The sequence below is a fragment of the Ovis canadensis genome, chromosome 2, assembly GCF_042477335.2.
Source record: "Ovis canadensis isolate MfBH-ARS-UI-01 breed Bighorn chromosome 2, ARS-UI_OviCan_v2, whole genome shotgun sequence".
Taxonomy (NCBI): Eukaryota; Metazoa; Chordata; class Mammalia; order Artiodactyla; family Bovidae; genus Ovis; species Ovis canadensis.
In genome coordinates this window covers 140,886,202-141,174,559 of record NC_091246.1, presented here as the reverse complement: position 1 = coordinate 141,174,559, position 288,358 = coordinate 140,886,202, and the positions used below count along the sequence as shown (strand labels likewise).

Below are 288,358 nucleotides of genomic sequence, written 5' to 3'. Positions count from 1 at the left end.
CTTTCAACAGGCAATGAAAACACACCATGTACCATTTTATCACAACCTTCCGTTCAAGGAAAATATGAATTCTGAATATTGACATGGATCTCTGTGCTTCTTAGACTGCTTGGAACAAATATGTTTCTTAAAAGTCAGCATAAATCCAATTTAAGAGCACTATTATTCTCCACTTGAAATAGCCAGAAACCATAAGCAAATGGCAATGGACTTTTGATAAAGTCATCCAGTATAATAAAGTACATTTGGATAATTTAAAATTTTTTCAGGCAAACCCTGACATGCTTAATCAGAAAATATCAATTCCTCAGGAAATTAATACCAATTAAGAGAAAAAGACAGATCTTAAAAAATATCTTGATTTACAAAAAGTCATTGACTGATCCCAATTCAACCAATTCTCTAATAGGATCAAAATATACTAACCCTCCTTCTTTAAAAGTAAAAAGTTGTACATTTCAAATTGCAATAAATTCAGTTAAGTTTTTAATCCAAGCCTCTTTATACTTGAAATATCAACTATATGTAATCATTTTATTAAATAATTTTCAAAATTTTTTATAAACCTAACATTGATATTTTTCAGTATTCTTAGCAATATTTAATAGCATTTCAGAAGTCTATGAAAAAAAATTTAATGCCTATTTTCTAGTTACTGATCAAATCAAAACACAGTTCCCTATAAAGAACTAAACTAACTTTAAGGATAAACTAAACTCTGGTGTAAAAAAAAAAAAAAACAAACCTCTAATCTACAAGTCATGAAATAAATTCAAAGCAGATATTTTTTAATATCAGAATATAAATATTAACTACTTTTGTACAACCTAAAATATAAAATAGAACATGGAAATATACATGGTTTTTAGATGACCACTATTGAACTAATAAGCCAATTTCAATTTAAGAATTCACCTCCAAAAAAAAAAAAAAAAGAATAAAAAAAGAAAAACACACACCAAAAAAAAAAAAAGAAAAAAGAAAAAAAAAAAAGAATTCACCTCCACAAATGAAAACTATAAACAAACACCACCAGTTCCAAAGCCTCAGTGCTTTGGAAAAAGATCCAAATTTAATTACTTAAATTTAGGAAGCAAGAAAAAATTTTATAGACTTTACTTTCTTAAGACAAACACAGGCATACACATACTTCATATGATCAAACTATTATTACTTTCTGCATAAATTGTGCCAGTTAATTTAGTTTCCCAAAACTTGTACAAGCTAAACTCCTGACTTCTGAAAACAAGCATAAATTTTTCAAGGAAAAGCAAGCAGCTTAACAATTATTTTAAATAACAGCAATATTAAACTCTCCTAAGGAATATACCTTCTTATCTTCAAAATTTTCACTTTTACCAGAAGATGTAGAAGTGTGAGGAAGATGTTAGATTATGCCTTACTTGCCTTTTTTGTTTTTTAATATTTTTTTTCTTCATGTGGACCATTTTTAAATTTTTTATTGACTGTGTTACAATACTGTTTCTGTTGTTTATGTTCTGGGTTTTTTGGCTGTGAGACATGTGGGATCTTAGTTCCCCAACCAAGGGTCAAATCTACACCCCCTGCAATGGAAGGTGAAGTCCTAATCACTGGACCACCAAGGAAGTCCCTACCTGGGGCTTTATTTTGGTTTGGTTTAGTTTAGGATCTGAGGGATATGACAAATTTAGACCAAGGATGATGCTTAAATTATAAGGAGCAAAAGATTATATGTACATGTTCATGCATTTTCTATTTTTAACTGTCAGTAGTTTATTTTATTCATATCAGGGGTGGAGGGTAAAATACAACCAAGAGGCTCATTAAAAAGTTACTAGTAAAATTCTAACACCCCAGATCCTCAAAGTGCAATTTAATGGCTACAGTATGACAGTAACATGACAAATTGTAAACTATTAGTATAATACATCAAAAACACTATCAATATTCTTATCAAACACCTCCATTTTAACAACAAAATACTAAGAACACATAGGCAAAATCAAACTATTCGACTTTCAGTCCATAATCAGAAATCTACTCATATAATCAGAGTACAAATTTGGTTGTGTGTGTGTGTATTCTTTCGTGTTGTATTTCTTCAGCATTCCTGCTATAATCAATATAGCAAAAGTGTAGTTACCACAGTACTTGACCTCTGACTAGGGCAGAAATCTAAAGGAAAATACCTCTAGCAAATGTGTTACTCCTCAGATAAGAGAGCAGGACACAGCATAATGGGTAAAACTCCTTTCCTAAAGACAGTCACACTGCTCCAAGGGCACTCCAAGGCTCCGAGCTCTGTGAACACACAACTTCAGGAGCACTTTTTCCTATTAGACTACCTAGCCCTGACAGAACATGAAAGTATGAAACTGTAAGTTACACTGCGATTTTGGCAATCTGGGAAAAGATAGAAATTTAAAACATTTAAGAGGTGTTCATAATAAATGCTAAAGCCTTAAAAATAAACAGATACTAACAGTACATTCTGGTTAAGGGGGCAGCTTACGAACAGGTAACAAAGACTTTACAATGTGTATACGCTTCGGCTCAGTAATTTCTACTTCTAGCAATTTACCCCAAGGAAAAAAACTCAGGTAAGTGGACAGTGGTGCATGAAAGGTATGTACAAGGACATGTGAAGTCTCACTTATCCACGCAGCCAAAAATATCACATGCATCCATCTGCATGATGTCACGGAACTTACATACTAGTAAGGAGAAACATAATAAACAAGTAATTAGATAACTGGCTAGAATTTAATCAGAGAGAATGATGAGAAGGGAGCATTTGGCAACATGGAGGTCACTGGTGACCTAGACAAGAGCTCTTTAAATGCTCTTTTGGGGGCAAAAGCTCATTGGAGTAGGTTTTTTTTAAAAAAATCGAATGGAATGCAAAGAACAGTAAAAACAACCTCTCGTCAGTTTCATCGTGGAAGAGAACAGAGAGTAATAGCTGGAGGGGGTCATTACACCATGTTTGCATGGTCATAGGAACAAATCAATAGAGAGGAAACACGACACAGGAAAGAGAGGGCACAGGCAGCAGAATCACAATCATGTGAGAGAGAAGGAAGCAGATTTCAGGTACAATTTGGCCTTGGCAGGGACAACTCACCTGCTATACTAAAACTTTGAAAAGCAGAGTATAAGGTGGATGTAGGATAACAGAACTCAAAAACACCAGGCCCGACTCTGCCTCCAGGCCCTTTCATTTTCTACTGTGCCCTGAATATTTACATAGTTTCATCCCTTACCTCCCTTAGTTCTTTACTCAAATGCCAACTTCTCAGTGCCACCTTCCTTTGCGGTGTTTAAAATTGCAATCCCCCCCTCCCACCTAAACACTTCTAACTTCCTTCCATACTTTATTTCCCTTAGCATTTATTACCATCAAATATACAATATAACTTCACTTTTTAAACATTTCATTTACTATCTATAATAAATCTCTGAAGCTACCATTAAAGAAAACTCTGACCTCTCTTTAATAAAATGGGACACCACATCAACAACAACAAAAAAGGTCAATCTTTTCTAGTTTCACTACTATATGTGCATATCATATACTCTCAGAAAAAACTATACATTTACTTCTTCGTCCTCATCATCGGGTCTGGGGGGAGAAATCAGTTAAGTAAGCCACTGGCATCAGAATCTAACCCTCAGCTGTGCAGCAATGAGCTGGAACTGAGACCAGGAGAGACCCTGTCTCTGTGGGTTTCTGCAGGTATTCAGGTACACACTAGGGCAGAGAAAACAGGGCAGCACAAAATCTGCGTTGGGCAAAAGAGGATCCTAACTCGAAAATCTGATTATATCACATAGCATTAATAATGTTTATCTCTTCATACTACTTGTTAACTATACCAAATAGCTATCACATCCCTCTATCTAATGAAAACTAGGTTTTTCTCACTGATGGAGCGACAAGAGAACTGGTGGCCCTGTGATATATAAGCGGGAAAAAAAGGGGAAGGAAGGTAGGGAAGAAATAGTTTTGATCTGGGCATTACCACTTATAAACTGAATGATGTTAGGGAAGTCAAAATCTAGTCTCAGTTTCTTTGTGATAAGCTGCACTTTCCTCTCAAGATTGTTCTAAAGATTAAATATGATTCATATAAAAAACCTAGAACAGTACTGGCCCCAAATGTAACTCAATAAATGGTACTCAGTTAAACCTTCTTCCCGTTAAAGTACCAGAAATGCTCAAATCTCCAGAGACAGGGATTTTGACTCTGATTTCCAGATCAAGATGACAAACAGAAAAAAATGAGGTATCTGGAGAAGGATACAAGTATATTCTCTAATCCCACTTACTATTCTCTTGTTCCCAACTAGTAGGCTAAATTCTGTGCACTTAAAGAAAGAAATCCCAGCCTGGTTCCATGCTGACTAGTCAGCTGCCCATAGTATCAAAGCAGAAAATTTCAAGCACCTAGTCTGGCGGACATTAAGTTCGATATCTAGCAGATTAAATCTAGCCTTCAAAAATGGGTAATTTCCCTTTTCCCTTTCAGTGGGGGCTACATTTGGTTTGCTTCCAAAGAAAAGGGAAAATGTGAAAAGGAAAAAATAGAACTTTACAGTTAAAAAAGCATGGCAAACACCACCTTCATCAAGTGATAATGGTTTACATATCCCTGATGTCATACAGATACCATGTCATGTAGATATAATATGAACGGCATTTCATCTCTGTGGTATTCTTTCCAGAAACCCATAGCTGTAGTCTAATCGTGAGAAAAAAGTCAGGATAAACACAATTTGAGGGTACTACAAAACACTTCAACAGTAAAACTGTCAAGGGAAAGAAGGAAAGACTAACCAACTATCAGAGGAAGCCTTGGAAGACCAAGGAAACATCACACAGATAAAATGCGGTCTCCTGAACTGGATTCTAGAATAGAAAACAGCATCAGTAAATAAAATGGTACAATCCAAATAAAATCCAGAGTTTAATCAATAGTAACCAGTCCATTCTGAAGGAGATCAGCCCTGGGATTTCTTTGGAAGGAATGATGCTAAAGCTGAAACTCCAGTACTTTGGCCGCCTCATGCGAAGAGTTAACCCATTGGAAAAGACCCTGATGCTGGGAGGGATTGGGGGCAGGAGGAGAAGGGGACGACAGAGGATGAGATGGCTGGATGGCATCACTGACTCGATGGACGTGAATCTGAGTGAACTCTGGGAGCTGGTGATGGATAGGGAGGCCTGGCGTGCTGCGATTCATGGGGTCACAAAGAGTCGGACACGACTGAGCGACTGAACTGAACTGAATGTACCAATGTTGGTTTAATAAAGGTACCATGTTTTATGTACTTAGTTTTGACAACTGTACCACTGTAAAATAAGGGGATACTGAAACAAAGATAACGTAAGAGGAAACTGAAACTGGGTATATATATGAGTACTCCCGGTGCCATCTCTGAAACTTTCCTGTGAATCTAAAATTATTCCAAATACAAAATTTACTTAAACAAAAGTGGGCACTGATGGCATGGAAAGATATTCAGGATATTTTAAATGAGAAAATTAAGTTTCATTAAAATAAGCATAACATGATCTTACATTCTTTGAAAATGGATTTTTTTTTTAGTATAAAAGTAATGTGTTCACATATTTAGAATACTTAGGTATATTAGCCAAAGTAAATACTCAGGTATGTTAGCCAACAGACGACAAAAGAGAACCAAAACTCAGGTGAATTAACAAGCAAAAACTTTACTTCGCTTTAATTTCAATCTTGAAACAAATGGTCCAACTTAGTGAGGAAGCTCCGGTCCTTGCAGTCAACTATCCGCTAAGGCACCACCACCACCTGCATGATCTAAGCACTTCCAGTTAAATCTGCTTAAAAGGAGAAAGGGCTTCCCTGGTGGCTCAGACAGTAAAGAATCTGTCTGCAGTGCAGGAGACTGGGGTTCGATCCCTGGGTTGGAAGATCCCCTGGTGGAGGGCATGGCAACCCACTCCAGTATCCCTGCATGGAGAATCCTATGGACAGAGGAGCCTGGCAAGCTATAGTTCATTGGGTCGCAAAGACTCGGACATGACTGAAGCGACTTAGCGAGCACACAAAAGGAGAAAAGCAACTGGGCAATGCCTTAAAATCTAGAACAAGCGTCACTTCTTTTCACAATCCACTGCTGAAAATGTAGGTACACGTCCATTCTCACTGCAGGTTTGGAAATCTAGTAAAGATGAATGGACATGTGCGAGGAAGGAAAACATGTCCACTTCTGTGGACAGCTAGTAATTGCCAGAAAAGGTTCTCACAATCTCCAAAAAACTATTGTTAACATTTGAATATGAGACTTTTTTCTCTAGGGCTTAAATAAAACCAAACACCTACTTTTTTACTTCATGTGTCATAGGGACCTGTCCACTTTAATATAACGTGCATAGTATTCCACTGAATTAATGTACTATATTTAATTTCACTTAATCTATATTTTATCCATTTTTATGACTTTCCTACAGTACCTAACAAAGAATCAGATGAACAGGCTGATTTTTTTTAAACATTCTTAACATACAGACAACAATAGAAAACATAATGAAAAGAAGATCACATTTATAATACCAAACGCAACAAAAAAAGATAAAAAGCCTAGAAATTAATTTTACAAGAAATGTGTAAAACCAACACAAGGATGAACTTTCCAAACACTTTAAAAGTAGACCTGAACAAGTAAAAGAACACCTCATGTTTCTGAATGAAAAGATTAAAAATTATTTTAAACTAACTTATAAATGTTATGATAATAATGCCAGTAAGATTTCTTTTTCTGTGATGAAGAAAGTTTATTATTAAGTTTATACAGGAAAAATAAATAGCAAGACTAGCCAGGAACAGTATGAAAATGAGGGGAACAGCCCTACCGGATACTACAGTATATACTGTCTTTTAATAGAAAATAAACTTGGATGTCATTAAAATACTTTTCATGATTTTAAAAGTGTCATTAGCAAATGAATAAACTAACATGCTGGTGAAACACAGTAAGATTTGAAACAGACCCAAGAGTTTACAGGAGGGACTTACCTGGTGGCCCAGAGGCTGACTCCTGCTCCCAATCCAAAGTGGCCTGGGTTCCATCCCTGGTCAGGGAACTGGATCCCATATGCTGCAACTGAAGATTCCACATGCCACAACTAATGACCCAGCAGAGTCAAATAAATAAACAAAAGGATTTCTAGGAATCTAGCATATGACAGAGGTGGCATCTCAAGTTAGCAAAGGATAGACTTTAATAAATATTATTTGGCAATCAAAGAGCTATTCTCAAAATATATATAGATGTATATATACAGTAGAATGGATGTGTACACAAAGATAGAACTCTCAATGGGTTAGAGATTTACAAGTAAAAAATGAAACCATAAACATACTTAAAGAAAATATAGATGAAATATTTTATAACCCTGAGTTGGGGAAGGCCTCTTTGATAATAATTTAGAACTTTATAGAGCAAAACAGACCATAAATAAAAACAAAGACAAATGATCAATTAAAAAATATTTGCAACACATAGATCTAATACTCCCCACATATAAAGATTTCTTAATTATTACAGGGGGGAAAAAAGAAACACGCAGTAGAAAAACAGGCAAGCAACATAAACAGGCAATCTGAAGAAAAACACAAATAGCTATTAAACATATGAAGAGTTGCTCGACTTCATTTATAATTGAAAAAGCAAATTAAAACTAACCCACAGGTCTGATCCCTGGGTCAGGAAGATCTCCTGGAGAAGAGAATGGTAACACACTCCAGTCTTCTTGCCTGGAGAATCCCATGGACAGAGGAGCCTGAAGGGCTACACAGTCCCTAAGGTTGCCAAGAGTCAGGCACAACTGAGTTCCTGGAAGTGGTATAAAAACTGCACACTCCTAGGAAGGAAATTTGCATTATCTGCCATAATTACCAATGCATTTTCCCTCTAACTCAACAACTCCATTTCTGAGTCTCTCATAAACTCTCACATATGAAATAACACATGTACTAGATTATTCATTGTGGCATTATAACATAATCAGAGTAAAAAGCTGGAAGTAAACCAAGCATCCAGCACTACCAAACTTGTTGAATAAATGATCACGTTAGTCACACAAGGAAATAATGTGTCTGTGAAGAAAAATGAAAACAATCTCTGTGCACTGATATGGAAAGCTGTTCAAGACATTTTAAATGTCAAAAACAAAGTGTATCACAGTTCATATGGTTGCTATTCTGTTTAGGAAACGGAAAGGAAAAATACTTAATTGTGTTAGCTTGTATTTGTATAAAAAAAAACTATAGAAGAATAAGCAAGAAAATAGTAATAAAAAATACTAGAGTCGGGGGGGCACGGTAGATAGAGATAACGGAAGACTTTTCAGTGTCTATCTTTAGAAATCATTTTACTTTTGAGCCACAGAAGTTAGTCAGGTTCTTTCTCACTGTAAGGGAGTAGTAACAACTCTCCAGCTCTCTACATCCCAGGGCAGAAACTAAAAGCTCTGATAACTTTTTTTATACCCTCTTTTAGAATAAAAATATTTCCTGATGACTATTCTCTGCTTCCAAGATTTAAAAATCCCACTGTCTAAAATAACATGTGCCCAATTCTCATTCAAACCCTCTGCTCTAGATACATTCATTTTTCTCTTAAGACTAACTACTTTAGATTGCAACCTTTAGTAAAACTAAATATGATCATAAGAATTTGTCTTCTGTGGCTCGTTGATTATAAGAATAAAACAAACATACATATACCACAATTCTCTGCCTGCCATTATCATCATCTGGTATTCTACAACATGTCTGGTTAGAAGTTTTTACTTCATGTGAAACACGTGAATGTGCACATCCACTTTCCCTCCTTTGCCCACCCTTCCTCTCCCTCTCCCCCACCCTCAGCTCTCTCTGGTGGCAATTTTAAACCTACAGGAACACTCCAGCTCATAAGGGATCCAAAACACAGGCTTCTGTTTTAGTTAAATATCCTATCTGAATCCTGCTGTGCTTCAGGTTCCATCTGGATTTCTTTCCTGTTGTAACATCAGTATTTGCAAGAAAATTTCCTGCAGGAAGCATTTGTAGGGCTGCAATGTAAAATCCTACCATAAATAACCACTTTAAGGTAAGTAGAAGTTTATATGTTCATTACCATCCCTAAATTATTACTATGCTAAAAAGAAAAATCATTGCTAATTTTTTAATTCAGATATCACACGCATAATCTTTCCAGTTGCATTCATGAAAAAAAAAGATCTGGTAATATACTGTCTTCATATAGTAACTAATCCAAAATAGAAAACTATCCTTGCACCCACTGAAGTCTCAGGGACAGATGCACTGATTAGACACTTCAACGGCATAGCATATGATGTCTGAAAGGGCTTTCTGAGGCAGATGTTCCATCGCATGACTCATTTGATCATTTACTTATATACTAATGTCCACTCTATTATAGCAGTTACATCAGAGTAACCATGCAGTGAAAAAGAAACCAAATTTTATTCCTGCAAATATAAAGTTCGCTTTTACTTTCAGGTTGTTTTTGAAAAGAACAAAAAAAGTCTTATTTGTGAGTAGTTTTCTGCTTCTGAATCACTGAACCCATGTAGAGTTTCTATATACAAACTATTGTCAAGGGTAGGAACTCAATTATTGCAGAGATATACCACTGGCTACCTTGGAAAATGTACTTATACTACACTTTACCTTTATAATGTAACTGAATAATGGCATTCCTAAAGCTTTTTACAAAATATAAAATAAATTTGCTCTAAGTGAGTAATTTTATTCCATTAGTTCTGAAATCTGCTCACTGAAAAAATTATCTGAAGAAAATACTTGTAATTTTAAATAATGTCAATATATTAGAGCTCTTAACTTATTTTAAAAAATTATAACCAGGACTATTTAACAAGAAATAGTTAACAAAGGGGAAATATTCAGATTACTTAGAATCCACTGGTAAAGTTATCTAAGCTTCCAGATTGCTGTGTAGAGTTAATGTTACTGTAAGTATAAGAGAAGTTACATAACTATCTAAATATTTATTCTAGTATCAATCTTAAGTCTTAATCAAATAGCTATACTTTGTTCTTTTTTTAACGGAAGAAAATGACTAAAAATGACTGCCATACAGTTTCAACTGGGAGTTTGAAAATTAGAATACTCTTAAAGTGATCATGAATATATCATAAGTATTATACTTCATTTGAAAATCAAATCATGAGGATTAGCCACACACACAAGGTTTTCAACATTTTATCTCTTTATGTAATATTTACTGAAGGCAAATTTTTAAATTGAGAAACACCTTTAATAATACAACCACCTTCTTATCTGCTACCAAAATAAGGGGGAAATTTTTATGAATCTGTCATGTAAAATAGTAGTCAATAGCTGCATACAATCAGTAAACAAATTTAGTTCAAGGCAAGAATTAAATCACCATTTAGTGGTTGCAATTTAGATTATTCTAGCGTGTAATACTTTAATTGTATAAAACAAAGCTGATGTCACACACACAAAAGAACTTCTTACAAAGCAAGTACCACAAGCAATTTCTATGTTGCCACTGATGGCTGACAAGTGATGAGCACTTTGTTCAAAAGTATACACCGGGCACATAAGACAACAGGTGGTTTATAAAAAGAAAATACTGAAGTGAAGCTCTTAAATTGTTCATAATCAACATTTTTATGTTTTGCCAGAATATCTGCTTTAATCTTTGAATAGGCAAAAGGTTTCTTATACAGGGAAATGCAGTATTCCCAACATAAAAAAGGATAAGCTGAACCAGACAAACTAGGATTAATACTGGGCTAAAAGGCTTCCCAGGCGGTGCAGTGGTAAAAGAATCCACCTGCCAATGCAGGAGACACAGATTCTACCCCTGGTCCAGCAAATCCCCTGGAGAAGGAAATGGCAACCCACTCCAGTATTTTTTGCCTGGAAAATTCCAATGGCCAGAGGAGCCTGGTGGGCTACAGTCCATGGGGTTGCAAAGAGTCAGACACTACTGAGCATACACGCAAAAAGTATTTATATGAAACAACATATTAATATATTGCCAATGTGTTGATATATTGCCAATGTACTTCATAGTTTAATAATTTAGGTTAAAATATTCTCAAAAATTTTTAATCTATTCTTATTAACTGGTATCTGAGTACTGTTATTCAGTGCTAGAGAAAAGTCTCCCCATAAAAACAAGAAACAAACACCAAGCTCTTTAGGCCTATTTAGCTACCAGTGTAAGAGGTGTTTTCTCATTGATGGAAAAAAGTATAACAGATGGTAGTGTCCCAAATGACTAGCACTCCTCACTACCACCACCACTCAACCCAAAAATCTAAAAGCTTTTACGGGAGCACTAGAAGCTATGTTATTTTTGATACTGCTCTTTAAAAGAGAATAAAGTAAAGGAGAATGAAATAAAATTTCAAGTTTAAGATATAGGTATTCACTATCCCAATCCACCCACTGCAATAAACTAAACACAAAAAATTTGATTTGGAGTGGATTATGATTAAAAGATTTTTTCCCATTCCTAAATATTCCTATACACAAAAGATCCTTATTTGTGGTAAATGATTTTCACTGTTTTAATTTAAAGAGCAGTGACTAGGGATGGAGAAGGGTAGACTTAAGTCACTAAAAAATAAGGAAAAAAATAAACAGGCAAGTGTGATTACAACTTCCCTTACTGTCACATTAATACAGCCAATAAATACTTAAATATCTCTAAAACTCATACAACAACTGTTTAATTCTGGGATATATATGTAACATCCAATTTATTTACACACGCTAGCCAAATATTCATTTGTAGACAAAGCGCCTAACACAGGCAATGTCTATTATTCAAAGCCTTTCAAACGACCATGTAGCTGAAAGCTCTGCACATTAGAAGTAAAAAGTTTTATGCAATGCTTGCAAAACAAAAATGGTAAAGTCAAGCGATAAATTATTTTTATTTACCTGCAATAGCGGAGCCTGAAGAAATCCGGGTTGTATTAACGAGAAGAATATAGGGAGATTCATAAAGAATAACAAAGACTTTGGGGCATTTTCAAAGAACTTAGAACAGTGGTTCTCAAAGTGTGGTCCATAGACCCCTGAGGGGTCTGCAAGTTCAGACCATTATGCCGTAATAATAAGATGCTATCTGACTTCCTCACTGAGTTGACATTTGTAGTCATAGTGCAAAATCACCAGGAACTTAGCATGAATCAAGGTAGTGATCTCAAACTGTACTAGTAATCACTGTATTCTTCACAGACACAACTAAGTTTCAGTTAAGAATGTCCTTAATAAAAGTAAAAATCATTAACTTTACAAAATCTCAGCCTGGGGTATACAACTTTTTAATATGCTGGGTAAAGACAAGGAAGTACACATGAAACACTCTGCTACATACCAAAATAAGAGTGGTTTTCAAGGAAAAGCATTTGAATTGCAAGCCGAACTGGTCACTTTTTCTGTGGAACGTCATTTCTACTTGAAAGAACAACTGACATTCAAACCATGGTTATATCTGGCAGCCATTTTATTGTACATAATAAAATTTAGGCTCTCAATAGAAAATTAAAATTTTGGAAAACTTGTAACTGCTACCATGACCTTGACAGCTTCCCCATACGTAAAGACCTTTCTGATGAGATCTGTGGTGATATTAACAGATGTGATTTTGTGCTACAGTATAATGAAATATGTTATAATTTAAAAGATCTGCAGAATACTCAATGAGAATTGGTATTTTCCAAATGACTAAACGTATGCATGGGTAGAAGAGTCATTCAAAAGACAAACTAGACCAATGGACTTTAATGTAAGAGAAAAAGAGTCCATTGCTATATTGCAGACTTTATATTTCAATTAACTTTTAAGAAACTATTTATCAACTATTTAAGAAACTATTTATCAACTATTTTTGATGTAGTATCAAAGAATAATATTCACAATTATCTAAAATGATTACTAAAACACTCTTCCTTTTTCCAATCACATATCTGTACAGGGCCAGATTTTCTTCATATACCTCACTCAAATAAACATTGCAAAAAACTAAATGTACAAGCAAATATAATCCAGCAATCTCCTATAATGTCAGACATTAGCAATTTGCAAAATATAAAACACTCCCACTCTTATTAAATATTTTTGTTTTAGAAAATAAAATTATTTTTCAAAAAATGTTAACATATAGTGGGTTTATCACTGTTATTTTAAAGAGCATTAACAAACAAAGACATTTTTTAGTTTTAGTTTTAATTTCTAATATGGTAAATATGGATTGATATTAACCTATATAAATACCAGCTTTTGGTATATTTAATAATTTTAAGACTATAAAAGAGTCTTAAGGCCAAAAAACTTGAGAAATGCTGCCTTAGAGGTTATTCATTCAAACTTAACTTTAAGATATTTGTCCACCTTTCCATATAGACAAGTGGCTGGAAAAATTGCATTCTTTTTTTTCTTAAATAAATTTCTCTAGGGGATATAAAGAACGATAGCTGAGTGAGAAGCTATAGCAGTTAGAAAAAAAGAACAAGTGCTCTTTTAGACACTTTGCTATTTTCAGACCTGGGGCAGAAAATAAAAAAGATAAGCCAGGAACGTCCTACACATCAACCCAGATAGCATAAAACCATCAAAGACTACTAGTGTGGCATCAAAGAGATTGAAAATTTTTCCATTAATCACCTTTAGAGTATGCTAATGAATCAACTCATCATTGTGCCAACTTTATCCTAGGAAAATGCCAACATATCCCATTCTTTTGTGTATCACCCAAATGACCAAGGGAGACGGTGGAGACCTCAGGAAAGTGTTTCAACGGGATCCTAATTTAGTGAAAATAAGATCCTATAACCTTTAAATATATTTTTAAATTCCAGATAAAATACTGATACATTGATGCTAATTAACAGTAAGCATCCACTTTCTAAAGCTGTATTTCGCTTACCATACATAAATTACCTTGAAAGAAACCCACATAAAGCATCTATGAACCAAGAAAAACTATAACTTCTCTGACTAAAAACATCTTTCTTTCTCTCTGAACTCTATCCCCAGAAGTGCTTGTGAACATCAAAGTAATTACTATGAGTACTTTAGGCTCAAAAACAGAATGTGAAGATTTTCTTGAAGTAACTAGGTTCTAAGGTAAAGGAAACTAAAGAATTGAAATGTGGGACCAAGAATGTTAAAGTCAATTAACTAAAAATGTGCACAACATATGAGAGATAATTGTAAATAGGAAGGGTTTTAGATCAAAGAGCCCCAATTCTACTTCCAGTTCTGCCATTTACTAACCTGAGTGAGCTACTTAACCCTCTTTAATTGTTGCTTTAGTATGTAAAATGGGAATAGTAGTGCATACTTCAAGTAAACCTTGTGAAAATTTAAATGAGGCAACAGATGTAATAATAAAGCTTTAAGCTACTGCTTATAACATATTGTGTGCTAAGTTGCTTCAGTTGTGCACAACTCTTTGCGATCCCATGGACTGTAGCCCGCCAGGCTCCTCTGTCCATGGAATTCTCCAGGCAAGAATACTGGAGTGGGTTACCAGGCCCTCCTCCACATATTCATCCTCAATAAATAAAGCTTCTGGTACCAGTATCTGTCATTCTTCATGTCATGTAAAGGAAAAGAAAGGAGATGATGAGAAATGTTGGGAAGAACAGTTTTTTCCAACAACTATCAAGAGATGATATTATCAGTCCAGTAAAGATTAGCTACCACTCTGCCTTAGCTGGTATGGGGCAGTTAACAAAAATGAAAGGAAAATACAACATATAAACATCAGGGTTAAGTATACCAATTAAAATAATATTAACTTTCTCTCCTTTATTAGATTTCCTAACACAGTATTACCTAATAAGTCATTTAGTGAAAAAACAGAGACGTTTATAACATAATCCTTGTATGCAAATACTCAGTATAAATCTTCTATTTGCAAGTAAAGTAATTAAATTTCCTAATGCCTCTCAAATGAAATGAAGCAAAGTTTAGAATTCTCATCCACGAATTACAATGTCAGCAAAGAAAGGCTGACAACAAGAACTGAAAGAGGTTATAACAAAGAAGGATTAAAATTAAAATTCAAATTATAGTCTGGTCTTAATTTACATCAAATTTAACTCAGAGATTAACCACAAGGCCCTGCCAAGAACAGCAAACCAGGTAAACACCATCCCCCTAGTAAATTCCAGTGCGTTCAGACTCCTCCATTCTCTCTTCCAACAACTGCTCTTCAGGAACAGTTCCACTCTTGGGGCTCTGCCAGCTGTTTCCTTATCAAAGTCACTTAGCTTTTCCCCTTTACTCTCAATAGGGTAAACAGTTAACATGTAACCTTATTTCCCTGATTTATGTATACTTTAAGTTGTTCCCAATATACACTGTACAACTGGTATTTATAGCTGGTTAAATGCAGTATGATAATTTCTACAAAAAAGCAAATTCAAGAAACCCTATTGAAAATCAACATGGCAATGGCTAGCAAGTAATGAAATGTAAAAGAATGTACCCTTTGATTCATTAATTTCTCTCCAATAAATATTTCTTAAGCAAACAATGGCTTCCCTAGTGGCTTAGTGGTAAAGAATCCACTTGCAATGCAGGAGATGCAGGCTTGATCCCTGGATCAAGAAAATCCCCTGGAGAAAATGAAAACCTATTCCAGTATTCTTGTCTGTGAAATCCCATGGATCCTGGAGGGCTACAGCCCATCGGGTCCATAAAAGGGTCAGACATGACTGGGCAACTAAACAACAAAAAGAGCAAACAATACAATAAAAGCAAAAAGATAGGTGAATAAAGTCACTCACAAAAGAGTCATCTATCACAGCAGAATAACTAAAAACATACTCTAGTATCTAGGAAATGATAAATTGTAGATCACTGGCAATGAAATATTATCCTCTCATTAAAAATTATTATTACTATTAAAGCTACCCTAAAATAAGAAAAATATTTGACAATTTTAAGCATTAAAATAGCTTCAAGAAGTAAACACAGGGTAGCAATTAAAGGATGAGTTTTGCTAAAAAATCTTTGACTCTGCCAACTCAGTAGCTGTGTGGTTTTTGGAAGTTATTTAAACTCCCTGAGATCCAGTTTCCTCATTTCTAAAATGGGCTAATAAGATCTCATTCACAGGAGTATCATATGAGAGCACTGAAAGTGCCTGCTCCTAACTCAGTAAATTCCTTTCCCTATTACTCATTCATCTGATTCCTTCCTATTACTACAACCATGAGTTTATAAACAGCAGATCATATTTTAAATGGTGAAATATAATAAGACTGTGATTCTGTATTTAAAATCATAACCTACAGTAAATTTCCTTTATGGGACTTTATTTTCCTCAGTTCTTTAAAGTAAAATATCAATCCTTGATCTGACTAAAACCCCAAATATAACACTTTCAATTGGTTTTAAAAATCATATTCAAAATAATTTTAATTAGAGTTCTTTCTCAACCTTTTTATACACAATACACAAATCAGAATTCGGCCTGAATATACAAAGATGGAAAAAAATAAGTTAGGAAATGAGTGGGGTACATGTAATCCCCTGCATTTTCATTTTCACTCTAAGGATTTAACAACATTTGAATAATAAATTCAACTGGGGAATGAGGGAGAACACTATTCCCAGAAAGCTATAAATTAATGTATAAACACCATTTCAGTTCTACGGACCTGACAATTGGCATACAAGAGAAGATCTTCACAACTGACTTATGGAGAAGGTGGATACAGCCGTCCCTTTCAACTCAGGGAAGAGCAAAGAGGAACAAAACCACCTTCGCCTCCTTCCCCTGACCCAACTCTTTACCTATATGACGGGTAAAGTATCTAGAGGTCTGGTGAAACAGTGGGGTCTTCTTTAGTTCCCAACAGGAAGAACTCAGTCAGTCAAATCCAAGCCAGCCAGGCAACGCGCCTTCCTCCCTCCTACACTGGGAGCAAGGACAGCAAGACAAAGGGGAAGATGGAGCAGAAGCAGACATCACAGACCTGGACGACATCATTCCAGGCTCTTGAGCAGTCTGGGGGTTCCGGAGGGACACCCTGACCTCACCAGTGGAGAGGAGAGGAATCTTTCAGTTCTAAAGGACTAGTGCTGCTACACAGCCGGCAGCCCTTTAAGGAAGCCCCGCCTTTCCCTCAACTGCCTAGGCTGGCAACCCACAAGCTCAATATTTTGAGTCATTGATGCAGGAAAATGATACTGGGCCTACAATGGGTGGTTTACAGGTGTCAATGTAAAATTTGCAAAGGGACAAGTTATAGTAAAACTGAAGACTTACGTTGTAATAAAACACAAGTGTTACGATTTCATTCATGTAAGTCAAGTATAACAATGAACACACTGGTTTACAAAGCCAAATCAGTCCCAAACTTACGTTTTTAACTTTATAATAACAGTGTTCTGACATCTAAGAAAAATGTAGTTCAAACATTAATGTTTAAAAGATCAAGAGACTCTCTAGGACCTTAGAAGTTGCCCTTCCATCCCTGAGTAATTTCAACGCTTAGTGAGAGAAGAGCTTTTTAAAGAATCCATATAGTTGCTATTTTGAGCAGAGAAGACAGGAAAGGAGATTTCTAAAATGAGATCTCTAAAATGTGTCACAAAAGACAATCAAGAAAAAAAATGAGAATGCCTCAAGCACCTAAGTAGATATAAGACCACCAAGAATATGAGGATACGTTTAAGTAATTAAACTGGAAACAGCTAGTAGATTAAATAACTTCATACAATGGCACAGTGTAAACGAGAAGGAACTGTTTCCTACTGCTGCAATGTTTTCCACAGTAAACAGAAGTTCATTATTAGAACGCATTGTATATGTAGACGAGAACCACTGCATGATTACCTAACCCATTGAATCTGTACCAAGGAAACAAAGAAAACATATGTTTTTTGGTCAGATTGTTTACTGCAATCCAATACTAGATTAATTTAATAAATACTGCTGAAAAAGAAAATTACAGGACCCAAAGAAAAAAAAACTCCATTATTTTAGGATACAATCAAAGACCGCTTTATATTGGCAATTTGTGTCTAGGCAAAAATGTGTGACTCATTTTAAACTCTTAAATGACGTGCTTATGAGGAAGGGGGGAGGTGGTCTCTTGAAAAACAGTAATTTATGTTCGTGGTAATTAAAGGTGATTTACAAAACATATAAACACCTAACTTAACCTAAAGGGGGGGTGGCAATTAAACGAAAGCATTTTTACCTTCTCATTTAGCAGTTCAATAAAGTTGTAATGCCTTGAGGGCTAACATTCTATATAAACTAGAAAGGCAACTTAAAACCTTTTCTTCTATCAATGCTACTTTTTTAGCAAACACAGGCAACAAAACTAAAGGAACTCTGGAATCTTACTGTTAAAACTCTAACTGAGCAATTTAGACATATGAAATTCAAACAAGACACAGAGGAATAGTAATACAAAACAGAATGAAGACGCATCTGTCATTAATAACAAAAGAGAAAGGATGGGGCTTTTATTTTTCCTGGCCAAAAATTCTAACCATCTGCACAGAAATCATCTACATAGATTAATCTTAATTCTATTTCATATGAACTTGTCTGCCCAGTTTAAGAGAGGTAAGCCCAAAAGAGAAGTAAAATCAGTCAAGGGCTTAAAATCATATTGGGGAATGGGAGCAAGGGGGCAAGAGACATTTTTTAAAGAATTATAAAACTTCATAGATCTTTCAAAATAAAAAGAAATGACATAGAAATCAAGCTACAATTAACAGCTATTAAGAAAATTGAAATGCTCTACTTATTAGATTTTTTTAAAGGACAATAAACATTGGAAAATAAATTCAAAAAAAAAAAGAAAAGAAATTCAAATAGAAACTAAACTCCTCCATGTAATCAGGAGAGAAAAATAAGCACATATCCTTTCAGATTTTAAAGAAAAGGCAGTTACTTCTGAAGACTGGAAACAAGGGACAAACATGAAATTTTATTGTGAACACCTTCATTATTTCCTATTTTGTTTATAATAACCATGTATCATTCAGAATTGTTAAACATTATGAATATTTTTAAAAGTATCAACATCTGTTTAGCCTTATAATGAAAAGGTAGAGTGAAATCTGATAAAACCAAAACTGCCCACTCATTAGATTTGATAGGGAGGGGGGATAAACAAATAATCAACTTATAATTCTATGTGGACTACTGGATAACACTATCTAAATTATACACAATTCAACCTATTATAAGGGAATACTTTTTGATATCACACAGATGGCTAATCAGAGAAGGCAGTGAATGGCACCCCACTCCAGTACTCTTGCCTGGAGAATCCCATGGACGGAGGAGCCTGGTAGGCTGCAGTCCATGGGGTCACTAGGAGTCTGACATGACTGAGCCACTTCACTTTCACTTTTCACTTTCATGCACTGGAGAAGGAAATAGCAACCCACTCCAGTGTTCTTACACGGAGAATCCCAGGGACGGGGGAGCCTGGTGGGCTGCTGTCTACAGAGTCGGACACAACTGAAGCGACTTAGCAGCAGCAGCAGATGGCTACTGATTATATCACAAAATAACAATGGGATGGCATGACAAGCAAGCCTTTCCCTTCACTTTGACAAATCAACAAAGGAATTTTCTTCAGATGACTCTGCACTGGGGATATTAAAACAACTGGTGTAAATACAATAAAAACGTTAAGAATCTATTTAGAAGACTACACTTCCTTTCCTATTATCATTCCTCCTGGGGGGGGGGGGGAGGGGGGCGGGGAGCCAGATGAAATGAAATACTGAGTTCTTAATGATCTTAACTCAATCTTTTCATCTCTCAAAGCCCAGCTCAGGTTAGGTGGCCAGTTCTTGGCTGTGTCTGTCAAGGGCACAGATAAGGTTCCTGTGGTGGAAGGAGGAAACTGGATAATATTCCCTTACCAAGAACACATAAAATGAGGAAGAGATAACTCTACAAAAAGGAATTAGTTATTAGAACAAGGAGGTATAAAGGCAATCTGCCTCACATACACACACACTCAACTACACACCACTAAGTTACCTTAGAAATTCAAGTATCATTTAATAGCAGAACAGAACATACAAATATAATGCTGTGAAGCGCTCAAAGAAGTAACTTCTTTAACAACAGAATCCACTAATTTCATTATCTGAGAATAAAATCCTTAACTAAATCATCCTGGCAGAACTATCCTTATTAGCCCAGTTTAAAAACCAAACATTTTTACAGAGATAGCAGATCACTGACAACTCTTGAATCACAACATTCTAAGCAAAGTCATCTTCTCACTGATTTAATACAGAATTATTTAGAATTTTACTTGAATCATTTGTACATACCTTACATCGGACTTCCCCGGTGGCTCAGACAGTAAAGCATCTGCCTACAAAGGGGAAGACCCTGGTTCAGTCCCTGGGTCAGGAAGATCTCCTGGAGAAGGAAATGGCAATCCACTCCAGTATTCTTATCTGGAAAATCCCATGGATGGAGGAGCCTGGTAGGCTACAGTCCACAGGGTCACAAAGAGTCAAATACAACTGAGTGACTTCACTCGCTCACTCACTCACTACATTGGTATTTAAATAAGAAAATTTCTCATGTTTTAAAAATCAGAATAATACAAGTTCACTTTCTAAAAAGCTAGCCAAGGGTCTAACGTAAGAAAGGAAAGTCACCCACCTCTCTCTCCATCCCAATTCTATTCTCCAAAGAATCTATTAACAATTTGATGTCTCTCTTCAAATTTCTTTCTATGAACATAAGCTAACTAATACTGTAGCCATTAGCCACATATGGCTATGCTGCTGCTGCTGCTGCGAAGTCGCGTCAGTCGTGTCCGACTCTGTGAGACCCCACAGATGGCGGCCCAACAGGCTCCTCTGTCCCTGGGATCCTCCAGGCAAGAATACTGGAGTGGGTTGCCATTTCCTTCTTCAATGCATGAAAGCAAAAAGTGAAAGTGAAGTCGCTCAGTGGTGTCCAACTCTTAGCGACTCCATGGACTGTAGCCTTCCAGGCTCCTCCGTCCATGGGATTCTCCAGGCAAGAGTACTGGAGTATATTGCCATTGCCTTCTCCGACATATGGCTATAAAGTACTTGAAATGTGGCTAGTCCAAATGGAGGTGTGCTCTAAGTAAAAATTACACACCAGATTTCAAAAACATGGCACCAAAACATATATCAATAAATTTTAATATTGAATAACTGAAATATTTTTGATAGATTAAATGTTATTAAAGTTAATTTCATCTGTTACTTTTTTAATGTGACTATCAGAAAACTTTTAACTACACAGGTAGTTCACATTATATTTCTATTGGTCAGCACTGATACAAAGGCTAACAGTGCAGGTTTTGGAGTCAGACTGGCCTTACTGAGTACTATTCCCAACTATACCACCTACCAGCTATTAACCTTGGACACAGGTTCTAACCTCTCTGTACATACATCTGACTTACTTTGGGAATTGAATGAAATTCCTCACATAAAGCACTTACCACATAGCCTGGCACATAGTAAGGACTTAATAAATATTTGATGGCAACAAAGAATAAAACTATAACCTAATTCTTTTAAAATCACTATACAGGATGGCGGCGGGTGATGGGGACATTAAAAAAATAAAATAAAATCACTATACAGCATCTGTCTCTTCAGAAAAGTCTCCAGATATGTCTACAGGTCACTACTGTGAAGAGCAGGAAGTCTCTGAAAAACAGTATACACTGGGCACTTAACTTCTCTTTTTCTTTCCCCACACCCACCACACACACAAATACATGGATCTTTAACATGGTTACTATATAGATCCTAAACATTCAGATCTAAAAATGAATAAAAGCAGTGTGGTATGGTGGAAAAAAAGAACCTGAAGAGAGATGGGGAAACTCCCTCGCAGTCCAGTGGTTAGGACTCTGGCACATTCACTGCCTGGGGCCCAGGTTCGATCTCTGGTTGGAAAACTAAGATCCCACAAGCTGCATGGTGTGGCCAGAAAAAGAAAGAAGAAAGATGGGCTCGAGGACACATTTACATTTACTATGTACTTGAGCAAGACTACTTAACCTTTTTCTCTCAATACCCTCACCTATACAGCTGGGGTAACACCAATCCTGCAGAATTGTTAAGAGTAAATAGAATACGTTAGAAAAACATCTACCATAGTACCTAATATTTGGAGAAGGAAATGGCAACCCAATAGTACTCTTGCCTGGAAAATCCCATGGACAGAGGATCCTTGTAGGCTACAGTCCACGGGGTCAGAAAGAGTCAGACACGACTGAGTGACTTCACTTTCACCTAATACTAGGTGCTTAGTAATTATTTCCCTTCTTTCGGAAATCAAAATAAAATGCCAACAATTCAGACACATGCTAATATTGTTAGTACTGAATCGCTTGCCAGGCCATAACTGCCAGAGTCTGTTCATACCCTAAAGAAGTATTTAAAAACATGCTAACTCTACGGTCATCCCAGGTTCCTACATTTTGTCCCTTTAACAAGCAACTGGGGAACAGAACTCTGGAAAGAACAGGGTACCATACATCCCATCTTCCCACCATTACCACCAACTACATACACATGCAAACACACAACAATTTAGGTGAAAATAATCAACTGTATTTGAAATTTTGTTGTCTATAAGTATAAATGAGTACATACTTCACAATTAACAGTTCTATGAATCTGAACCTCCTATGTTTCTAAACTGGGAACAAAACTGCCTCATATTTCAAAAAGCAGAACTCTTATTTCCAGGCTACAAGGGCATATCTCTAAGTGGCTGCTGAGAAACTAACAAGTTTCGACTATAAACAACTTGACAGTAGGTGTAATGATACAGCCAAAGGTGTTGTCCTTCAGATAACACACAAGCACTTTAGCTTTCTGTTGAAAAATCACTTCAAAACTTCAAATGCCAGCTTTAAAAAGCTAAGGATTCCATGAAATCAATAGTCCTGTCATGTTCAAAGCTTTAAATATCTAACAATAGGAAGTTATATTGCTTTTAAAAATTGGTAAAAGCTGGCTCACTGAACTCTAGAGAAAAAAATTAATTACTTTTCTAAATAAAACACCTATAAGAAGTTACCACATATATAAATTTTGAAAGAATTTGCTTCCCATAATGTGGTTACTATTTCCCTATTTTGTATTGTATCACTTTCTTTCTTAACAACATGATCAAGTAAGGAAAACTAAAAGCACACAAAAAAGGAAAATTATGAATTCAGAAAGAAATTCTGTTCTATAGTTAATACATACAACTCACCATATAGTATACCCATAGCTCATCAGAGTTGTTCATTCAAAATTATAGATGCCATTTATGGCAAAAATAGGGAGAAATTCCCACTTTTTAAAAGTTTTTCAGTTTTTTACAATTTCATTTCTTTATTTATTTTTGGCTGCAATGCGTCTTCGCTGCTGCACAGGGCTTCTCTAGTTGCAGCGAGCAGGGGCTACACTCGAGTCGCGGTACACAGGCTTCTAGTGGCAGTGGCTTCTCTTGTTGCAGAGTGCTGGCTCTAGGGTATGTGGGCTTCAGCAGTTGCGGCACCTGGGCAGTTCACAGGCTCCAGAGCACAAGCTCAATAGCTGTGGCACAGGGCTTAGCTGCTTCGGGGCATGTGGGATCTTCCTGGATCAGAGATCGAATTCATTATCTCTTGCATTGGCAGGAGGATTCTTTACCACTTGAGCTGCCAGGGAAGCCCAGTTTTTCATTTTTTTTTTAACTCATGCAAACCATTAAAAAAAATGTTCATGGTTCAAAAATAATCTGTCTCTCTTCTCTGTATACAATTACAGAATGACATCTGGCATTTACAAGACCATTTATTCAATGTCTGTTTCTTCCACTGGATTGTAAGCACCATGAGGGAGGGTCATTTCTGTTTCCACTCACCACTATATCCCTTAGCACAATAGACAGAGGTGCTCCACAAATAATGTGTCAAATAAGACAGAGTGGTCTAAAGAGTTAAAGCCCCTCCATACTCACAAACATACAATCTTATTCTTTGCCTACATCACAATCTCGTATATCTTCACAATTCTCGTATATCTTCTCGTATATCTAAAGATTTAAAGCTCCTCCATACTCACAAACATAAAATCTTATTCTTTGCCTACATCACAATCTCGTATATCTTCATCCAAGTAAAGCTACCTAGAACAGTGCTTCTCAAACTGTTATGAGCTTTTGTGAAATAAAATAAAAATGAATTACTAAGCAAAACTTCCTAAATGCTCATTCTCAGTTGCTTATAGTTACCTGTCTAGGACCAGTAACATAGAGAAGCACAGACCCCACCTCTCATTTATATTTCCTTCATTTGCATTAATTTGTTCATTACAATATTATTACTATAAAGTACAGTGTTGACCTGGACCTTAACCTAAAACTTTCTATTTTTTCAGAGGATTACTATGTTCGTGGGTCACTTTTGTAGAACTCAAACCAACACATAATTCCACCTATTCTCTCTCTTTGCTTTATATCCCTCTCTTCATTAACAACTAGCTGATCTATAGTTTCTCCTTAATCCTTTCATCTCTAATATATAACCCAGATGCTTTTCTCTCCTCTGGAATAGTGGAATCCCCTCCTTTATCAATTCTGTCTTCTCAACACATGGAAAGCAAAAATGAAGGGAAATGCCACAAGTTAAGAAAATTTCAAAATGCCTTTTATAATCAACAAAATTACTTCTGCATAGAAACACTTCTCAATGGGTCTAATCCAAAATGGGATAAAATTCAATTAGAAACTGACAACAACACAGCATATACTGTAGAATAAGCCTTTTCATGTGGAGATGATACCTAATCACATTAAGTCATAATTAACAGACAAACCACGATTCACCCTGTGAAACTAAGCAAATCTTACTATTTATTATTTTATTTGCACAATAATGGAAAGAAAATATGAATCATAATGGAATCAATCAACTAAATAAATAACTGTACTTACGTGTTAAATGAAAGATTCCATCACAGGCACTAATATGAGATAAAAAGGCATTCCCCAGGCCTTGCCCATTGTGAGCTCCTTTCACAAGGCCAGCAATATCCACCACATTTAGAAAAGCAGGAATTTTGCTGAAAAACAAAAGATGACTTTAATATAAGATAGTACTAAGAACCTGTTTATTAGCCAAATGGCTTTTCCAAACACATTACATAAATTAATTTTTTCCTTTCTAGAACAATGGTTTGGAAAAGGCAATGGCACCCCACTCTAGTACTCTTGCCTGGCAAATCCCATGGATGGAGGAGCCTGGAAGGCTGCAGTCCATGAGGTCGCTGAGGGTCAGACATGACTGAGCAACTTCACTTTCACTTTTCACTTTCATGCAATGGAGAAGGAAATGGCAACCCACTCCAGTGTTCTTGCCTGGAGAATCCCAGGGACGGGGGAGCCTGGCGGGCTGCCGTCTATGGGGTTGCACAAAGTCGGAAATGACTGAAGTGACTTAGCAGCAGCAGAACAATGATTATTAGACTCTCAAATGAATAAAAAAATGCAAGCAAGAAATAATCTTTTAAAAAAATAGGACTTTCTTAACTAGGAAAATTTTAAAACAGAAGGGAAAACATTTTAAAACAGAATAGATGTTTTTATTTATGTCTCTAAAAACGAAAACTCACATCATTAATTTTATTATACTGCTCCACTGGCACAGGCACACATACACAAAAGCAGAGTGGGGGATGTTTCAGAGCACGCTGATACAAGGCCAGTTATGAGCTAACAGACAACTGACACCGTGTGCCAGGAACTGGACTCAGTGATGTGCACTATCATTTCAAAGTTCAAAACAACTCTATAAGGTGGATGTTATTTATTAAACCCACTTTACAGAGGAGGAAATTGAGCCTTTGAGGAGTTAAGAAATCTACTGCACACAGGATCATTCAGGTTAACAGGAGTGAAACTGGAATACAGGATATCTAGGTTTGCATTTTTTTAATTTAAATAAAAATGATTTTATTAATACCTCTTATTTTTATGTATTAATTTATTTTAATTGAAGGATAACTGCTTTATAGATTTTTGTTGTTTTCTGCCAAATATCAATGAATCAGCCGTAAGTATACAGATGTCCCCTCCCTCTCACATTTAATCACCATGTGGGTTTTACAGCCCCAAAGTGCATGTAATGATGTGAACCAATTAACAGAATAGTAACAACCTAGTTGTTAACAACTGCAACAGAATAAGACAAGGTCAAGTATCAGTTAACACAAACTAGAAAACAAGTTAACAGAACCAGTCAGCCATGTAAAAAAGGAGATTAAAGCATGAGTAAATAAAGGTACTTTCAACATCATATGACAAAGGTGTTCGGCATACATATGTATATCCTTTGTCAATTTTAAGAACATGCACTTTTCAGAATGTCAATTTTACTACATGATAAAATAAAACATAAAGTTCCACTATTATCTACATGGAAAATGAGTATTTTAAAAATAACTGTTCCATAAAATTTTTTTATACAAATAGAAATAGTTGATAGCTCTTACCAGCAAATCCACAAAAAACATACATGAGATATGGTTCAGTTTTTGGTGGATACTGTGGTTGCCTCACCAGTGGTGTCCTCTGCCCTTCCCTTGGGGACTATACTGACTATCACTTGGCTAGCCATCCCTCCCCAGTGTAGCCCAGAGCTTTGGAGAAGCTGGCTCTATACCTAACTCTAGAAGGGGCATGTTCAGTTCAGTTCAGTCGTTCAGTCGTGTCCGACTCTTTGCAACCTCATGAACTGCAGCACACCAGGCCTCCCTGTCCATCACCAACTCCCGGAGTTCACCCAGACTCACGTCCATCGAGTCAGTGATGCCATCCAGCCATCTCATCCTCTGTCGTCCCCTTCTCCTCCTGCCCCCAATCCCTCCCAGCATCAGAGTCTTTTCCAATGAGTCAACTCTGCGCATGAGGTGGCCAAAGTACTGGAGTTTCAGCTTTAGCAGCATTTTTTCCAAAGAAATCCCAGGGCTGATCTCTTTTAGGATGGACTGGTTGGATCTCCTTGCAGTCCAAAGGACTCTCAAGAGTCTTCTCCAACACCACAGTTCAAACACATCAATTCTTCGGCGCTCGGTTTTCTTCACAGTCCAATTCTCACATCCATACATGACCACTGGAAAAACCATAGCCTTGACTAGACGGACCTTTGTTGGCAAAGGAATGTCTCTGCTTTTGAATATGCTGCCCAGGTTGGTCATAACTTTTCTTCCAAGGAGTAAGTGTCTTTTAATTTCATGGCTGCAGTCACCATCTGCAGTGATTTTGGAGCCAAAAAAAAAATAAAGTCTGACACTGTTTCCACTGTTTCCCCATCTATTTCCCATGAAGTCATGGGACCAGATGCCATGATCTTAGTTTTCTGAATGCTGAGCTTTAAGCCAACTTTTTCACTCTCCACTTTCACTTTCATCAAGAGGCTTTTTAGTTCCTCTTCACTTTCTGCCATAAGGGTGGTGTCATCTGCATATCTGAGGTTACTGATATTTCTCCTGGCAATCTTGATTCCACCTTGTGCTTCTTCCAGCCCAGCATTTCTTCACAGCCTTGTCTAACTCAATGAAACTATGCCATGCCCGTGGGGCCACCCAAGATGGATGGGTCATGGTGGAGAGGTCTGACAGAATGTGGTCCACTGGAGAAGGGAATGGCAAGCCACTTCAGTATTCTTGCCTTGAGAACCCCATGAACAGTATGAAAAGGCAAAATGACAGGATACTGAAAGAGGAACTCCCCAGGTCAGTAAGTGCCCAATATGCTACTGGAGATCAGTGGAGAAATAAGTCCAGAAAGAATGAAGGGATGGAGCCAAAGCAGAAACAATACCCAGTTGCGGATGTGACTGGTGTTAGACGCAAGGTCCAATGCTATAAAGAGCAATATTGCACAGGAACCTGGAATGTCAGGTCTATGAATCAAGGCAAATTGGAAGTGGTCAAACAGGAGATTTGCAAGAGTGAATGTCGACATTCTAGGAATCAGCAAACTAAAATGGACTGGAATGGGTGAATTTAACTCAGATGACCATTATATCTACTACTGTGGGGAGGAATCCCTCAGAAGAAATGGAGTAGCCATCATGGTCAACAAAAGAGTCCGAAATGCAGTACTTGGATGCGACCTCAAAAACGACAGAATGATCTCTGTTCGTTTCCAAGGCAAACCATTCAATATCACAGTAATCCAAGTCTATGCCCCAACCAGTAATGCTGAAGAAGCTGAAGTTGAATGGTTCTATGAAGACCTACAAAACCTTTTAGAACTAACACCCAAAAAAGATGTCCTTTTCATTATAGGGGACTGGAATGCAAAAGTAGGAAGTCAAGAAACACCTGGAGTAACAGGCAAATTTCGCCTTGGAATACGGAATGAAGCAGGGCAAAGACTAATAGAGCTTTGCCAAGAAAATGCACTGGTCACAGCAAACACCCTCTTCCAACAACACAAGAGAAGACTACACATGGACATCACCAGATGGTCAACACCGAAATCAGACTGATTATATTCTTTGCAGTCAAAGATGGAGAAGCTCTATACAGTCAGCAAAAACAAGACCGGGAGCTGACTACGGCTCAGATCATGAACTCCTTATTGCCAAATTCAGACTGAAATTGAAGAAAGTAGGGAAAACTACTCTACCATTCAGGTATGGCCTAAATCAAATCCCTTATGATTATACAGTGGAAGTGAGAAATAGATTTAAGGGCTTAGATCTGATAGATAAGAGTGCCTGATGAACTATGGACTGAAGTTCGTGACATTGTACAGAAGACAGGGATCAAGACCATCCCCATGGAAAAGAAATGCAAAAAAGCAAAATGGCTGTCTGGGGAGGCCTTACAGATAGCTGTGAAAAGAAGAGAGGCAAAAAGCAAAGGAGAAAAGGAAAGATATAAGCATCTGAATGCAGAGTTCCAAAAATAGCAAGAAGAGATCAGTACGTTAAGTGCAAGCAAATTCATCTACATAATGTCTTACACCTAAAACTATCACCCATATGATAAATATTAAGTACAGTAGCATAGGTATGAGTGGAAAGGCCCTGAATTTGAAGAAGACTTCAGCTCCTGCTTGACATTAACTATCTGTGTGACCTTGGACAAACCATTTTACCTTCTTAGATTTCCATTTCCTTTTATGAGGAAACAAGACGGGTCAATCTATAGTTTTGAGATTCAGTTTTCTAATGGAAATCAGTTTAATTCTGATCCTTGATTTAAGGCCATGATAAAGGTTTAAACCATTAATACCATATATCAAAAAACAAAAACTTGAGCCCTTATTCAAGGATTTTTTATACACACGTACCAATGATTTTTAAGACTACACTATGTTTTTAGATCTTATGAAATTTAGATCATTGTCAATGTCCTGATTATAATGGTTTACTCTGGCAATGCAGGAGAGTGTCTATATTTAGCAAATAAAAATTGAAGAATTAAAGTGCAGTGTGGCATCATGTCTGCAACTTATTTTGAAGAGTTCAGAGAAATTTGAGTGAAACCATACAAGCATTCTACATATAATTTTTTAGCTTATATATAAAATTGAAATCATTTAAAAATAAAATGTTTTTAAAAAGGATACAGAAGCCAGCTTGAGGAGTCAATGTGAGGGATATAATTTGAGCTACGTCCAATGATTATAATAGATTACAACAACGTGAGTAACAGCGATAGGAATAAATACACGAATGAATAAATGAAAACAAACAAGCTCTTCTTACAGCAGAATGCCATGTAATAAACGAAAAAAAACTGATGAAATTACAAAATCATCATGCGACAATCATCACAGTAATAATTTGTCAAAAATGAACAGATGCTAAAACTAGAGGATGAAAGTAAGAGAATGAAATGAGTTTGGTATATATTTTACAGTTGGAACTCAAGAATTTCTGACATATTGGATGTCGAGGTGAGCAAAGTAAAGAACCCAGAATAAATCTTGGGCTTTAACTTGAGCAACTAGAGAAATAATATGGGTATTTACTGAATTATAAACGTCTTGAGGAAGCACAAAATTGACACAGGCAGGGTGAAACCAAGAAGTTCATTTTGGGCATGTCAAGTCAGAGGCACCTGTTTAGTCATCTAAGTGTCAGTGTCAAAGAGGCAGTTAAGATACATGTCTGGAGTTCAACAGAGTTCAGGACTGGAGATGAAATCCTGGCATTTACCACCACGTTCAAAATAGTGAGAAACTAGACACAAACAAAATCTCAATAGTAGGGAAATAGCAAATAAACTGTACGCACATTCATATAACATAGTGTTAAGCATAAGTATTATATTGAAAATCATTTAAGTCTGTATTTTTACTCTAGAAAAATATTAATAATACCCCAAGTAAAAAATATCAAAAGTATGAAGGTTTCTACCTCCAAAGTACTTATATTTATTATATCAAGACAGAAGCATACGTGATTTTTACTCCTCTCTTTATACATTTCCATACTGTGAATTTCCTACAATAAAACTGTATTCTTTTTTTCCTAATTAAAAATATACTATTTAGGTTGGTACAAAAGTAATTGTTTCTTTGCGTTGGAACTGCAACTGATATTGGAATACATTCTTTTTTTTTTTTTTTTACCTGTTTCATTGCATGTTTATTTTTTTTCCTATGTCTTTTTTTTTTTTAATTTTAAAATCTTTAATTCTTACATGTGTTCCCAAACATGAACCCCCCTCCCACCTCCCTCCCCATAACATCTCTGTGGGTCATCCCCATGCACCAGCCCCAAGCATGCTATATCCTGCGTCAGACATAGACTGGCGATTCAATTCTTACATGATAGTATACATGATAGAATGCCATTCTCCCAAATCATCCCACCCTCACCCTCTCCCTCTGAGTCCCTCTTTGGACTCAGAGGGAGAGGAATACATTCTTAAATAAATGTGGTTATGCTATAGATCATTTTAATGTGCAATTCTTGCTTTATGATTTTTGCTAATGAGTTGTTACTTGCTGTTTCTTTTATATGTATTTTAGACTATAGAAATGATGTGAGACAAAAAAACAAATCCAAGCGTTTTTCTTACTCAAGTTCAAAATGGGCCATAAAGCAGCAGAGACAACTCACATCAACAATGCATTTGGACCAGAAACTGCTAATGAATGTACAGTGCAGTGGTGGTATAAAAAGTTCTGCAAAGGAGACAAGAGCCTTGAAGATGAGGAGCACAGTGGCCAGCCACTGGGAGGTGACAACGGCCAACTGAGAGCAAACACTGAAGCTGATCTTCTTACAACTGCATAAGAAGGTGCCGAAGAACTCGACGTCAACCATTCTACAGTCATTCAGCATTTGAAACAAATTAGAAAGGTGCAAAAGTTTGACAAGTGGGTGCTTCAAGAACTGTCCAAAAATCAAAAACATCACCGTTCTGAAGTGTCATCTTCTCTCATTCTACATAACAACAATGAACCATTTCTCTATCAGACTGTGACAAGCAATGAAAAAGATTTTATACAACAACCAGCAATGACCAGCTCAGTGGCTGGACCAAGAAGACGCTCCAAAGCACTTCCTAAAGCCAACCTTGAACCAGGAAAAGGGTCATGGTCACCGTTTGGTGGTCTGCTGCCAGTCTGATCCACCACAGCTTTCTGAATCTCAGCAAAACCATTACACCTGAGAGGTATGCTCAGCAAATCAATGACTCATCAAACTGTAATGACTGCAGCTGCTGCTACTAAGTCACTTCAGTCGTGTCCAACTCTGTGCCACCCCACAGACGGCAGCCCACCAGGCTCCCCTGTCCCTGGGACTCCCCAGGCAAGAACACTGGAGTGGGTTGCCATTTCCTTCTCCAATGCAGGAAAGTGTAAAGCGAAAGCAAAGTCACTCAGTCATGTCCGACTCCTAGCGACCCCATGGACTGCAGCCTACCAGGCTCCTCTGTCCATGGGATTCTCCAGGCAAGAGTACTGGAGTGGGTTGCCAGTGCCTTCTCCCAATGCCTGCACCAGGCACTGGTCAACTGAATGGGCCCAATTCTTCATGACAATGCCCGACCGAACACTGCACAACAAATGCTTCAAAAGTCGAATGAATTGTTCTACAAGGTTGGCCTTATCTACCATATTCACCTGACCTCTTGCCAACCAGTACCACTCCTTCAAGCCATCTCAGCAACTTTTTGCAGGGAAAATGTTTCCACAACAAGTAGGACGCAGAAAACGCCTTCCACAAGTTTGCTGAATCCCAAAGCACAGATATTTATGCTAAAGGAATAAACAAACTTATTTCTCATTGGCAAAAATGTGTTGATTATAATGGTTCCCATTGTGATTAATAAAGATATGTCTGAACCTAATTATAATGATTTAAAATTCAGGGACTGAAACCACAATTACTGTTGTACCAGCCTAATAACTTGTTTGTTCGAAAAACTTTAAACAACACAGAGAAATACAAGAAACAAAAAATGAAATTCCATTCTAAAAATTCCATTCCTTAGGGAGAACTATCAATTAGTTTGTGATCTTCAGTTCATACATTTTCCTATGAATACACACATACATGTATACTTTTACATGAGTGGAATCACATAATACAGACTAATTACTCCCTTTACTTCACACTCCCCAGAAAAAAATAACTGCAATGTTAACAACGGATGTATCCTTCCTTACCCTTCTCCAGGCTCTACATTACTTTAAAGTGAAGTCGCTCAGTCGTGTCAGGCTCTTTGTCGGACTGTAGCCCACCAGGCCCCTCTGTCCACGGGATTCTCCAGAAAGGAATACTGGAGTGCGTTGCCATTTCCTTCTCCAGGGAATCTTCCCGATCCAGGGAACATCACTTTAATAATCACCCCAAATAATGGCAACCCACTCCAATGTTCTTGTCTGGAGAATCCCATGGACAAAGGAGCCTGGCAGGCTACAGTTCACGGGGTTGCAAAGAGTCAGACACCACTGAGTGACGGAGCACTCATAAAACAACAATTCCAAAATAATTTTGAAAAAAAAATTAAAACACATGATTTTAAATGCACACTAACATATACGTACTTAATCTATACAGGGCTACCACATGAACAATGGCATAAAGATTCTTCTTACCTTGCTGGTTTGTGGTACTGGCAAAGAAAGTCAAATCTTTCATCAGGCACAGGTACTCTGCTCTCATTCGGATCAATAGTGCAAAATGGGAAGTTTTCTGCTGAAGCTTGACTATTGGTTAATACATTGAAGAAGGTAGATTTCCTAAAAGGAATAAAAACAACTTCAATCAATTTTTAGGCTAACATAGAAAAATTTATCCTACTCTAATTTCAATGCTCAAATAAAATCCATGAGGGTTATAAAAACAATCTGGGGAAAAGAGGGAGATACATTTATACTAACAGAAATGAATTAAATTTACAACGGTGCAGCTCATGATTTACAACTAAGTTATGCTCCTATCTCAGTCTATTTAGAATGTGAAAAACATTTCCCCAAAGAATCTTTGTTATAAATAACTAGTTTCACATCATACCACAAAGCCTATATATTTCATTCCTAAAGTTGCTGGAACACCAGTATCATTTCACCTTATCTAGTATAATTTCCTCTGGCATAAATGTAGCGAGGTATGTATTTAGTTAGGTCAATTACTTTCCAAGCATTCTGAATTGGGAAACAGATGCTAACTGCCTAGTAGGAAATAAAAGTTTGGAGCTCAGACTCCCTTCTACTTGTTAATGCATAAAGATTACTGGTAGTCTAGAACTGTGATCTGTGGATTATGAAGGTAAAAATGTGAATTTTTTCCAAAATACAACTTTAATCAAGAAAAAAGCTAATAATAAATAACAGACACTCAGAGAATGCCAACTTGTACTACTATTCTTTTTTCCAAACACTTCTTTAAGGTAAAAATGTCTATTAGATGAGATCTAACCCTATACTCATCAGTAGTTTATACTTGTTACAGTTAGTTCATATGACTGAACTTTTAAATCAGAGAACCACTTTTTTTTTTTAACCTCTGAGACCCTTTTAAAATAGTAATGAACAAAAGGCAACGTGGGAGACTCACCAAAATACTACTGGTGAGAAGTACAATTCTCACCAGTACTACTATTGGTGAGAAGGCAATGATATATTAACTTGTACCTGCCCATCGGTCTTTAAAATACAGCTCTTATATCCCATTCAAACTAAATATTTTGGATTAAAGTAGAGAAGTTTCCCAAAACAGCCATTTAAATCATTACTGGTTACTTAGAGCATCACTGGTCAAATCTGCTTGCCTATAATAACAGACTCAGCTGAGAATTTAAAGGCATGCACCACCAGTCCTCTTTCCAGATTTGGTATAGATTACTAGAATAATCTACAAGTTCATATTTATCAAAAAAGTAACTAAAGGGAATTCCCTGGCAGTCCTGTAGTTAGAATTCTGCACTTTCACTGCTGAGGGCATGGATTTGATCGCTGGGCAGGGAACTAAGATCTGCAAGCTGTGCGGTGCAGCCAAAAAATAAAAAATAAATAAAAGGTATTGTATACCTGCAGTAAGAATATAGCAAAATAATGGTACAATAAAAATATTTTAACCAAAATTTAAATATATTAATTAATCCACTTATAAGACATTTGTGCCTTTCTTGGAGGACAAAAAAAAAATGCAGCTGTATTTCTGGATACCGTAGATAAAAAACTGCTGCTTGTTGCTATTACCACAGGTTCAGTAACTGCAATATAAAAAGGCCATAGGGAGTTCATGGAGTTGTTTTCAAATTTATTGGTATTATTATCTATTGCATTTTGACTGCCTACCTGGACAAAAATATGTCTCATAATAAAGAAATAAAATTAAAACATATTATATAACAAAAACGTAGAAAAGAAAGTCCCAGTATCTTTTAGGCCAAAAGAATTCTTACATGCATCAACTAAACTTGGAAGACAGCTCCATTTTCACAGATCACCTCCTCTCGGCCAGGATTTTAAATTTCACAAAGCCCAAGTCATCTATATTTTCCAATAGCTTTGTAAGTACAAAAAAAAGAAAAAGAAATTTTCTAAGGATTATTAGTATAGGCTTTGGTGGCAAGCTAAGACATTTTGATCAATTCAAATCTATTAAAGAAAAGCCTTGCAAAAGCAAAGAATTTTAAAGTTTTGGCTTAAATTAGAATCGTAAAGCCTATAAGACTTTTTGGTGAAATAAGGACTTTACACACACACACATGCACACACACATGCACACACACATTCAGATCCCTTAAGGTTATTATTGAAGCTTGGAGGTATAGGAAAGGTTCAAAATTGTAGGGATCTCTAATGCAAGAAGAGGTTTACCTAAATATTACTTCAGCAATGAAAGGAAACATTATTTCTTTTTTCATAAGAGGAGCTAGACTTAACGTATGCTTCCTCCATTTAAAATCTATTTTATATCTGAAGCTATATACTTTACTGTAATAGGTAAATCTGACTGAATATGTTTAATCTAAAATCTTACGCAAAATTATATTATGTATAGGGAAGTTAGGATACCAATGTAAACTCCATTATTCTGAATTAACTATTTATAAAATACACATCCAAAAGCATGGAAAACGTAGAATTTTTTTGAAATGTTTTTAATTTATATTAATATTTATATTAATTAATTTATATTAAGTATATAAATATATATTATATATTATATAAATATAATTTATATTATCATAAAAGATATAACTAAACTGTTAAAAAGTATCTACCTATTAGATACAGAAATAAAAATGACAGAAATAAATACCAATGTGTGTATACATGGTTAGTAAAATATCACCAGTAATAAATCATGCTGCTATTACACAGGCCCTCAATATAACACAATGAGAAAAGCACTTCACCTCCATACTGTTCTTTCCAAAAGTCCATAGCATGATTCCTGATATCAAAATATAAAACTACAGTAATCCAAATAGTGTGGAACTGGCATAAAGACAGACACATACACTAGTGGAACAGAATAGAGACCCCAGATATACAGCCTTCCATATACAGTCAAATAATCTTTAAACAAGGGTATCAAGAAAGAGGAAAAGACAGTCTCTTCAATAAATGATGCTGAGGAAACTGGACAGCCATATGCAAAGGAATGAAGACCCTTATATACAAAAATTAACTCAAAATGGATTATAGACCTAAACCTAAAACTATGAAACTTACAGAAGGAAATGTACAGAAAAAGCTTTGTGACGTTGCATTTGGCAATTATTTCTGAGATATGACACCAAAAGTACAGGCAACAAAAGCAAAATTAGGGGAAAAAAATGAGACTATATCAAAGCAAAGGACCTCAACAGACATTTCTCCAAAAGAAGATAAACAAATGGCCAAGAAACATGTGAAAAGATGCTCAACATCACCTATCATCAGGAAAATGCAAATCAAAACCACAATGAGGCATCACCTCACACCCAACTGAATGGTCACTATCAAAAAAAAACAGAAAATAAGACTTCCCCTGGCAGTCCACTGGTTAGGAATCCACCTGTCAATGCAGGGGACACAAGCTTGACCTCTGGTGGAAGATTCCACATGCCATGGGGCAGCTGAGGCCGTGTGCCACAACCACTGATGCCCAGGCACCCTAGAGCCCCTTCTATACCACAAGAGAAGCTACCACAATGAGAAGCCCACGCACAGCAAATAAAGAGCAGCCTCAGCTCGCTGCAGCTGGAGAAGACCCACAAGTACCAACCAAGCCCCAGTGCAGCCAAAAATAAATTAAAAAAGAAAACAGTAAGTGTTGGCCAAGATACAGAGAAACTGGTACCATCCTGGTAGAATGTAAAATGGCGCAACTGCTATGCACACCAGTATGCAGATTCCTCAAAAAAATTAAAAAATTAAATTACCACGTGACCCAACAGCTTCACTTCAGGGTATTTACCCAGAATAATTATAAGCAGGATCTAAAGTGATATTTACAGACTCATGTTCACTGCAGCGTTATTCACAATAACCAAAAGGTGGAAGGAACCCTAACGTCTACTGACAGAGAAATGAACAAAGAAAAAGATCACAGCACGAGAAAACATTAAAATGGAATTGAGGGTCATTATACAAAATACCTGATCGGCACTTTTCAAAACTAAATGAAAATTGTTGTGACCTTTAAAAGATCCATACTGGAAAAGAAAAAGGACATTAGTGGGAAAACTGGTGAAATCCAAATAAAGTATATAGTTAATAGTAAATAAATAAGAAAAAATCTATCTGAATTATATGAAGATATGGCAACAATGACCAGAATTCTGAAAAAGAACCTATGAAAATTAAAAGACTTAAAAGAAAGTAGATTAGGAAGTACTTTTAAGGCATACAATTACTGTTGATAACAGGAAAAAGTGAGTAGGAGGGCATATCTGTTGTCCAAAAGATTATTTTAAACATATTAAAAAAGAAAGCAAATAATTCCCAGTCTCAAATTTCCATAGACAAGCAGGTATCCTGGAATACTGACAGAAATAATAAGAGTTAAGTTCATTTAAATTGGGGAAATTTGCTTCCCCTTCTATTTATAGAACTGCTCTCCTGCCACAATCAACTAGGAAATCAGACAAAACATATGAAATAACAGTTTTCAAACAGTGGACAATATACCACACAGGACTGTGTTCCCTGCAAGAACAGCAAATGAACTAAGCTCTGAAACTGTCCTAGCTTACTGCCCAGAGGTAGTTTCAAAGCCACAGCACAGGAAGGGGGAACCAAAGGAACTTGGCAGTCGTGCCAAGTTAAAGAGACTGAGACGAGTTTTGAGAAGGCCAAAGCAGCTAGAATTTATAGGACAGTGCACTAGAAAGGAAGCTGCTGCACAGAGAGAGGGCTCTGGAGATCAGCAGAAGGCATCTGCAAGAATAAGGCTGAGTAACATTGTTCATGAGTAAGGTCAGTGTCCACAGGCCAGGGGAAAATACCCAAGAGCAGCACAGCGAGCAATTCTCAGGTTCACACAGAGCTTAGAATAGTTCACATCCCTACCAGCTAGAACAGACAGAGATATAATAATGTAAGGGGGCTTGGGTAGAGTCCTCAAAGCCACATCTTAGTATAAGAGCTAAAGTAGCACCACAGCAAAAAATACTATGAACCTATCTTAAGAAAATATAATAAAAAGTCTCAAAAAAATCAAAAACTAAATGTGAGAACAAAGTCCAACACTCATTAAAGGGCTACTATAATTTTCAGCAAGCAACATAAAATCCAGCATCTAGAATCCAATAAAAAGTAAGAGGAATGCAAAGAAGCAGGAAAATAAAACATCAAAATCAGGATAAAAGTCAACAAACATAAACAAACCCAGTAATGATAGAGATGATGGTATTAGCAGACGAGGACCTTAATTAAGGTAAATGTTATAGATATTTTTAAAAATTTCTGAAGGATATAAAGGTAAATATGAAGACAATGAGGAATTAAATTAAAAGCTACCCAGGCAGGACTATGGTATAAAAAATATAATATCTAAAAAAATGAAATTGAAATGATACTAACTGCACAATAGACACTGCAGAAAAGATCAGTGAACATGAAGACAGAGCAACAGAAACCATCAAATGAAGCACAGAGGGGAAAACTGGACAAAAAAATAACCACAGCTTCAGTAGAATACTAATGAGAGGATTAACTAACATATAATAAGAATCATAGAAGGAGAAGAAAGGAAACAGGGAGAAGGGGAGGGAAAAGCATTTGAAGAAATACTGGCCAAATATTTTACAAAGTTAATGAAAATCATAAACTCACAAACCTAAAAATCTCAACATATCCCAAGCAAAAGAGGCATAAGAAAAACCATAACAATGCATATGAAAATCAAATTTCTGAAAACTAGTATATAAAAAGGAAATTTTAAAGAAAGTTATAGGGGGACAAAACACATTATGTACAGAAAAACCATGAAAACAATGACAACAGACTTCTCATTAGAAAGCTGAAGAACATGGAAGATACCCTCAATGTGCTGGAAGAAAAACTGTTCCTAGAATTGCCAACAAAAATCTTTCCGAAATGAAGGCATAGTAAGCACATGAAAAGATGCTCAACATTAATAGGAATCAAGGAAATGCAATTCAAAACCACAATGAGATACCACCTCATGCTTTGGCTATAATCAAAAAGATGGTAACAATCAATGATACCAAAATAACAAATGCTGAAACTAAGACATGAAGAAAAAAGAACCCTTGTACACTGTTGGTGGGGAGGTGTAACTACTGTGGAAAACAATATGGAGGTTCCTCAAAAAACTCAAACTAGGGACTTTCCTGGTGGTCCAGTGGTTAAGAATCTGCCTTGTAAAAGCAAGGGACCTGGGTTTGATCCCTGGTTGGGGAAGTACGATCCCAAAGGCCACAAAGTAACTAAGTCTGCATGCTGCAACTATTGAGCCTGTGCACTCAGAAGCCAGCACACCACAGCCAGAGAGTCTGTGCACCACAATGAAAGATCTCGAATGACACAATGAAAATCCCACATGCCGCAGCGAAGACCTGACACAGCCAAATAAATAAAGTATTAAAAAAAAAAACTATAACTACCATATGATCCAGCAATTCCACTCCTTGGGTACATACCCAAAGAAAATGAAAACACTAATTCAAAAAGATACATGCACCTCAATGTTCAAAGCACCATTATTTACAACAGCCAAGATATGGAAGCACACTGTGTCCACCAACAGATAAAGAGATAAAGATGATGTCTCTCTCTCACACACACACACACACACACACACACACACACACACACACACAGAGGAATATTACTCAGCCATAAAAAGGAAAGGGAGGGAGGGAAGGAAGAGAGAAACAAAGAGAAAGGAAAAAAGAAAGTTTTTGCCATTTACAACAATACAGATGGCCCTGGAGAGTATTATGCTTAGTGAAATAAGTCAGGCAGAGAAAAGATAAATACTTTTATCTTTTATGTTATCATGTCATATATGTATGTTATCATTTATATATGGAGTTTAAAAAACAAACCAGTGAATGTAACAAAAAAGAAACAAACTCACAGATGAAGATGATGAGGAATGCAAAAAATATGAAAACTCTCAGAACAACTGTATAAATATCTGAAGTGAAATGAAACCGAAATGAAGATATAGAGAACAAAACAGTGGTTATCAGTGGGGAAAGGAAAGGGGATAACAATAAGACAAGAGCAGGGGAGTAAGGTATATACAAACTACTATGCATAAAATAAGCCAAAAGGATATAGTATTCAGCACAGGGGATAGAGCCAATATCTTATAATAACTATAAATGAAGTATAATCGACCAAAATCTTGAATCACTAGGTTACACACCTCGAATTAAGGTAATATTATAAATCAACCATACCTTAATTTTCAAAGTGCTTAATAAAGGTAATAACAAGCATTGGTGAGAATGTGAAGAAAGTAGACCCTACGTACATTGCTGACAGGAATACAGAATTACGGGCTCGCTTTGGAAAATAGTTTGGCAGTTCCTCAAATAGTTAAATACACAGTCACATACAACCTAGAAATTCCACTCTTAAGTATACACTCTAGAGCGATGAAAACATATGTCACACATAAATTTGTTTATTCCAAAGCTGGAGCAGAGAAAGTACAAATAAGCCTGGAACACAATGTGGAGCCAGAAAGCAGAAGATACTGAAAAAATAGAGGACACGTCAAAAGGTGTACTTGCGAAGGGCAAGGCGCCTGCTGCCACACACGGGCAGGGTGAGCGGCACAACAGCAGCAGCAGTAACCCATCACAACCGACAGAGCAGAAACGGGCCCTGAGGCAAGCGAGTCGTAAGCGACAGAAGAAGGGGAGGCGCTTCTTTACAACAGAATTCTATGCACCAGGATTTCCACTGTTCCTTCTGTAAACATATAAATACAGAAGGAACAGTAGAAATGTTTAAATCACCACTTGGTAAACACCACAATAATAACTATTTCAAACAAGAACCATTAATACATGCCATAATTGGGAGGCAAAAGTATGAGAAACACAATATTTACGTAATTTCAAAGCATCTTCCTACAACATATATTTATTAATTGTAATGGGAAATACAGAAAACCTTTCAGTGCAAGAATCCTGTCAGACATCTCCTTAGATAACTGATCAAAGTTAATTAACATCACTAGTATTAGGACAAACCAACATTATATGCTTCCTGATGTAATGTACTTAGAAGCATATGTCAATTCTGCATCCAAAAGTATGAATTTTACCACAGGAAATATTAGAGAAACCTCAAGGTTTAAGGGCCTAAAGTAAATGGCCACCACTCCCCAAAAGTGTCAAGGATGTAAAGAAACAAAGTGATAAACTGTTTCAGATTAAAGGAAACTAAGGACACAGCTACTGTTAAATGCAACATATAGGTAACCCTGGACTAGATTCCACCCAAAAATGAATATTAGTAAGAAAATTGGTAAATCAATTTCCTAATTTTTATGACTATACCGTATTAACAGTTGGAGAATGTAAACAGACCTCATATAGGAATTTTTTTTTAAACTAGTTTTGCAAGCGTAAAATTTTTAAATTGTGAAACTTCTTGAAAAAAACAATTTTTATTTAACCTTAAGCAGAGTCACACAGACTGGGAAGACGTAGTTCTAATACATATCCAACAAGGAATCCATATCCAGAATAAACAACATCTAATCATTACAAAAAAAAAAAGAAAAAAGAAAAAAATCCTTCACAGAAGATGACCAATAAACATTTTAAAAGATGCTCAAAATCATTAGCTATCAAAGAGATGCAAAACAATCATGACATACTATACCTGAAGTATGACCAAAATGAAAAAGAATGATAATACCAAGTGCCAGTGAGGATGCAGAACAATTAGATATTCTACAATACCAGCACTATAAGTTAGAATAATATTAAATAATTTGGAAAACTACGTGGCAGTATCTACTTAGAGCTATTTAACTAGTAGGGGTGGGAAGTTTGGAGAAGAGGCAGGGTAAGTGGGTAAGTGCACCCATTCACACAACAGAAATGAGTTCTTAGATCTACGCACCAAAAGATATGTACATGAAAGTTCAAATCACCTTAGTCCATAATAGGCAAAAACTGGAAACAACCCAAGTGCCCGTCGCAGCAACCTGGGTAAATATCCTGTATATTCTCTCAGGTATAACGTTGGCTTATAAAAAGTGTCAGAGTGCGTAATGTGTGATTCCATCTCTATCAGGCAAACTAACCAACATGGTGATATAAGCTGGCATGTGGTTATCTAGGAAAGACAGTACTGACTGAGAAGGGGCACAGGCAAGTCTTCTGTGGCACTGGATTTCTTCTAGATCTTGATGTGGGTACTGGGTACATGTGTGAATTAAAACGTAAAAACCTGATATGCACATTTAAAGTTTTCACATTTTATTGTATATGTTATACCTCAATGTAAAAAACAAAAACAAAAAAATCACTTGGGCAAAATAAAACAAAAAGATTCACTATAGATAATGCTCTGACAAAAAGCCCACTTAAGAAGCCTCTGGAATAATTCAGTGGCAATGAAGATGTGAAAAAAAACAGATCAGAGAGAGACTCGGGTACCAGGTCTACAGAAAAATACAGCTGAGGAGAAAGGATGCAAAGATAAATATCGCAAGTATCTGGGCGGAAAGCAGTATTACCACACAAGATAGGGAATATAACAGCAGGACTATAGAAAAGAGAACCAACAGATGATTAAAATCAGGAGAGGATGAGACTAACCAGGGAGAAAGGATGAGAGAGAAGACAGCCAAGGCAGGAATCAACTATTAAGAGCGCAAACAGAGGAAGCGTAGCAACCACAAGAGACTGCAGAAGAGCAAGACAGGTGGAGAGTTACAAACAGGGCCAAATAGGGCAGAGAAGTTAAAGACAAAACATGAGCACCAGCTTTCAGATCACTGCTGCATTTTGCTATAGTCTTTGTCAAAACCAAACATTTTTAAAAGGCCTTAAATTGACCTAAAAAAAAAAGTTAAAGTACACAATTTGTGATTTCCCTGTACCTTCATTTCCAAATTAGTTTCAAACTAGTTCATGCAAGCAATCTGCAAAAACAATTAAGTCATAAGTGGAAGATACTGTTAAGAATTTTTAACTATAAAAGAAAAATATAACCTATTCCAAGGATAGAATACACATAATTGGTTATTTCTTATATATAATGTATATATAATAAAACACTACTCTGTATGAAGTTAGTGGCTTTTCTGTATACAAAATTTTTAATAATCAAATACTGGAAAAAAAATCTGGCCAGCATGAAAAATAAACATATGCATAAAGAGCAAGTTATAAATTGAACACTAAGAGAATAACCTTCCACCAGTGAGCTTCTTGAAGCAATCAAGAATAGAGCCTCAGGCTTCCCTTGTGGTCCTGTGGTTAAGAATCTGTGTTGCAATGCAGGGGACACTGGTTCAATCCCTGGTCTGAGAAGATCCCACATGCCTTGGGGCAACTAATAAGCCCATGTGCCACCAACTACTGAACCCACTCGCTGCAACTACTAAAGGCCACAAGCCTTACAGCGCATGCTTGGCAACAAGAGCAACCACTGCAAAGAGAAACCACACACTGCAGCTAAAGTGGCCCCAGCTGGCTGCAACAAGAGAAAGCCCATGCACGGCAATGAAGACCCAGAGCAGCCAATAGATAAACAAGAAACAAAATACATATTTTTTAAAAAAGGAATGGAGCTTCTTCAGTAAGAACAAGAAGCAAAGAATCAGCCAGAAAGACCTCTCCAGGAAACAAATGGGTGTCATACAAAACTATACTGGAGAAATAACAGAATGCAGCAAATTAAAGATGGCCACACATTCTTTGCCACTCCTCCCACCAAGAAACTGGTCTATTTCCCTTCCCTCCTTGTCTCTGGGCTGGAGTCATGACTTGTTTTAACTAAAAGAAATAGGTGGAAGCATGTTGTACCACCGACACATCTTCTCTCTCTTGGGAGCTAGCCACCATGCTATAAAAAAAGTTTGGAGATAACCTGGAGAGACAGAAGCCAAGCAAAGGAAGGCAGAAATGACCCAGACTTCCAGCCAAACCTGATAAGGCCCCAGCCCTGTCGGTATGGCCACTTGAACCCTCCAATCCTGACTGGCCACCAGCTGAACGCAGGCACATATAGGATCTGAAGTGAGACTAGTAGCAAACTCTCCCAACTAAGCTACAGAACCAGGAGAAATAATAAATAGTCATTGTCTTAAACTACAAGCTTTTGGAATGGTTTGTTACGTAAAACTAGATAACTAAAACACTGAACATAATTACTCTGCAATTTTTTTTAAGCATTCCCTACGGTGTTTTCCTCAACAACAGTACATAGCTTTGAAAGAAATCTGTAGTTGGTCTCTGGCGAATTGGAAAACAGCAAGTCGTAGGAACAACCAAAGGACATTCCCAGAAGTATCAACTAAGCAAGACAAATAGTCCCCTAAGGCAGCTGTGCATGCTGGAACAGAGTGTACAGTGGTCCCCCAATTTTCATTCTCTCCTCCTTTCACAGTAACAGATTTTTTAACTGATCATCTGTCCATCAAAATAAAGACTACATTTCCTAGCCTTCCCTGAAAAATTCTTATGACTAAATCTGGACAAAGGAATGTACGGTGTGACAGCTTACAGGAAAAAAAGTCCACAACAGACTGCAGGGCAAGTCATTTGGCCCTTTGACCTTCTGGATAACCAGCTGTCTGGAATTCACAACACTTTGGATGATGAGAACGAAAGGCCACTCCCTTAGGATTGCCAAGGCACAAAGTGAAAGGAGCTGGGGTTTCTAAGACTCATACAGCGAAATCAATATACCAACCCATGACTGCTAAATTTATTTTTACATAAAAAAGAAATTTCTGTTTAGGCCGTAGTTTTGGGGGGGTTTTCTGACACCTGCAACTGAAACTAACCACATCTCACGCAGTGACAGCATCAAGAAGAGCTGTCTCATGACGGAGTATCAAATTGCAGTTTCTCAAGCAAAGACAATATAATGCAGCAAGGACAGTCTTTTCAACAAACAGTGATGGAACAACTGGACATCCATATGCCAAAAAAAAAAAAGAATCTAGATACAGACATTACACCAGTCACAAAAATTAACTCAAATGGATCACAGACCTAAATGTAAATGCAAAACTAAAAAACTCCTAGAAGAAGTGAAGTTGCTCAGTCGCTTCCAATTCTTTGTGACCCCATGGACTCTATAGTGGAGAATGGACTCTATAGAGTCCATGGACTCTACAGTCCATGGAATTCTCCAGGCCAGAACATTGGAGTGGGTAGCCTTTCCCTTCTCCAGGGTATCTTCCCAACCCAGGGATCGAACCCAGGTCTCCTGCATTGCAGGTGGATTATTTACCAGCTGAGCCACAAGGGAAGCCCAAAACTCCTAGAAGATACGGAAAAACTCAGATGACTTAGGGTATGGCAATGACTTTTCAGTACAATACCAAAGGCATGACCCAAGAAAGAAATAGTAAGGTTTGCAACCCCATGGACTATAGCTTGCCAGGTTCCTTTATCCATGGGATTTCCTGGGCAAGAATGTTGGAGTGGGTTGCCATTTCCTTCTCCAAAGGATTGTCCCAACCCAGAGATTGAACACGTGTCTCCTTCACTGGCAGGCAGATTCTTTACCACTGCACCACCTGGGAAGCCCAATAAAAAGGTAAACTTATTTAAAATGAAAAATTTCTGCTCTGCAAATGCAACATCAAGAGAATGAGAAGACAAGCCACAAACTGGAAGAAAATACTTGCAAAACACATATTTGATAAAGCAGTTATCCAAAATATAAAGAACTCTTAAAACTCAGTAATAAGAAAACAAACTAATTAAAAAATGGGCCAAGACCTTGACAATCATCTCACCATAGAAGATATTCATATGGCAAATAAGTGTAAGAAAAGATACTTCACAATGTCATCAAGGAAATGCAAATTAATAATGGAATACCACTACACCTATTAGAATGGCCAAAATCCAGAACACTGACAGCACCAAATGCTGGCAAAAATACGGAGCAAAAGGAACTCTCACTCATTGCTGGTGAAAATATAAAATGATACAGCCACTTCAGAAGCTTCTTATAAAACTAAAAACATACTCCTGCCATACAATCCAGCAATCATATTCCTTGGTTCAAATGAGTTGAAAATTAATGTCCACACAAAACCTACAGGTGGATATTTATAATAAGTAGTTTTATTCATAACTGCCAAAATTTGGAAGCAACCAAGATGTCCTTAAGTCAGTGAATGGATAAAAAAAAACTATGGTACATCCAGACGATGAAATACTATTCAGCGCTAAAAAGAAATGAGCTATTTAAGCCAGGAAAAGACACAGAAGAAACAAATACATATTATTAAGTAAAAGAAGCCAATCTGAAAAGGCTACATACTGCTCGATCCCAATTTCATTCTAAAAAGACCAAAGTATGGAAACAGCGAAAAGATTAGTGGTTGAGCAGGGTTCATAAACAGGCAGAGCACAGAGGATTTTTGGGGTAGTGAAACAACTCTGTGCGATACTATAACGGTGGACAAAGGTCTTTATACATTTGTCTAAATCCATAGAAGGTAAAGTACCAAGAGTGTACCCTACAGTAAATTATGGACATTGGGTGATGTATCAATGAGGTTCATCAATGGTAACAAATGTGCTACTCTGGTGTGGGATGTTGATAAGAGGGGACGGACATGCATGTATATGGGCAGGAGGTATACGGGAAATCTGTGTCCTTCCCTCAAAGCTGCTGTGAGCCTAAAAACAAAACAAACAAGCAAGCAAGCAAAAAACCTTTAAAAAAAAGTGTCAGTAGTGTCCCCCAACATCCTCCAAGCCTTATACCTGCAATGATATACTTGCCCAAGAAGAGCTCATTTATAAAGGGTCATTCAGGTAAGAAAAAGCAGACCAAATCTGGAAATTAAATTTCCATATTTTTGTTTTAGTATTCTTTCCACTTCATTTCACTAAAAGTGGCCATCAAAACACGTCCCCTTATCACTAAACGTACACATGGCATCAAGGGCAGAAAAACTACCCCATTCACAAACAATTACTGAGTGCCTACTAAGTTCCTGGGCTTCCCGAGTAGCTCAGTTAGTAAAGAATCTGCCTGCAATGCAGGAGACCCAGATTCGATCCCTGGGTCGGGAAGAACCTCTAGAGAAGGAAATGGCAACCCACTCCAGACTTTTGCCTGGAGAACTCCATAGACAGAGGAGTCTGGCGGGCTACAGCCCATGGGGTTGCAGAGAGTCAGACACAACTGTATGACTAACTTTCACTTTCTTTTTCACTGTCACTAAGTTCCTAACACCAGTCTGAGCTGCTGTTGCCGCTAAGTCATTTCACGTCCGACTCTGTGCGACCCCATAGACGGCAGCCCACCAGGCTCCCATCCCTGGGATTCTCCAGGCAAGAACACTGGAGTGGGTTGCCACTGCCTTCTCCAATGCATGAAAGTGAAAAGTGAAAGTGAAGTCGCTCAGTTGTCTCCGACTCTTTGCGACCCCATGGACTGCAGCCCACCAGGCTCCTCCGCCCATGGGAGTTTCCAGGCAAGAGTACTGGAGTGGGGTGCCATTTCCTTCTCCGAACACCAGTCTAAGTGCTAGAAATAATAACAATGAACAAGAACAAGGCTATCCTTGCCTTCATGGAATTTAAAGTATAATGGGAAGAGGGTGGGGGCATCAAACATTGATTAAATTAGATAATATATATAATGTGCCCAATGATAGGCATATAGCAAATAAGTGTTCAAATAAGTATCAGCTATTGTTACCTATAAATATTACCTCTATATTTTTAGGTAATCAGCCTTATGGTTACTAAAAAGCAAACCTTTTTATTCATCCAGTTCTCTAAAAACCAAGAGATTCTTCAGATGGTTTCTGCACTGTGCTTAGGCGCTCAGTCGTGTCCGACTCTGCGACCTGATGGACTGTAGCCCACGAGGCTGCTCTGTCCATGGGGTTTCTCCAGGCAAGAATACTGGAGTGGGTTGCCATGCCCTCCTCCATCGGTTTCTATACTTAAGGTCCTTATTTTTTAACTGTTCCCTCTCCCCAATCCATTTCTTGTGAGCCTATCCAGAGGAAGACAGGCTCAGTCAGATTTCCCTACACAGGAACCGGCATTCCTCTGGAGAGGTAGCAGGTGATGAGAAACACCCAGAGGTCCATACCTCTGGTCCATACTCAGAGGTTCATATGGCTGGGTTCCATGCAGACCCACCTCCGCCAGGCTATCCAAGCTCCTGTCCTTACTGAGGCTTGGCCATTCAGCTTCCTCTTCAATGCTTTTCTTCCAGTGTCTTTTTCTTGCTTAAAACAACAAGAATTTGTGCTGTTTACGAAGAACCCTAACTGATACAGTTAGGCAATGTAAGATCATTCTATAAAAAGGAGTGTTCATAGCCAAACACAATTGCCAAAACTCATCAAACTGCATTATTAAAATGAGTGAATTTATTGTTTATGAAGTATACGTCAACAAAACTGGAGAAGTCTTTAAAAGGATAAATAACACATTTAATAAAATATTTTAGGTTATTTTCATATATATTGACATTATGCTCTATGCTAAAAAACTCATTTAGGAAATACTTTTTAAGATGGCCCATTTTATGGGCCAAAGAACTAAATAGACATTTCTCCAAAGAAGACATACGGATGGCTAACAAACACATGAAAAGATGCTCAACATCACTCATTATTAGAGAAATGCAAATCAAAACCACAATGAGGTACCACTTCACACCAGTCAGAATGGCTGCGATCCAAAATTCTGCAAGCAATAAATGCTGGAGAGGGTGTGGAGAAAAGGGAACCCTCCTACACTGTTGGTGGGAATGCAAACTAGTACAGCCACTATGGAGAACAGTGTGGACATTCCTTAAAAAATTGCAAATAGAACTACCTTATGACCCAGCAATCCCACTGCTGGGCATACACACCGAGGAAACCAGAATTGAAAGAGACACATGTACCCCAATGTTCATCGCAGCACTGTTTATAATAGCCAGGACATGGAAACAACCTAGATGTCCATCAGCAGATGAATGGATAAGAAAGCTGTGGTACATATACACAATGGAGTATTACTCAGCCGTTAAAAAGAATTCATTTGAATCAGTTCTGTTGAGATGGATGAAACTGGAGCCGATTATACAGAGTGAAGTAAGCCAGAAAGAAAAACACCAATACAGTATACTAACACATATATATGGAATTTAGGAAGATGGCAATGACGACCCTGTATGCAAGACAGGGAAAGAGACACAGATGTGTATAACGGACTTTTGGACTCAGAGGGAGAGGGAGAGGGTGGGATGATTTGGGAGAATGCCATTCTAACATGTATACTATCATGTGAATTGAATCGCCAGTCTGTGTCTGACGCAGGATGCAGCATGCTTGGGGCTGGTGCATGGGGATGACCCAGAAAGATGTTATGGGGAGGGAGGTGGGAGGGGGGTTCATGTTTGGGAATGCATGTAAGAATTAAAGATTTTAAAATTTAAAAAAAAAATAATAATAATAATAAATAAATGCAAAAAATAAATAAATTTTAAAAAATAAATAAATAAAGATTTTGGCCAACCCAAAAAAAAAAAAAAAAAAAAAGATGGCCCATTTTAGGACTTCCCTGGCAGTCCAGTTGGTTAAGATCTATGCGCTTCCACTTCATGGGGTATGGGTTCAATCCCTGGTCACCAAACTAAGGTCCCACATGCCATGCAATGCAGCCAAAATAAAAGGGAAAAGTTTAAAGACAGCCATTTAAAGCGTTTCCACTAAAATCAAGCGGCATTGACTGCAATGATTCTAGAATAAGAGAAGTCTGTTAGTATCTAAAACCTATGTCTTGCTTACTAATGTAATAAAGCTCACAGCATACATAATGACCATACCTTGCTTTCAAATTTATTGACAGCACCCCTACAGTACTTTGCTTAATTATTTGTTTTGCTTATATTCCCACTCTCTATTTAGTCTTACTTTGCAAGCAGCCTATATCACAGCAGGAAACCCCCTCAAAATGCAAACCTCTCCAGCTCCAGTTGAAATTAGGACAGCCACACTTGTCATGTCTTACAAGAATTTCAGAACTGCCTCACTTGGTCACACCATGCTACATTCACTAGGCAATCTCTATGACAGGGGCTCCAAGGAACACATCAAAGAACACAGTTGTCCCACCTGCCAATCTTAAGCCTAACTCACATTCCAAAACATCTTCTGTCACCTTAACAAATCCATATTGGATTTGATACTCCTTAGTACACCCTAATCATTTCTGAGACATTTTTGTATTTTAAGGTTAGTAAAAGGTATTAAAATAGAAGGGCAAATAATGAAAAAATAGACTTTGAGCATCCAAGTTGCATGTGCATCAGTTCAGTTCAGTTCAGTCGGCTCAGTCGTGTCCAACTCTTTGTGATCCCATGAATCACAGCACGCCAGGCCTCCCTGTCCATCACCAACTCCCGGAGTTCACTCAGACTCATGTCCATCGAGTCAGTGATGACATCCAGCCATCTCATCCTCTGTCGTCCCCTTCTCCTCCTGCCCCCAATCCCTCCCAGCATCAGGGTCTTTTTCAATGAGTCAACTTTTCGCATGAGGTGGCCAAAGTACTGGAGTTTCAGCTTTAGCATCATTCCTTCCAAAGAAATCCCAGGGCTGATCTCCTTCAGAATGGACTGGTTGGATCTCCTTGCAGTCCAAGGGACTCTCAAGAGTCTTCTCCAACACCACAGTTCAAAAGCATCAATTCTTTGGCACTCAGCTTTCTTCACAGTCCAACTCTCACATCCATACATGACTACTGGAAAAACCATAGCCTTGACTAGATGGACCTTTGTTGGCAAAGTAATGTCTCTTCTTTTCAATATGCTATCTAGGTTGGTCATAACTTTTCTTCCAAGGAGTAAGCATCTTTTAATTTATACAAAAAAAACCCACAAATATCTCCTAATTACTGTCTCACTCGCAATAAATGATTCACTCTAATTTTAAACACTACAAAACTCAAACTTTTATTCCCACAACTTTCAGATTTAACCACTTTATAACAGATACCCTTTTATCGTACAATTTCCAATATTAAGTTCAAATTCATCACCTACTTTTCAAGTAAAAATTCAGTCATCTTATCCCTGATCTCCCCAAGAATCTAACCAAATTTATAATGTGGGTTTTTAAAACTATTTCCTAAAGTATCCTCCTGTATGGCCTTTGGTAACCAGCCTAGGTATCCTACATAGCCAACCAGCGAGAAAATGTAAACTACTCTGCTGCTGCTGCTGTTGTTAAGTCGCTTCAGTTGTGTCCGACTCTTAGCAACCCCATGGACTGCAGCCTACCAGGTTCCTCCACCCATGGGATTTTCCAGGCAAGAGTACTGGAGTAGGTTGCCATAAACTACTCTAATTCCACATAAATTCATAACTGTGTCTCCCAACAAGGTTTGAGGCAAACCAGTGCTGTTCTGGCTCAACTAGATGTTTCAATTCCCACAGATTCTTCCTCTGAGTTCAGCAAAACAAACAATGCAAGCTAACTCAAGTTTCAATACAGTATCTGTGTAGAAAACCAAAAATAAGATACATCTAAATGAAAACCTTGCTTTGCAACAGAGTAATATTCCAGTTTCCTGGCCTCTTCAATCTAAATTTCAGTTACCTCCAGAGCTCCCCTTTGTACCACAGGACCAAAATATTTACAAAAGGAAAATGTGAAAAGGCCAATATTCACCTACCCAACATTTGGTAATCCAACAATACCAATTTTCAAGGAGGTTCCAAATCTTCCAATGATTGGGGGTGGTTTAATTCCATCACCTCCCTTTTTGGGGGGCATCTGAAATGTCGAAACAAACATACATGTGAACAAAACATTTTACTATCCCCATTGACCAAAAACACATTTCATCACACAAAATATATTATTGAATAATAAAGAATAAACTGTACTGTATATGTTAATTCAAAACCAACACTTTATTTTTCAACAATATAAACAGAAAAGTTGTTAACAGATTTGATTATGATAGCTGTCAAAGCAGTCACCCCTGAGAAGTCCTAGAAAAACTGATCTAAATATATGTGGCGCCAGGGATTCCCTGGTGGCTTCACCTGCCAATGAAGGAGACACAGGTTAGATCCCTGATCTGAGAAGATCCCACATGGCGAGGCCCAACTAAGTCTGTGAGCCACAAATACTGAGCCTGAGCTCTAGAGCCCAAGAATCGCAACTACTGAGCCCACGTGTCCCAACTACTGCCTAGAGCTCCTGCTCTGCAAGGAGAGAAGCCACCGCAGTGAGAAGCAAGTACTTCACAACTAGAGAAAATCCAGAACAGCAAGGAAGACCCAGCACAGTCAAAACTAAATTTAAAATATGTAAGTAAAATAAAAATATGTGGCACCAGAAACAAAAAATAAACCTTAAGCTGCCAATCTTCCATTCAGACTGTTCACAAAACACTTTCTTAACCTGAGGTGTGGTTACATGAATGAAGGCATTTGGAAGCAGGAGCACAGATAAGAGTGTCAAAGAAAATCCATTTTAGAACCACTAGCAACCGAGTCACCTCCCACCAAACCATTCCCCCTTAATCTGGAACCTACTCTTTCCCATTTCGCACAGAAACACCACGTTTCACGTGAAAGAACACTCGCCAACATCAAGGTCTTTCCGACAAGTTTCTTCCACCTTTGGCACTGTAGGTACGAATCCTCAGACCACATAAGCAACGAACGGAATCTACCCTTTGATTACTCCTAGTCCTAAAGGGATCTCTAACCCTTTTTGTTTAAAGGTCGAAACTTTCTGAGTCCCTGACAATCTTGCTCCAAGTTTCTCCGCGCGGAACTGACCCCACTTCAGTACTGCAAACTGAACTTAAGAGGACTGCTAACCTCACGTTTTATAAGCTGGGAACTAAAACTGTCCCTATCTTCTGGCTCCAGCTGAACCTCCGCGCGCCACGCTGAGGCACCGCTCATAAAGTGATAGTCCAGCCTCTGATCCTTGACCCCGGAGGCCGAGGAATCTCCCTTCTAGGATCTTAACTCCCACCAGTTGCCAGCCAAACCCCAGATCTCAGAAGCACAGTTACATGGAGGAGACTCCAGTCCCCTGGCCTCCTACCGAGGGGTGGCCGGCCGCCCAGCCAAAGCGGAGCCCCTCCAAAAACCCTCCCCCTCTGGATGGGGCCACTGGCCACCCCCGCCTCGGTAGGAGGCTTTCCCCAGAACGTGCCGGGTGAGGCGTGGGCCGCTCTCGCGAGGCGCGGCCTAGTCCAACAACGCCTCATTCATCCACACGCTCCACGCCGCCGGCTGCCCTCGCCCCGTGCCGGCCACCCGGCCCTGGCCCGACGCCGGCCTCAGAGTAACGGTCGGAGGGTCGAAGACGCGGCTGGGGGCGCGCCCGCAGGCTCCCTGAGGACCTCACCGTGCTCGGGGCGCGCGATGACACGGGGTCCCAGCGGCAGCGGGAGATGGGTCCTACCGGCAACGGGAGGCGGGGAGGAAGGAGGAGAGAGCGCAGGCCCGGCCCCTCAGCCGAGCGGCACGCACGTCGGCGGCGGCGGCGGAACGGGCGGGCCGGGCGCCGGGCTGCACCTGCGCGCAGGCCGCGCGCCCCGCCGCGCCCCGCCCCGCCCCGCCCCGCGCGCGCGCCCGCCCGGCCCGTTGGTCCGGCCGCCTGGAGGCGGGAGAGAGTGGGAGGAGCCGCGCGGCACCAGGGCGGGCGGGAGCTAGAGATCCAGCCCGGCTCCCTGACCCCGCGGTACCCCCGAGAGGCGTCTTCCGCCCTCTCTACACGTGGGCGTCTCGGTCTGGGATCTCCGCTTCCTTCCCTGTGCGTGCTCTGCGTTGCCAGTACGCGCACATTTAAGCCGCCGGACCTCGAACCACCGTCGCCTGAGCGCCGGCCGGCAGACGGGTCGACTCAGGTCTAGTAATTAGCCGCGCCAGCCCTGCTTGGCTGCCAACTGAGTCATCGGGAACCATGGCCCCAGCTCGCCTTCTTTTTCTATAACACTTTACTCAATCTGATGATAAGAAGCTGGTAAACTTTCTTAAAGGAAAAAAAAGGACTAAAGGAAGCCTGTGATCTAAGGAATCCTTCGTTGCCTTAATTTATGTTCAGGAATTTTACAGGCACAGAATCCCTGGATGAGTTTAACACAGCCAATATTCACACACACACACACACACACACACACACACCCTCCTTTTCCTCTGGAGGGTTAAGAGCAGGGACCTTTAGAATTTAGGAAATGTAGGTTTCAATCTGGGTTCCACTACTCATAAGAGTTTATACTGATGGTGAGTACAAAGTGTGGGCTATTTAGCTTCCTTCTGTTTCATAACTACCCTGTACTCAGACACCTGTTTTTATAAATACAAGGTTTTGGTGACAAGGGAGCTAGACTGAGACAATTTAAATAGTGCATATGTATCATACACTCTTCTTATGAAGTTCTACAGTCGGCTTTCACACGGCTGCTTGTGAAAAAAGAGGAACCATTACTTAAAAAGCTCAAGAATCCCAGACAGCCCAATCTGTCCAGCAACCGGCCACTCCAATATTGATTGAAAACGTTCCCCAGCCGAGGGGTAATAGCACTGTCTTCAACTTACCACTCTTCTTAGGCCAGATCTCAACACTTCTTCAGTCTCTATTTCTCTGCAATCTACCCATTCCCTTCAATTCACACTATCACGTTCTTGAGTCAATTACCTGTTTCTCTATTTGCAGCTACCATCTTTTACTTGCACTTCTGACCACCTTGAAAGTGCCTTGACAAAGCAGGTCACAAAGATATTAGTGAGCTAGGCAGAGTTTCAGGAGTGGCCAATCGCTGCTGCTAACAAGTTACCCAATAATAAGTCTCCATTTCTAACTCACTGGGTGAAATGTGACTCCCGATCACTGAAGTCAGTTCACACTCATGGGGGAGAGGATCTGACTGGCCTGGTTTAGGGAAAGTTCTACCAAAGGTCCAATCAGCAGTCATGTGGCTAAAAACATCTCTGACTGATCTCTCTCTACTAATGAAGCAGGCATGTCTCAGAGGAGATCCTAGTAGGTACATTGTATTCTACATAATAAATGACGACTCAGTGAGACAAACAGGATGTTAAGAGTTAACACTAATGCCAAGCCTAATAAAATGACTTTGAACATAGGAAAGCTTGTCCTTGAGCCTTTTGCACAAAGGGAACTCTACTCAGTACCTGTTGGGCTCAGTGATTAGGTGAAGCCTAGAGGAAAGAATCAGGAGTAGTCTAGAACGGAAATTGAGCAAAAGATCTCTGTCAAAGGAAGGATAAGAATAGACCATTAAATCAGCTCAACATAAAGGTGCTGCCAAAAAAAGATGAATGGGCTGAAAGAAAGTAGAGCCCTTGGGATGGGGGGTTCGGGTGGAAGGGAGGCACAAGAAGGAGGGGATATATGTATACATATAGCTGATTCAATTTGTTGTACAAGATAAACTAATACAATATAGTAAAAGCAATTATACTCCAATTTTTTTTAAAAGTAGACAAGAGCTCATATTTTTCACTCTTTATTATTATTAGCTTTCAGAATTTTTATTACCTTTCCAGGCATCAGTCAATGACCAGGGATCAAGTGAGTTGACCAAAGGTCACAAAGGATCTAGGAAGTGGATGACTGAGTGAGTGAGTGAAGTCACTCAGTCGTGTCCAACTCTTTGCAACCCCATGGACTGTAGCCCACCAGGTTCCTCCATCCATGGGATTCTCCAGGCAAGAATACTGGAGTGGGTTGCCATCTCCTTCTCCAAGGGATGTTCCCAACCCAGGGATCAAACCCAGGTCTCCTGCATTGCAGGCAGATGCTTTTATCCCCCACCACCCCATACAGTAGCTCAGTTGGAAATCCAGAGATTTACTGATCTTTTACAGAAACCTAAGGGCAGGAAACAGGAAGACTTTACAGAGAGAAGAAGAGAAAGAAAGGAGGAAAACGGAATAGTGACACATTCATCATAGGCTTGCAAGGCTGGACTACACCTGTTGGCCAACCTCATCCACATCTGTTACAGGTGTATCAGATAGCAAAATAATAGTAATAACTACACCAAAAGGGAAACTGAGTCCTGATAATAACTTTAGAGGGGAAGGGAACAGCTTGTAAAACAAAATCAGTACCTTGGGGGAGGAGGCAGGGGGAATTGAGTACCTATTGGTCAAAGGTCTAACAAACTTGTAGTTAGAAGCTAAATGAGATCTGGAGATCTAACACACAGCATTGTGATTATAGTTAACAATACTGTATTATATATATATTATATATATAATATATATGTATTTGAAAGTTGCTAAAAGACTAGATCTTAAATGTTCTCATCACAAAAAAGAAATAACAATTGTGTGGGATGACAGAGGTGCAGTGAAGAACAAGACAAATATGCTCCTTGCCCTCAAGGAGCTTGCAGTCTAACAGGGAAGGCAAACAAGTAATTATACAAATAACTATCTAAGAACTTGATAAAAAAAAAATCTATGGAATACTTAAGTGCTTTGATTACAATTTCACAATTTAAAATACACCGTTACCAGGACTTCCTTGGCAGTCCAGCAGTTAAGACACCATGCTTCCCCTGCAGTGGGCACAGATTCCATCTTTGGTTGGGAACTAAGATTCTGCATATAGCACAACTTGGCCAAAAAATAGGAAAAAATGTGTTAATAACAAAATAAAATACTCCACCACTTTGACTTTCATTTACTTATAGGACTTCTGATATTATGTTCTAGACAGTGCATAATCAACCCCTTTCCCTGTTCCATTACCAGCAGAACTCAGACCCAGTCAGGCATCAGTGAAGAAGCAGATTTTCAATTTTCATTCTTCCACTTGACAGATCATGATTTTTGAATCTTTGAAATTTGACCATAAGTTTCCTGTGAAGTAAAATATGTTTAATCATCTGCCCTGTATTCTGGAATTGCTCATGGTGTTTGAAAGAATGTTGATTGATTAAGGAGTCCAGCTATCATCATAGAAATTGCTAGAATTTTGTTATCTAATGTCTATCCTAATTCATGCGTAAAGATTTAGGAAGTCTTTTTTTTTTCCTCAGGAAGTCTTAAAAGAAGATTTTACATGCTATTTTCCCAGAGGCAACAGAAAAAGATATATGCTAATCTAAAAAAGTAAATATACTATTAAAGCGTTAGGTAGGATGCTTTTAGTTAGTTAATTAAGTCGCTCAGTCATGTCCAACTCTTTGCGACGCCATGAACGGTAGCCCACCAGGCTTCTCTGTCCATAGGATTCTCCAGGCAAGAATACTGAAGTGGATTGCCATTTAGCTGCAAGTAATAGAAATTCCTTCAATGGGAATTTGTCCTATATAACAGAACGTCCAGAGAAGTACTTCAGGACTGATGGGATTCTGTAGCTCAACACTATTTTCAGGGATCCTGATTCTTTCTGTATCACAGCTCTGTCTTCTCTGGACATCCTCTGGTTTCATCTTCAGACTAACAGCAAGAAAACTCCTATGGCACTTCTAGGCAACACATCCTGAAATGACAATATTCAGAGAGGGTAAATAATCATGATGATGTGATCACTAATCTAGAGCCAGACATCTTGGAATGTGAAGTCAAGTGGGCCTTAGAAAGCATCACTACAAACAAAGCTAGTGGAGGTGATGGAATTCCAGTTGAACTATTTCAAATCCTGATAGATGATGCTGCGAAAGTGTTGCACTCAATATGCCAGCAAATTTGAAAAACTCAGCAGTGGCCACAGGACTGGAAAAGGTCAGTTTTCATTCCAATTCCAAAGAAAGGCAATGCAAAAGAATGCTCAAACTACCGCACAGTTGCACTCATCTCACATGCTAGTAAAGTAATGCTCAAAATTCTCCAAGCCAGACTTCAGCAATACATGAACCATGAACTCCCTGACGTTCAAGCTGGATTTAGAAAAGGCAGAGGAACCAGAGATTAAATTGCCAACATCCACTGGATCATGGAAAAAGCAAGAGAGTTCCAGAAAAACAGCTATTTCTGCTTTATTGACTATGCCAAAGCCTTTGACTGTGTGGATCACAATAAACTGTGGAAAATTCTGAAAGAGATGGGAATGCCAGACCACCTGACCTGCCTCTTGAGAAATCTGTATGCACGTCAGGAAGCAACAGTTAGAACTGGACATGGAACAACAGACTGGTTCCAAATAGGAAAAGGAGTACGTCAAGGCTGTATATTGTCACCCTGCTTATTTCACTTCTATGCAGAGTACATCATGAGAAACACTGGACTGGAAGAAACACAAGCTGGAATCAAGATTGCCAGGAGAAATATCACTCACCTCAGATATGCAGATGACACCACCCTTATGGCAGAAAGTGAAGAGGAGCTAAATAGCCTCTTGATGAAAGTGAAAGAGGAGAGTGAAAAAGTTGGCTTAAAGCTCAACATTCAGAAAATGAAGATCATGGCATCTGGTCCCATCACTTCATGGGAAATAGATGGGGAAACAGTAGAAACAGTGTCATACTTTATTTTTTTGAGCTCCAAAATCACTGCAGATGGTGACTGCAGCCATGAAATTAAAAGACGCTTACTCCTTGGAAGAAAAGTTATGACCAACCTAGATAGCATATTCAAAAGCAGAGACATTACTTTGCTGACTAAGGTCCATCTAGTCAAGGCTATGGTTTTTCCAGTAATCATGTATGGATGTGAGAGTTGGACTGTGAAGAAGGCTGAACGCTGAAGAATTGATGTGTTTGAACTGTGGTGTTGGAGAAGAGTCTTAAGAGTCCCTTGGACTGCAAGGAGATCCAATCAGTCCGTTCTGAAGGAGATCAACCCTGGGATTTCTTTGGAAGGAATGGTGCTAAAGCCGAAGCTCCAGTACTTTGGCCACCTCATGAGAAGAGTTGACTCATTGGAAAAGACTCGGATGCTGGGCGGGATTGGGGGCAGGGGGAGAAGGGGACGCCCCAGGATGAGATGGCTGGATGGCATCATGGACTCGATGGATTTGAGTCTGAGTGAACTCCGGGAGATGGTGATGGATAGGGAGGCCTGGCATGCTGCAATTCATGGGGTTGCAAAGAGTCGGACACGACTGAGTGACTGAACTGAACTGAAGGAAAATAAACCATTTCTTCTTGTAACTCTTTCTTAGAAAAAAGGAAATGGATCCTAGAAATCCTCTAGCAGACTTCTTCCATTGGGCAAATTGGAGTCTCACGCCTATACTCAAGCCAAACACTGGCAAGGTAAAGTGGAGTTAGCCTGAGACCCTTCAGCCCAACCTTGGGCCTGGAATATAGCTCAGCTTCATCAGAGGCACTTGACTGTGGATAGGTCTCTGAGCAAAATCAGGGTTGTATAAGAACAGGGCACCTGTGTCCACTTATACTTCCTGAACCATTTTTCAAGATAACAGCTTGAATACAGAATGATAATTCTGAAAGAAATTAGTGGCATTGGTGGTCATCTGATTAAATGTGCATAGTTGTAATAGATATTGGTATACCTCGTTCAATAAGAAAACACAAGAAAATTGATCATCTTCTGATAACATAGTGGTGTTACATAATGAGAACATGTGAAAATAATATTTTTATTAACCTTTGCAAGATACTTAAAATCCCAGTCAGGAGAAGTGAAATTACTTACCAAAATGTATCATGAATCCCACCAATTGAACTGGAAGTTGGGGGATCTTGCCTGTAGGTTACCAAACTGATGGCCTCTCATAGTAGCACCAGCTCAGGATAATATTTCACCTTCATTACACTATTGAACTTGCATGGTTCATTTCAGCGAATATTTGTACTAGTCAGCATAGGACAGATTATAATCCAGTAACAGACTACTTCGGGGACTTCTGCAGTGGCCCAGTGGCTGAGAGTCCACACTCCCAGCGGAGGAGCCCTGGATCAGATCCCTGGTCAGGGAACTAGATCTCACCGGCCACGACTAAGAGTTTGCATTCCACAACTAAAGATCCTACGTGCCACAGCTGAAGAGCTTGCACGCCACAACAAAGATCAAAGATTCCTTGTGCCACATCTATGACCCCACATAGTCAAATAAATAAATAAATATTTTTTTAAAAACACAACTCCAAAATGTCCAGGGAAGAGGAAGTCACAGAATAAAATAATTCTCTTACATAAAGTCCCCTGGAGCTCTGCTAGTTTTGTCCATGAGTTGGCTCGGCACTTGCAGCTGTTTTGGTCTCTGAATCCTCCCATTTCCAAGTGCTCCCCCCACAAAGTGATATTCAACAAAGTGCTCCCCCCACAAAGTGATATTCAACAAAGTGCTCCCCCCACAAAGTGATATTTCACTGGCCAACTGAAGTCACATGACCACATCAACCTTCAAGGGGCAGAGTGTCCTTGTACCTAGCAGTAGAGGAGAATTAGATACTAACAAATAGTGATGATGCCTGACACAATATTCATAATAGATTCACAAATAGATGCTATGAAGGATGTTCTTTCTAAATCAAATTTCTATTGTTACTATATGAAACACAGCAATCAAGGGTGCCCTTCTTTCTAAATGATTCTTATGAAGAAGTCATGACTGATGTCCCTTTGGTGGTGCCTGTTCATCCCATGGCCCCTTCCTTCCAAGAATGATTCACTCCCTCCCCAAACTGAGGGGGCAAGCCTAAACCCTCCTGTTTATAGCACATGAATTTTAGCCTCAGGAGATTGGACAAGCAGTGGGTGAAAGCCCAATCCAAGCTGGGCTATCTAGATTCTCTTTCTCTTGAGAAGTTGGACACGACATAGCAATAATTGCTATCAATTACTTAAAGGCAACATAGAATCAGAGCTATGTCATACACTTTCTTGGCAGTACAGACAAAGCTCTTTGAAAGAAAAAACAGGCAGGCAGGAAAAAAGCAGTAATCAATCACCCACATGGTCCTTTAATCACAAGTTCTGACTTTAGGGTCACAGTCTAGTCCTCCTAAAGTTCTGTGTATTTTCTGAATTTGGACTCTGTGAAATACCTCTATATTCTACCAAGACTTTCATCTTCTGTTTAAATTGGTTTCCAATGGGTTTCTATTTTTCACAGGCAAACAATGATTGCAATAGACAAAGCAAAGAACAACTGATACTGTCCTGAAAATAGTTCATGTCTGTTAGGGGTCCATTGGTCCAATGTTCCTCTTACCTGTAGTTTTAAATTATAAGACTTTATTTCCCAGAATGTGTTCTGTACAATGGTGATCCTCTACGCTCTGTGGAACAACAGATCTAGGATTGGTTAAGTTTTGGAAGGTGGCTTCCCTGGTGGCTCAGACGGTAAAGAACCTGCCTGCAATGCAGGAGACTCAGGTTCAACCTCTGGGTCAGGAAGATCCCCTGGAGAGGGAAATGGCAATCCACTTCAGTATTCTCTCCTGGAGAATCCCATGGACAGAGAAGCTAAACATGACTGAGCAGGAGTGCTGTATCCTGTATCTCCCTTTGGGAGACTGTAATATACATTAGTATATTTAAGGATCTGAGAAATTCTACAATAAAGAGACCTGTCAAGTCTCCTTATCCCAACATTACCTGCATTTATATAACACACATTAAAATCTCTGAGAGCATGTGCTCTAAGGAATCAACTCTTCGGAAGTTGATATTAAATAGTGATTTAGGAGGAGTCCTTTTTCTGCAGCAGAAACCTGTTGAACAATGCTTTCTTCCCTTGCTTTTTTAACAACTACCTAGTGACAAAAAATGATTATTTTACGAGGAAAAAAAAAATGAGTACCAACCTAAAGAAAGCATTGCTCCCAGATGTCTCACTACCAAGACAAAACTTAAGAGTCTTGTGCTTTATCTTACTCTAGATGAGAAAGTGCCTTTTCAGGAGAAGGGAAAGATCTCCAAAGAGTGGGATGAAACATGTATGTTTTCTTGAGTGACCTTGGAAATTACTGATGAATCTCCTAGAAGCTATCTTTGGGTTATCCTGTCCTACAGCTGATAGGCAAAGCCCTAACTAAGATAACCACTGTTTTATATTACCTCTGTGCCTTATAAAAATTAACAGGACTTTAAAGACTACTCAGTGCTTTGGCTTCCTGGCCAACTGAAGCAATACCAGCTTAGGTTGGCTCTCCCTGAAAGTTGAACCAGATTACACACAATGATCTGAGAATCAAGACAAGAAGTAGCACTGTACTCACAATCATCTTCAAGATCAAATGATTTTTTTTCTGCTTCCATTTCTGTCCTTCTTAGGTTTTTAGGTAGAGAATGAAAATAGTTACTATCTTCCTATTGCTTATCTTACTAACCTCTATTGGGTGCCAGATACCATCTTTACATTTTACATTTGCGACCTAATATACTAACTGTACAGGTAAGGGTTGTGCTAAGTTGCTTCAGCCATGTCTGACTCTTAGCAACCCCATGGACTGTAGTCTGCCAGGTTCCTCTGTCCATGGAATTCTCCAGGCAAGAATACTGGAGTGGGTTGCCAGGCCCTCCTCCAGAGGATCGGCCCTCCTCCAGGGGATCTTCCTGACTGAAGGATAGAGCCCATGTCTCTTATGCCTCTTACATTGGCAGGCAGATTCTTTACCACTGAGCCGCCAGGTAAGGGTTGCTGCTGCTGCTGCTGCTAAGTCACTTCAGTCATGTCCAACTCTGTGCGACCGCAAAGACAGCAGCCCACCAGACTCCCTCGTCCCTGGGATTCTCCAGGCAAGAACACTGGAGTAGGTTGCCATTTCCTTCTCCAATGCATGAAAGTGAAAAGTGAAAGTGAAGTCGCTCAGTTGCGTCTGACTCTTTGCGACCCCATGGACTGCAGACCACCAGGCTCCTCCGTTCATGGGATTTTCCAGGCAAGAGTACTGGAGTAAGGGTTACTATGCCCCTTTTGTAACTAAGGACACCAAATCCATAAAAGATTAGGCGATTTTATTAGCATTCATTATTAGGCAATAACCTAACTACCAAACCAATTCCATCTGATTCTAGATGCACTTTCTATTTAAACATGCTTGTCACACAACAGCCAAATGTTTTACATATAGTGAATGATGCAGTCTGTCTAACAGTATAGATGAAGAATAAAGGGGTGTATATATGTGTGTTTGTGTGCCCACATGTCTATGTATGCTTTTAACTGGAGCAAAAGATTAACTCAAATATTTCATGTAAAAAAACTGACCTCAAAGCGAACTTCTGGCTAGGATTTCTTTTTTTAATCATGAATATTTCAGTCAGTAAATAGGACTATTAACATTATTGGAAGACATCTTCAGTGTATCTATAGGCTTTGATATTCAAGGACAAACAAGAGCCTGGAAACATTAAGGCTTCAGTGTTTATGACATGACCAGGATTATCTAAATTGATGCAGTGATTAAAATGTTTTGTCAGGGAACAGTTTATTCCGGGAATCCTGGATGAATTGCTGTGAAATCATTGGTGAACTATTAAATGATGCATACAAGCAGGAAGATGAGGTCCCAGAACTGCGCTTCTTCCCATTTCATCTGTCTTTTAACTTCAATTCTCATTACAGCTTGAAGAAAAGTATTTTCTAATGATGCTTGTAAAATAAACAAAGAATGCTGCCTGACAAAGTACCAAGAAGACTGTTTTAAAACAAATAAGCATAACTGTATATCATGTTGGTGACACAACCACACAAAGAGAAGAACCATTTTAAGTTTTTTTTATAACAAAAGACTTTGACTATATATTCTTAGAAATAGGTATTCTAAGGACAAAAAGAAAGGTAAATTTTTAATTTCTTCTGGTAGTCTCATGAAAACTGATTAAAAAAAACTGGTATCGTTTTGAAATTATTTTATGAATATCATAGAGCAAATGATTATGTTAAATGTGTTTGGATCCAAAATGTATAAAATGAGCCCACAATACCTTCTATCTGAAAGCAAGGAAGTTACCAAAGACTGTTGGGATCATATCAAAATGACACAAAAGTCGACTTCCTCCAGGCTTCCTCCAGCCAAATATAGAACAATTTAACCATCCAATGTAAAAATTATTGCAACAAATTGAAACATGTTGAGTGTATAAAATCCATGCATTCATATGATATGAAAAAGACAAAGAAAGATAATTAATTACATAAATACATAGAAAGTTATTGGTCACCATTAGAAATAGTTAGGGCATTGTGTGAGCTCGTTAGAGCTGCCATAATAAAGTACCACCAACAACAGAAATTTATATTCTCACAATTCTGGAGGCTAGAAATCCAAGATCAAGGTGTCAGCAAAGTTGATTTCTTCTGAGGCTTCTCTCTATCTTCATATGGCCTTCCCTCTGTATATATCTGGGTCTACGTTTTCCCTTCTTATAAGGATACCAGTCCTGTTGGACTAGGGACCACCATAATAACTATGTTTTAACTTAATTACCTTTTAAAGACTTATCTCCAAACACATACTGGGGGTTAGAACTTCAATATATGAACTTGAGGGAGGACACAACTTAGTATTGATATAACAACAGGCACCAAGTCCTTACTTTGAAATTTTTAAAAAAAGAAAAAATAATTTATTCTGTCTGTCACATATAAAATACACTAAATATCCCTAATTAAGGAGGGAAATCCAGTTACTAAATGCAAACAAAATGATAGAAAAACACTATTTTTGTGGTATAGGCAGTGCTCATCAACGGATGATTAAACTATTAAGGAAAAAAGGTTGATAGTACACTTTTTAATGATTAAGCTATTACCACTTGAATCTACCAATCAATGTAGCATCACTAGAAGTAGGATAACCAGACATTACCTGCCTGCTGATGTGACGCAACGTAACCTACACGGCACCACCTGTGACATATTCTTGCTTAAGAAGCTAAAACTGAATTTAATTGAACCTTTAGTTTTAACTTTCAGTTTATAGGGGATACAGTGGATGAGGGAAAAGTTGAATTACACTATGAAGAAGCAGTTTTCCAAATCCAGAAGGTAAGATATTCTACAGGGTAACGAACCTGATTTGATCAAGTCAAGAGCATGAGTATGCAGGTCAGGAAGCAACAGTTAGAACTGGACATGGAACAACAGACTGGTTCCAAATAGGAAAAGGAGTACATTAAGGCTGTATATTGTCACCCTGCTTATTTAACTTATATGCAGAGTACATCATGAGAAACGCTGGGCTGGCAGAAGCACAAGCTGGAATCAAGATTGCCGGGAGAAATATCAATAACCTCAGATACGCAGATGACACCACCCTTATGGCAGAAAGCAAAGAACTAAAGAGCCTCTTGATGAAAGTGAAAGAGGAGAGTGAAAAAGTTGGCTTAAAGCTCAACATTCAGAAAACGAAGATCATGGTATCCAGTCCCATCACTTCATGGCAAATAGATGGGGAAACAGTGGACACAGTGTCAGACTTTATTTTTGGAGGCTCCAAAATCACTGCAGATGGTGACTGCAGCCAGGAAATTAAAAGACGCTTACTCCTGGGAAGAAAAGTTATGACCAACCTAGACAGTATATTCAAAAGCTGAGACATTACTTTCCCAACAAAGGCCCATCTAGTTAGGGCTATGGTTTTTCCAGTGGTTATGTATGGAGGTGAGAGTTGGACTGTAAAGAAAGCTGACCACTAAAGAATTGATGCTTTTGAACTGTGGTGTTGGAGAAGACTCTTGAGAGTCCCTTGGACTTCAAGGAGATCCAACCAGTCCATCCTAAAGGAAATCAGCCCTGAATATTTATTGGAAGGACTGATGTTGAAGCTGAAACTCCAATACTTTGGCCATCTGATGCGAAGAACTGACTCATTTGAAAAGACCCTGATGCTGGGAAAGATTGAGGGCGGGAAGAGAAGGGGACAACAGAAGATGAGATGGTTGGATGGCATCACCAACTCTATGGACATGAGTTTGAATAAGCTACCGGAGTTGGTGATGGACAGGGAGGCCTGGCGTGCTGCAGTTCATGGGGTCGCAAAGAGTCGGACACAACTGAGTGACTGAACTGAACAGAACAGCATGAGAAAATTAAAAAAGGAAAGATGACTGTTCCAGATTAAAAGAGTCGCAACAAAATAGAATGTAGTGACCTTGTTTTAATCCTGATTGAACAAACCAACCATAAAAAGTGTTCTTGAGATAATCAGAAAAAAATTTATCATTATCAGTGCAATGATATTAAGGAAGTAGTGTTAACTTTCAGGTGTGATACTATTATATTTTTTAAGTCTTCATTTTATACAGAAGTATTTAAGATACTTCTTAAATTATAGAGAAATATCAGACAATTGCTTTTAGAAAATACAGAAGAGAAAGAAAGAGGGAGAAAGGGATAAATGATTGATATGGCAAAATGTTGATAAGTGTTGAAACTGCTAGACCAATAGTTCTCAAAAGGGGTCTCCCAACCAGCAGCAGTAGCATCATTTGAGAATCTGTTAGAAATGCTAACCCCTTAGACCCACCTCTAACTCACTGGATCAGAAATTCTGTGGACAGGGCCCAGCAATCTGCAGATTAACAAACCGTCCAGGTGATTCTCATGCAGCTGAAGTTTGAGAACCACTTCAGCAGACAAAGCGGGAGGAGTCTGAGAATTTTAAGTGTTGAATATTTTTCAGTATGATTAAAAACTGTCATTATAAAAAAAAAAAGTTGAAAAAAAGTATTTGTGGTATATGCAAGAGTCTGAAGGAAAATAAATTGTAACTACCTCCAGGGGGTTGTCATAACATAAATCATCTAAGAAGTGAACTGTAGAATGTGTGAATTATCTCTCAATAAAGCTGTTTAAAAGAGACTCTGTGGTTCTCCTTGAAGGTGACTTTCATATTTATTTACTTATATTTTAATTCTTTCTTTGGTTGTGCCAGGTCTTAGTTGCGGCACACAGGATCTTTAGTGGTGGCATATGGGATCTACTTCCTTTACCAGGGACCAAATCTGTGTCCCCAGCATTGGGAACGTGAAGTCTTAAACACTGGCTCACCAGGAAAAGTCCAGAAGGTGCCATTATAAGGCTTCCTATTTTTCTTTCTAAGCCAGAGAGCTTCCCTTTCATTCTCTTCTTTATTAAATATTTATTGAATTTAATGCTGTACAGGAACTTAGCTGTGGGATGGGGAGATAAAGATGGAAAAAACACAGTTGTTTGGGCCTCCCCACTGATCCAGCAGTTAAGAATCTGCCTTGCAATGCAGGGGACACCCATTCCATCCCTGATCCTGGAAGACCACACATGCTGCAGAGTAACGAAGCCCCTGCGCCATGACCACGAAACCTGCGCCCACCAGCCGCAACCACTGAGCCCAAGTGCCGCAACCGCTGAAGCCTGGGTGCCGCAGAGCCCGTGCTCTGCAACAAGAGAAACCGCTGCAAGGAGAAACCCGAGCACCACAGCTAGAGAGTGACCCCCCACTCTCTGCAAGGAAAGCAGAGCGCAGCAATAACAACCCAGCACAGCGGTGAATGAATAAGTCAAAATAAAAAAAGAGAAAAGAAACTCAGAACTAATTGAAACACACACAGAGAGTTGCTTTCCTCAGTGATTCCATAGCGTAATGGGGAAAGGAGATAAAGGAATCGCAGTGTAAGTGACGGCTGAACTGGGATGAGTTAGTGCAGTGTGGCACCAACGCTGACAGTGACTGGAGAAGACACTTGTCCTGAGTTGTAAAGACTGAGTTGAGATTAAAGAGACGGAGGGAAGTCTTAGAGAAATGCAGGAATACCGTTCACTCACAAAGTCACAATAAAGGGATGCAGGTGGCTAGAGCAAAGCAAGGAGTTTATGGTGGCAATGGAAAGAGACCCAATCCTAAAGGGATCAGCCTGCCAGGCTTTTCACAGTGCTGTCTCCATAAATATTTCTGTGAATGTACACAGGGGTAGTGAAGTCTCTAGCGACTGGAAAATAATCCTAAAAGTCAGAATATGAAATTTTGAAAGTCTAGAGCCATCAAAAGGAACAATTTGGCCTAAAACCATTGCTTACATTTATATAGAACTATACTGCTGAAGAGAATGCCAAGAGACTCCTTTGTATAGAAGCGTTAGCTAAATATAGCTACCTAATCATTTGTGAATAAATTGAAATGAGCTATCTTGGAAAAGTATAGAAATGTCACTATTCTTTAACCACAGATTCCATCTTAGATGTGAGGTGCAGGTATTGCATACTATTTGAAGATATTTTTAGTGCTGGTGTTCTAATCCACGTTATTTCTTTTTTTAAGTCAAAATCTCAGGAATGTTTTGCCTATCAAATATAACTATCTTCTGTTGCATTTTCTATCTATGCTGCAAATGTTAGTGTAAAATAAAGTGAATGTAATGAATAGAATTTTGTCAGCTGGTTTGACAGCATTAAACCAACCAAAGAATTCCATAAGTAATGAAAGATTTTTATATAGAAATGTAATTAAAAATATTATCAAAATAAACAAGGAACATAACTCCCTTCTCCATGTTGTTTGAATAATACATGCTGAAAGAGGAAATTAAGTTCAATAAAAGTCAATTCATTGAGACTGATAAAGCAAGGATTTGGAGTTCAGTTGCTCAGTCATGTCTGACTCTTTGCAGCCCCGTGGACTGTAGCCTACCAGGCTCCTTTGTCCATGGAATTTTCCAGGCAAGAATATAGGAGTAGGTTGCCTTTTCCCCATCCAGGGGATCTTCCTGACCTGACCCACAGATCGAACCCTCTTCTCTTGCTTCTCCTACATTGGCAGACTGACTTTTCACCCACTAGCGCCACCTGGGAAGCCCCTTCTATACATTAGCTTTATAAAATAGGAATTTTATTTTATAAAATGTTTGTTATATTTTATTTTTTTAAAAAGAATTTTACTTTAATGATATAAATAAGGTTTCTAGAGTAGTATTGCTTAAAATCACCAATCATAATTTTCTCTATGTTAAACCTGAAGTTTTCCCATTAATTGTTAAATATTGTTGAGTGTTATGATATGCTAAAAAGAATACAGGCTTTGGAGCCAGATAACCTAGACTTGAATTCTGGTATTATCGCTTACAAGCTGTGTCATTTGGACCGACTTGTTTGTCTCAGCCTCCATTTCCTGATCCTACCACCATCTTCCTCACAAAGATTTTACGAGGTCTAATGACAAAGGTGGTGTATAGCAGCAAGCAGGCTACCTGGCACAAGATGAAAGCATTCTCTGGATATTATTAGTTCCCTTCAGCTATAGTCTTCTGTACAAACAAAACTTGGTGGCTTTAACACAAATATTTAGTACTTCTCATATTTTCTGTGGTTTATTTGGGTAGTTCTGCTTCAGTGGAATTGCTAGGCTAGGCACTGGGATTGCTAGAAGATCCAATATGGCCTTACTTATTTGACTGACATTTGATGGTTGTCAGCAGGGACTGTTGGTTAGGGCACCTCGGTCCTTCTCTACATGCCCTTTCTCTGCCACTCAGGGGTCTCACAGCATAGTGCTGGGCTCAAAGAGGGAGCGTTTCAGTAGCAATAGGCAATTGGAAGCTATCAAGTCTCCTAAGGTCTAGTTCCAGAGACTTAGATTATCACTTTGTCCACATTCTACTGCCCAAAGCCAGCCTGGATTCGAGGACTGGGAAATACTACCATTTTTTAATGTGAAGAGTGGCAGGTCTACAAGTAGGAGAAGTGTTTGTGGGGGACAATCTTTGGAAACACTACTCTAACGCACCTCTGGCCACAATTCATATCTTTCTTATGTGCAGAATATTCTCACTCCTCAGAACCCCTAAAATCTCATACTTTTATGGCATCAGGTCAAAGTCAAGGACTTTGTCAGTCAAATAAGGCCCAGGAGCAACTAAAGCTCTTCAAGGTGGTCTCTCAAGTACAGCCCTTAGTCACAAAGACCTGTGTAAACTAAAAAGACAAATTATCTGTTCCACCTGCATCCAAAAAAACCACGGTGAAAAAGGGACAGGATAACCACAATAGACACCTTCATTCAAAAAGAGGGGGAGAGTAATCCCACACCTAGATGTATGTTCAGAGAAAACTCTAATTCAGAAAGATACATGCAGCCCAATGTTCATAGCAGCACTATTTACAGTAGCCAAGACATGGAACCAACCTAATGTCCCTCTATAGGTAAATGGACAAAGAAGATGTGACGTATTCGCCATAAAAAAGCATGAAATAATGCCATCTGCAGCAACATGGATGGATCTAGAGATTATCCTACAAAGTGAGGTGAGTCAGAAAAAGAAAGACAAATACCATGTGATATCACTTATGTGTGTGTGCTCGATTGCTCAGTTGTGTTCGACTCTTCATAATCTCATAGCCTGTAGCAGGCTCCTCTGCCATGGAATTTTCCAGGCAAGAATACTGGAGTGGGTTGCCATTGCCTAAAGCTATGCTTTTTCCAGGAGTCATATATGGGTATGAGAGCTAGACCATAAAGAAAGCTGAGTGCCAAAGAATTGATGTTTTTGGACTGTGGTGCTGGGGTAGACTCTTGAGAGTCCCTTGGACCACAAGGAGATCCAACCAGTCAATCTTAAAGGAAATCAGTCCTGAACATTCATTGGAAGGACCGATGCTGACGCTGAAACTCCAAAACTTTGGTCACCTGATGCAAAGAACTGACTCACTGGAAAAGACCCTGATGCTGGGAAAGATTGAAGGCAAGAGGAGAAGGGGATGACAGAAAATGATACGGTTGGATGGCATCACCAGCTGGATGGACATGAGTTTGAGCAAGCTCTGGGAGTTGATGATGGACAGGGAAGCCTGGCATGCTGCAGTCTATGGGGTCTCAAAGAGTCAGACATGACTGAGTGACTGAACTGAACTGCAAAGGATCTTCCTGACCCAGGGATCAAACTCGCGTCTCTTGCGTTGGCAGTCAGATTCTTTACCCCGAGCCACCTGGGAAGCCGAGTATTACTTATATGTGGAATCTAATAAGTGACACAGATGAACTTATTTATGAAAGAGAAGCAGACTCACAAACATGGAAAACAAGCTTATGGTTACCAAAGGGAAAAGGGATGAGGGAGGATAAATGAGGAGTCTTGAACTAGCAGATACAAAATGCTATATATAAAATAGACTATAGGTCCTACTATATAGCACGAGCTTCCCCGGGAGCTCAGATAGTAAAGAATCTTCCTGCATTGCAGGGTACCCAAGTTCCATCCCTGGGTCAAGAAGATACCCTGGAGAAGGGAATGGCTATCCACTCCAGTGTTCTTGCCTGGGAAATATCATGAACAGAGGAGCTTGGCAGGCTACTGTCCACGAGATCGCAAAGAGTTGGACACAACTTAATAACTAAGTGTGCAGTGCATAGCACAGGGAACTATGCTCAATATCCTGCAATAAATCATAACGGAGAAGAATGTAAAGAAGAACTATATATATACATATATATATATGCATAACTGAATCACTTTGCTGTACACCAGAAAGTAGCACAATATTGTCAATCAACTATATTTCAAATTAAAAAAAATTTTTTTAAGGGGTGAAAGGGGATAGGAGGCACATAACAGTCACCAGACCATAGTAATTCTGGAATTAGGCAAAGCACATTCCATCATTTCCTCCAACTCTGAGATCAGAGAAAGTGCTTTGGTTAAGGCCCAGTTCTGCTTGCTAGAGTAGTTCTTTCAAGTTCTCTAGGCCCTTAATTCTGAGTCATTCTCCATCTTCCATAAGAAATGGTCCATGTTTACAACTGAGTAATATTCTCTGCTTGCTTCTTGTCTGGAGAAAGTTCTGGGCTCAGAGGCCTCTTTTGTTTTTATACTATCTCTGCCCTTCGGACCATGCTTATAATGGGTTTCCAGCATATCACATTTTAATCCAGTCTATTAGATAAAAGCCACATCCACAAGTCTCTATGAGACAGGCCCTCCCCCCATCTAGGATTTAGAGACAGATGCTATGCGACAATGCCTTTAAGATTCTTAGAAATCCTTTTTTCTAGCAAAGAAAACCCAAGCAGTGTGCACTTAAAATTCTTGGAAGCCCTTTCATCTATCCGGCAGCACCTTGGATTGATCCTCGCCAGCAAAGTCCTAGCTGGGGACTCTCTATTCATTCCTGTCTCATCATATGCAGCTTAGAAAAACCAGCTGGTACTTGGAACATGCTGTCTGCAAATCTTCTTAGCCATCTTCACAAGTTCATGAGGTACGTTTTCTATCTTGTATATTACTATAGTCAGCAGGGCTGCCAAACTTTCCACTCTTACTTAACAGGAGTTGCTTTTTCTCCAGGATCCAATAACGTTTTTATCACTCTCCTTCCAACTTCGTTTAGTCTCCTCAAAGCCCTTCTGGCCTCTGCCCTCCAGCTGGTCCTAAAGTCAATGCCACGTGTTTTTAGGTTTTTTATTACCATAGCACCTTACTTCCAGATTCCAATCTCTCTTAGCTTTCTATTGTTAAGTAAATTTTTTTTAAAGCCCCAAACTTAGTGCATTAAAATGACTGTAATCATAGTGATCAAATCGAGAACATACATGTGCTTCTTCCCTCACGTTTGGTCCCTCAGCGCTCATCCTGTGGCCTCTCTCTCCACGTGACATCTCATCCTCCAGGGTCACCTTAGGTTTCTCTCCAGAAGATAGTCTGGACTTATTACATGATGGCTCAGGGTTCTAAGATGCCAGAGGTGAGATGCCAGCCCTCTTAACCTCTGCACTGGAAGTCCTGGGAAACCACTTCTGTTGTGTTCGACTGGGCAGAGCAAGCCATAAGACCAGTGCAGATGGATGGGAGGGGAAATAAACTCTGTGTTATGAACTGAAGTTTTCCAAACCCGTAAAAATGTATATGTTGAAATCTATTCCCCAACGTGGTGGTATTATGAGGCCTATGGGAGGTAACTCGGTTATGAGGAGGGAGCCCTCCTGTGTGAGTTTAGCGCTCTTCTAAGAAAAGGCCAGATTAGCTGGCCCTCGCTTGCTGCCATGTAGGGGAGGGTACCACTTGAAGTCAGCCATTGGCAACCTGGACGAAGGCTCTCACCAGGACCCCCAAATATGCTGGCAACCTGATCTCAGGGCTTCCTACCTCCAGAACTATGAGAGAGAAGTTTCTGTTACTTAAGCTACCCAGTTTTGCGCGAGCTAAATGACTAAGCTGACTTTAGAAGTCACTAAGCTTCACTTCTAAAGATGAGGAACAAAAGGTGCACTCAGGGAGGGGGTAACTATCGGGGCTTAATTGTAGCTCCTAATTTTACTGCAACAGTTAAGCCTAGCCCTGCCTTGCTTAGGGTAAATGGCAGGAAGTCTGGGCTCTGATTCCTTTCTTCCTAGTGCGGGGGTAGATCTCCGCCTAGAACAAACACTGCCGCTCTCATCCTCAAACCCTGATTCAGGTCATCAGGGAATGTTATGCCAGACATTAGAAGACTGCCAAGTTCTTCCTTCCTTTTTCACTTTCTTTTCTTCTTCGCTTTCTTTCCTTCCTTCCCTCTTTTTTCTCTCCTGTTTCCTTTCTTTTTTTTTTCTTAAAGAGCCCATGAATGTATTCAACTGGTCTTGGTAAAGAAGTAGATCTTGTTTCTTAGTCAAATTAATGGTATTTCTTTTGACTCAATCACCTACTTTGCTTAAATTATAAAACGTTATTTAAGACTTCCCTGGTGGTGCAGTTGACAAAGAATCCACCTGCCCACGCAGGGGAAACAGGTTTGATCTCTGTCCAGGAAGATTCCACATGTGATGGAAGAACTAAGTAGTTGCACCACAGCTACTGAGCCTGAGCCCTGGAGCATGTGAGCCTCAACTACTGAGCCTCCGCGCTGCTGCTGCTGAAGCCCGAGCGCACCTAGAGCCTGCGCTCACAGCAAGAGAAGCCTGTCAACCAGAACAAAGGGTAGCCCCACTAGCGGAAGTCAGAGTGCAACAACGAAGACCCAGTGCAGCCGTGAATAAATACATAGAAATAAGAAATTTTAAATGTTATTTAAATCAATTACCATTTGACTGGTTCTCCCAGAGCACTTACAAGAGAGTATGGCAAGCTGTGTAGCACTTATTACTGGCAGATTCCACTCCTGGTTGTTTGACTGGAAACTCAGACTCACTATGAAGAGTTCAGCACAGGTAGTGAGACTTTTCAACAATGGGCATAAGTAAGATGTTTAATGTAGATAGATATCTTCAAGTAAAGAGGAAATATGACCAGTCATTAAGAGATTAAGCTTGACCCCAGATTTTAAAATCTTAAATCAGGTGACTTAGGTGTGATAGCCAAGTATAACAAGGGAAAATAAACTAGCCATAGGGCAGTAAATTGGAGTAAATGCTTAATATATATTTCTATGTACCATGTCTCTAGTAGTTTTATTCACTTTATTTTCTTGTTGAGATATAATTCACGTATCATAAAACTCACCTTTTTAAGATGTACAACTCGGTGTTATTTAGTATATTCACAATGTGCAACTATTACCACTATCCAATTTTAGAACATTTTCACCACCTCAAAGAAACACCTTATACCCATTAGCATATACTCATTGGCTCTTTGAGTCTGGTGTCTTTCTCAGCAGTACCATGTATCAATACTTCATTAGTTTTTAAGGTCAAATGACATATGGATAATCCAACATTTATTCATACATCAGTTAATAGACAATTGAATTTTTACTTCTTGGCTATTATGAATAATACTATGAAAATTTGTGTACACCTTTATTCACTTTAAAGATTCCTATAGAATATCCTAAATAAACAAGGTAAATGCTGTTTCATTTTTTACTTTTTATTTTAATATTATAGAGCGGGGTTTTTTTTGGAAAACAATGCTGTCTAAAAGAAAACTGATTTCTAAGGGAGAAATTAGAGCAAATAATGAATAGTTAGATAAAGTGCAGAGTGTGAAGTTAGAAATTACAGGTCCACTTTACTAATCAAACTCATAACCCCAGGAGGATGACAAGAACATAAAAGAGAACTCAAGCTGTTTTTCAAGGGTAGGGGGGATTTATATAACAAAACTTTAAAGTTCTCTGGTTTCAAGATTTACAGGAAGTATAAACCAAATAAAATTGCCTTATTATGAAGATTTAGGCAAAGAATTCTTTCTAGCTAGTTATTTAACGTCGCAAAAGGCAGAGCGCTTACCTCTCCTGTCCTGTTTCTTGTTTTGAGGGTGTTTTTGTTTTTACATATAATTAATGATCCCCAGATGTACTTGCTTTTCAGAGCCCTATCTTTTCACTTTCATCTTCCTTAGGGAACAGAGGTTTCCAATATTTCCCCAAGCCCAAAGTTTTAAAAAGACCAAACAACAGAGCCATGTTGACAGCATTTTTAAGAAATTTTCCTTTTGGGTCTGATATCAAACTTTCCTGTGAAAGCTCAGCACATGCCTCTCCTCATTAACACTGACTTCAGGACCTTGTCACTACCTGAAGTTGCTCTTTCCCCTGAATTATTTTTCCCCTGAAATTTTAAATTAGAAGCCTCTTTGTTTACATCCACCACTTCCTTTCTGCCTGCACGTCATGTGTCCTCTCTTTCATTAAACCAGCTTTTCAGTCTTATCTCTACTTCAAATGTCCAGAGTTGTCAGACTTCTGACCCCTTCCAGTTCCTTTTCGTTCCCCTGGCCTGGATCCCAAAATATCAGCCACTCTCTCACCAGCCCCACCCTATTCCCTCAGCCTGGGATTCTGGTCTCATCAACTCTCTCAGGTGTCCAGACAGAAATTTACCTCGTTCAAGTTCCACCCTGCTGTGAAAACCAGCTCAGAAATTATTCTATTCCCTTTCTATTCATGGTGGCCGCTCCAAACCTTTACTAACATCTTCAAGTCCCAGAATTTATCCAGCATTCTCTTAGCAGAAGCAAAAGTAAAACTAGAGGCATCGATCATGGACTCCTTGGATGCTCCTCCATCTAGTACCGTCTCTAAATCTTTCCTCATCCTTACATCTTTCCTCTTCTCTTCATTGATCTCCTTCTCTGTACCTTGAGCCCCCATAGCTTCCTTTGAGACCTTATCCTGTGGACTTGCTCATAAGAGTTTCAGGTTCTTCCATACCACCTCCTCCCAACTGTCTCTATAGCACCCTAAAATCCCTCCTTCTAGCTTCCCCTTCTCTCTAAATTCTCTCTTAACTTCCTCATCAGTTCCCCTGCCTTCAGTTTTCCCTCTCTACAACCCAATTCCCAGTGCAGACAGAATTTCCAAAACAGAAATATAGTTGTGCCATTTCCACAATTTCCCATGGTCCCTCATAGTCTCCAGGATAAATTCCAAATTCCTCAGCCTGGTATACAAGACCCTTCATCCTGTGAGCCCCACCTACCTCTCTAGCCCCATCTCTCCCAACTCCCCAAGGGCCACATTATATGTCTGCTACAGCAAACACCCAGTTATCATCGTATATCTTCAAGTCTTCATGAACATCTGCATGACACAATAGACTTTCAGATTATAGCAGGTTATTCGTCTACTAGAAGATAGTAAGAAAACTTCATATGGGTGTGAAATTATGATGGGGTGAATGTGTCCCTCCCCCGAAATTTGTGTGTTGAAGTCTTGATCTCTAGTATCTCAGAATTGACTCTTTGGAGACAGTGTCTGTAAAGAGGTAGTTAGGGTAAACTGAGGTCAGATGGGTGCTCTCTAATCAAAAATGACTGGTGTCCATGTAAGAAGAAGAGGTTAGGAGCCAGACAAAGAGGTAAGGCCATATGAAGACACACAGTGCAAGGAGAGACTCTCAGGGAAATACCAACCCTGCTGATATCTTCATCTGGGACTTCCTGCCTCCAAAACTGTGAGGTAATTCATTTCTGTTGTTTAAGCCACCTGGTCTCTGGAACTTTGTTTTCACAGCCTGAGCAAACTAATATACTTCCCAAGTACTTCTTCAGAATCCCCTTCTAAATATCTACTATTTAAGCCACCCACTGTCTCCTTCAAACTTTGTGAATCCCATCTCCTCTCTAAGACACTTTTATTAGTACACAGCCCCTCTTACCTTGAGCTTCTTTCCTCCAGGGAGCCCTGAACTACCTACAGGCTCCGTTACATTATCACCATCACCAGCCTTCAAGGTTCTATATATTTCGATTGCTTCTTTAACACAGAAGTAACGAGAGTAGCATTTGTATTACCGTATGATCTGACTCTCCCTCAACACCAAATATTAGGAACAGATGTTTCTTTTCAGAGACACCAGTAGCCTTGGTAGTAGCAGTAGTAGTAGTTGCTTAGTTGCGTCCGACTCTTTGTGATCCCATGGACTGTAGCCCGCCAGGCTCCTCTATCCATGAGATTCTCCAGGCAAGAATACTGGACTAGACTGCCATTCCCTTCTCCAGAGGATCTTCCCGACCCAGGGATCAAACCTGGGTCTCCTGCACTTTAGAAGGATTCCTTACTGTTTGAGCTACAGAGAAGACCTGTAGGCTTAAAAACCATCATAATTTCACATCCATATGAAATTTTCTCAGTATCTTCTAGCAGACCGACAACCTGATGTAATCTGAAAGTATATGGTGTCATACAGATGTTCATTCAAGAAGTTTCTGTTTATTTTAAAGATTCTTACCACGTGTAATTAATGACACTTTAACAGTTTTTAACACTGAGCTTTTCAGATCTTGCCTGTAGTGCTTATGCCTCCTAAAAGGGTGTTTTAAAGCATAGAGGTAAAGGATATGGGGGAATTTTACGTAAGGAAACGGAGTTGTAGAGTGTTGCTTTTTAAAGACACCCCCAAATAAAAAGTAGTCCTTGAAGATGTGAAATAGGTTACAACCTTTGCCAGACCAGCTGGAGTTCTTACAAGATTGCAAAAGGCATTCTTCTTTTAAAGATGGCACTTTCTGTAGTAACGATGGAGACAGAATCTAGCTGCATGCTATCTGAGGTCAGAGGAGTAGAGAGAAAGGAGGAATGGCATGTGTCTGTATCCTTACTCATTAGAGCCAGAAAGAGCATCTTAGGCAGGCAGACAACAAAAGAGACTCCAGGAAGATCACCTCTATCATGATGAAGGCACTGGGAGAACCGTGTGCTTGCCATATAGTTTGAGGTTGGAATCATCTCAGTAAGACTTTGCTTCAAGCGTTTTTCAGGGTGATTGTATGACTACCCAGCTTTCTTATGACTCAATTATAACATTTTAAATGAAATGAGAATGTGGTACACACCTCAGTTGCAGAATTTAAGGGCAGAAATTTTATGTTGTATGTAGAAGATAACACCTCCAAAAATCTAGTCTGAAAAAACACAAACGAAAAAAGACAGCCCAGTGAATTACGGAGGAAGAGTTGTCACAGACAACGGTGGACGGAAGCCTCCATAGTCTCATTTTCATTGCTGCCAGATGCTCTGCAACGGTACAGGAAGACAGACCCATTTCTTAGCTGGGTCCTTCCTCACTTATTGCCCAAGTCACTATTCTCAACTTCTAGCAGAAATCACAGTCAAAATCTAATCTGGTCCAGTATGCGGTAGCTTTATTTCTTTGTTTCCAGCTTCCCCTTATCCATCTTCCATCTTAAAGAGACAATGACTTGAGCAATAGGAGAAATCGACCAAGAAATGGGACAGCCTCCCAGTGCTTTTTTCCAGCGGTGGGAATGAAATTGTAGGACAATGCTCATTCCTCCTTTGAAGTCATCAGTGTCAGATTTCCCCACCCAGTATCTCTCTTCCCTATCCTTCCTGGCTGTCCCTCACCATCAAAAGATCCCTTGTTTCAGGTGCACTGAAGTCCCACTTTAACCCCTCATTGCCAGAGGCTTAGTAGCTAATTTTTAGGTGTAAGGGAACGAAGGATATTTGGGGCAAAGGAATCATGCAATGCTACTATCTACCAACCTTCCATGATGTCTTATGTTCCGCACATTTTCCATCCTATTGGCCTTTTTCTACTGTGTCTGTTGAAAAGACCCAGGCTTCAAACCTGAGTTTGAAGTTTAACTTTGCTGTTTCACTCTTCCATTGCATTAAGCACCCTAATCGTTGCACTAAAACCCTAATTGCCTTGATGTGGGTTCCTGGTGGTTAAGAACAGCACTCTCACATCTGCCCTGCTCGTTGTGTTCTTATGACATTCAGACATGGTGATGTATATGAAAGCTCTCTGTGAATTCTAATCATTATGCAAAAATTAGTAGTCATTTGTGTTGTCATTGCTCTAACATTTTGAATATCCTGGGAGAAAGTGCCCTGCAGTTCATTCCTTTCCTCACTCATTCAACAAACTATTGACCTTAGGAATGGAGAGGTGTATATATGTATATGCCATTTCTTCACTTTCACTTTGGTCAAAAATGCTCTTTAATTATTTTACATAATTTATCTCATTTAATTCCCACAACAACTCTAACTCTATGAGGTAGGTATAACTGACACTCTCCCTATTTGCATAGGAGGAATTTGTGGGTACTAAACAAATATAGTTCAAGATCTCATAACTTTAAAGTGGCAGAACTGGTTCTTAGCCCAGGCTTTAAAAAAATATTTTTATTGTGGCAAAATATATACAACCTAAAATTTACCATTTTAACCATTTTTACAACTCAGCAGCAGGAAATACATTCAGTGTTGTGCAACCATCACCGCTATCTACCTCCAGGACTTTTTCATGTTCCCAAACTGCAACTTTGTACCCATTTAGCACCAACTCCCCATAACCCCCCTCCTCCCATCACCTAGTAACCACCATCTACTTTGCATCTCTGTAAATTTGATTATTCTAGGTACCTCATGTAAGTAGTATCATATAATACTTATCTTTTATATCTGGCTAATTTCACTTAGCATGTTTTGATAGTTCATCCATGTTGTGGCATGTATCAGAATTTCATTCTTTTTAAAGGCTGAATATTATGCCTTTGAATCTGTGCCATAGTTTATTTGTCCATCAATTGCTTGATGGACATTTAGCCCATATCTTTTGAATGACAAATATCTTAACCACTAAACCAAGCTCATTTTTATTTTAATAGCTATTAGAATGTAAAAATATACTAAAAACTTAATTGTTGCCCTTTAAAAAATTATTTTTGGCCAATCCATGTGGTATGCAGCATCTTAGTTCCCCAACAGAGATAAACAATGCCCCCTACAATGGAAGAGCAGTCTTAACCACTGGACTGCTAGGGAAGTCCTAGCCCTTAAAATTTTACTGTGGGTGATTCTAGGAATCATTTCATTTCCCTAACATAATTAGACATTAAATTTAATAGAATTTCCTGCCTAATATATAATAGTACCAACTCAGATTATTAAGGATGATTAAAAAATCTACACGACTGTGTCATTTTAAAATTAGAGTTTATTTTGGAGTTACTTTTCTCATTTCAAAATTAAAAATCCATTCTATTAGCAAAAATGACAATTGGGTTCTGATCATCAATTCTAATCCAATATAGTAAGAAACCACTTTAATTAAAAAGAAAATAATCCAATGGTAGCACCTTAGCTTAGCCTGGTGTGAACCTACTAAAGCAGAGAGTTGCCCTCATGTGTTTATCTATCCACAGGAGATCCTAACCCAGATGGCATTCCAATTATGATTTGGGAGACATCTGATAACATCATCAGAAAAATTATATATTGGTTCTTCAAAAATAAATCTTAATTTTTTTAAAACAGCTATCAGTTCAGTTCAGTCTCTCAGTCGTGTCTGACTCTTTGCGACCCCATGAATCGCAGCACGCCAGGCCTCCCTGTCCATCACCCACTCCCAGAGTTCACTCAGACCCATGTCCATCGAGTCAGTGATGCCATCCAGCCATCTCATCCTCTGTCGTCCCCTTCTCCTCCTGCCCCCAATCCTTCCCAGCATCAGAGTCTTTTCTAATGAGTCAACTCTTTGCATGAGGTGGCCAAAGTACTGGAGTTTCAGCTTTAGCATCATTCCTTCCAAGGAAATCCCAGGGTTGATCTCCTTCAGAATGGACTGGTTAGATCTCCTTAAAAACAGCTATATTGAAGAATAAATTACATATAATGAATTATAAATACTTAAATGTACAACTTGACAAGTTTTGATATATGTATACATCCATTCATTGTTATGCATGTAGATATCCAAACATTCTAGCATCATTTATTGGAAAGATTATCCAATTTCCACTTAACTATGTATATACCTTTGTCAAAAAAAACAATTGTTCATATACATGTGGTCTATTTCTGGACTGTCTATTCTATTTCATCCATCTGTTTATCTGTCTTTGTGCCAGTGTACCTCACTGTCTTGGTTACTGCAACTTTACAAAGTCTTAAAACCATATAGTTAGTCCTCCAACTTTGTTCTTCTTTTTCAGTTCTTTTGGTTATGCTAGGGGTCCTTTGCATTTCCATATGAATTTTAGAATCAGTTTGACAGTGTCTATAAAACAGCCTGCTGAGTTTTTTTATTGGGAATGCATTGAAAGTATAGGTCAATTTGGAGAGAACAGATGTCTTAACAATACTGAGTCTTCAAATCCATGAGCAAAATATAGCTCTTCTTTTATTCAGGCCTTCTTTTATTTGTCTCAGAAATGTTATGTAGTTTTTATTTTTTATTTATTTATTTTTTTGTTATGTAGTTTTTAGTGTACAAGTCTTACGCATCTTTAATCAAAAAAATGTTTCATACTTCCAATGCTGTTGTAAATGTTCTTAAGAAACTGGATCTTTAGATTGCAATAATTCATCTTTAACTATAGAATATTTGCATATACTAGAATATGGCTGTCTGTTTTGAGTATAGAAAAGTTTTAATGTAAAGAATCTGTAAAACTTACCATACTTTCAGTTCTGTTTCTTATTGACTAGGAGTAGAGTAAGTAGTCTTGGTGGAAAGGCTTCATCCAAATAGCTAAGCATTACTGTCCTTATTTATGGTTCCTCTTTCCCAACTACAAAGAAAACATGCTTCTCTCTCTAACTTTCTAATTAGGAAACCCATGAAAAATATATATTTCAGTTGCAATTTTGGATGCAAGTTCTATTTTTCTTATAAATGAAAACATTTTCAGCTTTCTACCACAACCCTGGAAGGTGCTTAACCCTTTGTTCTGAAGGAATGAATAGTTAGCATCTGGGGCACAGGGGCTCTCTGAGAAGATGATTTCGGCAGTTGAAGGAGTTAGGATCTTTCATCTAAGCTCCGCCTGGGTTTCATAATTTCACTCAATTTACTACTTGGTATTTATTTCACAGGACATAAAATTAGACACCCTTGAGGATGCTTAAATGTGAATGGATGGGAAGGAGCCAGTAGAGATGTGTCGGTGAAAGCTGAAAACGGGAAAAGGCAGTCATAGTTTAAGTGAGAATAGTCTGGAGCACAAATGGAAGGACAGGCCTCATATGAGGACAAGGTGGTCACCTCTTCCTCTAGAACTGGAGGCTGAAAGGGTGTAGCCAAGACTTTGAGGAAGTGGTGTGATAATGCCCACTTCTTCTGAGAGTGAAGGGTGGAGCAGAAAGGAGTACAGGAAGGTATAGTAGGAGGATCTCATTAAAGAATCATATTCTAGATCATCTCCTATTAATGACAATTATATCTTTAGGCTACAAAACTATTCCTTTTCTACCCTCCCCTCAGCAATGATACCCCAAACCTTTGCCAAATCCTTCGCCAAATCCTTCCTAGCACCATTGAGGACCCAGTGACAACAGAGACCATGAATAAACGAATTAGAAACTCATCTTTTAAGAGAACAAATGGTTTGTATATAAGCATTGTGATTGTTCTGGTAAGTTCCGGTTACATTGCAAGATCATAAGAATCAAGTACTAGGAATCACTTTTGTTGGGGTTCCCAGGTGGCAGTAGTGGAAAAGAATATGCCTGTCAATGTAGGAGACATAGAGATGCTGGTTCAATCCCTGCATTGCAAAGATCCTCTGGAAGAGGGAATGGCAACCTACGCCAGTATTCTTACCTGGAGAATTCTGTGGACAGAGGAGCCTAGTGGGTTCCAGTACTCTTGCCTGGAAAACTGATGGACAGAGGAGCTTGGCAGGCTACGGTCCATAGGGACACAACTGAAGCAATTTAGCACATATGCAGTTGTTTTTGTCACTATGATTTTAAGCACAAACTAATATAATAATTTCAATAATAGTTTAAAATTTCAATGTTGCTTTCTATCAAATCTTTAGGTGAGAAACAATTTCATTAACTAGACTCTCCCGACCAGCGATAAGTTGTTGACACCACTCTTGTCAACCATAAAATTATTATTTCATCTATTCTAAGATGCATATTTTTCATTTTTATATCTTAGAAATCAAAGTATATCTTATAATTGATGACATCTTCCAATTATAATTGGAAGCATTTTTTTTAATACACCAAATATATAGATGGTTGAGATAAGAGAATGACTCTATCCTATCCTATGAGGCTGAAGGAAATTTCTACTGGGGAAAGGCCTTTGGGGACCCTCAGATCTACCATGCTGACACCTCTCTGGTCCTCTGAGATGGTTCTGTCTTTACCTCCTAAAAATTAGATAAACTTGTGAACAAAATGAGGCATAGGCTTTTGCCTATAGAATTACCCTAAATGCAAATCCAAAATTCCTTGGGTAGTGCAAGTATCCTACCCAAACAAATAAGACAGACTTCTAAGGGATCTGGTTTGAGAAATCCTTGGTCTCCAAAAATACCTTCTCATCAGGGTACACTATCTCCTGCTCTTTGCAAAAACTTCACTACAGTCTTTGGGTAGTATTTAAAAAATAATAATGTAATAATTTTTTTTAAAAAGAAACAACATGCCCAGAGGGTCTTATTTAAAAGATGTGCATTTGCTGAAGAAAAAGGATAAAGGCTTGAAGCAATATTTCTTAAATAGTGTGTTCTAGACAACTGCATCAGAATCACCTGGGAAGCTAGTTAAAATACAGATTCATAGGTCCCATGTTAGGGAATGCGCCACAGAAAATAGCATTCCTAACAGGCTGATTCATACACATACTGAAATTAGCAATCTTGGGCTTCTTTAAAGAATCTCATTACCTTATAAGAAGTTTGTGTCTGGCAAACAGAGCCTAGGACATAAATACCATAAATAAATGGCAAGGGCTTGTATTAATTATCTATTGCTACATAGAAGGTCACCCCCAGGGAGTTCCCTGGTGACCTAGTGGATAGGATTCCAGGCTTTCACTGCCAAGGCCTAGGTTCAATCCCTGGTCAGGATTGAACCTGATCTAAGATTATTGTAAGTGGTATGGCATGGCCAAAAAACAGAAATCACCCCCTAACTTAGCAGCTTAAACAATGAATATTTATTACCTCACAGTTTCTGTGGGTCAGGAATTTGGAAGAGGTTCAGCTGAGGGATTCCGTCTCGGGGCCTCTCACAGGCTTGCACTCGAGATGTCAGGCCCGGCTACAGCCACCGGAAGGCCGACTGGGACCAGAAGATGACTCGCCCACGTAGTTCTCGACAAGCGACCTCCTTTGGCTCCTGCTGGCTGCCGTTCGGTGGCTCAGTTCCTCCACCAGTGGGCCTCTCCGCAGGACTGCCTGCGTGCCCTCTTGAGATTACCCCATGACATGGCCACCGCTTTCCCGAAGTGAATCATTCCAGAAAGAGCAAGGAGGAAACCTCAATGCCTTTAATAACCTCGTCTCCAACATCATGCCCCGTATCATCATATTCCGTTAGTCACTAAGTCCAGCTTACTGTCAAAGAGAGGAGAATTAAGTGCCAGCTCCTAAGGGAAGAATACCAGAGAATCTATGGACATATCTTTAATTTACTACAGGGCTAATATTTCTTTGTTGTAGTACAGAGAGTAAAGCTATGTGAAATGGCCCCTAGCTGTAAATTCTCCAGAAATGCCCACAACTTCCCATTCATTTTTTAGGAGGAGATTGGCAAAGAACCCAACCCTACAGAGGCTGTTTTATGCCAGGCATGACTTACTTTTCTAACTGTGGATAAGAAGTAAATTCCGCCCCCCACCCCATACTCTTCTGTCCCCTGCAAACAGGCTTTGGCTCAGCTAGTGGTTAAAATAGCTTAACAACCTGCAATCATAAATGTTGTAGAGCTATAGGAAGGGAGAAAAAGCTTCAAGTGGGTGTTATTTTCTCCCTCTGTGGTACCACATAGCAATGGAAATGCCAAGTGGAATTGCCCCAACTCCATTGAGACACAGCCCCTGGACCTGTCCATCTGGAGGGCAGCAATCCATGAAACCAATGGGGAGATAATAATTGACAACTTGCCTTTTAATAACAAATCCTTTATTTATAAAAATGTGGACTATAGCATTCCACTGCTATTAACACACCTAAACTATTTCCTTTAAAATTTGATCTATAGATGCCTGAGACATCTGTAGACTCTAGAAGCCTGTCAAAGCTATACAGCTTCCAAAAGCATTTAGTTTGCAACCGGGCAAGTGGTTTAAGCAGTGGAAGCTTTGGGCTGATTCCAGGGCTGCTTAGCTGACAAGCTGAAGGGAAATTGAGTGCATTACAAGACGGAATCAAATTCTGATCTTTCTTCGAATGCCTATTGTCTGTTTTATCAAAGACATTCGATATTGACACAGCGCAGGCTATTGAGGCTCAATAAAATCTATTCTTCACTTTCTTTTACCTCATCTGCAGACTGTTGACATTTTCTTTTATTTCACTACTGATGTTTTTCTTTTACATAGGAGATTTTAGCACTGATGTTGTAATTGCTTATCACACAGCTGGCCCTGTTATGATGTTCTTGTGAATGTCCCTTCATTTTCCTGATGGTCCTGTGATCCAATCTACAATCCATTTAAAAACAAAACATTCATGTGCCATTTTATGCTGTGGCTCTTTTGGAGTTCTATTTCAGCTTCATTAATATTGATGCCGTCTGTCTCCTTGCTTATTTCAGAAGATTCTTTGAAATTAATCTTCAGAATTCGCTGTGATTTGTTGCTGTTTTGAACGTCAGCCCCAGTACAGCTTGTCTCTCATTAATTTTGTTTTTCTTTATTTTTACATGTCTGCTATGACTGTTCTCCTACTTGTACTACTGGTGTGTGTCAGGTCCTTTATGGAATCCTGGTTTCGCCTCTGCTTTTCACTGTGATTTTCCATCATTAGGGACCTCTTGAATAAAAATGTAGCCCTTGTTTCTGACAGAGTCCATGTTCCTCTTCTTTTCTTTCTGTGTGATTTTCCATCATTATGGTTCTTAAATTTCTTGAATAATGATATATACAATGAACAAATGGACAGAACAGTAATGGCTTCATCGGTGTTTTCTAAAATGTATCTGCAGCTTTTAGAGCACACAGTGCCACAGCAGAATCTGTACTATGTATGTAAAAGAATTTTTAAAATAGATTTTTGTGGTCTGTTGGTGACAATGCTATAGTGCATTAATAATTCACGTTCTTGCTTACAGCATCTGCTTGTTAGAATGGCAGTTCCACAGAAGCCAGGCTGAAGAACAGCCTTAGGTCTGAATGTCTGAGGTGTACAGGCCCATTGCTATATCTGCTACTTTTTTCCCATACCGTTTTCAAAAGCAACCAATATTTCCTTGACTGGGAATGTTGGAAATTACACTAATTTCAAAAATGAGGTAGATGAAGCCAAACTTTACTCATTTGAGTTATTTTTGTGTCTGCTGGGATGAGTAATTTCATTGACCATTTCTGAATAAAACAATTTCATACTTCTAGTTACAAGTAGGCAAAGAAGTATTATAGCTGGTAGGAGAACAGAATTCAAATTTAACAACTACAGCTGACTAAAACCAAGTCAATAAATGCCAAGAAATAAGAGGGTAAGGTTAAAAATATCGACTGTCCAATCATTGCTGTAAAACTATGGAGAGAAAATCATGCTAAAATAAGAAAATAAAATAAACTGTGCACTATTGGTTAAAAACTATCTTTGCTTCATGTTCAGAATACTCATTACCAACTGAAGAATTCAAAATGAATTCAAGCGGCTTGATCTTTGAAAACATCCTATGAGAAACTACCAATACATATACAGAGCTGATATTTCAGAGAGTTTTACAAATCTGTGATGCACAAATAATTTCAAAGGTTGACAAAAGAAATCTAATGGCCTCCTTTAGATGAAAACCAATTTAATTTGGACATAAACCTAGAATTTAGAAATTTTGCATTCTCAGTATAATGTTAATACATTTCATTGGAATTGTACCAGTTCCTTTATCAATACTTCCCATATTTTAAAATAGAACCCCAAATGCCTAGAAAATGGAATAGACACCCACATGCAAAATAATGAAGTTGGGTCCCTATCTCACATGATATTCAAAACCTAGTTTAAGATGGATCAAAGCCCTAAATGCAAGAGCTTAAACTATAAAACACTTAGACGAAAACATAGGAGTTAAACTTCATGACCTTGGTTTAGGAATTGGTTTCTTAAATGTGTCACATAAAGAACAAACAGCCAAAGGAGAAAAATAGATAAATTAGGCTTTACTAAAATGAAAAACTGGAGTGCTTCAAAGGACACTATCAAAAAAGAAAAAAGCCCACAAAAGAGTAGAAAATATTTACAAATAATTTATCTGATAGTGGTCTAGTACCAGAATATATAAAGAATTCTTAAACTTAATAATAAAAAGACAGCCCAATTAAAAATGAGCAAAGGACTTCAATAGACATTTCTCCAAAGGCAATGTGTATCAAGACCACAATGAGATATCACTTCATACTCACTAGGATGACTACAATGAAAAAGACAGTGTTGGCAAAGATGTGGAGAAATTATAACCATCATACATTGATGATGGGAATATAAAATAGTGCCACCACTTTGAAAAGCAGTCTGAAAAGCAATTTCTGAAATAAACATAGAGGTATTATATGACCTAATAACTCCACTCCTAAGTGTACATCTGAAAGAACTGAAAACATATTTTCACACAAAAATTTGTACACAAATGTTAATAGCAGCATCATTCATAATAGCCAAAACACAATGAGGTATATCCATACAATGGAATATTATTCAGCCATAAAAAGGAATGAAGTAAGTGATTCATGCTAAAACATACACAAATCTTGAAAACATTATGCCAAGTTAAAGAAACCAGAAACAAAAGGCAACATATTATATAGCTCCATTTACATGAAATGTTCAGAACAGGCGAATTCATGGGGACAAAAAGTAGATTAGTGGTTATTAGTGGTTCTCATTCCTGAGGACACAGGAGGATGGGAATTTACTGCTAATGGGTACAGGGTTTCTTTTTTGGAGTGATAAAAATGTTCTGTAATTATGTAATGTGATATTCACATAACCTAATGAAGATACTAAAACCCACTGAGCACTATACTTTAGAAGGGTAAATTTTATGATTCTTTCTTTGATTTTTCTTTCTGAATTCTTTATGCACTTTTTAAAAAAGAATAAACAAATGCCATGTCTTTATGAAACAGAGTATTATGAGAACTGAAATACTCTATTAACATTAATAAAGTGGATTTTTAATTTGTATCAAATGAGGGTGATTGTTTAAACCTGGGAAAATACAATAGAATTGGGAATTGGGTATAAATCAATACTTCAAGGCCACATTCATATTGTCCAATGAAGATAATACTCTTATAAAATTTCTATTTGTAAACATCTGGATGCTGGACATTAAAGTTTTGACATCTCATCAGAATATTTTTATATTTAGACTTTAATTTCTTTCCCAATGACATTCATTATTTGGTTCATCTTTTCAAATACTACATATTCAGTAAATATATGTGGAATTATAAGTATTGACATAGTTGGTGGCTCATCTACATGATACTGAGTTCCAGTTATCACTCAAAGCAAGTAATCCTGGGAAAGGAAACACTCAATTCTGAATCTAGAGTGTAATGATGCCACAGTAACACTGAATGTTGAAATATATTTCAGTTAAACTTTTTAGATTAATAATTCACTAAGTTCTGATCAGAACTTAGTTTCAGTTCAGTTCAGTCGCTCTCTGTGTCCAACTCTTTGTGACCCCATGGACTGCAGCATGCCAGGCTTCCCTGTCCATCACCAACTCCCAGAGCTTACTCAAACTCATGTCCATCCAGTCGGTGATGCCATCCAGCCATCTCATCTTCTGTCATCCCCTTCTTCCACCTTCAATCTTTCCTAGCATCAGGGTCTTTTCCAATGAGTCAGTTCTTCATGTCTGGTGGCCAAAGTATTGGAGTTTCAGCTTCAGCATCATTCCCTCCAATGAATATTCAGGACTGATTTCTTTTAGGATTGACTGTTTGGATCTCCTTACAGTCCAAGGGACTCTCAAGAGTCTTCTCCAACACCACAGTTCAAAAGCATCAATTCTTTAGCGCTCAGCTTTCTTAATAGTCCAACTCTCACATCCATACATGACTATTGGAAAAACCATAGCTTTGACTAGACAGACCTTTGTTGGCAAAGTAATGTCCCTGCTTCTTAATATGCTGTCTAGAATAGTCATAGCTCTTCTTCCAAGGAGCAAGCGTCTTTAATTTCATGGCGGAAGTCACTGTCCGCAGTGATCTTGGAGCCTGAAAAAATGAAGTTCCTCGCTGTTTTTATTGTTTCCCCATCTATTTGCATAAGGGACTGGATGTCATGATCTTAGTTTTCTGAATGTTGAGTTTTAAGTCAACTTTTTCACTCTCCTCTTTTACTTTCATCAAGAGGCTCTTTAGTTCTTCTTCACTTTCTGCCATAAGGGTGGTGTCATCTGCATATCTGAGGTTATTGATATTTCTCCCAACAATCTTAATTCCAGCTTGTGCCATCCAGCCCGGCATTTCACATGATGTACCCTGCACATAAGTTAAATAAGCAGGATGACAATATACAGCCTTGATGTGCTCCTTTCCCGATTTGGAACCAGTCTGTTGTTCCATGTCCAATTCTAACTGTTGCTTCTTGACCTGCATACAGGTTTCACAGGAGGGAAGTAATGTGGTCTGGCATTCCTATCTCTTGAAGAATTTTCCACAGTTTGTTTTGATCCACACAGTCAAAGGGGTTAGCGTAGTCAATAAAGCAGAAGTAGATATTTTTCTGGAATTTTCTTGCTTTTTCTATCATCCAACAGATGTTGGCAATTTGATCTCTGGTTCCTCTGCCTTTTCTAAATCCAGCTTGAACATCTGGAAGTTCATGGTTCACATACTGTTGAAACCTGGCTTGCAGAATTTTGAGCATTATTTTGCTAGCGTGTAAGATGAGTATAATTGTGCAGTAGTTTGAGCATTCTTTGGCATTGCCTTTCTTTGGGATTGGAATGAAAACTGACCTTTTCCAGTCTTGTGCTCACTGCTGAGTTTTCCATATTTGCTGGGATATTGGGTGCAGCACTTTCAGGATTTGAAATAGCTCAACTGGAATTCCATCACCTCCACTAGCTTTGTTCGTAGTGACGCTTCCTAAGGCCCACTTAACTTGACATTCCAGAATGTCTGGCTCTAGGTGAGTGATCACACCATTGTGATTATCTGGGCAATGAAGATCTTTTTTGTATAGTTCTTCTATGTATTCTTGCCAACCTCTTCTTAATATCTTCTGCTTCTGTTAGGTCCCTACCATTTCTGTCCTTTATCGAGCCCATCTTTGCATGAAATGTTCCCTTGGTATCTCTAATTTTCTTGAAGAGATCTCTAGTCTTTCCCATTCTGTTGTTTTCCTCTATTTCTTTGCATTGATCACTGATTCAGGCTTTCTTACCTCTCCTTGCTATTCTTTGGAACTCTGCATCCAAATGAGTATATCTTTCCTTTTCTCCTTTGCCTTTCACTTCTCTTCTTTTCTCAGCTATTTGTAAGGCCTCCTCAGACAACCATTTTGCATTTTTGCATTTCTTTTTCTTCAGGATGGTCTTGATTACTGCCTCTTATACAATGTCATGAACTTCTGTCCATAGTTCATCAGGCACTCTGTCAGATCTAATCCCTTGAATCTATTTGTCATTTCCACTGTATAATTGTGAGGGATTTGATTTAGGTCATACCTGAATGGTCTAGTGGTTTTCTATACTTTCTTCAATTTAAATCTGAATTTGGCAGTAAGGAGTTCATGGTCTGAGCCACAGTCCGTTCCTCATACTATATTTGCTGACTGTACAGAGCTTCTCCATCTTTGGCTGCAAAGAATATAATCAATCTGATTTTGGTATTGACCATCTGGTGATGTCCATGTGTAGAGTCTTCTCTTGTGTTGCTGGAAGAGGGTGTTTGCTAGGACCAGTGCATTCTCTTGGCAAAACTCTTTGCCCTGCTTCATTTTGTACTCCAAGGCCAAGTTTGGCTGTTAGTCCAGGTATCTCTTGACTTCCTACTCTTGCATTCCAGTCCCCTATAATGAAAAGGACATCTTTTGGGGGTGTTAGTTCTAGAAGGTCTTTTAGGTCTTCATAGAATTGTTCAGCTTCTTCAACATTACTGGTTGGGGCATAGACTTGGATTACTGTGATGTTGAATGGTTTGCCTTGGAAATGAACAGAGATCATTCTGTCATTTTTGAGACTGCATCCAAGTACTGCATTTTGGACTCTTTTGTTGACCATGATGGCTACTCCATTTCTTCTAAGGGATTCTTGCCCACAGTAGTAGATATAATGGTCACCTGAATTAAGTTCACCCATTCCAGTCCATTTTAGTTCATTGATTCCTAAAATGTCGCCATTCACTCTTGCCATCTCCTGTTTGACCACTTCCAATTTGCCTTGATTCATGGACCTGACATTCCAGGTTCCTATGCAATATTGTTGTTTACGGCATCGGACTTTACTTCCATCACCCGTCACATCCACAACTGGAGATTGTTTTTGGTTTGGCTCTGTCTCTTCATTCTTTCTGGAGTTAATTCTCCACTGATCTCCAGTAGCATATTGGGCACTTACTGACCTGGGGAGTTCATCTTTCGGTGTCCTATTTTTTGCCTTTTCATACCGTTCATGGGGTTCTCGAGGCAAGAATATTGCAGTAGTTTGCCATTCCCTTCTCCAGTGGACCACGTTTTGTAAGAACTCTCCACCATGGCCTCTCCATCTTGGGTGGCCCTACACGGCATGGTTCATAGTTTCATTGAGTTACACAAGGCTGTGGTCCATGTGGTCCATGTGATCAGTTTGGTTAGTTTTCTGTGACTGAGGTTTTTATTCTGTCTGCCCTCTGATGGATAGGGACTTCCCTGGTGGCTTAGATGGTAAAGTGTCTGTCTACAATGCAGGAGACCTGGGTTCGATCCCTGGGTCAGGAAGATCCCCTGGAGAAGGAAATGGCAATCCACTCCAGTACTATTGCTTGGAAAATCCCATGGACAGAGGAGCCTGGTAGGCTACAGTCCATGGGGTCACAAAGAGTTGGACACAACTGAGTGACTTCACTTTCACTTCCACTTTCTGATGGATAAGGATAAGAGGCTTATGGAAGCTTACTGAAGCTCTCTGATGGGAGAGACTGACTGAGGGGGAAACTGGGTCTTGCTCTGATGGGTGGGGCCATGCTCAGTAAATCTTTAATCCAATTTTCTGTTGTGTTCCCTCCCTATTGTTTCCCTCCCTGATAAAGAATCAGAAAGTGGCAAATGTTCCCAATTCATCATCTTCCTCCAAACTCCTGGGAATGCTCTCAATTCACCCTTGCATTCCTCTCTTTCTGCTCCCAACAAAGAAGGCCATCAAGTCAGCCAAACAATTTCTGGTGAGCAGCTGAATTCTAAGGTTACCATCTGGTCTCATGGGTCTTAGTACAAGGTGATAGACTCCTGATGGAGGCACATCCAAAGAGCCTAGAAGTTAGCCCCTCACCATGATATACTACCTTACTGTGTCTGGCCACTGAGTCTGAAAGCCTGAAAGGATAGCCCATTTTGTACTGCTAACCTTACCACCCTTTTTTGCTCCCATTATGATTTATGTGTCACCTTCTGGCCAACATAGCCTTGTTCCTTGAGGGACAGCCTAAATACTTTAGTGATTTACATGGTGCCAGTCGGAGAAGGCAATGGCACCCCACTCTAGCACTCTTGCCTGGAAAAATCCCATGGACGGAGGAGCTTGGTGGGCTACAGTCCATGGGGTCGCTAAGAGTCAGACACGACTGAGCAACTTCACTTTCACTTTTCACTTTCATACATTGGAGAAGGAAATGGCAACCCACTCCTGTGTTCTTGCCTGGAGAATCCCAGGGATGGGGGAGCCTGGTGGGCTGCCGTCTATGGGGTCGGACACGACTGAAGCGACTTAGCAGCAGCAGCAGCAGCAGTCGGTACTTTCCTCTACAATAAAATAAGCTGCAGAAGGCCGGCAGCAAATTGCCCTCTTGCACAGCACTTCAGAGGGGACAGGATAGTTGGGTACAACTTCTAGAGAAATTCAGCCAAATTAATTTGTAGTATTTACCCACCATCAGATGGATTTTCTGGACTCACATGCTTCCTGGATACAATCTTTATATTAATAACACCAGAAATAGGAAATATGCAGGGACCAATATATTTTCATTATTCTTGAAAATAAAATACCCACTGGAATAAGAAGGGCTGTAGAACAGCTTTCTTCCCAGTTTTACACATGAAAGACTTCTATATGTAAAACACCTGTAGAGCATGGATTATCTAATACGTTTTCTATAATTCCACTACCCAGTAGATTGCTTATTCCGTCATGAGCCTGAGCAAACATTTGAAACAAATGAAAGCCAAGCATTTGTAGCCTGGATTCTGAATGCCACTGAACACATTTGGTAGCCCTGAAAATCCTGCCTCTTTTTTTCTATGTTGTCCATGAGACTGAATTAATTCTCTCCAAGCAATGGAATGAAGCAGGGTTGGAAGTGGGTTCCAGCTGGTGTATCCTGTTCTTCATAGAAATTTCCGGGCCACGAGAAAAATTTCTTTTTTCCTTTTTAAAGAATCCTACTGGATTTTATTTGACACGGAATACAATACGGCTGAAAAAATACAAAACAGAGAAGACATGGTTCTACCTAATTTATAATTAAGTAACAGGAGGGCAAGTCATTAAGTCCATAACAAAACAGTTGAGCTTAATGAAAAAAGTCTCTTTTCCCGGTGCATATACCTTTGGAATTCCCAGTCTCTGCTGTCCAATGAGCACGCCTGCTGTGCTCTGAGCCTGTAAAAGAAGCAGGGGAAGTGAAAGGCATGTTACAGACTCCCCATGCAACAGCTCTCTGTTCAAAAGTAGCAGATGACTGCTTAGCTTGACATTGTATGCAAGAACCATAATGTGGTTCCTGCAGGTGGCACAGTTATCCATCATAATATCCGAGGCCCAGATTTTCCACTTTTTCTTTCCACCTTTTCACTTCAAAGTGCTTTTCACAGCAGTGCTGCTCAGGAAATCCACGACCATCCCTGGCGCTGTCTGGAAGTGCACATCTGTCTTCTGGCCACTACAAGAGAAATTTCTTAACTTGCTTACAAAGATGGGGAGTTTTACCTGGGCCAAGCAAGACCACACTTTCCCTACAAGAGACTTAATCCAGGAACTAGAGCATCTCATGAAAAACAATAGAAAGATAACCCAGCCTTCCCTAATGAGGCAGCCCTAGCTCCTCTGATTCCTTCTGCTGCATGAGTGAGAAGTACCAAAAACGAGCGAAATATCTGAATGCTTTGAGCAAAGACCCAAATCAACTCACTACATAAATGTGGGGAAGAGAAGAAAATCCATGGCTTTAATCACAGTGACCCTGCTCACAGGTAACTGTATTCTAATAAGTTTCTTGACTTTTGGCAAGAGCATCGACTCCTCCTCCAGGAGAAAGGGGCAGATGCCCCTCTCCCTTGTTTTAGTTTGGGCTTCCCCGGTGGCTCAGAGGTTAAAGCCTCAGCCTGCAATGCAGGAGACCTGGGTTTGATCCCTGGGTCGGGAAGATCCCCTGGAGAAGGGAATGGCAACCCACTCCAGTATTCTTGCCTGGAGAATCCCATGGACGGAGGAGCCTGGTGGGCTGCAGTCCATGGGGTCGCAAAGAGTCGGACATGACTGAGCAACTTCAACACAAAATCCTTATCCAAGAAGCTATCTTTCAGCCCCAGATTAGCTTTGGCTACACAGCCGCCACCTCCATGCCTTGCTCTAGTCTGAATTCAATACTTGGTGAAGTAGATACTTAGCACTCAGAGTGCTGACCTGAGAAAGATCTGGGCAGGCACCAACACCAGACCTGACAGAATTCTTGCCTCTTCCAGGAACCATCTGCTGGTTCCTTTCACAGGATCTGGACCCAATGCCGTAACCAGTGCCATCAGCCACTTTGCCTCTTGCGTTCTGCCTTTTCCTAATCGCCTAGAGACTGAAGTAGGAGAGTTCCATCTCTGGTTTCAAAATTCCTTGGAGGAATCCTGTACTGATCAACTAGTCCTCTCTTTCACATTGGTGAAGATGGGGCTTTTAACCTTGACCTTTTTCTCAGCCCCTCATAGTATTTCTGAAGCCCTTTTTTAGGTGAGTTACAAAGGCTTTTAAGGAACATTTGCTTTTTCAGCAATTCCATTCATCTTAGTCCTCATAGCATGAGTTCCATCTTATTATGTCAGCAACTCACCAGGGCAAACAGAAGAATTTCTGATGTTTCAAGTTCGAAATTTATGCCTCTCTGTTGCATCTTCCACTCAGTTGCTAGTTTTTTTTTTTTATTTTGGAAGCCTCACACTCCCCACTCATGTGCCTGGCAGAAATGAAAGGCAAGTTCTAAATCCAGTGAATAATCTTACCTTTACCTACATACACTATCAGATCTTCCCATTATCCGGAATCTCTCAGCTTATCCAAAAATGACAGTTTTCTCTCTAAAGGCAGCAGCGTGCCATGAGATGGAGATAATTCCCTTACATGCACTAATAAAGAAAATGTAACAATAATATCAGGAAGACCATCAAATCATAATGGAAACTGAAAAACAGTAGCATTAAGCTACAGACGAAAATTAAAGTCTTTGAAATTCTGGCAGAGCTCAATCTCTCTCAAAACATATAAAATTCAACACCATGCCAAAATTCTTGAATCACAGTGAAAATTTATAAAAACCATATGGTAGCAAAGCTCTTCAAAAACAGTCCCCTGCCTAGGACATGTGTGTGGCATCAGGAGGATAAGCTAGCTTCCATATGATGAGCCAAAGTGAAGGTGTGCAGATGATTACAAGCCAGAACAATGGCTGGAAGGATAGTCACTATACTCTGCTTCAAACAGTGTGGCATCTCAATGGAATACAGGAGAAAAATCAATGACAACTCTTCTCGAGAAAAGATTTTGAGTAGGGGACAAATTTTAAAGGACAGAGTTACAGACTGTTGCAGGAACTGTGAGTGGTGGTGGCTGCCATACATTTTAACAAGAACATGTGAGCCATATATGGGAAGAAATGCTTTACAACACTGCTGTTATTAGAGGAGAGTCACTATCTTTGACATAACTGGTTAGTGATTGAGCCCTGTTAAGGAGACTTTTCTCCCCCACATTTCCACCAAAAAAACAACAAAATAGACAAAACAAACAATCAAACCCACACCCCAATAGCACTGGGTAGCAATGGTTTGTATTTCACTAGAAGTTTCATGATTTTTAAATTGAAAATGCAGTGATAAAATTTGAAAGGATATTAAATAAATCATCAGGTTGGTCTTTGAATAATCAGAGCAGAACAATCTGTTGAATTGTTTCTTCACTGAATGTATCCCACTTAATAATGGTAGAAGATTGTATTAACGTTCTCCTCTATTCACCACACCTCTTGTAAGAGAGTTATGTACACTACATATTTCCATGTGACTTGCAGATCCTTCATGTAGGAGGTGCATACTTCCTTACTTTGTTAACATTGGATTTAGCCATGTGCTTTGCTTTGGCCGGTGAAATGTGAGGTGCAATTGACCATCTAAACAGAAGCTTAAGTCCCATTGCACAGTTCAGCCATTACACTCTTTTCCGTCTACCGCAACACTGAGTGTCCTTAACAGGTGCTGCTTCTTCAGCTTGAATCCTGAAATGAACACACACTGAGCACAGCCACAGCTGACACATTCCACGAGTGAGAAATAAACCCTCGAGCCACTGAGGTTTGTGCATGTTTCTTATTGCAGTATAAACTAACAAAACTCATTCATACAAAAGCATGCAGGGAATTCCCTGGCAGTCCAGTGGTTAGGACTCCACACTTCCACTGAAGATGGCCCAGGGTGCTAAGATCTCACAAGCCGAGCAACACAACCAAAACAAACAAGCAAACAAAAAACATGTAAATTAGTACAGCAGCTCAGAGAAGGCGATGGCACCCCACTCCAGTACTCTTGCCTGGAAAATCCCATGGACAGAGGAACCTGGAAGGCTGCAGTCCATGGGGTCGCTAGGAGTCAGACACGACTGAGCGACTTCCCTTTCATTTTTCACTTTCATGCTTTCATGCATTGGAGAAGGAAATGGCAACCCACTCTAGTGTTCTTGCCTGGAGAATCCCGGGGACGGGGGAGCCTGGTGGGCTGCCGTCTATGGGGTTGCAGAGAGTCGGACACGACTGAAGCAACTTAGCAGCAGCAGCAGCAGCAGTACAGCAGCTATCTGCTAACAATATTTGTCAACTATGCTGTATATATATATATATATATATATATCTCAGATGAAGTGCTAGAATGCAAATAGCTTAGATAAAAACATGCCTCACAAAGGAATATAATTAATGTTAATCTTAATTTTCTATCTCGGATTTTTCGCTTATTTGAAAGGTTTCTAACAGGTTGTAGAGTATAATATATCCAGCTTCTCCATCTTCATTAAAAAGATTTTCAAGTATTCTACTCGAGTAAAATTAAGAATGTTATCAACCTAATATCTCTCTAAATATATACCATGTGGTTACTTTTAAGGGAATCCTCATTTTTGGTCAAAATATTACTAATTTCCAGAATAATTGTATAGATTAAGAAATGAATTTAGGGCTTACCTGGTGGCTCAGTGATAAGGAATCTGCCTGCCAATGCAGGAGACACTGGTTCGATCCCTGATATGGGAAGATTCCACTTGCCTTGGAGCAACTAAGGCTGAGCGCCACACTATTAAGCCTGTGCTCTAGAGCCTGGGAACCACAGCTACTGAAGCCTGCACCCCAGTTTCCATGCTCTGCAACACGAGAAGCCACTGCAATGAGAAGCAGGCACACCACAGCTAGGAAGTAGCCCCCACTTGGCACAACTAGAGAAAAGTTCACGCAGCAGTGAAGATCCAGTGCAGCCAAAAATAACAAATAAGCTTACTAAAAAAAAAAAAAGAAATGAATTTGTGTTTATGGGTTTGAGGAACTCATTCACTTGCTCTGCAACATTCCAAACAGTATTAGAAGCAAAATCGTACGTTAGAACAGAGCACAAAAGCAGTAAGAGCCAGACAGCTTTCTATGGGTTTTTATAGCTAATGAACTTTCAGACCATAATTAGTTCCTCTCTCAGCTGTATTTTATCCTAAGAACCTATTTTTTAGAATTTCTAGGCTTGACATCTTTAAGTCTTCATCTTTCTGGTACTTTAAAGCTGTTACTCCCCCGGTGGGTTTGTGTGTTTGCTTACATTTTTTCTGAGAAGAAATGCTCTGTCATTATCTTTGCCCCTCTGTACTTGTGTTTTTCCATCTCCTTTGTTTGCTTTTAATATTTTTTGTAACTTGTTTTAATGAATTTGATTACGATGTGACCGTGGTGTAAGATTTCTTTGTGTTTCTTGTGCTTGGGCTTGTTGAACTACTTGGATCTAGTTTTTATCAAATTTGGAAAAATTTTGGCTCTTATCTCTTCAAATACGTTTTCCTGTCACCACGCCCCCCTTCACCTTTCCATCAAGGCTCCAATTACATGCATGTAAGCTGCTTGACGTTAGCCCACAGCTCACTGATGCTCTCTGGTCCTTTTCTTCCACCAGACTTATTTTTGTCTGAGTTCATTGTGCATAGTTTATATCACCATGTTTTCAAACTCACTCCTGATTTTCCCCCAGTATCTATTCTGTTAATTAATCTTATCCAGTGTTATAGTTTTCATCTCTAGAAGTTCAGTTTGTGTCTTTTCTCACATCACTGTGTTTCTCCTTAGCATGTCCTGTCTTTCCTCTAGATCAGGATTGGTCCTCTCCTCTAGATCCCTTCCGTTTGGATGACTCTTTGTCTGGGGGGCTGTCCTCTGTATTGCAGCATGCTTAGCAGCATCCCTAGCTTCTATCCACTGCATGGCTGTACCACCACTACCCTCCAGTTGTGATAACTGAACTGCCTCCAGACATTCCCAAATGTTGGCTGGGGGAAAAAATAAGTCCTCTCCTAAAAACTACTGTGCTAGATTTGGGGACATATGTGATACAGTTATGAGAACTATTTAAATGTCATTGTCTACTAATTCTATCATCCCTATCTGTTTTCTCCCAATTTCTATTGATTGAATTTTCTCTTTAGAAATTTCCTGCTTCTTCACATGCCTGATAGCTTTTTTTTTATTATATGCCAGACATTGTGACGTTTACTTTGTTGGCAATGTGTATTCTCATATTCCTATAAATATTTCTGAGCTTTGTCCTGGGATGTAGCTAAGTTACCAGGAAAAAAGCTTGATCTTAAGCTTGCTTTTAAGCTTCATTAGGAAGGACCAGAACAGCATCTAATCTAGGGCTAATTTTGCACTGCTACTGAAATGAGACCCTTTTGCATGCTCTTCCCAATATCCCATGAATTGTGATGTTTTCTAGTTTGGCTGGTGGGCATTGCACTATTTGTGGCACTGAGTGAGCTCCTTACTGGTCGTTCTTTACGTGATCTAGTATAGTTTCCTCAAATGCATATGCTGGTAAGCTCTCAGATGACTACTTCCAGGAGCACCTCTGGACATTTGGGGGGTTCTTTCTTTCTGAGAAGTTTTCTCCTTTCTGGTTCTTTGTTCCGCAAACTCTAGCAGAAGGGGCCTCTCTTAACTCCATCTCTCCAATCCCCAGTTCCATCTGCTCCGCTCAAAGATCTTTGCATTCTGCTTGGGTTCTCCTCCTGCGCTACAGCCTGAAAACTCTCCAGGAACTAAACTGGGATCATTGTTGAAGACACCTGCTATGCTTCCCATCTCTCAGGGATCATTGTCCTTTGTTATCTCACGCCTAACATCTAAAAAATAATTATTGCATATATTCACTATTTCATCTGATTTTTTAAAGTTGTTTCAGGGAAGTGGGTCAATCTGGTTTTTGTCACCCCATCTTGACTGGAAATGAGTACCTTTTTTGTTTTGTGGTTGCGCTTGGTCTTCATTGATGTGTGTGGGCTTTCTCTAGACGCAGCGAGCAGGGGCTACTCTTTGCTGAGGTGCACAGGTTCTTCACTGTGATGACTTCTCTTGTTGAAGAGCACAGGCTGTAGGTGCACAGGCTTCAGTAGTTGCAACATGCTGGCTTAGTAGTTGTGGTGCTCAGGCTTAGTTGCTCTGTGGCATGTGAAATCTTCCTGGACCGGGTTTTGAACCTATGTCCCCATCATTGGCAGGCAGATTCCTATCCACTGAGCAACTGGGAAAGTCCAAAATGAGTACTTTTTTTTTTTTTTTCAAAATGAGTACATTTTAAAGCTACTTGAAATTTACATGGGCATTAAACTTTCTGAATTAATGAATTTCTGAGAATAACTGTACTTTGCTCTCACTCTTGATTGGACAGTTTGAATTGAAATAAAATTCTATTTCACATAATTTTCACTACAAACTAAAGGCACCTCTCTCTTGTTTGAGCATCCAGTGTTGTGTATGGGAAGTCTGATGTTTGTTTGATTCTTAATTCCTTTGTAAATAACATTTTTTCTTTCTGTAAGATTTTAGAATGATCTCTTGACCTAGTGTTCTGAAATTTCAGAGTGATCTGTTTAGGTACATATTTCAAAAAAAATAATAGCTGTGAAATCATGAGTTGACTAATTTTAATTTTACAACCCATTATAAAATAAGCATATGATCATTAAGATGAAAAAACATTTATCATCCCATTTAAAATCGTCTTTAGGGAGACATATGTATACTTATGGCTTCCCTGGTGGCTGAGCGGTAAAGAATCTGCTTGCAATGCAGGAAATGCAGGAATCGTGGGTTCTAGCCTAGGGTCTGGAAGATCCCTTGAAGAGGAAATGGCAACCCATTCCAGTATTGTTGCCTAGAAAATTCCACGGACAAAGGAGCCTGGCAGGCTACACTCCATGGGATCACAAATTGTCAGAATGACTTTTCGATTAAGCACACACGCACACATGTGTATTATGGCTGAATCATGTTGAACGGCAGAAACCAACACCACATTGTAAAGCAATTCTCCTTCAATTAAAAATTAAAAAAAAAAAAAAGACTGGAAGCTACCCAACACAATTATCTTTAGTATCACCAGTGTTATGTTTTCTACCTTTCAGGAAACTTTGGATTAAAGCATAGGGTTAAACAGCAAAGGAAACCGTAAGCAAAACAAAAGACAACCTACAAACTGGGAAAAGATATTTGCAAATGATGCCACTGACAAGGGATTAATTTCCAAAATATACTAACAGCTCATGTAATTCAAGTAAAAAAAACCCAACCCAAACAAAAAGTGAGTAGGAGGCCTAAATAGACCTTTCTCCAAAGAAGACATATGGATGGCCGATGGGCATAAGAAAAGATGTTCAACATCACTAATTACTAAAGAAATGCAAATCATAACTACAATGAGGTATCACCTCACATTAGTCAGAGTGACTATCATTAAAAAGTCTACCAATAGCAAATGCTGAAGATGGTGTGGATAAAAGGGAACCCTTCTACATTGCTGGTGGGAATGTGCATTGGTGCAACCACTATGCAGAACAGTATGGACATTCCTTAAAAAGTAAACATAGAGTTACCATATGATCCAGCAATCCCATTCTTGGTCACAGATCCAGAAAAGATGAAAATTCTAACTCAAAATGATACACATACCCCAAAGTTCACAGGCAGCACTATTTACAACAGCCAAAACATGGAAGTAACCTAAGTGTCCATCAATAGGAATGGATGAAGATGGATGTGTGTGTATATATATATAATCCAATATTAACTCAGCCATAAAAACAGGATGAAACATTGCCATTTACATTTTCAGCAAGGTGAATGGACCTAGAGGCTATCATACTGAGTGAAGTCAGACAGAGAAATATTATATCACTCATATGTGGAATCTAAAAAATAATACAAATAGACTGATTTACAAAACAGAAACAGACTAACAAACATAGAAAACAAACTATGGAGAGGAGGGATAAAGTAGGAGTATAAGATTAACAGATACACGCCACTGCATGTAAAATACATAGACAGCAAGGATTTACTGTATATACCACAGGGCACTCTATTCAATATCTTGTATAAACCTATAATGAGAAAGAATTAAATTATAAATAGATGTCTATCTATATGTATAACTGAGTCACTTTGCTGTACACCTGAAACTAATACCGTACAATATTGTCAATCAACCCCACTTCAATTTTTAAAAAGCACAGTATTAAGAAAATTTATAATAGATCATCAGGGAAAACTCAGAATAAAGATTATTAGGTATCTTGTCAATGGTTGTTGTCTAGGTGATCCTTTGGGGTTATCTTATTATGTAGCTGTCTGTGTTTTCACAATCCTTGGGCAGTTTTACATACAACTCTGTAAGCTGTAGAAAACTGATGCAAAAGAGTCTTATCTGTAGACGTGACAATAAATCGTCTCTGTTGAGGTGCAGTTGATTGTCACTATGTAAAAGAGGGAGATTCCCAGGTGAGTCTAGTGGTAAAGAACCCACCTGCCAATGCAGGAGACATAAGAGACGTGGGTTCGGTCCTTGGTCAGGAAGATCCCCTGGAGTAGGGCATGGCCGCCCACTTCAGTATTCTTACCAGACAGAGGAGCCTGGTGGGCTACGGTCTATAGGGTCACAAACAGTTGGACACAACTGAAGTGACTCAGCACACATGTAAAAGAGATGATTCCAAACATCACATTTCCTATAAATATTATTTTCTCATTTATTGGTTATCTCATTGCAGCATTCCTGATTGCTGTTAATATGTGTTTGTTCTTTGAATTCTCCTTTGAAAAGGTTTTAATCTCTTTCTGCTTCCTTCATTAATTATTGAGTTAAATAAGATCTTTGACCTGTATATTTTTAATTTATCTGAAAAATCATGATTTTGCCTTATTTTTAACTATATTTTATTAATAGCATATATGAATTATTATAATGTTCATTATTACTATATTCATCATGTTTGAGAGGATTTGGAGAACACTTCAAACTAGCCTTTGGAACAAAGTATTTTTTTTTATATGGGTGAGAATTTTTTATTTCACTTCATGAGTACAGACTTTAAGAGATAAAATAACAAGGCTATTTTTTAAGGTATAAAATAACAATCTACACATGTATAAAGTATATAGCAGGTATCTTTGAGTCTCTAAAGCTCTAGAGAAATAGTGGCATAAAATATATAATCAAATAATCCATCAGAGGAATGCCCCATGTTCTAATAGCTAACGGTAGTCATGAAGTCAATATCAAATGATGTTTGGCTCTCAAGGGCATCACTTCATTAAGAGACAGTTTCACTGCGAGTTACATGGACTGGTGCCTTTGAATAGATTGATACAGATACACTTATAGGGAGAGTGGAATATTTGAAAAGAAGGATGTGGGCTCACATTTTATTAATGCCTATTTTGAACTGTGGTGTTGGAGAAGACTCTTGAGAGTCCCTTGGACTGCAAGGAGATCCAACCAGTCCATTCTGAAGGAGATCAGCCCTGGGATTTCTTTGGAGGGAATGATGCTGAAGCTGAAACTCCAGTACTTTGGCCACCTCATGTGAAGAGTGGACTCATTGGAAAAGACTCTGATGCTGGGAGGGATTGGGGGCAGGAGGAGAGGGGGACGACAGAGGATGAGATGGCTGGATGGCATCACTGACTCGATGGACGTGAGTCTGAGTGAACTCTGGGACTTGGTGATGGACAGGGAGGCCTGGTGTGCTGCGATTCATGGGGTCGCGAAGAGTCGGACACGACTGAGTGACTGAACTGAACTGAACTGAACTGATTGCTCCTTTGCATTTTTGGGTTGAGGTCTGCAAACTCCCCTCTCAAACAGATGGATATATTTCTCATCATTCTGATGAGGTTGTAAAGGCAATCAATTCATTGCTTGCAAACCTTGCTTGTTTGATCTTAAGTTCCTGGGATAAGAGATAAAAAAAAAAACAAAATAAAAGAAATCCAGTTTCCTCAGTAAAAGATCTCTTCCTGTCTCTATCCTGAAACTAGTGTTAGTTTTATTAAACAGCTGATGAAGGAGTAGAGCACGTAGAAAATCTTTGTTTACAGCTCAAAACAGAGTAGATCTTCTGGATCCTATTTCACTGGCTCCCACATTTGACCACAATCACTTCTTTTAATTGAAGTATTGTTGATTTAATTTTTTTACCCAGCTTAATTTTTTCTGAACTTTTTATTTTATATTGGGATATAGCTGATTAACAATGTTGTGGTAGTTTCCGGTGAACAGCAAAGGGACATATCCATACATGTCCTTATATCCATTCTCTCCCAAACCCCCTCTCTCATCCAGGTGAAACAGAGTACATTTTTGCTAAGTCCTGGCTTTGAATCAAATTCTCTATGAGAAATCTGGCTGGCCACCCATTTTATAAACAAAGTTTTGTTGGCACACAGCCACATTCATTCATTTACATATAGAGTTACATAACAGAGACGAATGACCCACAAGCCTAAAATATTTAATATCTGACCTTTTGTAGAAAATGTTTGTTGACACTTGTTTTGCGGTATGACACGAAGCTGCTTTCTCATGTTAACCATAGATGAAGATTCTACTACTTTTTAAATTTGAGATGGTTAGGGTACAATGGATGTACAGTACCATTTGCAGGGAAATGGGTGTACAATACCATTTGCAGGGAAAGAGGGAGCTTCTTCATTTGGGAAGACTAAATGGCAGAGTGTTTAGTATCTCCCACTAGCCTTGAAGTTAGAGTGCCCTGGGTTTGAATTCACACTCTATTTACGTCTGAGAGAGCTTGATTAGCATGTTAAACCTTCCTAACCTTTAAATTTCCTAAGCCTCAGTTACCTAATCCATAAAATAGGGATAATGATATCATATATGGTAGGTGTAAGAATTAAATGAGCTATATAATACCGTGGCTCAGTGACAAAGAAACCTACCTGCCAATGCAGGACACACAGACGCAGGTTCAGTTCAATCCCTGGGTCGGAAAGATCCCTGGGAGGAGCAAGTGGCAACCCACTGCAGTATTCTTGCCTGGGAAATCCCATGGACAGAGGAGCCTGGTGGGCTATCGTCCACGGGGTCAAAAAGAGTTGGAGACAACTCAATGACTCAGCACAATATGTAAAGAGCTTAATAACCAGGACATAGAAATCCATGTTGTTATTGGACCTGGGCAAACTCTAGAAAGCACAGAAAAATTAGATCTGTGCCTGCTTTTGTAACCTTTTAAATAAAGTTCAGTATCTGTTGCCAGCCCACCCACTATTCCAGTGAAATTCTCTTCTTCCTACTCAAGAGGTAAAGCACTTTGGTTAGCTGGGGACACTCCAAGAGCAAATCTCGCTAAGGTATCCCTAGCAAAATCTCATCCTTTTTGTGGTAGACTGACTGTTAACAAAAAAGGCCCCAATCATTCTCTTCTAGGTCTCCATACCTCTTATGATGTGACTTTCGATGTAGAGGTGGAATCTGTTTTCCCTGGCTTTGAGTTCTTCCTGGCCTTGTTACTTGCTTAACCAGTAGAATACAGCAGAAGTGAATGTGCCAGCTCTGAGTGAAGGCCTGCAAAAAGACCTAAATGCTTCTGCTTGCTATTTTGAAACCCTGCCTTCACCACGATGACAAGCATGGGATCCTGCTGAAGGACGCGAGTGCCAAGATGAGCAACCTCATCCATGAACATCTGGCTTCAGTCAGCTACCAGGTGACTAGCCGGCTGATTTCAGACTCCAGTGATTCCAGCTGAGATCAACCAAGACCAGCTCAGATCAGCAGAATTACCTAACCAGTTTATAGATTCATGAGCAAAAATATGCGTTTATTGTATGCCAAGATAAATTAATATCTGATCATTTCTATCATTGTAATCTTGGCTACCGAATGATTGTTCTCTGCTGTTATTTGCTAGGGGAGTGCTGAGCATACATATCTCACACATAAAACTAGAGCGATAATCTGAGAACATGGATCTAATTCATCCCTGTTGTATCAGGACGCTGCTGAAATGACTGATCTACATGCATACTCAAGGAGAGAATTTCCTGTGTAAAACTTGAACAGAATTCACACCTTTTGGCTACAACCAGTAACTGAATCTTGAGAACTTTTAAAGAGAAGAGGTAGGTAGTCATTCTATTTACAAGACCAGTTCTTACAATAGGGACCATTAGAAACAAAATGTTTGCATGACAAAAGGACTTCTGAGTCCCCTCTGGTTGGCCTCTTGTTTAGAAATAGTAGTTAACGGAACAAAACTGAATACTTCTAGAAAATGCACTGTTCCTTGGGACTCTAACAAGAAGTGACATGATTATATTATGGCATGCTTTTCCCAAGGCAGTTACAAAGAAAAAAAAAACATTCTTTCTGGGCCTCTGGTGTTCCCTTGTGATTTTGAGCTTGACTATGCCTTTGCCTTTCCCCTGTACTGATACTCTGCCACCCTGTGTCATTTTAAGCCAGTCATTTAATATGTACTAGGAAGTTGTTGGATAAGCTTTCATGTCTCTTCTATCCCGTGTCAGTTACAGATACAATTTTTTGCTTACCAATTTTTGTTCTCAGTCATCAAACATTTATTTCGTATCTATGATGTTCTAGGCATTTTACCAGTCACTGGAGGTACAGCAGTGAATAATGAGACGTAGCCTTTGCCCTCACATGAATAATGATAACAAAAATGACAGCAAGCATATCATTAACAATAACTGATACCATACTACATTATAGGTTCTGAAACACTTTCATAGGCATTTTTAATATTTGACCTTCACTGTGGTGCTCTTAAATGGTTAGGACAAGATACCATCATCTGCATTCTACATATGAAGGAATTGAGACCCAATAACATTAAGTAACTTGGCCAAGCCTATAAGAAACTCATATTACCACTTAGGATTTAGAAATTTCAACCTCAGTTATTAAAATATATATATATATTATATTATGAAATGTTTCAAACTTACTAAAAATAGTAGGATGATAAATCCTATATATCTAAAATGCCAAATTCAAAATTATCAATATTTTGACCATATTTCATTCATCTTTCCCCCTTTTCCTTTGCAAAAATATTTCAAGAACATCCCAGAGATCATGTAATTCATCTCTTCATACACAAATCATTAAAAAGTAAAGCATTATGTTAACATAACCATAAAGCCATTTCACACTTAACAATATCAATAATAATTAATTTGTCTTATTTAGATACAATTTTTTATGTTTGGGCTTCCCAGGGAGCTCAGCTGGTAAAGAATCCGTCTGCAATGCAGGAGACCCTGGTTCAATTCCTTGGTCAGGAAGGTCCTCTAGAGAAGGGATAGGATACCCACTGCAGGATTCTTGGGCTTCTCTGGTGGCTCAGCTGGTAAAGAATCCACCTGCAATGCGGGAAACCTGGATTCAATCCCTGGGTTGGGAAGATCCCCTGGAGAAGGGAACAGTTACACACTCCAGTATTCTGGCCTGGAATACTTGATGTTTACTTGAGATAGAATGCAATTTCAAAATTATTTTGCTATTCAGCCATATACTGACTAGCCCAAATTAGTACAAATTGTCTCACCACAACAGTTTGTTGATTTCTAGATCACTCCTCTTCATGCAAAGCACATACTTTGTGGTGGAGAATATTATTTGCCCTCCAATGTCTCACCTCTCCCTTTTCCTTGTAGGTTTTTAAATCTAGAAACATGGTCATGAGAAATACTATATTTCCCAATATTCCTTGCAGCTGGATGTGGCCATGTGAGCAAATTTTACTACATGAGATGTATAGTGTTAAATTAAGCTTCTGGGTAATGCTCTTAAGGGGAAAGAATATGTTTTCCTTTTCCTTTCCTTCTTTCTGCTGACTACAAGGTAGAATCAGTAGTCATCCTGACCTATATGTGAGTGTGCTATGTTGTTTCAGTCATGTCCGACTCTTTGCAACCCCAAGGACTGTAGTCCGCCTGACTCCCCTATCCATGGGATTTCCCAGGCAAGAATACTGGAGTGGGTTGCCATTTCCTCCTTTAAGGGGATTCCCAACCCAGGGACTGAACCTGTGTCTCCTGCATTGACAGGCGGGTTCTTTACCGCAAGTGCCACCTGGGAAGCCCATAAGACCTCTATGCCTATGTCCTTAGTAAAATAGGTGAGGTGTGAGGCCTGAACCGAGGCATCAAATCCCTGATGATCACAGTGCTGCCATATGAGTTTAGAAGTAAGCTTCTATTCTGTTAGCTTCAAGCCAATGTTATTTATCTCGGTTTCTAAATTTTTTGACATATGTAGCGAGATGAATCCTAACTTCTATACATTTCTGTGTACTTTTTCCCATCCCTCAGTTATGATGGAACTAGCACACAGAAAAATGGGTTAGCTCTGAGTTCATGCCTCCAGATCTAATTTAACTATTAACTGAGATGTATTCCATTCAACTCAGTGTTTTAAAATGACAAATTGTCATTTTCAAAATTTTGCTTTAAATCTGCCCTTGTAATATAATCCATATCTTTTCTGTCTTCTCAATTGAAAGGTCACCCAAACAAACACACCAACTGGTTCTCTAAAAAGGTATTTTGTTCATAAGATTTGCAGAAAGCATTCAGGGAAGAATGGAAAAGGCCTATACTACGTACGTGTAACAAGCATTAGATAGTGAAATCAAGCCCAGCTTTGTGACCTGTCTCAGATCTCTGAAAATGCATCACTGGTTTCAGAGCTGGTCTGGGTGAGCTACAATGAGCTGTCACAATTGATATAGACATTATCAGAAGATCACAGTGTCTGTACAGAAGTCTAACTATTATCTATATTTAAAAGTTCTACATTTAAAAGATTTCTTCTGTAATTTTACAGTTGATAAATCAACTCCTGATGACACAGTGAAATAGGGCCAGGATATTAAAGCATTTAAACATGGCTTTTTAATTTGTTAAACAAACATTAAGAGATTTCCTCAGTCTCTTTTAATATTAAAAAGACTTATAGTAACAAAGAAAAGTATCGAAGTTTCTTTCAAAGGTGCAGGCTGATTTAGAATATTCCAAAGCTTTGCATTATGTAATCAAATAGAAGCTAATAAAAAGGAATGTACAACTGAGAGACTGAGAATTATATTTTTTGACTAGCAATAATTCTCTATTAAAGCTGTCTATTACATTTTACTTTAAAGAGATGAGAGTGACCAAGTTATTAGATGAATATTTTTTATTACAGTGTTTTGAGCCCAAAGAGAAACTGGCAGTTACTGAAATTCTGCACTTGCTGTTGTTCATCTGCTGATGAGTTGCATGTGAGAGCAAAATGTTAATCAAAACACTGGAAACTTTACACTTGCAAAAAATTAGTGAAAAATAATTCTTAATAAAGAAGCATAGGAAATACGTAAATTCCTGCTTTACATCTCAGACAGACTTTACTATTTTTTAATGGATCACACAAAATATTAATACTTCTTTCTTACTTCTATGAATTCCAAACTGGGTATTCGTGTTTGGTGGGCAGTTGCAGAGGAAAGAATTTAATTTTCAACTGCCAGACAGTGAAAGATAGCTCTCAGGTATCTGTCAACTCTTTGCACTCTATTAGAAAGTTCCCTTTCCATGTATATACATATATTCTTCAGTTCAGTTCAGTTCAGTCGCTCAGTCTTGTCCGACTCTTCGCGACCCCATGAATTGCAGCACGCCAGGCCTCCCTGTCCATCACCAACTCCTGGAGTTCACTCAAACTCATGTCCATCAAGTCGGTGATGCCATCCAGCCATCTCATCCTCTGTCGTCCCCTTTTTCTCCTGCCCCCAATCCCTCCCAGCATCAGAGTCTTTTCCAATGAGTCAATTCTTCACATGAGGTGGCCAGAGTACTGGAGTTTCAGCTTTAGCATCAGTCCTTCCAAAGAAATCCCAGGACTGATCCCCTTCAGAATGGACTGGTTGGATCTCCTTGCAGTCCAAGGGACTCTCAAGAGTCTTCTCCAACACCACAGTTCAAAAGCATCAATTCTTTGGTGCTCAGCTTTCTTTACAGTCCAACTCTCACATCCATACATGACCACTGGAAAAACCAAAGCCTTGACTAGACGGACCTTTGTTGGCAAAGGAATGTCTCTGCTTTTGAATATGCTATCTAGGTTGGTCATAACTTTTCTTCCAAGGAGCAAGCATCTTTTAATTTCATGGCTGCAGTCACCATCTGCAGTGATTTTGGAGCCCGCCAAAATAAAGTCTGACACTGGTTCCACTGTTTCCCCATCTATTTCCCATGAAGTGATGGGACCAGATGCCATGATCTTAGTTTTCGGAATGTTGAGCTTTAAGCCAACTTTTTCACTCTCCTCTTTCACTTTCATCAAGAGGCTTTTTAGTTCCTCTTCATTTTCTGCCATAAGGGTGGTATCATCTGCATATCTGAGGTTATCGTATTTCTATATTCTTAGAGACAGTATTTTCCAAAAGGGACTAAAACAGTATCTCATACCCTGAGTGCTCTTTTTACAACGTGATCTTAACACTCCTTCCATGGACAGCTGGAGTTTATGTCCTTGTCCCTCAAAGCTGAGCAAATATTTGTGACTGTCCCAATCAAGAGATCACAAAAATGCTGTGCTGTTTCATCTTATTGTCTTGGGACATGGCTCTAGGCATTCGCATATGTGCTGTGAGGAAGTCCAAACCAGTTTGCAAACATGCAGAGAGACCACATGGAGAGACCATGTATAGATGTCCCGTGAGTGCATGCTCAGTCACTTCAGTTGGGTCCAACGCTTTGCGACTCTAGGGACTGTAGCCCACCAGGTTCTTCTGTGCATAGGATTCTCCAGACAAGAATACTAGAGTGGGTTGCCATGCTCTCCTCCAGGGAATCTTCCCGACCCAGGAATCAGACCTGGGTCTCTTGTGTCTCTTGCATTGGCAAGTGGGTTCTTCACCACTAGTGCCACCTAGGAAGCCCACCCAGCATTTAATGCCAGATAATAAATGAATAAGTGAATGAAGACTTATCCAGATGATTCTAGTCTCTGATAGCTGAGTCACCACCACCATCCCCACCTTTGAGTCCTCCTAGAAGCCTCAGCTGCTGCTGCTGCTGCTAAGTCACTTCAGTCGTGTCTGACTCTGCGCGACCCCATAGATAGCAGCCCTCCAGGCTGCCCCATCCCTGGGATTCTCCAGGAATATTCTGCCATCTATGCGGTCACGCAGAGTCGGACACAACTGAAGTGACTTAGCAGCAGCAGCAGCAGCAGCTGAGGCTTCAAATACAGTGGAGCAGAAACAAACCATCCATATCCTCTGTACTCAGTCTGAATTCCTGAGTGGCTGGAAGGGGCACAAATGAGATGTTGATCTAAAGGTACAAACTCCCAAGTCATAGGATGAATAAGTTCTGGAGGTCTAATGATTACAGCACAGTGACTATAGTTAGTCACACTGTATTGTGTACCTGAAAGTTGCTAAAAAGTAGATCTCAAATGTTGGTGTCTCTACCATGACCCCTGAAAGTTGCTAAAAAGTAGATCTCAAATGTTGGTGTTTCTACCATGACCACCACTACAAAAAAAGGCAGGGGCAGACAAGGGGTGGAGGACACTTCGCTGGTGGTCTAGTGGTTTAGAATCCATCTACTAAGGCAGGGGACACGGGTGTGATCCCTGGTCCAGGAACATCCCACATGCCTTGAGGCAACAAAGCATGTACACCAGGACTACCCCAACTACTGAAGTTTCCATGTGCCCTAGGGCCCCTGCTCTGCAACAAGACAGTAGCCCCTCACTCACCACAACTAGAGAACGCCCACTTGTAGCAACAAAGACTCAGCACAGCCCAAAATAAAATAATAATAATTTTTAAAAGATAATTATGTGAGGTTAACCTTATTGTGGTAACATTTCAAAATATATATTGTATCACACCAACATGTTGTAGACTTTCATTTACAAGATGTTATGTGTCAATTATACCTCAAAAAAGCTGGGAGGAAAAAGAAGCAATACATCTCATTAGTGATTCAGGTAGTTAAGAAAGATCCCTAGCTGATATTGCTGTTTCTGCTTTTTTTTTTTCTTTCCATATTTTGACCTAGAGAAGAATATGCATATGTTGGCAAAATTTTTGTGGTTGTTCAGGATAAATTTATTATGGAGTAATTGTATTTTCCACAAATAGAAGCAATAGTATCTCTTTCTCTCTTTGTTTAGTTCTTACTCTGGTTCAAAATATAATTCCTCAAGTCAAAATATTTTCCCTCAATAAGGCAATCTAAAATAAAATGGAAGGACTGAAACCTTCACTTTATTGAGCCCTTATATTGCAGAGGAGGACTTCCTGGCCTGGGAGACTCTTGAGAGGAGGCATCTTATCAGCAGGAGCAGAACTGCCCAGCACTTCTTTCTCTGCCTTTTGGGTTCCTCACACCGTAGCCTGAGGTCTTGAAACCAAGCTTCCTTCTACTCAAGAGAAAGAATTTGGATATTCGTAATTTACAAAGTCAGTTTGTTTTGTTAAGAAGAGGAATCTAGAGTTGTGTGCATTAGAAACATTATTGTGAGGGGAATTTTATTCAGAAGCAAATAAATGAATATTCTTGCAAGTGTTTAGAGTCTCTACTCCAAAAAACCCTAATGTACAGCTTTTTTGCCTTCTCTACTTCACCTCCTTGAAATGCTAATACATATTTTATCAAATCCATAAAACAATGCTATGTGCATCACCCTCTCTCATATTTCTTTATCTAACATCCTTGTTCACTTTGGGCAATTGCTCACCTACAAAGATGTTCCCACGGCTTCTCTGGTGGCTTAACTGGTAAAGAATCTGCCTGCAGTGTGGGAGACCTGGGTTTGATCCCTGGGTTGGGAAGATCCCCTGGAGAAGAAAATGGCAACTCAGTCCAGTAGTCTTGCCTGGAAAAATCCCATGGACAGAGGAGCCTGGCACACTGCAGTCCATTCGGTTGCTAAGAGTTGGTCATGACTGAATGGAGAAGCACAAGCTGTTTCCAGAAAGATTCTAGAGTAGACTATCGGCTCATCTACTTGCCTTTTTTTTAACCTCACGCTAAGTCTCAAGGGGCTGATCTAAAGCCCTTGCACCATCCTCCCTCTTTTTTTAAAATTAAATAAGCTAAGTTTTTACATTTGTTTTAGTGTTTCTTCTTACCCAGAAGCTCCACTGGCAGGTTGAGGCCTTTGTATGGTACAGACACTGAATTCCATCCTGACTGGTATTTGTTCCTTGGAGGTGAAAACATAAATGTTGTATAAAGCTCAAATTGGCCTTATCAAACAAAACATCTCCTGGATCAGTGAATGACTGGTGACAGCAGGAGGCAACAGTACTGGCCTCTCCAATAGAAGTCACTGCAGTTAATGGAGGCTATTATGGGAAAATTCTGGTGAGAAGTTTTCTTTTTCTTTTTTCTCTTCCTCCAGACAGCTAAAAAATTTTTCAAGAAAAAAATGTATTCAGTTGCTAGGGTAACTGTGGTTTCAAAACTACTGTAACAAAAGCCAGATATCACATATCAAACTACCAAATTGTTAATTTGACTAGTATTTTTAAATAACTCCTTAAAAGAGATGTTTTCTCCTTATCTAGCTATGGAGAACAGAGAAAAGGGGGAAATAGGAGTTAAATAAGGAGGAGAAAGAGAGAAAAGGAAATTGGTAGATTAAGAAATGCTTTTGCTTTGCTAAATATTTGTTGGAAATAAAAATCCCTTCACCATGTTATACATACATTTGCAAAAAGGAATTATGTAGCCGGATTCAAACCAGAAGGAGGACTCTGGGTTACCCTGTTTTCAATTTCTCTTCCCACATTCAAACCCTGCTTGGGTTTTTAAGTGAACACTTTTCTGTGGGTACTTAGCAAAGGAACTAGTCACTTAAGCCAGTCAGGCATGTTCTGAAATCTTTTTGTGCTTTTCCTGTGTCTTGCTTTTCATCACTTGATTTAAAGAGAATATGATAAAGCCATTAAGCACTTGGACTCTGGAGTCAGATGCGGCTATGTCTATATTCCTTTTCTATCTCTTACTAATTTCCTTTGACCTCTATGAGTCTATTTCTTCATTTATAAAAATGATACCAGGACAAATGACTAGGTTACTTCAGTACATAAATTGCAAGGAAAGAAAAAGAGGAAGAGGGATCTGTGATTAAAAGTGATATTAGAGACTGAACGTGTTGATATTGCTTAGATCTGATTTGGGGGGGAAAAGCAACAGTAAAAAATAATTTATGAGATAACTGGAGAGACTTGAATACTGATTAGATGTTTGATAATATTAAGGAATTATTTCAAAAGTGTTTAGTATGATTATAACATGGTATCGTAGTTTGAGTTTTTTCAAGGGTTAGTGTCTTTTAATATTTTGATAAGTAGAATATTTACAAAGGATATGATGTCTGAAATTTGCTTTAAAATAAGGTAGGAAGAAATGGATGGGATAGGGATTAAACAAGTTTGGCTAGGAGCTGACAATTATTGATACTATGTAATCAATATGGAGGGGTTCATTATAATATACTCTCTTGTTTTAAATATATATATTTGTGAGTTTTCATAATAATAGTTTAAAAAGAGAGATCAATAATACTCATGATACTCACCTGATAAAATTATCCTATGGATTAAATTAGATGCTATGTGTAAAGCACTTGACAGAGTGCCTAGCATGTAATATGTGCTCAAAAATGTTAGCTATTACTGTTAGACCCATCTCCCGTCCCCTGTGTGCAGACCTGTGAAAGTCAGACCATGAGATATGTTGCTGAATGAAGCAGCTAATCTCACTCCTTCCCAAACAGGCAGCTGCTGGCTGTCCTTGCATTCATCCTCCTTCAGTCTGATTCTGTACTAGGCCCTGTGGTTTCCATATGCACTAAAATTCTATATCAGAGCAGCTGTTGATTTTACCTTTAGTTTCACAGAACATTTTAGTTGGGAATTTCAGTGGCAAATGGAAGGCAACTATTAATAAGTACTGAGCATTTGCTAGGAATTTCCCTACACAGTTTTATTTATGCCAACAATCCTTTCAAGTTGAAATTATTAGCTTCATTCTAGAGAATAAGAAACTGAGAAGCTTCCTGGCCCACTCAAGGTCACAGCATTAAACGGTGGACCTTAACTTGCACCCAGCTCCTGAGAGTCCCAAAGGGCTTGTCCTCATCCAGAAACCCTGGACATCAGCCACAATATAGAAAAAGTTAAGTTGTCTCCAATCAAAGAAGTCTGATACTATGTGTCCTGTGAACTGACTGGCAGGCTGGTTTGCAGCAGGGCAGTGAAAGATCTGCATAGCTGATAAGGAGAGTCAAAAGCTTGGTGGGAGCTTGAGGCTGGCAGACAGGATTCTCAGGAAGAAGTGTTAGAAAAAGCACTTTAGGATTGCCCTGACATTTGTGTTTAATTTTCCTCTTGTTCTAAATGCTATTCAATTTTTATGGGAAAGAGAAAGCTAGAAAGAGATACCTTATACGAGAGCTGTTCAGTTCCAAAAATTAAAACCAGCCAGCTACCATCCAGGACCATGGCCCCCATTCAAGCTTCAGCTGTCATTTAGTTCCCTGGTTGCACTTGACACCCTAAACTTGCAAATCATCAGTTGACTTTAGAATCCAGCTTATTAAAAGCGGGGCAATTCCGTGCAAGGCGAGTATCTGATTACAACCGAAGTTATTCGTTGTTTATATCGAACATTCCCGGGAATGCAGAGGAGAAAAAGGCACCGGGAGAAACAAACTCTAGCGACCAAGTGCTCAAGGAGAGAGCGTTAGTGTCTCAAACTGGAGGCGCAACCTCTTAGGCCCCACTGTAGCGCGACGCCAGAGATTGGGTTCTTGCCAAAGCCACCGGGATGAGTCCCAGCTAATTAACCCTTTACCTGCCGAGCCCAGAGGTCCTGGCTCTTAAGGCCACTCCAGCAGCCCAGCTGCTTTAGGAGTCGGACGTCACCTCCCGCCAGTGCGGACCGCCCACCTCCCCAGGCCTGCCCACTCCCTGCGGCGAATCCCAGTAGCTCTATCTAGTGTTGGGCTAAGGTCTTCTTAATTAGGAAACAATAGCTGTTTAAGAAGATGCGCAAATACCCCAGAGCTCTGTGCGCTCCAGCTTGGCGTTCTCGAGAGTTCCCGTGGGGCTAGGAGCTCGGCGGCTCAGAGCTGAGAGAGAGAAAGGGACCCTGACCGCTGGCGAGTCCTGGGCTCGGGGAATACAGCCCCACCCTCCTTCCCGGGCCCCGCCCTCAGTCTTCCTGTCTGGCGGGGACCTGCGGGTGGGGGACCACCCTCTTCACCGCTGCACATTTGGAGCGGAGGGGGCCAGAAGCCTGGGGAAGACAGCGCGGAACGCCGCCCGGCTTTAGCCGCTCGGATGTCAGGACGGTCCCCAGTCCAGTCTTAGGCCCCCGCGCCTGGCGCGTGGCGTCACAGCCAAGTCCTTTTCTTCCTCGAAGGGAGCCGGCCTTCGATCCCTCGGAGGGTGGAGATTCCTCACGTTCCCTCCTCTCGCTCCCCCGGGTGGGATGTGGGATTAGGCTGGAGTGAATATTCCGTGTGCTCTATAATTACGCACACACTGAAATCTTCACCGTTGACTTAAGTTACTTGGCGCTGCGAGGGCTAGGGCCCCGCGTATTGATTAAACGCAGCCTCTATTTACCTAAACAATAAATGCAGAGATTAGCAACGTTCACTTGATCACAGCGATGGGGTTGACAATTAAGGGGCAATGCGTCCCAGATGTAACCGAGCCAGTGGAGGCGAGGGGGCGGACTGCAGGCTTCTCGGAGGCGGGCGCTCGCGGGCTGCGGCGGTGAAGGCGCAGTGCGGGGCGCCGAGCCTGGGGCGGAGCGGGGATCACGGCAGGAGGCGGACCGGAGGCCCCGCCACAGGGAGGCCTATGGCCACCCGGCCGGGGAGCCCCGCCGCTGGCGTTGGGGGACCCGAACACCCCCACTCCCAGGGTGGCATCTGGAGCGCGGAGTCTCTCTCCCCGAGGCTGTCACCTGCCTCAAGGCCGGCTCGCCCGCTGCTGCCTGGCAGGGAAGGAGGACCGACGCCGCTGGCGCGTGCCCGAGTGAGTGTGTCAGTGTCATCAGTGTGCATTCCGCGTGTGGCCGCGGGGGAGGGGGAGGGGCAGGAGGAGACGCACGTGTCTGATGTGTGCGGAGCCTCCCCTGCCGCTCCGAGTACTTCAGAGGCAGGATGGAGGTGGCAGTCTGGCCTCGCGGTGGGGATGGATGTGACCAGAGGGCTCTATTGGCTGAAATTCAGAAAGCACGAAAGTGTCGGCCCAGGACAGGCCGGTTCTGGGAGATGTCACAGGAGTGCCTGGATGCTTGGTGAGACTCTTAACCGACCTTCTTTCTCAATCGCTCACTGAACTATAGAGCCCTGGGAAGTCCTAGGGGCAGCGGGGGGTGGGGAATGGAAGAAAACTCAGGGAAGGACTCAGAAGAGTAAGAGTAAGGATAATAAAGAACAGATGAGGGCAGTTGGGGGGAGAGGGGTGTGTGTGTGTGAGGTCATGAGCCATCCAGAAAAGTTTCCATATCCTGGGCTCCCATCGCAGGTTGGCTGCAAAAGACACAGGTGGCAACTCTCCCAGTGCCTGTAGTTTCTCTGGTTTTTCCCTCTTCCTTCTGTGCTCCATTATCAACCCATAATGCTTCCCATTCCACATATAGACACAGACAACAGGATTTGTCCCAAACACCCATGGACAAGCCAGGACGGAGCCCTTTCCCGCCAAACCACTAAGGCCGGGAAATAAACGGCGCCTGCCCAGGCTCTGGGCGCGAGAGCCCTCAAGAACACTTCAATGGTAAGAGCATTTAGGGGATTGGAAGAAGGGAAGGAGAAAGAAAGGGAGGAGAAAGATGGGGAAAACAAGAGGAGAAAGGGGGAGGGGGCCTACAGGGGCAGAGTTGAAAGTGGGGTTCAATTACGATCGCCCCTTCAGCGCCCAGGGTCTTTCCGCGGGCTGCCTCTCCCCCCATTTCAGAGCCGAGGGAAGACTGGGGGAGGGGAGATAAGACAAAGGGAATTCTCCTGTAGGAAGTGTGAAGTGCGTCTGTCCTCTCCTTGCAGGCTCTGGAAAAAACTGGCAGGAATTTCCTTGTCGTGAGAAGACGGACGAGTGTCTGCAGCACAGGAGACAACTACAAACAGACTTTGGGGCGGGAAAGAGGGCGGGAGGAGGGAGCTGGCAGGGGCCAGCTTTGATCGCCTCGGCTCTGTTGTATATTTGCCTTCTCCAGTTTAGATTAGCTGAAACAGTCAGCTCTAGCGAGGAGTTGTGTTCCAAGGAGCTCCCCCTCCCTCGTCAGCGCCCCCTCCCCAATGTCTTCTGCACGCGGGGAGCTGGGTCGCGGCTCTTCCCGAAGTCGCGCCTGAAACTTCAAGGGCTAATGGTTCTGTGTTCTGCCGTAATTAGGAGGCCACACAGCTCTCCAACACACCGTTAAAACAAATCTGTAAGTCATCCTACCCCTCTCCGGGACAGACCCGGGGAAAGGCGGCAGCTGGGGCCGCTCCCGGCTGCGTGCTCCGCGGGGGGAGTGGCGTCGCTGTGAATCCCGGCCTCGGTCTTTCTAAGCTCTTCCTTAGAAAGAAGAGAAAAGGGGCAAAGAATGGGCACCTCGCCATCCACCAAGCGAGCAAGGAGACCCTGTGTCTTTGCTTGAAAAGTTTTCAGAATAAATAGCTCTGGTGGTTCTAAGCAGTGATGAAGAGAGGCTGGGTCTGAGTCTTCTCCAGAACAGTGAGATAATGGGAAGGTTATGGAGTCGTCCTCCCCCCATCTCTTTTCCTTTCCCCACTCCGTAAAAATCAGCCATATAAATCGTTTGCATTGTTTAAGGTACATTGATCAATCTAATGGCTTGTAATGGGCTCCTAATTGCCACTTGCAGAGTTCTGCAGGCTCCTGTTTGAACAGGACAGTTTCTTGATTCCAGCAGAAGTCCACCTTAATCTTCAAACTGGTTGATTACAGACCCAGGAAGAGCACTAGGATGGCCAGGCCACAGCAGTCTCAGACCCTCAGGGGAGAGAGGAAAGGGGACTTAACGAGGGATGTTTGCTATCCTTTTTGTTCTTTTTTCAAATTTCACTAACGAGCAAAACCCAGACTGTGATTTATTGATTAGACAGATGATTTTGCTTTTATCAGACAAGAAATCTTCCTTATTTGCATTCCTTGTGTCTGTATATAATACAGCAAAGAAGTTCCTTGGACACAAACTGCTCTCAGTCATACTTCTTTTTATTTACTTATTTCTAACAGGGCAACACTAGGAATTGTGATAGTAAATCATAGGGCTGGGGGGTGGGTGGGTAGGGTTTAGGGAACACTTGTAGAAGAAAAGTCAAACTTTCTCCAATAGGCATATTAGGTATGCCTAAAGTCCTGTTTCATAGCTTGCAGTTGTGCCTCCTCTAAAGCCTGGATGGAGGAAGGAGAGTTGGAAGTCTCCTCAAAGGCTGCCTATGAAAGTGTAAAACTGAGGAAACTAATATGCTGGCAAGAAGCTGATGAATGACCAGAATTCCTTGGCCTTTGGGTTTTTAAAAAATATTAATATTTTAGGGTCTGTGTGAAAGATTGCTTTAGTGTCTCCAAAGATGGTTCCATCAGAGTTGGCTGAGACAACAAATGTGTTCCATTTTGGTAGAAAAGCGAAGTTGCTCAGTCGAGTCTGATTCTTTGAAACCCCATGGACTGTAGCCCACCAGGCTCCTCCGTACATGGGATTTTCCAGGCAAGAGTACTGGAGTGGGTTGCCATTTCCTTCTCGAGGGGATTTTCCTGATCCAGGGATCAAACCCGGGTCTCCCACATTGTAAGGCAGATGCTTTACTGTCTGAGCCACCAGGGAAGTCCAATTTTGGTAGAAATGCCCTAAAAAAGAAGGAAGCCAACATTTACTTAGGTCTAAGACCCCTCTATAGTAGTTGGTGACGGAGGGAGGGAAGGTAAAACCCCAAGGAGAATAGGCCCCCCATGGTTTCCAAGTAAGGCAGTAAACAAATCTATGATGCTTGTCGAATAATCTTCCAATAATTGCAGTCATTAAAATCATCACAGTCTACAGACACCTTCCTTTCTTTGACACACCAGAGTCTTTCATTTAATTGTTCATGCATTTTTGGCTCAGATAAACAGATCAAGGCAGGCTGAAAATATATGGCCCAGATACATCTAGCAGCAGAAAATTAGTTGTGTGGCAAAGGTGCGGAGTGTCCTTAATAGACTAAGGTCTATTCAGTAGACCTTAGAGACAAAAAGGATTTGCATCTCCTCCCATCTCTAAAGAGCAGTAACACTTCCAAGGTAGAGGAAAGATGAAAGTTCCAGTGTCCTCTTGAGCCTTTCTGCCTCTTTTATTTGCAAGGGTTAGGATGGAATGATGGTGTTATAGAACAAACGTTAAGTGAAAACTCAATGGAAGTTGTGGTAAAGTTTCTCAATTTTCAATTAATTTTCTCCATCCAGTTGATCTCAAGGCTAGTGCTTTTAAAAATATAGCTATGTGTCCATGATAAAAGATTCCCTTCTAATTAAAAGCTGCATTTAATTGTCACCCACTATTGACAAACTCCAACTGAGGAAAAGCTTCAGTGGACTCAACAACCTTACCTCTGTACTGGCGTCTTCAGCCCCTGTTCATGGCAGGTAACTGTGGTGCACAAGGGCAGCTTTCCCTGTGTGTGGGTTTTTTGTTGTTGTTGTTTGTTTTGCTTTTAACTCGTTATTAATGTATCTCCCCAACTCCCACACCGTGCTGACCTGATAATCACTGCTGTAGTGTAGATCATGCAAATGAAAAGCATAATTAATTGCGCGTATTATTCAGAAAGGGAGCCTGGTGGCTAAGCAAATAAATAAAGGCATGAGAGAGGAGGACAGGTCAGATAAATGCTTTTTTTAGGGCTCCTCTTCTGGCCCTCTCCTCGCCCCTGGCCATCCTGGTCCGGGTGGCTGAGGCTTTGACAGCAGCCAGCAGGGCCCGGGCGAGAACCTTCTGTTCCTCCTCCCCCAACGCCTCCGCTCCCGCCCACATCCTCAAGTCTCCCCAACTCCACCTCACCTCACCCCACCCCATCCCCGTGCCATATATTCGCAGCTCAACTCTGCGACTGGCCAAAGCTCTTGGGCAGTCACCTAATATTTCGAGTTATTCAAAAGATAACTGGTCCTCTCCTGTCTCCCGTTGCATCAGGGAAAAGCATCTTTTTTTTTTCCCCCCCGTGGCTTAGCAGCTCCAATCCTTCGGATCCGCGCTAATGACGGAATTGTTTCCCCGCTTTGCCTCCTCAACGCAGCAACTTGCGCAGTTGCTCAGATCGAAGCTCTCGGGAGAGGCAAAATGGGGGAAACAATATTTGTTCAAAGGAAGTGAACTTGTCCCTTTAATTACCCTATTCTTCTTTATTAGGATTCCTATTGAAATTTTATTTTGCAAAAAAAAATTATGTTGATTTAACCGTAGTGTATTTACGATGTAAATATATTCCAAGATGAAAACGTCACGGATCAATTGTAAAGGACCCGGATACATAATTTTAAAAAATCAGTTTCAGTGTATATGAGGTTCTCACCCCACTTTCGCTGCTCAGTCAGATTTGTTTATGCAGAATCGACATTTAATAGTGCTAATTGCACTCCAGTTAAATTGCCCTGATTGCAGAAAGGGAAGCAATTTTCGTGCTCTCTGTCTGGGTTTGGAAGAAATTGTTTTATATTCACCTCTTTATAAAGAAGTGGAGATAAGGCACCGGGGCCTTTGCACAAATTGCACTTAGGGGCTGACTGGCAGCATTCAGGCGCTATAATAGAGCATTATTTGGCCGTTTTGAATAATGTAAAGCGTTTGCTGAAAGCTATTCTCCTGAAAATTGCTTTAACTTTTAAAAGGGTGATGATTCACTCCAAACCAGGCCTTTGTTACATTGTCATTATTTCCCCAAATGTTTTAACAGTCAGCTCAACACTTCAGCATAACACATTGATCTTTGTTTAAAAACTAGATTTTTTAGAGGAAGAAAAAAATGTCACACGGAAAAAAAAAAAAACAAAACCTGGACTTCTGAAAGATTTCCTTGGGCACCCCACCTTAAAGTTGAAGTGCCCAGGGCGTCTGCCTGCGATCATCTGGAAGATTTTCTAACTTTTATTGTGATCCGGTGATGTGTATCTAAAGAAATATCCGAGTGCCCACGGAGAGTCTGACAGCTGGAACTGCGCTGAAAACCGAGGGAGCGGGAGGGGAGAAGAAGGGAGGAAGAGGAAGAGGAGAAGGGAAGGCAACCCGGGCGCCGGGAGCCTGAGGTGCCAGCGGGAATTGTTTTAAATGGTTGACTTGAAAATGTCACCAGTGCTAAGTGGCTTTTTGGATTGTCATTACTTTGTCAGGTTTCCTTAAAGAGAGGGTATGTTGGGGGAGGAGGTGGCTGGGGGGAACCTCCGCTCTACTCCTCCCCGGGCTGCACTGGGTGAGTCGGCAACGCCTCGCTGCCACTTAACAATCCCTCTATTAGTAAATCGACGCGAAGACTCTACGGGAAGCCGAACACCAGTCTGCTCTCCCAGGGCAGAAGTCACCTGTTGGGAAGGGCTCCCGGGTCCCCCTGCCGGGCTTTCCGGTTCTTCCAGGCTGCTAGGATGCCGCCTCACCCCTCCACGCCGAGTCCCCGGGGCTTTTCACACTCCCCCTTCCCCGTCTCCCCCTGCCAATTTCTACTAGAATCCCCAGGACACAAAGCTTCATTAGAGCGGCGCGGGTCTTCTCACTCTCTCTCCCTTCTCTCCTTTTTCTCTGTCGTACTTTCCTCAGCCTTTTCGCCACCTTAGACCAAAGTGGGGGGGCGGGGAGCATTTGAGCCAAGATATTCTAACGAAAAGCAAAGAAAGCAACCCGTATAGTCTTCTCCACCTACGGAGTGCACCAGGATGCATGCAGGCTCCGTCTCAGGGCCAAGAGATGAGCCACGGTGGTCGCACTTTTTGGGTCAAGAGGTACTGTATGCTCCCCCTCCGCAGCAACTCGTCTTTTGCACCCAAGCTGTTGAGGTTCGTGGTTTAAAATGTCTTTTAGAGCAGGATGTGGGTTTTCAGGGGAAAATGTGGTACACTAAAACCAGTACCCACGTCTGTCGAGGGCACTGATATTTCTGATTCAAAAGCTCCTGGCTACCCTGAAGAAAAAGAAGGGGAGACCCAGAAAGAAGAAAAACACCTCAGCGACTAAGGGGTTCCAGGAGCATAGTTAGTTGTCTGTCTGAGGACGTGTCTTCTCACGCGACAGGATCCGAAGAGGACTTTAAGATGCTTCCAGCTTGCAAAATGTGGAGGCGCCCACGTGTGGCCTCGTCCCTGGTACTCACGGACGGAGATCCGCGGGAGAAGCTCCCTGAGCACGACCAGGAAAGCAGGGAGCTAGGGGCGAGCCCACCCCTCAAACCGGCGTCCTTGCCCATCAGAGGAGCCTCTAGGCCCAGGCAGCCTGGAGTGTGAGTGGGTTGGAGCTGGGGCAAGAAACTCGATTCCGGGCTGAAATGTGACATGCAAATCTTCACCGGGTTAAACAAACAGCCGAGCAAGCTGCAGCTTCAGCGGGGGTGGCGGTGGGGGCGGACGCGGCTCCCGCCGATCTCTGTTTCCAAAGTCGTTGCATTGTGAAAATAAGCGGCTTCGTGCAGCGTGTTTTATGGGCTGATATCTCCCACCCCCACGCCAGCCCCCAGCGAAACCCGGCAGATAATCAGCACGTCCCACTGTTTAGTCATATTTGACAACTGGGTTAACCTGGTATCTAGGCGCTGGCAAACGGTACAAAGGGTGCCCTCAATTACCACTTGAAGCTTCGGGTGTGAGTGGCACTTGTATTACCCACTGGGTCAGAGGCCAGAGCGACAATTAGGAAGTCACATAGACCGCTAGGGGAAATGGCGGGATGCGGCAAGCTCCAGGCCCTCCCAACAAGTCTGTGGGTGTAGACCTGGACGAAGAGGCCTATTTCTCTCCTTTCGGAGGAGCCGTCCCTTCACCCCTTCTCCTCAGTGTGACTCTGAGTAAAACTGAATCCAGTGGGAATCTGGAACCAGGTAGACAAGTGACAATGATACAATCGCGAGCGAGAATGATGGAATCCTGCCGAAGTTGTGCTCCGTAGGCGAGAGCCTGGATACACAAAGTGAGCGTTGACATTTTCATCTCTACTTGGGCCTTGCTCGTGTGGCCTCCGCCTCGACGCCCCCTCCCCTCCTGTCTCCTTTCCCACAAGTGGAGAGTCGAGGACTGTCAGTCCTAACTTGCATCTTCTCAGGGAGGTCGCGGGGGGCGGGGGTGGAGGTGGGGAAGCTTGTGACTTGGTCTCAACGATACTTAAACCTGGCTTGGTGAGTGTGTGTAAATTTTTAATTGCGCTGTAATTTCTTCAGTCCCTAGCCGGCGACCGCCCCCGCCCCCAACCGGGTTAGCCGCAGTGACTGGCACGCGCCGGGAGCCCGGGCTTGGGCCCCTCGGCGCGTCTGATTGGCTGCTGGGCAGCTCCCGTCTGCTCTGCCTGCGCCCTCATTGGGTAAGAAGCGCAGCCAGCGGCACTTCAAAGCGGGTGCTCCTCGCACTTAGGCTGAGTTTAGCCCGCGGGAGCCCGGAGTCCGCTCGGCGCGAGCGCGGGGACGCCGGAGCCGCGCGGAACCCGAATAGTTTTTCCGAGCAGCCGCCAGGCTCAGCCTCGCTCCAGGCCCCGCCACGCCACCCAGGGACCTGCTATGGCCACGTCTATACTTGGGGTAAGTCGAAAGTGCGGTTATTTGCTTGTTTTAACAGGAGTAATTTTTCGTTATGGCTTCTCCAGGTCGGCGGCTCTGTAGAAACTGTTGCTGCCCGACTGCAGCTTCAGCTTCTTTGAGCACTTTCCACATTTCTGAGATAGATTCTTTCCAAATTATTGGAACCCAGGAGGTGCCTTTGAAAGAAAAGGATTTGTTAAGCAAGTCCTTTCAATACTCGGTTTTAGAGGTTCCTTTTCTTCCCCGCGTGATTTATATCCCATCCCCCCACCCCTTGCTTAGGGGATTGTTGCAATTACGCGACAGCGGTGTTTCCAGAAAACAGTCTTAATCGTTTTGCAGACCATGTAGTCACGTTAACATTTACACTTCTGCGGCTCCCTAGTTCGTCTATGACTGAAATCCATCGCGGGGGTCGCTTCTGCTCGGATTCTTGTCTTCGTGTGTGTGTGTATGTAAACATTTAAAACGTTTTCTATTAAGAAGAATCAAGTCGTAGTCACCCTTGGGAGGAGTGCCCCAAGTTTCCCCCACCCCCGGTCGCTGTTTCGGCCGCCTCTGCCCTCACCTGGTGTTTGTTGTCGATGTGTTTACCTTCGCGCTTCATCCCGAAGGGCGACTTGGGGGCTTCTTTGAGAGGAGCGGGCTTATGGCGAGCGGAAGGCGAACGACTTGAGTCCAGTTTGGGGCAGGATATGCAGCGACTGAGAACCGACACATCTTTGATTTGTAGCCCCACCGAAGAACAACTTTACAGCTCCGGGACCCTCTCTCTTGGGATCACCTCTGCCCCGCGCGGGGCGCGGCGCATCCTCCGCGAGCTCACCGGGAGGAGGCGCGAGTCGGGGGGCCACGACACCCCCCCGCCCCCCGCCTCGGGACCAGTGGCTGGGGGACGGGGCTGCTCACGGGTGCACTTTGTGTCTTCCTCCCACTTGTTCCTGCCCTCCTCCTCCTGCTCCCTCCCCCACCCCACCCACTGTAGGAAGAGCCGCGCTTCGGAACGACCCCGTTGGCCATGCTGGCGGCGACCTGTAACAAGATCGGCAACACGAGCCCGCTGACGACGCTGCCGGAGTCGAGCGCCTTTGCCAAGGGCGGCTTCCATCCCTGGAAGCGCTCCTCGTCCAGCTGCAACCTCGGGTCCAGCCTCTCTGGCTTCGCAGTGGCCACCGGCGGCCGCGGCTCAGGCGGCCTGGCGGGAGGCTCGGGCGCAGCCAACAGCGCCTTCTGCTTGGCCTCCACGTCCCCTACTTCGTCCGCGTTCAGCAGCGACTACGGCGGCCTCTTCTCCAACTCAGCGGCGGCCGCGGCGGCGGCGGCCGGGGTGTCCCCGCAGGAGGCGGGCGGCCAATCGGCCTTCATCTCCAAGGTGCACACGACGGCGGCCGACGGCCTGTACCCGCGCGTGGGCATGGCGCACCCGTACGAGTCGTGGTACAAGTCAGGCTTCCACTCGACGCTGGCGGCGGGCGAGGTGACCAACGGCGCTGCGTCGTCGTGGTGGGACGTGCACAGCAGCCCGGGCTCGTGGCTGGAGGTGCAGAACCCCGCTGGGGGGCTCCAGAGCTCGCTGCACTCGGGCGCCCCCCAAGCCTCGCTGCACTCGCAGCTCGGCACCTACAACCCCGACTTCAGCTCGCTCACGCACTCGGCCTTCAGCTCCACGGGCCTCGGCTCCTCGGCCGCCGCCGCCTCGCACTTGCTCTCCACCAGCCAGCACCTGCTGGCCCAGGACGGCTTTAAGCCGGTGCTGCCCTCCTACTCGGACTCCAGCGCCGCAGTGGCGGCCGCGGCGGCCAGCGCTATGATCTCGGGCGCCGCGGCCGCCGCCGCCGGGGGGAGCTCGGCGCGCTCGGCCCGCCGCTACTCCGGCCGCGCCACCTGCGACTGCCCCAACTGCCAGGAGGCGGAGCGGCTGGGCCCGGCCGGGGCGAGCCTGCGGCGCAAGGGCCTGCACAGCTGCCATATCCCGGGCTGCGGCAAAGTGTACGGCAAGACGTCGCACCTGAAGGCGCACCTGCGCTGGCACACGGGAGAGCGGCCCTTCGTGTGCAACTGGCTCTTCTGCGGCAAGCGCTTCACGCGCTCGGACGAGCTGCAGCGGCACCTGCGGACTCACACGGGCGAGAAGCGCTTCGCCTGTCCAGTGTGCAACAAGCGCTTCATGCGCAGCGACCACCTGAGCAAACACATTAAGACGCACAACGGGGGCGGCGGGGGCAAAAAGGGCAGCGACAGTGACACGGACGCCAGCAACCTGGAGACGCCCCGCTCCGAGTCCCCTGACCTCATCCTGCACGACTCCGGCGTCAGTGCGGCCCGGGCGGCTGCGGCTGCGGCGGCTGCGGCTGCGGCGGCAGCCTCGGCGGGAGGCAAGGAAGCCGCGTCTGGCCCCAACGACTCTTAGAGATCCGGAGAGAGGCGCGAGGAAGCGAGCGAGAGAGTAGACAACGAAAGCGAGCGAGAGGTTCGGAGGGCAAACGACCGGGGGATGGACGGGCGAGGGCTCCAGGGCCGCCCCCGGGCCGGCGCGAGGTGATGCGGCATTCGGCTCGCGGACCGCCGCTCGCCGGCCAAGCCAGGAGCTCCCCTCTGCTGCCCGAGCCCAGACGAGAATCGAACGCGTTTTCCAGGAACAAAAGCGAACCAACTTGCGACACAAACACTTTAAAAAACTGCGCGCGCACACACACACACACACACACACACACACGCCGGTGACCTACAACCACAAGCACGCACACTCAAGCGTGCACACGCACACACACCACTCGCACAAACTTCTTGAGCGAAGAGCAATACATAGAAACGTTCCCTCCTACCCCCACCGCCCACCCGGTTCCTCCACCCTTCTTTCCTTTTCTCCGAAAACAAATCACCACCCTGCAAAGGACTGTCAGAACATTTGAGAACAAACGGGACCTATAAACACAGACCCTTTGCGTGGATTATATTATATATAAAATGCTCCAAGTCCTGCTTGATATCTACTTACAGTGAAACTTTTTTTTTCCTATAAAAGGAAGCATCGAAAAGGCTGAAGGTGAGAAATTAAGCTGGAAGTCTAGTGACAGTTTCTCTGTATTTCATAACATCTGTAAAAATAGGGTTCAAAAGATTGTGTTCTCTTATTTTCTTGTAAGTGTTCATTCAAATAGAGGTTTTTTTTTTTTGGTGAATTCCTGAAATTCAGGGAGTTTTTTTATTTTTATTTTCTGATGCACTTTGTGAGAGTCAGTATATATGTAAAAGATATTTAAAATGTTGAGTTATCATTTCACTCACAAACACGTAAGTTAAGGTCATCTAAAGAAATTAAATGCGTTTATCTGTATGAAGAAAATCTTGACACCATATTTTCATTTTGGTATTATTAAAGGACTCTGAACAATACACTTTCTTTTTTTTTTTAATCCTGTCACACACACACACCCCAGCCCCCCACCAGTAACCTTTACATGGGTCGACTTTTTTTGTTGGGAAAAATTCCCTTAATGTTAGTCTTAGGTAATGTAAGGTTTATGTGAGTTATAAAAAGCCATAATACAGATACATTTTTGCAAAGTCAGAATTATTTATTTGTATATTAACAGCATAAATTAAATGGGGTTATAAGGTATAGTTGTATTACTTAAGGAGAGAGCTCTTAAAAGGTGACATTTTAAAACTCTGGAACCCCTTCGAAAAAGCAAAGGTCCTTGGCAGTTTTAACTGGGGAGGTGCCTACCCCTGCCAGAGAGGTCAGACAAAACTCCAGTGGGTTTGTTTGTTTTTAAAAAGCTATTTAGAAACAATGAGTGAAAGGAAAAAGCTTTTAAAAAGAAGTCTTTTACCTCCCAAGACCCTCTACGGTTGGGAGGTGACTCAAGGGAATAAATCGCTAGAGTCAATACCCCGGAAAAGACATTTCATGCCTAAATGAAAATCTTGTTAAATGTTATTAATTTTGACTTAGAGCACACAGCAGCCCCCTGTGCCTTGTATTCCCTTATTAGGGATTCATGTCTTATCAAATATCTAATTAATCTCCTAGACATCATTTGTTCTGGCCAACTTTATCTCAGCTGGTCCACGGGGAAAACTCCAAATATTCTCCGTGACAAAGCTCCCTTGAAGATCTTTTTAATTGTCTAAATTAACTGCACCAAATTTGCATGTCAAACGGTAAAGGGCAACCTGAGATAAAATGTAAACGTTTTAAAAGCCCCCAAACTAAGCACTTGATTTGATAACTAGGCTTTTTAATGTTATGGAAGACAACTGCTCCTTTCCTTTTCAAAGACGGCTGATCTATGCAAATAGTGAATTGGAAATGCCTAGGTCCCCGCGCCGTCAAATGGCCCTCGCAGGTTATTTGAATATCAGTGGCGCTGCTTCTGAAAAGGTTCAAGGATGCTCTCTGACTTCTTTGTGATTACTCAGTGCGGCGTCTTATTCTGAAGAAAAAAAAACTCAGGAATAATTAAAGGCTGGGATCAGGCCTGGGAACACATTTGGGACAGGAATCTCATTTAGACAGTCTCTTTCAAAATAAGGCACAGTTAAATTGACCAGAAGGCAATTATTGAAATGAAAATTATTTTCATTCTCTTTGTCTTCTGACCACCAACTTAACAGCCCCGGTTTAAAAGAGAGGGGGAAACGAAAAGAAAATTGGTAAGTGAAATAATTTCGCAATTCGAAAAAATGTTAATTTAGAAAATGAAGTACATATTTACAGAATAAAAGTATATCTAAAAGGCTCCCCTCACAATAGAAAATACAAGCAAAGTCAGCCTCAGTGTGCGGGGCAGTGTGGGGATTTAAAAAGATTATTGTCTTGGGAACTTGAATGAATGTTTTGATTTTTATAGAGGAGAAAAATAAACTGTTGTTATTAAGTCAACAAAAATTTTCTCTCAAACTGCAGTGAAAAGCCAAATAGCAAAGTAGAGATAAAACGTACAGAGAAGGTCTCCATCCGGGCGTCTGCAGAGTCTGGGGCTGGGTGGCTTCCCGCTCCCCCTTCTTGCGTCCCCGAAACCTCGGCTGGCCGGCTCTTCCGCAAGTGTTTCTTTTCTTTGGCCATTTTCTCTTCTGGCTCAGTTTATCACCGGGCCCCCCAGCCTACACTCCGCGCGCCCTCTCGTCCAGGCCTGGCCTAGAGAAGCTGGCCAGGGCTACGTTCACTCTAGGGGCTTGGGGCCGAGGCGCTGGAGGTTGAGAGCGTGCCTGGCGTGTTTGGGGGGCTGAGGGTAGGCGGCGCGGAGGTGAGGGTGTGGTGGGGTCTCCCGGGGAATAAGGGCGCCCGGGCGTCTGCCCCAGGCAGCTTTGTTTCTCGTGGATAATAAAGGCAGATCAAAGGGCCTGGCCGTGCAGGTCCCGCTCGCCTCGCGGCTCCCTCCGCAGCCCAGTGATCAAGGCCTCTGCGCGCTGCCTGTGCCCCGCGGGTCAGCGTATGTCCATCACCGCGGCTTCCCAGAACGGCGGGCGGCGGTCGGGCGTGAGCGTCCAGCCGGGAGAGCAGAGCTCGCGGAACCTGCACGCGGAGGGAGAGGGCCCCTGCCCCCAGCCGAAACTAGCAGGCAAGGGTGACTCCCGCCGTCTTCCCCAACCTCCAGCCCCAGGGGCCCTGGGGGCGCGGGGATACCTTGACCAGAGCAGGCGGCGACCCGCTGGGCCCCAGCAAATTGGGGAAGGCGTGCGTGGGAGGAGAAAGCCCAGGAACCCCGAGAAGAGTTCGGTCTCCACCCGAGGTGGGGCCGCCTCTCCCCAGGGCCACCTCGGGGCTCCTGGGCCCGGCCCGCTCTGGTTCGGGTGCAGGCGAGGGCCGCTGCTCGGAGGCTGGTGTGGGGTTGAGGGAGCAGGCATGGGCCCTGAGTTCTCTCAGTCCCGGGTGAGAGGAAATTTGATTTCGTTTCAGCCGGTGTCTCCAAGTATTTCCTGCGCTGTAGCTTTCTCTTCCTGCGCAGGAGAGGAACGAAGACCAAGTTTTCCTCGGCCCTTCTCTCTCTCAGCCAGCCACAATCCACACCCTCCTCGCCGCGTTCTGCCTTTTCTGGCTTTATTTACATTTTTAAAAAACTCTTGGAGTGAATCAAATTCTACCTGATGTGGGGGAGGGGGTGTGGAGAAAGAACGAAAAAAAGAAAGAAAAGAGAAAGATTTTTCTCTCCTTCAGGAGGGAAAACATTATTTTGACGAGATTAGATGGTGCACCTGAGCGGCTTGTCTGGACATTCCGTCAAATCGTTATAAGTCGTGTAAAATTGAATTTCTTTTTATTCAGATGGAGACTTTATTTATTTTAACTCTAATCTTATTTGCATCTATTATCTGTATTCGCCAAGGCTCTCACTCACTGCAAAAATGCAGATGAAGTAAATCTTACATAAATCCCGCCCATTTGTGTAATTGGTATACTAAGTGTTTATTTTAAGTGAGAATAATTTAGCTACAAATTTTCTTAAGGAATAACATTCTTAACACATTAAAAAAACTGAAAACTCTGATTTGCTTTTATGTTTGACAGTCGCTCTTGATTCCTTTAAGAGGAGCTAGGCGAGTGCGGCTCTCTGGCGCCATCTAGAGCTCGGGTTCGGGAAGGCCGCACTATCCGCCCTCGCTCGCCGCTTCGAGAGCCGGGAGTCTGCGTTTGCAGCAAGCTGCAACAACCGAGCGAATCCAGCAAAGAAAAGCGAGTTTTTGTCTTCCGGGGAAGACAAACCCCACTACTGGGGAGCACTGCTTAGTAACGGCAGGTATTATTGCTCCCAGGCAAGGAAGTTTTTTCTGAGATGTGCTAACTGAAAATCCAAACAAATAAAATAACGCCTTGCTTTGGCCCTAGTCTTAGAACTGGCGTATTTAAAATTTCTTTCAAGGCAATTTCAGGGTCTTCCAAGTTGGAGTTGAGCACGCTGGGCGCTGTCGGCGGCGATTTGGAGCCGGCATGGGGACCCGGCCGTGGGCGCAGCGCCCCCGCGCTCTTCGCCCAACGACCCGGGCTTGGACCGACCAAACCAAGCTGATTAAAGCACTCAAACAGATCGTTCCGTGTCCCGAGACCCCCTGTGAAGGGGAGAGAAGCGAGGGACCCGCACCTTCTCCAGCCCGGACCCGGGGATGGCCGAAGCAGTCTCCTGCCTCTCCGCTGTCTTCCCGGCGCCGTCCCGCCGGAGTCGAGGGCTGGGGGCTACTGGGTAGGCCGGGACTGGGCGGGGCGGGCAGGGTCTCCGGGGGCTGCCAGAAGTCCCGAAACCCCTCCTCCCAGCTCCTTGCGAAGGGTCTGCACTGCCCGCCGGCGCGAACTGATCCCCTTTGCCCCCGCCTTTTCTCTTGGAAACCCAAATCTAAAATCGGATAACACTTGGGGGCGTTGACCAATCTTCTCTCCACTCTGCGTCTCGCGGTTCCCCCGCCGCCCCTTTCCCTCCTCTTCCTAGTCCACTACCCCACCCCTCGTCTTCAGACGTCGTGCAATGGCTTCTTCCCTTCCTTCCTTGTCCCCCACCCTCCCCGAACGTTTATTGTATTTTAATCTTAAAAGCTACACCTCCAAATCCCGCACCCAAGGCCGCAGAGGCGCCAGAGCCCGCAGCAGATAAAGCCGGCTGAGGCGACGGGGCGCCGGGCTCCCTGATCTCGCGCCAGGGAAACGCCGTGCGTTTCCCGGAACTCTCAGCCACCTTTGCAGCGGGTAACTCGGCTGAGTTTGTATTTGCTGTTTTAATACAAATCCCGCCGCACTGCCTATTTCAAAGATGTGCTAATTACTACTTGGATAGCAGGGCGCAAAGTCCTTGTCCATTTCCAAGTACAAAGTAGGTTGCTAGAAAATTTGAAATTGCCTTTCAGCCTAAAGCTGCCTTACCTGAATGTCATAATTACAGTAATTATGTACATCCAAATTACATGCTAATTAAATTAGAATCAAATCGTTCTAAATCGAAATCAAATGAGGTAGTGAAGAATTAATCAATGACAACATAAATAGAGAGCTTCCTTCAGAGATATTTATTGTAACGATCCAAGGAGGAATTTGATCTGAAAAAGTCACCTGTTTATTTACTTTCAAATTAGTAATCAGTTATTATCCCTTCTCCATAATTTTAACCGTTCAGTGTTATTTACCCCCACCCTTTCCAGACGCTGGAGTTTATAGAAATATGTATGAGGTAAATACATACAGACATGCCTACCCTATATGTTATTGATATAAATATATACAGTGTGTTTGCAACTCCAGTTAAGGGAAGGTTTCAGCAAGTCCGTGGAAACATGTTCCTCCAGGGCCTGTTCTCAGGGATCCGGGAAAGCAAAGCAAGGCTATAGATTTTCCAAGATCCTTACACTCTCTTCCTTTAGAATTCATACTGGGGATTTTACATTGTTTTGCAAACATCCAACCATTTCTGGGTGATCTATTTATTTTAAAAATGCAGACTGATAAATCCCCTCTCCACCCCCACCCCCCCGCCCCGCAACGCTGATCTGTTTTCTGCTTGCAGTTTGCTGGCGAGAGTCAACATTTTCATTTTTGCCCCGGGAGCGAGAGATTAGCATCAGCGTCCTAAAGCGCCCTCTTCACCTGTGGAGCCCCAGAGACACGAGATACTCGCTGGCTTTCCTAACTAGCGAAGTCCACCCTCCAACCTGCAGAGGAGAAACGCGCGGGAGGCCGGGCAAGCTTAGGCAGGAACTGGCAGGAGAGGGCGCGTGGCGGCCCTGGCGCGCTGGTCCCCAGGGCGCAGCTCCCCTGGCCCACAGCCTAGAATTTCTTCTGAGTGGGCCACCGGTGGGGTCGGGGATGGAGAGCAGGACGGGTGCTGCGAGTTTAGCCCGCATCCTTTCCTGTTTACACTTCGTCGGTGGGTAGTCCAGCGGCCTCCTCGCTTATTCTAGGAGGGAGACGGGCCGCCTAACAATCAGGCTTTCATCTGGGTTTGAGGTACGTTCAGAAGGTTGCCAGACGCGTGTCTAGGAAAGCATCACAGCGCGCAGGGGTGGTGTCGCCTCTGGGGATGTGAAGAGCAAGCCAGCCCCCAGCTGGCCTCCTTTCAGTCTAAGGCGAGGTGCTTGGAAGCCACGATCTGGTCAGCACCCAAGCCTCCGGACCTCCGCTTCTGCCCACTCCATCTGGAGGACATTCAGACCGAAAGGACTGGGGTTTTCCGTGTCTACGAGTCAGGGAGAGGCGACTCACGGGCAGTTTGGGCCAGAATGTGCATTTCTTTGCGTTGTTTCCTGCGTTTCACCCCGCTTCATTATTAGTTATATTCTGAGGGTGTTAAGTGTGGCGTGAAGAGGGGCGAAAGAAGGAAGAGGAAGAGGATCTGTTTCCGCTTCTGTCAGCAGGAACGGGGTTTGAGATTCATCAGTACTGGGTTGCCATCGCATCTCCCAAACCTTATAGTTCCCTCCGTCTTAGTTTTTGCTCACAACTTTTAAAAAGCATTTCTCCTTTTTGATCTGAAAAACCCGCTCCCAAGACCAGCAGCTACTGCATGCCTTTCTCTCTTTTCAAGAAATGGTAACTATCTAGGTTTTCTTTTCAGAAAATAAAAAGATTTCTTAATACTCCTCAGCTACTGAAGCTAAAACGCAGCTTTCTCCCAGATCTTATTAAGCACAGGGTGTGGAGGGTGCGGCCTTGCAGAATGGCCTCCTCCAGCGCACCTCAGCCCAGTGGTCGTTTCCTAAGGAGGAAAGTGAAATGGCTTAGGTGGATTTTAAAATCTTTGAGAGTCAACGCTGAAGCATCGTAAATATTTGGTGATTAAAAACGGGAAACGCCGGGCTCCCAACAGCACCGTGATTCACTGTCAGCAAGCCATCTCCTGGAAGAACAGCAAGGAAGGTCTCTTCAAGCCTTTCAGATAAAAAGCTTTCTTCAGATTAAAATCGTATGATACAAAGCAAGATCTCCATTTTCCACTGCAAGGTAAGCAGAAACCTGCTGCTATGCTGCAGCAACCTTGCCTATTCTGGCACATTTATTAAATTAAATGATGACTACCTTACCACATAGACATTCAGATAAACAAGTCCTAACCTAGTAACCTGATCATGCCTGACCATTTGTAAATCGACAGCACCTCCTGCAGGAATTAATTTGCTAGTGTTAAATTACCTTAAATGTTAAGCCAGGGAAAGGAGAGGAAGGGAACCCAATAAAGTCTCTGAAGTTAGCCAGTGCTATGTCAGGCCACTGGACAAATAAGAAATGTCACTAGGTACATCCAGATTTCTTGAAAAGAATTTCTCTATTAAGGGTCAGAAGAATGACTTATCACCAGACTTTTCCTGTGGTTTTCTAAAAAAAAAAAAAAAAAAGTTACTGTTGAGGACTTTTGTTTTTGAATCATACGCATTAAACTTGGAGGATTCTTTTTTTGGAGTTAGTACTTAGGGAAACGTCTACACATACAACTAGACATACTTTCTATTATGAGCCTTATCTCTGGTTTTTACCTTGTACCTCAAAAGCAAAAGGGTAACAAGATGCTTAACATTTAAAAAATCACTTTCAATTGCTTTTGCCTTTACATTAGAATATGCAGAACAAGTCAGATGAGCCTCTTTAAAACTGTTACCATGTTATGATTATACGTGAAAATGCCTCCCTTCAGTTTTTAAGTTTGCCAAGTTGGAATGCTAACCCCTTGGGGCTGTCTAGCACCCTTGGGTGACCAAGTCTGAAAGCCAAACAGCAAACCAACATTTTCTATAACTACATGTGAATTTTTCTCACTGTTGGGTTGATAAGAATATTGGGGGGCGGGTACTGGTACTGCCTTATAGTTTCTCAAACAGTGAAGGATAAGTTAACCAGAGATTTAAAAATTCTTGCGGCCACCTTCAAGTTAAAAAGGCACCACACTTTTGTGGAAGTGTTAAATGGTAATGTATTTAATTCATTTTAATTACAGGATGCATTTCAACATTTCCCTTCATGAACACTACAGGTTCAGAAATTCTTTAAGGCAGTAAGTATTGCATAGGTTTTGACATTATCAAAATTATAAAGTCTAAAAAGGCATAACATAGGAAATAATCAGTGCAACACTGATGAACTCAAGGTGTAAATTAGCAGTCTTTATCAATCTCAAATGCACGCTTTCTTTTTTTAAACGAAGAAGGAAGGGGATCTTTAAGGTGCACAGTAAGTTACTGAAGAGTACAGGAGGAGGAATTCAAGTTCTCCTCTCGCAACTCTCTTAAAAATGTAAATAATCAGAGTTGCTTTGTGCCTTCAGTGAGCTGCTTGTGAATCAGAGGACATCTGTGTGTGCATATACAAGAGAAAGATATATCTATCTATACACACACACACACATACATACACACACACACACACACACCAGATACACATGTCTTAAAGTAATTCTTCTAAATTACTTTCTAATCTATGAAACTAGGACTGCCAATTCTCAAAAACCATCTGAACGAATGAGTATTTGTATTGTATTAAAGAGGTGTTTTTAAAATGTGGAACCATGATAATACTTGCGTATGTGATGGTTAGTATGTATTTTTTTGAATTGCATGTTACTTGTAATTTGAACTAAATGATTTTTTCTATAATTTTCCTTTACCATACACTTTGAAACACAAGGGGAAATTTATAGCTAAATTTTTGTACGCCACACATACCTATACTTATGAAATATATCTAAACAGTTTACTCGTTCATGACAATAAATGCTTAACCTTTAGAAGTAAACTGTGTGATCGAAGAAATGTCAGTGGTTGAAAGGCCATCTGTTCTAGGTAGAATAATGGTCCCTTAATGACACAGCAGTCCCAACCCAGAGCCTATGAAGATGCTAGGTTACAGGGCAAAGAGGAATTAAAGTTCCTGACAGAATGAAGGTTGCTAATCAGCTGATTTTGAAATACGGTGATTATTCCAGTCTCCTGACAGGCCCAATGTAATCTACAAGGGTCCCCCAAAGTTGAAAACAGTGCAGAATGTCAAAGTGTCAAAGCAATTAGGTACGAGAATTTGACTTGACTTTGTTAGTTTTGAAGATGGAAGAAAGGGGACAGGAGCCAAGGAATGCAGGTGGCCTCTAGAAGCTGGAATAGTCAAGCAGATTTTTCCCAGAGCCTCCAGAGCGAACCAACTCTGCTGACACCTTGATTTTAGCCTAGTGAGACCCATTTCAGACTTCTGATCTCCAGAACTGTATTTGCATTAAGACTGAGGTAATTTGTTAAGGCAGCAGAGAAAATTAACACATCATCCAAATGTAGCTAGCTTTTTACCCTAGAGCAAAACAACAAAGAAGTCTTAAAGTAATACAGATCAATCCATTACTTAATTCACACCAGCGAATTTCTATAGCGCTTACACTTGGCTTCAAGTAAATTCAAACCTTAAAAGTAATAAATGTGAATTGAAAAAATAATTAAACTATATCCATTCAATGTACTGTCATTCTTTTAATGATGAAAATGTCACAGAGTAATAAGGGGTTTTTATTTCAGTATAGGGTATAAGAAACATTTGTCAACTGAATATATTTTTACAGCCTCCAAATAGATTACTTACAAACATTTGCAGTTTATTCTTATGGGATTCATGTAGTTTTGTACTTGATGTAACAGTTTACAGAGATGAAAAATTAAAATAGAGCTTCTTATTAGAAAGACAACAGTATATAATTTAGCCCTTGCTACAGGTATTCAAGAAAAAAGTGGAGATATTTTTATTTGCAGTTTACTGTCGCAGGTAAGTCTCTCTATGTTCTCTACTTCTGCTCCATTCTGGTGTCACTCTAGTATGCTTATCTCCCGATAATGCTCTCTATGCACCTGCCCTCCTCTGTATGCATCCGAGCCACGGCGTCTGGGGTCGCTTCTTCTGTCCCGCTCTTCACCTGGACTGCGCCGCGGCCGCTTCCTTCCTTCTCTCGGCTGGTAACTGCCGGGGCTTCTGCTTCGGCTTCTCCGGCTCCTCTCCTCTCTCCCAGATCCTCTCTTCCCTGGACTCTGGTCACGGCTTCTGGGCTTTCTGTCAGAATCAGGATGGCTCCGTTTGCTGTTCTCCCCAGAACTCTCTTGTTTTAAAAACTTAGGCTTTTCCTTGTGACTGTGACTGCAAGAACGTTCCTCATCCCGTTTTCTCTGCTGAGACTTGCCCGTCGCTTCAGGATCACTGTTGTGATTCCCTGAACGCTTGTTTTTCTTTCTTCTCTTCTCCTGCATTTTTGTCCCTTTGCTGTCACTCTCACTGCTGCTTTCTGAACTGTCACTAGAGGAGGAGGAGGAGGAGGACAGCGGGGACGGGGGGGAGGAGGAGGAGGAGGAGGAGGAGGGCTTGTTTTTATGTTTTTTGTGTTTACTTCTGCTCTTCTGAAGCTTTTTCTTTTTTCTATCTTTTTTCTTTTTCTTTTTTTTCTTCTCAAGTCGATCTAATTTCCTGTTATTAGGGAAAAAACAGTAATAGGCTATGTAAAAATAGTCTACTTTCACTGACAAATATAAAATTCTGAATAGACAATACAGTTTCTTAGAAACATTAAAAGTGGTATTCAAATACAAACACATTCTTTACTTTTATTAAACAACAAATTGTTTTCTTCCTTTTAAATTACTCAAGGCACATACACAATAAATTTAAATTTAAAAATACATTAACTGTCTCAGTATACTGTCCTCTATAGTAATGACTATTACATTTTTTTTTTTTTACTGAATCAGAATTTGAAATTATATAGTATTCTACATAATCGTCACCATGGCATAAAGAAAGGTCTGTAACATTAGCTGGACCAACTGCAAACTCAAATATAAAGCTCTAATCAATGAAACATTAATTTTATGTATGTACTATTTTAAAATATGGAAATACGAAACATTACACTGTCAAAATTCAAACGCATATTCTCCAGAAATTCAGAATAACAATATATTTTTACATTTTTTAATACTCTATTTTAGTTACATAAAAGATCACATATTAGTTTTCAACAATTGTTTAGACTTATTAAATAATTAGGACAATTCTACTATGGCATTATGCATTTCTAAAGAGTAATTCACATTCTCAGTAGAGTAACTTTATTTATAAGATATATTTGAGTTACTCTGAAATAAAAATGTCCTCACTGGATTCTGTCCAGCCATCCTCAAAACTCCACATATTGAAACAACATGAGCTCCCTCTATTGGACTCACCAGACATTTCTTAGATTCTTTAATCCGGAGGTAGACTGTTTAACATGATTCATACTTACTTTAAATTTTAGCATTTTCAGCATTCTTCATAAAATTGTACAAAATTAAAGAGAGTAATACATGGCCCACAATATCCTCTAAGAACAAACTGTATATAAAGATATACAAATCTACTATGAAAAGTAAAACCTACAAATAAATCTATTTCCAAATTAAATTTTCTGAAAAGTTCAGTGACTTTGTGGTATAAGCTGAATATATAATCTTACATCCATTTTCATATTCCTGAAAGACAAAACTATATTACTGAGGCTGAAGAATAATCAATACATCAATGTGATACACGGTTTAAGTACCTTAAACTTAGGATCAGAGATGAATATGACCCTAAAATGAAACATAAGAAAAAATGTAGGTGAATTAATTAAACAGACACTTTTTAATCACCTGAGGAGTTTCTGTTTTTGTTTGGTTGTTAGTGACTTTAAAAATTCAACTTCTGGATCTTCTTCACCCTCGCTTGCAACATATTCCTAAGTCAACAAAAACATCATTAAATTGCTAGACTAGAAAACAAGTTAGTTGTCAGGAAACATTTACAAATAAGTTTTATATTAGGGACACACTGTTGATGAGTATGACATTTTAGATTGGAAAGTGGAATTCAAAAACTTTTGTAGTCTACCTGCCAAGGAGGATCATAACGGCCTAAGAGATTAAGAGGACTGCTTTATCAGGAGAGGACGATAGAGAAACACAGATGAAATATTTAAAGCACGGCTTCCACTCTCTCTCGTTTTTATTTTTTTTTTAACCTTTCTCCACTTTTATTTTTTAAAAAAACTTATTTATTTTTAATTGGAGGATAATGGCTTTACAATTCTCTCTTAAGTTTGAATTTAAACACTTGTGAGTTTAAATATTTTCTGTTTAATTTAATGAAACATAAAACCCAGGAAGATCACGAGCTCTACAGGAAGGTCAAAACACCCACACTTTTTGCCTTTCTAATTCCAACAGTACATTATTAAATATATTAAACAGTACACATACATAATAAATGGGCTTCTCTGGTGGCTTAGAGCTCTCCGGTATTCTAGGTAAAGAATCTGCCTGAAATGCGGAAGACACGGGTTTGATCCCTGGGTGGGAAAGATCTCCTGGAGAAGGGAACAGCAACCTACTCCAGTATTTTTGCCTGGAGAATCCCATTGACAGAGGAGACTGGCGGGCTACAGTTCATGGACTTGCAAAGATTAGGACACGACTTCGACTAACACTTCACTCCACTTTATACACGGTAGATAGGTTACACGTACAATCCCTAGCAATGTCTGAGATGGAATGTGACTCTCAGAGCAGCACAAGTTTATGCCAGTGGGAGTCTGGGATTTAGTCTCAGCTCTGTCTCTCAACAGCCACATGATCTTAGGGAAATCACTTAACTTCTGTGGGCTCCAGTTTCCTCATTAAATGAAATAAATGATTTATATTAGAACATCTACAACCCTTTAAACTCAACCATTTCTGGATCTATGTACAGTTTAATCAAGTAACTGTTTAAAATACTTTCCATTATTTTGAGGGGTTTGCTTTTATACACTTCTTCTCATTGGTTCTGTTTAACATCACTTCAGGCTAAGTTAGCAAGAAGGAAAAAGTAACAGCCTTATCACCAGATCAGTTAGGTATTTTATCCACAAAAACCCAGAGAAGCAGTTTTATTTATTAAAATATAGGTTTAAAAACAACTTCTCGTTTAGGCTAAAATAATAAAGAAGCAAAATCAAGATGTATTTTAGGCATTTTCTTTGCTCTATCTTGCCTTCCTATGGATATATGCATATTGGAAAACATTAAGTAGCAATTCACAAGCAATCACATTTAGATTTATAGACATTTTCAGCTTACTGATAAAAAGATCATTACCTGTGATGGATCATTTGCGGTCAAGTTTCTCCCCAGTACATTTCGTTTCAGTGCAAACCCACTGTTTCTCATCTCCGCTATTAGCTCCGAGGGGTGCATCGATGGCCCTGTTCACAAAAATCACAGTTTGAATGTATCATTTATATCTCTCTACCTTTTTCGGACTCCACAGTAGGAATGTAGTTGAAGCTTTGTTAAATAAAATCACAGCTAAATCAACTCAATAATCTTCTGCTGAGCAAATAATCAGATATGATTTTCTAAAACAGCAGTCTGGAGATTCAGAATAGAAAATAATTGCATTTTTCTTTACGTGCTAGGGGACTCTCTTCTTATGTAACTTTGTCATATTGAAAAGATACACTTAAATGTTATCTTCTTGGTAGTTTTTAGTATAAAATCAAAGCAAAATGATAAAAAAGACTGTAATTAAATTTTTAATAGTTATTCTCTCAGTAAGAATTTAAAAAGAGATACTTTTAAAGGTACATGAGCAATTTAATATTCTAGTTTCCAATTCAAAATTTCTAACCCTTATTTATCAAATACCAATACTGAATACATTGCCATGTGGTTGCTAACTCACACACACACACACACACACACACACACGCTATCAGTAACCATCAAGTACTTTAGTTATAATCTTGCACATATACATACCCAGAGTTTGAAACTTCTAGTCATTAGTTTGGGGTTGGTGACAAGCAGTTTTAGGCTGGTTATATGTGTGTATGTGTTATATTTTCTACAAGCTGTTGTTTGCACTTTAGCAAAATCCCCGAACTTTTTGAAAAGTGAGCTTGTTTTGGTAATATAATATGCTCTAAAGACAAATAATATGGGCTAAACACAGATATAATTAAAAATAAAAAAATTTTAAACATCTGTACTCTTCCCTCAAACATTATTATATGTATGTAAGATAAGAGAGACTCTTTCCTCCTCCTTTTGCATATTCCAGTTTCACTTTGTTTTCCCTGCCGGCAGCAAATAATGACATTTCATGGAAGGTTTTAGAAGTTTCTGGCCTAAATCATTACACTGGCTCTAATGAACTACACTGGGCAATGTATCTGGAATGCAGGGAAGAATAGGACAGTTCCTGCCAACAAGGAATTCATATGGGAAGTTGGGAGGATGGAGAAACACTCAGAAACTGATATTCTAGTTTGCTGACTGAGTATGTCATCTAGTTTCTTTACTCTTAACTGCTCTCTTGGTCTTTTAACTACTGATACTTATTTGCACGCTCACTTACATGTTACCATAAAATGCAAAAGGAAATAGGCAATACAATTTAAATCCGTTCTCTTGTCAGTAGCATCTTTGGTAAAAAGTTTGGTCAGACAAGTTCAGGTGTAGGTCAATAACTCTTACTGGACTCTGGGCTTTACCATTCTATCCATATTAGCAAAAACAATTGAAAGTTGCCTACAGGTATTAGGGAGATAATTAGAAAAACTGCCTATTATTGGAGTATGGGAAGTATTAATAATGTGATGCTTTAATTTATTGGGGGAAAAAGCCTTATTTATTGAAAACAAAAACATCACAAAGCAGTGCCTTTGACTGATATATTTCATTTTAAAACAACATGATTTTTTGTTTTTTCTTTTATACAATTAGTTCCTGTGGATTACTTTAATGACTTTGAGAAAAATTATTCAGTTTGGTTGATAATATCGATAATAAGATGGTAAGTAAAAAACTGAATTTTAAATATTAGTATGGATTGCCTCTAAATGGCACTGAAGCGCTAATACAATAGCTTTAAATTAATTATAGAGTGTTCACTTTTTGGTGCCTTGTCAAATTTCACATGTAGAAACATAATTTTATGAAGTAGAAAATGTCTTTCCTGAAGTGTCAAAACTACATTTCTTTGTCAACAACTTTTTAGATGTTAAATGAATTCAGAAAGCAAACATGTTAAGAATTAGGATAAAAAGCACTCCAGTGAAGGGCTAAAGAGTTTTGGCCATTATGATGAGAGGGTACTGATTTCATCAGTTTTCATCAAAAGATGGGTAATTTTAATAAAATGTATTAGAAAACATGCTTAAAATTTTTTCATTATAGCACTTCCAACCACTTCAAGAAAATGATCTCTTTTTCCCCAGGCTGACAGAGATTATACAGACTATGAAACAAAAATTACTCTTCCATCACTTATATTTCTCTAAAATCTTAACTGAGATTTTATAGTACATATGCTCAGCATGTACTTCCACACTGTAAGACTCTAAATACAGTGATTAGTGAAGAATCTAACAGTACTCAATAAATAAAACAACTATTTTTTTGTCAGTAGCTATAACCATTTAGGATTATTTTATATATATATATATATATATATATATATATATATATATATATATATATATATATATATATTTTTTTTTTTTACAAAAAATGCTCTTGATAGTAACATTTTTCAAAATCCAGACTTATTCCCTTCATTTGGTACTTAAACTTTCTCCTATCATCACAAGTTCTAGGTTTAAAAGATGTTGACATATCAAGTTTAACTAAGATATATTTAGCAAGATATCTTTATACTTTCATGTTATTGTGATAGTGGCTGGGTAGAGCTAAACTGACGGACACGACTCCAGCTGAGAGCTCAAACTTTAATTGATATAATAGATTATACAGATATGTTTAAAAGACAGATTTTACAAATATGTTCAAATGCAAAATGATTACTTTTTTTGGATATCTTAATAATTTAAATTACACATGTAGCTGGGCTTTAGGAATGTGTGGTTTGCTCTTAAATTTGCCATGGCAGAATGATTCTAGAGAACTCAGAAAAAAGGGCTTCTGCTGCTGCTGCTAAGTCACTTCAGTTGTGTCTGACTCTATGTGACCCCATAGATGGCAGCCCACCAGACTCCTCTGTCCCTGGGATTCTCCAGGCAAGAATTCTGGAGTGGGTTGCCATCTCCTTCTCCATGCATGCGTGCATGCTAAGTCACTTCAGTCATGAACGACTATGTGCAACCCCATAGACAGCAGCCCACCAGGCTCCTCTGTCCACAGGATTCTCTAAGCAAGAATATTGGAGCGGGTTGTCATTTCCTTCTCCAAGAAAAAAGGGCATTTGTTTTAAAATGTAGATTTGTGAGGGATCCTTTCTAGATCACTTCAGCCAGGCTGGGTTAAGCCTCCGTAGCCTGAAAACCAGTGTTCCAAATTAGAAAAGCAGGTCCATGGAAGAAACTGTTTTCAGCATTCATTAATTTTGCAAACTTGCTTTGCTATGATATGTGGGTAAATATCAAAATACTGATTGTGACTATAGTATGCAGTTCTATGTCCTGATTAGACCCAGACTTTATTCTACTAGGAAAATACCATGAAGTTAATGTCACAGAAAAAAATTCTGAAGGCAAATTATATTGTATTAAAATCATGTTTGTGAAGGGTTTAATTTGTTCATTAAGAACATTCATTTTTATAGAACTAACAAAAGCAACAGAAGGTAAAAAAATCTTCTGTAGTAAAATAGGTATTTTATCAGAGAATAATATAGGAATCAAAAGGGCTGGCTGTGAGAAAGGCCCTATCGCTGACTTCACAACTAGAGGACGGTAGTCCCAGGTGAATGCCACACACTGCACAGAGGAAGACTAATGCTAAAGGCAGAGATACTTCCTGTGTTTCACTGTTAACCTAGGCCCATCTGCTTTTCCTAAGACAGAGGCATCTTCCTTTCAAAATTCATCATTCCTTTCAAACAAAGCATTTCTTCTACTATTTTACGGCATCCAGTGGGAGAAGAGAGGACACCGAGTTCTAGGTTAAGAATAGCTGTATTAGAAATACTTTGAAAAAAAAGAAAAAGAAAAAAAAAAAAAAGAAATACTTTGCCCTCCTTCTCTCAAATACACTAATTTAATTTATAGGATGCTACTGTTTACTGGGGCACTGAACACCACCAACTGTTTGCTGGGACTAAAATGCTATTGCTAGAGTGAGTATAATTTTGTTTGCAATGACAAGGGTGATCAATTTTTTTCCTTCTTGTTCTGTGTATTTTAACTTTATATAATGAAAAAAATCTCAAACCTAGAGAGAATAATGTAAAGAGCTCTATATACTCACACAGCCTCAACAATTATCAATATTTTACCATTCTTGTTTTATTTACTACCTCCAAGTATTTTTGTTTCTTTTTTGATAGAGTATTTTTCTCCCTCTCCTTCTCTCTTTTTGAGGTATAAATGACCCATCTTAAATCTCTTTTAATCTAAAAAAAGTAGCCATTTTTCCTCCTTATGCTCCCTTTATTGCTATTCATTTGTTCAAGAAACTGGGTCATTTTTCCTGCAGAATTTCCCCCATTCTGGGCAATGATGTCATTTAATATGTTCTTTTGACCTTTGTATTTCCTGTAAATTAGCAGTTAGATCTAAAGGCTTATTATTCAACTATCTGGGTATTTTATAACACATACTTTAGGGGAATAATGGAAGGTTTTCTGAAGTTTGGATTCAGGAAGATGACACCTGAAAACAAACACATTTTTGCTAACGAACTAGACTAAGGAAAAAAAGCTAAGACTTCAACTTGGTATGGTCTTGGTTTCACCATGTTATTTACTGTGGTTTATTTACTAACAGTGACATAAACCTTAAAAATGTATATGTTTGAAAATAAACCCCCAAACACATCACAAATAAATTATGATTCTTATTTCCATGTAAAGTACGACATTTATTTCTTCTTTCTTTCTTGAAGTTAAACTGACTATATATTGTGAAAAATCCACACTCTGTCACTAAACGTAAAAAGGACACTTAGAAACACTAGTTATGTACGTGATCAAGAGGGAGAATTATCAAAATTATCTTATACTTGTATTTGATTCCTAATATTACCTAACCTTTTTGCTTTAAAGAAAGCTTACAGAAAGTTATCTTTAAAAAAGACTGAAAAGGGGGGCACAGTAGGAGCGTGCAGCACACGTCCCAGGGAAAAAGTGAACAAAGCTATTAATAAAGTGTGTGGGTGATTTTTATTTATACAGATGAGAATGTTTTATGTATGATTTTCTAAAGGTTATGCAAGAAACCAATTGTACTGAATTGTAATAAAACTGCTCCATACTGGGAATTTTCCTGACACACTGCCAGTTCATCTTAGTGGAGGTTGGAAACAATAGGGTTTCTTACTGCCCTTATCCAAGTTCATACTGAAGAAAGCTAATCTGATCTCTATTAAGACATACAATACAAAGGAAAAATTAAACATTTCATTTTTGTCTGTGTGTCTGGAAAATACACAAAAGCAAGGAAAGGTGAAACTGCTCTTATTGTATGCTAGTGAAAAACACTGTATTAAAAACAGCCTTGCCTTACAGAATCAATAATGTTAAAGATATTTGAGTTTCATTTGATTATATCTTTATATTTTCAACTTAATTTACATGCAGGTATTTCAGTGATGATACATCTATCACTAAACATTATAATAAAGTGATAAAGATAATAAAGTGAATTCACAGTCCTAGAGAACAAAGAAAAATCATTTGTGTTGTGATGAATATGAAGTATTAGAAGTCAGCACTAAGTTCTAAAGAAGTTATGAGAGTATGAACACTCTTGAAAAGAAATGCATCCATGAACTTCAAAAACATCATGTTGAGTCAAAGAAGCCAGACACAGAAGAACACACATCGGATGATTCCATCTATATGAAGATCATGAACAGGTAAAAGTAACATATGGGATTAGAAATTAGAGTGGTAGTTGTAAGTGGAAGAAGCCAACTGGAAAGGGGACTGAAGGGTATTTACTAGGTGATGACAACGCTCTATGCTCTATATCTTGTTGGAGAAATTCATTACATGGATGCATACATTTGTCAAATTCAAACTATATTTAAGACCAGTGAATTTTACTTAAAAATAAATCAAGTCAGTCAACAGTGGAGCTTTCCTGGTGGCTCAGCAGTAAAGAAACTGCCTGCCAATGCAGGAGACACCAGTTTGATCCCTGGGTGGGGAAAATCCCCTGGAGAAGAAAACAGCAAGCCACTCCAGTATTTTTGCCTGGAAATCCCATGGACAGAGGAGCCTGGTGGGCTACAGTCCAAGGTGTTGCAAAGAGTTGGATACAACTTAGTGACTAACAACCACAAACAACAACATTCAAAAGTAATTACTGAAAAAAAAGTAAAAAAAAAAAAAGTAATTACTGAATGACTAAGTTACTATAGACTTTCACTACATTTCTAAACGAGGTCTCTCTAAAACTATGGAGAGACCCCTGCATAAGGAATTGTAATTTTACATAGAAAGTGATTTTGCAAGTCAATATTAAGTATTACTGAGGGCTTATTATTTTATCTCACTAGGTACTTGAGAAATAAAGAATAGAGAACTTGGTTTTTGCTTTCAATCTTTTTGGGAAAGTTAGTTCATACAAAAGAATAGGAAATATATAAATCGTAAATTTGTGCTATACATTCAGAGAATAAGATGATAAATAAGATAATGTTTAGTATAGTTAACAAAGCCTAACTAATCAGTCACTAACTAAACTATTATTTACTAAGCATGTACATTGTGCAAAGCATTGGGAATACAAAGATAAATGAGATACAGTACCTATTTCAGAAAAGCAATACTTCCTAGGAAAGAATTAGAAAGTGAGTTTGACTTTCAAACTCTTAATATAAGATTTAGGAAAAGGTAAAACATAGGTATTTTAAATAAATGGAATGTGATGAAGATTCATGTTTGGGTAGAATTATTTCTAGGTAGGCAGACTACCTAGACCAGGTAGACTACATATCATTCATTCTCCTTTCCCCAGGTAATCATGAACTTCCTTTACTTGATGTCGGCAGATCTTGAGTAGATGGAATGATATCAACGGGGAGAGTCATGTAAAAGAGTTATGACTGCGATCTGAGAATCATTAACACCCCTTTGAGATGGGAGGTGTAGCCTCCACTAGCCTCACACACGCCTTTTAACACAGAGCTGAGCCATTTACTGACAGAACAGGACTGCAATTAATTTGTTAATATCAATGGAATTTTAAGGCACAGCCGCTCTAACAACAAGTTTAATCACTGAATTATACCAGTGCTTATAGACAGTTCAAAATTACTCACTGGTCAAGAGCATCAATCTGACCTTTTAAATACTAGGAACTGACAAGTTTTACTCGTTACCCTTTGGTAACCATACAGTTTTGTTTCCTATGTCTGTGAGTCTATTTCTGTTTTGTAAATAAGTTCATACTATTTTTTTAGATTTCACATACAAATTGATATCATATTTGTCTCCCTGTCTGTTTACTTCCCTTAGTATAATCTCTATGTCCATCCATATGCTGCAAAGAGCATTATTTTATTCTTTTTTATGGCTGAATAATGACCAACAAGGGCTTAATTTTCAAAATATACAAAGAGTTCACACAACTCAATAACAAAAAAACCCACACAACTACATATTAAAGAAGAGAAGAAATGGTGTCTAACCTTCCTTCTTTATTTTGAGGTCAACGCTTTATTTATTAGTTTCAGTATCTGCCTACTTGAGGAGCTTAGCTTTAAAGAGATTCTGGTAATACTTTTCCTGCAGTAGAATTATGTTGAAGGATTTAAGAAAAAGTTCTGCCATCAGATGTAATGCTGTCTCAGTGGCTATGATGGGAGGATTCAACTTCTTCAAAGCATTACACAAAAGAATTCAGTAACAGATACAGTGGGATAGGCCAGATGGTCAACTGAGTTTATCATCTTTCTAAAGAAAATCACTTCAGTATGCTCCTAGGTGTCTTTCTAGTACAAGCTTATGATCAGACAATTATTTTGTTAAATTTCCCAAACATGTTCTCAAGCAACAAAACTCCCTCCCACATGAAAGCTGATGGAGAGATGGAGGGGCAGCGTGTGGGAGCTCTGCTGCAGACAATGCTGTCAGTGCCACAGCTTAGTGTGACTTTCAAGAAAGACCCAATCAAATCTTAGGGGAAATAAGGCAAGGAAAAGAGTACTGACATGCAAACAAATGTTTGCAACAAGTATGACACCTCAATTTAAGCTGCTTGTTAATTTTCATATTGTTTAAACACACTAAAAGCCTTTGGCATAAACAAGAATGGATAGAGACACTTGAAACGTTAAGTATCAAACATCATTTTGGCTGTTAGAGGTACGGCTGGACCTCTTATTTAGGCATTAATACAGAGAAAGTAATTTTGTGTATGTCAACAATATTCAGTGACACCATTTTGAACTTAAAATTTAGTTTTATTAGAAATGTGAGACTTACCATGGTATCATGGACTGTAACCTACTAGGCTTCTCCATCTGTGGGATTCTCCAGGCAAGAATACTGGAGTGGATTGCCATTTCCTTCTCCAATGGTATCATATAGTCAGTTCCGAATACTCTTAAATTATAGCTAAGTTTTAAAAAATGGCAAAGTAACTTTAAATATATGGCAACTCAGACTTAAAAGCAAAACAGAGACTCAATTTATCTGGATCAGAAACCAACAGCCAGCAACTGGGAGATATACCTAGACGATAACCAACCACTGCCGGAGACTGGGCAAGGACTAGCTTAAGAGATGAAAATTCCTGGCGCCCAACCTTAAAGGGGCCCTGACATTTTTGTGAGTTTTACTTCCAGAAACCCCATCAAGTTCTCACTGTCAACAGCAAAGAACAAGCCCCTGGTACTTCCCTTCCAATAGTGGGAAGGGAGAAGTAACTATAGTGAAATATACCCAGAGCATTTTGTTGCCTTGAACAAGTGCTTAACCTCAAAGGAAGCTATGGCTCAGAGGTAAAGAATCCACCTACCAATGCAGGGTTAGAGCCTTGGGTTGGGAAGATTCCCTGGAGAAGGAAACGGCAACCCACTCCAGTATTCTTGCCTGGAAAACCCATGGACAGAGGAGCCTAGTGGGCTACCATCCACGGAGTCGCAATGAGTCGAACTTACTGACCAAGCAACAACCACAATAACCTATGTGAGGGAAGAAAGAAGCTGTACGAAGTGAAGGGAAAAAAGCTGAGAAGCACTCGTGAAGGTTACAGCCCAGAGGCAGAGGCTCACTAAAAGAGTGAAACTCAGTCACAGAATTATATTGAATGTTTCCCCTTCCTTCCCTCATATCTTACCACAGCATCAGTAGGGTTCCTGTAAAATAACAGATTATAACTGAAGCCAGGCTCAGCCTCTATTAATAGAATCTGTAGGAAAACCCAAAGATAACAGAGGAGACAAAAGGACACCAGAGGAAACATCCTTTAAAATTTACAGCTACAACAAAGAGTAAATACAATCTAACTCCTAGCCAGATAAACGCAAAACCTCACTCTAAAGGCCTGTTTACCTTGGGTCTGTCTACCTGATACAGTATGTCTGGCTTTCAACCAAAAATTGTAAGTTTGCTAGGAGGCAAAAACCATAGCTTGAGAGACAAAGCAAGCTACAGAATCAAACTCAGCTATAATGAAGATTCTGGGGTTATCAGGTTGGGAATCTAACATAACAAGATTCATATGGTAGGGCTCTACCACAAAAAGTGGACAGTATGCAGAACAGATGGGTAATGTGAGCAAAGAGATGGAAACTCTGAGGAATAACCTAATGGAAAGGATAAGGGAAAAAAACACAGAAATAAAGAATGCCTTTGATGAGCTCATCATCAGATTAGACATAACTGAGGAAAGAATCAGTAAGCTTTTAAGATAGGTCAACAGAAGCTTCTCAAACTGAACAGAAAAAAATGGGCCTCATGTGAGGGAGTCAGAATATCCAAAAACTGTAGGACAATTACAAAAGGTGTAACATATGTACACTAGGAATACCAGAAAGAGAGAAAAGAATGGAAAAAAAAAATCTGCAATAATAATGGCCGAGATTTTTCAACACTAATGATAGACACCAAAACACAAATCCAGAAAGCTCAGAGAACACCAAGCAGTATAAATACAAAACAATCCATACCCAGGCATATGATATTCAAATTGAAGAAAATCAAAGATGCAGAGAAAGAAAATAAAACAACCCAGTTTAAAGACACTGAGGGAAAAAAAAGACAGATTAAGAGTAAAGATACAGAGAAAGATGAAAGATGTCAGAGGGGGAAAAAAACTTAATCAAGAGAGGGACAAGGATAAGAATCCTATGAGACTTCTCTTAAGAAACCATGCAAGTAAGGAGAGTAGACTGAAATATTTAAAGGTTGAAAGGAAAAACCCACTAGTATAGAAATTATCCAGTATCCAGTAAATTATCCTTCAAAAGAAGAAATACAAGTAAGATAAATATTTTATTCTTCTTATTCTTAACTGATCTAACAGATAACACCTTATTCGAAATGATAACTGCAATAACAGATTGGATGCATTATATTAATAACTATGGATCAATGAATTATACGCAGCAATGCTGCAAGAGACAGGAGGAAGGAATCGCACCCAATTGGTTTACTCTGTTATGATACACTGGTACTACGTGTGACGTGGTAGAGAGTTATTTGTAAGTGGACTTAGGTTAGTTCTAAATGTATACGGGAAATTCTAGGACAGCAACTAAAATTTTAAGAAAATTAAGCATAAATGATATGCTACGAGAGGACAGAAAATGGAATCACACAAAATACTCAATTAAAACCAGAGAAAGCAAAGAGTGGAAGACAAAAACAAAGAACAAGGGCAACACAGAGAAAACAATTATCAATATGGTGGATCTTAATCCAATTGTATCCACAACAGATTTAAAAAACATCCTACTGTATGCTGCCTACAAGAAACCCAGTTTAGAGTGTCTTAAAAAGTGGTGTGCAGTCCTGCCCCAGGCTACTGTGCTGTGTTTCCCTAGTCGGCTCTCAACCCTCCATCAGGTTGCATTGCCCTTAAATCACTAAGCCCCACCTCTTTCCAATCCCTCTTTCTTGGTCAATAATCTCACCTCCTACACCATGAGGAAGCTGTGAGAAAGAACTCCTCCACCCTTCCTTGCCTTCCTTCATCTGCAGACCTAGCCACACCTCCTGCTGGATCCCCCTCCAGGCACTGGGCCCTTCCACGGAGGGAGTGACGGCTCTTGACTCCATCGTCAGTCCTTCTGTGAGACCACTTGACCAAATTCAGTGCATATATGAAATGTTTTACAGAATTTAAAGCATCTTTTAAAATTGGATTTTATCCTTAATTGCTTATTGTTCCACTTAAGATTAAAATAAACTAATAAATAATAAATAAGATAAAGTAATAAAGCATTACATCAGCAGTATGATTTAGTACTTGCTGAAGGTATTTTTTGATCTCTCGGTTTTATTAAAATTGATTTATTAATTGCTAGACAATTATTTACATGAAATCTCACGTTGATCTCAACAAAAGATCAGAATTAAAACTCTTAGGTAGACACAAAAGAGATTGTTTTCATTTTTGTTTCTGTAATGTTTATGCTACCTAAAGTTAAACTTTTAGTTTTGACTGTCTTGATTATGTGACTTTTCAATAAAAATTTTCAGTCTTAAAGAAAAAAAAAGAAACCCAGTTTAAAGACACTGAGGGGAAAAAAAGACAGATTAAAAGTAAAGATAGAGAGAAAGATATACCATGCTAACACTAATAAAATACAGCTGGAGTATAACATTATTTTCGGATAAAGCATATTTCAGACCAAGGAATATGCTTTCAGAACAATCCTTTATGAAAGATAAACAGAGACAATTACATAATGAAAATAGGGCACACTCTCTAACACATAACAATCCCAAATGTGTATGCACCTAGTAAGACAGTATTAAAATATGTGAGGCCAAAACTGATATAAATGTTTTCAGAAATAGACAAATCCTCTATTATAGTTGCAGTGAACTTCAGGACTCCTCTATCAGAAACTGACAGATCTACCAGGCAAAAAATCAGCAGGACGTAGTTGAACAGCACCATTCCCATCACCTGGATCTAGTTGTTATTTATTGAGCACTCCATCCAATCAAAGCAGAATATACACTCTTCTCAAGATCGTATGGAAGAGTCACCAAGACTATATCCTGAGCCATAACCTTAACGTACACCTTAACATTTATAAAAGAACGGAAATCATACAAAGATTGCTCTGAGACCAAAATGGAATTAAACTAGAAACCAATACGGAATGAGCACCAGAAAATCGCAAAATATTTGGAGACTAAATAAACACAGTTATAAATAACACACAGAAGAAATCTCAAGAGAAACCTAGTATTTTGAACTAAATGAAAATACAACTGCTGTATAATAAAGAACTTGGGAGCCTCTGTCCCCAATTTGTGGAAGGGAGCCTCTAAATATCGGAGATTTCCTGAGTGATAACGTCACGGTGAGCCCCTAGAACGCTTATGCCAAGGAGATGAGTCAGGATGGGGCCGGCCACAGGAGAAAGGCCAACCATGTGATTAGAGGGTTGGAGCTCTGAGCCACATGTCAGCCTGATCTCCAGGGGAAGGAAGAGGGACAAGAGACTGAGTTCAACCACATGGCCACTGATTCAGTAAACCATGCCTATGTAATTAAACCCTAATAAAAGCTCCATATGGCATGGATGAGCTTCTCTGGCTAACAGTGCTCTGTGCACACTGGTGCATATCAACATGTAAGGAAGATGACCCCGGAAGACTCTGTGGAGAGAGGACACTGGAAGCTACGTGCCTAGGGTAGGCAAAAGCAAGGCAATTTTGTGTTAAAGTGTGAAATTTTTCTTTTCTACATATTGTGTGATTCCATTTATACGAAATTTCCAGAATAGGCCAAAAAAAAAAAAAAGGGCAGAAAGTAGACTAATGGTTGCCTAAGACTGGGGAAGAGTGGGGATAAGAACTGAGGAATGAGGGGTTTCATTCTGAGGAACTGAAAATGTTTTCAAATTAACCATCGTAATGGATGGACAACTCTGTGAATATACAAATTCAAAGCCACTGAACTGTATACTTCAAATGCGTGAACTGTATGGTGTGTCAATTATAACTCAATAAAGCTGTTATAAAAACATTTTTCAAAGAAATGAAAAGACAAGCCACAAACCTGGAGAAAATATTTGCAGAAGACAAATCTGATAAAGGATTGATACCCCAGTTATATAAAGAATTCTTAAAACTCAACAATAAGAAAATAACTCTGCTGCTGCTAAGTCACTTCAGTCGTGTCCGACTCTGTGTGACCCCATAGACAGCAGCCCACCAGGCTCCCCTGTCCCTGGGATTCTCCATGCAAGAACACTGGAGTGGGTTGCCATTTCCTTCTCCAGTGCATGAAAGTCAAAAGGGAAAGTGAAGACGCTCAGTCATGTCTGACTCCTAGTGACCCCATGGACTGCAGCCTACCAGGCTCCTCTGTCCATGGGATTTTCCAGGCAAGAGTACTGGAGTGGGGTGCCACTGCCTTCTCTGAGAAAATAACTCAGTGTTAAAAAATGGGCCAAAGGCCTTAACAGATACCTCACCAAGAAGATATACAGATGGCAAATAAGCAATGTTTGGGAATGCATGTAAGAATTAAAGATTTTAAAATTAAAAAAAATAAAAAACTAAAAAAAAAAAAGATGTGCTGAATAATATGTCATCAGGGAAGTGCAAAATAAAACAACAAGGCACCACTCTGCACCAACCAGAATGACCAAAATTCCTAACACTGACAATGCCAAATGCTGATGAGGATGTGGTGCAATGGGAGCTCCCATTCATTGTTGGTGGGAATGCAAAATGGTGCCCTACTTTGGAAGACAGTTTGGGAGCTTCTTATAAAACTAAATATATTCTTACCACATGATCCAGCAATTATGTTCCTTCATATTTACTTAAACAAGTTGAAAACTATAACCACATAAAAACCTGCATGTAGATGTTAATATAGCAGCTTTATTTGTAACTGTCAAAACATGGTAGCAACCAAGATGTGCTTTAGCAGGTGAACGGATCAATAAACTGTGGTACATCCAGACAGTGGGTTGTTATTCAGCACTATGAAGAAATGAGCTAATATGCCATGAAAAGACATAGAGGAACCTTAAATGCATATTACTAAGTTAAAGAAGGGCTTCCCAGGTGGTGCTAGTTGTAAGAATCCACCTGCCAATGTAGGAGACATAAGAGACATGGGTTTAATCCCTGGGTTTGGAAGATCCCCTGGAGAAGGAAATGGCAACCCACTGCAGTATTCTTGCCTGGAAGGAAAAACCCAAGGATAGAGAAGCCTAGGGGACTGCAGTTCAGTGTCGCAAAGGGTCAGACACAATTGAAACGCCTTAACATATACAAGCGGAGAAGGCAATGGCACCCCACTCCAGTACTCTTGCCTGGAAAATCCCATGGATGGAGGAGCCTGGAAGGCTGCAGTCCATCGGGTCACTAGGAGTCAGACACGACTGAGCGTCTTCACTTTCCCTTTTGACTTTCATGCACTGGAGAAGGAAATGGCAACCCACTCCAGTGTTCTTGCCTGGAGAATCTCAGGGGCAGGGGAGCCTGGTGGGTTGCTGTCTATGGGGTCGCACAGAGTCGGACACGACTGAAGTGACTTAGCAGCAGCAGCAACATACACAAATGAAAGAAGCCAATCTTAAAAGGCCACATACAGTATGCTTCCAACAATATGACCTTCAGAAAAAGGTGAAATTATGGAGAGAGTAAAAAGATCAGTGGTTGTCAGGGATTAGAGGGGAGGGAGGGACGAAGGCTCAGAGCACAAATGGTTTTTTAGGACAGTGAAACTACTTTGTATGAGACTATACTGGCAGATACATGCCATCATACATTTGTCCAAACCCATGGAAGGCACAACACCAAGAGTGAGACCTATGGTAAACTATGGACTTTGGATAATGATGATGTGTCACTGTAGGTTCATCAACTACAGCACATGCCACTCTGCTGGGGGATGTTGACAATGGGGGAGGTTATGTATCTGCGGGGGCAGGTGGAATATGGGAACTCTGTGCTTTTCTCTCCATTTTGCTACGACCCTAAAACTGCTCTAAAAAATAAAGTCTATTACGAAAAAACACAAGCAAGACTGAAACAAAACAAACAAAAAGATTAAGAGACATACAGATATATGTGACCATTTACTCTATTAAAGCCAAAAAAAAACAGAAAAAAAACCCCACTTGCTTTGTTGAAAAGCACCACTGTGTATTTAAAAAAATGCTGGTTTCAATTTACATTAAGAATATGAGTAAGTAACCGAAGGTAAGAGGCAATGATAGGAATAAGCGCTACAGAGTGTAAACAAAAGGCCAGTGGGCCAGGCATTTAGTTATGTTGTACTATAAAAATATTTTACAAATATTCAGCCACCACTGAAGCTTATAAGTTTTACATATAATTTTGATATATCTAGAGTGTACAAAAACTTACAAAGTTAAGATGATCTTATCAGTAGAAAAGATATTCTAAACCAGCTTAGCCAGAGAAGCATTTTGATTGCCTAATTTAACTTTGTAAAGGAGAAGTAAATCTTATAGCTGGTCTCTGTAAACCTCACAGCTGGAATGTTCTAACAGCACCTTGCAGTTTCCAGTGATCAAAGTAAGTTACTTTATATACTAAACTAAGAATTTCATAATAGAAATAATGTAACACCAGGGGGTACAGTTATCATGAAATAATTACACTCCTGGGAGATTACAGGCACAAGGCTGTACCCCAGGGGTGTGATTATCCCATGATAACCACATCCACTGAAATTGCCTTATTGCAAAAATAATCTCTATTCACTGGTGAGACATTATTCAATAGGTGATTTTTTTTTTAATGAAAAGATTTTTTAGCTTGAATCAGCAAGTGGATTAGGAAATCGGCCAGTTTATTTTTCATTACATTCAAATTCAGAATATAACATTATTTGCTTTCCTATTTGATACAGCAGAGTACTTCTTATTTTGTTTTTGAGAAACCCTTTAGGAGTTTCTATTAATGTTAGTTAAGTGGTACTGCTAAATTCAGGTCAAACTTTAAAAGGTATTAAGTGAATAATACCATTTAAGATAATTTATTTCTATGTATAAGTTTTAATTCCTCTAATATTCACGTATGGATGTGAGAGCTGGACTGTGAAGAAGGCTGAGCACTGCAGAATTGATGCTTTTGAACCGTGGTGTTGGAGAAGACTCTTGAGAGTCCCTTGGACTGCAAGGAGATCCAACCAGTCCATTCTGAAGGAGATCAGCCCTGAGAGTTCTTTGGAAGCAATGATGCTAAAGCTGAAACTCCAGTACTTTGGCCACCTCATGCGAAGAGTTGACTCACTGGAAAAGACTCTGATGCTGGGAGGGATTGGGGGCAGGAGGAGAAGGGGATGACAGAGGATGAGATGGCTGGATGGCATCACTGACTCGATGGACGTGAGTCTGAGTGAACTCTGGGAGTTGGAGATGGACAGGGAGGCCTGGCGTGCTGCAATTCATGGGGTTGCAAAGAGTTGGACACAACTGAGCGACTGAACTGAACTGTTCACTTAAAAATTATAAATGCATAATCATTGTTAATATTTTAGTCTATCTCCTTCCAGGCATTTTTATTTTTCTAAAAGTATCTCTCCATAGGTCTACTTAAAGATGTAAAGAGAAAAATGAATGGAATCCATGTAGCTACCTTGTTTTATAATATGCTTTATTTGACCAAATGTTATAAACAATACCCATTCATTAAGAAATGTTCTATCATTTTTTAATGGTTACACAGTATAGTATTCCCTTGTGACAATATCCCATAATTATTCACTTAATATTTTTTTATTAGACATTTAGGTTCTCTTAACACAATGCTTTACAACAAAACCTTGGGACATATCCATGACTATTCCCGTGGGACAATTTCCTGACTGTGTATTATTAGTAAAACATAATTTAAACGAACAAGGACCTATTTCCCAAACCTTCAGTTGTTCTTACATACAGTTGAAGCTGATAGTTTTCAACTCTGACAGTACATCAGAAATAGATCAGTAACTTTCATCTTATGTGGTATCATAGACAGTGAAAGTTACTGATCTATTTTTACCATAATCTTTCATAAAGTTCAGTGCTTTGAGGTATTCTTAGAAAAGTAAGACAGGATTTAAGAAATTTGAAATACTGCTTCTTCTTCTTTTTAGTTGATATATCCTGGTACATCCTAATGTGTCAATACAGATCAACAGCTCAGTTCATATATCTTATCTAATGGCTATATGGTATTCCATTTTGGCTACACTGGTATTCCAATTAATTCCATAATTAATTTATTTTCAAATTTTTTTTTTTTTTGGCCATGCCATGCATCATGTTGGATCTCTGATTAGGGATTAAACCCATGTCCCCTGCAGTGGAAGCATGCAGTCTTAGTGGAAGCATGGAGTCACTGACCCACCAGGGAAGTCCCGTAATTAATTCTTAAAAAATATACTAATAAAGTGCTTACTATGTGCTAGGTACTATTCTAAGCAATACACATGTATTAACTCATTTAGTTCTCATAACAACCTTATGAGGTAGGTACTAGTATAATATCTATTTTACAGACACTGCAAACTGAGGCACAGAGGAGTTAACGGCTTGCTTGAAGTCACATGGCTACTAAGTAGAGAGCAGGGGTTCCAAATCAGGCATCTGCGTACCTCCACACCTTCACAGTCTGAATTTGTAGTTCCTTCTCTGTGGAAGGTTGTTCCTTTTGCCTGAGACATAGAATACACGGTTGCATTGTCCTGTCTTCTAGGTCTCAGCCTAATATCACTTCCTCAGAGGGGGCCCTTCCTGACCGCCTCACCTAGTTATTCCCCAATTAGCTCTTACCACAGTATCCAATGTAGTTTTCATCACAGAATTTATAAATGCGTAGTACTTCCTTATTAGTTTATTTTCTGTCATTCCCAATAGAATTATGAAAGAATTTCTGTCTTGGGGGTATATTCTGAGAACCTAGAAAAATGCCTGACACAGAGTAACTACTCCACACTTAATTGCTGAATAAATGAGTGAGTTAATTTTACCGACCCTTTACTGATTAGGTTTATTTAGGGTTATTTCTAATCTTTCACTACTATAAACCTTTGGGCATCTACCTTATCACTTTCTTACTATAAATTCCTAGATGTTGAATTTCCAGTAAAATGATATGTATGTTCTTAAGGTTTTTGATAGGTTTTTGATACATCAAATGACTCTTCAAATTTATCAATTTATCTCCACTTTATCAATAGTAGATTAAAATGTTCATTTTATCATACTTGCTCTAACACAGGCTGTGCCATGCTTTCCCATCTTTAGTGTAAGCTCTTTTGGTTGTTGTTAGCAGACTTTCTAAATAGATTCAAGAGAAAGTAGGTGTATCAAATACCAGATAAAGGGCTATCCTAGTCTACAGTCTAGATCCTAGTCTCCTAGTGTCCCAGGGTCCATCCTACTCATGCTCTCCAAGCAGATCAGAGTGAGACAAGGCTGAAGAACAAAGACAGCACTGACACTGCCCCTCCATAGCCGACACGGAAGTCACTCAGCTGGAAGGGCACCATAAGGATGGAGCGAAGGGAAAGATGAGAAAGACGTAACCCCTTCCAGGAAACAGAATATGCCTTTCAAACACAGCAACAGATCCCTGTGACTACCAAAAGTAGAGCTCAAGAGATATCTGTGCTAATGGGTTCTTCATCCTATTCCACCTTCCTTTGCTTAAGAACACCTGCACCGTGGCATCAGCAGGAGGTTCTTTTGTCAGAGACTGTCACACCAAGGAGTCTGTATCCATATTCCTCACCACTGAGCAATTTTCCCTCTACTTAAAATGTGCGTCTTTTTGACTGTGCTGGGTTGCTGGTGATGCACTCAGGCTCTTTTCTGCAGTGTGGGAGCGGGAGCTACCCTCCAGCTGCAGTGCTGGGGCTTCCTGATGCGCAGGCTCTAGGGTGCATGGGCTTCAGTAGCTGCGGCACGTGGCTTAGCTGCCCCATGGACCAGGGATAGAACCTACGTCCCCTGCACAGACAGGCAGATTCTTAACTACTGGACCCAGGGAGGTCCTTAAGATGTGGTTTTAAAAAATGTTTTAAAGAGAGGTAAGGATGTTTAAAAATTCATGTGTAGTATTTTGTGTGTACTTCCTCTACCCATCCTGACATTCATAACACCACTAATGAAACAGTGTCAAACTTGACAATGGGTCAGATTCCTCAACTCCTAATACGAGAACTAGCATCTTGAGTCCAACAGCCTGCATCTGGCCTGCTGGAAGCAAGCCTGATCTCTAGCTACAGAAGAGAGCCCAAATATCACCTGCTGACTGAGGGTGAACCTTGAGCTCAGAGGTGACAGTGGAAGCCTCAGCGAGTCCGAAGAGGTGCATTAGAGCCCGAGATTAGCTGAGAGGATGGCGCTTCATGCCTAGAGCATTTGCTTCAGTAGAGCAGCTCTCCCTTTGTATTTTCTACACCTGGGACTGTTGTTGTTTAGTTGCCAGGTCATGTCTGATGCTGTGATACCCATGGACTGTAGCACACCAGGCTTTCCTGTCCCTCACCATCTCCCGGAGTTTGGCCAAGTACACGTCCACTGAATCAGTGACGCCATCCAACCTATCTTATCCTCTGCTGCCCTCTTCTCCATCTGCCTTCAGTCTTTCCCAGCATCAGGGTCTTTTCCAATGAGTCAACTGTCCTCATCAGGTGGCCAAAGTATTGGAGCTTCAGCATCAGTTCTTCCAAAGAGTATTCAGGGTTGATTTCCTTTAAGACTGACTGGTTTGGTCTCCTTGCTTTCCAAGGGACTCTCAAGAGTCTTCTCCAGCACCACAGATTGGAGGCATCAATTTTTCAGCACTCTGCCCTTTTCACTGTCCAGCTCTCCCATCTGTACACTACTGGAAAGACCATAGTCTTGACATATGGACCTTTGTTGGCAAAGTGATGTCTCTGCTTTTTAAAACACTGTCTAGGTTTGTCATAGCTTTCCTGCCAAGAAGTAACTGTCTCAATTTCATGGCTGCAATGACCACCTACAGTGATTTTAGAGCCCAAGAAGAGGAAATCTGTCACTGCTTTCACCTTTTCCCCTTCTAATTTGCCATGAAGTGATGAGACCAGATGCCTTGATCTTAGTTTTTTTTAATACTGAGTTTTAAGCCCACTTTTTCACTCTTCTCGTTCACTCTAATCAAGAGGCTTACTTTGGATTACATGTAGGATTTTTAAAAAATTTTAAAGGTTCTACAGCTGTTTAAAAAATGTGGAAAAGCTCTTGAGTTATACTATCATCCTTTATTTTAAAATGAAGAATTGAAACTCATAAAATGTAAAATGACTTAAGGTTACAGGGTTAAGCAGGTTATTGCTATTATGATTCATTAAGAATTATTGTTGGATTAGTGTGGCTGTTTGAACAACATACTAACAAGGCACTGAGAAATTTAAGTTAAAACTTCTGTTTTAATATCTTCTTACAAGAACTTGAATGATTTAAACCAAATTCAACCAATTTTTCTTAAATAGACAATAACAGACAGGAAGGTAAATAACTTTCAAGTAAAATTAATTTTAACATATTTAACATCTTTTAAAACTCAATTTTCTCTCTGAAACAAAAATTGCAATTGTGGCTTCTAGTTCAGCTTAGTCCTAAAACTCAGGAGGACATAAATATGAGAAACATCCATTTCTTCCTTCTATTTTTAGGTTACCAACCTAATAAATGATGCTTAATATATCTGTTACTTTTAATATCAATTTCATAGGGCCCTTGGCTAGAAAAATTAAATCCTAATACACAAAATTTCATATTCAAAACATATAATCAGAGTTTTCCATTGACCATTTTGGGAATGTGACCTAACCCCAGAAACCAAAACCAAACCAAATCAAACCAATACTGAGAGAGACTTAAAAAAAAAGTTTACTTTAGTTCTGTTCGTTCTCTATATAAATTCTAAAACAAACAAATGATGTCTAGTGCCTACCTGAGCCATCAGTGGGAACTGAACTTGCATTAATTCCAGAAAGACCAAAGAGAGGACATTCTCGATCTGTGTTGACATGACCCCATTTGTGACATTTAATGCATCTCACATTTCGAACCTGAGAAATAGTAAACATTGCTTATTTTGGTTATTAAAATACTAAGAACCTAACCACTGTTCAACTCCTTACTCCTTGTAGAGTTTAAGTGAAATTAGTCTTGTTTCCAAAAGATCTCCAAGGAAAGACACTCCACACATATATTTGGTAAAAAGTAATTCAAACACTAAAATCTTTTACTATAAATTGTGTCTAAAAGTTCAGCTGAATCCTATTTCTTTCTGAGTGTTACCTGGTGGCGATAAAACAATGTAATCAAAAAAGAAATAGTAAAACACCAAAAAAGAATGATGTCCTGTCTCAATCTGGAATTCTCTAATTAAAAAAAAGTTAATCTTTGAGGTTTCAATTTCCTAAACCAAGGGCTAGCAAACTTTTCCTGTAAAAAGCCAGACAGTAAATATTTTAGGTTGTATGGGCCAAAGGTCTCTGTTGCGACCACTCAACTCTGCCAATACAGCAGGAAAGCACCCACAAGCAATATGTAAATGAGTAAGTATGGCAGTATTCAAACAGTTTTATTTTTTGACCATGAGCTATTCTCCAAATTCCTTGAAAACTGCAGAGACCATTTTCATTATAGCCCTCACTATAAAATTTTGACTCCTATCTTTTATCATGATTTGATATTTGGATTTGTATCTTTGCTACATTTAATGTTTTCTCGCCAAGTCCTTCTACTATCTGATACAAACAGAAACCATAGAGCTTTTCAGAAACCATAGAAACCCTTTTCGGCTTAAATACCTTTGGACAATAATATAAAGAAGTGTTTATTTTGAAAAAATTATTCTTACAGAATAAATGCGTCACTTGCCTGAATACCAAAGGGCTGATCTCTGATGTTCATGTCATCTTTGGCATATCTATTAAGGAGAGAAAATGTACAAACAATATTAAGAATAATAATAATAAAACTAAAAACAGTCTTACAGTTCTAAGTAAATTATGAAACATACAAGTTTAATAAATAAACAGAACCATAAAATCTATTTGGTATTTCCAAACACCACTTTATTATCAAGTATCCAATCTGATAATCCATTTTAAAAAAATGACAAAAATAAAGCTAAAGACTATGATCAAACAAATTAGCTACATAAGACAAATCATTAAAAATAACTTTTCATATTAGTTGCTTTCTCTGGTGAATAAAAAGCAACATAGGATGGGATATCAGATAAAACTGGAGAAGGCCATGGCACCCCACTCCAATACTCTTGCCTGGAAAATTCCACGGATGGAGGAGCCTGGTAGGCTACAGTCCATGGGGTCACAAAGAGTCGGACACGACTGAGCAACTTAACTTTCTTTCTACAGTTCCTTTTGGAGAAGAAATGGCAACCCACTCCAATGTTCTTGCCTGGAGAATACCATGGACAGAAGGGCCTGGTGGGCTGTGGTCTATGGGGTTGCAAAGAGTCGGACACGACTAAGCAACTTACACACCCCCCAGATAAAGTTAATGATACATATTTTATCTTTAAAAAAAAAAACCAGTTCTTACTTTTCTCGTGGGGCCCCTTTCTGCCATTCAAATTTGTATTCCGTCTCTCCTTCTGTTTCTTCTTTCTAAAAACATTCATTAAAGTCTTTCAGTATTTCCATAAAATTTCAATCTATTGCATATAAATCGAAACATAGAAAACAGTACTTTACCTCTTTGTTTTCTTGATTGCATATCAAAAATATGGGAGAAAAAAAGGTAGGTCAAGTTAAAAACTTCAACATGAAAGTCTGCTATTATATACTACACTATGATATCATGGTATTTAATTGTAACTTTAAGAATGTATTGCTTTGACTTTTTTATTCTTTCACAAGATAAAATTCAAATCACTGTAGGGTAAAAAACAGTACCGAATAAGAGGCAGTACTTTATTAATCTTAATAAAAGATTAATTTCTAATCTTTAAACTTCTATACTTTTCACTGACATTGAATATTATGCCTTCTATTTACAAATATACTCAACAAGAAGGACTAAAGACACAAATTATAAAAGAATAAATATACTTCTGGTGATGTTGAGATTTTCCTCCCTGAAGAACACATCATGAAATTATTATTACACTAGAGAATTACTGTTAGTATTTATCCTACTATATTGATTATAGTATTTTAACATTATTTTATAGAATAGTATTAATTTTAAAAGATGAAGAGCAACTTCTAAAAATGTCTGTCATAACAGTTCTCAATCTTTAGTCACAAACACATCAAAGACTTAAAAAAAAGGAAATTGAAGCAAGTACCTTTTTTAGCCCCTGGTGGAGCCTCATACATGAAATTAAGGCCATTCTTTACACGTTCATCTCCCATTAGCAATCTAAATCAAACAAGAGATAAATTTTCAAATTTTTTTGTAGGAGGAAAAATACTACAGAATAACTGTCCCTCCATACCCCTAAATTCTAAGGGAATTAGGATAAAATGTTTTTATTAGCGATAAAATTTCAAAACTACTCCTCTGACTAAATGACATCTGAAATTTATGAATGAAAATTCCAGCAGTGCTGCCCCTTTAATAACTGGTTCTGAGACCTTCTCAATACTTGAAAGAACCCAGCCCTCCCAACTGAAATGAGGGGAAAATGCCATGCTTTCCCTCACATGCTTTTCTTAAACTTTGAAATGTTGTCTTGAAATCCTATATGCCAACACATATTTGGAATTAAGTTAAATAACGTTTTTTCTTAATTGTGAGGAATCAGTTTAGAAAAATAAGTCTCCCTGGATTTCTTTAGGAAGTCAAATCCAATTAAAGCTTACAGGAGTCAAATTCAGTAACAGAATAAATAAAGTTCTTTAGCAAGGCCAATGAAGAGAGAATAGTTTAAAGAAAATCTACAACAAGTTAATTACTATGATGGATTCACTATCTACTGCATCTTAAAAATCATTTTTTAATAATTTCTTTTTCAACACCGAATGTTCCCTGTTTGGAGAACATTGTTGTTCCATTGTTCTGTTTAGAGATACGTTCTGTTTAGAGATATATGTTTAGAGAATGTTGTTCTGTTTAGAGATACGCTGTGCTTTTTAGAAGAAAATAGCTCTGCAACAAACTGAATGAATAATCAAGTTAAACCTTTTAATTCATAAGATCTATGTAAAGTATTGATTAAAGAGAAGAAACCTAAAGAGTAAACAGAATTTCCTCTTATATTTGGAAAACGCTATCACAAAGTATAGCCTACATGATTGTAAGTCCTCTCTCTCTTATTTCCACTGGAGTTGACAAATAACTGTAAAAGAAGAAGAGGGCAAAAGCACAACAGAATCTACCTCCATACCGTGAGATATGATTCAGCAATAAAAGGGAATGGACCAATGACACCTGCTACAACATGGATGAACTTCAAAAACATTGTACTAAATGAAAGAAGCCAGTCACAAAAAGCCACGTATTGTATGATTCCATTCATATGACATTCCCAGGATAGGTAAATCTACAGAGACAAAGTCAGTCAGTGGTTGCTTAGGTCTGAGAGGAATTGGGAGTCCAGGTTGTGGGAATGGGAAGTGACCGCTATTGGGTACAAGATTTCTTCTTCAGATGGTGAAAATGTTCTGAAATGAGTTATGGTGATGGCTCCAAACTTTAAATATACTAAAAACCAGCATATACTTTAAAGTTCATAAATTATATTAACACTATTTAAAAAATTAACACGAAGCACATGAAAAGCTCAATATCACTAGTTACAGGGAAATGTAAATCAAAACCATGAGATACCATGCTGCATTCATAAGAATGGTTATTTAAAAAAAAAAAGGAAAATAACAAACGTTGGCAAGGATGTGGATAAATTGGAACCCTTATGCGTTACTGGTGGGAATGTAAAATGGTGCAGGTCCTATGGAAAACAGTTTTCTGGTCTTTAATAGTCAAACACAGAACTACCAGATGATCCAGCAGCTCTGCTCCTAGGTATATACCCAAAGGAACTGAAAGTTGGGGGCTGAACAGATATTGGTATGCCATTATTCAGAACAGCCAAAAGACAGAAGCAATCCAAGTGTTCATTATGGTTGAATGGGTAGACCAACTGTGGTATGTACAAACAATGGAATATTATTTGGCCATAATAAAAAATAAGCTTGAAACACACTACAATATGGATGACTCTTGAATATGTTATACTAAGTGAAGTATGCCAGACACAAAAGGACAAATATTATATAATTCCACTCACATGATGTACTTAGGAAAGACAAATTTCATAGAGGCAGAAAGAATAGTGTTTACCAGGGGCTAGAGGCAGGGGGAACAAAGTTTAATGAGTACAGAGTTTCAACCTGGGGTAAAGAACAAAAATTTTTGGAAACAGTGGTGATGGCACACAACACTATGAATGTAATTAATGCCACTGAACTGTGCACATAAAACAATAAATTTTATGTTTTATATATTCCCTTTCAAAAAAGCATTTCATTTACACTGAAACAAAAAATAATATAAAATCAAAACTGGAAGATCAATTCCATTTTGTGCAAAACTCAACAGGTATACAAAATAAAAGGAAAAGCTACTATATTAGTATTTACGTTTTAACTTCAACTAAAAACCCATACAGGTTTTTTCTTTTTCCTTTTTTTTTTTTTGCTGTTGACTCTAAGTAAAGTGAAATGTATAGATGTTCTAACATCCTTTTATTTATCCATTCAGAATAATAAATATGATTGTCATGTTTAGGGATCAGTATCTAGGACATTTAAAAATTTAGAAGGGAAAAAATAGAATACTAAGGAACAGAACTATTAAAGACAACATTTTTGAACAAGGAAAAATGAAAAATGGAGGAAATCACTCCAAATACTCACAAATCTGCTTTTATATACTCGTAAATTCAAACAACCAAACGTAGAAGCAACAAACAAACCTAATGTCCAGACCCTGGTTTCTAAGTATGTTTCTCAAATAAAAGGAACAGGTTGATTCCAATGCTGGAGCAGGGAAAAATAAAAGACAAATTTCTGATGATCTTATAGTGTCATGAAGTAGTTTTATTTATTTATTTTTTAAAAGGATGGAACATGTTAAGTGGACATAGGAGTCAAGCTGACAAAGTGGGCAAAGGTCAAAACTTGAGCAAAAAAGTATACGAGTATTGAATTATAACCAATTAAGTAAATATCTGAGTCCATAACGATAGGAATAAATGATTAAATAAATAAGTGAGGGCAAGGGAAAAATCCTCTTTCCAGAGAAATTCAAATTTAAAAATGTAGAGGAATTTAGAGAAACAGAAAACCACTGTTAAAAAACCACAGTAACAACTGATGCAGGCAAGAATTATCAATGAATAATAACACTAGTGGGCAAAATTCAGGGAGAAACAAGATATTTGCATGGGTTCTTACACTTCCACCTCCATGATCTCTTTTAATTAATTATTTTAATCAGAGGAAATTACCCTACAATATTGTGGGTTTTGCCATACATTGACATGAGTCAGCCACAAGTATACATGTGTCCCCGTCCCAAACCCCCCTCCAACCTCCCTCCCCATCCCATCCCTCTGGGTTGTCCCAGTGTACTGGGTTTGAGTGCCCTGTTTCATGCATCCATAATCTCTTAATTGGTCTAACTCAACTATACTGCTGTTTCCTAATACACTCTCCACCTTCCCACCATGCTCATCTTTAAAAGCTTTGACTATATGCAGATCACAGCTTTCCCACAGTGGTGCTACTGACATTTTGGACTTGACCGTTCTTTGTGTACACTGTAGGCTGTTTTGTAGCATCCTTAGAATCCACCACTAGATGTTGTTATCACCCAAGCCCTGAGTTATGACAATCAAAAAATGTGTCCAAATGTTGCCACATATCTCCTGGGGCAATAATGGCCCTCAGTTGAGAACCGTGCCTCTAAATCCTTACCCTTCTTCAGAGTTCAGCTTTGAACTATGTCAAAGGTCACCTTTCTTTTTCTCCTTGCCACTCCTTTCTCCCTCACCTCTTCCATAAAGTCTTACCTTGTTATCCCAAATGGAATTAGTTTTGTCTTATGCTAGCCTGCCACAGTTTTTATAAGAGTGCATTTTCAATTAGTTATTATTTTCAGCCTTGAACTATATGTATGTACATATCCATTATTAGATTTTCTTGAGGCTAGACAGAAGCTATGCATCACACTTTTATATTATAGGCCACTACAACTTCATTTGCTGCCTTGCATGAAGTAGGTACTCAATAAAAGTCAACCAATTAAATAAATTAGTGAGAAAAGTACTTAATTGAATAAAATGTTTTATTTCTCTAATTTTGCTCTCAATACACTATATTTCAAAGAGAGTATTTGGTAATAGTTAAGTATTACTTTGCTTAAGATCCATGTTTTGATGAAATATAGGACTGACTGGAAGAGAAAGTGTGACTTATCAAAAGGACCACTATTTATTTATTTGATTAACCAAAAGAAATCAGCTTCAGAGTTAGACCTGCAAATACAAACATAAAATGACAACAGCTAAGGGTAGGGGTGGATACTGTACTATATAGTAAGCCAGTGAGGAACTCTAGCTCTTATCCTATTAAAAGAACAGTGACATGCAGGTCAGGTAAAGACACTTTACTTCTTGAAGCTATCTTGTGTATCTTTTCATTTCAGTCTATGTTGAAGAAGTATCTTCGTACGAGGCCTCAGTAGTTCAAGTATAGACATTTATTTTTCTTCCAAGTTTTGAGTAAGTTGGAACATCTCTATAAACTGTATATGGAGTGTATATTCATATCAATCTATATTTTGTGTGAATTATGGGTAAGGTTGGAAAAAGTGCCCATCTATGAACGTAAGAGTAAAGACAGTTCACAGGGAATATAATCCTATCATTGGGGGCATTCAGTTAAAAAAAGTTAGTATATGATTCAGTAAAGGATATTCTCACACAACTGATTACTCTAAAAAATACCAGCAGAGTGGAATTTCTTACCTATTATCATATGATTCTTGTTCTTTTAGATATTGTTGCATTAACTCTTCCTGTTTCTTCTTATCATATGATATTTTCTGTTCTGCCATCCAAACCTAAATTAGTAAAGTAAAAACTTAAATAAGTTTGTTCTCTTTTATAATAAAACATAAAATGCTATTCTATAGTTTATAACACATCTATTTTGGTCATAAAGTCACAATCACAAAACAAGAGTTGAAAATTCCAATTTATGCTTTGAAGCAAGTCCTAAAATATAATTACTCAAAACAGCTAAACTTTCAGTCAAGGATGTCAAACTTGAAAACTGCTCTGAACACTCAGGGTACAACAGCTTCTTGCCCTCAGTCCTTCAGATGTTGCAGAGACAAGAAAGACCATCTCTCTACATGGAATACGTCTAGTCCAGAAAACACACAGGGCACATCATTGGATGCCAGTGTCACTGATACCCCAAGAGAGGGAAAATGGAAGACAAGGAGGAGGAAAAAAGGAAAGGAGATGAAAGATAGTTGTAGAAAAAAGGGAAAGAACAAGAGAGAAAACTGGAGAAGGAAATGGCAACCCACTCCAGTATCCTTGCCTGGACAGAGGAGCCTGGCAGGCTACAGCCTATGGGGTCACGAGAGTTGGATACGACTTAGCGACTAAACCATCAAGAGAGGAAACAGATGAAACAAGAGATGCATCTGATATCCTGCAGTTGCTCAAGGGCACTACCACCACAGGCTGAGTGCGTCCCTATGTGATATTCTCAGAATCATAAAAGTGGTGAAGGTAAAAAGCCCACACAGCTTATGCAAGGATATTTAATCATGTTACCTCCAGGTTTAAAAGATATCAGTGTCTTCCCACCTTCTTTAAAGTCAAGGATAAAGTGTTTGATAACCACTTAACATAAATAGCAAGGCAAAACTGTCTCTCCCAACAAGCTGTTTTAGGAAGGTAAATCTGAGGAAAAATATTTAACACTTACACTGATAAATATTTAATACTTAAGTTGATAAAATAATTAATAATTATAATGGGCCAGATAAGTGTGGGGAGTAGGACTGGGGACAAGACTGCCATTATTCAATTTTAGACACAAAACAGGAGTAATTATTAGTATTTAATAGTACTCAGATAGGTAGGTTTTATGGGGACTACAATCTGCGATGTGGACAACAAGGATTAATACGGAGATTAAAAACAGAAATGAAAAGAGAATCCAGGGAGAGACTATCCTGGAAATTTCTTTTGTGTAAGTTCCTAAAATTTCTTCTACTGTCTTCATAACTACCATAATATATATGTCATAACCAATATAACATTACCAACGTAATGTCACAGTAGAAGAAAAGTCTACACTTGGGATAGGCAGTAAAAGGCACCTTTGGAATTTTCACTATAGCTCAAAATGCCAACAGCTGAAATAGAGAAATGCAAGATGTCATTGCCTGATCAAATAATACATTAATAATAGCCTCCTAATGATTAAGATACTACTTCCAACAATAACTACCATTTATTTAAAGCTTTAGATTTACAAAGTTATTCTACAAGTCTCATTTGCTCTAAAGCTGACATACATGAATATTTATGACGGATTAAAATAAAAAGTAGTGAAATATATTCTCACCTACAAAATGCTCAGAATCTGCTAACAGAAAACCATACTAACCTTTCTGTATGTTTAAGATATTTTATAATAAAAAAGATGTGAACTGTGTAAATAAATAGTAACAATGTTTGGGTCTGGGCATCGTAGGAAGGGGGCACATCGTGATTGTGGTTTTCATAGCTTATGTTTTTATATGGTTGCATTTACGCCAATAAATCCTCATCTGGGGAAAAATAGTAACAATAAAATTGGATAACAGAATACATTCAATGTAAGGAAACAGAACGAGACACTGATTAACTCTAGGGGACAGAGAAGAAGGCTGATATAATAGAATACTTTATAGCCAAGTTTTGGTTTTTAGTTCTTTATTTTTTAAATGACATAACTATACTCACATTATGACAAAATGTGGTCCACTGGAGAAGGGAATGGCAAATCGCTTCAGCATTCTTGCCTTGAGAACCCCATGAACTATACTCACATGTAGCCAGTATTATTCCTGTCTTGTATATCCTTCCAAGGACGTTCACATGGACACACACGTAATATACATAACATAATATAAACAAACACATACACATGCATTTTTGGTCCCTCTTTTCATGAATGGTAACATACACAGATGGTGATGCCATGAAATTAAAAGACGCTTACTCCTTGGAAGGAAAGTTATCACCAACCTAGACAGCATATTAAAAAGGAGACATTACTTTGTCAACAAAGGTCCATCTAGTCAGGACTATGGTTTTTGCAATAGTCATGTATGGATGTGAGAGTTGGACTATAAAGAAAGCTAAGCACCGAAGAATTGATGCTTTTGAACTGTGGTGTTGGAGAAGACTCTTAAGAATCCCTTGGACTGCAAGGAGATCCAACCAATCTATCCTAAAGGAGATCAGTCCTGGGTGTTCATTGGAGGGACTGATGTTGAAGCTGAAACTCCAATACTTTGGCCACCTGATGCGCAGAGTTGACTGATTTGGAAAGACCCTGATGCTGGGAAAGATTGAGGGCAGGAGGAGAAGGGGACAATGGAGGATGAGATGGTTGGATGGCATCACCGACTCAACTGACATGAGTTTGGGTAAACTCAGAGAGTTGGTGACGGACAGGGAGGCCTGGTGTGCTGCGGTTCATGGGGTCACAAAGAGTCGGACACAGCTGAGCGACTGAATTGAACTGAACATATACAGCGTGCATATATGTATGTATGCACATATAATACAGCATACATAAACAGAGAAAATGTATCAAATAAAACTCTACACCATGGAGATCACTCCCAGATCAGTAAACAAAATGCTTTATTTTCCAGGAGGGTAGGGTGGTGAAGAGTATCATTTCTTTGTGGAGCTACACCATCATTTATTTAACTAATCTCCTGCTGTACTGGTGGATATTAAGAAATTTCCAACCTTCTGTTATTACAAAGGCAGCTGCAATAAGTAACCCTGTTACACAAGTAGCTTCAATGTGTTAAACAGGATTTTGAAGCGCATTAAAATTTTGCCAAGGGAAAAATAGGGTAAGATATCACTGGCAGAGGGAACAACTCAGATAAAGATCCAAAGATGAAAACAGAAATTGAGTAGTTTGATTTTACTAGAGCATAAAGTCTAAGGCTGGAGACTTTCCAGCTAGGCTAGTGGTTAAGACTCTGTGTTTCCACTGCAGGGGGCATGGGTGCGATCCTTGGAGAAGGAACTAAGATCCAGCATGCTGTGGGGCCAAAATTTAAAAAATGACTAAAATTTAAAATCTAAGATGGGAGAATAGCAGTAAGGGATGATGAAGGAAAAATAAACTGGAGCCTGGCTATCTGGACTTAATTCTGGAGTATTTTAATAAGGAGCTGAAGAAATCAAAGTTGTGCTTTAAAATGACTACTCTATGGAAGCAACCCAAATACTCATCAAATGATGAATGGATAAATAAAATGTGCCATATCTATACCATGGAATTATTCAGCAATAAAAAGGAATGTAATACTGATATATTATACAACATGAACTCTGAAAACATTGTGCTAAGTGAAAGAAGCCAGTGACAAAAAAAACCCATATGGCATGATTCAGTTTATATGAAATGTCCAGAATAGGCCAATTCACAGAAATAGAAAGCAGATTAATTGTTGGCTAAGGCTGGGCAGAGGGGAGGATTAAGGACAAATAGGGAGTGACTGTTAGTTTATATGGGTTTCGGGAGGGTGGTGAAAATATTTTAGAACTGTTTTGGTGATGACAAAATTCATAAATATACTAAAAAATATTGAATTTTACACTTTATATGAGTGATTGTATGGTATGCGAATTATACTTCAGTAAAACTGCTAAATAAAAAAATTATTATTCTGATCAGTTGAGAATGGATTTGAGAGGGGTCAAGACTGGCAGCAAAAAATCAGTTAGGAAATATAACAATCTAGGTGAAAGATGATCAGAGTCTAAGCTAAGATGCACACAGTAGTGACAAGGAGGAGAGATGGATTCAAGAGATACTTAAGAAGTAACAGCAATAGAATTTATTAGCCAACCAGATAAAGCTGAGTGGAAAAACCTGAATCTTATTTCTGGCCTGGGTGACTGGATGAGGGTTGTGTTACTATCTGCATTTCCTACTGATATGAGAATAGGAGGTATAAATACAAGAGCAGATTTAGAATAAAAGATAAGTTCCATTTCAAATATGTTGAGTTTGAAATGCCTGTAGGATATCAAGATGAAATTGTCTACTATATAGTTGTGTTCAGGTGCCTTCAGTTAGGGCCTAAGATCTGGCAGTGTAGAGCTGAGAGTCAGGAGTGAAAAAAGGGGTCGTTAAAATTTTGAAATTGGCTGTGACTGTTCAGGAAAGCATATAGAATAAGCAGTATGAAACTCTGGTCGCCACCTGTATTTTAGGAATAGTCTAAGGATAACTGTGTAAGGGCCAATTAACATTTTATTGTACACTCCCTCTATGTAGTAGGCAGAGATTAAGGTTGTGTTTAAAAGTCTTTATCTACACCATCTTATTTAGTCCTCATAACAATTTCAAGTCACGGCAACTGATATGGATCATTCCTAATTTACAGATTAGGAGACTCAAGATGAGGGATATTAAATATTTTATGCAAGGTCTCAAGGCTAAAAGTGACTGTGCTGGAATAACAGAATATAGGTCAGGTTTCAATGCTCAGACTCACCCTACTTCAGTATTCTGCTTTCCACTGCTGTAATATTCAGCATACTTTTTTTGTACTGGATCTAATAGACCTGTAAGTGGTCATTTAAAAAGCCACAGCTCAGAGGTCACCAGACGCTACAAGATAAGGTGGGATAAAAAGAGGAAGCAAGGTGTGACTTTCCTTTCCTTTTCAGATCTATCTAGTCTTTTGTATGGGATAGCAGAGCTCAGAAGCCGTGATCTCTGAGATTCGAAAAGACAACATTAGGATCTGCTGAGGGTACCAGCCTTCATATCTCGACTCTTTACATTCTGGCTGACAGAGCCGAAAGAACAGACGGAGCAGCCTTTTCCCTGGCTGATGTAAAATAAACCTCGAGGGCCAGCAGCGAGGGACAAGAACGCCAGGGCTTTAGGCATGGAGAAAAGGCGGCTGTCCCAGGGATCCCATACACGCCACCACTCTGACCTCCAGGAGGTCCTAGGAACCCAGGCGCCAAAGGCCTGCTCATCGTACTCACTTTTTTGATGTTGGATTTGGAAGCAGGATGAAAGTCCTTCTTGCACATGAAATTGGCGAAGGATTTCCCCATTTTGGAGGCTGAGCTGGGGTATGCAACACCTAGGTCTGAGAGCAACGTAAACAAACTCCGCCGCCTAACCGGAACTGCGCCTCCAGTAGCAGCGGGAACTTCCGGGGTCAAAGGGGTCGACTTCCGGCAACTAGCTCTTCTGCCGCCCTTTCTCACTTCTTTCCCCTTTCACTTGGGTAGCTCGGAGGCCAGGTGAGGGGCGTGCAGGGAGGGAGGGGCGAGCGAGCCTAGTAGTTGTAGGAAGTAGGAAGCCCGGAACTGCGGAGTTGGGCGGGGGTGGGGGAGCGAGGGGTTACAGAGAGGCTCCTAGGAGCGGCGTCTGGGAGGGGCGCTGGCCAAAGCTGCGCATTCCGCAGCCGTCTTCGGTGCTAAGTGTGTGCTGGGCGGCGGCCCTTTTGCAAGAGGTTCTTGAAGTCCGAGCAGTTTATTTTGTGAACGTTGTTTCGAGTTACAGAAACTTGCCTGCACCGATTTTTCTCGTCGGTAGTAATTCTTGCCCTAACTGTAGGAAGTTTGTGAGGATCAAACGATGAAAGCTCTTGGTGAAATAAAGCATGTCAACTCCGCAAGAGCGAAGACTCTAGTTTGTTGCCAACTGTACGGCGCGTGGTGCAGAAAGATGTCTGTAAACATTTGTTAAATGATGACTATATTCTAGAGGTTAGTAAAGCCTCTCAAGACTGCCGCTCCTAAATGGGTTAGATGTCTTCCTAATCAGGTGGCCTGTTTTCTTAGCCTATTACCCCGGTTAGGTCAGATCACCTAGTGCACCTTGATGGCTCCTGAGATTCCAGGCTATTGAGGGTACGTGGCTGCTTCTGCTGCTGTGGGTGATCCTTCAACCAAGTCCTTTCCCAGGATGAGGTGGCGTTTGATGTCAGGAGTAAGCTTTTTGTGAGAAATATACTCTTCTGACAAATAATAACAGTAACAGCGTTTATATAAGTGTCTGATATGCTCTATGCATTGTGCAAAACGTTTTACACATTGTCTTATTAAATTCTCATAACAGCCCTTTGAGAGATTTACAGATGAGGCGGGAGGCTTAGGTAGAGATTAAATAGCCTGCCAAAGTTAGGCAGTGGTAGAACTAACTTTGGAACGCATAGAAGGCGATTTAGGACATGAGTTGAAAATCACACGAAGGACTTCCCTGTCCATTGGTTAAGAATCCGCCTGCCAATGTAGGGGACGCTGCTTCTGTCCCTAGTCCAGGAAGATTCCCCCATACTGCGCCGCATCTGAGCCTGCAGTGCACAACTACTCAAGCCCAGGCTCCTGGAACCTGTGCTCTGCAAGCAAGAGTAGCCCTGGCTCCCCACAGCTAGAGAAAGCCTGCACACAGCAAGGAAGACCCAGTGTGGCCAAAAATAATAAATTAAAAAAATTTTTTTAGAGAAAGGAAAATCACACAGAAAGGAACAGAAGCATTGATGACCTTTCTCCAGCACTGAAAAAAGAGAAAAACCCTTAGGCATTTCAGGCTGAATTTGTTTCTTTCTTACTTGAGTTATTTTGTTTTCTTTTCAATGAAATATTGACTACATTTAAATCTGTTCGTGTAAAGCCATTCTAAGGTTTGGGTAGTATAACAGGAAAGAAGGAAACAAAACAATTTGCCATTCTAGAAGCAAATTTTGTTGCTGTTGATATTTAGTTGCTAGGTTTCTGACTCTTTGCACTCCATGGTCTGTAGCCCACCAGGCTGCTCTGTCCCTGGGATTTCCCAGACAAGAATACTGGAGTGGGTTGCCATTTCCTTCTCTAGGGGATCTTCCTGACCCAGGGATCAAACCTGTGTCTCCTGCTTGGCAGGCATCTCCTGTTTGGCAAGTGGATTCTTTACCACTGAGCCAATAGGCTCTACTAAAATTGAGGATTTAAGATTTTTCCAAATTACAAATGAAGATATGATCTTGATATTATATAATCAGGATGTGCAAGTTGAATGTGAACATAACAGTTCAACAATGGGAAATAATTTGGAATTTTATTGGCATGTTTTTGCTTTTGTCTAATTTAGTGAATCTGTTTCAAAATTAAAATGTTTTAATGAACACCACCCTTATGGCAGAAAGTGAAGAACTAAAGAGCCTCTTGATGAAAGTTAAAGAGGAAAGTGAAAAAGTTGGCTTAAAGCTCAACATTCAGAAAACTAAGATCATGGCATCTGGTCCCATCATTTCATGGCAAATAGATGGGGAAACAGTGGTTGACTTTATTTTTGGGGGCTCTAAAATCACTGCAGATGGTGATTGCAGCCATGAAATTAAAAGACACTTACTCCTTGGAAGGAAAGTTATCACCAACCTGCTGCTGCTGCTGCTGCTGCTGCTAAGTCGCTTCAGTCTTGTCTGACTCTGTGCGACCCCATAGACGGCAGCCCACCAGGCTCCCCCATCCCTGGGATTTTCCAGGCAAGAATACCAACCTAGACAGCATATTAAAAAGCAGAGACATTACTTTGCCAACAAAGGTTTGTCTTGTCAAGGCAATGGTTTTTCCAGTAGTCATGTATGGATATGAGGGTTGGACTATAAAGAAAGCTGAGCACAGAAGAATTGATGCTTTTGAACTGTGGTGTTGGAGAAGACTCTTGAGAGTCCCTTGCACTGCAAGAAGATCAAACCAGTCAATCCTAAAGGAGATCAGTCCTGGGTGTTCATTGGAAGGACTAATGTTGAAGCTGAAACTCCAATACTTTGGCCACCTGATGAGAAGAGCTGACTCACTGGAAAAGACCCTGATGCTGGGAAAGATTGAAGGCGAGAGGAGAAGGGGACAACAGAGGATGAGATGGTTGGATGGCATCACCGACTCGATGGAGATGAGTTTGAGTAAACTCAAACTCAAAGTTGGTGATGGACGGGGAGGCCTGGAATGCTGTGGTCCATAGGGTCATGAAGAGTCGGACACAACTGAGCAACTGAACTCAACTGAACTGAACTGAATGAACATCCTTTGTTAGATATGTACACAAATACAGTCTTTATAGTATAGGTGCCGGTGTTTCCAAATACGGAAATAATGAAAGGAGATTCAGGGAAGACTTGAGAAAGAGCTTGGAGGGTAAATCTGAGCAGTAGACTAGAAGAAGGTACTTGTTATTCCTGTTTTCTTACTTATTCTTGTAGTACTAGATTCATGCCTGTTGTTTTCTTACTGATTTCTGTAGTACAGTATATGAAATTTAACACTTTAGGGAACATTCTTTGTGAGATATGACAGTAATATCCCCTAGTCATCAAGTAAACTCTGTTTTGCATGTACTAAATAAAAATATTTTTCTCTTTTTATTTTCAAACTTCCATATGATTTTTAGTTAAAAAAAAAATGGAACCTTGTTCCTGTGACACTTTTGTGGCATTACCTCCAGCAACAATTGATAACAGGATTATATTTGGAAAAAATTCAGATAGACCCTGCGATGAAGTACAGGAAGTAGTTTATTTTCCTGCTGCAGTTCATGACAACTTGAAGGAACAACTTAAGGTAGGTGAAATGCATGTTTTGTTAACAATATTTTTCTTTTAAAATGTCAAAAACAGTGTTTAAAAATCACTAGCTATCTGGCAGAGGCTATAGACGTTAAAAAATTAAAGAATTTAAATTTCATAAATAATTTGAATCAGAACCAGAATTCTGGTCTTTTATTTTAGCAATTTGGAGAACGCTGAAATAATTATTAGTTCTTTGAGCAAATATTTGAATGCTTACCATATGCAAGTATGTTGAATAGGAGAAAGAGAGTTAAAGCTTGCTGTCAAGACTGGTTCTGTCTTGCTTTTAACAGTTCCCTGCCTTAACAACAGGCTTCCCAGGTGGCTGGGTGGTAAAGAATCCGCCTGCCAAATAGGAAATAGGGGCTGAATTTCCTGGGACAGGAAGATCCCTTGGAGAGGGAAATGGTAACCCACTCTAGTATCTTGCCTGGAAAGTCCCATGGACAGAGGAGACTGATGGGCTATAGTCTATGGGGTCCCAAAAGAGTCAGACAGGACTTAGAAACTAAACAACAACCACTCTTAACAAGAGGTGTGAGATCTCATATTAAGATGTGCGAATGTGGACTTCCTTGGTGGTCCAGTTATTAAGAATCCGCCTGCCAATGCAGGGAACATGGATTCAATCCCTGGGCCCAGGAAGATTCCACCTGCTGCGGGTCAGCTGCACCCTTGTGCCATAGCTATTAAACACCACAGCAAGAGAAGCCACCTCAATGAGAAGCCTGCACAGCACAGCTAGAGTAGCTCCTGCTGGCCACAACTCAAGAAAGCGTGCGTGCATCAACAAAGACCCGGCTCAGCCAAAAATAATAAAATATCTGAAAGCTTCAAGAATGCTGTGGTAAACACCATCTTTGAGCTCATGGAATTAAGATCCTTGGAGTGGCTATGGAGGAAGATCCTAAATTGCAAAGATTTGTTGTTGCCAGCTTTCAACTTAAAGTCAATTAGTTATTAATGTCAACCAATCATAAAAATGCCAGCATGTTGCATCTGGCTAAATGAGGGGAGAAAAGATTTTATTTGCCTTGTTTACCCACCCTGCCCTGTAATGCCTATAATCATGAAGATGGAATAAATTGTAACATTTAGTTTCTATCATAAAAAAAAAAAAGACTAGTTTTGTCTTTCAGGAGCTTAGAGTCTAGTAGAGGAATAGGATGTTTATGTAACTAACCACCTTGTAAAGAAGGATGAAGTTTCAACACCAAATTTAAGAGCAGCAGATTGTGACAGCAGTGGGGAAGAAGCAATTAATTCAGACTAGGAATCAAAGAAGGCTTCACCGAAGTTGGGGTTTCAGCTGGAATTTGATGGGCAAAAAGGATTCTGATTGGTGTAGAATAGGAACAGTCGTTCCAGGCTCTGGAAATAACAATTTTATCATCAGAAGAGGTTTTTTGATCCAGTGATAACTGTCAATACTATGCACTAGTCATTTGATAGTATACACATCAATTAAAGGATCCTTTAAAATTTTTTTATTTAAAAAATCCATTTAGCATGGAATTTAAAGGAAAAATTTCACACTATGCTTTTATTGGTAAATTATTTATTTTTAGATTCCACTTTTACTGATATTCTAGTACCAAGATATATTAAATATTAGATGTTTTATGTATCAATTGTTCCTCCACATCCTTGGGGTATTGGTTCCAGGACTCCCTAGGATATCAAAATCATCTGATGCTCAAGTCCCTTATTATAAAATGATATATACATGTATATAACCTATACACATCCTCTCACAAACTTTACATTATCTCTGCTGCTGCTGCTAAGTCGCTTCAGTCGTGTCCGACTCTGTGCGACCCCACAGACGGCAGCCCACCAGGCTCCCCCGTCCCTGGGATTCTCCAGGCAAGAACACTAGAGTGGGTTGCCATTTCCTTCTCCAGTAGGTAGTACAATATATGTGGCATGTAAATAGTTGTAAATACAATATAAATGCTATGTAAATAGTTTCTAGCAAATTTATTTTGCTTTTTGGAATTTTTTTTGCTGAATATTTTTGATCAGTGTTTAGTTGACTGTGTGGATGTGAGATCTGTGTATATGGAGGGCTAATTGTACTAGGCCAGTGTTTTCTTTTGATGAGACTATTTACTTATCGTGGATCCATTTCTGTTTTATCTCTTCATGTTTGTCTCACCTATCCTGTAAGTTCTTGTTCTTCTCACAGTTGTGGATGTACCTGATGGGTGAGTCCCACGTGTGACATGGGCTTCTATGGCAGTCACTTGTATTTAAGGGCTGCCATATGGAATGTGTATCATTAATCAACAAACCCTGGATGTTGAGTTTGAGGTCTCTTTCTTTACATTTCAACTCACATACATCTTCCTTTACAATATGTTTCAAGATTTCACAACTAGAAACTCTCTTTCTCCTGAGCTTCTATTAGCGCCTCATCTTCACTTTTCTTCATAGTCCTTATAGTTTGTATTTCCTTGTGTCTTAGTAATGTACAGGTCTTAGTTTCTTGAAAGCAAGATCTATATCTGATTCATCATTATAACTAATATATCTCTTAGCAGACCGGAGATGCTTAGCACATATCTGAATGAATAAATGCTCTTAGGGACAATTCTGAATATTTTTTGAGGGTAATGCCTTATAATTGAAATTTTCAATTTAGTTGTAATCTCTTTCATAATATTCAGGTCTTTGATCTATTTTAAGATTCTAGACTTTGATAACTTTTCTTTTTCAGTTTTATTGTTGTCACTATGACTTTCTTTACAGTGTACTTACATAGAAATTGATCAAGTTCCTGAAACATATGCTGTTGTCCTTAGTCGCCCAGCTTGGTTATGGGGAGCAGAAATGGGAGCCAATGAGCATGGAGTTTGCATTGGGAATGAAGCTGTATGGGGAAGAGAAAAAGTTTGTGATGAAGAGGCACTACTGGGCATGGACCTTGTCAGGTGATATTTTTGTTACATTTTTGCACTATAGAACTTGTCTAAGTTTAAAATTTTGGTGTAACTTTTAACATGTTTTAGCTTCCTTTTTTTTTTTCATTGTTTGGACTTTGATACTTTATAGTTTGTATTAAAAATGCTTCAGAATCAGTTCAAATGTCATTAATTAGGAGAAGGGAGGGAGGGAGTGAGTGAGAAGTCGCTCAGTCGTGTCCGACTCTTTGCAACCCCATGGACACCAGGCTCCTCCATCCATGGGATTTTTCTAGGCAAGAGTACTGCAGTGGGTTGCCATTTCCTTCTCCAGGGAACTTCCCGACTCAGGGATTGAACCCAGGTCTCCCACGTTGTAGACAGATGCTTTACCGTCTGAGCCACCAAGGAAGTCAGGAGAATTGAAAATTATGATTCATTGGAAGTACTTAACATACTTTATTAGACCATAACTAATTCTCACAGTTACCTTATGGGGTATCATAGTTATCCTGATTTTACAGATGAGAAATCTGGAGGTTTAGAGATAAATCAACTTGCAAATAAATTACCAAGTTGGAATTTGAACACTGATCTTTGTTTTCATCATCCCAAACTAACTTCAGAAGGAATAAGTTAGAAGTTGGATTTCACTGGATCTATTAACTTGAAGAGGTTTTTCTTTGAACATAAACACAAAATCTCATGTGCATGAAATTATTTAAGAAAAAAAATGGAAATTTCTTTTAATCTGAGAACTTTAATATTTTTATTTTAGACTTGGCCTTGAAAGAGGTGATACAGCTGAAAAAGCCCTCAATGTCATTGTTGATTTATTAGAAAAATATGGCCAGGGTGGAAATTGTTCAGAGGGCAGGATGGTATTTAGCTATCACAACAGTTTCCTGATAGTGGATAGAAATGAAGCCTGGATTCTGGAAACTGCAGGAAAGTACTGGGCAGCAGAAAAAGTAGAAGGTATGGACAGCTTTTCATGATTTAATTTGTTTTACAGTTAATAAAATACCTCCTAATGGCAGACATTTCATTTAGTTGTTTTTCAAGATTTATACTCCAGTGCAATGAAGGGGAAAACTGCAGGGGAAATGAAAAAATGTGAAAGAACATACAGTTAAGTGAAAATGAAAGTGAAAGTGAAGTTGCTCAGCCGTGTCGACTCTTTGCGACCCCATGGACTGTAGCCTATCAGGCTCCTCCGTCTATGGGATTTTCCAGGCAAGACAGTAAAAGAACTCTATAAAGAGCTTTCTTGAAAAAGAGGAAAAGGTGCTATCATCTCTTTTTCATAAATATGATACTAATTTCATATAACCTGTGTACATTTTCTGTGAAGTAACTCTTGTATGCTTTATAGTAGTTTTTTACCTTTGAATGCGATAAAACCATTACTTTATTATTTTTTCATCTTTTAAACTTTGGACTGAACTCCAAAATTTCATCATGTGTGGATATGGAGGTGAGGACTAGGGAGTGTTACTGGGGACTGGTGACTGTGAGTTAGTGGTTAGAAAGAATATGTTAGTAGTAACAGTAGTAAAGTGAAACATTTAATGTCATTGAGTAAATAAAACAGTTGATTGTTTTAGAATGCTTTTCTTTCCTTTTTTCTTGATTTCTTTGTGATCATATATACATATTTTCCAGTGAGGAAATCCAGACATATGAAATTATGTACTCAGGGCAGTGAATGATAGAATTTATTGTTTTAAAATTTTATTTATTTATTGTTTTAGCCTTAGAATTTAAATATTTCCATCCTGACTCTTTGTTCAGTATTCCTTCACTTGAGTGCTTGGCATGCCTTGTGCTAAGGCATGTTCACATACCTTTTGTGTACTTACCTCTGGATCTCATAGTTTTACAGAAACACATGTGAAAATATTAAGTGGTACATGAATAATACATACATATATATGCCATGAATATTTAAAGAAAGGAAAAGTCATTGTGAACTGGAGAAGTTTAGAAAATCTTCATGAAGGTAGCTTTGAGCTTTGAAGGATTTGGATGCTATTTTTCACAACAGGTCATTGACAGTTGTTTTGATGGACATTTTATTTTATATATTGCATGCATGTTTATTAATACATAAAACTGAATTGAGACTGTTTTTCTTATTATGATAATTGACCAGATCATACCATTAATTACTTTTTATTTTGTCAAGTATGCTACACGCAAGAGAAAAATGAGTAAGTGTTTTCTGTTGAAAAAGTTAGCCCCACCAAGCCATCCAAAATGAACACCTTCATTGAGTCTGATTATTCAGTTGCAGATTAACTTTGCCAACTTGTTTCTCTTCCTAATAGTGAATGAGCCCAAGAACTAAATAGCTTAACTGTAGGGAATTATTTTACTAGACAGAAAATTCTTCTTCTCCGACTTTGATTCTATCATGACTTAGGTCTATTATTATAGTGAGACCATCCCAAATATGACTTCATTAGAGTAATTTAACTGATTTCTCCTTGGCCAACTGTCATTCTAAACTGTGTTAAAATGTTCTTAATTTTTATTTATCATATCTATTTCATTTATTATGATTTGTTTAGAATAGGCTTTTATTGTTTCTTCTGTTTTGTATTTTAATTGAAAATTTTGTTATGATATTTTTAGAAGCCTTCTATTTCTGTTCTAAACTTACGGCTATTTTTTAAACAGTAATTCATATAAAAGATGAATATCTAAAATATATAAATAACTGTCAAAATTCAACAGTAAAAAGACAATCCAACTAGAAAAATGAACAAGAAGACCTGAAGAGACATTTTGCTGAAAGGGATATACAGATATCACAAAAGCACAGGAAATGATGTTTAAGATCATTACCCATTAGGGAAATGCAAACTAAAATCACAAGGAGATATTATTATACCTCTATCAGAATGGCTGAGAAATTTTCAAATTTATTTATTTTAATTGGAAGATATTTGCTTTACAATATTGTGTTGTTTTCTGCCAAACATCAACATGAATCAGCCATAGGCATACATGGGTCTGGAACCTCCCTCTTGAACCTTCCTCCCACCTGCCACTCTATCCCACCCCTCTAGGTTGTCACAGAGCAGCGGTTTGAGCTCCCAGCATCATACAGCAAATTCCCACTGGCTATCTATTTTACTGGAATGGCTAAAAATTTTTAAATGACTCTACCAAATGCTAGTGAGAATGTGGAGAATGGGTCACTGCTACATTGCTAGTAAGAATGTACACTCAGGAAAACAGTTTGGCAGTTAAAAAAAAGGATCTTAATATGTAACTATTATACAGTGTAACACTTACAATCTTGTGCACTTATCCCTGAGAAATAAAACTTAAATGCACTCGAAAACCTGTACATGAATTTGCATGGCAGCTTTTCCCATGATGGGCAGAAACAGGAAGGAACCAAGCAGTCCTTTAACTTGTGAATATTTAAATGAACTGTAGTATGCCTATACCATGGAATACTACTCAGCAATAAAAAGGAATGAACTGTTGATACATATAATAACCTGGAATAATCTTTAGGGAGTTAAACTGAGGGGGAAAAAACCTAAAGATTATATATTATATGATTCCATTTATATGGTTTTTCTTGAAATGACAGTTATAGAAATGAGTATCAGATGGTTGCCTGGGGTTAATGAAAGGGTGGGTGTAGGAGATGGGTGGGGGTGGCTATGAAAGGGCAACATGAGTGATCATTGTGATATCATCTTGACAGTGTGAATATTAATACTTTGGTTGTGATGTCATACAAGGTGTTACCATTTGGGGAGACAGTATAAAGGTGCATAGTTTGTTCTTTAATTCTTCTAATTGCATGTGAATCCATAGTTACCTCAAAATAAAAACTTTAATTTAGAAAAGTTATTTATGCATTTGAGTGTGTAATAAATAGACATGCATGGTACAACATTTCGAAGCCTGTATTTACATTGAAATAGTGATTAAGGATCATAATGTACAGAGATAGATACATTACATTAAATGTGACTTTTCTTCTCCCTTCCTCTCTTCTTTCAAAATAGAGGGAGTTCGCAATATTTCTAATCAGCTTTCTATAACAACCAAAATTGATCGGGAACACCCAGACATGAGAAACTATGCCAAGCAGAGAGGTTGGTGGGATGGGAGAAAGGAATTCGATTTTGCTGCAACATACTCTTATCTTGACACAGCCAAGATGATGATTTCACCAGGCAGATACTGTGAAGGCTACAAACTTCTGAATAAGCATAAAGGTAATTTATCTTCTCCAACACCACAGTTCAAAAGCATAAATTCTTCAGCATTGTTTTACTTGTAAAAATAAATATATTCATGTGATTCAAAATTCAGAGTTACCCAAGTGAAGTGTCTCCCTTCTAAGGGTTATTCACTAGTTGTGTCCAACTCTTTGTGACTCCATGGACTTTAGCCCACCAGGATTCTCTGTCCGTGGAATTCTTCAGGTAAGAACACTAGAGTGGGTTGCCATTTCCTACTCCAGTTGCCCTTCTAACAGGCCCCTATTAAGTTATTTTTCCTATAGGCAGTTCCTTGTGTATTCTTTCAGAGATGTTGTATGCTTAATGAAATTATATACAGGTATTCTTGATTCTCTGTTTTACAAAATGGTTGCATTCCACACATACTTGTCTGCACATAACTTTTCACCAGTTAGTGGTAAGGTAGATCATTCTATTTTAATATGTACTAAACTTTTTCATTTTTCAACAGGCACATGGTATTCTATTATTTTTGTATATTTGTATTTCCATATGGCTGTATTTTATCATTATAAAGATTGAGTGTATGAATTCTACTTTAGTTAACAAATTCCCAGTTACTTAGGTTGTTTTTAGTTTTTCACTACTGAAAATTATACAGCATGCTTACAGCTTATTTACTTTCATATCCATGACCATTTTCCTAGAATAATTTCCTCAGAGTAGAATGTGGGGTCAAAGCACGTGCATGTGTTGTGCCACTTTTATGTTGTGTGAAAGTGAAGTCTCTCAGTTGTATCTGACTCTGCGGCCCCGGGACTGTAGCCTGCCAGGCTTCTCTGTCCAAGGGATTCTCCAGGCAAGAATACTGGAGTGGGTTGCCATTTCCTTCCCCAGAGGATCTTCCCAACCCAGGGACTGAACCTGAGTCTCTTGCATTGCAGGCATACTCTTTACTGTCTGAGTCACAAGGGCTCTTTGTCTTGTCTATTTGCCTCCAAATAATTCCAGAAAAATTCTTTATCTGCCACGCAAAAGTTCCTTATCTGCCACCCAATAATTATGAAGATTATTTAGAAGATTACTGGGTGGCAGATAAATGCTAAGAGGCTCTTTTCACTAATAAAAATATGTGACTGATGTGTACTCTTTCACTTGAAAGATAAAGTGGTTCTAGAAATCAGTCAGAAAGCAACTTCTGAGAGATAAGATCAGTCAGTGATTAATACTTGCTTCTCAGGTATTCATTAAACAAATTAATTATATGTATAGCAGAAAAGCGCGGCTTCCCAGGTGGCTCAGTGGTAAAAGACTCTGCCTGCCAGTGCAGGAGATGAAGGAGATCCACGTTCGCTCCCTGGGTCAGAAAGATCCCTTGGAGGAGGAGATGGCAACCCACTCCAGTATTCTTGCCTAGAGAATCCCCTGGACAGGGGAACCTACTGACTGTAGTCCCTAGGGTCGGAAAGAGTCGGACACAATGCAGTGACTAAGCACACAAATATGCACACATACAGCAGAAAAAAGTTTGTGACAGAATGTTTTTAGAATGCCTTAATGTCATTATTTTCCAAGTATTTAATACCTTACTTTTAATTTCCAGAACGTCTTATCATTTGAAAACTTTTCCTCTAAGTTTCTTAATGTTAGTTTGTCATTTTATAAGTAGGTTATGTGAAGTGTCTTTTTTTCCATGTGGATAGATATGTAGAAAACACTAAATAAAATATGTTACTCTAAGGATTTTGATTTTACAGTGACTATTATTGTAAAAGTAGAGATGGAGTAATGGTTGCAACAGTATCTACTCCTATTTATTTAAAAAGTATATCAAAGGCTAGACACTGTGCTAAGTGATTATATTATTTTCTTTACGCAAACATGGTAAGTAGGTATTATCTTCATTTTACAAATGAGGAAACCGTTTGTGCCCTTCACTTATCTCCCGTATGAAACTTAAATTAAAAAAAAAAAGACTCTTATTTGTCCTTACATTTTTCTCAGCACCTAGTTCAGTGTCTGCACTAGTGTATATGTATGCTTAGTAAGTTTTTTTGTTGTTGTTAACAAAGGCTTGTAAATTGAATTGAACTATCTAACTTGCAGATAGTTTAACAATGATCATTATTGTGTCCTTTTTATATGGCAATAAACCTAAAGGGTTAGGACATAAAATTAGCAGATATTCTGAAAAAATGAAGAATATCAACATATAACTAAGCCAGAGAGAAAAATGTCAAGAATTGTAAGGTTTAGGGTGATTGGATAAAAGGAATAAAAAATAGGTAGAAAAAATTATAAATCAATTATCTACTGCAGTATAATAATTTATTATATTTAACTACAAAATGACTGAATTATAGATTTGAAATGCATACATGATTATAGTAATAGATGCATCTGACATGAAACTTCTTTTTCCTCCAAGTACGAAGTACAGTTCATCCAGCTTTCTGTGCTTTGCCAAAGGAATAAATGTCTTTCCAGTACTTTTATAGAAAATTGTCTACTAGAATATTATAGCTATTTTTTCCTATGATTTTTCTAGATGGAAGAGCCTATTTCTCTTCTTTCCAGTTCTTCCTACCTGATAGCTATTAACTGTGCTGCACGTATGTCCAAATTTTATCTATATTCACTCATGTATTTTAAATGACTAGTTTAAATTGCAATGAGATTGTACCCTGTGTTTTGCATTCATTTTAGTGAACCCTACCACTGCAGTCTCAGTACTTATTCAATGCTTGCTAGTGGATTACTTATAGCTGTCCTACTCAAGTGATCATGTAAATCCTTCTTTCATTTTGAGAATTGTAGGTTTTGAATGCAAAAAACATTTTCATAATACCTGTCTTATCTCAGTGTTATGGTTCTGACACTGTTTTCATCAAAACTTCCTACTTATAGGAATTTATGTTTGAGTCATTCTAAAATCTCACTGGGTGCAGAAGCTATGTGTCTGATAGGAGTGGATGGCTTTTGCTTTATTGTCTAGTTTTATTATTAAGGATTGTTTTCAGATATATAATTTTTTTGTTTCTCCCTGCATTTTCCTAAATTTACAGAAAGGTATTGCTCCTGTAACAAATTATCTACACATTATTTTTCTTGAATTTGAAGTCGTAGCTATGTTAATGGAGAAAGTGAAAATTTGCTATTAACATAAAGCAGTTGGTAGTTTGAGTGGTTAACTGAGGATGGAACGCTAGATTGTTTTATATGGAAATCAATTTTATTTTAATTTGAAATGTCGCAGAATTACAATTTGGGTACAGACTTGATATAAACTTTTCTCTTTTAATTATTCCCATATATCAGGGGAATGAGGGGAATTCTTGCTTTTCATGCTTTATTTGTCCTTGTAAGTAATTTCATTTGTTTATTCCTTTGCTGTCATTGTAGTAGGACTTGGAAACAGAAGAAACAAATACCTGTGGTCAACCAACTGTGTTAAGTGAAAGTTATTTTTTTCTTTAGGACTAATTTTAATGCGGTAATTAAACATTTACATATAAGTGTCTGAAAATATTTTATGTGATGGCAGGTACTCTGTGTTTTGTGTTTTTTAAAAATATACTTGTTACAATATGGATCTACCATATTCTTTACTGTTATTAAAAAATTGATACTACTTGAAGGTGAAAAGAGACATATTTAATAAATGAAAGGCATAAAATTTGAGTTGGTTAAAAGCACAAAGCTAAACATCTGCTTCTGGTTAACAAGGGGTAGCTAGTACTGGACTACCCTCTTCCCAAGAATAACTATAAAAGCTGGAAGAATAAAACCAGTTTGAAGGCATGGTGAATACCCAAAACAGTTAGGACATGAGGGGCCTAGATCCAGGAGACTGGAAAAAGACCATCTGTACTCTGAGAAGAGTCTGACTTTCTATGTCACAATTTCTCCTTATAGCAGCTGCTGACTTCTATGCAGTGTGTATGTAGGATGAGGCACTGTAGGATGAGTAGTTGCTAAGACTTTACAAAGTTAAGTAGAGATTTTGGTAGTCTTACAAGTCTTAGGGACAAAATTGGATTTGATGAACAACCAAGAAGAAGGGGCCTGAGAAATACCCTAGGCTTTCATCTAAAACCCCAGAAAGGCTGTACCTTAGGAATAAGAATGGACAGAGAATAGACTAGTCTAAGCTGGATCAATAGTTAATCTATGTATATTCCATCTGTTTGCCAGAAGAAAATTAAATCTTCTATGAAGGAAAATATCATGCAGAACCTGTACAAATTTTCATCTATAGTATCCAACATTTAATTAAAAATTTATCAGACATGGCAAGAAATGCACCAAATGACTGAAAATCAAGAGAAAGACAGTAGAAACTGACCCACTGGTTATTTGCAATTAGTTTGATTGGATACAGACTTTTAAATTAACATGTTTTATATGTTTAAAAAAACTAGATGAGAAGATGGAGAATTTCATCAGAGAATTGAAATCTAGAAAAGAGAACCAAATGGAAATAAAAGAACTGTTGTTGTTGTTTAGTCACTAAGTCGTGTCTGACTGTGACCCCATGGACTGCAGCATGCTGGGTTTCCCTGTTTTCCACTATCTCCTGGAGTTTGCTCAGAATCATGTCCACTGAGTTGGTGATGCTATCTAACCATCTCATCCTCTGCCTCCCCCTTCTCCTTTTGCCTTCAGTCTTTCCCAGCATCAGGATCTTTTCCAGTGAGTTGGCTCTTTGCATCAGGTGACCAGAATATTGGAGCTTCAGGTTCAGCATCAGTCCTTTCAGTGAATATTCAGGGTAGATTTCCTCTAGGATTGACTGGTTTCATCTCCTTGCTGTCCAAGGGACTGTCAAGTGTCTTCTCCAGCACCAAATTCAAAGGCATCAGTTCTTCAGCACTCAGCCTTCTTTATGGTTCAACTCTCACATCCATATATGACTACTGCAAAAACCAGAGCTTTGACTAGACGAACCTTTGTTGGCAAGCTGATGTCTTGGCTTTTTAATATGCTGTCTAGGTTTGTCGTAGCTTTCCTTGCAAGGAGTGTCTTAATTTCATGGCTGCGGTCACCATCTGCAGTGATTTTGGAGCCCAAGAAAATAAAATCTGTCACTGCTTCCATTTTTTTCCCCTTCAACTTGCCATGAAGTGATGGGACTGGATGTCTTGATCTTAGTTTTTAGAACTGTAAATTTATAATAACTGAGAATTCAGTATAATAACCTATTAGACATAGCAGAAGAAAAAAATTAGTGAATTGGAATATCAGTAGAAAATTTCTGCTTGAAACAGAGATAAGGCTTTGGAAAATACAGGCAAGAGTGTGAAAGCCATATAGGACTCATTGAAAAGGTCTAACATGTATGTAGTTGGAGTCCCAATAGGAAAGGTGAGAGAGAATATGGATAGGCAAAAAGCAAGATTTGAAGAGATACTGGCCAAGAATTTTCCCCAATTAAGAAAGTCGGCAAGTCACAGTTTAATGAAGCTCTACAAATCCCAAGGATAAATAAAAGGACACCACACCTGAAACTATTGTAATAAGACTGTTGAAGAGGGAAATAAACAGAAAATCCTAAAACCAGTCAGAGAGAAAATATATATTACCTTCAAAGCATCAGATATGACTGGCAGAAAACCTTTGCCTTCAACAGAAGGGAAAGAATCTAGAAGACTGTAAAATGACACCTTTAAGGTGATAGAGAAAAATAATTACTACCAATTTAGAATTCCATATCCAGTGAAAATATACTCCAGAAATGAAGTTGGACTAAACTTTGAGAGAATTCTTCACTAACCAACTGGCTGGAATCAAGATTGCCAGGAGAAATATCAACAACCTCAGATATGCAGATCATAGCGTTCTAGGGGCAGAAAGCAAAGAGAAACTAAAGAGTTTCTTGATGAACGTGAAAGAGAAGAGTGAAAAAGCTGACTTAAAACTCAACATTCAAAAAACTAAGATCATGGCATCCAGTTTCATCACTTCATGGCAAATAGATGGGGAAGAGTGGAAACAGTGACGGATTTTATTTTCTTGAGCTCCTAAATCATTGCAGATGGAGACCGTAACCATGAAATGAAAAGACATTTGCTCTTTGGAAGAAAAGCTATGACAAACCTAGACAGTGTGTTAAAAAGCAAGGACGTCACTTTGCTGACAAAGGTCCATATAGTCAGAGCTATGGTTTTTTTCAGTAATCACGTTAGAGTTGGACCATAAAGAAGGCTGAGTGCTGAAGAACTGATGTCTTCTAATTATGATGCTGGTGAAGACTCTTGAGAGTCCCCTAGACAGAAAGGAGATCAAACCAGTTAATCCTAAAGGAAATCAGTCCTGAATATTCTTTGGAAGAACTGATGCTGAGGCTGAAGCTCCAGTGTTTTGGCCATCTGATGTGAAGAGCTGACTCATTGGAAAAGACCCTGATGCTGGGAAAGATTGAGGGCAGGAAGAGAAGGGGACTACAGAGCATGAGATGATTATATGGCATCACCAACTCAATGGACGTGAGTCTGAGCAAACTCCAGGAGATAGTGAAGGACAGGGAAGCCTGGTGTGCTGCAGTCTATGGAGTTGCAAAGAGTTGGACACAAGTTAGCAACTGAATGACAATGACAACAACAAACCAATTGGTACTAAAAGAAATACTGAGTTATTCTTCAGGAAAAATGATCTTAGAAGCAAGGTGGGCGAGAGTGAGTGAAGAGTAAAAGAAACAGTAAATGTGTGGGTAAAACTAAATAAATATTGTCTGAAAGAGGAGAGTGAAAAAGTTGGCTTAAAGCTCAACATTCGGAAAACTAAGATCATGGTCCCGGTCCCATCACTTCATGGCAAATAGGTGGGGAAACAGTGGAAACAGTGGCTAACTCTATTTTTCTGGGCTCCAAAATCACTGCGGATGGTGATTGTAGCCATGAGATTAAAAGACGCTTACTCCTTGGAAGGAAAGTTATGACCAACCTAGATAGCATATTCAAAAGCAGAGACATTACTTTGCCAACAAAGGTCTGTCTAGTCAAGGCTATGGTTTTTCCAGTAGTCATGTATGGATGTGAGAGTTGGACTATAAAGAAAACTGAGCGCCAAAGAATTGATGCTTTTGAACTGTGGTGTTGGAGAAGACTCTTGAGAGTCCCTTGGACTGCAAGGAGATCCAACCAATCCATCCTAAAGGAGATCAGTCCTGGGTGTTCATTGGAGGGACTGATGTTGAAGCTGAAACTCCAATACTTTGGCCACCTGATGCATAGAGCTGACTCATTTGGAAAGACCCTGATGCTGGGAAAGATTGAGGGCAGGAGGAGAAGGGGATGACAGAGGATGAGATGGTTGGATGGCATCACCGACACAATGGACATGGGTTTGGGTGGACTCCAGGAGTTGGTAATGGACAGGGAGGCCTGGTGTGCTGCAGTTCATGGGGTCACAAAGAGTCAGACATGACTGAGCGACTGAACTGAACTGAACTGAAAGTAATAATGTTATGACCAATAACCATAGCTGCTGTGCTCAAGTTCGGTTGTATATTACGATTCCTGAAGGCTGCTCCTGGTCAATGACTGAAAGCATCAGGGAGACTAAGGCAGGCCCATGCTGAGGGTCATTGAACTCTTCTGATGGTTGACTTTGGGTCAAGGACTTCCTGAGAGCCTTGCAAACTTTCCTTAGATGGCATGTTAATCTAGGTCACTTTCACTCAACCTTTCTTCCTTCTCTGTTAAACCCAGGTTCAGACTTCAGTTGCAGTCTGGATTACTTGTCATTTTCTCTCATAGGCATTTTCCCTCATAAAATCTTTATACATTTACACACTGCTATATTTAAAATGGATAATCAACAAGGACCTACTGTATTGAATAGGGAACTCTGTGCAGTTATGTGGCATCCTGAATAGGAGGGGAGTTTGGAGGAGAATGGATACATGTATATGTATGGCTGAGTTCTTTGCTGTCTGTTTGAAACTATCACAGCATTGTTAATCGGCTGTCAGTTCAGTCAGTTCAGTCACTCAGTCATGTCTAAGTCTTTGCAACTGCAGCATGCCCGGCTTCCCTGTCCATCACCAACTCCCGGAGCTTGTTCAAACTCATGTTCATCGAGTTGGTGATGCCATCCAACCATCTCATCTTCTGTCATCCCCTTCTCCTTCTGCTTTCAATCTTTTCTAGCATCAGGGTCTTTCCCAATGACTCAGTTCTTCACATCAGGTAGCCAGAGTATTGGAGTTTCAGCTTCAGCATCAGTCCTTCCAATGAATATTCAGGACTGATATCCTTTAGTATTGACTGGTTTGATCTTCTTGCTGTTCAAAGGACTCTCCAGAGTCTTCAACATTACAGTTCAAAAGCATCAATTGTTTGGCGCTCAGCTTTCTTTATAGTCCAGCTCTCACATCCATACATGACTGCTGGAAACACCATAGCCTTGACTAGATGGACTTTGTCAGCAAAGTAATGTCTCTGCTTTTTAGTATGCTGTCTAGGTTTGTCATAACTTTCCTTGCTGCAGTCACCATCTGCAGTGATTTTGGAGCCCCCAAAAATAAAGTCTGCCACTGTTTCCATTGTTTCATCTATTTGCCATTAAGTGATGGGACTGGATGCCATTATCTTTGTTGTTTGAATGTTGAGTTTTAAGCCAACTTTTTCACTCTCCTCTTTCACTTTCAGCAAGAGACTCTTTAGTTCCTCTTTGCTTCCTGCCATGAGGGTGGTGTCATCTGCATATCTGAGGTTATTGATATTTCTCCTGGCAATCTTGATTCCAGCTTGTGCTTCATCAAGCCTGGCATTTCACATGACGTACTCTGCATATAAGTTAAATAAGTAGCTATAGTCCAATATGAAATAAAGTTTTAAAAAAACCTTTGTGTATTTAGAAAAATTATATAAATCATCAAGCCAAGTTCATTGAAGCCAGACTGAAATTTGGTTCTCTCTCTTAAAAGCTTTGTACATAGAATTGGCATCTGCTTTTCAAAGACTTGGATGAATACAGTAGAATTACATGTATGAGAAATAGCACAAAAGACAGGAGGCAGTAATTGGAGTAAAAGTGTTACAAGGTCCTTGTATTAACTAAGTGGTGAAGAACTAATTTAAGACTGTAATATATAAAGTCAAGAGAAAATAAAAAGAAGAAATGTACAAATAAGCGAACATAGTAGAAATAGAATAATAAATACCTGAAAAAATTAAAGAAGGCAAAAAAGGAGAAAAAGAATAGCTGGCATAAATAGAAAGCTAGTAATAAAATGTCCCATGCAGAATTGTTCTTATATGGTTTTTATCTTTGATGTTATGCTTTTAGAAAGGCCATTTACACTGTACCAGAAATGGTTATCTACATCTTATAGTTTTATTTTTAACATTTATATTATAAATCTTCTGGAATTATTCTACAATAACATATGAATTAGGATTCCAGCTTCTTTTTTGTTTAATCACTTCTCAAATGATTACCCAATAATCTTAGCTCCACTTGTTTTTTTGAAATTTTTTATTGGAGTATAGTTATAATGTGTTAGTTTCATGTGTACAGCAAAGTGAATCAGCTATATGTGTGTGTGTGTGTGTATATACACATACTTTTTTTTAAGATTCTTTCCCCATATTGACCATTATACAGTATTGAGTAGAGTCTTCTGTCAGCCCCACTTTTTAAATGAATTATGTTTTGTCTACTGATTTGAAGTGCCAGCCAATTTTATCAAATATTAAATTCCTCAGTAAACCCAAGTATCAATTAGATTACTGTATTTATCCATAGCCTAGGACAATGCCTGGCATTTAATAGGTGTTCAATAAATTTGTTGAATGAATGAGAACTAAAGAGAGTAAATCCCATTTTTGTCTTTAGAGAATTTGTAATCTAATTGCAGAGATAGGAACAATACAGACAAAAGATCAGGAATTTATAGTCTTTAATGGCAGAGACAGACAAACGATAGGACCAATGCGGATGAAAGATGGGAAAATGTTATTTCAGTTAAGTTTGGTAGAAGTTTTAATTTGAAGGAGTTTTAATGTGATTCAGGGAGAATTGAGAGTCATTAATTTTGGGGACGAGAATCATTATCATGTGAGAAGAAGATATTTTGGCTACTCTTGGAGGGCTACATTGTCAAGGGGTAAGGTTCTCCATCCTGTCATGAGAGATCCTAAGCCACATAAACGTGTAGAATGGAGAAGAGCTGTCTGAAGGCGTGCTGGGCTTTTTAAACTTTTTGGTGGAAATGCCTTCCAAATATGGGATTCTGAGGCTCTCTGTAACCATGAACATGTTGTGTTTGGTAAAAAGATAAAATAGATTTTTTTTCTGTTTTTCTCAAAAAAATCTTAAAATACCAAACTTTACCTATGAAAGCAGAAAACAATATAATGCATTTATATTTATCATGCACAGTGGACATTTAGATTTTTGAAGTAGTCTGACAGAACTGTGTACATACAAGTTCCACTAGCCAATAATGTCTTTCGTCTCCTTGATTCCCAGTCAGGTTTTCATAAAAGAGTATTAATGTCAGACATAGAAATTATTACAGGAAAAATAATTTGTTATTTTGTAAAGAACATCTTTTGTAATATTGGAAACTAAACACACTATTCTCTTAATATTTTGTTCCTAGGATGGATAGACTCAGATAATAATTATTGACGTTGTTAGCTAATTGCTAACTACATATCCCTTAAAAAATTTTAGAAGGGCAATGAGGTTGAGTGTATTTTGTATTATTGATTTCTTCTTCTTTAGAGATAACAGATTTATCCTGTTACAATGTTTGGAGATTTTATTTTATATTTAAAAAAATATCTTCCTTGTGACAGCCCAGTGAATCTAACAGTTATGATACGAGATTTGCGTATAGTCAATCTTACTTAATACCTAAACCAGTATCTCATATTATATATTATCAATAGAGAAAGCAGTTCATAATTGCAGGATCCCAGTTTGCAAATGCATATGTATTTGATGGTCTTAAAATTTATTTCCCTAGGAAACATAACTTTTGAAACAATGGTGAAAATTCTCCGAGATAAACCAAGCGGCATTAATATGGAGGGAGAATTCCTGACCACTGCAAGCATGGTTTCTATTTTACCTCAAGATTCCAACCTTCCTTGCATTCACTTCTTTACAGGGACTCCTGATCCTGAGAGGTAAAGTCACAAGTACTATAAACCAGGCAGGGAGTAGGGTAGAGTCATTAGTCTGGTCATGATTTTGTCAGGCTAAATTTTTGTTGCGCCAATATGACAAAAATTTTCTACTGAATGTTTTATTCAAGTTTTAGTCTGCCATTTGCATATGTATTATATAACTGTTCTCATTCTTACGGGATGAAAATGTTTATTGTTTCTGGTACACAGTTATTCCTATCCCCTCTTTCCCCAAATATACTTAAAATTGTCAAGAAAAGAAAATAGATAGGTTTTCTTATGCAGATTTCCATATTAAATATTAGAGGATTAGTAAGAGTAAAATGGTTTAATAATCTAGAAAATACATGTAAAACTTAAAATATCAATAGTTCAAGCTTTATCAAGTAGATTATACAGGCTATCTTGATTTAAATTGTTGGCATCTCTCATAAAACATAATGCACATTACATTTAGAAATGATCTTATGTTTGCTGTCTTTTATCTTTCATCTTACTAAAGATATCTTCAAGCAAATGGAATGAAACTTGTAAACCCTTTATTAATACTTCTGTTTATTTTCATCCCATATCCTAATCCTCAATATATTGCACTGGGGATTGTTCTTACCCTCCAACTGTGGAGTTTGCAGTAAAAAATGAGCCATAATTTAACTTGACACTGTTATATGCCAGGCCCTTTGTCAGGTTCATGGGAATTCAAGGCTAAATAAAGCATGTCCCTTGTCCCAGAAGAAGATCCTAGGATACCAAGGAAGATAGGCACAGGTAAAACTAGTATCACAGGAACAATCAGTGTGTTATAAATGAGTAGAAACCACAGGGAATCATAGAAGATGTAGAACAATGCTAAATATTTTTATATTGCACATACCAACTTAATACTTTTTCTTCTAGATCTGTTTTTAAGCCTTTCATATTTGTGCCGAATATTTCACAACTATTGAACACCAGCTCACCTACATTTGAACCTGAAGATTCCGTTGAAAAGAAGCTACAATTTAACATTAAGCCTGACAGAAGACATCCACTCTACCAAAAACATCAACAGGCCTTGGAAATACTAGATAATAAGATGGTATGATTAGATTATCTTTTCTGTTTATCATGAAGAATAACTTAAAGTATGATTCAGTTCATATTCTGAGCTTTGGAATGTCAGCCTTCTTTCCTTAATATAAAATCGGTCTAAAAATAGTTTAGATCTTAGACTATAATAGGGCTATATTATTTTTGTATGTGTGCTCAGTTGCTCAGTCATGACCAAGTCTTTTTGACCTCATGGACAGTAGCCCACCAGGCTCCTCTCTCCATGGAATTTTCCAGGTAAGGATACTGCAGAGGGTTGCCATTTCCCCCTCCATGGGATCTTTCAAACCAAGGATTGAACTCACGTCTCCTGTGTCTCCTGCACTGGCAGGCCAGTTCTCTACCACTGAGCCACCTGGGAAGCCCTTATATTATTTTTGACCTTTGGTTAAAAATAATAGTTAGGAATGTAGTTTGAATTTTTTATAGCAATTTATTATATTAAGCAATAATAACAATTGCTAAGATTTATTGAACACTTATACACCAAACACCATGGTACTGTTACATTGGGTATTTCATTTAATCTTCACAACCACTTTATCAGATAGTTACTATTAATAGCCCCATTGTTGTTATTATTGTTGTTGAGTCGCCATGTCTTGTCTGACTCTTCACGACCCCATTGGCCTGCAGCACACCAGGCTTCCCTGTCCCTCACCATCTCCTGCAGTTTGCCCAAGTTTATGTCCATTGCATCGGTGATGCCATCCAACCATCTCATCACTGTTGCCCTCTTCTTCTGCCTTCAGTCTTTCCCAGCATCAGGGTCTTTTCCCGTCAGTTGGCTGTTTGCATCAGGTGGCCAAAGTATTGGAACTTCAGCATTAGTCCTTCCATTGATTATTCAGGGTTGATTTCCTTTAAGATTGACTGGTTTAATTTCTTGTTGTCTAAGGGATTCTCAAAAGTCTTCTACATCACCACAGTTCAATAGCATCAATTCTTCAGCACTCTGCCTTCTTTATGGTCCAGCTCTCACAACCACACGTGACTACTGGATAGACCATAGCCTTGACTATACAGACCTTTGTTGACAAAGTGATGTCTTTGCTTTTTAATACACTGTCTAGGTTGTCATAGCTTTCCTGCCAAGAAGCAATCGTCTTCTAGTTTCCTGGTTGCACTCACCATCTGCAGTGATTTTAAAGCCCAGGAAGAGGCATCTCTCCCTGCTTCCCCCTTTTCCCCATCTATGAAGTGATGGGGCCAGATACCATGACCATAGGTTTTTTTAATATTTAGTTTTAAGTCAGCTTTTTTACTTTTCTCCTTCACCCTTATTCTCTTCACTTTCTACCATTAGTGTGCTATCATCTACATATCTGAGGTTGTTGATATTTCTCCTGGCAATCTTGATTCCAGCTTGTAACTCATCCAGAGCGGCATTTCTCATGATGTGCTCTTCATGTAAGTTAAATAAACAGGGTGACAGTGAACAGTCTTGTACTCCTTTCTCAATCCTGAACCAGTTAGTTGTTCCATACAAGGTTCTAACTGTTGCTTCTTGACCGGCATACAGGTTTCTCAGTAGACAGTTAAGATGGTCTGGTATTCCTATCTCTTTAAGAGTTTTCCACAATTTGCTATGATCCACACAGTCAAAGGCTTTAACATAGTCAATGAAACAGAGGTAGATGTTTTTTCTGGAATTCCCTTGCTTTCTCTATGATCCAGCAGATGTTGGCAATTTGATCTCTGATTCCCCTGCCTTTTCTAAACCCAGCTTGCACATCTGGAAGTTCTTGGTTCACATAATACTGAAGCGTAGCATGCAGGATTTTGACCATAACCTTAGTAGCATAGGAGATGGTGGTTTGAACATTCTTTAGTACTGCCCTTCCTTGGGACTTGGGATGAGGATTGACCTTTTCCAGTCCTGTGGCCATGGCTGGGTTTTCCAAATTTGCTGACATATTGAGTGAGAATTGGACTATAAAGAAAGCTGAGTGCCAAAGATCTGATGCTTTTGAACTGTGGTGTTGGAGAAGACTCTTGAGAGTCCCTTGGACAGCAAGGAGATCCAACCAGTCCATCCTAAAGGAAATCAGTCCTGAATATTCATTGGAAGGACTGATGCTGAAGCTGAGACTCCAATACTTTGGCCACCTGATGTGAAGAACTGATTCGTTTGAAAAGACCCTGATGCTGAGAAAGATTGAAGGCAGGAGGAGAAAAGGACGACAGAGGATGAGATGGTTGGATGGCATCACCGAGTCAATGAACATGAGTTTGAGTAAACTCTGGGAGTTGGTGATGGACAGGGAGGCCTGGCGTGCTGCAGTCCATGGGGTCACAAAGAGTTGGACATGACTGAGCAACTGAACTGAGTGACTGATTAAGTGTAGCATTTTGATAGCATTATTTTTTAGGATTTTAAATAGTTCTGCTGAAATTCCATCACCTCCACTAGCTTTATTGACAGCAGTGCTTCCTAAGGCCCACTTAACTTCACACTCCAGAATGTCTGGCTCTGGGTGAGTGACCACACCATCGTGGTTATCTGGGTCATTAAGATCTTTTTTGTACAATTCTTCTGTGTATTCTTTCCATCTCTTCTTGGTCTCTTCTGCTTCTATTAGGTCTTTACTGTTTCTGTCCTTTGTTGTATCCATCTTTGGATGAAATGTTCCTTTGATATTTCCAATTTTCTTGAAGAGATCTCTAGTCTTTCTGCTTCTGTTGTTTTCCTCTGTATCTTTGCATTGTTCATTCAAGAAGGCCTTCTTGTCTCTCCTTGCTATTCTCTGGTATTCTGCATTCAGTTGGCTGTATCTTTCCCTTTCTCCCTTTCCTTTCACTTCTCTTCTTTCCTCAGCTATTTGTAAAACCTCCTCAGACAACCATTTTGCCTTCTTGCTTTTCTTTTTCTTTGGGATGGTTTTCTTTACTGCTTCCTGTACAATATTATGGATTCTGTCCCTAGTTCTTCAGGGACTTTATTTACTAGATCTAATCCCTTGAATCTATTTTTCATCTCCACTGTATATTCACAGGGGATTTGATTGAAGTCATACATGGCTGGCCTAGTAGTTTTCCGCACTTTCTTTAGTTTAAGCCTGAATTTTGCCAAGAGAAGCTGATGATCTGAGCCACAGTCAGCTCCAGGTGTTGTTTTTGCTGACTGTATACAGCTTCTCCATCTTCGGCTACAAAGAATGTAATCAGTCTGATTTTGGTATTGACATTTGGTGATGTCCATGTGTAAAGTTGTTATCTTAGGTTGTTGAAAAAGGGTATTTGCTATGACCAGTGTATACTCTTGGCAGAATTCTGTTAGGCTTTGCCTTTGTTTTGTATACAAACTTGTCTGTTATTCCAGGTATCTCCTGACTTCCCACTTTTAAATTCCAATCCCGTATGATGAATAGGACATCTTTTTTGTGTGTTAGTTCTAGGAGGTCTTCTAGGTCTTTATAGAGCTAATCAGCTTCTTCAGCATCAGTGGCTGGGGCATAGACTTGAATTATGTTAAATAGTTTGCCTTGGAAATGAACAGAGATCTTTCTGCTTTTTTCAAGGTTGCAGCTAAGTACTGCATTTTGGACTCTTGTTGATTATGAGGGCTGTTGCATTTCTTCTATGGGATTCTTGCCCCAGCAGTAGATATAATGGTTATGTGAATTAAGTTCATCCATTTCCGTCCATTTTTGTTCACTGATTTCTAATAAATCTGAAACTTGGAGAGTTTAAGTAGCTTGCTTAGTGTATCTCACACCAAAAATTATAAGACTACTGGAGGGGAGTTAACCTGGTCTCTAAAATAATGTTCTTGATCATGTACCCTCAGATTAACTTTAATTGAAAGTGACTTGACACTCCATAGACTTAAAATAATAATTATAATGAGTTGAGTTTTTTACAAAATGATAAATGCTTATATAATACTTTTAAATATAAGTATTATAAAAGATTAAATATATCACACAAAATCTCAGCTCCAAAAATAAGTAGATAAATATATTTTGAGGGGGAGATAGATAGATGGGGAGACAATTCTATAATATCCATACGTCTTCAGCCTTCCTGCCCTCTTCCCTCTCTGCCCCAGAGATAAAAAAAAAATAGAAGGAAATGGAAGGGTTACGTAAAGGCTTTTCATAAAACTATCAGCTGATTCCTTGCAATGAAGGAAAAAGTTGGCCATCTTATACCTTTTCTCACCTGCTTCTACTAGCTTCTGATTTTTATTGTCTTTAATTACTTTTACTTTGTCAAGGTATATATATTTACATTCTTTCTACATTAAGTGCGTTTTCCTCCCAGGTAATTTTTTTTTTCCTTTTTCTGTAGTATGTTTATATAGTTGTCATGCTTTTCTGTCTGCTCTCCCCTCCCTGCAACTTATGCTTAAAGCAGAGAGCTTTGTCCAGATCCTCTATTTGTTATATGTTCTTGACACTACCCTGGAGGAGGACATGGCACCCCACTCCAGTATTCTTGCCTGGAGAACCTCATGGACAGAGAAGCCTGGCAGGCTACCATCCATAGGGTTACAAAGCATCGTACATGATTGAAGCGACTTAGCATGCACGCACGCTTGACACTACTGCTTTTTCTAGGACCAATTTGTTTGACCTCTGACCTACAGTGTAAACACTTTCTTTGTAGCCAAGTGGTATGGAGTGAGAGGCAAGTGTTTTGTTCTAGGAGCCTATTAAGTGCACTGACTCAGGCCCAGTTCCCTGGGTCAGAAGTGTCATTCCCTCCATGGGCTTGGCTCATCCTGACTGAGCACAGCGCTGTGAAAAATGATGAACCCTCTGGTGCTTCTTGCCTTTGCTCAAGTTTCTCAGTGATGTGTTTCATGAACGTCTGCTCTGGAGGGATTTTCCTTCACTCCTCCCTGAGCAGCCTCTGCACTGCTCTAATTTCTCACAATAGTTCTCAAGAGTTGTCAGCGCCCTTTTCCCCTTAAATACTGCTTATGGGAGTGAGGTTTTTTTTTTCTGTTTTGGGAGTGAGTTTTGTAGAATTACTACTAAATGCCCATTAAACTAAATAAAATTGCTTTTTGACATTTCTGCAAGTAACATTGAAATAAAATTTAAAAGAAGTTACTATTTTAGAGTTTATTTCAGTTCAGTTCAGTTCAGTCGCTCAGTCGTGTCTGACTCTCTGCGACCCAATGAATGCAGCACACCAGGCCTCCCTGTCCATCACCAACTCCTGGAGTTCACCCAAACTCATGTGCATCGAGTTGGTGATGCCATCCAGCCATCTCATCCTCTGTTGTCCCCTTCTCCTGCCCCCAATCCCTCCCAGCATCAGGGTCTTTTCCAATGAGTCAACTCTCTGCATGAGGTGGCCAAAGTATTGGAGTTTCAGCCTCAGCATCAGTCTTCCCAATGAACACCCAGGACTGATCTCCTTTAGAATGGACTGGTTGGATCTCCTTGCTGTCCAAGGGACTTTCAAGAGTCTTCTCCAACACCACAGTTCAAAAGCATCAATTCTTCGGCGCTCAGCTTTCTTCACAGTCCAACTCTCACATCCATACATGACCACAGGAAAAACCATAGCCTTGACTAGATGGACCTTTGTTGGCAAATTAATATCTCTGCTTTTTAATATGCTATCCAGGTTGGTCATAACTTTCCTTCCAAGGAGAAAGCATCTTTTAATTTCATGGCTGCAGTCACCATTTGCAGTGATTTGGAGCCAAAAAAAAATAAAGTCAGCCACTGTTTCCACTGTTTCCACATCTATTTCCCATGAAGTGATGGGACCAGAGGCCATGATCTTAGTTTTCTGAATCTTGAGCTTTAAGCCAACTTTTTCACTCTCCTCTTTCATCAAGAGGCTTTTTAGTTCCTCTTCACTTTCTGCCATAAGGATGGTGTCATTTGCATATCTGGGGTTATTGATATTTCTCCTGGCAATCTTGTTGCATCTTGTGCTTCCTCCAGCCCAGCATTTCTCATGATGTACTCTGCATATAAGTTAAATAAGCAGGGTGACAATATACAGCCTTGACATACTCCTTTTCCTATTTGGAACCAGTCTGTTGTTCCATGTCCAGTTCTAACTGTTGCTTCAGACCTGCATATAGGTTTCTCAAGAAGCAGGTCAGATGGTCTGGTATTCCCATCTCTTGAAAAATTTTCCACAGTTTATTGTGATCCACATAGTCAAAAGCTTTGGCATAGTCAATAAAGCAGAAATAGATGTTTTTCTGGAACTCTCTTGCTTTTTCGATGATGCAGCGGATGTTGGCAATTTGATCTCTGGTTCCTCTGCCTTTTCTAAAACCAGCTGATATTAAATATTGATTGACAACAAAGTAATGGAAAGACAGTAGAATTTGAGGGAAGAAGTGTCAAAGAGTTTGATTCTAGTCCTGGCTGTGTAAATAACTACTTTTGTGTTTTAGGGAAAGTCTGTTCTACTAGTAGTTTGTTACCATTTCTTGATTACTAATGAAGTTGAAAATCTCATGTTTATTGGCCTTTGGTATTTCTTCTTAAATGATTTGCCTGTTATTTTCCTTAGACTGCTTTTCAAGTGATTCTTAATTGTTTAGCTCTTTGCCCCAAAGAGGCAAAAAATATGTGAATAACTTTGTTATGTAGCAAATTTTTTTGTCAGACAAAAGTTTAAAATTTAGTCAAGTATATTTGTTACTATAAGGCATTTTGATTTCATGCTTCAAAATGTCTGCCTCACCTGAAAATAAATATAACCTCTGCATTTTCTTCTAGTATGTATGTATATTGGAGAAGGAAATGGCAGCCCACTCCAGTGTTCTTGCCTGGAGAATCCCAGGGACGGGGGGCCCTGGTGGGCTGCCATCTATGGGGTCACACAGAGTCAGACATGACTGAAGCGACTTAGCAGCAGCAGCAGCAGCATGTATGTGTATATTTGGAAAAAAAAAAGTTCTTTCTATGGAATTTATTTTTGCAGGTGTTATGAAGTAGGGTTCTAACTTTTTCAAAGAGGTGACCAATTATTCTAATACCATTTATAAACAAAACACATTGTTTGTTCAGATATAGAATGCAGAGTTTCTTCAGGGGAAAAAATTGCATACAATTTCATATTGAAGTACAACTCAAAGTTAAGAATCATGATGGAGTTCTGCTCTATAATGGTTCAAATTTTTAAAATTATGCTCACTTTTATAACTCTCATCCTATATACTTTTTCTACCAGTACCTACCCTCTAACTGATGATGGTAATTCATTAATAACTTGAAATTGCTCCTTTCAGTAAGAATCATGACCTTTCTAACCCCCTGTTGAAACAAGGAATCATAGAGAAACTGTCTTTTCTTTTAGTTGTTTTTTCCCTTGAATGTTACTATTCTATTCCTTTGTTTAATCTGATAATACTGGTCTTAGAAATAGAAGATCCACATTCACAAAAATAGCTCAGCCTGTTTTCAGCTGTCTTCCCCATTCACAATTAATATAAAAATTTCAATTGACCTGTAATTTGTCTTTTATATTTCTTGCTTATGGACTAATACTACATATTTGTTATTGTCTTTTCTACTAAGAATAACTAATAGTTTGTGGTTAATAGATTAACTCAAACTAGAACAATGATTTTTCCCAAAGAATTTCATTCCTTCTTTGTTTAAAGAATAGAAGGGGAACTGAACCAGAAATTGAAACCAGGATCAACAAACCTTGTCTGTAGAGGTGATTTGGAATTTGGTTAGACTTGTGTGTGTGTGTGTGCATTCACATGCACATATGTGTCTGTGTATTTACTTATTTTTATTTTTCAATTGTTCAGGAAAAAGCCAAAACAATGTTGGACAACATGAGCAAACTGGAGAAAGAACTGTTCAAAGAGATGGAATCAATCCTTCAAAACAAGCATCTTCATGTGGATAAAATTGTTAATCTTTTTCATCAGTGTACAGAAGATGAAATTAGAATTTATAAGTCAAATGTTAGTTCTTAGTGATCACATAAATGGTCAGCAATCATCCTCAAAGTTAGAATCCATTGCTTTGGTAAATAATATAAACTTAGTTTGAGCAGATCTGACTATTCTTTAATAGCATTCAAGTGATAGCATGGCTATTAAAACTATGTATAGCTTTGACGAAATATTGAAAAAGGAAATAAGATTGGAATTGGACATATAGATCATGGATAGTCAGGTGTTGCTTCAGGTATTGACGTATACATTTTGTTAGCCATGATATCTTAAAAAAAATCACAGTAATGAAATGTCCAATTCTGCATAAAGCATGAAACATTAAAATAATATATGCCTTTATTTATAATTATATATTGTCCTCAATTTTCTCAGTTACAGTAAGAAAGCAAATTTTTCTTTTTAATGGAAAATATTGTCTCAACTAATAAATTTTTTGTGCTTTAGGCAAGTATTAGCCAGCTCTAGCAAAATTTTCTAGATTTATACATTGTTTTATTAGTGTTTTAATTATGCAAATTTTTTATTAAACTCAAACGTGGTCTTTGTCAAGACTTAGCTGACCAATGAGCTTTTAGCTCTAATTATCTGGCATTCTTTCACCCATGCTCCTTACTTAGAGCATTTCTGGGAGATCAGGACATGAATAAGCCAAGACCCTAGGAGATACTGTTTTGGTATCTCAAATCTCTCATCCTTTACTTCTGTTCATTCAAGGAAAACAGGAATGGGATCAGTTCAGTTCAGTTCAGTGGCTCAGTTGTGTCCGACTGTTTGCGACCCCATGAGCCACAGCACGCCAGGCCTCCCTGTCTATCACCAACTCCTGGAGTTTACCCAAACCCATGTCCATTGAATTGGTGATGCCATCTAACAATCTCATCCTCTGTCATCCCCTTCTCCTCCTGCCTTCAATCTTTCCCAACATCAGGGTCTTTTCAGATGAGCCAGCTCTTTGCATCAGGTGGCCAAAATACTGAAGTTTCAGCTTTAACATCAGTCCTTCCAATGAACACCCAGGACCAATTTCACTTAGGATGGACTGGTTGGATCTCCTTGCAGTCCAAGGGACTTGCAAGAGTCTTCTCCAACACCACAGTTCAAAAGCATCAATTCTTCTGCGTTCAGCCCTCTTTATAGTCCAACTCTCACATCCATACATGACCACTGGACAAACCATAGCCTTGACTAGACAGACCTTTGTTGACAAAGTAATGTCTCTGCTTTTTAATATGCTGTCTAGGTTGGTCATAACTTTCCTTCCAAGGAGTGGGATAGTGGTGATGAAATAGAAATATTAGCATATTATAAACATTGAAATGCTATAATGTATAATGTATTATGAGCATTATATATGAGTAATAGTATCTGCCCCCAAATTATAAAACTTTGTTAAAGTTACACAGAGATTACCAAGAAAGACTCAAAGTTGCAAATATAAACAAAAGAAAAATCCAGCTCAAAATGACATGGTATTTATTGGTTTCTAGAAATTTCTATTTTAGGTATTTGATTACACTGTCATATTTATTGGTCACCAGCTCAGATGTAAAGAATCTGCCTGCAATGTGGAAGACCTGGGTTCAATCCCTGGGTTGGGAGGATCCCCTGGAGAAGGGAGTGAATGGCTAACCAATGCAGTATTCTTGCCTGGAGTATTCCATGGACAGATGAGCCTGGAGGTCTACAGTCCATAGGGTTGCAAAGAGTCAGATATGAATGAAGCAACTTAGCATGCACACACATCATTGCAATTAGGATTGTTAGTAAAATACTGGGTTACTATTATTGCTAAAGAGTGCTCAGAAATTGTTTTAAATTTTCTCTTAAAAATCATCATCTGACAGCTTTTGTCTAACATAGGGCTTCCATTACAAAAGAAAACTTTATCAAGTACTCAGTTAATTCTGGTTTGTCTTACATATAGTTCAGGGGTAGGTTCTTAAATCATGAAGTGCCTTAGCCAACCCCATGTGCCCCCTCTCTCTTTTTTAATATATGAGGAATCTAAGGGTAAGCAGTTCAGTGATTTATTGAGGCACAGAAATGTGAGTCTTATTTCTCTCTCTAGGGCCTGCATGTTTTCGCTTTCTCCTTTGAACCATGCCAGACCAAACTAGCACCAGGCTCTTATCTGGACCACTGCAGTTAAGTTCTTCTACACCCATTTGTGCTCTTTATCTTTAGCCATGTGGGTCACTGCAGCCAAAATGACCTATTAAAATTTTAAATCTGATCATGAATTTCCCTCCAAATTAAAAAAATAGATTATTTTTAGAGCAGTTTTGGTTTAAAGCAAAATTGAGCAGAAGGTACAGAGTTGTCCCGTACCCCTATTCCTCCCCTCCACCATCAACATGTCACACCAGAGTGCTACGTTTGTTACAATTGATGAACCTACGTTGACACATCATTATCACCCCAAATCCAGAGTTTACATTAGGGTTCACTCATTGTACATCCGGTGGGTTTGGACAAATGAATAATGACATGTATCTACAATTATACTATCATACAGAACAGTTGCATCGCTCTGTCCTCTGTGCTTCACCTATTCATCCCTCGCTTCCTCTAACCCCTGGCAGCCACTCACCTTTTATTGTCTCCACAGTTTTGGCTTTTCCAGAGTATTATATAAGTGAAATTCTACAGTATATAGCCTTTTCAGATTGTCTCTATAACTTAGTAATACAAGTTTCCTCTATGTCTTTTCATGGCTTGATAGCTCATTTCTCTTTAGTGAGGAGTAATATTCCATTGTCTGGTTATCCTGGTTGCTGACATCCACTACTGAAGGGCATCTTGGTTGCTTCTATGTTTTGGCAATTATAAATAGAGCTGCTATAAATATCTGTGTGCAGGTTTTTGTGTAGACATGTTTTCAACTCATTGGAGTAAGTACCCAGGAACATGAGTGTTGGATATCATGGTAAGAGTATGTTTAGTTTTATAAGAAACTGCCAAACTGTCTTCTAAAGTGATTACTGTACCACTTTGCTTTCCTACTGGCAATGAATAAGAGTTCCTATTGTTCCACATCCTTACCAACATTTGATGTTGTCAGTGTTCTGGATTTGGGCCATTCTAATAGGTGAGTCTGAGTGAACTCGGGAGTTGGTGATGGACAGGGAGGCCTGGCGTGCTGCGATTCATGGGGTCGCAAAGAGTCGGACACGACTAAGCGACTGAACTGAACTGAACTGAATAGGTATGTAGTAGTATCTCATTGTTTTAATTTGTATTTCCCTAATGACATACGATGCAAAGCACCTTTTAATATGCTTATTTGCCATCTCTGTATCTTCTTTGGTGAGATATCTGTTCAGATCTTCTGCTCATTTTTAGAAATCAAGTTGTTAATTTTCTTACTGAATCTAAAACTTTTAAAACAGTCACTGAGACAAGTCCCAACCCTTACCAGCTATCAACAAGATTCTGCTTCTGTCTGTCTTATTTGTGCTTTTGTCATGGGTTTTTTTTTTTTAAAGTTTCTATTCTGCTCTTTCAGTTCCTTGAATGTGCTCAGTTCCCTCATCATGACTATACCCTCTGCCTTCATCATTCATTTCATGTGCTCTTTAAGAGAGAGTTCTGCTGAAACATGACTTCTTTAGGGAAGTTTTCCCCACACAAGGTTGGGTCTCTTGATACACACTTTCAGAGCCACATGAGAGCCTCATCGCAAATGTAATTAAATGTTTAACACCTCTCTCTCTCACAGCAGAATAGAAGCCTTATGAGGCTAGGAACCACATTTTCCCCCACTGTTGTGTACTTAGTATTCAGCATTATGTCTGGCACAAGGTACATGCTCAATAAACATCTGTTAAATTAACATTTGAGGACTGATGGAAAAAATTTACACAGTCCTCTTCTCTGTTTGTAAAGTTGAGAATGTTAGCTAGACAATCTATCTGTATAACTTGGAAGATAAGATAGCCTTTTATTAAGGTTGATGTCAATCTGTTCCCTTTTTCCATAATCAAAATAGGAATAACTCCCCAAATAAAGACAAGAATTATTACATTAATGTTTATAAAGTAGCCAATTAATTTATAAAACATTTTGGGAGACTTTATAAATCTGAAATGGTATTTGGGCTTTGGTCCTTGAGTGGGTAATTAATGCTTTGTGGTATATTTTAGAAAATTTAAGGTTTTCTTAAATTTCATGGGTTTCTTAAGAGTAAAAAATATAGTAGCTCAAATTAAGTACTTTTTTGGTCAGTCCTTAAATGGTGTGGTTCATTATTTACCATCACATAATAAAGCAAGGGAATAATCTAATAAACTGAGTATTTTAGAGCAAGCTAGTTTGATCTTTGATGAAAGCATCAATTTGTATATTAATTTTTTTGTATATTAATTTTTAATGAAAATATTTACCCTAGAAATAATTATGCCACCTAGAATTTTGGAAATCTAGTTCCTTTTGTAATTTTGCTTTAAAACAGGTTTTATGGAGTGAATGTTTTCTCTTTTTGATTGATTTTAGGCTTTTATCATAATAATTGGAGAAATTTATCATCCTGTCTTTTTCTGAAAAACGGTGATATTTCTGATCCTGTTTCCAACCGTAACTCAATCACTTGACCATCTAGTTTAGTGATCTAAAGTAATTTAATATTATACATGATATGAGGTATGATGGGGCAAAACTAAGCTGTATTCTGCTGCATAGCAAATGTGACATAATACTTTTACATTATTTTTGTGCTTTTAGAAATTTACTGATCGTTATTATTCTTAAAATGCAAAGCGCATTTAACCTTATTCTAAAAAATACTGAAATTTAAACACAAGTTAGGCATGGAATTACACATTGATAACAAAGAAAAGAACAACTGATCATGCTGAAGATTAGTATAAAAGTGGCAGCTTTTAATCAAAATTGTATTCGATAATTTTTTCAGCTGTGACCCTACATATTAAAAATTATGAAATATGTGAGGATGTTAATGTCATACTGACTCATGAATAAATGGCAATCCACTCCAGTACTATTGCCTGGAAAATCCCATGGACAGAGGAGCCTGGCAGGCTGCAGTCTATGGGGTCGCAAAGAGTCGGACACGACTGAACGACTTCACTTCACCGAGTGCATACTTGGGCAAGGTCCTGTGCACAGGTCCCATAGGGTCATGAAGGATAGTCAGTCTCAGGAGATCCACTTAAGGAAACATTGAGAATCTATAGAAAAGACCTCTCTGATGGCTTCTGCATTATTTGGATTACTCAAAGAAAAGACACTGGCAATGCAAGTTAAAATAGGTATTTTATTGAGAAACTTGCTCTGTCAGTGAGCAAGTAAAAGTTACAAACATTTTTATTTAATAAAACTAGCATATCCTTAATTCTAAAAACATCTCTTAAAAACTTCCATTATCTGAAACTGCAGATCTTTCTGAGTCAGGGTTTTCTCTTGGTGCTTCCATGGAAAAAGACGCTTCCAATTCCCTTCATGCAAATAACATGTGTAATATGACTTGTTCACAAGCAAAACAAATTCCCCACTTGAGTTTGTGTTGCTTGCATGCATATGAATTAGTATCTTTATTGCTATAACTATAAGTCTCCTGGTACAGCAATGAGGCTTTATGCTTACTCCTGAGCATTCTGAGAGTTATTATGTGGTCATTAAAAAAAAAAGTTATGTAGCAAGACAGTTCTGCTGAAAACCCCATTCCCTTATTAAACTTAAAATTGGTATAGATTAATACTACACATTAATGTGTAATTTACTTATTAAATACCCTAGGCTTCCATGCAGGGTTTTTTTTTGTTGTTGTTACATTTTGTTGCATTAAAAGGGCAGTGATTTAACCCTATAAATTATTTTCTAAATGGCCTTTACATATGACACTAAAAAGTATGAGACAAATAAATATTTGAAACAGTTTTCAATAAGTTAAACCAGTACTGACACCTAACAAGTAGAGGTTCAAAGGTCATGCGAATAGATGTCTCTTTAATTGACTGAAGGTAAAGCTTATTTGAGGGCAACATTTAATAATTTTCAAATGTATAAATTTTTATACATGGATATTTAAAACTAAATTGTATATGTAACAGTAGGATGTTAGGTAAAGAATTCTAAAATTTTGACTTGAATTACATAGTTTCTCTTCTTTTTAACTGCAGGGGAAAGGTACAGGGTTATCCTTCTGCTCTGAGACGTTTTGTGCAAACACCAGAAATGACATATCACATGGCAATAATTTTGTTGGCAAATTTAAATGCATCTGCTCAAATTATTATTTTTAGTACAAAAGTTAAAGATTAGACTATACTTCTGTTGATGGATTTTAGAGATAATAATATTTATGGAGGTTTTTATTCCCCTCCTAATGGCACAGATTACTATTTTGGATAGCAAAGCAAGAGAAGATGAACCTTAAAAAAAAAGTGCTTCTAGTTTTTAACGAGTACTATTTGTCAAGGAAAGGGGAAAAATAGAAGAAGGCCTCTCATTACAATCATTAAACTTCTTTTTTTAAGAAATGTTATCAATAAGTGCAAAGTGGTCATAATTTAAGGATCATATCCCCCCAGCAGCACACCTGCCAAATTTGGCAATGTAAAAGAATAGTAAATTGGATGTTGATTTTGAAATTACAGCACACAGTTGGAGGAAGCAATGTTTTAAAATGTTGACATAATTATAGTAATTACTATATTCATTATCAGAACTTTAAATTTTGATTTGGTTCTCTTTTTTCTAAGTCAGTTTTCTGTGTGCTACACATACACATAAAATCACAGAATAATAGCATGGAGTGGGAACATGTCAAGTTTTACAGAAGAGGCAACTGAGGCTCAGAAACATGGTGATTTGCCAAAGGTCCCACAGCTAATAAGTAACAGATCTGAGGCTAGAATATGACTCCATGTGAGCTTGTCTCCTTGATAACTTAGGTCTTAGGGGATGGGGATGAATGCTCAATTTCTTTCTATCTTTCCTGCTGGGGAATGTCTGCATTAATAGTGGGAGGACTCTGTTTAGGACTCTTTTGAAGAAATCTATAAAACAAGTACTCATCCCGAAATTCATATTCATTGGTGATATGTTGGATGACTCCCCCTTGCACCAGTCTATCTCCATATATCACAGCTTCACCACGGTCAGAGGCAAGGCCAACTTCAATGAGCCAGTTCACCAAGTCACAGCCACAGAAGGTCCCGGCAGAAGTCTTTGCACCACACCTGTATGTCAAAGGAATGATTCACCCATGTGTTCTGTAAATCTGGTATCAGAACTGCATGATGGAAGACAAGCAAGGGAAAACAGGAGACAGGGAAAGACAGCATGATAGTTCAGAGGTGACAGGAATGAAACTATGCTGAATATAAAGGGTTTTGTTAAATCACCTAACCCTAGAAAGATCTACTGGAGGAAAACAAAATATGCCAATAATGCTTGTGAAAACAGAAACACTTAAAATAATAACTTAGATAATGTAACTGCATCAGCAGAGAAATATTCTTTTTATAGTAGATGGTCTTTTATGATCAGATGAGTTCTGTAGACACCTATTACATATTTTATAAGTTATATTCTTAGTTAAAATACACAATTGTTTTAGGAACATTAATATTTTTGCAGGCTCTTAAGAAGTGACAATTTTTACTAAGTTATTCAAATCAAACCTTAATATTTTCTGCTTATCACAGTGCCCACAAATAGCCTTTCTTCATGTCCTGAGCAAGATAATCTTATTGATATGATAGGAATTTGTTGCCTTATGAAGCAAGGAAAGGATAAGTGAGATCTGTCTTGCTATAAGATTTTTTTCATAGTTGTTGAGTCTGTTCCCACACTGTACATTTCATCCCTGTGATTCATTTATTTTGCAACTGGGAGTCTGTACTTCTCAATCTCCCTCACCTACTTCTTTCTTCCCCTCACCCTTCTCCCCTCTGGCAGCCACTTGTTTGTTGTCTGCATCTGTGACTCTGTTGTTTTGTAATGCTTGCTCATTTGTTTTTTTAGTTTCCACATAGAAGTGAAATCAAACAGTATTTATCTTTCTCTGTCTGACTTATTTCACTTTGCATAATGCCCTCCATATTGTTCATCCATGTTGTCACAATGGCAAGATTTCATTCTTCTGTGGCTGGGTTATATTCTGTTGTGTATATATGTATACACTATATACATTCCCACACACACACAATGTCTTCTTTATCAGTTCTACTGAGGGACACAGGTTGGTTTGTTGTTGTTTTAATATCTTGGCTATTGTAAATAATACAGCAGTGGATAAAGGAGTGCACGTTCCTTTTCTAATTAGTGTTTTTAATTTTGGGGGGGTAAATACACAGAAGTGGAATTGCTGGATCATACGGCAGTTCTATTTTTAATTTTTGGAGGAATTTCCATAAGATTCCTCAGATATTTTTAATTTTTTAATTATAAACCCATTTCTTAATTATTTAAAATTTGTCTTCCTAATACAAATACAGGGGTGTCTCAGGTATGAAAAAATAAACAAGGGGAAAAGAAATGTAGGAAAACCAATTAAGTGAATTCTGTTCATTTTTATACAAATATGTGATAGACAACATGAATCTGTCCACAAGCATTAGTCAAGCTGTAAAACCTAAAGTGCTTGACAACAGGAAACAGTGGCTGAAAATCAAGATGAAACGAGAAACAGGTGACAAAAAATTTTAAAACATTTAATCACAAATATAAATTAGTATTTCATATAAAAATTAAAAGTTAATACACATGAAAAAATTTCTCAAGTACATAAAATATTATTGTAACACCACTATTTTACTTAGTAATAGGATAAGTTAATTTATGCTTTGCAACGACAAACATCACTTTGAACAAAAGCCTGAATGTTACATCCCAAGTCTGAGCCTTCTTCCTGCTTGTTGATTTTGAATGTATAGCCCTACACCTTCTAATCTGGACACCAACTGATTCATAGTTGCTTCTGATGGGCTGATCAGGCAGCTACAGCTAGTCTAGGAAGCTGTGCAGAGTGACAGAGGATCAGCCGCTATGCAGGACTGGAGCCAGCCTGTGCCCGTTCACCATCTGGGGTGGAGGCAGCCTGGCAGCCCTGCAAATGGCAAGAGCTATGCTTCCTAATAGTCAGCAGTCAGAGTGGGCCTGGTGGAGCTAACACAAGAGTTCCCTCTCTTAATTTGAAAAAGCAATTTTAAATTGTTGAAACTATCCATAGATCGCACTTTGAAATCATTGTGTTTGGCCCTTTAAGGGTGGGAAACTAATTTTTCTTCATAGCTTACCATTCCCAGAAACTAGGCTAGGCCCATTACATAGATTTTGTTATCTAATGCAAACAACCTCCAAGAGCTAGATATTTTAAAGAAGAGGAGAATTAAGGTTTGGAGAATTGAACTTGCCCAATGTCACACAGCTAGTAATCTCCCACAAAGTGACAGACCCAGAGATTGAGTTCTAGAGTTGGTCTCCACCAGGATACCTTCTGGTTATAATGAAACATAGTGGCATAATATATGTAAATAAATTATCCTGAATGGTAATTTTCGTAGATTTTCAATTTTTCAGTTACAGACATAAAAGTATTTGCTTCTTTATATCATGTTCTGTTCTCTTTCTGTTTCTCGACAACCAAATATATTGGCACTAGAACATTTGTTTATTCTCTCCTGCTGTATACTCCATGCCTGAGGATTAGAAGAATAAATATGATGTCAACGACTAAGGATTAGGACTTGAGGTGAAAAAATAAGCAGCAGAGTTAATTAAAAGACAGAAATTTCACTTTGCTTTCTTGATAATATCATTAGTAATATGAAATAGCATATTATTAGCATATCCTTAGGAGATAGGGAATATAAAATCACTTCTAAATACAATGTATCTCAAAGTTTCATGAGAGATATTAATGACCAGCATGAACTGAATGTTAATATTCTGCTATATTTTGGTTCATTCTAAAGTTTTCATATTTTATGTGGAAATCATAAGTTAAATGGCATTTAAAAATGTAAAAATTAAACTATAAACTGACCTGTGGCTATTTTAACTTTTATGTGTATATGTGTTATTGAAAAATAACAAAGTTAGTTACAAGCATGTTAGCCTATCACAAACCAAAATTAATCCTCTAAAATATAATTATCTAGAACCTGTACTTACCTTCTTTCCTTCACAATGTTTTGGATACAGAGGTCACGGTGATAATGGATAAATTGTTGACAGGTCATTTTTATTTCCTCAGGAACAGAAGAATCCTTGTTTTCTGCTGTTTCTTTGCTGTTCCATAGGAATTCAAGTCTGAAAACCAAAAATTTTAGGATGAAATTTTTTAGGAAAGGCAAGCCCTGAGAGAGCTCCTTCTTACTTATCACCCCATCAATATGGCTGTTCCAAAGCTATCATTCACCACAGCTGTCATTTATAACACCCAGACATCCCTAGTCTCTGAAGCGGAAATATATTTAACCTGCATTTAATTTCCTGTTCAGAGCAGGCTTGGGCAGAAGACTTGAACATTTTATAAACCCTCTAGACATGTTTGAACTATTTCAGGATCTACCAAAAAATGAAGTTCCTTAGTCTACATTCTGTAGTTTTAAAATGCAAAAATAATATACAGCAGTCAAGCATTTTAATTACCCAGTATCAGTACCAGAGAGACAAATACTGGGATATAGAGTAAAGAACAATTCTCTTTTGCCAAACCAGACAGCAGATCTGTTGACTCTTTTAAATGATCAACATTATGAAGCTAATAACTAAGTGCAGTGACTTTCCTATTATGCCTTTCTTCTTTCTTCAAAGGATTGTGACCAACCCTAGCAACTACATTTCAATAATGATGATGGAAAAAAGGAGAAGAAAGAACAGGAACCATTTACTGGGCACTTTTATATATCCTAAAAGATAAATTCCACTAGCACTCCTAGTTTCTACTAATTTTGACTTTGAAAACAAACAAGGAAGTACAAGAATTCTCCCCCCATCCCCACTTCCTCCTACCACCAAAGTGAAGTGTTCCCACTTCATTATTTTTCACAAAGAAATTCCTGACCTGAATTCAAAGAAACTCTTCACCAAGCCAGTTTTAAAAAAATGAAATTCAAAAAGAAGAAAACTTGAGTTTTCTATAAATTGTCAGTGTGATAGAAAAATCCTGTTGTCAAAGGAAAAAGACAACCAAATATAGACCTTTGGGGGCATACTGCTTCTTATGTCCATTTGCAAATACATTTTCAGGTTTCATTTTATTTTATATAGTTAATGGCATAGACAAGTCAGTTTTCATCAATTCCTATTAACATGCAAATTATAATACTGGATTATTGACAGCTCTTCTGACATTTTCCGTGCAGTTATATATAACAAATACGTGAATCAACAGAAAACCTTTCTATGGTGCTTAGGTTAACCATTCTGTAGTCTCCTAGCAGTTTCTAAAGGCTTAAAAATATAAGTATCTTAATAGAATGGCTTTGTCATTACCTTTACAGTTATAGCTTTATTTCAAAACTAAAATTACCTTCTTTTGAAAGGTAGGATGATTAAATGTTTGTCCAACCCAAAGATGCCAAAGGAAATAAACCCCTATGGAAGAAAACAAAAGGTTCTTATTTTATGAGCTCTACAATAAAAGTTTAAGACAGAAATGAAAAAATTTAGTGCTTGGGGAAGTAAACCTCTGGTGATTAGAGCAACATTTTAAATAGAACACACAGGCAGACTCAAAGTTCAGTGCCTGATGGCAGGTACAGTTGACCCTCTGTATCCACAGATTCTGCATCTATGGATTCAACCTACTGTGGGTCAAAAATATTTGGGGAAAAAGTTCCATAAAGTTCAAGAGAGCAAAAGTTGAATTTGCTGTGTACTGACAGCTATTTTGGAGAAGGAAACGGCAACCCACTCCAGTACTCTTGCCTGGAGAATCCCACGATTGGAGGAGCCTGGCAGGCTACAGTCAGACATGACTGAGCGATTTACATAGCAATTACATTGTATTAGGTGTTATAAGTAACTTAGAGATGATTTAAAGTAAACGGGAGGATGTACATAGGTTATATGCAAATACTATGCCATTTTATATAAGGTATTTGTGCATCCATGGATTTTGGTAACTAAGGGTGTGTCCTGGTGCCAATCCCCCTTGGATACTGAGGGATGGTTTTATGGTATTTGGCTGCTTCTTCCCAATCATCTTTCCTGCTAATTATGATGGGTGATATGAGTGCTGAGCAACCACATTAGCAAGCTAGCTTACTGGAGAAAAATGAAAACATTTAAGGGCTATGTATCTTTTTACCCCCTTTCTGAAAAGAAAATAAAATATCTCCCATTATGCTTAAGTACTTCTTTATTATTTTTCTGTTAAAACTTCAGAGACAATAGAATTAATAAGTGCTATAGTGTCTGATTAAAATGTAACTGAACAAAATTTATGTGAAATGAAATTGGCTACTGCTTAGGGAAAGAGTTTGAAGAATTTGGGCATAATGAGGCAAACTAGCACCAGATATTAGCCACACAGCAAGACAATCAGGACTGCCTGGGAAGATGGGAGGCTGGGAACTGCCATCTGTCAGGCACAGCAGGCTAAGAATCTTCGTGCAGGTTGGCGTGGGTGAGATGAAGAATGCAGTGACATGAAGAATCTATCTGTCTTGACTTCATATTATAAACTACCAGAAAGGAATGATCTTACTACCACACCTCCCCAGGAGGAAAATGGAATGGGAGCAGGTTTTGTATCTCTCTCCCTTCTTTGAAGCACTTCAGCCATAAGCTGTGGGGGCTGTATTTCAAACGCAACATTCCTGGCATTAGCTTCCATTTGTGAAGCTCTGTGAGTCCCAGTCCTGGAATGGCTCAGCTTGGAGTGGGCTTTCTGAATGCAAGATACTGAGTAAGACTATGATTTTTCAACCTAGTATTTTATAGTTCAGGTCGTAAACAGTATCACAAAGTGAGGTGGACATCAAGGAGTCCTTGGCATGCTCATGTCTGACTGTAATAAATGGATAGGTCACTAGTCTGTCTAAATATACATGTTATATACTAATACATGTCAACTAAGTTATATGGCCAATTATTTCAGGTTTAATAAACCCAGTGATTTCAAGTACTGTATTTTTTCAACCTGATACTTAATCTGGGGACTAATATTCTCTAATTAAAAAGCAAGGGATTGAAGTGGAATAAAATTTTCTAATCTTCACATAAAGATATTTTCCCAGTATGCAAAATATCATTTATTCTTTTTTAAAATATTTACTTATTTATTTATATTTCGCTGTTCTGGGTCTTCTTTGCTACGCAGAGGCTTTCTCTAATTGTGGTGAGTGGGGGCTACTCTGTAGCTGTGGTTCTAGGGCTTCTCATTGCAGTGGTTTTTCTTCTTGCAGAGCCCAAACTCTAGGGCATGTGGGCTTAGCTGCCCTGATGTATGTGGGATCTTCCCGGACCAGGGATCAAACCTGTGTCCCCTGCATTGGCAGGCATATTCTCAACCACTTCACCACCAAGGACACCTTCATTTATTCTTAAATCTTCAATGGAATTTTAATTTCTAATTTTTAAACTGGGGGGTAAAAGTCTACTTCGCAGATATTATTGTGATGTTTAAATGAAATAATTAATGTAAAATGCTTAAAATGTTTGGCATATGGTATACTTTGAGGGAATTGTGTCTACTATCCTTGGTCAAATTTTATTTATATGCCACATGATTTTTTAAAAAAGATATAAGTACCTGTAGTTCAAGAAACAACAAAATGTAAATGAAATGTTGTGCATTTAAATAAGTGACTAAACTAAAGGCTCAGAGAAGTGAAGTCATTTTCCCAAAGTAACTTATTAAGGCCACAATGAAGTTTAAAAAGAACTTGGAACATCTTGTCCCTGCTTAAATTACCATCCTTTATCTCAAAACTATTTGGTATTTCTGACTAAAACACTCAGTGTGCATTCTGATGACTTTAACCAATATAATAATTCATCTCTACTAGGAGATAGGCAGCAGCTGTCAGCTGTCACGCATACCAGCAGCTGGCAAACAAACCAAACCCTTTTGATTTAGAAGAAAACAACAACATCCGTACCACCACCTCCCAATCAAACCATCCAGGAAAACAGAAACTCCTCAAAGTTCTCAGTAAATAAATACCTGGCCAAAGTTAAACACAGCACAGAAAAACTGTAACTCAACATATAGTCTCCCAGGCTCTTGGTTGAATAGCCACCATAAACAACTGGAAAGATTCTGTAAAGGAAGGAGAAAATAGGACTTTAAAATGAAGCAGGCTGATCATTTCTCTCTATCTAGAACATAGTACAATAATTTATCTACTTAATAATTAGGGAGAAAAGGACTAAAGGGAAAAACACCAAGAGAATACAGAAGCTCTGTCTTTCAAACAAGAGGTTTAAACCTCTCTTCTTGACAGGTGTCATTCAAACAACATCTATTCTGATCAGATTTGAAGAAAGAAGACATGAGCCATAATACAGAAGCTTACATAATATATCAGGACTTCAACTAGCCTAAGACAGGTCTGATTTTAAAATTAGTTTTACAGTGAAAACAATCACATCACCGAGCAGCAATTCTTGGCATCATTTCTTAATTTTTGATTTTTGTTCTTAAACAGCAGCTAAAATGGTGCTGGCTGATATGATTCTATGTAACAAGCATTGCAGTGTGTAAAGTGTAAGAGAATTTCTTCATAGGTTATATGGTCCATTGCCTATCACTAGGCTAGTTATCCTTGAACTATCACAAAGAATTATATAATAACTAGTAATTCACACAAGAAGACTTACAACTAATTTTTAAAAATGCTTTGATAATCAAAGAAATGCATTTAAAAGTGAAGTGCTATATTTCACTTATAAAATTATCAAGTAAAAAATTTATAATAGTCAATGTTGGTGAGAGTAGTTTATAAACCTATACTACTCCTTTGGAAAACAACTTAGTAGAATGCATCCAAAGACACAAAAATATTTATGCTATTTAATCCAGGTTTTCCAACTTTTGAGAATCTACGATAAGGAAATATACTGCATGGAGATGCTTATTAGTGAATTCTAAAAAACTAGGAACAATCCATAAGAAAATGATTGAGTGAATTGTAATGTATATCCTCTACAGTTTATTAAGGAGCTATTTAAAGTAAAAATTAGAACACTTTTGCAGCAACATGAAAATGCTTGACATAAATCGCAAAGCAGGACATAAATCTGTATGTATTATTAGAACCATGAAAACTATATTAAAAAAGAGAAGGTAGTAGTATGATGGATATTTTTCCTCTTTTCTCTATGGTATCCATTGTATGAAGTGCTTGTATTGTTTTCATAATGTAAAATTATTTTTAAAAGTTTATTTATCTGAGGACTGTCTTCCGAGAGACCATGTAGACATTTATCTACTGAAGTCAGTCAAGGAATAACTTAGGACAAAGTAGCCCTGTATACATCACAGACATAACTGGTTTTACCCCAAATTCTAGGTTCAGAGCATAGGATGAGTAAGTATTCAAAGCAAAATGAGTTACTGAAGCACTTAAGCAACAGAGTAATGTGAATTACTCATTCTTCTTCCTCCCAAAACATTAGCTCACGATTAGGAGATGCTAGTGCTGCGACTCCCCTGGGAAGGAGCAACGAAGTTTCTCCCAGATGCCTGGAAAAAACCTTTGTCAAACATTTAAAGAAATGGCTCCCAAACAAAATCAGAAGAAACATTTACAGCAAACAGGCCAATAATGAGAAGTAAACACAGCAACACATGTCGAGTCAGTTGCTGGTCTCCACTGTGTAGATACTGCTCCTCTTCCTGGGCTAATATGCAGCTCTGGGAGTTACAGCGACTCACACAATGTTCCTCTATAAAACAGTAAGCACAACAATTTGTAATCAGAGCTTTTTATTTGAATGCATTTTAAATTCATAATGACTTCCTAAGCAAACCACTACATATGCACATTCTCAGTTCAGAATCAGTGTATTATTTTAGATGAAATCTAAAGAAGGCTCCTTCATGTTGTTTTAGGATAGTTCTACTTGTAGAGCGTTTTTATCCAAAAAAAACACAAATATATGGAATAGTTCCCTTCTATATTATTCAACAGTGTAACACACACACACATGCGCACACAAATTTTTAAGGCTAATTTAATAACAAGTTTTTCCTGTTATATAAATCTACCTCTTGGTATGAATATCCTATTTGGCTAACAGCAAAGCAAATTTACCACTTGCCTTTCATTAAAGAGTTTAGAATTTGCTTAGAAAAGACCTTGAAGGAACCAAATAAAAAAATATTATACACTTTGTTCTGTTTGCATATGGAAGCAAGTCCAAATCATAAGCATGACTTTTCTTTGGCTGAAAAGAGAAGTGAGAAGCCTTTCACAAGAAACTATTCTCTTACCTCAGCTCCACTATATCAATGGCATCAAAAGTAGGAGAAAACATTTTTACAAAAGAGATGCTAGTCTAACAGACAGTCTTATTACAAAAAGTCAGGGCTTAAAAAACACAATTTTACAGCTCTTACCTTCAAGCTTACAAAAACTGTATTTCCTAAAGCCTCTTTTTAGAAAAGAACACACATAAGCATTAAACATGGTATGACATAAGAGCTAACCGCATGGATGAAACTTCACACACAAAAAAGGTTAACAGCAAAAAGAAAGCAGGCTGCGGAACTGTTTATGTAGTATGATCCTGTTTTATAAAAATTATTTGTGTATATCTTGGTGTTGAAAAATTCTAGCCGTGTATATAATAAACTTGGTCTTAAAATATTACATATAAATATTATAAAAATGCATGAAATCCATTTTACTTTTATCTGCATTTTTACATATTACAATATTTGTTTTCATAAAATATGATCAGAAAATCTAAGAAGCTCCTATGTTATAAAGGTTTTTTCAGGAATCAGCATATTAGTGGAGAAATGACATAAGCAAATTGTAAAGGGATTCTGGGGGCAAAAAAAAAAGTCTCCACCTGGGGATGATGAATCAAATCACATGCTGAATTTGTCAATGGACTTTACTATTAGGTATATTGTGTAGGAAGGAAAAAGTAAGGAGTAAAGCCTTGGGAATTCTGATGTAAAGAAATATTGGCTTTAGAAAAGGGGCACACAAATGACTTGAAACAACTGTAACTGGATACCAAAAGAGGTTTCCTGCTGAATGTAAGTGAAGGCTCAATATCTGCCCGAACAACAACTACAACATTTGCTGCTGCTACTATGCTTATTTTTAAATTTTTATTTATTTATTTTGGCCATACTGCACAGCTTGTAGGATCTTCCCTGACCAGGGCTTGAACCTGGGCCACCATAGTGAATGGCCAGAATTCTAACCACTAGGTCACCAGGGAAGTCCCCGCTTCCGTGTTTAATAAACATTTGGTTTGTACATTACTTACTGTGCTAAGTGATTAGCATGCATCATTTCTTATAATATTCACAACATTTTTAAAATATAAAAACATTTGGCAGCAAAACAGCTGACATGCTCCATCATAAAGAGGACTTTTTGGGGTTTCTCTCTCTACTCTGATTTTTAAAAACAGGCATAACTGATTGAAGGTACATTGTAATTTACATATATTCAGTTGTTTTAAATAATTTGAAATTCAGACCATAAATGTGATTCAGTCTGTTAGTCTATACATCAAAAGATTATTATTTTTAAAGATTTTTATTATTTTATAAGAAAGGGCATATTTTAAAGCATATGGATTCAAAATGTAATTAACCACTGACTAATTAGTCCTGGCCCTGGGGGAATGGAGTGGGGAAAAGTCTCAGCTTCTAAAATGAGATGCCAAAAAGAAAATAATGATCCTTAGGGCAAACTCCTTGGAATTACTACTCAGGTTAAATTTACTGGAGAATTTCCATGCAAATAAAAAAAAATAATGAATACCCTATCTGTGCACAATTATTGTATTATTTGCACTTTCTTCCATCTTATGAGAATATTTTCAAACAGTGTAGCTTCTATAGAAAATCTATGTAGAGTTCTTTTAAGGCATAAGATTAAAAAATCTTTTGTTCTTAGGCTCATCCTCATAACCTAGAGGCACTTACTTTTCTCAAATGAAGGAGTCACCGACCCACTGGTGGTTATGTCTGCTACTGGCTCTGTGGATGGGCAGCATAATTCACCATTTCCCATAGAGCAGGAGCAGCAGCCTATATAGATAAAATATAGGTTGTAACGGGAGAGTCCAATCACAAAAAAATGGACAATGTAAAGAGATGCCAAATAAAACACCCCCTCAAAAAACCCAACAAATCCCCAAATTCATTTATATACACACAGAGATTTTCCATACAGCCTCAATGTATGGGTAGCTATCAAAAAGGATTTAAATATGCTTATATAGAAATTAACATTTAAGGCGTGTCAGACAAAAGATCAGCCCCTTTACGTATTGCCTCTTCTTTGTACAGGACAAAGAAAATGTTTTTGTTTGTTCTCCAGCTGGTATCTTTTTTGGAACACCAGGGAATTCCCATAATTAATTAAATTTTTTTTAAGGAAAATGTTTTTACCCATGCTATGTTATTAGTTTCCCGTGTGTTTTGGGAAATAAGAATTTGACTACTTTCCTAAAATACAGCTTTGATTTCACTACTCCTTGGATGAATTCTAGTTCAACACAGAATTCACCCAAACCCTTTTCTCTTCTAAGTTTAGCTCAAAACTCACTTCTTTCAAGAACATGTCTTCTACCAGTTTCGACGATGCAGGAAAAGCAATTGTATTCTTTTTTATTTTTAGATATATACTGCTGAAACTCTCTTGCTGGTTTTTAGGTAGATAGGTTTACAGAAGGCACACTGAGACACCTGCTATAGAGCTGTAATTTTACTCTGTATATTCAGAGAACTGCAAAGTGTCCTTTAAAACATCACACTCGTACATGGACACGGTGCTCCTTGATACGGATTATAATAGAATAACTTCAGTGATAAACTGCATTAGAACTTAACATACTAAAAAGGCATAATTCATAGGCTGAAATGTTCATTGATAATATGCTCTAATTTTTCAGTACTGTCATTAAAAATTAAAAAAAATTTCAAAGTATAGAAACTATCATTTATAATAAAACTATTACAACTGTCTTTCTAAATTTAAGATAATGATGCCACAGAAAAATTGAAAAAACACAGAAATCATCTGGCTCTGCCTCTTATCTTCAGAAACTTGAAGGCTCAAATCCACTAAGATAAATTGTTAAGAAAACAGATAAAAAGCCAGCCCATTCCAAGGACATATGTGTAGGGAACACACACATATAGCAGTTTTTCCCTTCAAACATGAGCCTTCTTATTTGTGTGTGTGTGTTTGTTTGTTGCTCAATAATACATCATGCTTATTTATTATCTTTTCATTCTACCCTTTGACCTCCTTTACCCATTTCTCCTATGCTCTACGCCCCACCTCTGGCAACTATCAACCTTGTTCTCAGTATCTATGAGCCTTTTTTCCCCCCAAAGATTCCACATATAAGAGAGATGATATGGCCTTCTCTTTTATTAACTGAACCTTTGATCTCATATTAAAGTAGGTTAATTTTCCTTTCAATTATAATTCCACACTTATAAGCAAGTCATGTGTCTCTGACAAATGTGTGGCGAGGGGCAGAGGGGAGTGAACTATTTTGGATTACTGAGATTTGGGGAGGTCAGGCTGGACATCTAATGTGCTGTGTATTAATACTATTAGCAAAGCAGAAAAGAGCAGACTGTAGGGAAGGAAAATAACCAGACAGGTTTAAAAACCTTTTTCCTAGGAACATGGGTCAATAGGCAAATAAACAAGAACTTTGCCTTAGCAGTTTTCAGGCGGCTTCAGAAAATCACGTCATATCTTATCAACCCATCCATCTATCCACTCATCTAACAAATATAGGAGACCTGACACATGCTAGGTGCTGAGGCTACAATAGTGGGCAAGGCGGTCACAGCACTTATAGTCTAGTGGGTTATACTGATAATTTAAAAAGCAATTATAAAGCAGTGAGGTAAGAGGAGAGGTATGAACATTACAGGTTTTCTATGGAGACAAGCCATAACTGTCTTCTGATTCTCTATTTATTCATACAAAATGTCCCAGCTAGTTATCCTGCTGGAGATGATGATGACAGGGTTTAAAGAATATCTATGATACTGTTTATTTGCTATTTTTAAAGGACAGTGAAGACAGCAGCAAAAGTCTCTGGGCTTAAGACACTTAGTTTAGGACTCTGCACACGTTCGCAGGACTTTGGTGGACACTTCTAAAACACTCGCAGGAGAAGAAGACTTAGAGAGTGGTGAATGGTCTTTACAACCTATCTGAAAGCATACAGTAGACTGATTTATAGGATAAATGTTAAGAGTCCACAAAGAAGGCAAGGAAGGAAAGGATGCTGGGCATGATCAGAAAAGTAGTCTAGATGTCAGAAAAGTGGCTTTTAAAATTTTAGTGAACACATACACATAATCCTTAAATTTCCATTTTCAAAGGGAAAATAGTCAAGAGGACTCAAAAGAATGAAATTCTGATGCTATAATCACAAAGGATCTAACAAAGAAATTAGTGAACACTACCAATAAAATGAACTAAAGGAGGCCTGATTGAAGCAGGGTTAATGTAAATCACTAGTTGGCCAAATACAGCCCTATGTAGTGGGACCCACAGTCCTGTGTAGCAGGTGTTATCAGCATCAGATATAGAAACCAAGGCACAGGAAACTTGCCTAAGACCAAATAATAAAGTTCTAGAGTCAGACTTGAACCTAGGCAGACTGGTTCCATATCCCTGTTTCTAACCCCCATCCTATCTCCTTCCAGTTTGGGATGATGAAGGACGGGAGGGAGGGAGGCAGGCAGGCAATATAAGCAGTGAGAGTTGTGGGATCTTCTTCCTTTTAAGACAGTGAAAATGATTTTTAAACCTTTTCTCTTTCTTCTCTACTTATCGCTATTTACAACTAATAGTTTTAACATCAGGCATCTCTCTACTCTACAAACTCTCTACACAAAATGGAAGCCATCGTTTACACTTCCCAGCACAACGGTCGATGTCTATGAAATCTCTGCATGCACCAATGAATCCAAAATGCAAACTCTTGCTGAATTCTCCTCATGAACTGAGGCAAAGAAAGAAAGTGAAAGTGAAGTCGCTCAGTCGTGTCCAACTCTGCGACCCCATGGACTGTGTAGCCTATCGGGCTCCTCCGTCTGTGGGATTCTCCAGGCAAGAATACTGGAGTGGGTTGCCATTTCCTTCTCCAGGGGATCTTCCTGACCCAGGAATTGAACCCGGGTCTCCCACATTGCAGGCAGATGCTTTATCGTCTGAGCCACCAGGGAATTGAGACAAACCCCATAACAACCGTTAACACATTAAAAAAATCACTGATTAGGGTCATACTTTCACATAGGGATATAGGTTCACTATAAATAAACATTTTAGGCTTTGCAGTCCACTGGGTGTCTGTTGAATGTCTCAATTCTGCCAATATAGCATAAAAGAATCCAGACAATACAAAAGTAAACGAGCACGTCTGTGTTTCAATAACATGTGATGGACACAAATTTAAATTTCATATAACTTTCAAGTGTCATAAAATAATTGTTTTTTAAAATTTTTTCTTCAACCTTTTAAAAACATAAAAGCTATTCTTAGGTCTGGGGCCATAAACAGGTGGCAGACTGCAGTTTGCCAACTCCTAACTTCTACCGTTAACCCTGCTTCAATTAAGCCTCTTTAGTTCATTTTATTGTGGTGCTTACTTGATGCACTGTTGTTAAGTTAACAAACATAGATGTTTAGTTTCCTAGAAAGAGCCTTCCTGCAGTTGTTTCTCTTCTCTAAACTCTCAGGCCCAAAGAAGTCTAAGGATTAGACTTATTCTCACAAAAGATTATCCTCATAAAAGATTTATAAACAAGAATCTAATAAATGAACTTGTAAGCTCTTTCTATTATTGACTATGATTCAAGTTCCCCATTTTACAAATACCTGTGATATTGAAGATAATTCAAGGAAGTTCCCTTAAAACATTTAGAGTACATGCTATATAGGCATATAAAAGTTTCTTTATATTTAAGGATCATACTTGTTTCTGGGACAGAACTTGCAAAAGATTCAGGTTCATTTGCTGGCGCTGGACTGTCCTCAAAAGCAGTGTTTCCCGGCTCTGCTGCTTTGCGGTCCTGAGACTGGTCGAAACCTTCATAGCGTCCTGCTTGGGAGGTGCGGTTCATACACATGAGTGATATGCCAGCTATCACGATACTGCAGAACAGGATAACTGCCGTGATGATCATCTGTCAACGTTGCAGAGAGACATTAGGCCACTTTTCACAAGCCCAGCTTGATAATCTTAGTAGATGACTTAAGGGCACTTTTTTGGTGGAAAATGCATTATCTCAATAGCTATAAATGCTCTATAACAGTGGTTCTTAAAAAAGAGGAAGAGTATGGAAGGAATGTAAAGTACTTACAGAGAAATTAGGGTTTGTCTCTAATCAACTGCGATGTCTAGATGTTCTTTTCATTATGTATCATGTCCTTGGTTTACGCTACAAGTAATCTAAAGTAAGTGAAAGTGATAGTTGCTCAATCGTGTTCGACTCTTTATGATCCCACGAACTGTAGCCTGCCAGGCTCCTCTGTCTGAAATTCTTCCAGCAAGAATACTAGAGTGGGTAGCCATTCTCTTCTCCAGGGGATTTTCCAGACCTAGGGATCAAACCTGGGTCTCCCGCACTACAGGGAGATTCTTTACTGTCTGAGCACTTATAGACTTTTTTCTTCACATCAGAGTTTTTGTTTGCTTTAATACATAGCTCAAGTGTACTTTAACTAGAGACTGTATATGGTGATAATACTAAAGGTAAGTAATTGCAGCTAATACTTATAATCTTCAGGTAAAAAAGACATATGTGTTAGTTGCTCAGTCGTGTCTGATTCTTTGAGTCCGACTGTAGCCCACTAGGTTCAAATGGAATTCTCCAGGCAAGAATACTGGAGTGGGTTACCATTCCCTACTCCAGGGGAATCTTTCTGACCCAGGGATCGAAGCTGGGTCTCCTGCATTGCAGGGAGATTCTTTACTATCTGAGCCACCAGTGAAGCCCCCAAACAGGCTTAGGTATGTAAAATCATTTTTTTTAAAATTTCATTTTCTTTTTTATAGACATCTAAAAATATTTATCACATTTTGAGGTGTAAGTTAACAAAGTAACATAGAATCACGAGTGTGATAAGCAATAAGTTGGAACAAATTTTCAAAATTAATTTCAATGTAAGTATAGCAAAACACATTAAGCAGCTAAGAAAGAGACATTCTCAAGAACAGAACTGTCAATAAACTCTTCTCACCTGCTCTTTTCCATAAAAGAAGGCTGAGTCAATGCTTTCTCCATTATGTTTTCCAGTTATCAAAAGAACACCAATAAGGAGAGCAGGAATCCTATAATAATGAGAGTTTATAGAGAAAAAGAGAGAGAGAGAGAATGAATAGTCACTGTGTGTGTGGGCACAGGTAAGCAAACAGAAAGCTACCAACTTACCCCCAGCCAGATATGATGATGATTCCAACAGGAATTTGTACCCTTTCTCTCTTTTTCAAAAGAAACAAAGAAATTGCTAGAAGGCCTAAGAATAAGAAATAGAGATTAAAAGATAGGTGATTATTCTCGATGTTGATCAAACTTCATGGAACTTTAACCAAGCTTATTTCAATAATAGTCTGTAGTTCTTGCCCTAGAATTTACTCCTTCTAAATAAATGCTTTTCCCAATATTTTGAAGCAAGTTTTCTTAATTCAAAATCATTTGTTTTCCCTCCTATACTGCTTCTTTACTAAAATCTTCTTGTTTTATACATGAGGATTTTTTCAAAAAGCCCAAATCATTTTGTTCTTTTGACTCATGTGTTTGGAATCGAAGTATATTTGTGGAAAAAAAGGAAAAAAATTTTAACTGGATACAGAACAATTCTAAAAATAATAACACCCCCGTTCTGCTGTTGCTAAGAAAGTATAGGCAATTCTCACAAAAATTTGTTTTTGGAAAACTGACCAAGTCTAAATGATGGGCCTTAATATAAACTTAATACAGAAACAAATGTTTTAAACATTTGGACAGATGTTTTAAAAATATTTCATGAGCTTTCCTTATACTTTATACCCAATTATTTAGAAGTAACATCTTATTTAATAAATTTTACACAGCTATAGAAGCTTAGAACTTTAGGGTTGGAAGGGACCACTGTCTTAAATTAATGCCTTCAATTATAGCTGTGTAAACAAGGGTTTGCCCAAGCCACACAGCCAGCAGAGGGCAGAGCAAGACTAGAAACCCAGTCTTCTGACAGAGGGTTACGTCCTTCAGCTCTGTTCAGTGTTCCTAAAACTCGTCTGTTGACCCATAGGGATCTGGGAATTTCTATGAGAAATGTTGTCTTTTTGGTTTATTTGCAGTGGTGACCATCTTATAACCGAAGCACACTCTTATTATTTCAGGGTTTACATCTGGTTTTATATTAAGTTTGAGCCAAGTGAAGGCCAAATGATACCACAACAAAGCTCAAATTAACGTTCTGTGGTAGTCTGAAGAGGGAAAAGCAGTGAGATAACCAGGTCATAAACCCACTCATCAAAGTAAAGGTAGGCCAAAAAAAACCCAAACAAACAACCAAAAAACCCTATCAGAGAAGTGAGTTCAAGCTGTGATTCAGATCAGCAAAATAAGATCCTTTGTCATGTCAATTAATGTTGCTAACTACTTCAGTTCAGTTCAGTCACTCAGTCGTGTCTGACTCTGCGACCCCATGAACTGCAGCACGCCAGGCCTCCCTGTCCATCATCAACTCCCAGAGTTCACTCAAACTCATGTCCATCGAGTCGGTGATGCCATCCAGCCATCTCATCCTCTGTCGTCCCCTTCTCCTCCTGCCCCCAATCCCTCCCAGCATCAGAGTCTTTTCCAATGAGTCAACTCTTCGCATGAGGTGGCCAAAGTACTGGAGTTTCAGCTTTAGCATCATTCCTTCCAAAGAACACCCAGGACTGATCTCCGTTAGGATGGACTGGTTGGATCTCCTTGCAGTCCAAGGGACTCTCAAGAGTCTGCTCCAACACTTACTGAGCTTGTATTTTTGTTTAAATCTAATGAATTTGCTTTGGTTTTAAAATTGTATATTAGCTGTATATAATGTCCAACCAGCTGATGCAAAGAGCTGACTCAATGGAAAACACCCTGATGTTCGGAAAGATTGAGGGCAGGAGGAGAAGGGGGTGACAGAGGATAAAATGGTTGGATGGCATCACTGACTCAATGGACATGAGTTTGAGCAAACTCTGGGAGATAGTGAAGGACAGGGAAGTCTGGTGTTCATGGGGTAACAAAGAGTCAGACACGACTTAGCAACCGAACAACAAGGAACTTATACCTAGATTTAAGATTATACAGATTAAGTAACACTGTGCTAGCAATAATACAAATCAACACTGAGCTCCTTGAGAATTGTTTTTCTTTATACGAGACCCACTCAGTTCTCAAGTTCAAGAGATCCTATCATACCAGTGCTCCTCCCAATGCATTTGCACTCTCTATTGTTTCAGGTTTAAGGTGCCAGGGAAACAAGCAACCAATCAAAGGAGTGCCAACTGTGTTATAATAGTGAAGGGGCTCTTGAAAATTCTAATGTTTATCATTTTATTCCTGCCTTGTGAAAATATTGACAAATGAAAAAAAGGCTCAGGCTAGGCCTGGATGTCTCACTGATGAAGCTGTGAGAGCTCTTGCCTGAATCAGCTAAACTCTTCGGGCCTTATTTTCCTCATTTGCAAAATGAAAGGTTTCGACTAGACTGGTGTTCCCAAAAGCAAGACGACTATAGGTGGCACAAAGATGAACTTTTTTTTACTAATTATGTGTTTAACACATGCTTGAAAAAATTTTAACTAGCACATAAAACCTGGGATTTTACCGAGATAAGGCTAAATTTGTAATATTAAAGTTAAAAAAATAAGTTAATTTTAAGAGGGAAAGAAAGGACCAGTGGTATGCAAATATGGCAAAATTGATGAGGGTGGTTTGCAAATAAGTAAAACTGAAAATGGCTGAACAAAATGATTTAAAATGACCTTTTAGATCCAAAATTCTGTTATAATAATCTTAAGGTTAAAGGGCACCTTCATTAGGGTCAGGAAATTCAGAACAGCTTCTTTGGAGATTTTGGTATTCATGCTTGAAGAGGATTTCAGAGAAACTTGGGGCTTTTTGATAAACTGAGCTCTTTACTGCTCTCTTATTCTCATTATAAATCTAACCTTAATAAACCTAAGTATTAGAGATCAAGTTGTTTCTTCTGTATTTGGAAATAATCTCTAGGCTCTTTTAACTTGACAGCTCATGAAAACTCTTATACCATGCAAGGTGTACTTGCCTTTAAAAAAGTACAAATCTCCTCTTTGCACTGAATTCATTTTGTAATTCCTCACCGCATTGTTGCTTCACTTCAAAAAGCTGTTGACATAGATGGGTCCTGCTTTTGATCCTGAAGGCATGAAATCAAAAGCCTATTCCCACCAGCCACTTCCCGACACCTGCCTCCTAACAGTGGCTATAACTAGCGCAATAATTCTACAATTTCCTTTTGTGTGCCATTTTACAGGTTTGCATTTGTGGAATGACTACAAATCAGCCAGACTGACTGACTATTCACAAACATACCAGAATTCGTGCACCCCAATTAATGTTTTCCTTCAAATGAGCAATGTGCTAAAACATTCTGAATATCCTTTTTGGAGCCAGTTGAAAGGAAAAATATTTTTTTCTTACTGACTATTCTTCTATTTCCATATCCTTTTAATCACCTGCTTTTCTTGTGCTTATATTACTGCTCTTCCCTCTACTTAATAATACAGTTAAATTTGTTGAGCGTCTACCAAGCATCAGGCATAAACATCCATATTTAATTTAGTTCTTAAAATAACCCTGTAAGGTGCTTACACATAAGGAACTGAGACCGCAAGTCAAGTCATTTGCTTTGGGCAGAATGATAATTATTGTTCATTCAGTTCAGCTGGGCTCCAAGTGCGCTCTGGTACACAGCTCACATCCTCATCCCCCTCTGCCCATTCCTTCTCTCCCTGCCTGCTTCCAGTGCTTGCACCCGCGATGGCTCAAAGGGGCCATCAGCTCTGCTGACTGTGGCCTAGAACCCAAGGCCCTGAGGACAAGGACATGCGACTGGAAACCATCTGAGCCCAGGTAGAAACATAGAAACAGAGTGATCAGGAAACAGAACTCAGCTTTGCAGACTGCCTAGTTAGTGAGTACAACTGCCTGAGCAGATTCCCTCATCCTGTACTGCTAGACTTAAAATAGATCACTAGAAGCTGGAACCTCAAGCGATGGAGGGGAGGGGGACCTTAAATTTCTCTTCATGATCCAACTTACCTGTCCACAGGTAGGTGCTATAGAGGGAGCTGTACAATAAGACAAACACCAGAATTTGTCCAACAAAATTTTTTTCTTTAACAAAATTCCATATCATCATTCCAGCACAGACGATAGACTGAAGAAAAAAATGATAAAAAAATGAAATCAGTCATATTCACATGACTCATACTTCTGTGTTTTATTCATAGCAACTATAATTATTCATTTAAAATTATGCTGAGCAATTAACTATTGCATCTTAGTTATACTAAAACAGTAAGTTTTATGATTAAAAACCTTTTTATACAGTACCTTTAACAATGTACATATTTAATTGAAACAGATAATGACAACATTCTAAATCCTAAGCTTATATTTAGTAAATATATATACATAGAAAATGCTTAAACTTCTTTCCAGTATAATTTGAGACATGCAAAGATTTAGCTAGAAAAGTAATAAGACAGGTTAATTTTTAATAATTTAATTACTTCTATAAAAAATGCAAAGTTATCACCAACTGTCATTACAGTTGTCTTTTAGTATCCACGGAGGATTGGTTCTAGGACCCCTCCTTATCCCCTGACAGATAAGGATACTCAAGTTCCTTATACAAAATTCTATAGTATTTGCATACAACCTATGTACATCTTCCTGTATACTTAAAAAAATATTTTTTTAAATTGAAGGATAATTGCTTTACTGAATTTTGTTGTTTTCTGCCAAATATCAACATGAATCAGCCATAGATATACATATGTCCCCTCCCTCTTGAACCTCCCTCCCAACTCCCTCCCCATCCCACCTCTCTAGGTTGTTATATAGCCCCTGTTTGAGTTCCATAAGTTTCTGTATACTTTAAATCATCTACAGATTACTTATAATACCAAATACAATGTTAATGCTATATAAATAGTTGTTGGCATATGGTAAATTCAAGTTTTGCTTTTTTGGAACTTTCTGGAAATTTTTTTTCTGAATATTTTCAATCTGTGATTGGTTGAATCTGAGCATGTGAAACCTATGGATATGGAGGGCCAACTTTATATAGTGCAAGATCCAATGCAATATTTAATTAGGAATAAATTAATTATAATCAAATTGCAACAACTGATTGCATTTGGTAAAAAACACTTTGATTTTATAACTGGAAAAACCCAATGAAGAAATTTTCTCCTCTATAGAAATATCAGTTCAGTCGCTCAGTTGTGTCCAACTCTTTGCGGCCCCATGAACCGCAGCATGCTAGGCCTCCCTGTCCTTCACCAACTCCTAGAGTCCACCCAAACCCATGTCCATCGAGCCGGTGATGCCATCCAGCCATCTCATCCTCTGTCGTCCCCTTCTCCTCCTGCCCTCAATCCTTCCCAGCATCAGGGTCTTTTCCAATGAGTCAGCTCTTCGCATATAATCAATGAAAAAAACATAGCTTTAATTATTTGTAGGTTTACTAACCTGAGCGATGAGTAAATTAGTTGTAAGCATATGAGGAAGCTGTTTATATTTCTTGCTCAAAAGAAGAATAGCCAAAGACCAGATCTTAAAGACAGAGTTTCAAAAGTTATTCAGGTTTCTTAGTAACTACTTATTAATTACTAATTTTATTTTTAATTACTAGTTACTTATTAGACTCTTTAAAGAATTCTTTTATCCTGGTTCAAAAAGGAACTGCAATATTTTACTTATTTTAACCTTAGTTTCCAAAAGGGTATTAAGGTAAACTAATATCCAAAGTAAAATAAAAAGCATGGGGAGAATGCCTTGACCAGGGCCACGTTCCAACTTTCCCTACCTTTGGTGGCTGGGGTGGGACATAGGTTCACAGCCAACTATTCAGAAAAAGAGATGAGTGGGAGATGCAGTTATAATGCACTACCGTAAATTTTCCCTTTTTGATTCCACCATATTGGCTCATGAGGTATCTAAATTCCAGGCTATCTTACTTCCAACAACACGTCACCCTCCTTAAGATGAATTTTCCTGCATTCTTTACATTTAGAAGGATACATAATAGTTACCTAAAATATGCTATTTGATTTCCTTCTTTCTTCTCACCTCATTGTCAAAGTTATGTTGTCTCTCCCTCCTCCACCAAACTGCCCTCTTATCAATAGGCATAGATTTTAAGAATATGTAACAGAAGCAAAATTTCTTAAAAAGTATATTAATCACACATGTATTTGTTGCCAATGTATATATTCATCCTTATCTCCTTTGACAGCAAATATTGTCTTTTTTTTTAAAGCCAGAATACTATCTGAATTCAGTAGGCACTCAATCTACAAGATACTCTAGCTGCAAAGTGTATAAGGATTCAATATGGGCTAGATATATTCAAAAGTTTCATTAACATTAAATGGGTGTTTGGTCTTAATCCCAAAGGTCCCTGACAAAAACACAGTTCTACAATAGCTAGTATCTGTATAGTGATTCACCATTTGCAGAAAGCTTTTTATATATATTGTCTCATGTAATCCTTAAAACAAACCATGGAAATAGGTGACGTTTTTATCTCTATTTTATAGATGAGAAAACTTAACCTTAGCGCAGTTAAGGTTACGCCACAGAGAAATACAGCTAGTCTGTGATAGGTGCATGCAGCATGCTAAGTTACTTCAACAGTCTCTGACTCTGTGTGACCCTGCGGACTGTAGCCCGCCAGGCTCCTCTGTCCATGGGCATTCTCCAGGCAGGAATACTGGAGTGGGTTGCCATGCCCTCCACCAGGGGATCTTCCCGACCCAGGGACCGAACTCATGTCTCTTCTGTCTCCTGCATTGGCAGGTGGGTTCTTTACCATTGAGCCACCCAGGAAACCCCAGTTTGTGAGAGGACCAGGAGTCAAATCCAAGTCTGACTAAATCTCATGCCTTGTCTGTTATACAATTTTACCTCTCAAATGGACAGGCAAAACTCAGAAGGCTGATATTACATTTTATGGGCAGGCTTCAGTTTTCTCTATTGTACAAGAAATTAGGTTTTTATTCCCTAACTTTCTATTACCAAGCTATTTTCAGATTCATTCTGTGATTTTCATTCATTTTTATACTGAATCATACTTACCAAGGAGACCAGGCTGATAATACTTATATCAAAACTAACATTCTGGATGGCATATGCCAATGGCTTAGGGTCCATGGTAGGAAAAGTCAGTAACCAGGCAGAAACGTACATGATCGGTGCAGACACAAACGTGCTTATTACCATCCCTGAGGTTATCTGCCAAAATGAAATCAAACTGAGGAAGAGTCACAGACTCAAACAATTCACATAAACTTTAGCCACAGCACACCAAGGCATTCTAAAATAAAAGCATGAGTCAGTAAAAAGACATCATAGAATCCAGCATGTTATCTAATAGCATATTCCCCTTTTCTGAGTGTTCTTAGAGAAACACAGTTAAGTTCCTTTGGCTCCTCTTTTAATCCATGCTCAATTTATATCTGCATATAAACAAATGCTAGAAATCCCACAACTGATGGTTATCTTCTAGGTTCTGGAAAGTAAATCATATGATCTACTTAAACTAATGACCAGTTTCTTTCCATACTATTTGATAAACTATAGGGCAATAAAAGCAATTTCAAAAAGAGAAAAATTACCATGCAAATATTCTACCAATTAAATAATGGAACTAATGGAACTTCAGTGAACAATCTAGTTCCTTCATGTTGTTTTCAAAAACATCCACTCTAATGCTGTGGATAACACACCCAGTGTGCTTGGACACTAGTTGGTGTCAACCAATTTAACCATTTATTGCAGTTGATTATGTGGTTTTTTGCATCTGGTGGCTGGATTATCAATGAATAAAACAGATTTTTCTCCCTCAAATTTCAAAAATTGCCCTTCTATAAATAACCTTCAGGCTTAACTATAATTATAGCATTAAAATACTTGAAACTAAAAAGATGAATGAAAAAATTCATGGCTGATAAAGATCCCAGATTAAATAACTCTATTGTTACATGATGCCTCTTTATTTACAATGAGGCAGTTTCCAGATATCAAATTCTCATACAAGAATGTAGATTTCTGTGTTTCAAAAATTCGTTTTTCTACAAACCAAACAATCAAACTTAGCAAGTAATATATACATACAATCTCTACTTCCATATTGAACTGTGTTGCAAAGATAGCCACTCCTGGTGCTACAGGAAAGACACCATACAAAAACGCGTAATTTGACAAACTTGTGTGGTTTACTACACTGTCGTCCTTGTCCAAGAGTTCCACCATTTCTCTGCACAGAAGTGGCAGCACCAGGCTGAAGAAACAAGAAATGCATCATTGCTCGATATCAAAGCATGCTGGTCCCCAAGTAATAAATTGCTCTAGTGAATTTGGCACTAGGTTATTCTTCTTCTGCCCAGAAGGTATCATTTTATTGAAAGAATCAAATATTCAACTTGGAGCTACTTAAAGTAAAACAATATTCTTTAAACAGCAGGAATTACAAGGAAAAGAAACTCAGATTTTTTTGTGTTCTATGAATAATTTTCTTGCAAAAAATTTGTAAAACGTTGCAATTATACTGCTGGTACTTGCTTTCCATATTAGTTCATTGCAATGTTAAAAAAAAATGTAAAAAATAAAAAACTAAAAAAAAAAAGAATAAACATAAAAAAAAGAGAAAAAAAAATGACACAATCTGAGTAAACTTGTTTAAAAGAAAATTACTAAACATTTTTTTGGGGAAAAAAACCAGCTGACTCTTATTATGATCAGGGTTTTAAATGGTTCAGGTAATAACAATGCTACTAAGTAGATTCTAAAAGGCAGTAGAGAAATAGGTGTCTTAGAAGTAATTTTTTATCTTTGTAAAGAAAAACGGTTCAGCAAAGGGAACTGTAATAACTGAGGTAGAGCAGAAGCTAGTTAAATTCAAATCTGGTGAAGAGTCAATTATGAAACAAATCCTCCAGGATTTCATAGAAAGAGCATATCAAAAGTAGTGAATTAAAGGAGCTTTCCTTTAAAAAGAACAAAACCAAGGTTAATATTGTCACAGCAGCACCTACAGAGATGCTCTCGGATGGAGTCAAGAACCACTTTTATGTATTTTTATAATTAAAAGAAGAAGAAATTATGTAATAGGGATCATAGAACCAGAAAAAAAATATAATGAGAACATTTAAATATTTATAAGTAATGGCTGGTAATCACTGTCATTGTCAGAACTGTATTTACTATTGTGGCAAAACTAAATATTACTTTATTTCCAAGAGCATAAAACCACTATAAATAATCTTCAGAATTTATATTCATTGTTATTATATTTAAAATATAGATACTATTTCATATTGCACAGTTCTCATGAATTTGTCTCCAGAGGAGCTAAATTCAATAGTTAAATATGCCCCAAGTGCCTTGGGATCATCTCATAGTAAAATTATGTCACCTACACCAGGAAGTATAACTCCATGGCTAAAGAGCTAAAGAGGCTGAAGAACTATTAACTAAGGAACTAAGAACTTTCCATTTGCAGGTTAGGATCAGATGGTTGATAATAATCAATACTACTGACAACCATATTTAGAAAATTTAACCACCTTCAGAATTTTAGAATATTTCCCCTAGTTTCATGAAATAAAGTTTTAGTTCAAAATTATTGCTTTCCTCATAGCCAAATCCCTGTGTTCTGATCCCTGTGTTCAGCTATTTGGTCTTTTCATCATCTGCTCTGGAGAAGGAAATGGCAACCCACTCCAGTACTCTTGCCTGGAAAATCCTGTGGCTAGAGGAACCTGGTAGGCTACAGTCCATGGGGTCACGAAGAGTCAGATATGACTGACTTCACTTTCATAGCCAATAGGATTTTAACAGATTTAGAATACTCAGAAATCCTGCAAAATTCCCTTAAAACTATGATCAAATAGGACCTTGGAAGGTATTAGGTAAAATTACATAAAAGCTGAAGGGAAACCATAGTCTTTATCCTTTAACAGTAAAATGGAAAAAACAACCTGCATGGAAATGACTTTCCACAATCACCAATCTCATTTTCCTTTAAAACCATTCAATTAGGAGGGATTACTACTATCGAACTATTTAAAGGAGAAAATCCCAACAAATTGGCTAAATAAACTAAGGCTTTCACAAAGTATAATCCCCAAGTAAATAAGTGAAACTTACAGTTTAGCTGTGATGAGAAGAATCAGTACAACAAATGCTGACTTCTTTAGTTTCTTTATTTTTCCTACCATTGTAAGACCAAGATAAAATAGAGCTGATCCAGAAAAAGAATTTGCAAGTCCATCAAGAAAATTTTCCATATATTCAGGCACCTTTTGATCAAGAATAAAATTGAAGGCAATGCCAATGAAGACCATAAATACGATTGGGTTCTGTAACACACGCAAAAGTCCAAGGCCCAAAATTTTCACTTTGTTTTGAGAAGCATTCTGAGTGTCTTTCCATTTCTGAATTTCACAGAAGATAAATCCTATAGGGTTTAACATCATCAGAGATATTGGTGCCACTAAGTAAATGTACTGGAGATATTCTGGGTATGTTGTTTGATATAAAGCTTCAACTGCAAAATACAAATTAAAATTGATTTTAAAATGATGACCACAGAAATATATTAATAAATTATGTATATAATATATTCCTTGCTTAATTATAACATATTGTACATTAACCTAAATAGTGTAGAATGACTTAGTTAGCTTAGTTTTGGAAAAATATATTTTAGTAAAGCTGAAAAGGAAGAAAAATACACTCTATTAAATGACATAGTTTATAAGACGATAATCAACTTTAAAAAATTTTTAGTTAAATTCACTAATTTTTACTATGTAGAGACTAAGACTAGTCTCAAGAAAGGGGCAGAATTATACAGGTCTTAAAACAATTTAAAGTTAAAATCTACTAACCAAATGTTTAAGTAGGCATAGCACCAAGGTGGTTGTTGGTTCTCTTGAGAGGGAAGTTTCACTGAAGTGATGAGGCAGAAATCAGAGGACAGAGGAGACAAATGCAGAAATGGAGGAGAGAGGAGGAGAAAACGGACTGAAAAATGAGGACTGATGTGATGGAGTCCAAGCTATACAGGAAAAGCAGTGAAGACAGGACATGGCTAACAGATAAAAAGCAGAGGGGCCAGAGACTGGAGGTTCCTGTGAAATCCGCAAGTAGGTGTACTTGGAAATTTAGGAGATCACAGCAAGTCGGATAGTGAACTACTGAATTTAGTGTTTCCCCGATGGCTAGGTCCAGGATGTGGCTAGGGGAGTTGGCGGCTAAAATGGAGTAGAGGAAAGCATCATTGAAGGTGAGAAGGTCAAGGAACTGAGAGAGCAGAGAACTTGGTGGGTAGCTCACATGGATACTAATGTCAAACCAGATAATGGCAAAACTTGGGAGTAGAGATGACGACAGAGAGCCAGATATTCAGTGAATGAGGAGTGACAACAATGAGGATGAGTGGTCTAGCAGGCAGCAGGGACCTCAAAGAAGCAGTGTGTACAGAAGAGCAGAGAATAATGTATACACAGTGGCAGGATGCCAGTCCTGCCTACCCACTGCACATGTGGTATGAAGGTGATGAGGAAATGAACAGCCTACACTGAGGAGAGGAGTGAACACCTTCAGGAAGGAAGCCCAGTGAAGGTGCTGAAGAATTATAGATGGTCAAGTGGACCCGAGAAACGTTTCAAAGGGGGATACAGTAAAGTCATGTCAATGTACATTTAACTAATGCAAATTCAACTACGCTTTCTTAGGAAAACAAAAGCTTCAATTTCCTTTTTCATACAGCATGTCCTCAAGTACAAACTAATTACTTATTCACTGAAGAACAACACTTGAGAAAGAATCTGGCTTTTAGACTTAAGAAAAATGGTACAATATACATGGAATATGTGTGCTGTATTTTATGGGTGATTTGAGGGATTTCTCAGGGGTTCAATTGTACATGATGACTTTAGAATCTAACCACTGTATAAGATGAGTCTCCTTGGTTCATGTGAGGGTTGGTGGCCTGGTCTTGCCTTGATCAGCACAACTTAAAGACTTGCAGCTAGCAAACTGATCTCCAGGCACATTTTTGGCAATGAGTTCTGAAATTATTCAACCTAATATATAAAAAGGTTGATTCATAAATGATTTTCAAGTTGAGAGAGATAAAAAAGAGAACAGCCACAATTACTCACAATCACTTGCTTCATAAGAGAGGCAATCATGTGAAAACATGTAAAAGATTAGGCTTCTCAATTTACATTAAGATAAAGTGACAAGGTAGGAAAATATATTTGCTTACTTACTCAGGATACGTAAGTTCAGTAAATGTCAAGTACATGTCCCATTAGTTATGTAACTGGATTATATAACCTTTAGAAGATCCTGTTCTCATTAGCTAAAACCTACTTTTTATAAGATTCAATACCTTTTCTCAGCGAAGCACATACAGAGGTCTCTAATATCTCTGAAATGCAGTGTTTAAACAAAACACATTTGATTACCTAAAATTTCACAAATTCTTTCCACTGATTTCCAAATTAGATATACTAGCTCTATAACTCAGTGGTTTTCCTTCATGTTTCTAAAGTTTCACCTTTTAAGTTTAAAAAAATATAAAAGCAGTACTTCTAATAACTATTTTTAGTTAGCTATAGTTTTGATTAGATAGTCTAACTCAAAGAGAAACCTTCCCACCCCACCCCACCCCAATTTTTAAAATAGAGTATATTTTAGAAAAGGCTTGTGTTTTCGATCTGAGCTTAAGAATTTCCCCAAGTAGCCAAAATAAAATTCATAAGGTCTTTCCTTTGAGAATGTAAAAGCACACAAGGTCCCTTAAGTTAATGCTTAAAAAAAAAAAAAAACAGAAATGTACTTTCCTGGTACAGTAGCACTGAATCACCGTCATATAATGGACTTCAGGTTGTTTTAAAAGTTCAAAGCAAATATGAGCACAGTCTATAACCTAGGTCTAGCCAATCACCAAATACTTTCTTCTTTTGCATTATCTTTTGTATTTGATTCCTACATGGAATCTTGATTTCTACTACTCCCACTGGTTAAAAATCTCAAAACTGGAAGTCCAGTGGTTAAGACTTCACCTTCCAATGCAGGGAGTGTGGGTTCAACTCCTGTTCAGGGAGCCAAGATCCCACATGCCTCCTGGCTAAAAAACAAAACATAAAGCTGAAGCAATACTGTAACAAATTGAACAAAGTCTTTAAAAATGATCCACATCGAAAAAGAAAATCTCAAAATTGAGTTACCTACTGTTTACCAACCTATATTCCTCTGGCTTTTCTTGACCATCCCCTTCATCCATTTTATTTGCTATTGACAATGTAACGTAAATCTTAAATTTCAAAAATTAAGATTTCCCCACAGCTCTCCCCACCCACAAGACCATATATAAAATCTTTTTTTTTGACATTCATTGTCCAGTTGCCACAGTTGGTTCCTTATTTATCCAGCTTATCTTTCACTATACCTTAGTGCAAATCCTCCATCAGCCAATCTATATCATTGTTATACTGGATAAACACCAGGTTCATAATTACTAGTTCTATATGCTGATCAATATCCCCCAACATCTTGAAGTCTCTTCTTTCTTACCCAAATCTTGCCTATTATTCAAGGCCTGTCTCAGGTAACATTTCTTCCACCAAGTCTTCAGTCTATATCATGGATATCCCCTTCCCTGGATGGCTCTGGTACCTTGTTTCATATCAGTGCTGCCTCAACAAATTCTGAATTCCTTGAAAGCATCATTTTATAATCCCCAGTCCCAGCAGAGCGCTGAGCAAATCTGAAAATACTTACTGAATGGAATTAACATATCAGTGAATGTCAAAGGTTTCAGACAGACTATAAATGTATTTTGTAACATAGCAATTTATACCTAATTGTTATCCATGAACCCATTTCTTTTTATATCCAATGTTTTTCTTTTTTCATATTCTGAATATTTATAAAGCAGGTTACTATTGGGATATTTTAAGTCAGTTGAACAGGTATACGAAGGCAGAAGAAATACAGTCTAGTGGGAAAGCAAAAACTGGGAATAAATCCCTGTTAAATTACTAGAATACGGTTCAATATGGGAATTTCAGTCCATTCTGCCATTCCTTTACATAATGACTTAACATTTCATCTTCCTCTATAAATAGGCAGCTCTATTCATTACCAATCTGAATAGTTTTTCAAATCTGAAAAAAATGAAATTCAGTGACCCACATTAACAAATTAGATTTATAATCATTATATCAACTATTAAGTGCTAATTAATACTTAAAAATAAGGCTCTTGGGGGAGGGGAGAATCCCACTATGAGGAATTATTATATAGCCTTGAAGAACTAAGAGACAAAATTAGCCACCCACTGTGCCTCCCATTTTGATTTCTGCAGGTTTTCAGTCCCTAGCAAATAACACAAAGACCTAGACAAGATCATTCTATTATTTAATGGCTTATAGTTAAATGCTTCATTTCCTTTCTGTTTACAGCTCAAGCACTAGAGCATAATTATGATTAGTTGGGGTGCTTATGCTATCAGCATTGTTTGAAGAATAAATTATAGGACTTAACTATGCCCCATTAGTATCTTTTAATGACAGAGGCAGGGAACCATTCTGATTTGCTGAGATCAACATTTCACCACAGTAGATTCCTGGTTTCTTCTCATACTCAGATTTCTTAAAGTACCTTTGAAAAGAATTTTTTCTTAAAACAGCAAGCTTCCTTTTTTAGTCTGCAATAATGCAATGTAGTATTCTGTCACTTGAGTACAGATAAATCATTTTGATGCAGTTTTATAGACCTTTGTAATTGTCATAGAGAAAAAGGAAACATGACTCTCCTTTGTCTTTAATCATTAACTTATCCCTCTTCTTCTGATTAACCTGTAAATTGGAGCAATGTTGCAGATCAAATGCAGTCTTAAAAAGGACATTTCCTTTAAGCTGTGATGCTTATCTGTGAACAAGAGAGTGAGAATTCCTGGGAGCTGTCCCAACAAACAAAAGAATGGTCTTCTCTCTAGAGACAGTTTTCTCTGTCCACCCTAAGCATGGCCACAAGGCAGCTGGGCATGAACAGAGATAATAAATAATCTCATCAGAGCAAATACATGGCCCTACAGTTCTGTACCACATCTTCCAATCTGCAGATATATGAGAAAACATTTACTGTCTATACTGTTGATTTCTAGTAAAGTTATTGTCTACAACCTAACGTTATAAGAGCTTTTATATTGTGACTTAAAAACAACAACAACAAAATAAAACAAAAATTACAATTCAAAATATGCAAGTATCATCAGGGAAATTGGGCTCACACACTGATGGAAACATGATTATTTCTGGATTCACTGATTTAGTATGGGACACGAAAGAAGCAGCAATGAAAATGGTTGACTATATTTTTTGTCTGGAGATTCTGCCTTAATATGAAAATTAAAACTGCTACTCATTTTATAAATTATTTTGAATAATGTAAAGATAAAGAAAAACTTTGATTCTATCTGAAAATAATGTATTACAAGGGCTAGTTGGGCCTTCTAATGATTCGATGCGGATGTTATGTAACTGTGTGGCATAGAAGAACACCCAGGATTTAAATCTAGTCACCTGTTAGCTGTGTGACCTGGGGTAAGACAATTAAATCTCTGTAAGTCTGCCTCCTTATTTGAAAATGAGGATAATAACATCTGCCCTACCGCAAATGAGATAAGTATATAAGTACTCTTAGAAAGTTACAAATATTACTTCTATTTAATTATGGGGTTACTACTCTATGATGGCATGAAACTTACGGTTCGTGTCTAAATTAAGATATAGCACTATTTATTATGTAACACTATGATACTTAGCCATTTCTAAAGTCCTTCCTTACACCATAAATACCTTGACAAACATACCTTATTAATGCTCCTGAAGGGATGGACAGCACATTAACTTCTTCCTCTTTTATTTCCAATGTCTTTATTTAAATGCTTGGTTCAGCCTTAATTTTAAAATTCATTAACCTTCAAGGAACACCTATCTCGTTTTTGACTATTTACAGCTCAGTTATCTAACAGCCTAGTTTTTTCTCTTTCATAATCTCCGGCTTCACTCAGAGTGATTTGATTTCTTAGGTAAATCTCTATTCCCGGTGAGTGTGAGATGGAGGAAAATGATAAACAGTATAGTCCTCCAGAATCCCTTCAGTGCCAGAAGTGAAATAACTCTTCTGGAGGGGGGATAGTTAAAAAGTAAGAAATTTGAAAGTTAATGGCAAATTTCAATCGTTCATTTCATTAAGTTTCATTTAGTTTCTCACCAGAGAGGCCTTCACTGACCCTACCTCCCACCTCAAATAGCAGCTCCTTATAAAATAACACTACTTTATTTTTATGGTCCTTGTAATTACCTGATATTACTTTTATTTTCCCATTAAAATGTAAATTCAATGTGTACAAGAACTTTGTTCACAAGGGTATTCCCAGCAGCTAGCATAGTCATTGGTGCTAACACCCTCCTATCAATGAATGAAGGAAAAAATGAATGCCTATATTCATAATATTCAGATCCCTACATTATGATAAATGATCAAAGCACAACATAAACTTTAACATAAAGAATATTAAAGACTAGTTATTAAGTACATATTTTCTTGGTGGCAGTTTGGAAAACAGAATATGTTTCTAAGATTCTATGTTTCTAAACATTCCCAGTTGGTGTGTTTACTATTTCATTAGGAAACATACACATGGAAACATAAAATTAGGCTGTTTAAAGAGCTGGAAATTTAAAGAAGGAAAAGTTGGAAAGGTTAAAAAAAAAAAAAAACCCACCCACATTATTTTGTTTTTAAACAAGAAATTAACTTCAACAAAAGTACACTGATATTTTGAATAACAAATTCAATAACAGGCATTAATGTAAAGTAACATACACTCTAAATGGTAGGAAAAATAAGGAAGGGAAAAAATCCCTCATAAATTTCCACTGCTAACACCTAATAATGACTGTTTTTAAACAGGTGTATGCCTATGCTTTTTACATAATTTAAATCAAAATCTGATCACTTCTGGAAATTAAACTTCTTTCATATGTGACTGTGAAGAAGAAAAAGAATACTATTGGAAAGAGGACTCAAAGTTTATTTGGATACGATCATTTAAGTAGATATTTGAAGGTGCCTCAAATTCTGAAAAAAATATATAATCCAACTAATTTAAGATATATTTAAGAAAAAGCACGAAAGATTTCTTAGATACAAGAATGAGGTATAAATCATTATTATCTCCTAAAACACCTGAAATTTTTTAAAACTTAAAAAATAAAAAAAAACTTACCTATAGGATATCCCAATGCAAAGTCATTACTTTGTGTAGCAAAAATAGGAAATAGTCCAGCTTTGCTAAATCGACTATCGGGACTGGCAACCAATAATGTTAATACACATACAACGAAAAATACAGAAGCTTTGGCAATTAAGATACTATATAGAAAAGACCAATCCACATTAGAAAAATTAAGTACAACCATGTTTTTGAATAGTAAAGCTGGAAGTGCAAATCTGGAGACAAAATTTCCCAGTCCTTTCGCTTGTGTTGATGTTATAACATTGGCCCTTCCTGCTATGTAGCCACAAAGGACTATGCCAAAGCATTCTAGTAAGGCTGGAAAAAGCCTTGTTATTGACATTGAAGGTGGGTCATTAGTGGAATTAAATCCATGTGTAACTGGTGAGGACAAAGTCTTGGTCATATTGACTGCAAGGGTTAAGTTCTTGGCAGGTATATTGGAAAAAGAATTCATTTTCTTTCACCTTCCAACTCCAACCAGAGCTCTGAAAAGAAAGGAAGAAAGATTCAGTGTGAAATCAACGAGAAAAATTCTAGTTGAAAGGATACACTGGCAAACCTAAATTTATTAAATGGCCAAATAAATACACAAAATTTTTTCAACCACCATCGGAGAAAAATACAATGAAGAAAAAAAAAAGGGTGGGAATGTCTACTAACAAACCTCTTGACTCTCAAAGGTGGGTCAGCTCAAAATATTTATGTCCTATATTCAGTATCAGATATGAGTAAAATAACATCCACAAATATCACAGCTGCAATGATGCCCTGTGGTTCTCTCCAGTGATCCACACTCAAGCTCCGCCTGGTGGATGAGAGCATGGGGCCCACAGAGTCTCTGCTGAGTGTCCACTGCAGCCAAATTGTCCAGAAATTTCAGAAGTTCTCGGGGCTACATCAAGGAGTCACAGTGGACAGGAAGGTCCTTTCCAGCCTGCAGAAGGTCTTGAGGAAAAAGAATATAATAAAATATCACTAACTTTGAACCAGTAACTTCTGTGCCTCACTTTCCTCATGTGTGAAATGGCAATAATAGGACCTACCTCATAGGAACTTGATATTATGCAATACCAAATCCTTATAAATACATCTGTTACAAATAAATCACTTAACAAAAGTTAAATATAACTTTTGGTGGCATATAAAAGAGAGAATGAAGGAAAAAATGATGGCCTCCCACCTACCTAGTCTTAGTTCCTTTTACATCAGAAACACATATTGGCTGTCTTGAGTGCTCCACAGCGGCACTGAATGTGCCCTTGAGCGCCACAGGGACTTTGCACATGCAGTTCACTCTAAAATACTCTCTTCCCTAACCACCTACCATTCTCCACATAACAACTACCCATCCTTTGCACTGTAGGCAAATCAATTCAGGAGTTGTTGTAGGTAAGACTCCTCTAACACCATACCCAGGCAAGGAGCCTTTCTCAAGTAGAATCATGTTCCTTAACTTTAGGCCACTTTTCTCAGTTTATTAGACTATGCATTAGAGTGACTATGTGATTTACGTCTGTCTCCTTCACTGGACATTAAGTGCCATAGAAGCAAGGACTGTGCATGCTTTTGTTTCTTCCTAATGCTGAGCACAGTGCCTGGAGATTAACAGAGGATAACAATTACCTGCTCTTATATAAACCCTTCACTCTTAGGTGGATCAATGGTCTCTCTTAGGAACTATCTACTTCATGGACAGAATCTTGTTTTTCTCTGAATGCTAAGTATTCTAAGTTTTTCACTATATATAGCAACAGGCCCAAGACCACAAAATGTGCTCTAAAATGTTCTAAATCTGTTCATACAATGTTAAAGAACACAAAATGTCTTGTAAAATGTTCTAAAGATGTTCAGAAAATGCTAAAGCAAGGAAAACTTTATGTTAACATGACAATACTTAGCAGACTTTCTTCTTGCTGCAAGAGGCACATTAGATTTGAACAACTCTGCAACTAATCAGCTTTCATTAGTAACTAGAAGTTAATATAGAGACCATTGCCAATTCCTAAGTGATTATTATGGGTAAACCATCCAAAGTAACCTTATATAACATAAAAAGTAAAGCAGCTTATGCTTCCTGAAATGTACAATGCCCAGGGTTAAATTCTCAAACACCCACATAAAATTAAGGACTCAGATGACAGGCCAGAAACCAACAACAACTGATCCAAGGGGGTGTGGATGAGATAATTTTCTCTGAGCTACCCTAGTATAAGCTGAATCCATTTAAAAACATGTTTAAATCTGGATCAGGACAAGTTATTTTCCTACTAGGATTAGATAGGAGTGGTCAATATACACAAAACCTGTAATACTCACACATACTTGAAGTCTACCAAATAAGCATCAGATTATATCCTGGGAAAGCTACTGATTGATACAGGTAGTCATAACTGAAGTAAGGAGCTGGTAAATGAGTGAACTAAAGTGTTAAACATTCAGAGCCCCTGAGAGATGTGGATTTGAAAAACTAGTGCTAAGATTAAAGTGATAAACTACTCCCATCTTCTGTAATTTTTAAAAAGTTCCCTATATTTCTTTGCCTGGACTACTATAACTTACACTTCTCACTGCCCCTTATTTGTACCAACCACACTTGCATGTCAATTTATTCCAGTCATTTTTAAACCAACAGTTTTAAGTAAATTTACAGTTGTTCAGGGAAAAGTCAAATGGCCCGAACCCAATTTTGGGCCTATCGCTTATCAACTCCTTAGGCAACTAAGCCTGTCTGCACTTCAGCTTCTTCAATTGCAAGATGAGAGTAAAAATCTCCTTAGACGGATATTGTGAGGACTGGAGATTTTATACACAGCTTATTCTAGTAGCTTTTCACAAAGTAGACGGTCAAGAAATGGTAACAACTACTATTGGGAGTTGTGTGTCCTAATAATAACAAGAATGGTAGTAAATTAAATACAATTAATTGTTCTGTGCCAATTCTTCCAACATACTTGGTATTAAAGAGCCTCCAACTAAAACAGAGGGATGGGATAGATTATAAGGTTATCAGTTTTTGTTTTATACCAAACAACTAAGGGGAGTTCAATTCAAAAATTTAGTTTGATCTTAGTTGTTAACAGGGAAGGGAAAGTTCTTTAGTTCCCTCTAGGTGATGGTCAAATAGTTGTAGCAATGTCCAGGTTTAACTTTCAGTTAGCCAAAAATTAAGAGAAAAACTTTGGAAAGTAATCTTCCCTTTCCCATGAAGCTTCTTTTAATATTCCTTGATATCATAAAAGCAATATCCTCTAATTGAGGGGCAATCAAAATAACCAAAAAGGACTTAGAAAGTTTTATGTCATCTTAATTTTTTTTTCCAACAGGAAGAAAATAAACTTCCTAAAGCATTCTTTTAAAATAAACAGGAGCCACAGCAATGGAAGTAACTTTAAAAAATCGCATCCAGTCTTTTCATCTCATTAAAAACAATGCTTGTTAAAGAACCAAAAGTTGGCTTGTCACAGAAAAAGACCACTCCCTGGGACTGGAGCAGACAAATGCTATGCTAGCCACTTCTGGTCACTCATGATTTAGATAAGGAGGAGGAACCACTGACACTGTAAACTGCTATTAAGTGAAAATCGGGAGGAGGGTTCTGACTGGTTTCAAAGAGAAAGCTTTAAAACCTTAGGCTGTCTATTTCTCAAACACCCAATATCCTTTATCGCGTGGGAAAACCATAATACAGTGTTGTACCATTCAAGCACTTTCCGACATCAACAGTCACACCATCCACCCACTCCCACCTACTTGCAGGGGACCAAATGTCCTCCCTAGAGACCCAGGATGGGGAGGGCTGAGCGCTGCCTCTTACCTTGTCGGCGGGGACAGACTTTGGCCCTCTAAGATAAGGATGTAGAGAATCCCTAATCAAACAGGCCGCCCAAAAACAGCTGCCACCCAATGCCTGGGAAGGCAGCAGTGGAAGTGTTCGGCACCTGCGATAAAAAGTTGGACGCTCAGCTTTCCCGGGGCATGACAGTCACATTAAGTGAAATGCTCCTAAAAGGGGTAAGGTAGACAGTTTGGTGCAACGCTCCAGGTACCTGGGCACAAGCTCCCAGGATGGCATTCGCTGAGGCCACCCCCCAGAATAAGGGGAAGAGTCTGAGAACGATATGGTGAACGCACGTACAGTGAGGCGCTCCTCAAACTGGGGGATGGCAGATCTGTCACCAAAGGGGACAAGCCGCCCCTTCCCCTGCCTAAGTCTTCCCGGATGGACCGCATGTCCTAAAGGCAAGCGCTGCGGGGCAGAGGCGGGCAGGCGCAGGCAGCGGACTGCGGGCCTAGGCGCTGCTCACCGGCTCAGACTCGAGGAGCGAGAGCCCGGGCACCAGGGGCCCGCAAAGGAACGGGACCGCGCAGGTCGGCGCCCCAGGGGCCCATCTCACCTGCTTCGTCTGCAGCCTAGGGGCCGCGGGAGAAGGGAGTCGATGCTCGAGGTGGACCAAGCAGGGAGGAAATCACCGTCATTTCCCACCCCCAGCCCTCCTAGCAGAGAGCTCAGGCTACCGCAGCTCAGTCACGTTCCGAGAAAGTGAGGGGCTTAGTAAGCTGGGACCAGGTCAACTCCTCCCCGCGCCGCCCTGCCCCGCCCCTCACTTAAGCCCCGCCCCCGGCCCGGGGAACCCCGGAGCTGTGCGGGCCCTGGCCCCGCCCTTTCGCCCCGCCCCGACCGCCGAGAGGCGGAGGCCCAAGGTTCTCACCCACGTCCCCTCCCCCCTCCCTCGCCTCTCCCCACGCCTACTGCGAGCCGCTAGACGCCGGCGGCAGCACTTCCGGCCGCCCGGCTCCGGCAAAATGGCGGCAGATGTGGGGACTTTGTGGTTTGTCTGTTCCCCCTAAATTCAGGTGCAGAAGCCTCTTGTCTTCCGCCTAACCCCAGCCTCGTGTGGTCTGCCGAGTCCTCTCTCGATTAGCCTAGTCGTTTATATAGTACAGTTTAAAAACAAGGTCTTAAAGAGTCAGAATCGTGGGTCAGACTCCTGCCTTTCACCTTTCCCAAGGCAGTGTGACTTTGACCTTCCTAGATCAGAGACTAAAATGTAAAGCTTTTTATTCTGTTTGGTGGTGGTGGTGTAGTCTACAAGTCGTGTCTGACTTTTGCGATCCCATGGACTGTAACCTGCCAGGCTCCTCTGCCCATGGGAATCTCCAGGCGAGAACACTGGAATGGGTTGCCATTTCCTTCTCCAGAGGATTTTCCCGTCCCAGGAATCGAACTCGGGTCTCCTGTATTGCAGGCAGATTCTTTGCCGACTGAGCCATGTTGTGTTTGGTTTAGTAAATAAGCACCCAGTCGCTGACTGCTTGTGTTTCTACTCTGGGTTGAACCATGCGTTTCCCCTCAGTGTACTGAGAGGAAACTGATTGTATTCTTGGAAAACTTAACAGAGCAGGAACTGAAGATACAGGAAAATAATGCATTCTGCCCTGTTCTCCTCATTACACCCTTGTTCTCTTTCTTAGCTTTTAACAGCCTTCCCTTTTTGCCTAGAATCTAGCTACATTTTTTTTTTCAATCTGTATCACAAAGCTGGAAGGATTTATTTAGAAAGTTTGGAATTGAATTCAATGGAATATTTGTTGAGCTTTGACTTATAGCGAAAAACTGGAAGATAGGCCTGGACATGAAAGGTAGGATGAAACTCTAGGAAGTTTCTTAGGTTAGCCTTGGAGTTTGGACCATATCCTCTGACCACAATAAAACCATTAATTTTTTTTTTTCCATGAGAACATTGTCTTAGTGATTACACTAATTTTGGATATGCAATCTGGAAGCTTTCCCAGGGTTGAAAGACTGAAAGCAAGAAAAACTGATGACTTTGGGAAAAAAAAAAAAAAGCCAAGAGGCAATAAAAACTCTGGGGTGGTGGTAATGAAAAGAATGGAAAAGACCTGAGAGACATTACAAAAGAACTGTTAAGACTGGATTATTGAAAGGGCTAAGAAAAGGAAGGAGATAACCTAGGTATTTGCTCATCCATTACAATAAAGAAAGTGAAGAAAACTAAAGAGCCTCTTAGTGAAAGTGAAAGAGGAGAATGAAAAAGCTGGCTTAAAACTCAACATTCAGAAAACAAAGATCATGGCATCCGGTCCCATCACTTCATGGCAAATAAATGGAGAAACAGTAGAAACAGTGGCAGACTTTATTTTGGGGGGGCTCCAAAATCACTGCAGATGGTGACTTTGGCCATGAAATTAAAAGACGCTTACTCCTTGGAAGAAAAGTTAATACCAACCTAGACAACATATTAAAAAGCAGAAACATTTTAGCCAACAAAGGTCCATCTAGTCAAAACTATGGTTTTTCCAGTGGTCATGTATGGATGTGAGAGTTGGACTGTGAAGAAAGCTGAGTGCCAAAGAATTGATGCTTTTGAACTGTAGTGTTGGAGAAGACTCTTGAGAGTCCCTTGGACTGCAAGGAGATCCAACCAGTCCATCCTAAAGGAAATCAGTCCTGAATATTCATTGGAATGACTGATGTTGAAGCTGAAACTCCAATACTTTGGCCACCTGATGTGAAGAGCTGACTTATTTGAAAAAGCCCTGACGCTAGGAAAGATTGAAGGTGAGAGAAGGGGACGACAGAGAATGAGATGGTTGGAAAGCATCACCGACTCAATGGACATGAGTTTAAGTAAACTCTGGGAATTGGTGATGGACAGGGAGGCCTGGCGTGTTGCAATCCATGGGGTTGCAAAGAGTTGGAAACAACTGAGCAACTGAACTGTACTGAACTACAATAAAGTAAAGGAATCAAACTAGGGAAACTCTTAATACCCTTACTAGTTGTAAGGCTCCACCCTTTCCTCTCATTCTATTATCTGAAGATGAAGAAATGTTTCAAGTGAGGGAAGTGGTTACAGAAGATAATGATTTTGGTTTTAGGCCTAAAATCTAAAATCTCAAGAAAGTTAGTCTCCTCTCTTGAAGAAGTTATCACCTTCTTCATTTATGGTCCTGGAGATTAAGTCATTGGTCTAAGAATAGCCAGCAAGAGAATGGGAATCTAGTGCTCACTGTTCACAACTAATTGCTCATGAAAGTATCAGCACCTGTAAGATTGCTAGGAGACGCTGGAAGAGAAAACAGAAGCTCAAGACAGAGAAAAAACACAGCCAAAGATGTGGTTTGGAGCTAGCTGCACAGAGTGGACAAGTTTTCCGGTACAAGCAGCTGGCCAGGGGACAATGGCTCTAGGAAAAAAATTGTTTACAGAGGAAGGACTTCATCAAAAATCATTCTTAGATAAGCATTTACTGATGAATGCCATAAGGTAAACTTTCAATTCCATTATCATGTCTGCTAGTCATTCTGTGAGATGCTGACCTATATGTACTATTAACTGAAAATAGGAAGTGAAAAGCACAACTCAGATAACTTAACACTTTACTGTAAATGTATCACTTTTTCCTATGCATATAAAAATCAGTAAAGAAAAGTAAGATCATACAATACACATTACTTTTCATACACATGATTTTTAGTAACCTTTTTCATTTGATAATATTTAACATTTTATGCATAAATAGAGATCTGGCACCCCACTCCAGTACTCTTGCCTGGAAAATCCTATGAACAAAGGAGCCTGGTAGGCTGCAGTCCATGGGGTTGCTAAGGGTTGGATACGACTGAGCGACTTCATTTTCACTTTTCACTTTCATGCATTGGAGAAGGAAATGGCAACCCACTCCAGTGTTCTTACCTGGAGAATCCCAGGGATGGGGGAGCCTGGTGGGCTGCCGTCTCTGGGCTTGCACAGAGTCAGACATGACTGAAGTGACTTAGCAGCAGTAGCAGCAGTAGCATAGATCTCTATCATAACTTTCAACACCCGTTGAATATTCCCTATTGAAAAGTTGAGGATTATCTCCCTTAAAATTCTTTGGACTTTCTCTCTTTGGACTCTGGATCATCCATAGTGTCTAATCAAAGGGAAGTAAAGAAGAGGAAGGTAAAACAGTAGAAGTGTTCAGAGTGACTTAAAATGTGTTGTTTGAAGTCACTACTGTGGGCAAGAATTCCTTAGAAGAAATGGAGAAACCCTCAGAGTCAACAAAAGGATACAGTCTCAAAAGTGACAGAAAGATTTCTATTCATTTCCTAGGCAGACCATTCAATATCACAGTAATCCAAGTCTATGTCCCAACCAGTAATTCTGAAGAAGCTGAACTGTTCTATGAAGACCTACAAGACCTTCTAGAATTAATACCACAAAATGATGTCCTTTTCATCATAGGGGACTGGACTCCAAAAGTAGGAAGTCAAGAGATAGCTGGACTTACAGGCAAGTTTGGCCTTGAGGTACAAAATTAAGCAGGGCAAAGGCTAACAGTTTTGCCAAGAGAATGCATTGGTCATAGAAAACACCCTCTTCCAACAACACAAGAGAAGACTCTACACATGGACATCACCAGATGGTCAACACCAAAATCAGATTGGTTATTTTCTTTGCTGCCAAAGATGGAGAAGCTTTATGCAGTGAGCGGAAAAAAAAAAAAAAGACCAGAAGCTGACTGTGCCTCAGATCATGAACTCCTTATTGCCAAATTCAGACTTAAATTGAAGAAAGTAGGGAAAACCACTAGGCCATTCAGGTATGACCTAAATGAAATTCCTTATGATTATACAATAGAAGTGACAAATAGATTCAAGGGATTATATCTGATAGACAGAGTGCCTGAAGAACTATGGACTGAGGTTTGTGACATTGCACAGGAGGTGGTGATCAAAACCATTCCCTCCAAAAGAAATGCAAAAAGGCAAAATGGTTGTTTGAAGAGGTCTTACAAATAGCTGAAAAAAGAAGAGAAACTAAAAGCAAAGGAGAAAAGGAAAGGTATACCTTTCCAAAAAGAAATATATTTGAATGCAGAGTTCCAAAGAATAGCAAGGAGAGATAAGAAAGCCTTCATAAGTGAGTGATGCAAAGAAATAGAGAAAAACAATAGAATAGGAAAGACTAGCGATCTCTTCAAGAAAATTAGAGATACTAAGGGAACATTTCATGTAAAGATGGGCAAAATAAAGAACAAAAATGGTATGGACTTAACAGAAGCAGAAGAGATTAAGAAGAGGTGGCAAGAAAACACAGAACTATACAAAAAAGAACTTCATGACCCAGATAAGCACAATGGTGTGGTCACTTACCTAGAGCCAGACATCTGAGAGTGTGAAGTCAACTGGGCCTTAGGAAGCATCACTGTGAACAAAGCTAGTGAAGGTGATGGAATTCCCACTGAGCTATTTCACATCCTAAAAAATGCTGCTGCTAAAGTGATGTGCTCAATGTGCTAGCAAATTTGGAAAACTCAGCAGTGGCCACAGGACTGGAAAAGGTCTGTTTTCATTCCAATCCCAAAGAAGGTCAATGCCAAAGAATGTTCAAACTACCACACAATTGCACTCATTTCACATGCTAGCAAAGTAATGCTTAAAATTCTTAATGCCAGGCTCAGCAGCATATGAATTGAGAACTTCCAGAAATTCAAACTGGATTTAGAAAAGGCAGAGGAACCCAGAGGTCAAATTGCCAACATCCATTGGATCATAGAATAACCAAGAGAATTCCAGAAAAATATCTAGTTCTGCTTCATTGACTACTTTAAAGTCTTTGACTGTGTGGATCACAACAAACTGTGGAAAATTCTTAAAGAGATGGGAATACCAGACCACCTTACCTGCCTCCTGAGAAACTTGTGTGCAGGTCAAGAAGCAAGAGTTAGAACCAGTCATGGAACAACAGACTGGTTTCAAATTGGGAAAGGAGTACGTCAAGGCTGTATATTGTCACCCTGCTTATTTAACTTATATGCAGAATACATCATGAGAAATGCCAGGCTGGATGAAGCACAGGTGGAATCATGTTTACTGGGAGAAGCATCAATATCCTCAGATATTTACATGACACCACCCTCATGGCAGAAAGCGACGAGGAACTAAAGAGTCTCTTGATGAAGGTGAAAGAAGAGAGTGAAAAAGCTGGTTTAAAACTCAACATTCAGAAAATTAAAATAATGACATCTGGTCCCATCACTTAATGGCAAAGAGATGAGAAACAATGGAAACAGTGAGAGAAGTTACTTTCTTGGGCTCCAAAATTGTTGCAGACAGTGACTGCAGGCATGAAATTAAAAGACACTTGCTCCTTGGGAGAAAAGCTGTGACAAACCTAGAGAGCGTATTAAACAGCAGTGGACTGTGGTGTTGGAGAAGACTCTTGAGAGTCCCTTGGACTGCAAGGAGATCAAACCAGTCAATCCTAAGCTGAAGCTCCAATACTTTGGCCACCTGATGTGAAGAGTTGACTTATTTGAAAAGACCTTAATGCTGGGAAAGATTGAAGACAAGAGGCTAAGGGGACAACAAAGGATAAGATGGTTAGATGCCATTACTGACTCAATGGACATGAGTCTGAGCAACCTCTGGGAGATGGTGAAGGACAGGGAAGCCTGGCATACTGCAGTACATGGGGTCACAAAGAATTGGATATGACTGAGCAACTGAAGGCAATGGCACCCCACTCCAGTACTCTTGCCTGGAAAATTCCACGGACGGAGGAGCCTGGTGGGCTGCAGTCCATAGGGTCGCTAAGAGTCGGACACAACTGAGCGACTTCACTTTCACTTTTCATTTTCATGCATTGGAGAAGGAAATGGCAACCCACTCCAGTGTTCTTGCCTGGAGAATCCCAGGGACGGGGGAGCCTGGTGGGCTGCCATCTATGGGGTGGCACAGAGTTGGACACGACTGAAGCGACTTAGCAGCAGCAGCAGAGCAACTGAACAAACAACAGCAATATAATTTAAAATTTCTTTAAAAAAATATTTAGTTTCTTTGAAACTCCCTGTCCCCTTCCTGACAGCACGAATTTCTCCTTCAGTCAGTTCAGTTCAGTCACTCAGTTGTGTCCGACTCTTTGCAACCCCATGGACTGCAGCACTCCAGGCTTTCCTGTCCATCACTAACTCCTGGAACTTACACAAACTCATGTCCATTGAGTCCGTGAAGCTATCCAACCATCTCATCCTCTGTCGTCCCCTTCTCCTCTCACCTTGAATCTTTCCCAGCATCAGGGTCTTTTCCAATGAGTCAGTTATTCGCACTCCAAAGTATTGGAGTTTCAGCTTCAACATCAGCCCTTCCAATGAATATTCAGGACTGATTTCATTAAGGATTGACTGGTTGGATCTCCTTGCAGTCCAAGGGACTCTCAAGAGTCTTCTCCAATACCACAGTTCAAATGCATCAATTCTTCAGCGCTCAACTTTAATTCTAGTCCAACTCTCACATCCATACATGACCACTGGAAAAACCATAGCTTTGACTAGATGGACCTTTGTTGCTAGAGTAATGTCTCTGCTTAGTATCTTGTCTAGTTTGGTCATATGTTTTCTTCCAAGGAGCAAGTATCTTTTAATTTCATGGCTGAAGTCACCATCTGCAGTGATTTTGGAGCCCCCCAAAATAAAATCACTGTTTCCATTGGTTTCCCATCTCTTTGCTGTGAAGTGATGGGACCAGATGCCATGATCTTAGTTTTCTGAATGTTGAGTTTTAAGCCAATTTCTTCATTCTTCTCTTTCACTTTCATCAAGAGGCTCTTTATTTATTCGCTTTCTGCCGTAAGTGTGGTGTCCTCTGCGTTTCTGAGGTTATTGGTATTTCTTGGCAATCTTGATTCCAGCAATCTTGATTCTGGCTTGTGCTTCATCCAGCCTGGCATCTTGATTCCAACTTGTGATTCATCCAGCCCAGCATTTCACATGATGTATTCTGCATATAAGTTAAATAAGCAAGGTGACAATATATAGCCTTGACGTACTCCTTAGAGATTTCTCCTTAAAGATTCATATGTTTCCAGAGAAGCTGACCTTGCTGCACTTTCAAAGGTGATGTAACTAACCTATACTAACCAATTAGTATGTTCCATCCCTTTGGACTCAATGATTGAGTCAGGATGGGCATTGGCACTAAGGTGGTTTGGCAGAATGGCTCTTAGAATGCTGACATTCTCTTTGCTGAGAATGCTGTTGTTCTCTTTCCTGTGTAGCAAAAGGAACATACTGGTAGCCATCTGGGGATCATGGGAAGACTCAGTCTAAGAATGATGCGGACACCAAGGGAAGCACAGCAGAGAGACAGAAATAAATGGGTCCTTGATGACAGTTTGAGTCATAGGATTAAACCTCACCTGAAGCCAGTCAGGAAGCAACAGTTAGAACTGGACATGAAACAACAGACTGGTTCCAAATAGGAAAAGGATTATGTCAAGGCTGTATATTGTCACCCTGCTTATTTAACTTATACGCAGAGTATACCATGAGTAACTGGACTGGAAGAAGCACAAGCTGGAATCAAGATTGCAGGGAGAAATATCAATAACCTCAGATATGCAGATGACACCACCCTTATGGCAGAAAGTGAAGAGGACCTAAAGAGCCTCTTGATGAAAGTGAAAGAAGAGAGTGAAAAGTTGGCTTAAAACTCAACATTCAGAAAATGAAGATCATGGCATCCGGTCCCATCACTTCATGGGAAATAGATGGGGAAACAGTGGAAACCGTGTCAGACTTTATTATTTTGGGCTCCAAAATCACTGCAGATGGTGATTGCAGCCATGAAATTAAAAGACGCTTACTCCTTGGAAGTAAAGTTATGACCAACCTTGATAGCATATTAAAAAGCAGAGATATTACTTTGCGAACAAAAGTCCATCTAATCAAGGCTATGGTTTTTCCAGTGGTCATGTATGGGTGTGAGAGAGTGGTCATGTATGACTGTGAAGAAAGCTGAGCACTGAAGAATTGATGCTTTTGAATTGTGGTGTTGGAGAAGACTCTTGAGAGTTCGTTGGACTGCAAGGAGATCCAACCAATCCATTCTAGAGGAGATCAGTCCTGGGTGTTCTTTGGAAGGACTGATGCTGAAGCTGAAACTCCAATACTTTGGCCACCTCATGCAAAGAGTTGACTCATTGGAAAGGACCCTGATGCTGGGAGGGATTGGGGGCTGGAGGAGAAGGGGATGACCGAGGATGAGATGGCTGGATGGCATCACCGACTCGATGGACATGAGTGTGAGTGAACTCCGGGAGTTGGTGATGGACAGAGAGCTTTTCACTTAGCCCAGGTTTATAGCTTTATATAAACATCCTCTGACATTATGGCTTCTTTTTGTTGTTTTACATGCTATGTGCTTAGTGACTCAGCTGTGTCCGACTCTTTGCAACCCCATGGACTGTAGCCTACCATGCTCCTCCGTCCATGGGATTCTCCAAGCAAGAATACTGGAGTGGGTTGCCATGCCCTCGCCTTCAGGGAATCTTCCCAACCCAGGGATCGAACCCAGGTCTCCCGCATTGCAGACAGATTCTTTACCATCTCAGCCACAATTTCTGACCTGTCAAGGTAAAACCCTGAAAACTTTTTTTAAAATTCAACATTGTATTTTTGTAAATACATAGTGGCTTTTTCCCCTTTTCAATTTGCTATTAAAATATTCTTACAAGGCTGAGTTGGTGGACATGCGGATGTACCTAGAGAAGGATTCTTCCCGAGAGAGTATGGAAGCTCCATGCTCTATTCTCACATACTGTGCCCTATGCATCTCTTCCATCTGGATGTTCATTTGTATCCTTTAGCATATCCTTTTATAATAAACTAGTAAAAATAAATCACATTTGTTATTGTTATGACTGGAGAAAATAAGAAATTCAGCCACTATAAAAGAGTTATACCATAGTTGTTGGAATATATACAAATTATATATTATATGTATATTATGTATATATGTTTTTTTCTTAGGGAAAATATAATTTAAACATTTCACCTTGTTACTGATTCTATTGATGTCAGGTGAGACTCAAATGTAGTTAAATAGACAAGGGCTTTTGTCTGGGCCAGCACTTCAGAAGTTTTAAGGAGAAAAACAGATCATGAAACTAAAAGTTAAATCAATGATTTAGATAAGATAGAGTGCAGAAAGTATGCAGTAGCAACACGATGACTTTGGAGCCCATCTGATTTGCCTCAGGATTTAGCGTCTTGACACGGTACTTGTGGTTTTGTTTTGACCTTTTTTTTTTTTGGTAAAAGGTTAGAGATCAGGACAATGAAAATGAAGAACAACAAAAAATACTCCTGTTTTTACTACTAGTTTTTCAGTAAAAAAAGGTGCTCACAGACAAACTTACGTAATAGGCAGTCATTCAATAAAGAATCTTATTAATGTGTAGAACACTTTGTAATTTGAATGATCTCTAAGATGAAACACTGTAAAACTAACCAACTTTGTATGATATAAAGAGGAAGTGGCAAAACCTCAGATTTAGTTTTGACTTTGGAGTAAGGTCTTCAGCTGATTCTTCTTAAAACCTGGATGGAACTTTTGAGTTTAATAGCTAGTTCAAAACACAAGTTATCTATCATACCTTCAGCATAACATTAAACATAGACCTCAGATGCCTTCTTCCAGTAGATTTTGGGTTTCAGGAGTTCTACGTTCCTTCCTTCCTCAGAAGGGTAGGCACTTTATCTGTGTTGATTTCTGTGGTATCCTTAGTACCTGGAACAGTGCTTGGCACACAGTAGGCACCAGGTAAATATTTGTTACCCTGCCAACTGTTGGACTTTGGCCACCTCATGCGAAGAGCTGACTCATTGGAAAGGACCCTGATGCTGGGAGGGATTGGGGGCAGGAGAAGAAGGGGACGACCGAGGATGAGATGGCTGGATGGCATCACTGACTCGATGGACGTGAGTCTGAGTGAACTCTGGGAGTTGGAGATGGACAGGGAGGCCTGGCGGGCTGCGATTCATGGGGTCGCAAAGAGTCGGACACAACTGAGCGACTGAACTCAACTCAACTCAACTCTTGGAATGCCAGCTAAACACTTTTATGAAGTTTCTGTATTTAGAGAACTTAGGACAGAAACATCTGCTCTTTCTTGTGCTGATTCTTTCAAATATCAACAAAAGTAACTGAAGAAGAAATATTAGAACTCAAGTCTCTGAGTGGCAGTAGAGGAACCAGATTGTGTTGTGACTCTCAATGGCTGAAAAAGCCAGATCATGAGGAACTGTCATTCCCCGATGGCTCAGCAGTAAAGAATCCGCCTGCAATGCAGGAGACACAGGAGATGTGGGTTTGACCCCTGGGTCAGGAAGATCCCCTGGAGGAGGAAATGGCAACTCACTCTAATATTCTTGCCTGGAAAATCCCATAGACAGAGGAGCCTAATGGGTTATAGTCTATGGGTCACAAAGGGTCAGACATGACCGAGCGGCTGAGCACTGGACATAGACTAAATGTGATAATGTCCCGAGAATCAATTCTACAAATATTTAAATGTCCCTAGAATTCCAAAAGTTATTTAGACTTTCCTTTTACCTTAACTTTCATGCAAGCTTTCCCTAAGCCATTCCAAAAAGTGGAAACAGGACACAGAACTTAAGACTTCTGAACTGTAAAAGCACTACCCAGACTGAGTCAGAAAGATGCCTGGGCACTAGGTTTGGAGTAAGTTGTTCTAAGAATAAAACTGATAAAAGTGAGTTTCTCAGTGCAGCAGTAATTGGCATCTAGGCTTCTATAGCCTATAGCTAAAAGGACTATTAACTATGTGCTCAAGCCTGGCTTACGATTGTTCTAATAGCCTAACTCAAGCCCTCTCCCGTGGGTGTACATTTTGGAGACAAGATGTTTATATAATGCTAACTCAGATATTCAGATGACACCACCCTTGTGGCAGAAAGTGAAGAGGAACTAAAAAGCCTGTTGATGACAGTGAAAGAGGAGAGTGAAAAAGTTGGCTTAAAGCTCCACATTCAGAAAACTAAGATTATGGCATCTGGTCCCATCACTTCATGGCAGATAGATGGGGAAACAGTGGAAACAGTGTCAGACTTTATTTTGGGGTGCTCCAAAATCACTGCAGATGGTGACTGCAGCCATAAAATTAAATGACGCTTACTCCTTGGAAGGAAAGTTATGACCAGCCAAGATAGCATATTGAAAAGCAGAGATATTACTTTGCCAACAAAGGTCTGTCTAGTCAAGGCTATGGTTTTTCCTGTGGTCATGTATGGATGTGAGTTGAACTGTGAAGAAAGCTGAGCACTGAAGAACTGATGCTTTTGAACTGTGATGTTGGAGAAGACTCTTGAGAGTCCCTTGGACTGCAAGGAGATTCAACCAGTCCATCCTAAAAGAGATCAGTCCTTGGTGTTCATCGGAAGGACTGATGTTGAAGCTGAAACTCCAATACTTTGGCCACCTCATGCAAAGAGTTGACTCATTGGAAAAGACTCTGATGCTGGGAGGGATTGCGGGCAGGAGGAGAAGGGGACGACAGAGGGTGAGATGGCTGGATGGCATCACCGACTCGATGGACATGAGCTTGAGTGAACTCTGGGAGTTGGTGATGGACAGGGAGGCCTGGCTTGCTGTGATTCATGGGGTCGCAAAGAGTCGGACATGACTGAGTGACTGAACTGAACATGATAAAATTCCTAGAAAAGCCTTAGAAATTTCATTTCATATATTGCCTCAGTAATTGGTTAAGGATCTTTTTACATAATAGTCTTTGTCAAATGAAAAACTGCTATTAAAAAAGCTTAAGCCCAATATTTGCCATAGTGAATGTAATTGTTTTAGAGGCAAAAGGAGATTGTCCCTGAGGGCAATTGAAACCGTATTTAGAAATCTTCAAACCCAGGCAGTGATCTCAGAGAAATTCAGAAGCATCTCCCTGATTCTTTCTTCTCAACCACTTTAATTTCACTCATCCAACCATGTTGTGTCAAAAACTAGAGAATGAAGGAAATGATCACTCTTCTTGTTTGTCCAAAATTCCTCTGCTAACTTTGGAAGGTGGTAAGCAGGAAAAGTGGTAAACTCCCTCTGCTATAGGGAGTTTAGCCTATGTGAATGTAGAGGGTTCCTGAAAGTAATTATGGAGTAATCTGAAAAAGAGCAGTTTGCCTCTTCCACTCTTGGAAAGGGAAATAAGACAACGTAGTATCAGTCTCTCTGAGGGAAGGTGACCAATGGGAGGCTGTTGCTAAGGAGCCAGCTGGTGCACGGATATTGCTCTAGGTGATGTTCTATAACGGATAGAGAGTGGAGGGTTAGGCTTCAGACACTTGCTCCATTTTGACAAGAGCTGTTCCAATGTTTCCTCTTTTAGGCCTTATTCTTGATGTGCTTTCAGGCACTCTATCATTCTTTCTCTTTCTCAGCATGTTCTCATCTTCTCATTTCACTATTGTTACAGGCATACTTTGGAGATATGGTGGGTTTGGTTCCAGGCTGCCACAATAAAATGAACATTGCAATAAAGTGAGTCACATGAACTTTGGGGTTTCCTGTTGCCTATAAAAGCGATACGTACAGTGTAGTCTGTTAAATGTGCAATGTGTACAAACGTACATAATGTCTGTAAAACAATTTACGTATCTTAATTTAAAAATACTTTATTGCTAAAAAGTGCTAACCATCATCTGGCAATGCAGGGTTTCCACAGACCTTCAATTTGTAAAAAGCAGAGTTGTCTGTGGAGCACAATAAAACCAAGCGCAATAAAACTAGGTATTTCTGTACATGCTAGCAATTTGGTGCTAGCGAGCTACCTGCTTGCTCCACACATTATTTGTTCAGTATGATTTTAATGTGTAGGTTACTAATCATGAGCTAGGAGCATCATGTGAGCAAAAGATGGAATAACATAGGGCAGGGATCAACCATGACTGAGGTACAGAAGGGTAAAAGGCAGAACATTTAATCATAGTCAGAAGTCCAAAGGTCTGTCATATTGCTCAATCAGCTTCACACCGGAATCATCTGGGGAATAAAACTTTTTTAAATTGAAGCATAATTTACATACAATATTATGTTAATTTCAGGTGTATAACATGATTTGACATTTCTATACATTGCGAAATGATCACTTGGGGAATGTAATTTTTAAAAATATAGATGCCAGGGCCCCTGTCAGACTTACTAAATCAACATCACTGGGATTGTGTCCATACTTTTCCCCCTAGATTCTGCAGATGATTCTAATGCAAATTTCTGAAAGCGACACATTTAGGGAATAAACTAAAAATTATAAATCTCTTTCAAGGGCAGGCAGGAATATTTGTCTTGGAGGAAGGCAGAAAAAATTTCCAGAGTCTCAGTCCTCTATGGAGAGAAATGTGTTCTTATTATGGGAAAAAGTGTACACTGAGTCTGGGAACTTCCTTTGGAAATCCATCTCAATAGAATTTTTCCTATCAGGACATATTTCTCATGTGAAACCCATTTCTTTTTTGGTTTGTGGACAAAAGAAAAACAAAATAAAACTGACCCCTGTCTTCATTTCTCATATATTTACACTATTTCCTCACTATAGGGCCATTATCAGATTCCAGTCAAAAAATTTGTATTATGGGTAAAACTGGATGAAGTAATTTTCTGATATATTCAGTAACTCAGCCAATACATTTACTGTATTGTGGATAATGTAGCAAAACCTCAGTGCTTTCATTTCATCATCTCTTAAAGCTTCAGTTTTTTAGAAACTCATAATTTCTTCTTCTATTTCTTCAGGGATGTTATTTTCTAAAATATGGCTTTTTACTAATCTTTTATAGTTTGTGCATTTGGTGTCTTATTTAAGGAATCTTCACCTATATCAGGTCACAATGATATTCACCTACATTTTCTTTTAAAAGTTAAATGTCTTTGAAAATTGTTCTTCTTTGCACCATTTTCCAAATTCTTATACGTTATTAGAGCCCTACTTGAGACTGCAAGTGTAGAAAGTTCCTGCCCAGCACAGAGAAGAATGTTTCTGTAGTTCTTGCTACAGAGTCAAGATCCAAAAATCCTCTATGCAGAATAAAATAAACTAGGAATGTACAGAGATAAAAATCTATCAAATGTGGTAAAAGAAGATAGCAGAGTAGTATGAGCTAATGGAAATATTAATTATCTTCAAGTCAATGTGTATTTCCCCTAGAGATACCTAAGAGATGAGACCTTAAGCCTTAAGAAGGCTGAGCAAGTGAAGGGCATGTGGACTAATGACTGGTAATCATGCTGTGGTTATGCTTATTGCATGTCTGTCAGACGTCTAGCAGAGGTATACTTATCAAGTGTTTGCCAATATGTCTAGCACCCTCTAAGATGTCCTTGAGGGAAAGTCATTGTACAGTTCCATGTCAGCTCTAAAAAAAAACCAACTACCTGAAAGAAAATAATCTTTTGATGCAATTCCTGGAAGACATCTCATATCTGAACCCCTATTACACATGCAACTACTCCCTCAGGTTCTTGGCTCAACTTTGGAACTGGCTGCTGGACTTGGGGCTCCAGCTCTTGCACTGCTTTGTTACTGTTGTTGAGCTCAGTTGTGTCCGACTCTTTTCAACCCTACGGACTATAGCCCGCCAGGCTCCTCTGTCCATGGGATTCTCCAGACAAGAATACTGGAGTGGCTTGCCATTTCCTCCTCCAGGGAATCTTCCTGACTCAGGGATCAAACCCACATCACCTGCGTCTCCTGCATTGCAGGTGGATCTTTTGGTCACTGAGCTGCCAGGGAAGCCCACACTGCTTTGTGAATGTCTATCATCTAGTGTCTTCCACCTGCCTCTTGGATTGTGTCAGACAGTTTTGTCTACTGTGATTAACTTGGCTCACTTGTATCCTTTGCCCTAGCTAATCAGAATCATTCGGCCTCCATGTAGGATACTTAATACCATCTCAAGCTGATGAGAATAAGCTTCTGGCCCGAATTTCCCAACTGTTACCAGATGGGAACCAGGACTTGCACTAAGAAAGCCAAACCTTTAGGATACTTTCCACATACTCAAATGATCTAATTGACAATTGTCCCAACAAAGAAGGCATCTCTACTGATAAAAATAGTCCCTTTTCAAAGGTGTGACTGTGTTAGGCCACCTTGTGCAAATTAGCACCACTGTTTGTGGGAGGCACCCTCTCGTTAAGTGAATCTGGTAGTTGGGTGTCCTCAGGGGCTGATTCTGCTTCTCGTCAGGAGCAGCTTTCCCTACAGTCCACTGTAAGAAGACGTGACCTTGCCTAGAGGAATGGCCAGACAGAGCAAAACATGACATTTTCTTTTTCCTCCCAATCACAATCTGTTTCTTTTCGGATTATAATAACGGACAGTATGTTACACACTTTAAAAACAATGCAGTCAATACCAAAATGTATATAGTAGAAAACAAAAAATATTCAGTAATGCCAACAGAAATAATCTTTTATATATGCACTCAAAAGAACACATATATTTATTAAAATGCAGAATTTTATAACCTCTTTTTTTAACTCAAAATATTGAGAATAAATATTTTTTTCATTTCAATTCAATCCTTTTTTTTTTTAACTGCGCTATAGTATTCTATATATGTGTGTCATCGTTCATTTACTTAATTGTCTAATGGGAATTTCAGTAAATTTCATGAATATTTTCTTTGTTTTTTTAGTAGTTACCATTAAATTATAACTGTATGAATTTAAGTAACCTTAACAAACAACGAAAAAAACCACCAAAAACCCAGAGTCTGAAATTAATCTCTGGACCCTTCCTGGACAAGAAAAGAAATTTTAAACACTTTACTATTGAACACAGTTCACCTGTCACTCTACCATCTTCCTTGTTAATATTGTTTAGAATTTTAATTTTTCCTCTTTGAAAAACAGAATAATTCAATTCTTTGAGGTTTAGAAAATGTATTACCTATACATTACTACTTTCTATGCTTTCTAGTGTTCCTGACTCTAATTCCCACCCACTTCCTCCCCCCCACCCTCTGGACTGGAAGCGGCAGGTACATGCAGAGGCTCCAGAGTCAGACTGCCTGGATCAGACCCTCAGCTCTGCCACTTGAAAGCTGAAAGCTGTGTGGCTTTGGATAAGTGACTTAACTTTCCCATGCTTCAGTTTTCTTGTCCATAAAATCAGGGTAATTATAGTAACTAGCTTATCAAATTGCTGTGAGAATTAAATTAATGCCTTTGAACAACACCTTTGCACTAGTAAGTGGCCAATAATTATTTGCTAATATTATAATTGTAGGCTTTCTAGGTGGCTCACTGGTAAAGAATCTGCCTGCCAATGCAAGAGATGTAGGTTCTATCCCTGGGTCAGGAAGATTCCCCTGGAGTAGGAAGTGGCAACCCACTCCAGGATTCTTGCCTTGAAAATCCCATGGAGAGAGGAGCCTGGTGGGCTACAGTTCATGGGGTTGCAAAGAGTCAGACACAACTGAGCGACAAAGCATACAATATCATAATTGTTAGTTTCCGATAGTAGGTTCTCTCCACGAAGGGTCTTTTAGTTCCATACCTACCTCTACCATTATATTTTATATTTTCATACGTTTTAATGTTTCATTCTTTCATTCCAGCTTGAACTCCTTTCAGCATATCTTATAGTACAAGTCTAATGGTGATGAACTCCCTCAGCTTCTATTTGGCAAAGTCCATCTCTCCATTCCTGAAAGACAACCTTGCTAGGTAAAGTATTCTTGGCAGATTTTTTTTAGTTCTTGTACTCTTGAATATACTATCTTACTGTCCTCTGGCCTGCAAGTTTTCTGCTGAGAAATCTTGGTCATCGCCTTCTGCTGGTTCCCTTTATGTGTGAGAATTTTTTTTTCCTCTTGCTGCTTTTAAAATACTCTCTTCGTCTTTGGTTTTAGATAGTTATATAGTACCTTGGATAAAATCGTTTAGGGTTGAAATTTTGGGATTTGTTAGCTTCATTGGGCTTCCCAGGTGGCTCTAATGTTAAAGAACCCGCCTGCCAATGCAGGAGTTAAAAGAGACATGGATTTGATCCCTGGGTCTGCAGGATCCCCTGGAGAAGGGCATGGCAACCCACTCCAGTATTCTTGCCTGGAGAATCCCATGGACTGTGGGCTATAGTCCATAGGGTTGCAGAGTCGGACAAGACTGAAGTGACTTAGCACATGTGCCTTAGCTTCATTGAACTTGGACATCCAAACGTATCCTCAGATTTGGGAAGTTCTCAGTTACTGTTTCTTTAAATAAACATTCTGCTCCTTTCTCCCTTTCTTTTCCTTCTGGGACTCCAGTTATGTGTAGATTGTTTTTTTTGTTTTTTTTTGATGGTATCTCATAATTCACATAGATTGTCTTCATTCTTTTCATTCTTTTTTCTTTTTGCCTCTCTGATCAGATAATTTCAAACGACTTGTTTCTTGATTGACTGAGTCTGTTTCAGCTCAGTTGAAACTGTTGAATTCTTCAAGCATCGTATTCTTCAGTGCTAAGGTTTCTGTTTTTCTTTATGGCTTCTATTTCTTTGTTTAACTTCTCATTTTCTTCATGCATTATATTCCTAATTTCATTTAATTGTCTATCTTTTCTTTTAGTTTACTAAATTTCCAATATTTTTATTTTTTAAATTATGAAAGTATGATAACACATTTACAGGAAACTTGGAAAACACAGAACAAGGTTACATATAGTTCCACTATATATTACAATTATTTTTAAAAGTAGCTAAATGAAGAGTTTTAGTTGGAGTTTCAATACCAAACTCACAAAAATTACTAGAATATATGTACAGAGAAGTAGAAGAATATAGTAGGCCTGAAAAGCACTATGAACCAATTCAACATAATTAAGATCTAAATTTCTGTAAGAGGATTATTATGAATTCTTTGTCAGTTCACAGATCTCCATGTTTTTAAAGTCAGTCATTGGACTTTTAATAGCTTTCTTTGATGGAGTCATGTTTCTTTGATTATTGATCCCTCAGGCCTTGTATTGGTGCCTATGAATCTGAGGAAGTAGTCATCTCTTCCAGTCTTTACAAACTGTCTTTGCCAGGCAGAAGTCTTTCACCAGTCAGCCTATCCAGAGATTCTAGGTAGATTGTCCGGTGTGTCTCAGGGCAGGCTTGTGACTGGATTCCTTGAGCAGGCAGGTCTGCTGCCTGCGTCAGCATGTAAGAAGGCTTGGTATTTGGATAAATAGGGGTCAGCTTGGTGCCTGGGTCCACAGTGGCTCGCTGGGCAGGCCTGGTGCTTGAGTCCGCGCTGATGAACCTGAGACTGGGTCATTATGGGCAGACCTGGATCTTGGGTCCACGGGAGCCAACCAGGTACCAAGGACCAGAGGGGTAGGCCCGTCATCTTAATCTGTGTGGGGCTATCTGGTACTAGGGTAGACTGGGAGCCTGACTGCCTAGGAGCTGGCCTGAAGGCTGGGACCACAGGGCTACCCTGGCACAAGGACAAGCCTGGAGCATGGGGATGCAGGAGTCATCCTGCCACCTGGGGCCTCAGGGGCCAGCCTGAAAGTTGTGTCTGTGGGTCCAGACGGGTGTGGTATGGACTGCAAGCATAAGCCCATGGGAACCAGCCTTGAGGGTAGGGCCTCAGGGGCTGGCCTAGTGATGGAGAAGGCTAGGAGCCTGGGTCTGTAGCAGCCTATCTGGAGTCTGCACCCACAAGGGCCCGTGTGACATGAGGTGGCATGGGATCCTGGGATTATGGGAGTTGGCCTGGTGGTGGGTTGGATCAAAAACCTGGTCCTTGGTAGTTGGCCTGGTGCTGGGCCCAGCCAGAAGCCAGGGTTTGTGGAAACTCTTGGGAACCCAGAGGCCACCAGAGCCACTCAGGGCCATAGGAGGTGGCTGGTGCTGGCATGTGCCAAGAGGCTGGATTAGCAGGATTCTGCCAGGAGCCTGGGCTGTGGAAGCCCTCTGGGACTTCTGGAGCTGGCTGGCACCCAGGTGGTCTAGGGCCCTGGGTTTGCAGTTCCTCTGGGAACCTGGAACCATGAGAGTCCCCTGGTGCCACTGGGGCCTGCAGATCCTGGAATGAGCTGGGGCCTATGTTCAAGGCAGCCTACAGAAAGCCACTTAAAGGCTGAAGGAGTTAGCTGGGTTCTGGGGAGGGTGGCTCTGGGGTCCACAGGGAAATTGCCTGCTCACTACTTCACTCTCTTTCTCCGTTGGGGAGGTTGTCTGTCTTGACCCAGGCAGTCTAGATTTGGAGGAGGTGTGATGGGAATAATGTGACTCTATCATTCCTACCCTCCTCAATGCATTTTTTTCCTTATTTCTGTGTTTCGCTCAGGTTCTATAATTCATCACCCAGACTCTTGTGAAGGTATTTTTATATGTGGATAGTTGTTCAAATTGATATTTCCAGGAGGAAATCAGTGGTAGAAATTCCTATGCTGCCATTTTGCTGATGTTATTCCCCTCCTGGATCAGGTTTTTTGATTCACTCTGACAATCTCCATCTTTTAGTTGATGCATTCAAACTGCTGACATTCAAAGTGATTATTGATGTAGTTGGATTAATAGCTACCACTTTTGTTACTACAATTGACCCTAGACAATGCTGGTTTCAACTGCATGGGTCCACTTATACATGGATACTTTTCAATAGTAAATACCACAGTATTACATGGTCTGTTGAATCCACAGATGCTGAGGGCCTACAAGTTACGTGCAGATCAACCTCCATTGTTGTTCAAGGGTCAGTTGTATTTTCTGTTTGCTGCCCTTCTTTTCCACCATTTATAGCTTTAATTGACTATTTTGTATTATTCCTTTTTATCTGCTCTCAGCATATTACTTATATTTGTTTTATTTTTTTCAGTGTTTGTCCTAAAAATTTCAATATATGGATACATTTGGATTTACTAACCCAAACCCACTTTCAGATAACACTATATACTTCTTCATGTGTAGTGAAAGTACCCTATAATAACAAAATAATCCTAATTTCTCTCTTATGTCCCTTACATCCTTGCTGTCATTCATTTTATTTATACATAAGCATACACACACACACATATATATATATAGCTATATGTAGTTGAGTACTGTGTTGCTATTATTTGTTAGATCTGTAAGAATACAAAAATAAAAATTTTAATTTTCCTTCACTTATTCCTTCTCCAATGCTCTTCCTTTATATAGATAAGAGTTTCTGACAGGTATCACTTTTGTTCTCTCAAAAGAACCTCTTTAAACCTCTCTTGCAAGGCAGGTCTACTGACAACAGATTCCCTTAATTTTTGCTTGAGAAAGTCTTTATTTATGCTTCACTTTTGATGAAAGTGAAAGAGGAGAGTAAAAAAGTTGACTTAAAGCTCAACATTCAGAAAACGAAGATCATGGCATCTGGTCCCATCACTTCATGGCAGATAAACAGTGGAAAGAGTGGCTGACTTTATTTTTCTGGGCTCCAAAATCACTGCAGATGGTGACTGCAGCCATGAAATTAAAAGACGCTTACTCCTTGGAAGAAAAGTTATGACCAACCTAGATAGCATATTGAAAAGCAGAGACATTATTTGCCAACAAATGTCCGTCTAATCAAGGCTATGATTTTTCCAGTGGTCATGTATGGATGTGAGAATTGGACTGTGAAGAAAGCTGAGCTCCAAAGAATTGATGCTTTTGAACTGTGGTGTTGGAGAAGACCCTTGAGAGTCCCTTGGACTGCAAGGAGATCCAACCAGTCCATTCTAAAGGAGATCAGGCCTGGGTGTTCTTTGGAAGGAACGATGCTAAAGCTGAAACTCCAGTACTTTGGCCACCTGATGCAAAGAGCTGACTCATTGGAAAAGACCCTGATGCTGGGAAAGATTGAGGGCAGAAGGAGAAGGGGACGACAGAGGATGAGATGGTTGGATGGCAATCACTGACTCAATGGACATGGGTTTGGGTGAACTCCGGGAAATGGTGATGAACCGGGAGGCCTGGCGTGCTGCAGTTCATGGGATCACAAAGAGTCGGACATGACTGAGCAACTGAACTGAACTGAACTGAACTTTGAAGGATAATTTTGCAGAATGTGGAATTCTAAGTTGGTGAGGGTTGGTTTTTTGTTTTTTTTTTTTTCTCTCTCAGCACTTTAAATATTTCACTCCAGGGGGAAATGTTTTCTTACTTAAATGGCTTCTGAGAATAAGTTAGTTGTAATTCTTATCTTTGCTCCTCTATAGATGAGATTCCCCCAGCCTCATCCCTCTAGCTTCGTTCAGGAGTTTTTCTATATTTTTAATTTTCTGTACTTTGAAAATGATATGCCAAGGTGTAGGTTTTTTGGAAGCTTTAATTCTGTTCAGTGTTCTCTGAGCTTCCTGGATCTGTAGTTTGGTGTCTCACATTAATTTGAAGGAAATTCCTAGTCATTATTGCTTTGAATATTTCTTTTTTGTGTGTTTGCTGTTGTTGTTGTTCTCCTTTTGGTATTCCCTGATGCATAAGTACACCTTTTGTAGTTGTCTCACAATTCTTGGATATTCTGGGGGGGTTTTCTTCAGACTTTTCCTCTTTGTTTTTCAGTTTTGAAGATTTCTGTTAAGATATCCTCAAGCTCAGAGGTTCTTTCTTCAGCTGTCTAGTCTACTAATAAGTCCATCAAAGGCATTATTCTTTTCTCTTTCAGTGTTTTTTATCTCTAGGATTTCTTTTCAGTTCTTTCTTAAATTTTCCATCTCTTTGCTTATATGCTGTCTATTCACTAGACGCTTAGCATATTAATAATAGGTATTTAAATTATAAGTCTGATAATTCCAACATCCCTGCCATGTCTAAGACATGATTTTAAGGCTTTCTCTGTTTCTTATGCCTTTTTCTTTTTCTTGCTTTTTGTATGTCTTGTTATATACATAGGGCTTCCCTGGTGACTCAGATGGTAAATAATCTATCTACAATGCGGGAAACCCAGGTTTGATCCCTGGGTTGGGAAGATCCTCTGGAGGAGGGAATGGCAGCCCACTTCAGTATTCTTGCCTAGAGAATTCCATGGACAGAGGAGCTTGGCAGGCTACAGTCTGTGGGGTCACAAAGAGTTGGACATAACTGAGAATCTCAGTAACCAAGTGTGATGTACTGGATAAAAGGAACTGCTGTAAATAGGCCTTTAGTAATGTAGTGGTAAAATGGGGAGAGTGGGGGAGGAAGGGAGTGTTCTACAGCCCTCACATTAGGTCTCAGCCTTTTAGTGAGCCTGTGCCTCTGGACTGTGAGCTTCACATGTGCTTCTCAGTGCCCTCACCCATACCCTGAAATGGAACAGGGTGACTGCGGGGGCAGGGGTGGGAGTGGGGGGCTGGAGGGCGGACCCTGAACTGGTTATTTCTCTTTCCCAGACCAGTTAGGCTCTGATAAAACCACAGCTGGTTCCACTCTGGTTAAATAGTTTCTCCTGAAGGCAGACCTTGTTAAGAAGAACTGAATGTTCTGATTTATTTCAAAATCGTTCCTGCAGAATAGTCCCAGTAGAAGCATGGTGGAGAAACAGGTTGTGGTGGGATTTTTCTTCAGTACTCACTGTGAGAACCTGGAGGAGATCCAGAAGGTAAAACTCAAGACTGTGTGGAAGCCCTCAATGACCGGGTTCCTCTTGAGTTTTCCGAGTTCTTCACACTGAGCCTCTAGCGATTTGTAAATCCCAGTTCAGGTTTCACTACTTCAACACTGGTTCCCACAGAGGTTGCTGCTCCAGTAAGCTCTGATTCTCTGTATTTGCCTGTTGGTTTTTCCAACTTGGTTAGCAGCATTTTGCCCTGTGACTTCATTTCTCTTTGGATCTAAGATTTGTTGATTTTTGTTTTACTTATTGTTAGGTTGGAGTGTCAAATTCCGAGCTTCTTACATGCTGGACTGGAAACTGACATCTCTTTTTACCTGTTCATCTCAGAAGTATGAAAAGTCTTAGTGATTCTTTGTGAATCTTTGCTAGGCCTCTTTCTTCTGGCAGTTTCACATCTGTTTCCCTTGTTTGCCCTATTATTTTACTGGGGCTCCCAGAAATTATATGTCAGTAGACTTCATATTCGGAGGAGGCAATGGCAGCCCACTCCAGTACTCTTGCCTGGAAAATCCCATGGATGGAGGAGCCTGGTAGGCTGCAGTCCATGGGGTCGCTGAGGGTCGGACACGACTGAGCGACTTCACTTTCACTTTTCATTGTCATGCATTGGAGAGGGAAACGGCAACCCACTCCAGTGTTCTTGCCTGGAGAATCCTATGGACGCAGAGGATGGCAGAGCCTGGTGGGCTGCCGTCTATGGGATCACAGAGTCAGACACGACTGAAGCGACGCAGCAGCAGCAGCACACTTCATATTCTATTGACAGAATGTCCTTTGGACAAAAATATGGAAAACTTAAGAACTGGAATGGCTTGATCGGTTCTACCCTTTCCAATAAGATTTTCCCAATCTGTCATCCAGTCACCCTACCTACTTCCTTTTGGTTCTTTATGACCCCTCTTCCATTCCAAAAAATAATCCCAAAGTCCTCACTAGTTTATCTTATTTTAACATGTGTTTATTTTTTCTTTTTACCACACTCGTGGTTTTGCACAGTTTTATGGAACCTAGTTGTACATTTTGTGATAAGTACTTTGTTTTAAATACGTCTGGCTTTATCTCTGGCTTTACATCTTTTGTTGCTAGAGTGATAATATCTGTTGAATTGTGTCTTCAAATAAGTGTCTCTTTGTATGAGGCTTAGGTGTGGCTTTTTATGACCCAATCATTGTAGAAAGAGGAAGGGTTGACCTGACGAATTTAAATCAATCTGAGACCATTTCTCTCAGTGAAAGGAGCTCAGTTTCTTTCAGTGCTAGGAGTTCAATCAGCTTCTAGACAAACATGATAGAAAAGTTGACATCTGACTAAAAGACTGAAAATTCTGAGGAAGGAGGAATAGGGAAATAGATATTGAGTAATTAAGAAATACCCAGAACCCTTACATGGTTATTTCAAAAATGGTTAAGATGCCACTTTTATGTCATTGTTCTGATGCCCTAGTCCAACAAAATCTGTCCCACCACCTGTTTTTATAAGATTTTACTGAAACACAGCCACACTTATTTTAAAAGTATTGTATATGGCTGCTTTCACACCACAATGGAGAATTGAGTTGTGGCAGAGACCCTATGGGCTGCAAAACCTAAAGCATTTTATGATTTGATCCTTTCAGAAAGTTTGCTGACCCTTGCCCTGAAAGATTAAATCTAAACTCATCCTGGATTTCAAAGCATTCTATCATCTTTCATCACACTACTGATCTTATTTAATCGGCATTATTCACTGTATACAACCTCTAATCCAATCAGATTGATTTATTTACCTTCCCCTGAAAGTGTGTGTTCGTTCCCCACTTTTCTCTTTTGTCTCTGGCCTTTCCAGTTTGAAATGTTCTCCTTCAGTCTTATGTATCTTTGAAGGCCTGTCTCAAGTTCCTGAAATTTTCTTTGTTAACTCGGCCCACACTAAAACCTTGTTTGCTGCATTTATTGCCTCTATCACACTATGACGCATTTTGAATCTGTATATGTTTTATAAATATATAAACACATATCTGTCCAATTGAATGCAAAACTCCTGGATATTAAAGTCTTGGTAATATAATATTTTTTGGTGTGTCTTTTTATAAAAATCCAAGCATTGCTGAACAAAGAGAAGGCACGTAACTGATATTGTCAGACTCTGCCTCGCACACATCCAGGATTAGTCTGTTTTTCTACGCCCCTCTCCCACCCTAATTTGAGCTTCCCCTCTTCTCATCTGGCTCAATGCTAGTCTCCCAAGTGTCCCCTGCTCCTTCTGGCCCCTACAGGCATCTCCCCACATGGCAAACAGACTGTGGTGGTTTAGTCACTGAGTCGTGTTCGACTCTTTGTGACCCTATGGACTGTAGCCCGCCGGACTCCTCTGTCCGTGCAGTTTCCCAGGCAAGAATACTGGGGTGGGTTGCCGTTTCCTTCTCTGGGAGGTCTTCCTAACCAGGGATTGAACCCACATCTCCTGCAATGCAGGTAGTCTCTTGCATTGCAGGCAGATTCTCTACCAACTAAGTCATCTGCCTGGAATATTTCCCTTCCAGGTCATGAATGTCTGTTTTTTCATAATTTGCGTCTCTCTCTCCTCCTTGCCTGACCACCCAATCTGTACTGACTTCCCCTCACTTCCAGTATGTCACTTTAGCATCCAGTTTCACTTTCTTCATTGTCCTGATCTTGACAAAAATTGTCTTGTTTTCTTGTTTAGCCATTTTCCCCTGTAAATACAGCTCAAGGAGCTTACCTGATTTGTTTATAGCTGTATCTTCAGCCCCTAGAACAATGCCTGGTGTATGAGGTGTTCAGTAGCTCTTTATGGAAAAAATAAAACCATTCGTAGATTTATTTTCTTTTAAAATAGGAAAAAAGAACTTTTGTTCACTCTCAATAACATGCATTTACTAAGCACCTACTTTCATGGTATTACCATTTAGGGTTTTGCACAAACTGTTCTTAGGGGCGGTGTTAGTTTCCTAGCTGCTGCTGCTGCTGCTGCGTCGCTTCAGTCGTGTCCGACTCTGTGCCACCCCATAGACGGCAGCCCACCAGGCTCAGCCGTCCCTGGGATTGTCCAGGCAAGAATGCTGGAGTGGGATGCCATTTCTTTCTCCAATGCAGGAAAGTGAAAGTGAAGTCGCTCAGTCGAGATCATAACAAATTACCACAGACTGAATGGCTTATATAACCTTATTCTCTCACCGTTCAGGAGGCCAGAAATGTTAGCAGGACTGAATCCTTCTGGAGGCTCGGGGGGAGAATTCATCCCATTCCTCTTTCCATGTCTGGTGGTTGCTGGCAATCCTTGGCATCCTGTGACCCAATCTCTCCTTTCATCTGCACATTGCCTTTCCTCGTGTGCTTCTCTGTATCCTCCTCTGTCTCTTATAAGAACACTCTCATTGGATTTAGGGTTCACTCTAATACAGTAAAATGTAATCTTGATCTTTAATTATATCTCCTGTTACCTTCTTCCCAAGATCACATTCTGAGGTTCCCCATGAACATGAATTCTGAGAGGACAAAATTTAACCTGTTACAGGGGTTCATTTGATACAGAGACTAACAATCTACTCTTCCTGAAATTTAGTGCACTTAGGTTGTTATTTGAGTGGCCAGCAATCACCTCCCTTCCCCAGAAAACTCCAATTTCTATTAGGGAATTACTTCTTCCGCTTTGTGAACAGTCTTGGTAAAGATGTAAATCAATATTTCTTGTCCCAGCATAACCAAGGAGCCACATTTGACCCAAAGGAAGACAAATGGACGCCTAGGATTTTCATTTCTCCAAATGGATCTTTCTTTATATTTTGGCAACCTTTCAAGATAGAGTTTTTGCTAAATTTCCTATGAGAGTAGCACTGAAAATCTGAATTGACAGAACACATTAAACAATCTGGACTCCTAGAACTTTTCACCTGGAGTAGGGACACACAGAATGGGAAATAAAGGGCGAGTATACACTGGAGCAGCAGCACCTTGACAAGATCTATAAGTTGTTGCTGCTGCCTAGACTTCAGCAGCCTGTCCCCATTCCTGTCTTGTGTCCAGGTCTGGCCCTCTAGCCCCCTGCCCATCCCATGAGTTCCTGGCTAGTACTCCATGGGAGTCTCTGTTTGCTTGTTAGCCAAAATCCATTCCTATCATTTACAACTAAAGAAACTCAGCTGTTACTCTGAGATCCAGGTTTGTTCAGTATTGGTGCAGTTTTCCTTATTTAGCTCTGAATTCTCACATGCTGAGTTTACTACTACATGAGATACTACCTTCAAAATGTCAATTTCAGCTCAAACCTACAAATTAGTAAAGTTACAAGACAGTATATGTTAGCTATTAATTTATTTATAACCCATCTTGTTACAAAAGGATTGCATTTTGTTAAATTATCCTACAAAGGTACAGCAAAAAAAAAAAAGTACATTTAAAATAAGAAACAAAAATGAGACGAGGGAAAAACAAGGATAGAAGAGTGAGATGGGGCCACAAGAGAGCCTAATCCATAAAATGGTTACCACGAAGGCCTAGACAATAGAGAAAAGAAATAATAACCTGAGAGGGTCTACAAGCTACTGTTGTTGCTATGGTATTTGGCAACTATATTTTCCACTTGAAATAATACCTGCTCAACCCACATTTCTGTTAAAAGAACTTGAAATCTCTTTATAGTAAAATGGGACCATGAAATAGTCAACTTGCCAAATAGGAACTGCCAAATCCCAGAAAAGACAATGAATTTGCTTAAAGTCATTATGCTATCACTTTAAAGATGGTTAAAAAAAAAAGTCCTAAACCATCAACTTTAATTAATTAATTAATTAATTTATATAGGTCTAATACTCAAAAAACCCTTTAAGCTATAGTGCCTTATTTTATTTTATTGTTTATTTTTAAATTGTTTTAATTTTTTAAATTTAAAAAGTTATTGGGGTATAGTTGCTTTCTAATGTTGTATTGGTTTCTGCTGTACAGTGAAGTGAATCAGCTGTATGTGTACATATCTATCCTCTCTTGGACCTCTCTCCCGCCCCACTCCATCCCACCCGTCTAGGTCACCGCAGAGCACGAAGCTGAACTGTAATGCCTTATTTTAAGTTGTTGATAATTTATTTTGCTTTACATAATAGATGGATCTTGGCAAACTTAATTTTATAACCTTTTGTTGCAAATTAAACTATTTTAAATTCAATAGAGAAATGCTGTTTGAAAGAACACCTGTAGTCAATCTTTTTGCAAACCAAATATCAGTCCCTTATGTATTATTTTAGTGATGTAGCATTTTCACATACTATAGAAATGCTGGTTCCCCTCTTGCAGTTTTTATAAAAGAGGCAAAGCCTAGATTTTAAATGGAAACACTGCATAAAGATATTGCTCATACATAGTAACATAGTAAACATAATCACAAGATACTGATCTCCATTATTATAATGAAGATTTTCCCATTTTAATATTTATTGCATTTTTTTTCCTACCAAACCTTTTCTACCAAAATGGATCTGAGGCAGCTATTGAATACATCACAAGTGCCACCTAGTGCTTTCTTTGAAAGTAACATTTTTTACCTTCAGAAACTAGACCGAGAAACAAGATGTGAAAGGCACATATTCCCAGGGCAGAACCTGTTTAAATAGCTCTGCTTCCTAAAAAAAGAATCTGTTTTCAGCCAAAAAGCAATTTGAAAGACTAATTTGGCAGTAAGTTTGACTGTAGTCGGATCTTCCAATACTGGTTGGTTTTATTTCTACGTAGGTACAGATTTCCCCTCTGTCTGAAAGCAGAGCGTGCCTGTGAAACCTTTTGTATGCAGAAATGAAACCTTTTGTATGCAGAAATGAAACCTTTTGTATGCAGCAATGACGTAAAGCAGTTGCCTTAGGACACATCTTGCCAAAGGATGCACAGAGTAAATTGAGGTATCCGATGCTGAGTTGCTGAGTGTATGTAGCTCCCTGGCGGGGAGGCTGGTGCCACTCTACTTGTGTGTGCTACTTCTGTAGTGGCTTGCTGCAGACCACGCGCTGAACACTATTTTCACTTTTTTGCCTTGTTTTGGAAAAGTGAAAAATCTTTTTTCGGATTTCTTTTAATTAGTGAAAACAGGTACTAATGTAGGTCTTTCGTAAAGATGAAGTAGCATAGAGCAAACTTTGGAAAAGCCGGGGACACCTGTATAGATGGAGTTAAGTAAAGGATACTACAGAAAGGGAAAATGAAGGCATTTCCATACAGAAGTAACAGCAACATTTTCAAAAGTACTTCTTCTCAACTCCCAGTAGGAGCTGATAATCTCTTGGAAGCTCGAATTCTACCATCATTTATGCCCAAGTCACTCCTCTTCCCCACTGTCTTTAAAGGCACTGAACTGTTGTTACCATCATCGTCTCGCCGCTGCCGCCACCACCCCTAGTCATAATCACAAGCACCATCTGAGTAACTCTTGTCGTAGGACCCAGTGCTGCTGTCAAGGAAGCAAACACAGGGTTTAGCTGCTACAATCAAGGCACTTAATGCCAACTGGGAGAGAGGAATAGAAGAAAGAGAAAGACATGGAGGAGAAATATAAGTGTAACAGTGAAACAGCAATACTTTTAAAAGCCATCACCGTTTGCCCGGTTCACAGAACAGAAATCACTGGAATCATCCCCGCCCTTTACCCGCTCCTGGTGCCAGAGTTTTGTAGCCTCGTCGGAAATGCCTTTCTGCCTGTTCTCTTTTCCTCCTCTATTGTCTGTTTATTCCTCCGCCTCACGCCTGGAAAATTGCAACAGACTCATCCTTTGGCTTTCTGTCTCTGCTCCTGCCAGGCTAACATCACAGCAGTGCTGCCTTTAGCTTTTCATTTTCTTCCTCAGTAACTAGTATGGCTTTCTGTGCTTATCAGACTGTGGACGCAAATCTCTAAGCCCAGAGTAGAAGAAGGCCTTCCATAATTTACATGAACTTTATCCATTCAATCGGATAGGCCACCATATCCGCAACACTAAAAGTTTTATCCTCAAAGGGCAGTTCTCTTTTTACTTTGAAACCTAGTGCCACACCATGCTTTCATTTCCTTTTTTAAATTGTGTGGGTTCCCTCCTGCCCACACCAGTATTTCTACTGTTTTTTTTTTTCTTTTGTCTTTTGTGCCGTTTGCCTAGTTTCAGCTTTTCCCAATTCTTTCAGTTCAGTTCAGTCGCTCAGTTGTGTTCGACTCTTTGTGACCCCATAGACTGCAGCACGCCAGGCTTCCCTGTCCATCACCAACTCCTGGAGTTTACTCAAACTCATGTCCATTGAGTCAGTGATGCCAACCTGTCTCATCCTGTGTCGTCCCCTTCTCCTCCTGCCTTCAATCTTTCCCAGCATCAGGGTCTTTTCAAATAAGTCAGTTCTTTGCATCAGGTGGCCAAAGTATTGGAGTTTCAGCTTCAACATCAGTCCTTCCAAAGAACGTTCAGGACTGATTTCCTTTAGGATGGACTGGTTGGATCTCCTTGCAGTCCAAGGGACTCTCAAGAGTCTTCTTTAATACCGCAGTTCAAAAGCATCAATTCTTCAGCCCTCAGCTTTCTTTACAGTCCAGCTCTCACATCCACTCGTGACTACTGGAAAAACCATAGCTTTGACTAGATGGACCTTTGTTGGCAAAGTAATGTCTCTGCCTTTTAATATACTGTCTAGGTTGGTCATAACTTTTCTTCCAAGGAGTGTCTTTTAATTTCATGGCTGCAGTCACCATCTGCATGATTTTGCTGCTGCTGCTAAGTCGCTTCAGTCGTGTCTGACTCTGTGTGACCCCATAGACGGCAGCCCACCAGGCTCCCCCATCCCTGGGATTCTCCAAGCAAGAACACTGGAGTGGGTTGCCATTTCCTTCTCCAAAGCAGGAAAGTGAAAAGTGAAAGTGAAGTCGCTCAGTCATGTCCGACTCTTCGCGATACCATGGACTGCAACCCACCAGGCTCCTCCATCCATGGGATTTTCCAGGCAAGAGTACTGGAGTGCATGATTTTGGAGCCTCCCAAAATAAAGTCTCTCACTGTTTCCATTGTTTCCCCATCTATTTGCCATGAAGTAATGGGACTGGATGCCATGATCTTAGTTTTCTGAATGTCGAGTTTTAAGCCAACTTTTTCACTCTCCTCTTTCACCTTCAACAAGAGGCTCTTCAGTTCTTCATTGTTTTCTGCCATAATGATGGTATCATCTGCATATCTGAGATTATTGATATTTCTCCCAGCAATCTTGATTCCTGCTTGTGCTTCATCCAGCCCAGCGTTTCTCATGATGTACTCTGCATGTAAGTTAAATAAGAAGGGTGAGAATATACAGCCTTGACGTACTCCTTTTCCTATTTGGAACCAGTCTGTTGTTCCATGTCCAGTTCTAACTGTTGCTTCTTGTCCTGCATACAGATTTTTCAAGAGGCAGGTCAGGTGGTCTCTTTCAGAATTTTCCACAGTTTATTGTGGTCCACACAGTCAAAGGCTCTGGTGTAGTCAATAAAGCAGAAGTAGATGTTTTTCTGGAACTCTCTTGCTTTTTCCATGATCCAGCGGATGTTGGCAATTTGATCTCTGGTTCCTCTGCCTTTTCTAAATCCAGCTTGCACATCTGGAAGTTCACGGTTCATGTACTGTTGAGGCCTGGCTTGGAGAATTTTGAGCATTACTTTACTAGCATGCGAGATGAGTGCAATTGTGCGGTAGTTTGAGCATTCTTTGGCATTGCCTTTCTTTGGGATTGGAATGAAAACAGACCTTTTCCAGTCCTGTGGCCACTGCTGAGTTTTCCAAATTTGCTGGCATACTGAGTGTAGCACTCTCACAGCATCATATTTTAGGATTTGAAATAGCTCAACTGGAATTCCATCACCTCCTCTAGCTTTGTTCACAGTGATGCTTCCTTCCAGGATGTCTGGCTCTGGGTTGGTGATCATACCATCGTGATTATTTGGACCATGAAGATCTTTTTTGTACAGTTCTTATTGTGCCCATCTTTGCATGAAATGTTCCCTTGGTGTCTCTAATTTTCTTGAAGAGGTCTCTAGTCTTTCCTATTCTATTGTCTTCCTCTATTTCTTTGCATTGATCACTGAGGAAGGCTTTCTTATCTTTCTTTGCTATTCTTTGAAACTCTGCATTCAATTGGGTATATCTTTCCTTTTCTCCTTTCCTTTTGTTTCTCTTCTTTTTTCAGCTATTTGTAAGGCCTCCTCAGGGCAACCATTTTGCCTTTCTGCATTTCTTTTCCTTGGGGATGGTCTTGATCCCTGCCTCCTGTACAATTTCATGAACCTCTGTCCATAGTTCTTCAGACACTCTGTCTATCAGATCTAATCCCTTGAATCTATTTGTCACTTCCACTGTATAATCGTAAGGGATTTGATTCAGGTCATACCTGAATGGTCTAGTGGTTTTCCCTACTTTCTTCAACTTAAGTCTGAATTTGGCAATAAGGAGTTTATGGTCTGAGCCACTGTCAGCTCCCAGTCTTGTTTTTGCTGACTGTATAGAGCTTCTCCATCTTTGGCTGCAAAGAATATAATCAATCTGATTTTGGTATTGACTATCTGGTGATGTCCATGTGTAGAGTCTTCTCTTGTGTTGTTGGAAGAGGGCTTTGCTATGACCAGTGCGTTCTCGTGGCACAACTCTATTAGCCTTCGCCCTGCTTAATTCATTCTTTCATTATATTGTTATTCTGTCACTTATTACCATTCCCCTCCTCCACCCCTCTTTTTGCCCCTACTGCCCTCCTCCTGGGCATCACATTCTCCTCCTGTCTCTCCTGGTTGCTCTTTCATCTTGCTCAACAGCAAATCATATGGGAATTCCCTTTCCTGCTCTTTGGATTTATTTTGCTGTTTCCTAGGTCTCTGATATTCCTCTTTTTTTCTTCCTTTTGTTGCAAAATATTTTCAAGCAATTTCCCCAGAATGAGCATGTTAAGAGATAAATATTCCAAATCCTTGCAGCCTGAAAGTATCTTCTGCTTTCACACTTAATTGTGTTTGTCTGGATACAATATTCTAGCTTATAGTTATGTCGCCAAAGAACTTGGGAGCTTTTCCTCATTGTGCGTTAGTTCCTTGTTTCTGATAAGAAGTGAAATGTCAGTCTGACTCTTGTTCTTCTGTAATGTGGACGATGAATTGCTTCTGTTTTGCTATTTTCAAGTCAAATCCTAGCAATCAATTTTCCCATTTTAAACCTGAGCCCCAACAGGTCTGTGTTCTTTTAATGCTAATTTATGATATTTCAGAGATTGACTTTGAAAATATAGAACTTCATCATTTGACAAAAAAAATCTAGTAAAGAGATGAAAAAGATGCTTCTTTTCTACTGCAGGTATGAAGGGAGAGACATTCTTGCTCACCTTAAAATTTGGTCAAAGGATCTGATGAAGCAAGGTGTTATGTGAACTCTCACAAGGACACCAGTCTTGTTTCCTCTGTGAAGTCTTGTATATCTATTTGTAACTGCTACCAGTTCATCATGTTCTGTCTAATATAAATCTGTCACTGAAATTATTATTTGAACAAAGGGCTCTTGTAGATGCTAGAGATTTTAGAAATCATTGCTATGTCATGTGAACATAACCTTCAGTGACCCCTGCCTTACTTGTTAAGGCTTGTTAGGATAGTTTTATATGTTGTCCTGGTGATAATGCTGTAGTTAACAACTATGTTCCCAAGTGGTCTAAACATTATCAGAGAAGGTCCCTTGGCTCTCTCTTCTTCCTGTTGACATAATGGACAAATAAGTCTGCTTTGTTACAACCTTTCACATGACAGAGAGTTTAAGTCTTGTCTATCTACGTCTCCACGCGGCTGTATATTCAGTTGCTTCGGCACCATAGAACATAGTGACAATTTCTCAAACCGAGAACTGGTTTAATAAGATATTTTACTCTTTAATATCGAGTGCCATTCAAAACATATCTCTTTTTCAGTATTATTTGCAACATATTTGTATCATTTCAGCATCTCTCGGGAATTTTGAGAGGGGAGAGGCAATTGAGCAAGAATTTTAAAAAGCAAAGTGGCAGTTCCTTTAATTTAAAAAAATGTGACTCCCTGACCTCAGATACATATCAAGGTGCAGGAAGACAATGTCCTATAATATTATTCTAAATACTGTAAAAATCTTCCTACCAAAACCTAAAGTATTCTCTATATTACTGTAATGTTAAATCTTTACTACATCTATCATTCTATAAAGTAATCAGTTCCCGGACATAGAACAATAGAAAAAAATTACATTGTGGAAAAGAAACTTTCCTCAGATCCATGTGAATCTCCGCATCATCACTGAAATTGATCAGATAGATAACAGATGAGCAGAACAGAATAGGGTGCAAAAACAGGCCCAGATATAGCCGTCTATGGGGTCACACAGAGTCAGACACGACTGAGGTGACGCAGCAGCAGCAGCAGTGGCATGGAGGATTATTTGATTTATCACAGAAGTGCCAATCAAATTCTTGGGGAAAGGAATGACTTTTTTATATGGTACTAGTTCAAAGGATGAGCTTCCCAGGTGGTGCAGTAGTAAAGAATCCGCCTGCCAATGCAGGAGACACAAGAGATGTGGGTTCAATCCCTGGATCAGGAAGATCCCCTGGAGTGGGAAATGTCAACCTCTTGCCTGGAAAATTCCATGGAAACACGCTGCAGTCCATGGGATAACAAAGAGTTGGACACGTCTGAGCAATTGAGCAGGCATGCACTGGTTCAAAGGATATTTGCATTTTAAAATTGGGTAAATAGTAGCAAATTATTCACCAGAAAGCTAACAGTAACTTATGCTCTCATCAACATGCTTAAGAGTGCTTCATGACCTACTCAATGTTCAAGGATATTTCAAAGGCTGGATGTTCTGTTTATTGAACACAAAGTGCTCTTTCTGTGTGTGTATATAACGCAATTCATTCATTATTCAAGCAACAAGTATTTACTGGATGCCTCATATATGCTAGGTACTGCTCTAGGCCCTGGGGATTTGGCTGACGGCAAAATACTTACTGTCTTAGAACTTACATTCTTGTAGGGAGAAGACATAACAAACAGATATAAAAATACAATTTTATAGAGTTCTAAGTTGTATGAGGAAAAAACCCAACAGGTAAGAGCTTAGAGAGATGAGGAGTGAGAGCTCTAGTTCATAAAGGAGAATCAGGGAAGGCCTCTCTGCAGAGGTGAGGAGGAGGAGGCCAAGGAAAGTTTAAGGGGAACGTGTGTGTGTTCAGGCAGAAGTTCTGAGAGTAGAAAGACCCTAAATCAGGAAAGTGTTTGGTGTGGGAGAGACTCCAAGAGAGACTAATGCGGCTGGAGAATGTATGCGAGATACAGAGGTAGGCGGGGGCTGGTTCATACTGACCTTGTTAGCTATAGCAAGACGTTTAGATTTTATTCCAGGGTAATGAGAAGCCATCGAAGGGTCTTCAGCACTGCTGAGGCATAAGCTGATTAATATTTATAGAAGATAATTTTGATTATTGTCAGGAAATGAATGGGAGGGGAAGGAAAGGGAGCAAAATGATCTTTAGCTGTGGCCAGAGGGACAGTATTGGACTAGGTGGGAGCCAGGGAAGTGTGGAAACGTGACCCAAATTGGGACATATCTGGATGTTGTAACAGTTAGGGCCAGCTGATTATTTGGATATTGGGGTGGAGTGGGATCAGGGGCGGAGAAAAGTCAAGGATGACTCCTTGCTTTGGGACCTAAACTGGGTCAGTGGTAGCGCAGCCAGCTGAGAGAGAGATGATTGATGAGGGAGACAGTAGCGGGCACTGGAAGAACTTTGGTGTGCACGAGTGGAACAACCCATCATGCATCGACAGATGAAGAGATAAACAAAGTATAATATATCCGTACAGTGAAATATTATTCAGCTATGAAAAGAAATGACATACCGATACATGCTACAGCATGGCTGAAACTAGAGAACATTATACTAAGTGAAAAGAAGCCAGACACAGAAGGCTACATATTGTATGTTTCCATGTGTGTGAAATATCCGGAATAAGCAAATCTATAGAGTCAGAAAATAGATTGGTATTTGGCAGGGGCTCAGGGTGGGAGGAAGAACTCGAGAGTGACAGCTTAATGGAGGTTTCCATTTGGGGCGATGAAAAGATTCTGAATCTAGACAATAGAGGTAGTTGTACAACATTGTTAATAAACTGCTGCTGCTGCTGCTAAGTCGCTATAGTCGTATCTGACTCTGTGTGACCCCAAAGATGAGAGCCCACCAGGCTCCCCCGTCTCTGGGATTCTCCAGGCAAGAACACTGGAGTGGGTTGCCATTTCCTTCTCCAACGCATGAAGGTGAAAAGGGAAAGTGAAGTTGCTCAGTCATGTCTGACTCTTAGCGACCCCATGGACTACAGCCTACCAGGCTCCTCCATCCATGGGATTTTCCAGGCGAGAGTACTGGATTGGGGTGCCATTGCCTTCTCCAGTCAATATACTAAATGTCATGAAATTTTATACTTTAAAATGGTTACAGCGGTAAATGTTATGTTGTTTGTATTTTACCACAATTAAAAAAAATCTGAGACAACACAAATTTTAGGGGAGTTTTTGTATGTAGGGAAAATTTTTGTATGTAGGGAAACTCAAGCATTCAGTTTGGGACATGTTAAGTTTGAGATGCCTGTTGCACATTCAAGTAAAGCTGGATTCAGGAATCCAGAGCTCAGGGGAAAGTTTAGGACTGGAGAAGTAAATCTGGGAGTCATTAGCATAGGGATGACATTTAAAGACTGAGAACTGGGTAAGACCACCTAGGAAAGTTGTGTGAAAAGAGAAAAAAGAAGAAACTGAGCCTGGACTGCCTTGATAATGGTCGGGAATAGGAGGAGGACCAGCCAAGCAGCTGTAGGCATGCTGGCTCCACAAAGCAGTAGGAGAGTTAGGACAACTCTCTGGAGCTCAAGTAGAAAGCACTTTGGGGAGAGGGGGCATCAAGTGTCGATTACTGTTGAGAGACGGAGTAAGATGAAGACAGCTGGATTTTGTGCGATGGAAGTCCCTGGGATCTTTACAAGGTTGTTTGTAGTTCAGGCTTCCCTGGTGGCTCAGACGGAAAAGCGTCTGCCTGAAATGCGGGAGACCCAGGCTCGATTCCTGGGTCGGGAAGATTCCCCTGGAGAAGGAAATGGCAATCCACTCCAGCACTCTTGCCTGGAAAATCCCACAGACGGAGGAGCCTGATAGGCCACAGTCCATGGGGTCCCAAAGAGTTGGACACGACTGAGCGACTTCACTTTTACTTTGTAGTTGGTGAGGAAATGAACTGACAGCACAGAGTCGGTCGGGCTCTCCTGTCCCACTCTCTCGTGGCCTCATACCTTGTGCTCTGTAAACAACGATATTGCTGACCTTGGTAGCCCTGCGCCTGCAGGCCCCCTTGGCCATGGACCACTTTGGTCTGTCTTAGTGTGTCAGTAGTCTTTGAAGCCTCCCCGTTGCTGTCGCTCCTGCTCAGAGAGAATAAGTATGTCTGCAGTCCCCACAGCTCCTCAAGTCTTTTTCTAGCTTCCCTGGTCACGCCTTATCTACCCAAGGTTTAGTGAACAGTGTGAGCAGCAAGACATAGTTCCAAGTGGCTATATGCATTACTCAAATGCACTAGCTTAAAATATTTTTTTTTGTTTGGTTTATGAATTTCTCAAAGAGATGTATTAAGGTTTTCTAACATCAATATAGATTGATCAATCTGTATTTCTTCTTCTAAAAAATCTTTAGTATTTATTTATTTGGCTGCACTGGGTCTTCATTGCTGCATGAGGGCTTTCTCTGGTTGTGGAGTGAGGGGGCTGCTCTTT

General features: G+C 39.2%; 5 protein-coding genes across 17 annotated transcripts in view; 2 read left to right on the top strand and 3 right to left on the bottom strand.

Annotated features, from left to right (window-relative positions):
- OLA1 (Obg like ATPase 1) overlaps positions 1-53,793 on the bottom strand; it is a 167,194-nt gene extending 113,401 nt beyond the window's left edge. The window contains exons 1-5 of one of the 2 annotated variants that reach the window (XM_069577183.1): positions 53,567-53,778; positions 51,867-51,967; positions 34,959-35,062; positions 33,148-33,291; positions 25,012-25,139 (exon numbers count right to left, since the gene is read on the bottom strand). In XM_069577183.1, coding sequence (XP_069433284.1) covers positions 25,012-25,139; positions 33,148-33,291; positions 34,959-34,960 — 274 coding nt within the window. In that variant the 5' untranslated portion in view covers positions 34,961-35,062; positions 51,867-51,967; positions 53,567-53,778. Of the gene's footprint in view, positions 1-25,011; positions 25,140-33,147; positions 33,292-34,958; positions 35,063-51,866; positions 51,968-53,566 lie in introns of both variants that reach the window. The other variant, XM_069577184.2, reaches the window with a different exon arrangement.
- A 71,378-nt stretch (positions 53,794-125,171) lies between these two features.
- Positions 125,172-127,602, top strand: SP9 (Sp9 transcription factor). The gene is made up of 2 exons (XM_069579451.1): positions 125,172-125,192; positions 126,178-127,602. Exons 1-2 carry the CDS (start codon positions 125,172-125,174, stop codon positions 127,600-127,602), a joined length of 1,446 nt encoding a protein of 481 aa, XP_069435552.1.
- A 10,120-nt stretch (positions 127,603-137,722) lies between these two features.
- Positions 137,723-174,752, bottom strand: CIR1 (corepressor interacting with RBPJ, CIR1). Its single transcript, XM_069577175.1, is given in 11 exon segments — positions 137,723-137,976; positions 137,979-138,600; positions 139,806-139,891; positions 141,288-141,394; positions 162,238-162,355; positions 163,173-163,221; positions 163,863-163,927; positions 164,015-164,025; positions 164,611-164,684; positions 169,297-169,391; positions 174,589-174,752. Coding segments are annotated over 11 exon segments (1,377 nt in total). The 5' UTR covers positions 174,661-174,752; the 3' UTR covers positions 137,723-137,898.
- A 1-nt stretch (position 174,753) lies between these two features.
- SCRN3 (secernin 3) lies at positions 174,754-208,251 on the top strand. 7 transcript variants are annotated; one of them, XM_069577177.1, is made up of 9 exons: positions 174,754-174,852; positions 175,169-175,320; positions 177,983-178,152; positions 180,912-181,093; positions 181,842-182,041; positions 185,098-185,310; positions 196,256-196,418; positions 197,316-197,496; positions 205,252-208,251. In XM_069577177.1, exons 3-9 carry the CDS (start codon positions 177,994-177,996, stop codon positions 205,420-205,422), a joined length of 1,269 nt encoding a protein of 422 aa, XP_069433278.1. In that variant the 5' UTR covers positions 174,754-174,852; positions 175,169-175,320; positions 177,983-177,993; the 3' UTR covers positions 205,423-208,251. The 7 variants fall into 7 exon arrangements, with proteins under 7 accessions (XP_069433278.1, XP_069433277.1, XP_069433279.1 ...); XM_069577178.1 differs by lacking the exon at positions 175,169-175,320 and adding an exon at positions 175,396-175,464 and having other exon boundaries at positions 174,773-174,852; positions 205,252-206,854; XM_069577180.1 differs by having other exon boundaries at positions 174,773-174,852; positions 180,965-181,093; positions 205,252-206,854.
- A 2,405-nt stretch (positions 208,252-210,656) lies between these two features.
- On the bottom strand, positions 210,657-250,786 carry GPR155 (G protein-coupled receptor 155). 6 transcript variants are annotated; one of them, XM_069577141.1, is made up of 18 exons: positions 250,568-250,786; positions 249,988-250,111; positions 246,838-247,118; positions 246,162-246,658; positions 238,997-239,396; positions 236,963-237,128; positions 235,925-236,080; positions 234,317-234,400; positions 232,880-232,997; positions 228,983-229,067; positions 228,792-228,882; positions 227,524-227,734; positions 223,496-223,600; positions 221,132-221,268; positions 219,545-219,640; positions 216,905-216,969; positions 215,542-215,679; positions 210,657-212,603 (listed from the first exon to the last, which is right to left on the bottom strand). In XM_069577141.1, the coding sequence occupies exons 4-18, from the start codon at positions 246,625-246,627 to the stop codon at positions 212,351-212,353; spliced, it is 2,571 nt and encodes an 856-aa protein (XP_069433242.1). In that variant the 5' UTR covers positions 246,628-246,658; positions 246,838-247,118; positions 249,988-250,111; positions 250,568-250,786; the 3' UTR covers positions 210,657-212,350. The 6 variants fall into 6 exon arrangements, with proteins under 6 accessions (XP_069433242.1, XP_069433243.1, XP_069433244.1 ...); XM_069577144.1 differs by lacking the exon at positions 210,657-212,603 and adding an exon at positions 214,059-215,066; XM_069577142.1 differs by lacking the exon at positions 249,988-250,111 and having other exon boundaries at positions 250,568-250,776.
- Positions 250,787-288,358: the final 37,572 nt, after the last annotated feature.

Coding starts and splice junctions, on each gene's coding strand:
- SCRN3 (XM_069577176.1), top strand. CDS start 177,994: ATGGAACCTTGTTCCTGTGACACTTTTGTGGCATTACCTCCAGCAACA. Junction 178,153..180,911: donor ACTTGAAGGAACAACTTAAG/GTAGGTGAAATG, acceptor CTTTCTTTACAG/TGTACTTACATAGAAATTGA. Junction 181,094..181,841: donor CTGGGCATGGACCTTGTCAG/GTGATATTTTTG, acceptor TTTTTATTTTAG/ACTTGGCCTTGAAAGAGGTG.
- GPR155 (XM_069577141.1), bottom strand. CDS start 246,627: ATGAATTCTTTTTCCAATATACCTGCCAAGAACTTAACCCTTGCAGTC. Junction 229,068..232,879: donor TAGCACCTACCTGTGGACAG/GTAAGTTGGATC, acceptor TCTTATTCTTAG/GCCTTCTAGCAATTTCTTTG. Junction 228,883..228,982: donor ATCATCATATCTGGCTGGGG/GTAAGTTGGTAG, acceptor TCATTATTATAG/GATTCCTGCTCTCCTTATTG.
- SP9 (XM_069579451.1), top strand. CDS start 125,172: ATGGCCACGTCTATACTTGGG. Junction 125,193..126,177: donor TGGCCACGTCTATACTTGGG/GTAAGTCGAAAG, acceptor CACCCACTGTAG/GAAGAGCCGCGCTTCGGAAC.